Source organism: Ctenopharyngodon idella, chromosome 13 (assembly GCF_019924925.1).
Source record: "Ctenopharyngodon idella isolate HZGC_01 chromosome 13, HZGC01, whole genome shotgun sequence".
In the NCBI taxonomy this organism is placed as follows: Eukaryota; Metazoa; Chordata; class Actinopteri; order Cypriniformes; family Xenocyprididae; genus Ctenopharyngodon; species Ctenopharyngodon idella.
Window position 1 is genome coordinate 9,640,355 of NC_067232.1, and position 215,148 is coordinate 9,855,502.

Below are 215,148 nucleotides of genomic sequence, written 5' to 3' on the forward strand. Positions count from 1 at the left end.
TCCTTATTTAAACGGTCGGGAGCAGGGGCCCATTTCAATAAGGAGGTTCAACCAACTCTGAGTTAAAACTTGAACTCTGAGTTGACTTCCCTGAGATGGGAAACTCTGAGTTTTCTGTTTCAGAACAGCTGAATTGAGTTAGTTCAATCAACTCTGAGTAGGTTGACTCTGAGTTAAGCGTGTAAATGATTATTACTTTTATCATTATTAAACACTCGTTAGGCACTTTACTTCCACTTTTATAACATTTTCTTCATTTTTATTGAAAATAAATACCTTTCTGATGTGATATGTGATGGGAAATGGAGAAGAGTGAGCTCGGCAAAAGGCAGATTTGAACCTGGACAGTTGTGTCACATGACAGTTTTTTACAGCCAATACTCTACTACCTGCACCACTGAAGCCGTCAACTGCATGTTGTTTTTAACCTTGTGTGACATTGGTGGGTGGAGCTACTGTAAAATGCACTTAGTAATAGACACTCCGAATAATCTTGTTTTCAATTTGCATTAAGATTATTTTTATTACCACACTGGCAGATAATTTTACTTAAGTATAATGCACTTAATTTAGATCCCATTATTTAAACATCGCTTGTGCTTTAAAAAGAGGGAGGAGACCAAAAGAAACTCTGGGTTTACCGAAGAAAACCTGCTCCCGACCAGGTTAGGTTCACAGAGTAAGTTACCACGGTAACTGACTCTCAGTATAAGTTACCTCTCTTTCAGAAACAGGCTTGACTTTAGGGATGGGCGATACCACTTATTTTGTTTTCGATACGATACCAATACTTTCAAGACCAATATCGCCGGTATTGATACAGATACGATACTTCTAATCTGAACTTAAGTTATTAAATTATTAATAATATAAGTCCTTAAATTATTGAATTACTATGAGTAAAATGGGTAATGATACCCACTTAACATTATATTTGAAAGGTAGGCTATTTTAACATTCAATATGCCTTAATTGCAACTTATTAGATTATATTTTTGTTTACACATGGTTAAAATGTTTACTTGTAGTAGTAATCATGTAAATCTACAAATACTGTAGGCCTAGCTGAACTATGGTCACTGTAGTAATAGTTCATTTTCATAAGGGACTGCCAGTGACAGGCTGTTGCACCCATAAAATGCAAACTTTGTATTCTAACAATGTAGTTACAGAACAGCACATCAATATGAACCTTTAATGTTCAATTTAAATAAATGTAATTGCAAAAACTATGTAGGTTACTATTTCATTTTGTTTGTTGTGTTCTGTCTTCTGTTAAGCATTGTTCAGGGCTGCGTTTCCCAAAAGCATCAATGGTTTCTTATGATACTAAAGGCATGCAGCCCTGTTTGAATGTAGTGAACGCACTCTGTGATTGATTGGTTCTGACTTGCAGCATTTACATGTGTTCAGATGAGCAGGAAAATAGTTCTACTACACAATTATTCGCTAACATAGGTTATTTGTCCAATTCAATGCATATTGTATGCATTAAATTGATTGTTAATTAAACAAAATCACTGGTAAAAAAAAAAAAAAACACACCTTAGTATCGATATTTTTATTTGAGTATCGTTACATTTGATACTCAACGTCAGTATCGATATATCGATACTGTATATCGATATGCCCATCCCTACTTGACTTACCCTGCTTTCTTGGGTTTGACATACATCCCATTCTGAAACGGAAAACCCAGAGTTTCCATCATTTCAGGGTTAACGTTCTCAGAGTTTTTACTTAACCTCCTTTCTGAAACGGGCCCCAGGTTTTCTTCGGTAAACCCAGAGTTTTTTTTCGGTCTCCTCCCCCTTTTTAAAGCACAAGCGATGTTTAAATACTTTATTCATTAAGTATGCTCCAAAATTAAATCAGTTTATAGTGAAGACATTTTAGAGACAAAATTGCTCATCTTCTGCTGCTAATTATTTATTATATTTATATTATATGAATTATAATTATGTATAATTCATATAATATATTCATATAGTCATTATATTAATTGACAATATTAAACTTTGCTTTTAAATTAAGATAAATATAATACATGATTTAATATATACATTTAAAACAGGGTAAGCTTACATGTATTCTTTTGAGGTCTTTGTGAAACTATATAAATTATTTGTTTGATTCACATGCATTGATATAGTCACATTTTCTTTCAGTTGCCTCCTCAAACTTTCACTGCAGCAGCAGTTTATTCCTGCTTTGATCTCTTAATCTTCAGAAGAGATGTAAATTGCACCGACTCTCTCGTGATAAGTGAATCAAACGGATGCTCTCCATGTTCCGTGTGATTGGTTGTTTGCTGCACATGTCGCGCTTTCAGGTGCACACGCTTCAGAGTTAATGGCAAACTCTGGATCAAACCTGAGTTGACAGAGAATGTTTATACTGAGCATTGTGAGCCCGTTGAACCTGATCTAAATCATTTATATCAATTTGTCAACTCCAAACATACTCTAAAACTCAGAGTTTGTTCAACTAGCTTCATGCACCAAGCCTCTGACCGTCATTGAGATCTTGTAATCAAATAAAACCAACTGCCATTGAAATTTCATAAAGAAAAAAAATCCATCATTGAGATCTCGTCACAGAATAAAACTGACTGTCAATGAAATCTCACAAAGGAACAAAGTTAACCGTTGTTGAAATCTTATGAGGAAATAAAGCTGAACGTCATTGAGATCTCACAAAGGAACAAAACCAACCGTTATTGAAATCTCGTAAAGCAACAAAACCGACTGTCATTGAAATCTCATAATGTAACAAAACCGAACATTATTAAAATCTCAAAACGAAACAAAACCGACCATCCTTGAAATCTTGTAACGGAACAAAACCGGCCATCATTGAAATCTTGTCAAGAAATAAAACGGACCATTATTGAAATCTCATGACCCAGCAAAGCTGACAGTCTTTGAAATCTTGTAATGGAACGAAACCGACGGTCCTTGAAGTCTCATAAAGAAACAAAGGAACAAAAATTACCATCATTGAGAGATCTCATTACCAACTAAGATCCGCAACCAAACAAAACCAGCCATCGTTAAAATTTCGTAAAGGAACAAAATTAAATGTTATTGAAATCTCATAACCCAGCAAAGCAGAACATCTTTGAAAATCATTGAAAAACCTCATTGAAATCTCTTAATGAAATAAAACCGACCATACTTGAAGTCTTGTGGAAACACAAAGGTACAAAACCTACCGTCAAAAGCCGACCATCTTTGAAAACTCGTGACAGAAAAAAAACAACCATCATTGAAATCTCGTAACAATACAAAACCAACAGTCTTTGAAATCTCGTAAAGAAACAAAGGAATAAAACCTACTGTCATTGAGACCTCGTAAAGAAATGAAACCGACCATCACTGAACTCTCGTAACAAAACTGACCGTTATTGAAATCTCGTAAAGGAACAAAACCGACCATCATTGAGATCTCGTTAAGAAATAAAACCGACCATTATTGAACTCTCGTAACAAAACTGACCGTCATTGAAATCTCATAACCAAGCCGACCGTCTTTGAAATCTCGTACAGAACAAAACTGACTGTCTTTGAAATCTTGTAAAGGAACAAAAGAACAAAACCAACCATCATTGAGATCTCATAACCGAAGAAAAACCGACCATCATTGAAATTTCGTAATTTTTTTTCATAAATTTCGACCATCATTAAACTCTTGTAACAAAACAAAACTGACCATCTTTGAAATCTCGTACGGAACAAAACCGGCTGTCTTTGAAATTTCGTAAAGGAAAAAAAGAACAAAACCTACCGTCATTGAGATGTCATAACTGAACAAAACCAACTATCATTGAAGTCTCATAACGAAACAAAACCGATGGTCTTTGAAATCTCATTATCCAGCTAACCATCTTTGAAATCTCATAACGGAACAAAACTGACCACTGTTGAGATCTTGTAAAGAAATAAAACTGACCGTCATTGAACTCTCATAACCGAACAAAACTGACCATCATTGAAGTTGCATGACCCAGACAAGCCGACCGTCTCTGAAAACTTGTGATGGAAAAAAAGCGACCATCATTAAAATCTCGTAACAAAACAAAACCAATAATCTTTGAAATCTCGTAAAGGAACAAAATCTACTGTCATTGAGATCTTGTAAATAAATAAAACCAACCATCACTGAACTCTCGTAACAATACTGACCGTCATTGAAGTCTCATTACCCAGCCGACCATCTTTGAAATCTCTCAAAGGAATAAAAGAACAAAACCTACCATCATTGAGATCTCATAACCAAACAAAACCGACCACCATTGAAATTTCATAATTTTTTTCATAAATTTCAACCATCATTAAACTCTCGTAACAAAACAAAACTGACCGTCATTGAAATCTTGTGAAGGAACAAAGGAACAAAACCTACCATCATTGAGATCTCATAACCGAAAAAAACCGACCATCATTGAAATTTCGTAACGAAACAAAACTTACTGTCTTTGAAATCTCGTAAACGAACAAAGGAACAAAATCTACTGTCATTGAGATCTTGTAAAGAAATAAAACCGGCCATTACTGAACTCTCGTAACACTACTGACCGTCATTGAAATCTCATTACCCAGCCGACCATCTTTGAAATCTCTCAAAGGAATAAAAGAACAAAACCTACCGTCATTGAGATCTCATAACCAAACAAAACTGACCATCATTGAAACTTTGTACTTTTTTTCGTAAATTTCGACCATCATTAAACTCTCGTAACAAAACAAAACTGACCGTCATTGAAATCTCATAACCAAGCTGACCGTCTTTGAAGTCTCATACAGAACAAAACCGACCGTCTTTGAAATCTCGTAAAGGAACAAAACCTACCGTCATTGGGATCTCATAACCGAACAAAATCGACCGAGTTCCGGTAAAACCGACCATCATTGAAATCTCGTAATGAAAAAAAAAACGACCGTCTTTGAAATCTCGTAATTGAGATCTCATAACTGAACAAAACCGACCATCATTGAAATTTCGTAAATTTTTTATAAATTTCAACCATCAATAAACTCTCGTAACAAAACAAAAATGACCGTCATTGGAATCTCATTACCCAGCCGACTGTCTTTGAAATCTCGTAACGAAACAAAACCAACCATCTTTGAAATCTTGTAAAGAAACAAAGGAACAAAACCTACCATCATTGAGATCTCATAACCGAAAAAAACGACCGTCATTGAAATTTTGTAACGAAACAAAACCTACTGTCTTTGAAATCTCATAAAGGAACGAAACCTACCGTCATTGAAATCTCGTAAAGATATAAAACCGACCATCACTGAACTCTCGTAACAATACTGACCGTCATTGAAATCTCATTACCCAGCCGACCATCTTTGAAATCTCGTACAGAACAAAACCGACCATCTTTGAAATCTCGTTAAGGAACAAAGGAACAAAACTTACCGTCATTGAGATCTCATAACCGAACAAAACCGACCATCATTGAAATTTCATAAAGCAACAAAACTGACCGTTACTGAAATTTTGTAAAGGAACAAAGGAACAAAACCTACCGTCATTGAGATCTCATAACTGAAAAAAAAACGACCGCCATTGAGATCTCATAAAGAAATAAAACCAACCATCATTGAACTCTCATAACCGAACAAAACTGACCATCATTGAAGTCGCATGACCCAGCAAAGCCGACTGTCTTTGAAATCTTGTACAGAGCAAAACTGACTGTCTTTGAAATCTTGTAAAGGAACAAAGGAACAAAACCTACCGTCATTGAGATCTCATAACTGAACAAAACCGACCGCCATTGAGATCTCGTAAAGAAATAAAAGTGACCATTGAAATTTTGTACTTTTTTTCATAAATTTCGACCATTATTAAACTCTCGTAACAAAACAAAACAAAACTGACCGTCATTGAAATCTCATAACCAAGCCAACCGTCTTTGAAATCTCGTACAGAACAAAACCGACCATCTTCGAAATCTTGTAAAGGAACAAAGGAAACCTACCGTCATTGAGATCTCATAACTGAACAAAACTGGCCGAGTTCCTGTAACCAAACATAACCGACCATCATTCAAATCTCGTAACAAAAAAAAAAAAAAACTACCATCTTTGAAGTCTTGTAAAGGAACAATGTAACAAAACCAACCGTCATTGAGATCTCATAACCGAACAAAACCGACCATCATTGAAATTTCATAACAAACAAAACTGAATGTCTTTAAAATCTCTTAAAGGAACAACGGAACAAAACCGACCATCATTGAGATCTCATAACCGAACAAAACCGACCATCATTGAAATCGCATGACCCAGCAAAGCCGACCGTCTTTGAAAACTCGTGACGGAAAAAAACGACCATCATTGAAATCTCGTAACAAAACAAAACCAACAAATAATAACAATAACAATAGTGACCGTCATTGAAATCTCATTACCCAGCCAGCCATCTTTGAAATCTCCAAAGGAATAAAAGAACAAAACCTACCATCATTGAGATCTCATAACCGAACAAAACTGACCATCATTGAACTTTTTTTCATAAATTTCGACCATCGTTAAACTCTCGTAACAAAACAAAACTGATCGTCATTGAAATCTCATAACAAAGCCGACCGTCTTTGAAATCTTGTACAGAACAAAACCGACCATCTTTGAAATCTCGTAAAGGAACAATGTAACTAAACCAACCGTCATTGAGATCTCATAACCAAACAAAACTGACCAAGTTCCTGTAACCGAACATAACCGACCATCATTCAAATCTTGTAACCAAAAAAAACGACCATCTTTGAAATCTTGTAAAGGAACAATGTAACAAAACCAACCGTCATTGAGATCTCATAACCGAACAAAACCTGCTGAACAAAACTGACCGAGTTCCTGTAACCGAACATAACCGACTATCATTCAAATCTCGTAACCAAAAAAAAATGTCCATCTTTGAAATCTTGTAAAGGAACAATGTAAAAAAAAACAACCGTCATTGAGATCTCATAACCGAATAAAACTGACCGAGTTCCTGTAACCGAACAAAACCGACCATCATTGAAATTTCATAAAAAAACAAAACCGACTGTCTTTGAAATCTCGTAAAGGAACAAAGGAACAAAACCGACCATCATTGAGATCTCATAAACGAACAAAGGGACGATACCTACTGTCATAGAGACCTCGTAAAGAAATAAAACCAACCATCACTGAACTCTCGTAACAATAGTGACCGTCATTGAAATCTCATTACCCAGCCGACCATCTTTGAAATCTCCAAAGGAATAAAAGAACAAAACCTACCGTCATTGAGATCTCATAACCGAACAAAACTGACCATCATTGAAATTTTGTACTTTTTTTCATAAATTTCGACCATCATTAAACTCTCGTAACAAAACAAAACTGACCGTCATTGAAATCTCATAATCAAGCAGACCGTCTTTGAAATCTTGTACAGAACAAAACCGACCATCTTTGAAATCTCGTAAAGGAACAATGTAACTAAACCAACCGTCATTGAGATCTCATAACCAAACAAAACTGACCAAGTTCCTGTAACCGAACATAACCGGCTATCATTCAAATCTCGTAACAAAAAAAAAAACCAACCATCTTTGAAATCTCGTAAAGGAACAATGTAAAAAAAAAAACCAACCTTTATTGAGATCTCATAACCGAACAAAACCGACCATCATTGAAATTTCATAACAAAACAAAACCAACTGTCTTTGAAATCTCGTAAAGGAACAAAGGAACAAAAAAGACCATCGAGATCTCATAACCAAATAAAACCAACCATCATTGAAGTCGCATGACCCAGCAAAGCCGACCGTCTTTGAAAACTCGTGACGGAAAAAAAAGACCATCATTGAAATCTCGTAACAAAACAAAACCAACGAATAATCTCGTAAACGAACAAAGGAGCAAAACCTACTGTCATTGAGATCTCGTAAAGAAATAAAACCGACCATCACTGAACTCTCGTAATAGACCTCGTAATAGTTCAGTCTCGTAATAGACCATCTTTGAAATCTCCAAAAAAATAAATGAACAAAACCTACCGTCATTGAGATCTCATAACCGAACAAAACCTACTGAACAAAACTGAGCAAGTTCCTGTAACCGAACATAACCGACTATCATTCAGATCTCGTAACCAAAAATAAATGTCCATCTTTGAAATCTTGTAAAGGAACAATGTAACAAAAACCAACCGTCATTGAGATCTCATAACCGAACGAAACTGACCGAGTTCCTGTAACCGAACAAAACCGACCATCATTGAAATTTCATAAAAAAACAAAACCGACTGTCTTTGAAATCTCGTAAAGGAACAAATGAACAAAACCGACCATCTTTGAAATCTCATAAAGGAACAATGTAACAATACCAACCGTCATTGAGATCTCATAACCGAACAAAACTGACCAAGTTCCTGTAACCGAACATAACCGACCATCATTCAAATCTTGCAACAAAAAAAAAAACCAACCATCTTTGAAATCTCGTAAAGGAACAAAGGAACAAAACCGACCATCATTGAGATCTCATAAACAAACAAAGGAACAAAACCTACTGTCATAGAGACCTCGTAAAGAAATAAAACCGACCATCACTGAACTCTCGTAACAATAGTGACCGTCATTGAAATCTCATTACCCAGCTGACCATCTTTGAAATCTCCAAAGGAATAAAAGAACAAAACCTACCATCATTGAGATCTCATAACCAAACAAAACTGACCATCATTGAAATTTTGTACTTTTTTTCATAAATTTCGACCATCATTAAACTCTCGTAACAAAACAAAACTGACCGTCATTGAAATCTCATAATCAAGCCGACCGTCTTTGAAATCTTGTACAGAACAAAGCTGACCATCTTTGAAATCTCGTAAAGGAACAATGTAACAAAACCAACCGTCATTGAGATCTCATAACCGAACAAAACTGACCAAGTTCCTGTAACCGAACATAACCGGCTATCATTCAAATCTCGTAACAAAAAAAAAAACCAACCATCTTTGAAATCTCGTAAAGGAACAATGTAAAAAAAAAAAAACAACCTTTATTGAGATCTCATAACCGAACAAAACCGACCATCATTGAAATTTCATAACAAAACAAAACCAACTGTCTTTGAAATCTCGTAAAGGAACAAAGGAACAAAAAAGACCATCGAGATCTCATAACCAAATAAAACCAACCATCATTGAAGTCGCATGACCCAGCAAAGCCGACCGTCTTTGAAAACTCGTAACGGAAAAAAAAGACCATCATTGAAATCTCGTAACAAAACAAAACCAACGAATAATCTCGTAAACGAACAAAGGAGCAAAACCTACTGTCATTGAGATCTCGTAAAGAAATAAAACCGGCCATCACTGAACTCTCGTAATAGACCTCGTAATAGTTCAGTCTCGTAATAGACCATCTTTGAAATCTCCAAAAAAATAAAAGAACAAAACCTACCGTCATTGAGATCTCATAACCGAACAAAACTGACCATCATTGAAATTTTGTACTTTTTTTTTCATAAATTTCGACCATCATTAAACTCTCGTAACAAAACAAAACTGACCGTCTTTGAAATCTCGTACAGAACAAAACCGACCATCTTTGAAATCTTGTAAAGGAACAAAGGAACAAAACCTACCTAACAAAACGACAGAGTTCCTGTAACCGAACATAACCGACCATCATTCAAATCTTGTAACAAAAAAATACCGACCATCTTTGAAATCTCGTAAAGGAACAATGTAACAAAACCAACCGTCACTGAAATTTCGTAAAAAAAAATTCATAAATTTCGACCATCATTAAACTCTTGCAACAAAACTGACGTCATTGAAATCTCATAAAGAAATAAAACCGATCATCATTGAACTCTAGCAACAAAACAAAACAAAACTGACTGTCATTGAAATCTCATTACCCAGCTGACCGTCTTTGAAATCTCGTAACGAAACAAAACCGACCATCTTTGAAATCTTGTGAAGGAACAAAGGAACAAAACCTACCATCATTGAGATCTCTTAACTGAAAAAAACTGACCATCATTGAAATTTCGTAACGAAACAAAACCGACTGTCTTTGAAATCTCGTAAAGGAACGAAGGAACGAAACTTACCGTCATTGAGATCTCGGAAAGAAATAAAACCGACCATGATTGAACTCTCGTAACAATACTGACCGTCATTGAAATGTCATTACCCGGCCAACCATCTTTGAAATCTCATAAAGTAACAAAGCCTACCTTAATTGAGATCTCATAACCGAACAAATCATTAAAATTGTGTCAATGAACGTCATTGAAATCACAAAACCAAGCCGACTGTCTTTGAAATCTTGTACAGAACAAAACCGACCGTCTTTGAAATTGCTAAATGAACAAAGCAACAAAACCTACCATCATTTAGATCTCATAACCGAACAAAACCGACCATCATTCAAATCTCTTTGAAGTCTCATAAAGAAATAAACCGACCATCATTAAATTCTTGTAGCGAAACAAAACCGACTGTCTTTGAAATCTCGTAAATGAACAAAGGGAACAAAACCTACCGTCATTGAGATCTCATAACCGAACAAAACCAACCATTATTGAAATTTCATAAATTTTTTTCATTGATTTCAACCATCATTAAACTTTCGTAACAGAACAAAAATGACCGTCTTTGAAATCTCGTAAAAAGGAACAAAGGAATAAAACTGACCGTCATTGAAATGTCATTACCCAGCCGACCGTCTTTGAAATCTCGTAACAGAATAAAACCGACCATCATTGAAATCTCTTAAGAAAACAAAACCGACCATCTTTGAAATCTCGTAAAGGAACAAAGGAAAAAAAACCTACCATCATTAAGATCTCATAACCGAACAAAACCGACCATCATTGAAATTTCATAAAGCAATAAAACTGACCGTTATTGAAATTTTGTGATGGAACAAAGGAACAAAACTGACAGTCATTGAGATCTCATAACCAAGCTGACCGTCTTTGAAATCTTGTACAGAACAAAACCGACCGTCTTTGAAAGCTTGTAAAGGAACAAAGGAACAAAACCTACCATCATTGAGATCTCATAACCGAACAAAACCAACCGAGATCCGTAACCGAACAAAACCATCATTGAAATCTCATTACGAAAGAAAACCGACTGTCTTTGAAAGCTCATTACCCAGCTGACCTTCTATTAAATCTCGTAAAGAAATAAAACCGACCCTCATTGAACTCTTGTAACAAAACAGAACTGACCCTCATTGAAATCTCATAACCAAGCCGACCGTCTTTGAAATCTCATAACCAAGTCAACCGTCTTTGAAATCTCATAACGTAACAAAACCGACCATCTTTGAAATCTCATAAAGGAGCAAAAGAAAAAAACCTACCGTCATTGAGATCTCATAACCAAACAAAACCGACAAAGGAACAAAACCTACCATCATTGATCTTGTTAAGAAATAAAACTGACCATCATTGTACTCTCGTAACAAAACAAAACTGATCGTCATTGAAATTTCGTAATTTTTTTCATAAATTTCCACCATCATTAAACTCTCGTAAACAAAACAAAACTGACTGTAATTCAGATCTCATAACCAAGCCGACCATCTTTGAAATCTCTTACGGAACAAAACCGACCATCTTTTAAATTTTGTAAAGGAACAAAGGAACACAACCTACTGTCATTGAGATCTCATAACCCAGCTGACCGTCTTTGAACTCTCGTAACGGAACAAAACCTACCGTCATTGAAATCTAGTAATAAAAACAAAACCGACCATCTTTGAAGTCTTGTAAAGGAACAAAGGAACAAAGCCTACCGTCATTGAGATCTCATAACCTAACAAAACCGACTATCATTGAAATTTTGTAAAAAAAAATTCATAAATTTCAACCATCATTGAACTCTTGTAACAAAACAAAGCTGACCATCATTGAAATCTCATAACCAAACCGACCGTCTTTGAAATCTCGTACGGAACAAAACCGGCCGTCTTTGAAATCTCGTAAAGAAACAAAGAAACAAACCCTACCGTCATTGAGATCTCATAAAGAAATAAAACTGACCATCACTGAACTCTCACAACAAAACAAAACTGACCATCATTGAAATCTCATTACCCAGCCGTCCATCTTTGAAATCTCGTAAAGGAACAAAACCTTCCGTCATTGAGATCTCATAACCAAACAAAACCGACCCAATCAAGAGTCGTAAGTATGATTTGAGATTGGGGACACTCCGCCCAGATCGGGAGCAGAAGAATGAACATCTTGGATGACATGGGGGTGAGTAAATTATCAGGAAAATTTTATATGAAAGTGAACTAATCCTTTAAATAATCGTAATGACACCACACAATAGAGGATTTTTTGGACAAAAAATTTGTTTGCGACAAGCCTCAAATCGGAAGATGTATGAATGCGAGGCAAATCTGGCCGAGCATGTATGTCTCACCACACCGGCACCCAGTTTGCGCATCTAAATTAGTTGCTTACGTTTACATGTTTAATAAAAAATATTCACAAAACTAAATGAAAATGTTTAGTGAAATTAGAAAATAATTAATAGATCGTCAGTTTAGTTGTACATGTTCTCATATCCATATATTTTGTTCTAATGTCACAAGTAATAATCTCAAGGTTTATGGGTTTTACTTTTTGCAGTGTGGTTTTGGTGAAGTGTAAGTTTCTAGAATAAACATTGTCACGTGTACCTTACTTATTCTCACCGCTGCTTCCTACTGATTTAGAGAACAATTTCTCAGAGTCGACCCCTGTCATTTCAAAGAATAGAACAAAGGCAAGTGTGTCAAGTATAAACGTCTCATCCGTTTGGGGAGATGCAGAGGCTCGACAGCTTGACAGATTATCTGAGCCAAGTCGTCACTGAGGCACCAACAGACTTTTTTTCGAGATTTTCGGAAGGAGATTGGAGCTTTAACTTCAATTTCTACATTTCCATAACTGTTTATTTCGCACCGACATAATGAGTTGTTCTGCAGTAAAATGTACTAAACAATTCTGTGGGAGTGTGGGCAGGGCCTTGATAGCGCTCCACTTCATGCGCAGATTCCGGTCCCGAGTTCACTACTGCGCAGACTCAGATCCCAAATCAGCACAAGATGTCAATGCCATATTGGGACATTGACAGCTTCACTTTTTTACAATGGAAGAGAGTGGAGGTGCGTTGTTCATATTTTTTTTCGTTTATGGTTTGTACATTTGTTATTGTGAAATCCTGTCTTGGATATTTTAGAAAAACTATCAACACAGCCTCATCAGAAAAAGGAAGGGGGAATATAAAGGGGAAAAAAAAACCTCTCTCTAGCTGACTTAATGACTTGTTTTGCTGGATGTGAGGAGGTCATTTGATTCACGTTGCCCAGCCTGTTTTAGTTAAATGCTCATACTTTCCACTGGGGCTGGAACCAGATGTGGTTCCTGCTGATGATTCAGCGCTGCACACAACAGTCAGAGCGAAGGAGGGATTTCACTACTTCCACACAACATGAGCTACATATAGAAATTTCATTTGTTTTAAAGACTTCTTTTGCTGTCTGAATTTGGTTGTACATATTTGTAAAACTTTATGGATATTCAGCAAGACCATTTGTAATTCATTGCAATGGAATGTAAGTCTTTCTGTTTCTGTATGGTTTTCAGTTACTACTTTAGGCTCAAAACATCAAGCTGAGACTTGCCCAAAGGGAATTTGTTGGAAGAGCTTTTGTGCATGAAATCATTCTTTGAATCTAATGTGTATCTCATAATATTCTGAAGTGTACACATGCATATTTCTTTGTGTCTCTGTTTATTTTGAGTTTTGTGTCTGTTTGTTATGTTGTTGTATGATGGTGTCAGATGGTGTCAGAACTCATTCACTCATCTGACTTTGTCTGTGTTTTCGGTTTGATTTACAGACTATCTGAAAGATTTTGTTTAATCGCCATTAATTCACATTCAGGACAAGATGGCTTCTCTCATCTCAGAAAACTTCAAATTTATTGCACTCTTCTTCAAGAGTAAGGATGTCATGATTTTCAATGGTCTGATAGGTTTAGGAACAGTGGCCAGTCAGACAGCATACAATATTTTTGCATTTAACTGTCCATGTTCACCAAAGAAAAATTATCTGTACGGTCTGGCTGCCATTGGTGTACCAGCCCTGGCTTTCTTTGTCATTGGTTTGATGCTCAATCGAAATACCTGGGACGTTGTGTCAGAGTGTCGTACTAGAAAATGCCGGAAACTATCAGCGACTGCTGCTTTTGCTCTGTTGGGCTCTATTGTGGGCAGAGCAATCGTTGCCCCCATCACTTGGTCGGTTATTTCCCTCCTGAGAGGGGAGGCGTATGTCTGTGCTCTTAGCGAGTTTGTAGACCCCTCTTCTTTGGATAATTTCCCTCCTACTACAAAGATTCCAGAAATCATGGCCCGGTTTCCATGTAAGGATTTACCGGCTCCATTTATGAACTACTCAAGAGTGATTGAACGCCAGCTACAGTATGAATCCCAGGTACTTGTCACTTTAATATAGTCTTGTTATAGTCCTTAACTGAATTAATACTTCTGATTACATGACAAATGTGTTCTGTATGATATGTATAACCTCTTTTTTTCTTGTTTATTCATCTAGCTGTTGGGCTGGTTGCTGGTGGGAATCATCTCCCTCACTGTCTTTCTGCTCCTCTGTCTAAAACACTGCTGCTCTACCCTTGGCTACCAGCAGGAGGCGTACTGGTCCCAGTATCGTTCCAACGAACAAGCTCTTTTCCAGCGTACAGCTGAAGTGCATGCTAAATACCATGCAGCTGAATGTGTCAAGAGCTTCTTTGGCTTTGCGGCCTTGGATAATGAGGAGAAGGAGCTTCTTGCAAGCTGTCAGGGAATCAAGAATGTCATTCCCAGACTGGAGTGGAACCGCGTCACTGGAGTTTACATGTACAGAGAGATCGATGACACTCCCCTGTACAGTCGCTTGAACAAATGGGACATGTATACAAAGGAGTTCAACGATTGAAAAAGATTTTGGGGGTAATCAGTTGGACGTTTAATTCTCTCTTTATTGTTCATTTTATACATTCAGAATTCTTTTCTCTTTTTTATGCATGGTAAACCATGCTTGGGTATTTTTTTGATATTTGTCATTGAAGGCGGTAATTCAGATTTTTCAGGGGTTTTTTTATTTGTTTTTTAATACATATTGTATGTTTTAGCTTTGTAGAGAGGTGATTGGCAGCTCAAAAAGTTATATTTTCATAATGCACAACAGACTTTAGCATATGTTTTAAGATACATGATGTACTCTCAGGTTGAGATGACCTCTTGTTATCCTTTGCTAAGCAATAAAGTGCATCTGACAAATTAGTGTCTAATGAATAAATAATATAACATCTGCAGTACAACGAAACACCTTAGCATTTTAACTAACACTGACATAAAGACTTTTAGCAGATGCTTTTATGCAAAATGTCCTATAAAAGTGGTTAGCATCACATATGAGACCACTGCGATCAACAGATGGCAAGTGTGCAATTTGTAATGCTAATGAAGTGCTTCCTGTACAAATACAAACAAGTGCTGCACATAAATCTACTAAATCTAATGCAGATACTATACTGCCTACACTCTTAAAAATAAAGTTTGTTAATTGGAATTTGTGCTTCCATGGAGTACTTTCAACATCCATAGAACCATTGCACAAAAGGTTCTTTGTAGTGGAAAAAGGTTCTTTAGGTTATTAAAATGTACTTCCCACCAGGATTTTATATTGAATATTGTGGGAGGATACATAAAAACGGTAACACTTTATTTTAGGGTTTTTTTAACTAGTTGCTTATTAGCTTGCATATTACTAGAATATTGGCTGTTTACTAGTACTTATTAAGCACATATTAATGCCTTATTCTACATGACCTTATTCTACATTCTTAATCCTACCCAATATCTAAACTTAACAACTACTTTACTAACTATTAACGAGCAGTAAATTAGAATTTATTGAGGGAAAAGTTGTAATTAACAGTGAATATGTGTTCCTTATACTAAAAGTGTTACCATAAAAACTAACTGCCTTGCATGCTAGGACAGTACTTTGAACTTGATTAGTAAAGGAAGCCATTGAGGGGGTGGAGCAGAGATGTGACATGGGAGTACTTGGGAAGGTTGAATGTCAGTCGGCTGCAGCATTCTGCGTGAGCTGCAGCGGTTTGATTGCACACGTTGGGAGGTTGGCCAGGAGTTGCAGTAGTTGAGTCAAGAGCAGACTGCTTACAGTCTGACAAATGTTCTGCAGGAGAAATCTACATGGTAGTGGTTAGTAAGTGGGTTGCAATTGACAAGTCATTGTCCAGTGTTGCACAAAGATTTTTTGCTTTCTGTGTGGGTGAGATGGTTGAGTTGTCTGTTGAAATTATAAGGTCTTGGCAAGGGTGCTTCTTGGCTTGAAGGAACAACAGCTTGGTTTTTGATCATTTCAGCTTCAGGTGATGGGTGTTCATCCAGGCAGAGATGATTGCCAAGCACGGAGAGATTTGAGAGGGTTGTCCGAGGGTGGAAAAAGAGAGGATTAATTGAGTATCATTTGAATAAAATTGATAATAGAAGTCATGAGAGGCTTGGTGATTTGGTGTACAGTGAGAATAAAAGTGGTCAGAGTACTGATCCCTGTGGAATTCCATGGGGTTGTTGATGAGATGAAGTGGATATTTTCTGATCATATGCCCATACTGAGGGCTGAGAGAAAGATTTGGTGGCTCACATTAATCAGGGTTTACATCCACTGGAAGCAAATTTACCAATTAAATTCTTAAATGTGCATCAAAAAGGTCATGTGACTGCAATATTTTATTTTCATGTATTAAAGGGTTAGTTCACCCAAAAATTAAAATTGTCATTTATTACTCACCCTCATGTCGTTCCACACCCGTAAGACCTTCTTTCATCTTCGGAACACAAATTAAGATATTTTTGATAAAATCCGATGGCTCAGTGAGGCCTGAATCGCCAGCAATAATACTCCCTTTTTCAATGCCCAGAAAGCTACTAAAAACATATTTAAAACAGTTCATGTGACTACAGTGGTTCAACCTTAATATTGTAAAGTGATGAGAATACTTTTTGTGTGCCAAAAATAACAAAATAGCGACTTTATTCAACGATATCTAGTGACGGCTGATTTCAAAACACTGCTTCATGAAACTTCGAAGCTTTACGAATCTTTTGTTTCAAATCAGTGGTTCGACGCGTGAATCAGACTGCCAAAGTCACGTGAACTATTGAAGTTTCAAAACACTTATGATGTAACGAAGCCTCATTTACTGAAATCATGTGATTTTGGCGCTCTGAACCACTGATGTTGTTGATCAACATTATGTGACAGATGTTATCAATTGCTTGAAATCTTTCTTCAGGGAGATTTAGCAAAAGGGAAATGTAACATTTTATCAATTCACACTGATATTATGCAACAGAAATCAGTTGCATATTTCCTTTCACTACATGACTACAACTGTGTAATTAGCTGTATTTTTGTTTGTTTATTTATTTATTTAGCTGTGACAAAATCACTGCTTCTGTCACATGCTAATTTTTTTCTTTTTTTTGCTTTATGGTAGGGTTGCTCTCAGAATATCCTCAGATTCTATTCTATTTTATTCTATTCTATTCTCCCTTTTACGTCACTCTTTCACTGTTTTTACTCTGTTGTCTCTTGCTGTTTTTGTGCCTGCCAGTCAAGCAAAGTGAATCAACCCTCATTCCCCTCCCAGCCCTGTCTTACACAGACCCATCAGAGAGAATCTGACTCGGCCTGCCTGTCTGCTCGCCTGGCCACTGTCACCTCCTAATAGCCTTCAGCTGGAGAGAAGTAGGAGGAAGAGAGAGAGAGCACAGGATAGAAAAAGAGAGGGGGAGTGCGAGGAGGGGGCGGGTGAAAGGAGAGCTGTGATCCAGACAGCGAATCACATGAGCAGAGATCTGTTTACAAACTGAGCAGGAGAGAAGTCATCGGCACCATTACGTGGAGGCAGGGCTGCAAGAAAAGGCGACAGGAAACACACAGGAATCTCATCACTTTGTCTGGAAAATGCATTTTATCCTTTGTGTATTTGCAGCGGAGAAGCCAGACCAGATGGTGTGAGAAAGACACAGCTTTGAATGTGCTGCACTCACAAGCTTTCGCTCTGACGGCTGTATGCCACTGCTCTTCCTCTTTCTTTGTTACGGGGAAAACGGTTGATTGTAACGTGAGGGCGATAATCTTGAGCGAGAAGACTAAAGGAGAGTGGATGACGGCAGCAAAGGAAGGGGTGAGCTTTGTGACAGTGTTTTGAAGATAGACAAAGAAATCTGTGACTCTCTGTAATGTACATTTTGTCTCTCACTGCTTTGTTATCGTGACTCTACAGAGAGGTGAAAAATGAAAAAAGCCAGTGACAACAACTTCACGTCAAGCGGAGGTAGATGGTGATCCATTGTTGCAAATTTTACATTTTCTGTGCTGCCGCTTCATTTTGGATCATGATGCTGGAAAAAACAGCGCTTGGTTTTCTTTTAACTTGCCTGTGGTTGCACAAAACATTTTAGATACCGAGGAGTAGGTGTTGATATCTGTGCCTGTGTTGACACAGGTCTCAACAATGACTGACTTGTCTTTGTAAATGTTTCATCACAAAGAAAACAGAATCGCCCTGCCTCCCTCCATATGCCAGTAAAGAGCTGCTGGGTGATCATAATGTGTTAACCAGAGGCGCTGAAGATTCAAAGCCGTGTTTTTGTGGTAGGAGTTTTGGAAGTGTAAAACTTGTATTATTCATCTGGTTTTGAGTGAGGGGATCAGCCCACTCCTTTGGCCCGGTTTCAACACTGTCTCCTTGGACACAAGTTGCTGGATCGTTTGGTATTGTGGAGAGATCTAGCACCTATCCAGTGGTGTAACGGTGAGTATGAATCACAACCCCCTCCTCCTTCTTTTCCCTTCATTTCTAGTCGCTACATAATCTGGACAGCTCCCTAACCATGTGTTATGCACAAAGCCACTGACCCTCCCATTGGCTTTCTATCAATGTTTAACTAAAATGCTCCTTAAATTACTACCACCCCCTCCTTCACCTGAAAACCCAAGCCTTTTTACCTTTCTCCTGTTAGGCACACTCTCTTCAATGACCTGAACTTGTGTGCAGCCTAGAAAGACACACTTCGTGTCTGTCTGTTGTGAGAGACACAACACTGTGTGGTTGTTTGGCAGCATTCAACCCCTGAAGTCAGTTATTATTGTTTTCCCCCAAATGGTGCTTCCTGCCTGGGTTGGTGAGGCCTTCACATCTCTTGCCTCCCCCTCAACCTCTCATAGATAGACCAGATGGTGGCTTTATGGCAGAAAGGGTGCACCACTAGTGTTTGTCTTTATGCACAGACAATTGGCCAGACTTCACTCTCGTTGCCAAAATGCTCTCTCGCTCTCTCCTTTGAAAATGAAAATCTGTATAAAATAAGAAAAATAACACTGTAATGGTTAAATAATAGGAAATGAAAAACATTACTGGCATTTAAAGGGATTGAAATGCTGAAAAATAGTATTTATAATTCTAAATACTGTTTAAATTACTGTTAACCTGTTTATTGTCTCCCCATTAGGAACTACTGGTCCTCAAGTAGCAATTATTTCTGTTTTTCTTTTTCTTTTTGCGGCATTTTAAAAGTTGTAGTCGACTCATAAAGTTAAATTTTAGTGTCATTTTAACCTTTTCCCCCTTTTTTACAAAAAGGAACATTGTCATCTACTTTATAAAAAGTGCTTATTAAATCATACTAAAGAGCATATACAGTATATATAATATTTGTAGCCAAGCACAACTCCAGCATTTTCATTTACTGTCTCTCCGCTTCAGCACAATGGAGCGTTTCTTGTCTGCTTTTGTTTCATCCACAAGCACAGCACAATGAGGTGCGCATGTCTATTCTTTATTTATGTTAACAGTGTTTCGGTCTATGGCAGTCTAAAAATATTAACTGTCATCCTACAGAAAACATTAATACTTTGTCAGAAAGCCCAAGGCAATATTAATTCTGTCAAAATATATAGGCAACTGAATCGTTTTGGATTAAGAGATGACCATTTTACTCCCAAATACAACTAAAAGCCTTGTAACATCAGCTGAATGTGTTTGTGTTGCTATTTACATGTGTTGCCTCAGGATATAGGTTAAACCATTGTTGTCTGAACAATGTTCACTGCTCTGGAAATTCTCCAGTGTGTGATGAAATAGCTTGAACCCTGAAAGTCAACATGGTACATGATACAAGGACTTTTGGAGGACTTCTACAAGACTTAAGTAAATAAACAGCTAAAATAAATGAAAACACAAGATGATCATTTTGAGAAGTGTTTTCCATCACAACAAAGACAAAGATACTGTATGATTGCATCAATCTGGCTGCATCACACTACATGAAAAGTCTGTAAAAGTTTGAATGTGCGCATTAATCTGCAGAATTAATAATATTTTGTTGTATTAACAGAGCATGAGGGACAGAGCCCAGGTACAATCTACAATACACTATAAATAAAGAACTATAAAACAAAAACAATTGCACTTAGCTGTTGAACACATCATCCGACACCACTGCGACATCTCTTGTTTTTCAGTTTTAAAAGATGTATTACAGTGAAAAGTTCACGCTGCTCAGCGAGGTCCAACAATGAGAGCAGTGTTACATGGAGTTTAGAAACACGAGGACAGTCCGCAGGCTCACAGTATGCAATATGCATGCAGGGGCCACTGAGAAGAGTACACATGAGAATCACAGTGATGTGTGTTGCCTTTCAAGGGTCTGACAGAAAGAAAAATGTGACCTACTCACTGTGTTCATGACGTATCAAATCAATGTCTATGCTTTTATCACATTTGAATTGTGTATTCATTTTACTGGTAAAAAATAAATGTAAGCAGTCCTGAGCTCATGACTCTCACCATAAACTCTAACAAATATTTTTGACCAAAACTTTGTTTTGTTTTTCTCTTGTAGCATGCCTATGTGACGCAAACTAACAGATTACAGACAAGTTGTGCAAAATGACCACAGACATTACCGGTCGTCTTCCACTCAATGTCTATGTCATCATTCTTGGGATAGGCCTCTTCATCTTCATGTTGAGCATGATCTTCTGTTGCTACCTGTTCAGGTATACTTTATAATTAAATAGTTTTAATTGTTTTGGGTTAGTAGTTGCTACAATGGAATTGCTATAAAATTACATAAAATTATACATAGCTGTATTAAGCATCACAAGGCAAGTGTAGCACATTTTATTTCGTACACAATGGTAACTTATAGGCCTTTCCGTAGGTATAATAAAGAAAGAAAAATATAATACAAGTCAATGATACAATAATAATGCAATAATACAGTGCAATCAGTAAGGTAAAGTACAGTGCAGCAAACTGCAGTAGTGAAAGATTGCATAGGTAACAGAACAAACATTTTTATATTTCACAGACTGAGGCGACAGGGCACACAAGAACAATATGGATATAATGAGGTAATTTTTTTCTTTTATGAGGTAATATGCAGTGAGCTTTGGATGTTATGAAATATATATGTTTATGATAGACATAAATATATATATATTTATATGTATACTTATTATATATATATATATATATATATATATATATATATATACTTATTATATATATATATATATATATATATATATATATATATATATTTATTTATTTTTTTATTTTTTTATAGGTCGTTCTAAAAGGTCCAGGGAAAAAATTGAGTCTTCTTGGAGTAAGTAACTGTCAAAACAATACCTTTACTTCACCTACACATAAAAAATTCATTTATTCACCCTCATGTCATTCCAAACCTGTATGTTTTATTATTTTAGGCAGAATGTCCAAGCTGATTTTTCTCCCAATTTAATACAAGTGTATAGGGATACTATACAAATACATTTCTTTCTTTCTTTCTTTTTTTGGTTCCAACAAGGTTTGAAATGACAGTGAACTATCCCTGTTAACTGTATTAACAATGGCTTGAACCATTACAATTGTTTAAATGTAAAGAAATATATAAATAGAAAACATATATATAAATAGAAAGCCTCTGGCTAGCTGTTTTTTTCATTCATCCTCTTTCACTTTGCAGCAGACCTGTGCAGTTTGCCTGGAAGAGTTTCGGAGCCGGGATGAACTAGGGGTTTGCCCTTGTTCTCATGCGTTTCACAAGAAGTAAGATCTTTCACCATCTTGTCACACTTTCCAACCTTTCTCATTATGTTTCTGTATTCTGTAAATGATGCAGTAGGATGGCATATTTTAAAACACTAATTGATGCATTACAATGCGAACATTTAAAACAACTCATTCAAAAACATTCAAAAAGCATGTCATAGCTTCCTGACACACAGAACATTGGCACTATTACAAGAATGAAAATATGAAGGAACCACAAATTAAGCTGTCAAGGCATTGCCTTGAGGAACACCTGTCAGACTGTTTGTTTCTCAAAAACATTCTGTTTCAGACTGTCATCTTGTGACGTAGCTATAATGCATAACAGTGCTTGAGTCTATAGATAGCTGATGCATAACAGACCCATCTCTCCTCTTTTCACCCTATCTCCTGCTCAGGTGTCTGGTGAAGTGGCTGGAAATTCGCAGCGTCTGCCCCATGTGCAACAAGCCCATCTGCAGGCTCCAGCCAGACCCTCTGCAGGGGGCAGAGGGGCCCCAGAACCCCCTGGAGGTGTGACAGAAGAGGGACATCGCTGCTCAGAGATAGGCAGGCTCTCACACACTTAAGAACAGCGTTAAAAATCACCACACTACTGGAGCGGACGGACTAGTCCCAAATACACATCCACCGCCCCTGTCCACCAATCACCAGATTTCTCCTGCATAGATGGGGGGAGGGAAGGGAAGTGGGATTTTCCCAGTGGAACTGAACTGATGTGCCGTGTTCTTGGTCATAATGTAGCTTGCATCAAGATAAATTGATGCCTTGTGGAGATGCACAAAACATGAGGTCTGAGTTGACACTGTGCAATATGTGCAAGCATACAGTAGTACCCGTCTAAGGGAGACTGTGGTCACTATTAATACCATAAAGAGTAAAGTTTAGGAATGCCTAGTTACAGAATCCAAAGTTAGGAGCCTGAGTCCTGACCTTAAGGATCTGTGAGCTCATCGTTTTTTACTCTTGCCAATATTTTGACATTTGACACTCATAAATGTGTTTCTTTAGAGTGTTCTGAGTGCTAAAGGGAGCTCATAGTCTTGATGAGAACCCATGCTGTAATCCAGAACCCTCAGATTTAGATGGAATTTGGCCTAATTTAAGTTATTTAAGGTGGATGTTTTGTACTATATTTGGCTCTCAATAAAATGTAAAGTTTCTGTGATGGAACAAATTTTTGTGTTTATTCATTTATATGTGAAATAATGTGAAATGTCCATAAATAGAAATGAATGCTTTATTTTGGAACACCAAAGATCAATCTCATTGTTACCAACAATCTGCAAATCTGCAAATTACAAAATCTTTTGTTTGTATCCCTCCTTTTATGCATCCTTGCTAAATAAGGATGCATAAAAGGATGGATACAAAAGATTTCTGTTTCAATCTATGCTGTTTCCACAAAAATATTCTGCACAGCTGTTTTCAACATGGATAATAATAAAAATATATATTTTGTAAGCAGCAAATCAGCATATTAGAATGATTTCTGAAGGATCGTGTGACACTGAAAACTGGAGTAATGTCTGAAAAAAATCCGCTTTGCCATCATAGAAATAAATTACATTTTAAAATATATTAAAAACAGAAAACATTTTAATACTATTATAAATTTATACATTTTAATAATATTTCACAATATTACTGTTTTTACTGTATTTTTGGTGAGCATAAGAGACTTCTTTTAAAACCATTACAAAAAAATCTAACTCAAACTTTTGAACATTAGAGTTTAAATACGACAATCGATCATGCTAGATTGAAGATACCTCCATAACCCTTTGAATTGCACTACGTTGTTGTAACCTACTATAGACAGGTTGATTTAGTCGTAATATTAAATAATCAAAAGTTTTTAATGGGTACGTTTCCTTTATATCGCATCTTTGCCAGAACATTCTCCATGACTCAATAAACTGATGACTTTTGTGATAACTGAATTATCTTGTTTGAATTGCTCTGCATCTCCTATTTGTTGTGCTTAAACATGATCGCTGCAAAACACATTGATGAAAGTGGCGTTATTTTCAAAGCTAGGCTGGTGAGCTCCTATAATCTTCGTGGCCAAGTGTGAACTTGCTAGAAGCAGCTGAGGAACACAGGGACATGTTCTCTGAATGTTGGACAAGCATGTAATTCTTCTTATTAAAAGAGGTGAATAATATTTCTGAGCTGTACAGACTTGCTGACATATGGTGATCTGCTGCAATGTGTTACTTGAGGATGTCTAACACTTTACAAGGCTAAAATATTGCCTCAGAAAGAGGCCAGTAAAGTGATAATCTACACAAGACTAGCTTCACAGCTATGTCAATATATTAGCATTTATATGCATAATCATTGGCTTTACTTCATGAACTGTCACCACAAATTAGCATGTACTTACAATGCCATGATTAACACTAGCTAACCACATGTTATGCAGTGACTCACAGCTATGAAACACAGAGGCTTCACTTTCTGTTGCTCAAACTGAACTCTTTTGTGAGTCGCCTTCTGATTGCCCATGGATATTCTAAATAGAAACTTCTCATCCTTGCATAAATACTTAAGAGGGAAGTTTTTATCTAGTCAAGGAGGAAATGGAGAAATGTGATTGCTTACTAAATGATTAAATTAGATCTTGTTTGTGTAGCAAAGTTAATATACTCAATACCAAATGACAGCAAATTACCTTAAGCAACAGCTTCGTCTTCATGGTTGTGCATAGCTTTTTTGTTTTCATTTGCTTATGGTGTTTTTACAACTAAAAGCAGTGAAATGCACTCACAAATGCTGAAAAGAGTAAACCGAGCGCCACCTGGAGGCCAGAATCACGTCTGACAATATTCAGTCAAACTTCATTAAGTTCCTAAATTCTGCATTTAAAATCTACTAAAAAAGTAACTAAATAATTGATGAGACCTGTAGAATGAAAACAATGAAAAGCAGTCAGAAAATACTTATTTGTGTGTGTTTATTTTCAGAAGAGACCCTTCTTTCTTTTAAAAAATAACTGAAAATATTCTCAAAAAAGTTAACAAAAATGTTTAAAAAACAAAACAAAACAAAAAAAACCCCACCACAACACCTATTTATGTAGCAAGAATAAGTGTGGTAACCTTGGTAGTTTGCAGTGTTTTTAATGGACGATAGATGGCGATATTTATCACAAAGTAATAAAAAAGTTGCAGCACAACACGAATAAGACGCGTGTACATATTTTAGGTAAGATCTAGTCATTAATAGAATATTTCTACTGAATATGTCGTTAGCCTTCATAAAGTGTATTTTCAGATGTGACGCAACTGCATGGGTTGAATTAAGATGACAAGATGTCAATTCACCTTGAGCCATTTGAGATACAGCAATTTCAAACCTCTCTCAGCTAGACTGTTGCGTCCCAATTTTTGTATAACAACTAAATCGTAATGTATTAAATCAAGTTAAATAAAAAAGAAGGAACGGATTATGTCAGAATATGAATATGTTTTATCTGACAGCAGGCCCATGGGGAGCCATGATGCTGGGAGCCAACACCAGTTTACAGGGATTGCCAAATATTTTAATTCATACACCATTAAAGGAAGAAGGAATGTGACTGTGAGTATTTATTAATGAATGCATTGCAGTTTATTACAGCTATATGTTGCTCTATAACATTTTCCCCCATATAAGCTAGTATAGCAATTTTCAAGAAATGTTTTCTTTTTAATCCAGCAAGTTTAGTCCTTATAAAAATCTGTTACATGCCGTATTAAAAGGACATAGCTGTAACTAGCTATATGTTTTAGTGTTTTGAAATGTTTTTTACTGCTAGCATACTTAAATATATTTTGGTTCCAGTGCGTTCTGGCCTCTTATGCTGGCATTGCTGTCATTTTTCTGTACTTTAAACTGAAACAGAAGGAAAAAGTAGGCAGTTGCTGTTTATTTTAGTTGTTTCTCTCCAAGTTTATTTGCTGTTATTGCAGAGCATCTCCTTTCATTGTTCCACAGAAAGAAAAAAAAGAAGCAATGTGATATTTGAATGTTAAACAAAACAAAAGCAACAACTAAGTCCGTAAAACTGTTATGATTAAACAGTCCTGCTAAAGCAACATTTTATTATATTTCATTCATTCATTCATTTATTTATTGTAATTGTATGAAATCTGGTAACATTTTATCAATAACTTATATCACCTTATATCAGCTCTGACAGCATTTTGGGAGTACTGGTTTGCCAAGCATGTTGTAATTTGATTTAAAATGATTTAAAAATGTGCTAATATGCACGATTTGCTTCATCAAATGAAATTCTCGGAGATTTCTAAATAAATATAGAACTTAAAGAAAAGAGGAATCAAGATATGTTTCCATAAATAATAATAATAATAATAATTTAATATATATGGATTCTTTTGTCTGATTAACTGGCTACAATAAGATTAAACATAACAACCAGAAGGGAAAAAAGGGTTCAAATAGGCATGAAATTACAAGCACCTTGCTTGACCTAATTACAGTGACTAGCCTCATCTCACCAGATGCCCTATTTTGATGGGTGGGGGGTTAAATTCTCGTCATCTATGGGTCAATGTTTACACAATATGCCTCAGTTTTCTGAATGACCTCATTGGTCAATATGCCTTTTCTATAAATTTGATCAAAAATATCTTTAAATGTTTGTGTCTGATGTCAGCAAACTTAAAACTTCTCAAAATGGAAATCAACATCAGCCATTGTCTTCTTCTCAGTGGTTATTTGTTTAATAGATTATGTGTATTTAAACGACCACAACAGTTTATACTCTTAGCTCAAAGATCATGATGCCATATAGATGAACTCTGAATGAACTTACTGATAAAATTATTATGCAGACTTATTCTCATAAGCCTATGGTTTGGCTGTCAGGGTGACATGTTTAGTAGGAGATTAATCAGTGCAATAGATTGTCACTTTTCCTTGTATTTGGATGATTACACATTCGATTTTTAAGAACATTTTCTCCTCTACGAATCAATGGTATCTGCTTCAAGCTTTAAATGAAAATCAGATTTACTAAATCCTGGCTTAAGCTGTTAAACTGATAATAGAGCTTCTCACTTTCCCCTCTTCAAGATGGAGTAAATCTTTAATCTGCTCAACACTGTCTCAAAGTTACAGGACTAGCTTGTAACATATGGCCTTTTTTGCATAGGACAGCCTCGGACTCCAGACAAGCCGATCATGTGAATGAGTGAAAAACAAGGCTGTTCTACATGTCTGGACCAAGCCCTTTAAACAAGACAAGCAGCAGCTGGCCAGCCATGCCAATCTGCAATCAATGAAATCAAACCAGTGGATTGGGCTTATATGCCCAATTGAACAGCAAAATTACTTGTCCAATGCAAAATGACCTGACAGCATGAGTTTATAAGGCTTGAATCCCATTCAGCTGGGACATGAATTATGTAAAAGATCCAGAGATTTATTATTTGTGCAAAAGCTTGTCACTAAACTTACTGATGTATATGATTGTTTGTACCTGCAAGAAAATATGTAAAAAAGAAATACTGTATTTTGTATTAAATTTATATATTTAATATTATTAACATTGTGTTATAATTAATATTACATTGTGCATTTTATTTACTTATTATATAGCTGCTTTTTAATACATTAATATGTAAAAACAAATATTTGTAAAAAAATATAATTAAGAAGAAAATCTTACCACTAAACCATAAAAGGTACCAATGATCATTTATGATTCATGTTTATTCTTCAACAGGCTTTTGGGTGAAACTGTGACTGTCTATGACCATCTGAATCTATTTCTGCTTTATTTGATTCGCGTTGAACAGATTGAGATAGACAGCTTGTCGAAGTCTTCTGTCTGTCTCAGTTCCTTTGAGACACTCAAATCAATTATTTATTGTCCCAGAAATGTTTTTCATATGGTGTTGTCATCAATTTACTTATGTAGTTTATAATCCAGTCTTCTAAACATAGTAACTTAATTTAATTTAAATGTAATTTCATTAAGGTATGAACAATGAACATTGATACTAATATATGTAATGTAATTTAAGATTAAGATTTATTAAAAGTATATTATATTTTATAGTATAAATATACTAATATACCAGTATAGTAATTTAATAATAAAATGATGAATGTATATATATATTCTTCATATTTTATATATAGTCAAACCAAAAATTATTCAGACATTTTTGATATTTTTGATATATTTTTACTAGTGGGTGCAGGACACTATAGTTCATTTATGTAAGTGAGGATAGCAAAATAAAGTAAACTGTGATATATTATACCCAAAAATTCTTCATACAGTGGACTACCAGTAAAATTGATAAAACTTTGGAACCAAAAATTATTCAGACACTTTGACCTGACCATGTTTTGCTTAAGTGTTATCTGACATAATTAAGATTATTTTTTTCTGACACAGTTTAACTCTGAGATCTTGTCATATTTTATTACCATTTTTTAAAACTATAGTGAATAAACTGTATTAATGAATGAAATATTCAAGGTGTCTGAATAAATTTTGTTTTGACTGTGTGTGTGTATATATATATATATATATATATATATATATATAACTATATATATATATATAATGTATGTATATACAGTAGTCAACATTTGAAGTGGATCAAAACCTTTCATCAAACTTATCCTAAAACCTTCTTCTTAGGACAACTTAGTTCTTAAGACAACTTTTATTAACTTTTTTTGATCCACTTCAAATGTTGGCTACTATATATATATATATATATATATAAAACACAATTAATATACAGAACATTATACATTTATAGCAAAAACATTAACATTATTAATTCATATTGAAGTTTATATTACAAGGTTAAAGTCTTCATAAATAAATACATTTACATTTTGAGAACTATAATCCTGTAAAATAAATAGCCAAAGTCAAATTGATTCCATATAGGCAATGACTTGTAAACAATGTTCTTGTATAAGAGATGCAAACATGTCATGGCTGCTTAAAGATGCATGCACTTTTAATTAGGTAATGGTCCTTGTCATCCACCCCTGGTTGTTGCAGTGGCCCTAGCCAGATGGTAAGTTATCTATGTTTGTAACGCATGATTTCAGTGATAGACCAGCCAAAGTTAATTGGAATGTCATTAAAGTTTGAGTTAATGGGGGTAGGGGTGGGGAGCTAGTTTGAGTGCACTAGTCCTGCTGTTGGATATGTGTGTTTCATTAATAATAATGGATGTTTGGATGGAGCAATAAGGGTGGGGCTCCACCTGCTGCCACCTGTTAATACCAGAGCTCTATATAAGCATCACTCATCCTTATGGCAGACCAGAAGCCTCAAGGACTGCACCACTGTCTGGATTTACTTTACAACAGGGACAAGAAAACATTGTGTCTGAGGAAATTTTCCACCTCAAAGGATCTGTTTTCAAGACCAACGTTGGCCTTGGAGGACCTTTGGCCCAGAAGTCATGAAGCCCCGCAGACCGAGCTGTGCAGATTCAGGATCGGAGTCTGACTCCAGAGACCCAGAGAAGTTTGAGAGTGCCATGCGGCGAAGGATGGCAGCCAACGCTCGAGAGAGAAAGAGGATGCAGGGCCTGAACACCGCATTCGACCGCCTCCGCAAAGTGGTTCCTCAGTGGGGTCAGGACAAGAAACTCTCCAAATATGAAACGCTGCAGATGGCCCTGAGCTACATTATGGCCCTCAACCGAATCCTGACCGATGCCAGCAGACACACGGCTCCTCAAAAAGACTGGCTGGATCTACAGTTTGACGGCCTACAGCCAGAGACCTATTCTTGCTTTATGCGCTATAACTCTCCTGTGGAAAATAACTGTATGCATTCCTCCTTCTCCTACCACTACGAAAGCCTCTAAAGCTCTCACAGACTGATAAGCAATGGTGCATTTACTTGTATCTTTCTTTGCATAGATACAGGAGTCAGTAAATATCTTTGTATTACTATGTAATAATTTATGTTTACGGTTCTGCAAATCAAGTGTTTTAGCTTTAATAGAGTCTGAGGCATTCTAGGGGTAGAGTTGCTTTAATTGTTGCAAAAAAGTATGTTTTTCTGTATAATTTTAGAAAATCTTCCATCATGCATGCATGAGTCGATAAAAACACAGATTTTCATATTTTTTCATTGCTTTGTATCAAATCTTTTTGTATAGTGTGTGCTCAGCTAAGTTAAAGCTGGAAAACATACAAAAACTACACTGTGATCTTATTTTGCCAAAATGGCATCCTAAATTGCTGTTCCATTTTCTTATTGATTTTTGGTACTAAACCCAATAAAGAAAAAAAATGAATATGGAAGGCTAATAATAATAATAATAATAATAACAATAATAATAATGAAGTTAAAATAGTATCTTGTAGTTATAAACAGTGTTTTGTATGGTAGGTGATGTATTTTGAGCTGTAGTTTAAACAGGATTTAAAATGTGTTAAAAATGTGTTTTGTTTATAGTGCAGTATCAGTGCACAAATAAACACTGAAATCAAAGACTTTGTGTTCATTTTTTACTTCATTTTAAGCATATTTATTTTAAGAATATTATATAAAATAATTGTATTAAATATTTAAAAAAAAAAAAACTAAATTTATAGAGAAAATTGTTACTCTAACTACTGTACTGTTACTGTTATATATATATTCAGAGTACATTAAGGATAAGAGTAATATTTTTATTTACTATATATTTTATACCCTAATCTTTTTTTTAAAACTCATCTTACATCTGTAGACACCAAGACAAATTTTATTTTAAATTTCTCTTTATACTTTCAGTGAAATGCACACATTTTCCTCCATTTTGAAACAGATTTGCTATGAAATCAAATTTTACTACAGCATTTTTATTTTTTTATCTTTTTCTGTATAAAGGCCTAAATACAAGGTCTCTCTAGTGTGCACATTGGACAGATAAACACATTTCAGTGAAGCCCTCTGTGTCCCAAGATAAGACAGCACCAAACAAATGTCTCTGCTGTCAGTTCAGTGAAGGAATAAATAATGTTTAAAGGACTGAATGACGTCAGGGTTGAACAGCGTGTAACATGTGATGTTTACAGACACTTTTAAAGAGGAAAGAAAATTATAAAATTAAAGAGAATTTTTATTGAAATATCCAAATATAAAAAAAAAAAAATTCTTCTTTTTTTAATTCAATATCGTAAACCAACAGAATGTCCTTCAGAATTACCAGGAGAGAGAAGAAAATGAAAATGTATATTTTCCGGCACAAACTTGACTACGGCAGTCCTCGTAGCCACTTCTAATTTAGAGAGGAGATTAAACTCTTTGCTGTCCAATGACTGTGTATAACGTGTCTTTTCAGTGCTAATGAGGCGTGAACAACCAGAGCTCGGCCGAAAGCGTGTACATGAAGCGAGATACACCCATCTTAATCCGTTTAGCTTCAGCTGTCATTATGACCAATCATCATGTCATGATCAGTATGTAGCTACTAATCTCAGTGAAAGACACTACTACAATGCTTTTAAATTTAGGCTTTTAGCCTACTAAATAGAGGTCAAGACATTGTTAATTATAGTTTATAGGCCACAAAAGTCCGTATTTCGTGCAATCATATTAAATCTTGCAAATGTTAGCCTACAAATGTGTGAATCAGAAACAAATCCATGGTACTTGAATACATGTACCCCAAATCTGCTCTCAAGGTTGCCTATTATGCATCACAGAGGTTTTTAAACCTCCAGGGGGCCACAAGGGGGTGCTAGGAGATCTCTGGAAAATCTGAGTGGGGGAAAGTATTTTAAAGGGTTAGTTCACCCAAACATGAAAATTCTGCCATTAATTACTCACCCTCATGTCGTTCCACACCTGTAAGACCTTCATTCATCTTCGGAACACAAATTAGGATATTTTTGATGAAATCCGAGAGCTCTCTGACTCGTCCATAGACAGCAATTTAACCACCACTTTCAAGGTTCAGAAAGGTACTAAAGACATCGTTAAAGCAGTTGACGTGACTGCAGTGGTTCAACCTTAATTTAAAGAAACAACGAGAACACTTTTTGTGCGCAAATACAACACAAAAATAACGACTTTATTCAACAATATCTCCTCTCCTGTGTCATTCATTCCCTTTTTACATTCAGGGCTTCTGGATTCTACGTAAGAACGCTGACTCAGAGAGCTCTCAGATTTCATCAAAAATATCTTAATTTGTGTTCCGAAGATGAATGAAGGACTTACGGGTGTGGAATGACATGAGGGTGAGTAATTAATGACAGAATTTTCATTTTTGTGTTAACTAACCCTTTAATAAATGGGCTATGCCGATTTTGGGGGGAAAAAATCTCTCTTTGCTTGCAATGAACGAATGTTTAAAAATAGTACTTTATCTTCTTTATCTTTATATGCAGTGTTCTTTACCACATTTGTTGGTTGTTACATTATTTAAGCTTATTTTAGGCTGCTTTGAAACAACCTTTCAATTTGCTTTACAAATAAATTTTAATTTAATTTTAATTTTCAAAAATGTATGATGTATCTTAAATTCTAATACACCAATGCTGAGTAAAGTAAATATTAAAACAGAATAGACACTGTAATCTTAATACGAATTAAACATTTGTTTTAGATGTATGATGACAACTAATAGTTTAATTGTGATAAAAATTTAATTACTATTTCTGTACATCTTTATTATGAAAATATTGATCCCTTTTTCAGCGGGTCTAAAACAATGTGACGCAAATTCACATTAGCTGTGCATTGTCAATGACGCTGTTCTAGAATCTCTAGCTGATGTCTCAGTTTCCTTAATGGCAGAATTGTGTTTTTAATGGATGTGTGAACAAAAGACAAGCCCCTCCTTTCACAGAACCACTGCCCTGCTCTATTTGAGAGGACTCAAGGAGAAAGGTATAAATACAAGTCGAACCTATCCTCAGGCACAAGCTTCACTTGAGCATTTCATGATAAATCCATCTACCTTAACCTCTCAATTTACTACGATGCAACACCTCAATAACCGGGCAGAAAATCAGCTGGGCAGTACAGTAGCGTGTGAGCTGGATAACTTTGGGAAAGGAGCCTGGGTGAATCAGGCCTACAGTGGCTCTCCTGCACCCATCAGACGCCCCATCAGCACCATCTACGACCCTCAGCCCATGTTTCACAGTTCTTTGGAGAACATGAACCAACTGAATCTGCCTAATCCCTATTTGGCTGAGGATAAAGTGCGAACCCACCCCACTGAGGAGAAGAAGTCTGGATGCTGCTCCTTTTTCTTGAAAGCCATCAAAGGTAAGGGAGGATCCATGCATCTTTATATTTTCCATGATATGATTATTCTAGATTTACTTTAGCACTGTTAGCTTTTATTTATTAATATTATTATTATTATATTATTATTATTCCATGTTTACTATTCAGTTATTATTATTATTATTCCATTTGTTTGAGTGTTGCTAATATTGTTTTCATAATTTATTATGAATGCAATAAAATACATATTTGTATTTAATATACACTAAAAAATGCTGGGTTAAAAACAACCCAACTGAAAATGGACAAACCCGGCGACTGGGTTGTTTTAACCCAGCGTTTGGTTTAAATGTTTGCCCAACCTGCTGGGCAGTTTTATTTAACTCAACTATTGTTTAAAAATGACTATATGGCTGGCTTAAAATGAACCCAAAATAGGTTTTTAACTCATCATTTTTTAGAGTGTCGAAATATTTTTAATATATTCAGTTGTAAAATTTTAAATTACTTTTTTTAAAACTTGCAATAATAATTAAATAATAAATACATCACTATTTTAAGTTAATAAAAAATAAATGTAAGTAAATAAATATATATAAAAGTGTTTGTTTCGGTTTGGTAGGACTGTGGGGAACAGCTCTAAGAAAAGACACAAAGGAGAATCCTGAGCTCAATGTCAAAGCAAATCTCAAAGAACTGCTCATCTACATTGTTTTCCTAGTGGATTTGTGTCTGTGTAAGTATTAGGTCGGTTGTTTAATATATTTATCCCTGTCTCTCTGTCTGCATGTAGTATTTTTACCTGTTAGGACCACCTGGCGGAGTTTGAAACCACTATATGGATTAATTGATAATGGATAAATATAGCGCTGTAGCTGTGAATATTAAGTGTCATAAATACATCCATTAAAACATTAGCATGTGTAAATGTAAAACTCTCAAAATGTCATTAGCTTGCTCTTTTCTCTTTTTGATTGTACTGGCTGTATTCCAAACTAATCCCATGGTTTTCAATTATATTGGGCTCCATTATGATCAGAGATGTGTATCAGCCTAAGTGCTTGTTATAAAATGTCCACTGCTCCCGTGTTACAACACAGCATTGTCCAGGGGAAAATTAGGCCTGAAAGGAACACAAGCGGTACCCTGCTGTCTTTTACTGATAAGAGCTCAGGTCAGGCAATTGAGGCTTTGTCTGTGCTGGAGTCACATTGTTCAAAGAGGGCTATTTGTGTGTGCTCAAACAAATAACCCTCCCCTCATCTGTGGCCGCAGCTTTCATGACGTGAGCACTGCTAATGGATGAAACTTGAATGAATTGATGTCCTTTATCTGTGTGGAGGGTGAATGCTGTAGCACGTCTGTGCAAAGTTCAATAAGTGATGTGAATGTCGACTGATAATAATCATGTTCTCGTGCAGTGACCTATGGCATGACCAGCAGCGCCACCTACTATTATACAAAAGCTATGACCGATCTATTTGTGAACTTACCGGGTGGCAGCGGAATCAGCTTTTCCTCCATTGGCAGCGTGAATGATGTCTGGACGGTGAGTTTTCGTGGCTTTTCTATAGTGAAAAATAAGGGTTTAGGTGTATTTAAGTAGGCCTGTTACATCATTTTAATAATAAACATTATTTTCCTGGTGATTTTTTAAAGTACATTAAATAAAGTTAATAAGGAAACATAAATTCCAAGTTTTGGATGTTGCTGTTATATAATTTTCATGTTTTATTATAAAGTATACTTTATTAAATGTTTGCCTTTGCCTGGCTCTACATTCACTTATACTGTTAGCTTTTAGCTAAAACGTTTTTGCTAATATGGTTTATTTGATTTTTAATATTTTTATTTAAACAATTTTAATATTTTAAAATACTGTTAACTGTTTATATAATATTAATTATTTAGGCCTATTGTAGTTTTAAGTACGTTTATTTAGTGTTAACATCATAATAAATGTTTGTTATATTCATGGGACAAATCCAGTAGTCTTACTATGATTTTTCTTGAATCTTTGCAGTACATGGAGGGCCCATTACTTGACAGCCTGTACTGGACTAAGTGGTATAATGATGAGCCTCTTCAGAACGAAAATCAGTCCTTTATTTACTATGAGAATTTGTTGTTAGGAGTCCCCCGTATTCGACAGCTCAAAGTGAAGAGCAACTCCTGCAAGGTGCACAAAGACTTTCAGCAGGAGATCTCCGAGTGTTTTGATGTGTACAAAGACAAGAAGGAGGATGACAGCATGTTTGGACTGATCAACGGAACAGCGTGAGTGACATTTATGATTGGCAACAGTTGTATTTCTCTCTTCAAGGGTTGAAATGTGTTTATTTATTAAATATAATCTCATTTTTCTTCAGCTGGCAGTACCACTCAGAAAAGGAGATCAAAGGGTCAAGTCACTGGGGGTTACTGACCACATACAGCGGAGCAGGATATTACCAAGACCTGGCAAAGACCAAAGAAGAGAGTACTGCTATTCTGAAGGACCTCAAAGACAACCTGTGGCTTGATCGTGGAACTCGAGTTCTTTTCATTGACTTCACGGCATACAATGCCAACATCAATCTCTTCTGTGTTGTAAGGTACTTGACCTAAACAAAGATCATATATAAACATTAATTTAAAATGTTTTGCATTTGCATGTCCAAAATTAGTGAAATTAGTTAGTGAATAAAATAAATTCTCTACATCTGTTATTTAACATAAGCTGTCCTTTTCAATGTACAAGACAGACAAAAAAGGCCCTATTCCTGATTACATAGGTTCATTTTAATTATGTATTTATATAAACAATAAATATGAAACATATAAAATAATTAAATATAAAATGTTAATATAGAATAAACAATCTGGTGTCATTTTGTTATTGCATTATATTATTTATAAAACAATAAATAATAGTTTTCTTCTTTCTTCAGACTGGTGGTTGAATTTCCAGCTACCGGTGGAGCAATTCCATCCTACCAGATCCGCACTGTAAAGCTGATTCGTTACGTCACCACCTGGGATTTCTTCATCATCGGCTGCGAGATACTGTTCTGTGTCTTCATACTCTATTACATTGTGGAGGAGATTCTGGAATTCCGAATCCACAAACTGTCCCATTTCAACAGCATCTGGAACATTCTAGATTTAGTGGTGATACTGGTAGGAGAAAATCAGATCATATCAGTATCAGATATCACTTTATATCAAACATATTTGAAAGATTTTATTTATAGCTATAATAATAAAAAATCATCATATAATTTGGCAAATATTACTTGACAAGAGTAAACTCTAATAGTAATAGTGCTCTTTTTAACAGCTTGCTGTGGTGGCGATAATCTTCAGTGCCTTTCGGACCATCAAAGTGGATGAGTTACTTGGAAACCTTCTGAAACAACCTGACATCTATGCTGATTTTGAATTTCTTGCATTTTGGCAAACCCAGTACAACAATATGAATGCAGTAAATTTGTTTTTTGCTTGGATTAAGGTAATTTTTTTATTACTAAGTTTTTAAAATAACATACTGAGAAATCTAGTCACACTTTATATTTGATGTCTTTAACTACCTTAAATGTTAATGCACTTATTGTTTGTGTTGTATTGTAAACCACTTTAGCTGCTATTGAGGTGGGATACGCGTAACACTGTGTCTACACCAAAAGCAAACAGAACCCATTATAATCAGTGATGCTGTCTACACTGGATGCGGCGCGACAACAAATTACAGACAGTAAACTGATGCCCCGTTCTATTTCTGATGTACTGCTCATGCTACTTCTGTTCTGACACAAAGAACAAATGGATTTGCAATGGTCACTTTGTCTCGTCCAGTCAGTGTAGACAGCCTCACGGCGCAGCGTGACGCAACGGTGTAGACACGGTATTAGGTTAGTCAAGTCAAGTCACATTTATTTATATAGCGCTTTATACAATACAGATTGTTTTAAAGCAGCTTTACAATGTTAAACAGGAAAATAAGGATTCATTGATGCAAAAAGAATTAAATTCTGCTTTAAATCAGTTCTAAAAAGACAGTAGTAAACAGTCATTATTCAGCTGAAATCAATTCAGTGATTCATTTGGGTTCAATAACTATAAACTACATAATTTATGAAATAAGCTCAATTTGGCTATAAAGCAGTTCTGCAGATCCAGTTAAGTTGAGTTCTCATCCAATAGGTAAATCAATATTGCTGAATATTAAGAGACAGGTTTGGGAAGGGAAGGGTCAACAGTGTAATTATAGATATATTTAAAGAAATTAATTACAGCTGTAATTACAAGCAGGTATTTTTTAAATATAAGTACAATGTAAAAACATATAGGCTATGTACACAGTAAGTGCATTGTATTAAATGATTAATTTAAATGTTAGTACGTAGTAGTTAAAGACATTTTAACTAAAAAATTATTTTATATTAAATGACCCATTTTGATATGATGGCTTCAATGTCTGCAGATCTTCAAGTACATCAGTTTCAATAAGACGATGACCCAGCTTACGTCAACCCTGGCTCGGTGTGCATTAGACATCTTTGGATTTGCCATTATGTTCTTCATTGTGTTCTTTGCATATGCTCAGTTGGGTTACCTGCTCTTTGGAATGGAAGTAGAAACATTCAGCACATTTAACAAGTGCATGTAAGAATTTCTGATAAAACTATAAAATTTCTGATAAAATAAAAAATTGATGCATTAAAAAACCTTTATGGAAAATGTAATTTTTTTTCCTGTTTTTCTCCACTCTGCAGTTTCACACAGTTTCGAATCATCCTTGGAGACTTCAATTATGACGCCATTGACAGGGCAAACAGAGTACTTGGACCAATATACTTTTTCTCCTATGTGTTCTTTGTCTTCTTTGTGTTACTGGTAAGTTCTTCAGACATATATAATTTGCTTAATTGTTTGTTCTAAATCATAATTGGCTCTTTCTCAAATAACATGATGAATTGTTATTAACAGAACATGTTTCTGGCCATCATCAATGACACATACTCTGAAGTGAAGTCAGAACTCGCTTCTCAGAAAGATGAGTTCCAGATTTCAGATCTCATCAAACAGGTAAGTCATTCTAGAGCATACAGTGGATATGTCTGCAAATCTATTACATTTATGTTTGGAAAAATGTGTAACCACCACGAAAACCAACGCTGTTGTGTTTGCATTGTTTACATACATGTGGGGAAATTATACTTTAATTTCAGAGTTATGCAAAGACCTTCATGAAACTGAAACTTAAAAAGGAAAAGATCTCTGATGTTCAGAAAGCCCTGGATGGAGGCTCGAGTGAGCTGGAGTTCAAAGATTTCAGGGATGCTTTGAAAGGGTAAGTCTCAGGTGAAACACAAACACATTCATGTATAGTAGCAGCAATGATGCAGAGGAATTCATGTATTGTGTTTGTGTGTCCCACATGTCAGAATGGGTCATGCTGACCATGAGATATCAGCAGCTTTCTCCAGATTTGACCAAGATGGGAACCAGACTTTGGACAAGCAGGAGCAGGAGAAAATGAAACAAGAGCTGGAGGAAAAAAGGGTGTGTTTTATTTATTTCATTTTTTTTTTTTTTTTTTTTTTGCATGGGTTGGTTTGGCTTTAAGTTAATGTTTCTAAGATGGATCTCCATGGAGACATTAATCTGATATGGAGTCTCTGTTTTTCTTATATTTTCAATTAGGATGCACTCAATGCAGAGCTTCGTAATCTTGAAAACAGTGTTGAACCCACAGAGGACCACAGAAACAAAGTTCCTCTGGAGGACTTTCAGAGGTTTGTGTACAGAATCATTGTGTCTCAGACTCTTAGTATCAGCAGTAAAACCTGATGTTCAGTGTTATTTTAGTATGATTTATATTCTGTATTGTATTTATTAATATTTTGGTAAAAAATTATATTAAGGTCTAATTTTTTAACATTAATGCATTAACAATAATCAATATATTTGTATAGCATTTATTAACCTTTTTAATGGTAGTTAATAGAAATATTCATGTTCATGTTAGTTCACAATGCATTAATTAATGCTAACAGATACAACTTTTGATCTTAAAATGTATTAGTAAATGCTGAGATTAAAATAATTAATAAATGCTGTTCATTGTTAGTTCATGTTAACTAATTTTGTTACTAATGTTAAATGAAACCTTATTGTAAAAGCGTTACCAATATTTTGAATTCTTTTTTTTTTTTTTTTAAGTTTAATTTTTGTTTTGGCAATTTAATATGCTTTTGTCATTTTTGTCATTTTTATTGTATTGTTTTATTTTTTGTTATATTATTATATTTAGTATTTTTATTTCATTTCTAATTATATTTATCTTTAAATTATTTTTATTTCAATTTTAGTCATTTAATACTTCAAATTCAATGTATTTCAGTTAGTTACCAAAGCAACATTTCTCATTTTTGTTCTAGTTTTTTTAAGCACAAGTTATTGTTGTTTTTCTATTCCAGGCTTGTTCACAAAGTTGCTCAGCTTGAAAATGCTGTGACCACTATAATGTCCAAACTGGATGCTGTTATGGAGAAAATGAGACTTCAGACATTCAACACAGAAAACAGAGACATGGATAAGCAGACGGCTAGAGATGATGTGAGTTTTTAGTTATATTGAACTTATGACATCATACTTAAAATTATTTAAAATATATTATGGAAGATATGTAAACCATACTGCTGTATTTTGACAGGAATCAAGACCGGCTTCAGGAGGGAATATTCAGGTAAACCTGGAAAGAGTCTTAGCTCAGGGACCACCATCCTGGTCATTAGGTGGTCCGATGGGGAATATGAGGAATCGTTTGCACCCAGATGTAGGATGGCCAGTCGTCTCCGAGAACAGTAGTTCTGCACGCCACTGATTCATCAAAACCTGAGTTTAAAACTGACTAATATATATAAGCTTAACCTAAGCCCGGTCTGTGGATATAGACTCAGAATGTGACCGTAAAGAGGAAGGTATTACTGTAGAATAGATGTAGCACTCTGTTACCAATGGCACAGAAATCTGCTTGTGTCTCTTCTCCATACTGACTGTTTAACATGTGCAGTTACTGTGGCATTTATAGGAGGGAATAAGAGGTGATATGATTGTCAGTCTGATTATATTTGTCTTTAAGGCTTGATTAATGTTTCAGCACAGTGTAATTAATGTATTGTGGTGTGTTAAATACATTCCCTCTAGTTTCTGGGAATTTTTCAACTATATCAAGCCACAAACTATTCTTCTGACCTTCCTCCCTGTTGAAGAACTTTCATGATTACTATTAGTTCTTGTGAAACAACTTCTGTACAAATAAGATAAGTGGGAATTATTAATTAAACCCTGCATAATGTAATCTCAAAACGTTATTTCCAATTATATATGGAAACTTCACTGAGCTAAAATTAGTGAGAAGAGTCGATGCATTTGACAAATTATGAAAACAGTCAAAGTTCAATGTGTATTATTAGTTTATGGAACATTATTATATACTTTGAGGCATTTTCCTTAATCTCCTTCTTTACTTTGATATGAACTTCTTGTAAATGTTGTATTTTATAGTGAGAAGCATATCAGTGTATACTCAAACTACTTTAGTTTATACACTAATGTTGAAACAATATTGCTAGTATATACAAAAAGATATTTATATATTTATCTTTCTCTTCTTTTCTGATTCAAATAAATTAAAATTGCAAAACAAATGGTTTCATCATTTACTATGTTAAACCAGACCATACATTTGTTTGTTTGTTTTTTTAAAAAGAAAAAAAAAAATTCTTGTCCAATGGTTCATTTATTGAGACTCATTTAGACTAAAAAGAAAACTTGAAATGCTAAATTGTATTCAAACATTTCTGCCTTTTACATTCAATGCTTTGAGCAACCTCAATATTATGGTTTGAAACATGCAATTCCTTAACATCCCCAAGGGAAAAAAAAAAAAAAAAAAAAAAAAAATCCAAACCTTATCTCTGGCTACTCAAAAATGGCACGCATATTTGTTAAAACAGCAAAAGGACAAATTTACAGTAGGCTCTAAAATAAATCATACAGCTCTCTACGAGGGTCTCAAAGTGTTCAACTGAAATTTGTGTGGGACTGAGCAAAAATTAAGGCTTGCTTGTAACTGTCAGTCACACATGTAACGTTTGTCTAACATACGCTGCATTAGTTCTGCAAAAGTCTGTCAAGTAGAGCGCATGCTTTGAAACCCTTATTCCAGGCCAAGATATCAAAAGATATTTACAGGTATGGCCATCATGACCCTTTCTCCATAGTGAATGGGAGAGATTTCACTGTCTGTAAATTGGAGTAAAAAGATACACTATACACACCGTATCAAAGAGCTCTAGAATCGGAGGAGAACAAGGGAGCTAATGTGGATTAAATATACACCACTGCACATAGAAATTCATTTACACGTCAACATTTACAAGACACAGGTTCAATGAACCCCCAAAAAGTGCCTTTACTTACATTTGTTTGCCAAGTCAGAATGCAGAATGAAAGTTTTTTTGTTGCCATTTGTTGTGTTTTTGTACAAAATTCAAAGTCCATACTGCAATGAACAAGCAAACGCATGATCAGTTTAGGAAGAGAGAAAAAAAATGAAAATACTTAGTTCAAAAAACCATTTACACCACGGGTTTTCTGCAATGTACCTGTGAAGTTCCTGAAGCTGGGATTTAAGGGAAAATCAGCAGTTTTCCTCAAGATATGCAGTAAAAAAAAAAATGGTGGGGATACAAGAGATATACATCTCGAATTCCACTAAAACAGGAACAAATCTCGTGAATTAATTCAGATTTCCATTAAAGGCGCTCATCTCAATTGCCTCTAATCTAAATTTGCATCTTTACAATAAAGCGATTCCTGCTTCAGATCCAAAGCTTGTAGGGAAAAGATGATGTGCACCTATTAGTTTTTAGCTACCCTCCCTGTGAGAGCAGGATGTATTGAAGTGAGAGGCGTGTGTAATGGAGAACGAAGGTCAGATTACTGTGTCTGGTACCCGGCCATGCCAAAGTTAGCCTGGTTCATCACTGGGCCAGGCTGAGCCTGAGAGGGTTGCGTCCCAAAGCCTCCCACCCAGGCAGGAGACTGTGATTGTCTAGAGCAAAGAACAACAAAAAGTGGCTGTAAACATTTTCAAGTTCCTACATAGGTAAAACATGATACACTACACATACAGAAATACATGAAAACTTACTCTACACCAAATCCTTGCTGATTCCATGTTTGTCCATACATTCCATAGGATGGTACTTGCCAGCCATTCGTCATGTACTGACCATATTGTTGAGGATTGCCGTACATTTGGTTCCAATGTCCCCACTGACCGTACTCCATCTGTGAATGAAGCATCAAGAACTTTTTTTAAACTTGACTTTTCTACTGTTAGGACACTGAAGATGAAAATCACATGCTGGCCTGATTCAAACAATGTCACAATAGCTCAACACTATGGGATAGATTTAATACCACATTAAAATGAGATTAAGATTAATAATTCTACTAATAAAGCGAATTCACAAGCACTTACGGGTTGGACATTTTTGGCCATGTCAGGTGATTCTTTGCCCCAGTAGCACTTCACAACATGACCTTCGATGGTGGTACCATTCACTGAGACGATGGCATGAGCAGCACTTTCATGAGAGGAGAACCTGACAAAAAAAGATACTGGTGAATGAAGAAATGTGAAGAGCAAAGCAAATCTATGGTTTACAATAAAATCAGAAGGACTGCCTTTGTCACCATGTGGCTAATTAAATCTTGATATTGCCTTTAATAATAACAAATATATAATAGAAATAATATAAATATATTAGAAACATTGCCATTACATATATAATAAATTATACATGCAAATAAATTATGTGTTTAGAATCGCTAAGATTTTGTTTTTGAAAAGGCTGCCTTTATTTGATCAAAGATTAAATAAAAACAGTAATACTGTGAAATACAATTCAAAATAACATTTGTGAACATTTTAAAATAATTAATTTGTAAAAAAAAATTTATTCCTGTGATAGCGAAGCTGAAATATGCTGTTCTCAAAACCTTTCTTATCAATGTTCAAAACAGCTGTGCCGCTTAATATTTTGTGTGAAAACAGTGATGCTTTTTTTGGGATTCTTTGATGAATAGAAAGTTTAAAAAAAAAAAAAAAAAAAAAACTGCATTTATTTGAAATAGAAATCTTTTGTAACATCATAAATGACACTCTCAAAAAACAATCTTACTGACCCCAAACTTTTGAATTGTAGTGTATAAAAATTTGCATTTTTATTTCTTTTAAAGCCTTAGATGTGTAACGAGGTTGCCCGATTCTTTTTTGCATTAGTTTACGTTGCCCCCTTTTGGGAAATCAGTGTAATATTATGATGACATTTGGACTTTTTTTTGATAATGGTATTTTGCTGGCTTGGCAGATTAAGAGAAGTTGTCAATCCATATCACCCATATCCTTTTTTTGTGAAAAGAGTAAAAACGAGCATTGATTTCATTTCAGCAATTTTGGGCACCATTTAGTTGCAGCCCCAACCACTACAATAAGCAACCATTAATGTCTTACATATTCATTATAATTATAGGTGCTTCTACAATATTTTATATTACACATAGACTGTTCACATCATAAACCATCTAAATAGATGGCAACTAAAAACATCAGAGGAATAGTTCCTTGAATGATACCTGATAAAAGAATAACCCTTCTCTGGAAAAACTCTGATCTCCATTATCTGTCCGAAAGGAGAAAACGTCTGTCGCATAAGGTGTTCTGTTTGAAAAGAGCAGTGTGAGTCACATCACAAAGCACTAAGAGCGAGCATGCATACTAATACTCAGAACGGGCGAGTAAAATGGCAAATGCACATACCTGTAAGACCTGACTGAATGCCACCGCAGTACACTGTGCAGTTCTGAGGACTCGACTGGTTTACCACCTCATCAAACCTCAGCTGCTTGGAGCTGTCTGGAATTTTCCCCAATTACAGTCACATTAAATTAGCTCAACTCAAGGACAGTTAGCAAACCAAAGACAGACAAAGTGGATTAGGGCTGCATGATTAAGCAGACGATTAGAAAAACAACATTGAAATCACGCTTGAACGATTTGGCTTAGTGCGATTATGAAATAGGCTGCGATTATTTTTTTTATGCGCGGCTTGTCAATGAAGTATATCATGTTTAATCAATCAAAGCGTTTCAATCTTCTGTTTTTTCAGCTACAGCGATAGTATGATGCACATAGGGATTTCCTGGAACGACACGTGTTATCTACTTCGGCGGCAGGGCATATTTGCAGTTTCTGCGTGAGAGGGCCCTCTGGCTTTCAGATGGAGAAGCATTTACTACTGATCATGGAGCCGTACAGCTCTGACAAGCTACGCATTAAATAATTGCAGCCTTTGCCAAATTGTGAGTGATTTAATTGCAATTAATTGTGCAGCCCTAGAGTGGATTAAGATCAAGCTTACTATCTTGCACACTCTTGGGGGCGGGTGGTTTCCGAGTTGCCCAGTTAGTCCGGATTTGCCGTCCACCAAGCCACTGACCCCCCATGTGTACTATAGCATTCTCAGCATCCTAAAAGAGAAGAAACAACAGATTTAACAAACACATGTAAACTTAAAGCACAACAAAAAACATAACCTCTTAGAAGCACTACTAGTCTTTCAATAGTTCATATTTATAATTAGGAGCTTCCCACATAAATGTGCTAGTTTGCTTTTAAGTACTATTATTAAACTGACTAAAAACTTACACTCAAACAGCAAATTCAACTCTAACAGTAGGACTCATTCCAGTAGACTGAATATCTGTAATACTACATCTATAATATGAATTGTAGTAAACAGAAATAGAATAACCTTCACTCTGTGTTCCTGTACTGGAGCCTTACCAGTTTGTTATAGAAGGACACAAATCCATACCCCTTTGATTTCCCTGTTGTCATATCCTTCACCACTCGTGCATCCCTGAAAGAAAAACGGAAAAACGGAAAAGTCAGTCCATTGAAGGCTTGCTAGAAGAACTAAAAAAGAAAGGAACCACACACACATTGCACTGTACTGACACTGTAACAATATCCTAAGTTATTCTAACAAAACTTTACACTAATAACTGCATATTCTCTTAATTACTGGTACTTAAAAAAAATACATAAAATAAAAAACAAGAACAAAGTCATGCAACCTACACTACTGCATGTTTAAAAGCTCCTGCAAAGATTGCAACTTTTCTTAGACATCTCCTGTGACACAACATAGTGATCCAATCTTCATCTTAATCACTAGTACTTAATCTCTTATATATGTAAAAGTCATCAATGTCATTACCATGCATTCCTAGTTTGAACTGCTGTCTCTAATTCTACTCAAGAGTACATAGAAATATCAAAAGAGAAAAAAGGAATTAAACGGCATACATGGCCTGTTAACAGATTTCTTTATTTTTCCTGGTCAATTCTTTACCACCAATATGGAGTTTGGGAAGCTGCAAATTTCGAGAAATTAACATTTTCAGAATTTGAGGAGAATCAAACTATCAACACAACTAGGAAAACCATCATAAAACAATTTTACAAGCAAATATTCATGAATTATCTGAGGATTGTTAAAAGTCTACACTACGTCAGCGTTAATAGAAAAATATTGCAGTATACAAATATAAAAAGCAAAGAGTAAATAGAAAAAAAATCTACATCTGAGTTCCCAGAGTGCACAGTTCCTTGCTGTTAGCCTTCAAGCTCCTGTCCAATCCTATGAGCATTTCTGTAAAATAACCAGAGCTCTATTAACTGACACTCAGAGCTAAAGGAGACTCTGAAAATTTTGCAGAGTAGCAGTGCATAATGTTGATTTTTTTTGTGTGTTGACAACTAAAAATTTAATTTTTAGGTAAATCAAAACTACTTACCAATTTCGGAAAAGCAGTGGAGTGATGAAAAATTTTAAGGTGCACAACAGATCGATCTGGGTACACAATATTGACTATACTGCCTTGTGCTTGCTGATCATAACTGATTATGGGACTATTCAATTTATCAATGCAAATACTACCTTTAAACCAAAATTATAGTCTCTAAAACACTATGACATCCTGTTCTCAACTGCTTTGATAAACAATTGTATAAATGTAGGTGTTTTATATAAAGGAGAAACAAAGATTTCATTTCTGACAGAACTGGGACTAGATGTGGCAACTAATCCTGGCACAAATGACAAATGTAAAGTAAATGCATATTTTTGCATCAATTTACTCCCAAAATGAGTAGATATGTTAATAACCAAAGGTAACCAAATTAAAAATAAATAAATCTATGAAACTGTTTGCATGGTTTTAGGAAAACAGGGGTTAAAAAAAAATTATATAGAGAGGTCATCTGGCTCAAAGTAACAACACACCACCACTCGACATTATTCAGACAAAAGCATAACATAATCCACAAAAGGGTGTGACTTCATGGAACTTACGAGATTTTCCCAAAGGGTGCAAATGCAGCTCTGATGTCATCAGTTGTGATCTCAGGGCTCAAATCTCCCACAAAAACATGAAAGTGATCTGCAGAAAAAAGACATTTAACAAACAGTTACATTTAAGAATTAAAAAAAAAACTAAAAAAAAAAAAAAAAAAAACTAAACCACAATTGATATAAAAGACAACTTACTAGATGTATCTTTCTTCTGACTGCTAGGAGTAGTCGCCCAATTTACCTTGACTTCCTGTCATTAGAAATACACTTGTTGAAGGCATTACCTTTGATAACATGATATTCAGGGTGCAACGCTTCACAAAAAACAAACAAACCATCAAACCACCCAAATCTTGTTACGCTTGTCTAATGAAACAATGCCACAAGATGTACCTTTCCCAAAATCTTCCTTCCATTCATGGCGGCTAAAGCAGCTGCAGCGTCTCTGTGTTCAAAGAACTCCACAAAGCAATACGGATCATTGCTTGTATGCTGCAAAACAGAAAATCCAATAGAAGAGTTCACCTTCCTGCTGCTATCGGATTGCTGAGAAGAAAAGCCAGGAAAATATATTATTGCAAAATCATGGGTATTGGGTGGAAGACTCTGTTTAATATTTTCTAATTAACATCATTTTGGTTTGATTTTAAAAACTAAAAAAAAATTTAAGAAATTATGTTTAGCTTGTTCTAGGATCATTTTAAAGCAAATTTATTCCACATATTTTCATAAATGTAGAGTTTGGCAGGCGTTTCCACACAAACCCATTTACACTCACAAACTCATCATGATGAGCTCAAATTCAGAACATTTCAGGAAACATTTAAAAAAAAAAAAGTGTAATTTGTGATGAATGTTTACCTCTGTTATCATTTTACAACTTTTACATGGCCCAATCTGAGTAAATAACTGAAGGATCAAGTTCTCCGTTACATCTCTTGAAAGATTCCCCACGTAGCTGAAAATGCAGATAAAGGATACATTAAATAAAAAGATAATTATGGAACAGTAATTATAGTTTGCCCCCTTATAATTTAGCAATTTTTAAAACTATTTTTTAAAAACATTTGCATGTTAAAAAAAAAAAAAAAAAAAAAAAGAACATGATACAGTGATAAGAGTCCTCCTGTGGTTTTCAAAATCAAACTAGAAAACGAATTATGATAAAATAATTCAAAAGTATATTTTAGAGTCCATATATCTATGAAACTAAAAATACACATTTCTTCTTGCAGAGATACAACACCCATGTGTTGTGCAAGCAAAAAATGATGTTCGGTTATATATGTATATTTAAAGATGAGCCAGGTATAGATGTGACAGCCACTTTGTGCATGAGTATGACATCAGGATGGGAACACACATTTACCCTCATAACAGAACTACTGAAACGATGTATTACAGTTAATCATCCAGTTAAATCAGGAGGAGAGATTTTTTTTTTTATCTGACAGTGTAGTACCAATACCAAACACAAAATCCACACTTCTAGAAAATATATCAGGCCTGAGATTAGATTAGGCCTTTACTAAACCAACAGACAATGACATACTCGTTCAAACACACAGATACCGATCATTGTGGTTTATTAATTTACATATTAAACCCATATACTCTAACTGAGAAAATACAGTTCACATTTAGCTATGTTATTTGCATGAGCCTTGGATTTAATTATTTTTGATGTTTAGCCAATTCGACTACTTAGCCGCTAGCTTAGCTTAAGCAAGCTACAGCTAAATATGTTTCCCACGCTCGCCGGATGAAGATAAAAACTTTTCGTTCTTTCTACTGTATGAAATGTGAGCGATAGTAACTGACTGCACCCCTGTCGATATTAAGCAGTGCTTACTAAAAGCCCTTGATGTCAAAAACGTTTGTAGGACGTCGTTTTGTAGGTAGCTGTTAGCTAGAAGTGTGTCAGTGGTGCTAAGGATTGAGCGGTTATTCACTGAGCACTGACAGGGTTTGTGTTTTCAGCTACTTACAGGGTTTTTGGGTGGCTCTCGTCTTCCATTCTTGGATGCCGGAAGGAGTGCTAACAAAACTTGTTTTCAGTTTCTGAAATGTGGCTTATTTTTAGGATGAACAATACTGGACTGGTGTTACTTTCAATCTTGAGTAGAAAATGGCGGAACCCGGGTAGTCAGGAAGACAGTCACTGCGCATGTGCAGAAGCAGGACGATTGATCAGACAGGAAAGGGGAGCTTGATAAAATCGCCGTGCTTGTATGCAGCAGGTGTCAATATATCATGCATCACAGATTTTTAATTGGTTATGTGACTTTGAATGTTATGTATTTGTATATTTTCATTTAGCCTAATCTTTCGTGTCTTTTTACTGGTTTTCTAGTGACCACTTGTTAGAGCTTCAATGAATGCCTGAGGTCTTTGGCAAAAAAGTTACAAATTAGGCAGGACAACAGACGCACTGACACCAGGTAACATTTTTAATTAGTGATTTTTCAGAAATGTTATGTTTTAAAAAACAAGAAAACGTCTGAGAATGCCATCACCAAATTCGATTCTCAGTCCAAAACTTTAACTGAACATTACCCCTAGTGAAAGAAACAGTATTGTCCTTTGGAAAATTGTCTGTGTGTTTTATGATTTAAAAAAAAAAAAAAAAAAAAATGCTGCAATGTATTCTTTATATATTCAAGGGTGCACGAGGGCCTAAATAATTTAAAATATCAAATATTTAATTAATAGATTTACAAAACACTTAAAGCTGCACAACATGTTGAAACTGCTATAACTGTCCTAGTATTTTACATTATTTTAAGGTTATTATATTTTATCTATATAAATAATCAAGAGATTAGATGGCCTTCTCTTTACATCCCAAATCATTTAGCATTATGTGATCGATGACAAATGGGAAGAAGAGTAGAAATTAGTATAGATCAGACAGATTTTTTTTTTTTTTAAGCATTACTGTCTGTCTTTAGAAATGAACGCTAAAAAGGCAACAGGTGTTCTCTGTCCAGTAAACCTGAGGGGGAGGCGAGCGATTAAAGTGTCGGAGCAGATCTGTGTCTGGGCGGTCAGGGGGTCATTTTTGGTCACACACGTGGGCGTCACAGTGAACCCTTAGCTAGAACTTTCTCGGTAGTCTTCGGAGGGACCTTGGTGCTTCCAGAAACCCATCCCCATTTACAGTACGTCATCAAACGGACCCTTTAAAGCGTCTGTAGCGGCTGTAATGGCACAATATTCGGGAGCGAAGCAATATCAGAGTATGAAAACACTGTCTCCAGTCGAAACGATGGCAACTAACGATCCTCTACCACCTGGGTGGGAGATCAAAATTGACCCGCAGACAGGTTGGCCGTTTTTTGTGGATCATAACAATCGCACAACGACGTGGAATGATCCGAGGCATGACACGAAAAAGGTAAGACAGATCTTGATTTTGCTTTTGGAAGTTGCGCTGTCAAACGTGATCGGTTTTCAGGCGATTTAAAAATGCAGATCTAGATATGGCGCGTTTAATAGATTACTTTGGGTTATGGCATTTTAGAGGGTGTTTCATCGAAAAAGACAATTTTGTTGAGTGCGTAGGCTACGATCCCACACAGTACATCCAAATCATACTTGAGCAGACACTGACTGTCTAGGGTAGAGCAAGCCACGCACTTGATATATTTGCTTTAGTTCGCGCGTGAATCGCAGTCACCTCTGTTAAAATAGCGCTTCGCGTGCGTTCGAACGGCTTGACTGAATATGCACGGGCGAAATATATTAGTGTGATGATCTCAGCTGAAGTGATTAGTGTGTGACGCACTGCAGTCATATGTGAGAGTGTTAGAACGACTCCACAATGTTTATTTAAAGCCTCGAGAACTACGCACACTGCGCTTGTTCTCCACATCCCTGGAACTGAACAGCATAACACGTCCCTTAAAGTTTCCCTTACATGGGATTTGAGAAAGATCCACCCACTCAAGGATTCTGTCATTCCCAATGAATGGGCTTGAAAGTTACACACTGGAAGTGTCAAACTGTTCTGGAAGTAAAAAACAAATGTGTGGGGGGGGGGACACGAGGGCTTGCCAGTTGGCATCTTTCATTAGATAGATCAACACTTGTCCGAAGTTAGTGTCACCAAGAATCTACTGGAAAGACACAGCTGTCAGGAGATAAACTAGGCGCTACTCCTGGCGTCCATGTCGAAAAAAGCAGAGGACGTGAGGTCATATGCTAACTAGCCATTATTCTGTCTGTTTAGCATCTTGGTTTTGAATCAGTTTTGTAAAACTACATAACTCTCCTAATTTCATAACATTATAAAACTTAAGTCAGGAGTTTTAACCTTTTTCAGGCCCAGGAGTCCAAGAGAGTGTTGAATTTTAAGCTTGGCCTATAACAACATGGGTATATTGCCATGTTAATGTTTTTCCATGTTTTGTTTTGATATTTACAGTGCAAAAACTTGTAGTTGTAAATTACATTTTAATTTGGGGTGGACAATAAAACATTTAGCTAAACGTCAGCATCTGAACTTTATCATTTGGTATTTTTGGTTGACAACCCTTTTTGTTTTCCAGAGGAAAAATAGACTAAGTTGCGGTCGCATTAGCAAAATTTCAATGGAATTTCACAGACAAAAATGGTCCATTGAAAATTGTCAGTAGTGTAGCAATGTATAAAGCACAGCTCACACAGAAGTCACCTTCAAACCAAGCAGATTTCTGTTGCCCAACACAGCAAATTTCCTTGACCAACTTGAACACAAGCTTGGGAATTTGTTTCGCCCTCATGCAATACTCCCAAACACGTAGAATCCAATTGAAATGACTGGATTTCGTCGCAGATGATGAGCAGCAGTATAGTAACTGTGACCGCCCTTTCATTTAGCAATGATTGTCCTCCTGTTAAAAACCCTGTCTAAAAGTATGTTTACTGGCTGTTCTGCTGCTTCAAAATCAGAATAGGTGTTTCATGATGATTTGTTAAAGATTTTATCTTGTTTGATGTTTGTTGTGTCTGTGCACCTCTGATTTACATTGATGAGTAAGGGAGGCCCTCCCCCTCACAAAGAGTATTTTAAGACACAGTGTCAACAGCACAGGAACCCATTGAAAAATGCTGCCTAGAGTGAGTCATGGCATTAGAATCGACAGCATACTGGGTATATCCTGTAAGCCAATGCAGTCGCTTAACAGTTGCTGTGTACAGTTTTTACCCACTCATGTTTCATGTTTGATCCTGGACTGCCTTGTCAATGAGCGAGGGCGGACTGACCTTTTCATGTCAAACTGATGAGAGAAAACGCGAGCTGCGTTAGAGCCGAGCTTTACATTTATGTACTGGATTGAAGCAGTGACTGAGCCCACTAGCAAGTTGATTGGTTGGCCGCAGTAACATAATAAATAATATAATTTTACATTAGACAGATTTACAATGGGTGGAATTTGCACATGACTGAGTATGACAAGTCGTAAAAGTCTACAACTTGACGGTGATGTGAAGCTAATAGGAAAAATTTAGCAGGTATAAAACACTGTTAATCACATCACATAATGTGTCATATGTCTATGTCATATGTCTAATACAAGAGTGACTTTGAGTTCAGAAAATGTGTATAATCATAACTAATAACATTAAGAAAATACTGGAGTTTGCATATAAGACGTTGTGCTTGATAGCAAAGCTCTTCTTTTGTTTGTCAATGTTTAACTCCCTAAAGTTTGTCTCCATTGTGGCTGTGGTGTATATGATCTAGGTACTAATTGTGCAAAGTTATTTCACAAAAAAACATCTACATAGCATTATATCTGGCTTGTTTTTAATATTTTTGGCCATAGCAAAGTCATTGCAAGTTAAAATATATTGTCATGCTGCTTGTAATGGCATTTGTTAATAGTTGGGGCTTATTCAATAACCCAGTCAGCCACATGCTTTCGTTATTTGCCTTCTCCTGCAAAACAATTTGGCGTATAGCTACTAAATACTTCAGCAGAGATGGAAGGAAGGAAGAGCATCATCAGAAGTAATGTTGTTGATCAGACTTATGTTTACCAGAGTATATTGCATTACTGGCATTATGGTGTTAAATTTCTCATCATTGCATGAGGATACAACCATTATGAATACAAACACTAAGTTAATTTTGAATAGTCTTTTCAATTGCTTACTTATTTATTTACTTATTTTTTCAGATTTTTTCAAATGGCCCCTCTATGTCCTCAGAGTCTCCTCAGGACATGCACAAAACCTTTATTCAAGAGATGAGGCAACCAATGCTACGCCAGGGCTACATCCCCATCCCAGTCTCCCATGAAAACACCGAACCCAGGCTGCAGCAGTATCCGAGTTTCTCCTACTTCCATCCAGCAGTGCAGCAAAACTTGAGAACAGATGGACGTACACCTTCCCCGACCCCAACAGCACACTGTCGGCCTAGATCTCCAGTGCAGGCTCCATCAGAGGCATGTTTGTCTTGCTCTCCTGCTTCACATGGGCCTGAGGTAAGCCCATTAGACTCTATTAGACACGGCAGTTTCTGTCAGACTTTGGATTCATTGTGAAAGGTTCACATTAATTTACTGACTATGCTTCGGAAGGATTTTCACTTGTAAGTTTTCCTTGGTGCCCTGTATTTTCTTGCTAAATTTTAAAAATGTTATAGTTTTATAGGTTTCTGAAAATGAACACTTGCTAAATGTGGCAATATAAACGCATTATTGCTGATTCATATATTCTGCTTGTATTTAATGTGGCACTTCACGTTGGTATGTCAACCCTTGCCCAAGTCAATGCAATATTTTAAATATTTTGTTTTTTTTATACTGTATTTGTTATTTTTTTAATAAATAGTTTATATATATTTATATTTATTTATTTATTTATTTATTTTTTGCTTTTTAAAAAGTATCCTAGACATTTTGTCTTTATTTGCTCTGCATTTCTGCCTTTATTTTCAAAAATGTATTACAACAGTAATATTGTGCAACATTATTGAAATTTAAAATAACTGTTTTCTTTTTTGATACATTTTCAAATTTAATTAATTTTTCTGATAGCAAAGCTGTTGGTACTTAAACCTTTCTTATTAATATCAATGTTGAACACAGTTGTGCTGCTTAATGTTTTTGTGGAAACTAAGGCATATTTTTTTCATGATTCTTTGATGAACAAAACAAACAATTGATTTGAAATGTATATATTTTTTGTAACATGATACATGTCTTTACTGTCACTTTTGATCAATTTAATGCATCCTTGCTGAATATAAGTATTAATTTCATTAAAAAATATATTCTATTGACCCCAAACTTTTCAACAGTAGTGTATATTGTAAAGGTAGTATTAGCTATTTCCAAAATCAAACTGTATTTTCATTTTCACTAGGTTCATCAAACACAGGGGACACACCAACAAATGAGTGGCCTTCATCAACAGCCCCGACCCAGCAATACAGGTCTCCGGTCGGGCTACATCCCAATTCCGGTGATCCATGAGGGTGTAGGGGGGGCCTTACAATCCCAGCCTAGCCAAAGTTCTCATCCCACACGAGAAAAAATCCCAATCTACCGTGAACAAGTGCCCATTCAGATTCAACAGAACCGCGCTGCCAGTCCCATCCCAGTCCCCTTAAGGGCCCAGTCACCAGTCATGTCTCAGATCATGGGAGAGAGACCCCAGGTATGTGTGTTTTTAGAAGGTTATTAGGTCTTTTCTGGCATAAGCTCAAGCCATTAATGTTCATTTATGTAATATTGGCCTGTTTTCACAGATAGGGCTTTGATTAATCCAGGATTAGGCCTTAGTTCACTTAGGACATTTTAGTAGCTTTTATAAACATGCCTTAGAAAGAAACCTTACTGGTGTGCATCTTGACAGAATTTTTTTTTAAAGATATGTCAGTGCCAGTTGCTTTCAGTTGAAACAGCACAAACATGAATTTTAGTCTGGGACTTTAGGCTTAAGCCTTTGCTGTGAAACCAGGGATTGAGTGTTATCATTACTAAAGTGTTCAGAAGTAATATATGAAATTAAACGAAAGTAAATATGTTAACATTGCCAGATCCAGCAACATATTGGACATGCAGCAATACCACCTAAAGCTGAACAACCAGTTGAAGAAATTGTCAGAGCGCCACCTGCATTTGAGATTCCCATTCAGAGAGTGAATGATGTTCCTCAGCAAATACATCATCAGCCAGTACAGCAACAACAACAACAGCAACCTACACAAACACCTCAGCCAAAAGCACAACAACCTGTACCACAGTCACCGCAGGTATCAGAGACATCCAATATTACCATACAATTTCCTCCAGCACCAGAACCCCAGGAAACCGTTGCCCCTCAAACACCTCAAGACATCCCACCTCCACAAGTCCAGCCTGAGGAGACTTTGGAACAAGATCTGAGTCACCCAGGACTGATCAAAGTGCAACAGATATTGGAACGTGTGGAGAAACTGGCACAGGAAGTGAAATGTTTCGATGGGAAGAAGAATGATAAAAGATACTTGGTCCTGGAGGAGATGTTGACCAAAGAACTGCTGGCTCTGGACTCGGTAGACCCTGAAGGTCGCCCAGATGTGCGTCAGGCTCGGAGGGATGGTGTCCGCAGAGTTCAGACCATTCTAGATGAACTGGAGGTGTTTGGAGAGCAGTTGGAAGGGCTGGCTGGTGACACATACCCCGAGGCGAAAGGGGAGCAGAGTATGATTTACCAAGCAAACACAGAGAAGGTCAAGGAGATTTCATAATCACACAAATTTGAGAAGAACACTAATCAAATCCCCATTCTTGTTTTTACTTGCACAATTATTATTAGTTGCATGCACAAATAATTGAAGTTTTCTGTTGGAAATGATCTAATGTGATTTGTTTACTGAGTGCAATCGTGTGCTGTTATGTGATGCTGCTGTTGTCAAATCTGCACCATGCCAGTGTCTTATAGCAAAAGACATAGCGGTGACAAGTTTTATTCAAAAACATACACGAAAATGAGGCCTTGAACCAGAAGAAAGTATTTTAACGTCCAATAAGTATCTTTTGTACAATGTGGAATGAATGTTAAAATGCTTTTGAATATTCCTCAAGAACACACGTTTTTTGAAGTGGACTATCACAGTGAAAAACTTTGAATTGATTTGTAACATTTTTCATGTGTTGACTAAAATAGAAGAAATGTATACATTTTAATTATTAAAGCATTCATTTTGGTTTTGGATTCTGGGAAGGTTTTGTGTATATATACATATATACACTGTGTGTGTATCTATGTGTGTATATAAATATATATATATATATATATATATATATATATATTAAAATAATGCCTTTTAATATTAACGATAAAGGAGAATAATTGATTGTTGAGAGTGAGCTTTGCTGACAAAATTCCCTGAGATGGTTTGAATGCTTGTCAGTATTGTTATTTGTTGAATGACCGTGATACAAATAATGCTATATTTTTATTCTATTTTTCTGTGCCAAAATGAACATTTCCAGTAGTTAGAATGTTCTTCTTAAAAATGTTAAATTTAACAAACATTAAAAATTCTCACTGAATATGGTCGCCTTATGATTAAGGAATGGTTTGTTAAAGCAGTCAGGGTCAGTCCAAAGTTGTGGTGATTCAACTCGAGGTACCAAAATAATTCTGTTTTATCAACATTGTGCCCTTGAGCAAGGCAACTTAATCACAACTTGCTTGAAATGGACTTGAAATGAGTGTACCAAATATTACTTTGTATAATGTGTCAGCTCAATTCAGTTTAAAACGGAGTGCTGTATGTCTCACAATACTGTTGTGAGCCTTTTTTATCTCAATGACCTGTTACTGATTCTGATATCGTAATAACACTGCGAACAAAACTGGTTTTGACAAGTCTGTTTTGTGAAATAGTATGCAATGTTCAGTGTTCACAGCTTGGAAATTTGCAGTTTGTTAAAATGTCGACATGATATGGTCACATAAGCATGACTGCAAATAAAAATAATAAAGCAATTTGCTTACATTAAGTTGTATGGCTTTTAATTTACAGCCACAGTTTAAAAAAAGATGTATGCTGTGTTCAAAAACTGTGTATGAAATGCTAAGGAACAAACATGATAACTACTGCATGGACCATCCAGTGGCTTATTAAGTATTATTTTTGTACAGTGTTTGGAGTATTTTAGGGTAAAATTATAGTATCATGCTCACTAAGACTGGACTTTGTCAGCATAAAATGTATAAAAATGAATGAAACATAATGTAATCTCATCTGAGTTTGGTAAGGAAAAGGATTATATGATAAACATCAAAATTACAAACAAGTTATGAATTACTAGTTATAATAAAGAGGTCTAGCTAAACATGTAGGTCAACCAAAACCACAGTGATTAATAAGGTTAAGCTATTAAGATTAGAAAAGTCAAGAAATGAGTCAGCAGTAAAGAGTCCTTTTAGGAAAATTTGCAGAATAAAACTAGTTTATTGAAAACTAGAGTGAGGCCACAGCATTATGTAATCAATTGGGGATAATATTACATCTAGATAGCATTTTATTTCCTCTTAGGATGGGCTTCAAAGACTATAATGTACAAAGGAGTTACTGAGTGACGCCTACTGCCAACTACAGCTTTACAAACCAGACAGCGAACAACACTTCTCTGACCACTGATTACTCCTGCATCTCTCCAGTCATTTTAGGATGGATTTCAAAGACTATCATTAATATAGTCTATATTATATTAATAAAAAACAAAAGGTTGGTATGTTTAAAAAAAAAAAAAGTTTTACATAAGTGTATAAGGCCTATGTTTCAGCGAGTTTCAACCCTATCTCATGAGAAAACAACCATTTTATGATGTGCCAATTTTGTATGAATTTGTATGATGTGAATCGAATGGAAACAGTTAAAAACATAAGCATTAAGGTCCACCCCAAACCCCAACCCTAAATCTAACCATCAGTGATGTAGTAAGTAGAAAAACATACAGATGAGATACCAATTCGCTAAAACATAAAATAGTGATTTTTTTTTTCCAGAAGTTAGTTAGGGCCCACATTTTCAGAGTCCATTCACACAGATCTCATTTTGCATGCAAAACACAGTCTGGCGCTGTAAAACAGTGGAATGTTAGGATGATTCTAGGGGCCCTTTTTAGACAGGGTCCCCCCTCCCTCCAAAATGCAATTTCACAAGGGGCCCAAGGCAATAAACTGTCAAGGGTGCCCAGAAACTAGTACATGTTTACATAGAAAAACAATGGAAACTGCAGTTCACACAGAACATGTTTCTGCTTTTGATGTACTGCATTTTATGCATTTAATATAGTGTCTGAAATAATTCCAGCAGAAGTGCTCAAGCCCATATTTTTAAACATCACAGCAACATTATTGCTCGTGCGCTTTTGTTAGAATCATAATCACAAGATAAATAGACAAAACTGGAATATGGCAATGATTTATCAATTTATTAAACATTATATTTCCCAAATACATTTGATCATTAAGATAAGTGTGACCCCCATAATGTCATGTATAATTGACACTGCTTGACTTGAATGATTCATTATTTTAACCCACAGAACCATGAATTTACATAGAATAATACCAACTTTTACAACCCTTCAAACATTGCATCAGCAATATAATATTGAAACAGCTCAATAATTATATAAGGTTCTATACAATGCAATACAAGTAACGATCTAACATAAAATAATACATCAAAACAAGTATTACAGGTGGGGCATCTAGTCACAGATGAACTATGTTTGGTGTGACGGAGGAGGTCACGTGTGTGTATAACTGGAGGAAATTGTTTCAGTCGCTGCTGCTCCCCTCAGTGGAAAATATTAGACAGACCGGTACATTTCCGAACCACTACTATAATATCGCACTTACTAAACTGACATTAAATTCGCAGAGGATCCATTTTCGATGATCGGCCAGTACCTGACATAGAGGCACGATGCTTTATCAGATTATTATAAACGTTTACACAGGTACAGAGCTAGCAGGTTAGCTGGCGTCTATTTGGATTGCCAGTGGACGATAAGGGAGCAGCTTCATTTCCTCGTTTTTCCGTTCGGGAACAAATCCAGCGGTTTAGTATCGGGACGCTCTTATGTTTTGGTATTATGATAAACATGGAGCTGTTTCAAGCTAAAGATCATTATATTCTCCAGAGCGGAGATAACGCGCTGTGGTGCAGCAGGAAGGATGGATCCGTGGCCGTGAGACCGGGTAATGCTTGCATTTTAACTTATAATAGTGTACATGTGTTTCAGTGTTTCCGTTCTCACTGTCTACGTTGTTGCCATTTCTCACGCATAATGGACGCGACACGCTGCTTCAAAACAGAGACAAAAAGATGGATCACTGAGTTGTATAGTTGTATAAATATTAAAGAGATGGAAATGTCAGCTTTTTGTAATTTGTCGAGCGAGGCTGTTGTCTTGAAAGATGCCCAGTTGTGGTGTTTTCATTGCCCTACTTTCAAAACAGCTGCGCGTGCATGACACGAGTGTCTGTGCAAACCTCTGATGTTTTGGTCGCATGTCGTGCCTAAAACCCCTTTACTTACTACAGTATACGTGGTTTGGGGGTCAGGTATATTTTGGTCAAGGGCGTTTAGATGTCAGATCTATGATCTGTGATAATCTTAAAGGGGCAGTTCACATGAAAATGACATTTCTGACTTCATTTACTCCCTGTTATTCCAAAAATGTGGAACAAAAAAGGAGATGTTGGGTAGAGTGTTAGGCACTGACAGACTCCGTTGCCATTACTTTCATATCATGTTTTCCCCCATGCAGGAAAAGAGAATAGTGAAAGCCTGTCAGTGCCTAAAATTCGAACATACTTTCGTGTTCCATGGAAGAAAGCCACACCACACGAGGATGAGTCAATGATGACAGAATTTTCATTTGAGTGAAATGCATATATGATGTAATAAATAATAAACAAAATGCATATTTGGTATATTATCTAAAAATATAATTTGCTTATTTTTGCATAAAAAATTAACTTGGTTTTGCGTTATGACATCCTTTGGGCCCAGTTCCAACAGTGCAGGCTAGATCTGTGAATAATAGCATTTAACCAGTTTACAGGGCTTACAAATGACCACCAAATGGCCTTAATTAAACATTATTAGTTTATTTTGATTATAATTCGTTATTTAAAAACTGTAGCTGTTTGGGAAGAAATGTCAGTAGTGAATAAATATTTAAATGTCCATCAACTCGTCTGACCAGTGTGTATTTCTAAATATGCTGCTGGATATTACTAATGCTTTTAGATGTCTCACAAGGGAATTATATAGTTAGACAGTTAAATGGTGAAGGTTAAAGTCAGGGTCAGATATGTGACTGTTTTACTGGAGAAAGTGAGAAAGTGGTAGGTGTCATAGTAGTGGTAGATAGTCAAATGAAAGTTTTCTCCCCAGGCCTTAAACCAATAAAGTACTAGGTTCCGATGCGCTTCTTTAACCTCAGGCAGTTTTGACATCGCTTGTGTATTTTATGCATCGTATGCCTTTTATCAGAAATGACAAAAATGTGTTTACTAGAAATATTTTTTTGTAGACTTTTTTGTTTTTGTTTTTTTGTTTCGTTTTTTACAAAAAGGTTTGCATGCTCAACCATGACAGGCGTTTCTCACACTCCTTGTTCATCTCACCTGTGAATGTCAGCCTATTCACACACTTTTATCTCTTGCCAAATCTAAAACTAGATGGGAAGCTAGTCCAACTTGCAGTGTATTGGGGACACTGCAGCCTGTGAAGATTTGAATAAGTTCTAGCTGTTTTAAGCCACGTGTGTTCAGCCGGGCTGATCGGGTTTAGGTTGCAGTCTGTTTCATTATTTAACTGGATAAGGGTTTCCACTGTATTCATGATGCATAGATACAGTCTCAGTTCTTTTGAACAAATTCCATAGTTGCCAGCATGTCTGGGTGAGGTTATACCACTGTATTACTTAATAGTTTGTTTATTATTCAGTCCCAGTCAGTGTAGTGTGCCAGATGCATAAATCATAATGTCAAGTTAAAGGTTAGCTACTTCAAACTTGTATGAATAGATCACATTGATGTATTTTAATTACAAATTGTATTATCGTCATAACAATTTGAGTGCAATGTTGAACTGAACATTAAGTTTCAGAATTTCTTGGTATTTGGTATTGGTTCCCATCAAGTAATTGCGGGTACCAAGATATCATTCAACTCCATGAATGTACTAGCTTTTCATGGTGTAGTAGTTGGAGAACTTTCCTCAAACTGGAATGATGTCCAATGCCAAGCTGATGGTCATTATGAAGAGTTCTTGGCAACTTCATGATGCAGCTCATCCAACTCCCAGCCATCCATCATCAGGCGGTGAACGTCTCTTCCCAGTTAGTCAGGAGATGGTTGAGTGCATGACAGTGCAAATGTGCTGAGAGCGTCCTCTTCCAAGTGGAACTATGATTTCTGTCAAAAGACAGTAGGAGCCATTAAGCTACCATACTCGCAGACGCTCCAGAAAATGCTGTCTTTGCACATGCCATCTCAGACCTCACACATCATGCCTGACAATGTAGGTGATGCTAATCAATCAGCTTAAGAGGAACTACTTAGCAAATTGATGACCTAAGACAGCAGTCATCTATGTAAGGAACCTGGCTTTTGACATTTGTAATTTAGAGTGGGTTTAGCAGTAGCACTACTTTTTACCCGGGGTTTTGAATCTTGTACAGTGTGAAATTATGTGGTGTTAAAATCTTACAGCTAGATGCTTAACAACAAACTCCCAATCGCATACCTCATATTCACGTGCTTTGGACAGTCATGAAAAAATTGTTGCATATGTCACATTGTATAAACAGTCGTTTTGGAGTTTGAGAGGAAAAATGTCAAATGATAATGGAAAACGTGAATTGGGGTAAAGAAGAGACCGTTTCATTCTTACCTTTTATAGTCCGAATTCAGGTCAACGGCAAATATGCAAATAAGAACATTAACCCTGGGTTTAGGAATGTAGAGTTTGAAACTTCAGCGTTCGAATACCTAGAATTAATTGTTAACCTTGGGTAAATTGTGAGCAGGTGAAATGTGTAGCAAGATAACCCAGGAATCCATTTACCCAGGGTTAAATATCTCAAGTGTGAAAAGCCCTTATTAAGAACTGAAGAAAATGTTTTGAACACTTGTGACATTTATTATTATCCTCCTTTCAGCAACCGACCTCCTGCTAGCATGGAACCCTGTCTGTCTGGGCCTTGTAGAGGGTATTATTGGAAAAATACAGCTTCATGCCGGTAAGTCTGATCATCAATCTAGTATATTTTGTGTATAAAGGACGAGAATTAACATTTTTAATTCACTGTAATGTGTGCAATAAATTTGGTGGCTCTTGGACTAAAGCAGACCTTATTATTGCTAAAATACCATTCAGAGCCTGATTTAATAGAAACATGATTTTCATTTGTTTCTTCTGTAATTCAGTTTGCAGCAGGAAGAAACTGGGTACCAGAGACTTGTAATTAAAGTAATGATGCTCCAGCATCAGACATTTCAGCTAAATTTGGTTTAATATTTTTTTTTGTAATTGCTAAATGTCTTTCAGTGCTTTGCAGCCCATCTGTTCTGATATAGCTTTAACAGGTTAAATAGAATGGCATTGAATAATTCCCATGTTCACATACTGTGGTATTTACATGATACTCAGTTTAAAGAATATTGTCATGGATGATCCATATATAGACATCCATTTACATTAAACAAATGCCTCTTAATAGATTAAAAAGGAAGCTCTTGAGGGATTATATGCACAGTGAAACTGACATGATGGCATACATCATACTTTCATTTCATCATTCTGTGGTTGATTTGAGAAGTCAACCTCTTGTCTATTGTTAACAGGTTGACATTATGTATAATGTCATTATTTGTCTTCCTTTATCAGAGAAATACTTGCTATGTCTGTATATGTACTCTGCGTTTTGTACTATTATTGATGGCTAAAATAATTGAGATTACACAGATAAATGAGCCATATCATCAGTTTCTTGCTACATAGTATACATGCCTTACTTTGTAACATAATCCAGTGGGCAAACCTGATATTTCCTTGTACCATTTCTACAAAGAGCCCAGGCTGTTCTCATTAAATTTTCCACCTAAAGATCTCAGAGTTGCCTGCTGCAGGGTGCGCTTTTATCTATTGATTTACATTGAGTTGTCAGTGAAAGTATGACTGCATCTCATCTCAATGCAAATGTCTTTGAAGTCATTGTTATGAGAATGTTTGCCATAGGAATGAATCATGCCGGATAGAGCAGGAAAATGAGGCGTGGAACTCTGCACTCATGACACATTCCCTTCCTCCCCCCTTTTGGGCAGATCTTCCTCTGGGTCTGATCCTGATTCGCCAGAAAGCACTGGTGGGCCAGTTGCCAGGAGACCACAAAGTCTACAAGATCACCAAGATAGTAGTCATTCCACTCTCAGAGGATGAACCACAGGATCTAGAGTTAGAGGTGACTAATACTGTTTTTTTGCAAATGTTCTCCATGCTGGATTTGTTTAAAGTTAGTATAGAACCAGACAAAGACATAATGTAAAACTTAGCTACATTACATTTCATCATATAGATGTGTTGCTCTAACATTTGACGAGTTATTTCTTGTCATTATCCATGTTGGTAGAGAGTATTCATTGGATCCTGATAGAATTTACTGGACTGTCTTCCCAAATTCCCACTTTTTAGTATGCCCAGTTGACGCTTAGCCCAAGACTTTAGTTATTTTAGCCCTCTCGTGTAGTAAATGGTTGACGTGCAATTAGTGAATACCAAGGATTAATTGTAACCCTGGATTAAAGATAACGCAGGATTCCATTTACCCAAGCTTTAGAATGACCCAGGGTTAAAGGATTAGTTCACTTCTGAATGAAAATTCCCTGATAATTTACTCACCCCCATGTCATGATGTTCACGTCTACATTTGAAAAGAAGTGTGTGAGTAAATTATCAGAAAAAATTTCATTCAGAAATGAACATCCTTTAAAGGGGCTATATGTAGAATTCAGTAACCCTGTTATTAGTGACACAGGTGGCCGTTAAGTGAAACTGCAGCAAACAATAAAACATGTTGCTTGTTCTCGCACTCTCACAAACATAACGTATAAGAGACTGAACTTGATTCAAGGCCTTGATATACACATGGCAAAATTCTTTTTTCTAGTTCTTCGCTTAGAAATAAAAAGAAGTTGAAAATACCTTTGCAGCGATATACTGTTAACGAACGTCCTGATGCTGCCCACACTGCTGAGAGCGATGTTTAGATGAATATGTAAATATGTGCTGCACACTTTCCTCTCAGTAACAGAAGAAACACAACAAAAATGACAGCTGTGAGAAAACAGCAGTTAAGAAAGCATCTGATCATAGCGACGTGGATATGTTTGCACCAGCTTTGCAAGTCACCATCATTATGTCGACAGATGAGGTCATTAAAATTACACTGTTATGATAGTTTGATTATAAAGTATATTTGAGACTATAGACTGTAGATCTGGCTATGTGAGATTACACATTGACATTACTTTTGGCATTATCCTGAACATTGTATAAGCATTTATTTTGTGTCATTGAACAGAAGAGAGGCTCTCGGGAGTGCGCGTAAACGTCACATCCTTTTGATTTTCCTGGCAAAAACGTCCCGAGTTCTATACATAACTTCACTTTCGTAGACATTCCAGGAAGTCGGGAAGGTCTTTTTTTTTTTCCCCCAAATTTTGTTACAAGCTGTTTACACAAAAGCTATGAATACATGAAAATTCTTATATATAGCCCCTTTAAGTGTTTCAAAGCACTTATTAGGAACAATTTGAAAAAAAAAAGAAGCAAATTATTGGATCCTGATAGAATTTACCGGGCTGTCTTTCCACATTCCCATTTGTTAGAATGTCCAGTTGATGCTTAGGCCAAGACTTTAGGTATTTCAGCCCTTTTGTGTGTTAAATGGTTGACATGTGATTAGTGCAAGAGTAGTGGTGTTTGCTGCTAAGGGTTCCAGAGGAAGCATGATGTTTCTAAGGAGTCAGTCTCTCAGCAGAGCCTCTGGGATTGAAAGGAGATGTTTAACATGTAAGTGAAACAGTCAGAGGTCACTGTAATCCATTCTCCTGGTGTGCTATCTCTGCTTGAGTAGTTTATCACAGAATAATTGCCTTGAATTACTTTGAGATAGCAGCCTGCCTGTGTAGTTTGACTCTAGTTGTTCTTTCTATTTAATGGGCACATGAATTTGCTCTGGCATCAGCAGGCTAGTTTTAGTACACAACCTGGCACCCTTTTGGTTTTAATTAAAGCAATTACCGTAGCAGCATTTTTCAGATGGACTTTGAGCAGGGTAAAAAGAGATCATGTACTATAGAGGGTATGCACTGACGTCACTTCCCCGTCGAAACACACCCCCTCAGCCGGACTGAGTGGCAAAAGAGCTTGCTGGATGACTGGATTTAATAGGGGAAACTGCAAAAACATGAGTAAAACACGAGTAAAACAAACTATTAAACTAAAGGTTGGACTCAATAGTGTTCCTGTTACAACTTACTAGAGATCTAGTAATCCATGGATATTGACATGCAGCCAGGGACTGTGTTTCCAGACATTTATATGTGCCTGATTTCGACGCCAGGGAAATACATAAAGCAAATTTGCCTGTGAACGTTTTATATAGGTCTAAATCTGGGTGATCGCTTATATCAATGTTATATATATCATCCGGTTCTAAAACTTTATTTAATCGATGAGTTGTCAATACAGTATATAACAATACAATATATAGGGTATGATTTTACCCCAAAATTCAACATATTAACAAAATGATAACTGCAAATCCATGTTTCGCTGCCTGGAGTCCAGTTGTTTCTGTGAATTGCAGCGATCCATTTGCTTCTCTTTTCTTTAGTGTTCGACAGTCTGTAAAAATATACCTCATATTTCTTGTCAAATCTATTTGTACAGTCAATTGCACAGCTCTTTCCCATTTTGAATGTGTTTTGTGTGTTCGTGGCTTTGAAAACCAATGCTGCTACTCAGTCTTTTTTGCCACTAAGTGGGTGTAACCGCAGTCACTCCAGCCGACAGTGACGTCACGTGCATATCCTCTATATATGGATGTAGGTTTGTCACCAATAACAGCAGATTGTTAGCAATAACACTAACTCTTTATAAACAATTCTTTTTCTTTCATTCACTTGCAGCTCTGTAAAAAGCATCATTTTGGAATCAACAAACCAGAGAAAATCACCCAGTCACCAGACGACTCCAAGTTCCTGTTAAAGACCCTGAGTCAGATCAAATCTAATGTTGCTGTTCCCATGAAGAAAAAGGTTGATTGGTCATTTGGAAATTTTGATAATTGATATAATTTAAAATGGCAATCATTTTGAGACTAAATATTCCTGTTTTACTTAATCTACTTTGTACTTTGACTTGATAGCATCGTTAATATATAAAAAAAATCTGAAAATGTAAAAACAGAGCCTCTTGATTCCCCCATAAATGTACTTCTCTTTAACTTAGCATTGTCTCTTTAATCTCCTTTTGTTTGTTCACTCCCATCCAGTATTCCCCTGCCTTTCAGGTCAAAGAGAATAAAGAGAAAGAACGTCTGGAGAGGCGGCTGCTTGATGAGCTCTATAAGATATTCATGGACTCGGATTCATTTTACTATAGTTTGACCTATGACCTCACCAATACAGTCCAGCGACAGGGAGCGTTAGGCAAGTCCGATCAACCCCTGTGGAAAAAGGTGAGAGACTGTTTTATGTATTTTGAAAGTTAAATGTCTACTGATTGAGTGTTTCAAGTTATTTTTTAAAAAGACTGCAATCAAAATTTAGTTAGTAGCTGTTTATTTACTTCAACTCCTTCCATTTTCAATAAGAAAAAAATGTTAAAAGACTGACTTTAGGATAATGACAAATTTTAAAATGTCTGTTAATATTGAGATTGGTGACAATTATGCAAATACTTGAGAAAGCAGGAAACTGTTGAGTTTATTTGAATGATGATGTTTCGCTCTATTTTGCACTTGTCCGCACACAGGATGCAAGACATTCATAGCCAAGCTTCATTTCTCTTTTTAAAGAATAAACTATTATATTTAGACACTTCCTGGATATTGCTCTAAACAGTTGAGCTCTGACAAATTTGTATCAGTTATTTCTTAAGATATAGCTAACAATGAACAAAGATTGAAGGGAAGAAACAATAGTGGGTTCACCACAGTGTTATTTTTAGCTAAAAATATATATATTTTTAATCAATTGAAATAAATCTGAAATGAAATAAAATAAAATATAAACATAAGATGAAAAAATGACACACTGAAATAAAATATAAATATTTTAAAACCAAAAAAGAGTGACAAAAATTATTCAAAATTAAAACTGAAAATATAAAAATAATAGCACATACAAAATTTTAATAAATACTATGTTAGTATATAAACAATACTAAAATAACACTGATTCACCAGTGTTAAAAAGATTAATGTCTGTGGTGTGGACCTGTGTCATTTTCCAATCCCATTCTCCATTGTCCCCCCAGTCATTTCCTGTCTCTCTGTATTTTCTAATAGAAAGTCCATAAAACACAAACATGAACATATTCCATCTGACAATCTCACAGAATACTGATGCCCATAATATGTTTTTGTTTTCTTTTAGGTGGATGATAGATTCTTCTGGAACAAGCACATGGTCAAAGACCTAATTGACCTGCAGGTGCAAAACTGTTTTCTCAAATTTTCCAGAATTTTAATAGTTAATGTTTGAATTTGTAAACCAGCCCTGCATGGTGATAATACTGTTTTGCAGGTGCCTCAGGTGGACTTTTGGGTGATTCCTATCATCCAAGGCTTCGTGCAGGTGGAGGAGCTGGTGGTGAACTATAACGAGAGCTCTGATGAAGAGAGGAGCAGCCCGGAGACGCCTCTGCAGGAACCCACCTGTGTGGATGATATTCACCCTCGCTTCACCGTGGCCCTCATCTCCAGAAGAAGCCGCCACCGTGCAGGTACAGCACATAGGAAAATAAAATTCAAATTTTCTCTGCATGCCGTCAATATGATAATGTCATCATGTGCTTTGCAATGAAGGAATGCGCTACAAGCGGAGGGGGGTGGATGCAGACGGACATGTGGCCAACTATGTGGAGACAGAGCAGCTAATCCACGTGCACAGTCACACGCTGTCCTTTGTACAAACGCGAGGCTCTGTCCCTGTGTTCTGGAGCCAAGCTGGGTACCGCTACAACCCTAGACCTCGGATAGAGAAAGGTGGGGCATATCTGTGTAATCGATTCTCTCTTCGAGTCATAAATGAGATCTAACTCGCAGCACAGTCTAGCACTTCTATTTATTGACAAGCTATCACTGATGCATCAGCGTAGTCATCGTCTAGAAATGTTTTGTCCTGTGAATGGCATCAGGTGTGAAGCAGGTGTGCTTTTATGGCTTCTTAGTTAAACAGTGCTCAGAGAGGATGTTGAGATTCAGTGGTGATGGCTCAGCACTTTACTGTGACTTTAATACTGTGATCCACCTGCAGTGTTGTGTGTTTCCTATATGATGTGTTATCTCGGATGTGTTTTGTTGCAGGAGAGAGGGAAACTATGCCTTTTTTTGCCTCTCACTTTGAACAGCAAGTTGAGATTTACAAAAAACTGGTAAGGTGTGTTTAAAATAATTTCAATGAGTGAAATACTAATACTTTTTTTAATGTAGTATAAAAAGTAGGGCATTCAGTTCTTTTAGAAGACTATAAATGTGTTTAATTACTGAATTCAGCAGTTTTGCGTGGATGACATTCATAATGAAATATGTAATGTATAATAATATATAATGACACTGTCACATGATCCTTCAGAAATCATTCTATGCTGATTTGGTGCTCAAGGAACATTTCTTAAATGTAAAAGAAAGAAAAGAAAAGCTTTTGTAACATTATAAATGTCTTTATTGTCACTTTTGATCAATCTAATTTGTCCTTGCTGAATAAAAGTATTATTTTCTTTAAAAAAAAAAAAAAAAACTCTGACACTAAACTTTTTTTAGTTTAGCTTTTTTTTTATTAGAAACAACACAGAACAGAATTGTTATGTCAAAATGAATGTGTTAATGGTCAAAACAAACGACCACCTGCATTATTAATTGCATTTGTCAACACATAAAATTTTACAGCCCTAACAAAAAGCAATAGATATCCTTCGATTATAGAGAGTTTTTTTCTTTTGCCATCAGGTCATCATTAATTTAGTGGACCAAAATGGACGTGAGAAGATGATTGGGGATGCTTACCTCAAACAAGTGCTGCTATACAATAATCCCAACCTAACATACGTTTCATTTGACTTCCATGAGCACTGGTAAGATACCCACCCTTGTGACTTTTACAAGAGAGCGTGTTATGGTCATAACTCAACAACAAATTTTCTCCTTTGTCACTTCCCAGTCGAGGGATGAAGTTTGAGAATGTGCAGACTCTCACTGATGCCATCTATGACATTATCACAGACATGAGATGGGCCTGGTGAGTCTTTCATTTGCCTTTAAGTCCCAATTCTCTCAAGAACTGCTCCCGAGTTGGACAGCTGGTTAGTTATCAATCTATTTTGATTTGCAAATAGGGTGGACCAAGCAGGAGTCATCTGCCAACAGGAAGGCATCTTCCGGGTTAACTGCATGGATTGCTTGGACAGAACTAATGTGGTACAGGCCGCTATCGCCCGTGTAGTCATGGAACAGCAGGTATACAAATTCACATTTGAGACTGGAACATGCTACACGGATAAATTTATACATAACAATTAAAGTAATTTTGGATAAGATCATATGCTAAATGCCTTAAGGTGTAAATAAAACTGTGACTTCTAGAAATGCTGCCATACCGCGCCCACAGAACAATGCCTCTCTCAGATGCTCACAGTAAGCCAGTACATTCAAAGAGTCTTTTGATCTGTTTGGTTCCAGCTGAAAAAACTTGGTGTAATGCCACCCGAGCAGCCACTGCCCCTCAAGTGTTACAGGATCTATCAGGTGATGTGGGCCAACAATGGAGACACCATTAGCCGTCAGTATGCTGGCACAGCTGCCCTGAAGGTAAATAGATTGAATGCCTGCCTTTGATTTTATGCTGTCCCCATTGCCTGTTTACACCACCATCTGTCAGCAAATGGCATCTAGATTGCAGATTTACAAGTCAGTAATCTTTTGACCAGTCATCTTATTGGGAGTGACTTTATTATATAAATCTTCTAACTATAAATAATTTATTCACTTGTTTATATAAATTAATGATGATCATTTTTTTGATAATTAATTTTTTTCTTAAAGGCACACTATGTAATTTTTTGCCACTAGAGGTCGCTTATTCAAAACAAAGGCATAGTATAATGACGCCTTGATTTTGCGGAATCATGGGAGGTGTTGTCTTCACATCTACAGCCGGTGGAAAAGAATCAGGATGGGACTTGGGCAGAAATCATGTTCATGGATGAGATTATTAACGTCACTGTAGTATGAAGCAGAGCAAGGCTGAGTGCTGTGCGAGCAGAAATGAGGCCGCTAGAGCAATTGCTAATGAGAGACGAGCGCGACACGTCTCGACAGCAGGGAACTTTTATTATGCCACAGTCACCGCTTTCGCTTCTTCCGGTCAAGCTTATGTGGAGTAAAGCAGTGCTGTTTTATCATATTAGATACATTTGAGTGTGTTGAAAGTTGTTATAGTGCTACTCTGCGTTCGCACAGGGGGCTACTATGGGACACTTGTTGCACACTGCAGTAAGCTAGATCAATATTAGGCATGGTAAAACTTGGTACTCGCTGTAAATCAAGAAAACCAGATTTAAACAATAAGACTTACTGTGTTGAGCTATATAACATGATTAGTTTTTTGTCGAAAACTAATGAAACTAATCAGGTTTCTCATCTGTCTAATAAAAAACATAATATATTAAAGCGTCTTTGGTGTTTTCATAGTTTCTACGAAATAAAACCGGCTTCCTAAAGGAATTCCCACAGCGTCTTTTTAAGGCTGTAATGGGAGTAAAACCTGAGACTAAAGTCTCATAACATAACTGAAGTAGGACAGTGATGACTACCCACTAAACTTGTCCACTTAGTCTGATATGTGCAATCTGTTGTGTAGGGAGATTTCACACGAACAGGAGAGCGAAAGTTAGCGGGCGTGATGAAGGATGGTGTGAACTCAGCTAATCGTTATTATCTGAACCGCTTCAGAGATGCCTACCGACAGGCCGTCATTGGTGAGCGTGAAAGAATGTCATTTTAATTCTCACCTTTAATCTACACACCTTAGTGCCTCATTTGCCATGTACTGTATCTCTGATCCTCCCAGACCTGATGATGGGCCATCCAGTAACAGAAGACCTGTACTCCATCTTCAGCAAAGAAAAGGAGCATGAGGAGAAAGAGAAGGAGAGCCAAAGAGGAGCTCAGGAGCAGGTCAGCCTCCTGCTGCAGACGTACATGCAGCTGCTGCTACCTGATGATGAGAAGTTCCATGGTGGATGGGCTCTTATCGACTGTGATCCAAGGTGAGAGCCCTCGACTTTATCATGCAGTGCTTTAAAGGGATAGTTCACCCAAAAATGAAAATTTTGTCATCATTTACTCACCCTCGTGTTGTTCCAAACCTGTATGAGTTTCTTTCTTCTGTTGAACACAAAAGAGGATATTTTAAAGAATGTTGGTAACCAGACAGTTGACGGTAGCCATTGACTTCCATAGTATTTTTTCTTAATGTGGAAGTCAAAGGCTGCCATCAACTGTTTGATTACCAACATTCTTTAAAATATCTTCCTTTAAGAAGAGTTCTCATTTCATGCCAATTGCATGATGCAGTTTCAGAAAAAGATTCTTTATTGATGGACTGCACACACAGGACGCGTTTTTGCGTTCAAATACGCAAGATGCAGGGCAGTGAAATCAAAAGAAACAAAAGGTCTTTTGTGCTTTTTAAAAATGTTCCTTTTTTTATCTTAGACTAACATCTACACAGCATTCTAAAAAAGGTGGCGTTCAATATTTACATAGAAAAATAATAACAAAGCTGCACAGTGGAATAAAGAAATGTGTTCTCTGTGAATGGCCCTTTATTTAATCTCTTTTTTTCTCTTTTTTTCTTTATTGGGAAACATTCAGTTACAACTTAAGAATAAAAAATTACAATAATATAAAAAATGAACTACAATTAAAAAATTAAAGTAATAACACTTAGATCTATTATAAAGCTTGATTTAAAAATTCATATTGTTAGTGTACTCTTCCTCCTACAGTTTTTTGTCAGTGGCTCAGAGGTACTTGTACATATTGTTTTTTTTCCATATTGTACAATTATTGTTTGGGTGAGGGAGCCATATTTCCTCAAATCTTATGAACATTTGTTGGTGGTAGGTCATGGTGATGGATGCCTGAAAATTGTTACTGATTGGGTTGGAATTCTTCTTAAAGAGGTTAGCTCTGACCATAATATATTATTCTTATTTGAGCATATCTTGTATGAAGATTAACTCAAATAAGCATTACATATTATGGCCAAAGTTAACATCGGATGATTAAATACATTCTAGTAAAATTTCATGCATTTTGCCTTCCCAGTGTTTCTCTTTCTCCTATATGCCCAGGGTATAATAGTACTGTTTATGAGCCTCACTTTTAAGATTTTGACCTTTTTTTTTTATGCTGTTCCCACCCCCCACTTTTAGTCTTATAGATGCCACTCATAAAGATGTTGACGTTCTTCTGCTGCTGTCCAACAGTGCATATTATGTAGCCTAGTAAGTGCATTTTATCTCAATGTTTGTGTTTTCTAAAATAAGAAATCCTTTTTTCTTGGCATTGATTTAGTAATGCCACTTTACTTTGCTGTTGCTATTTAGTTATGATGAGGAGGCGGACAAAGTCAACCAGTACCAGAGACTCAGTTTAGAAGGACTTGAAAAGATCGAAATTGGTAAGAGCTTGTAGATAAACTTGTGGGCGTAATTTTTGTCCTATTAAATAAAATGTTCTATAATATCATGACAGCTTGCCAATGTTGGTCTTTTTAGGTCCAGAACCAACTCTTTTCGGAAAGCCTAAATTCTGCTGCATGCGGCTGCACTATAAGAATGGGGAGATAAGCGGTTACTTCCATACGCTGAGGGCTGTTACACGGAATCCAGAGGATGATGGGAAAGGTTTGTGTTGGGATACCATGATTTGTTGTAGCACTAGTTCAGCTCTTCTGTATTGCGTAATTCTGTGAATGACATTATGGGTTAAGTTGGTAAAAGATATAACTTGGCCTTGTGTATGCTGGTGGAGCTTGAAGAGTTTTGTGTTTGTGTTAAATAATTGATCCTTTCCTCTGCACTTGTTGGGTTGTTTGCATTTCAGACACACTCCAGTGCATTGCTGAAATGCTTCGTATTACAAAGCAAGCTATGGGGCTTGACGTCCTGGTCATTGAGAAGAAATTAGAGAGGTAAAAAAGAACAAACTTTTGTATGTGGGTTTCTTCAGTAGACACTGTAACATGATGGGTTTTTACCTTATTTACGAAGGACACAAAGGCTTTGTTCACACCTCAGGGGAAATCAGATTTTTTTTAACTTCTTGTATATAATATGGATATGATTGCTTCGGTTGTGGTTGCTAGCATGTCCACATTATAGGACACTTTTGAAAAAAGCCAATTCATGCTTTGTTGTTAAATCTTGCTTTAATTGCTTTGTTTCAGGAGACACAGCAAACCACACGAGGATATAATGGGAATACAAGGAAAAGCTGTGGATCAAGTCCTTGGGTCTGGTTTGGCTCAAGGCAAAAGTTACCTTTTGAACAAGTTCTCAACGCTAAACCAGAAAGTGAAGCAGACAAAGACTAACGTCAACATTGGAAACTTCAAGCCCTTGGGGAAACTAGGGTCCTTCTCAAAGCCTGAGGTGAAAGTGAACTTCCTCAAGCCCAATTTGCACGTGAACCTCTGGAAATCAGACAGCAGTTTAGAGACCCATGATGGCAGTACTGGTTCGGCAGCCTTGAAAGACCTTAACGACAAACATTTGGATGAGATTTCCTCTGATTCTGATTCCTACAACTCAGATGAGCAGCCATGCTCAGGCTCTCGGGAAAACGTAGACTATGTGCTTCCTAGCTGTGGAATTGTAGCATCTGCACCTCGACTTGGCAGTCGCTCGCAGTCAATTGGCAGCGTCGAGCTTGCGGTGCCCTCTGTCATCCGAGTCACAGGCTGTGATAATAAGACTGCGGATAGCTTGTCAGTTGGCCTAGATGGCCAGTCCCCTGGGACAGCCTCGGAGGCAGAGGAAGCCATTCTGATTGACTTTGGGACACCTATCGATGCTTACTGCCACAAGTTTGTTCAGGATGCCAAGACCAAACCAATAGAGGTGTTCGAGGAAGTGGCTCCAGCACCCAAACTGCAAGCACCTCAAGCCCCCTCGGATCCAGACGCAAGACTGGGATCTTCACAACAGCAACTCCCTCGCCCATCTCAACTTGAGGTGGAGTCCTCCGTCCAAGGGGCAAATCTACTGACTGTCCAGCCTGCAGGCTCCACCACATCATGCGGGTCACAAAAGAGTTTAGAAGGCATCACAGGACCCTCCCCGGCGGACGGCAACGGAAGCCGCGTCGTGTCGCCCTTTGCGAAGATCAGGAGCTCCATGGTGCAGGTGGCTAGTTTAACCCAGGCTGGACTTACCCAAGGCATCAACTTTGCTGTAGCAAAGGTACAGAAAAGCCCAGAGCCAGACGCTGTCAACGAAACCCAAGAGAACGAATTGCGAGCGATGTTTACACAGTGCCAGACCAGGATCATTCAGATATAGCGTGCTTAGCAGATGTATTTTTAGTGTTATATTGTGACTTCCAGTAAAGTAATGGTAGCATATGCTCACAAAAGTCCAGCCACACCTCTAGTTTCCCTCCAGTTAACCAAACCAAAGTTTACAGCCAGTGTTTAGTAGTGAGTAGTACCTCTAAGATTAACCCGACTGAGACCAAGTCAAAAAATCCTTAACATCTATATATTGCTGGTTTGCATGTTAAGAAGTAGGTAACTCTGAGGTAGATTAGGACAGGCAAGTTGTATTGCATGTCAAGACCCAAGACCTAGATATGTCATGTGACCCCATTTGTGCAGTACAATTCACTGGCTGTTGTAGCTGTAACTAAAACCTTTCCCAATTGGAATATCTAACAGTGGGCATCTTAGACAACCAGACCGTACAGTTATATGGATATATTTGATGTGGTGTTTGTCATAAAAATATACCAAAATAGGACCACAATAGTTGTGTAGGATCTATGGTCAAATTATATTATTCAACTGTAAGTATTATATGTAAGTACTGTAGCAGTTTCCTTTAGAACTCTCCAATTGAGATGTTTATAGACAGAGAATTATATTTACATGCTCTTAAGTTTATAATCATAGCTGATGGAAACAAACCGTTGCCAGTTCTTTTGGGTTCTGTAGATGTAATCATGCAACTAAATCATTTTACAAAACAAAATGGTTGTCTCACAGCACTAGCAGATGACTATAACTGATATTTATTATTACGTGTTTGTTTTGAGAAAAGCTTATATCTTAAAATCCTGTTTATTTCATGTTTTTCAGTTGTATGCTATGGGATATTGTAACAGTGGTCTGCTGATATCTTAAAATGTTCTGCTCGTACGTTGGGGAACGTCCATATGCAGATATGACCTGTTTTAAGTACCTGTAAAAATATAAAAATTTATTTGCGAAGGCATTGGACTTCCATATGCATATAGTATAATGACTAGTATTTGACACATGATGCAGGGTACCCATGACACAACTTTTTGCACTCTTAAATGGCAAGCGCAAGCCTTATCAGATTGCTTAATGCCAAGTCTACCTATAAATCTGTTTTCATTGAAGTCATTCAGGTTACATTTTATGTTTTGTCTGTAGTATCTAAGCTATGTCTTTAGATTCGCTCTGGCTATTCGGTTCAAAATCGAGAAGTGATACGGATTAGATCATCTTTTGAGGCTGCCTTACTCAATATATTCTAGATGCAGAAAGAACATAAAGCCTTACTGGGTGATATCCAGTAGAACCTAGGTTAATTATGCATTATTTAACAACGTTTATGTGCAGATCCTGTGGGATTGATCTTTGTGTATTAAGAGACTTTGAAATAGCTACATAATATCTAAATAAGACACTGTGATCTCAAGTGAACATCAGTGAGAGCATTATATTGGCTTTTAGGGCTGGTTTATCAGTTCTTTGGGCCGCAGTTCATTTTTCAAACACGCCATGAGCTTTGTTTCTTACACTTATCATTTCTTATCATTCTCTCACATGTACTGTAGCATAGTGCTGTGCAAGGCAGTGGGTTACACAACACTGTTGCAATGCATACACATTCAGACATTCCTGGAGCTGGTACGTGGTTTAATAACCTTCTGAGATTGGAACTGTCTGAGCTTTAATATATGGTGGCTGTTATGCAATAGTGATAAATAAATGCGCAGTAGTTTTGGCGGTAAGCGGATTTTTGTTACTTTTTTTTGTTTTGTTTTTTTACTATTTAAGACAGCATGCACTGGACTGCAACCTGTTCTTTCCTTTGAACTTGTAATGTAATTTGGTGGAGGATTATGATAAACATTCCTCTTGTTTTGGAGGTGGGGTAGATTGTTTATGTATACATTTTTAATTTTCTATGCATAAAGACTTGCACGGTCTCTGTGGTTGTTCCCCAACATCTTAAATGTTGCAAATTGTCACAAAGTGCTTCTGAATCCACTTTTTATTTTCAATATTTGTAACTGAACTGACGTGTATCATATTATGTTTTGTCCAACAGTCTATTGTTTCTAAAGCACATAATTTCCAGCTTCTTCCCATTTAAGAGAACGTCCTCCATATTATTTTTTGGTGAACTGTTTTCATCTATTGTACCCAACATTTTTTTTTTTTTTTGCAGAATATTTATTTAAAAATCATGTTCTCAAGTGCATTCCTTAGTATTTTCCTATGTTAATAATAATTGTGTAAACTGCTGTATTTTAAAATGTTATGGGCTGTACCTGGGAGGCTTTTTAAGTAAATAATTTAAAAAAAAGAAATTGTTGATTCATTTCATTTACAACTTTGATGACAGATTAATTAGAACAAGCTTTCAACAAGCTGTCTTCACCAAATATTGCAGATATCACTTGAAAAATGTTTTTTTTCCTAACACATCACTCACTGATCTCACAATAAATTCTCCTCATAGTGTCAGTATGTGGTTCCTCCCCGTGAAGACCTCTTGACTCCTCTGAGCTACACTATATTACATTCAGATGCAGAGTGAGAGGTTTGTGGCTCCTACACTCAGGTTATAAGAGAGGAACAGACTGGTGTTGCATTGCCCAAGACATTTAACATTAATGTGTCAGCACTGGCACTTTTAGGCTTTTGCTATTTTTAACTCAAAACATGCTGATGAACCTTGTTGTAAGGCTTTTTAATTGCACGATTTTAATTGATAACAGAACAATCGTTAGAATAGATTGCTATTGTCATTCTCATATTTGGTAACACTTAAGGTCCCATTAGATAATGCATTAACAAGGAGCAATGGATCTGTTACAGCATTTATTAACATTAAAAACACAGTGGTGCATTGTTAATTGAAGTTTGATTTTAATAATGTATTAGTAAATGTTAAAATTAACATTAAGATCAATAAATGCTTTATTTTTCATTGTTCATCTTAACTAATGTAGTTAAATGGAACCTTACTATAAATTGTTACCCCATATTTTAAGTAAGACTATATATGCAAAGTTCTCAAAACTTTATTTTTTCTAATACCCCTGTGCCATAAGTGTACATGTTTGCTGTAAGGCAGTTTATTCTGTCACATGTCTGCATTTGCATATAAATGTTAATATACAATGCAAGTACCAAAATCAAAATTTAACAATGCATACATCAAAAATCTACTTCACCAGTGTCTGTAAGGTTTCCCACAAATTTAAAATGAAGTAAAAAAAAAAAACTGTACAAAAAGTCATATGCCATATGAAAACATTACATTTTAATCCAAAATATTAACAAGTATGGTTACTGTTAAAGTATTTGTAAATAGCAATATATTTTAAGGCTCGTTTCCATTCACACATTTCTGCTGCTGTGTTCGACTTGTTCTCAAGGCCTCTAGCTGCTTGGCTTTCATCCAGCCATCTCTAGAGAGTGTGTTCTGCCCGTGACTTAATGACAGCAACCTGAAACAGAATACAAATTGGTATTTAATTTGCTTATTATGGTTAACAGAACTAGATTAGCTGCGAAAAGGCAATTAAAACCTCACCTCGCAACAACCAGCAATCTATGAAGGTCTTCCGCAGACATACTCTGAGGGTCATCTTTTCGCATTTCAACAAAGTCCTCCTCTACTGCCTACAGATCAAGACCACCAACCATGAGACAAGTGCGGAATTTGGAACATCATATCATATTACTCTTACTGCACCTTATCTTTCTATGGTAGAAACAGTAAGAGTAGCATGCGGTTCAGCGAAGAAATTTAATCATCATAAACATCCAGACAATCCTATCAGACAAAATCCTGACCTTTGTGATCTCATCTGAAATGGTGTAGTTTAGGGCACGTGCCATACTCAGATAGACGCGATACTTGTTGAGCTGAGATGGAACCTGCGCCACCTGCACCGCGCTCAGGTACTCCTCCAGGTTAGGTGGATTAAGGGTGGGTCGTAGGTGAACCTGACAGTCAGACTGAGAAAGCAAAGAAGAAAATCTCTTCAAAGACTCATTTAAATGTTGCTTTTTCTACTGTGGAATATGTTTTTTGAAATGACTGTGATATTTCAAATTCTCATTTGTAGAAATGCCAAGCCATTAAAGAATCATGAAACTGCCCCTACTAAACCTTTAGTGCCTTTTTAAACTTTGTAAAATACTGTGTATTGAGCTTTCATGCCATTAAATAAGTGGCTCGTCCTGCCCTCTCCCTCTAATATCCTTTCGGTAGAGTTGCCACCATAGCAACTAGAGAGCTGACGTACAGGAATAGCACAGCACATTCCACAGGCTGTTAGCATCACGGCAAAGCCACGATAAGAGCCCAGCCAGGGAGCTGACGACAACCCTGTGGACTGTAATGGAAATATTAGGCCATCTTTTTAACTGCCCGATGGAAACTCCCATGGGAGAGGCATTCAACCCAAGTCATTTCCACCTGTTGGAAATTAAGATGCCGGTCTCTCTAATTCGCCCCCAAATACATGTGGGTAATATTTTAATAATAAAACGCTGAAAGGGACTCAGGCCTGATGTTCTTACCGGGAGGAGCGATCGGCCCTCGGATGCGATAAGCACGTTAATATTGCAGGGGAATTCCATCTGGTGGTAGTTGAAGTCGTAATCAACCTTCTGCCAGGAGATCAGGTTCCCCAGCGCAGTGATATTCCGCACACCTACACCCGGAACAGACAGCACACAAAGCCTTGTGTCTCTAAGATAAATGCACTGAACAACAGAGCAATGCAGTCTAAAAGTAAATTCCAGCTGCTTCAGAAAAGGATGTTTACACTTCCTTCTAGCATGCAACGGTCTCTGACAGAGGCTGGATGATAAGTGTATTGATATTACCCTAGAATGTCAAGGCTGTTGGAGACTCAATTCAAAAGGCAATCCAAAGTTAAGACTGCTCTTTGCCTACTTAAAATTCAGTGTTCTAATGCAATGCTAATTTATACCTTCTCTGACCCGCCTCATCCCTCAGTATCAAAACATAGTTGCGATTGCTGTGTAAATGCATTTATGCCACCTCTGAGCAGCATTAAACAGTCTGAAGACACCTAAATGCCACCTAAGTGCTCTCTATGCCCCCTCTGTAGTGTAAATTTGGCAAAAGAACAACTAAGTCTATCCCCTTTAAGTCTATACCACATCTCATTATGAATAAAAATAGACTTTTAGAAATAGAAATACATGAATGTATCGAAACCACAAGCACACACTTCCTGACAGGCAATGAACTTACTGTTCATACGCTACAGTAGGAAAGTCTGAGATCATGATTTCTTTATATACGGCTTTTTAGATTACACATTATTTATTGAGTTAATGGACATGAATTTCAGAATATCTCAGAATTTTAGTCTCTCTTTTGCCACTGTTAACAGAACTCAAGCTGCATAAACTCCATAGGTTTGTGTAAAACCTGATGTTCATGTTCTCCAACATGATTTGAGAACAATCCAAAGAGCATTTTGAGCTTCAATAAAAGCAAGAACCTCTAACAGTCTGTACAGCGTCACATTTTCACTTGATTAGTGACAGAAATAATACAGAACATTTTACATAAATTGTGTCGATGTTTTTTTACTGTTTATTACTATGATGTTCACATAATTTTGAAAGCCAGATTTTCAGTAGATATCTTTACATGCACTCATTTTTGTCAGTCCGAATTAATGCAATATGATTTCAGATTCTTTGAAGGTTCTAAAAGTCAATCTAAACTTTGCAATCCGATTCATACATTCATTTAAATGTGCATTACATGCGTTCTAAACAAAATTAAGCACATTTGCAGTTCCTAGTCACAACGTTCAGAAATGTAGTAAACTACTCCAATTATGTCACTGTGTGGATGATTGGTGTTTTTGCTTTGATGTCTTATCTAAAAAATATATATCAGTAAACATGTAGCAAATATTCTGTCTCTTTCACATAATGAAACACATGCATGTTTGCAAGAAGCATACTGACACATGCATCACAGCACTGTGCATGTGCATAATAGTTTCAATTGAGGTGTTTTCATTAATCCTTTTCAGTCCGACTGAGCCATAAAGAAGATTATAAATGGATTATAGGTTGCATGTAAATGTAGCCAATGTGGTCTCAGACTTTTGGAATCCTACTGTACGTCTAGTCAGCACACTACTTTTCCCTGCTATAATCAGTGCTCTCACCTGTGGTATCCAGTTGGCCCTGCTCCAGCTGTGTCTCATCCAGAAACAGTGACGTGTTATTGGCCAGCTGAAGAGTTCCACTCACCAGGCGGTTAGCCGTGTAATCTTTCCGGGGCACCATGCGTTGGTTGTTCATATTGTGCAGACTCATGCATAGCCGGAATGACTACCAAAAATGGGGAATCAAATTTAATAGTAGTAGTAACGGCAGCTTCTATTATTACAGTATTTAATCTATTATTTCTATGAGAGAAGTAATATAATTCGAAGATACATCTGGATGACTTACAGATGGCACGAGCTGTTGGATGACCTTGTAGAGATGCTCAGTGTATGGAGAGCTGTGAGGACAGCCACTGAGATTCAATGTGAATTTGCCCAAAGGAAGAACATCCCGTCTGCTGTATCTAAAATAAAGACACAATGCAAATTTCATGATGTGTAGTCTGAGGACTGTGGGTAAATTTGTTTGTGTAAAAAAACATGTCACTGTGGAAAATTATCATAATACATCTAGCAAATAGATGGCATAGGACTTTCCAAAGTATACAATATAAATGCTTAAATTAGTGCCATAAATTAAACGGGGACTGCATGCTACAGAATACTTCAGACATGCAACAAAGCCACTCGAAATAAAAAACGTACACATTGGAGATGAGATGGAGAATGAGGTACTCTGCAGCGAGTGAATCCCCCAACAGGACATGTGTGAGGAAGGTGAGCAGCTCTGCTCTGACTGAAGCCAGTTCCCCATGAACACCGCTTAAATCTGAAGACAGCAAACACAGACATCCCAAGTCAACAATCACTTGGACATGACAGGACTGTCACAATACAAAATGTCTATAGTCCATGCTAATACTTTGATACCACATAAAATATTATTTTAATAAGAATAAGAAAAATAAAAAATAATGTCATTATTATTATAATTTCTTAATAAAAGTATTAGTACATGTTCAAGTAAATAGTCAGAAATTAAGAACAATGATTTTCTTCTATTTTATTTTTTAATATTGACAAGACTTTAATCTTCTTGTCAATATAATGTCATTAATATTAAATAATAATAGACAGTTGCAGCTCTACTCAAATGCATTTACACCAGTGTTGTTACTGTTTACTAAAACTATTAAAAAAATCACTTTTCGTTAATTGAAATACCACTGAAATAAAATAAATTATTAGATGAAAAATTTAAACCTAAAAATGAAAATTAGAAATGTTGCTTTGGTACGGTGGTACTTTGGTAATATTTTTTCCACTCAATTATGTTGTAATAACAAGATGTCATTAATGCAACATCTTTTCTCACAATAATGAGATATGCCGTTAAAATGACATCTTTTCTCGTAATAACGAGATATGTCGTTAAAATGACATTTTCTCATAATAATGAGATGTTGTGTCATTAAAATGACATTTTGTACGTGATGTGTACACATTTAATTTGAGGGCATCGGGGAGCCACTATGAATACACGGAAGACTTACTGAACTTCCGGGACAGGTGGGATGTCTGCTATAATAGTATATAAATAATACTAAAACAACACTGATTTACACTGCAAGACCTAATTCACTGATCCATAAGAGTGATGTCTTACGGTCACCATTATTCTCCAAGGCACAAGAGGGCAGTAGTGGGTTGTTGTGCACTAGAGGCTGGGCATAAAGCATGTGCAGTCGTGGTACAAGGGATGCTGGCGGGCTGTGAACTCTTTGCTCTTCCACAGTCTCCATGCCTTCTGTGGGGTCCAGCAGTGAAGACGCCTCTCTGAAAGCATGAAACAAACAATATATTACAGTTTAATCATAGAGAACCTCCTATTGCAATTACAACCATCAAAAAAAGGCTGCAGATTACCTTTCATCTGCAATCACACTCAAGGCAGGGTCCACAGAAAGGATGCCAAATACTTCCAACATGTCATTCAGTTTAAAACTGTCCCAGTTCTCATATACCTGCCAATTACAGAAGATGGCCGAGTTACACGACTGTCTGTGTAGGTGGGGAACAATCCAATGGAACAAACCATCATATTATAGCAAGCAAATTACAATGTTAACATGTGCCTGCTCAAGACAACTTGATTATAGTGTTAGTCTAAAAAGTATGCATTAAAAATGACGACCTACAAAAAAAAAAAAAAAACAATTTAATTGAATGTCTGTCAAGATGATGGTTTAAGAGTTTAAAAAGAAGGAACAGTTAAACCTTAACAAGACAGGCTGGGCCCTTTTCTTCAGGCAAAGGGAAGTTGAGGTCCAGACTGGATGTGCAATGTGATGGGGACGAGTCCTGACTGGGGGCTTTTGTCTCCTGACGCTTCGGCTCCATGTTGCCATGAGACTCCACAGAGCTGTGAGCTCCTGTTTGAAGAAAAATGTCAGATTTTAAATCTTAAACATAAACCCATATAATTGATAGATTTAAAAATTTCCACATACTCACTGGAAATTCATTTTTCAGACCAATGAAGTTCATTTTTCCTTCTTACCTTGACTGACATCTTTCATCTGTTGGGGCTGTGTGTCCATCTCATCGTCTTCCTCATAGCTGCGCTTATGCCTGTTCGGGACATAGGAAGTGGAGGGCACCACTCGTGCCTGACTGGTGCCAGCGTAGCTGTTCTGAGCCGTTAAGGATAGATGAACTACCATATTGGTCAATAAGGACAAGAGAAACCACCAATAATATGCTGTCAAAACGCTGGTAGAATCCAAAGTGTAAACAAGATAGTTCTTTGGCCCGTATAAAGGATATTTCCTTGACCCACTGAGATTCTCCTGGGATGGGGACACAATAAAAGGTCTGTCTCTCTGACGTCACTGTGTTTCTTGAGTTAAAGTCCACCTGCTGATATAAAGTCCAGTTGCTTATGTCTATTTAAAGGGTTAGTTCACACAAAAATGAAATTTTTGTTATTAATTACTCACCCTCATGTTTTTCCAAACCCATAAGACTTTTGTTCATTTTCGGAACACAAATAAATATCTTTTTGATGAAATTTGAGATCTTTCTGTCCCTCCATAGACAGATAAACAACTACCACTTTGACTCTTCAAAAAAGTTCATTAAGCGATTGTAAAACTAATCCATATGTATTAAGCGGTTTATTCCAAATTTTCTGAAGAGAAATGATCACTTTATATAATGAACAGATTGAATTTAGACTTTTATTCACATATGAATGTTTATTCATCAACTCACACATCAGCTGTGGTAAACAGAAGATCAAGCATGTTTGCTTGACATGAGCGAGAACCAATGAAGTTCATTCTCGTGTGTTACGCAGGGAGTTTGAGCTTCCAAACAGGGAGGCTCAAAGCAGGTTCAGTTGAGCTTCTGTTTATGTTTGTTGATCAGTGTTTATATGTGAATAAAAGCCTAAATTCAATCTGTTCATCATATAAAGCAATCGAGTCTCTTTAGAAAATTTGGACTAAACTGCTTAATTCATACAAATTAGTTTTGTATACCATCTCTTTATGAACATTTCTGAAATGTTAAAGTGGTAGTTCCGTAGCTATCTATTGAAGGACATTTCATCAAAAAAAGATCATTTGTGTTCCAAAGATGAAAGAAAATCTTACGTGTTTGGAATGAAATGAGGGTATTCATGTTCACCCATTTTTGGTTCCTTTAAAGGCAGCTGCACAGACTCCAAAAAAAACCCTTTTTTGATGTACTTTGTCATGTAAGTTTCTCAACTACCCTCTGAGGGCATTTACATTTATGCTGATGGGAGACATTTTAATCAGAAGAAACTTACACTGCATTGAAAGCATACATTTTTATCATTTAATGCATGTTCAGTCCGTAGGGATTTGAACCCACAATCTTGGTGTTGCTTTGCTCTACTGTTTGTGCTTCAGGAAAGCACACAGAAGAAGTGCTTTTCCACACTTCTGTTTAAAAATTAATTTTTAAAAAAAATATTTTTTATAATATTCACAAGTTTATAAACAAATAAATGTTTATTAATGTTAATGGTTTGCTGATATATATATTTTTTTAATAGTGTGATTTTTGATAAATTGTATTGAATCAAATTAGGGTAAATTTGACCCCAACCATAAAAACCCAGAATTCGAACAAACATGCATTTATATAAGGCTTAGTACATAAATGCATTGGTCTGTGCTCTATGTTAGCTAACAAGGCAAATATTTACTCACCCCACACTCTGTGACATCTTTGTATTTTCCACATTTCACCTGCTGTAAAGACAGGTTTAGAAATTGTTCAAACAGGTCTTTTATCTCAAAATTCCCAGGTGGTAAACAGAATTAATGGACTGTATTTATGTATACCATACATAAAAACTAAGCAAATGGATTTTTAAATCAGGTTTAGTAGTACTTACTTTAGAGTTTGATGTGGGATCATTCATCTCATAAACACCCATGAAAAATTCTGGATCAAACATATCTTGGACCATGCAACGGAATTTCACAAGACTATTAGGCTTCAGGTAGTGCAGGGGAACATCATTCAGAGATGGAACCTAGAAAAACCAGCAGATGAATGTCACTAATAATTTCCAATAAAGTCTATTGCATGATATCGATGCCATCTGTCAAAACAAACCACTCCTCATATCAGTACACAGCTGACTGGCCACTATCTTAAAGACAAACACTTAGATTCCTTCTGCAAGAATACTGTACTAAGCTATCAACATGTGTCAAAACACTAAAAATACCAGAGCAGATAGGATTTTAACACTTAACTTACCCATGTGTGAGCATCGTTAAGTTTCAGTTTCTCTTTGAAATACTCCACAACTTTCTTCTCCCAGTCTGGACTGGAGTGACTTTGGGCTGCAGGAACACAAAGCATAGCATGGTTATTAACAGTATAATTCAGGTAAGTACATGTAAACTTTAAAAATCATAGCAAATAATGACGATCACATGCTCCTCTTCGAAATGAATGCATATGTAGGAAAAACACATTTTGACTGCTGCTTCTTACCGAACATCCCATCAACGACACCCAGTGGATTATTGATCCAGTCGTGAACCGTAGGCATCGCTGCAGGATTAAGAAACTCACAAAAGTTAAAACTAATACTGCTTTGACAAGAACTACAACAAGCACGTTCCAGAGTTCAGTGCCGCACAATACGTCGTGGCGGGAAAATTGCGTCATAAAAACTACCATGTGACTGGGGGGCATGTTTGCTTCGCTACTGTCTAGTCTTCGTCAAGAAGACTAGACAGTAGTTCACCGATAGTGGCTTTAGTAAACAAAGTAGTAATTAGTCAAATCCTTTCTACAAACAATGTCAATAATCAATAATGACAATAATCATTGTCATATTAAAGTAAATATTAAATAATTATATATAAAATATAATTCAGAATTATATATAAATATTTACATTAAGTTATAATATATCAATAATAATAAGAACCGATATGATTCAGAGTGTTTCCATAAAATTCTGTTTGAAATTTGGCATTTATTCAACCATTCGAGTAAGAAGTTGTTGTACACGTTTGTACATATTTTAAGTTAATATTTATTAGCGTTTTAAAAGTACTTTTGCTTTCTAGTATCACGATTGTTTTTAAGAGAAAAACGAAAGAACTTAAACTATCGACGTTGGTTGTCTTTGATTACTTTTGCCTTAGTACGTAAACGTGACGCAAATCTGTATATCATGCACTAGTCATCAGAGTCGATGACCGTGTGAACCTTTCAGACGATCAATGAAGCAAAGATCTGTGAAAATCCAGAGAACCCCTTTAGCTCTACAGTGACGAACCAGGAAGTGTTGTAAAAAAGCTCTGCCTGTTCCGACCGGAGGACAAGCTACGTGTAATATTTTATTGAAAATGGCTGATAGGAAAGCCAATAACATCCCTAGCAGCAGCGCAAATCTGCTGTTTTCAGGAGCACCGGAGTTCAACTTCAGCCTGCCGTTCTTACCTGTCAGTCAGGCCACCGGCCCGGCAGTTTTATCCGGAGGTGAGCTTATAAAGTCTTCAAATGAGCTGCTTTACGTGGCTAGTGATGTTAGCTTTCCTCTTTTTTTTCCAGCTCAAAGGTCTCTGCTCTTTATGATAATTAGCTCATGCTTTCTATAAGATTATTTTACTCTTAAATCCAGTAAACAGAATTTCCCGTTTTTACTGTTGTCAAATATTTTATGATTTTTGTATTAATTTTATTTGTTTGATTAGTAAAGGAGAACAGTTGACGTTACACTCACTTTTATATACAGGGCACATATATATACTAAACGGTAACATTTTCAGTGTGAAATTAATCTGTTTTCATTACTATGTTCTTAACTCAAAACTGCCATTACTCTTCATCTAAATGATAAGATTTGCATTACATTATCACTCACTGTCCCTGAAACCACCTGTCATCACACCAAAACTTAATTAAAATTACATTATGTATTATAGGAACACAGAAATATACATTTGTATCTTTTGAAGAACCATTACTAATATGTCCTGAAAGAAGGACAAGGTTCATTTTAAAAAATGCCATATGCACACTGTCAGATATTTATGAAAACATTTATAAAATCTGGAAAATCAAAGTCAGTCTTCATCCTGAAGCTCCACTTTTCATTTTCATATTTCACCTGTGAATAGATTAAAAACATCACAGCAATGGATAATAATTTTTAATAAATTTTTTTATTGCTATTTATTTTATTTTTTTAAAGCTTAGTTTTTTTTTTTATAAAAAAAAAGTAATTTTGAGGGTTTTTATTATTGCAGGAAGACCAATTAAATCCAGGGCAGTATTTATTATAGCCTGAGTGCACTCAAATTTTTAAAATATTAAATAAAAATTAATGACTTTTTTTTTTTTTTTTTTTTTTTAAATTATATTCCAACTAACCAATTATATTAAGTTTGTGTATTTTTTCTTTATACTAATAGTAGAATGTAAATACTAATATATATTAATATCATATACTAATATTATAAACTAAATTTGATGTACATTTCTTTATGTCATCCTCTGTAAAGATGATGCCAGTGAAGTTGGAGAAGAAGACAGTTTTCTTGGTCAGACGTCATCAGCAGCTCCTCAGGCCTCCACGTTCAGTTATTTCTCAAACACCACCAACAGCAGCGACCCGTTTGCCTCTATCGGGCAACATCCATGCCCGCCTCCACCTGCCACTGTTGTTCCATCAACAACAGGCCCGTCACCTGTATCCATTGCAGCTAGTCTGCCTCTAAACCCACCAATATCTCACATGAACCCCACTCAGCAGTATGGCCCTGTTGCTAATCAGACTCCTGTGGGTACATACACTCCCCCGCCTAATGCACCGACTCCTCCTCCACAGAGCTCCCAGCAGTCCTATAATCCATACCGTCACACAGCTGCCAGTAGCAAAGCTAGTCCCTATCTCATGGCTCCTGAATTACAGCAGCAGCCCCCCAGCCAAACACCCCAGCATCTAAACCCCTATTCTCAGGTGACACCTGCTCCCTCGTTCCAGACTCCACCTACAGCTTTCACCAAGGTTGGTCATGTAATGGCATCTTTGTCTTTAAATTTATAGTTGCATATAAGAGGGATTTTCCTGGCTCTGTCATACTCGAAATGACATCTGCTGCCATTATCAGAGCTGTTTATTTTCTACAGAGACCGTCTGCAGTTAATATTAGAAATGCACGATACCTAGTTGGTTGTTGGCCATTATTAGAGATTTTTTTTTTTTTAATTTTTATTGTAATCAATTGATATTTGATTTATAGCAGCCGATATTGGTATTTAATTATTCATGCTCAAGTCCTGTATTTTACATTTAGATTACCTTTGCCATCATCTAATGCTCATTTAAAATTAACTTTTAAAAACACTAATAATACAATAACATCAAATAAAATCTTATTTTTTTCATACTGTACAATAGTGATATTTTAGTGTTATTTATAGACACATAGAATTATTAATATTTTTATTTACATATCAATTATTGTCATTTTTATTAGTGTTTTTTTTCCTGTTTGTTCTAATATTTCTGTTTTAGTTTTAGTAATTTTAGTATTTAAACTTATTTCACTCTCATTTATATTATATTTTATTTCAACTTTATTTCCATTACCACTAACAATTTTTAATATTTTTAGTTATAAATACTGATACAGTATAATATTGTAATAACTAAATTGACTTTATTAAAAAAATAGTTTTTAATATTTTATTTGTAATTTATTTAGACAAAATAATATTGAGTTTTAATATTAATATATACAAAATATTAATATTTTATCGGTTATAAACTATAGCAAAAAAATAATTGTCGTATTTGTTTCGACGTATTTGTATTGACTTCACTATTGATATTGGTGCATCCTTATGTAATGTTCATAAAATCGAGAGAACTGCCACTTTAAGTTTAATCAATTTAGTGTGTTTTTAAGCATGCTTAATAAACCTGGCATATTTTGTAACAGTTTTAAAAAGGATTGTACTTTGTCCTTATACTGTTTTGCTATTCTTCAGCCTCCCCCACCACAGATTCCACCACCCCCTGTATCGACTGGCATGGCTGGACCGTTAGTCCCTGCCAACTCAATGGTGCCATACACATCTAATGTTTATGAGTCTATCCAACATCACTGGTTCTACTGTAAACAAGTGGAGTCAAAGATGGTCTGGCTTCCCTTTAGTATTCTGGATTCCATTCGCTTGGAAGAGACGTTCAACTCTGGTAAGACAGGGAGTGTTTTCATCAAACCCACTTAAATTGGCAGAAAAATTGCACAAGGCACTGCCAAAATTTTGGCAATAGTTCTCTGACTTATGATGTATGAAACCAGCTGTTAACTAAGTTGAGTAATGTTAGGCTAAATGCCTCTGTCACTGTAACTTAATTTGTTTTTTAAACAATAGTTAAGTGTTTTTCTATGTATGCCAAGAGCATATGGCCACTTTTAGTCTATTTCACAACATAGTCACTTTGCAATCTGTTGCTTCAGTTCAGCCAGATCCAGAGAATGTGATTGTGTGTACGGATGGAGGGCGCTATGACGTGCAGCTGTATGACCGCATACGGACCTCCGTGTACTGGGAGGAAGAGCCCACCGAGGTCCGCCGCTGTTCCTGGTTCTACAAAGGAGACACAGATAGTCGCTTCATCCCTTATTCAGAAGAGTTCAGTGAGAAGCTGGAGGTTTGTGCTCCCCAATACTTTTTTCTCATCAGTATTCAGAACACTGACTATTAGGATGCCATTTTAACTGCTTTAACTGTCATGTCTGCTGTAAACAGGCCGAATATAAGAAAGCTGTTACCACTAATCAGTGGCATCGACGACTGGAATTCCCATCTGGTGAGACCATCGTAATGCACAATCCAAAGGTACAACTTTTTTAAATGCTCTAAAGGCATTTTACACAACATCATTTTCAACTAAAAACGGTTTTGTTGCTTGCAAAATGACATTGCCAGCTACTGGACTGGCATGCATAATACAGCGTTTTTAGCCGTTTTCGCAGATGCTTGTGAACGGGGATTGTTTTGACGACGTTGTCACCTGTATGAGAAAAACGTGAAGGAAAAACTTTTCAGTTTTTAGTACATCGTTGTCGTGTAAATGTATCTTTAGAACAGACACTAGATATAGTAAGCACTGCTTCTTGTAGCATAAATGATTGGTTGGTTCCTTAGGTGATTGTGCAGTTTCAGCCGTCTGCCGTGCCTGATGAGTGGGGCACGACACAGGATGGTCAGACTCGACCTCGGGTTGTCAAGAGGGGTGTGGATGATGATCATGATGAAGTTCCTGATGGTAAATCAGTCTTTTGTTCTCATTTAAGCCAGACAAAAAATGAGTGATTTGTTTAGCTGTTTCTCATTTTAAAATCCCCCAACTTTCAAAATGTTTCAAAATACAACTCATCAAACAGCCCTCAAACTCCAGATTCTTGGGTATTATTTGAAGGTGAATGGATTCATGGCAGAATCACTGAAGAAAACTGTCTTTTCCTGTCTAGGTGAGATGCCTCAGGTGGATCATCTGGTATTTATGGTGCATGGCATCGGCCCCGTCTGTGATCTGAGGTTTAGGAGCATGGTGGAGTGTGGTATGTTACGCAAGTTTGGTCTCCTGATGAATGCAGTTTTCTAAGGATTTCAGTCAAACACTTTCAGTAAAAATGAATCCAACTGTTATATTGCGCTTCAATCAAGCTGTGTTTGTGTTTACAGTGGATGACTTCCGCAGTGTGTCCCTGAAATTGTTGCAGAGTCATTTTAAGAAGGCTCGTGATGATCATGTTATTAGTCGTGTGGAGTTTCTGCCTGTGCACTGGCACACGGCTCTGCATGGTGACGCTACAGGGGTTGACAGGTAGGGACACAACGTTCAGCCACATTCAGAAGAAGCCTTACTTGGATGCTCTATATTAGGCCTAAAACTAATGTTCCCATTTTTGCTTTTGATGATCACTTTCTTTTGTACAGACCTTTCAGTCACCAATATATCATTTAAATATGTTAAATCTATTCAAAATACACATTACTGATAAAATTTATTTATTTATTTATTTTTTTAAAGAAATTAATACTTTTATTCAGCAAGGATGCCTTAAAGAGATAGTTCACCCAAAAATGAAAATTCTGTCATGATTTACTCACCCTCAGGTTGTTCCAAACCTGTATGAATTCTTTGTTCCGTTGAACACAAAAGAAGATATTTTGAAGAATGTGGGAAACTGAACAGTTCTGGGACACCATTGATTTCCATAGTATTTTTTTTCCTACTATGGAAGTCAATGGTGCCCCAAAACGGCCTGGTTACAAACTTTCTTCAAAATATCTTCCTTTGTGTTCAACAGAACAAAGAAATTTATACAGATTTGGAACAACTTGATGGTGAGTAAATGATGACAGAATTTTCATTTTTACATTTAAAAATGTATATAAAAAAAGTTATTTTAAATTGTAATAATATTTCACAATAGTGCTGTTTTTACTGTATTTTTGATCAAATCTTATCCCTCTCTGGGGGGGGGAAAAAATACAGAAATTAGTTGGTCAGAAAGTTTAGGAACCTTTAAGAAACTTAAAAAAAAAGCTCCTTCCCTGTACAATTGGTTCTGCTATGAACTTGAATTCTCTATACATTTCTGCCTGAATTGATGATGTCTGTAATATCATAAACGTTTTGTAATTTACCGGTAGTTCTTTCTGTCTTTTTATGTTTTGAATCATGTAGGAGGATAAAGAAGATTACTCTGCCCAGCACAGGTCGTTTGCGTCACTTCACTAATGAAACGCTTTTAGACGTGCTTTTCTACAACAGCCCAACCTACTGCCAGACCATTATGGACACCGTGGCTTTTGAGATCAACCGCTTACATGCACTATTCATGCAAAGAAACCCAGACTTCAAAGGAAGAGTGTCTGTGGCTGGACACAGCTTGGGTGAGAGACCTTTCCTTTTACATGCTTTGAATCATGGTCTTAAATGATTAAGATAAAAATTTAACTAAAGTGATGCACTATTAGAGTACATTTATAGTGTGTAACAACACCATGTATTGAACTGAACTAGCATTCATATTTGTATTACAATTTTCTTTTAATTTATTATTTCCCCTAATCTATAGGCTCTTTGATACTTTTTGACCTGCTGTCCAATCAGAAGGTCAGCTCTCCTTTATCAGGTCCAGTAACCAATGGAAATGCTCCGCTTAATGTGAAACAGGTATCAATACTTTTTGGATGAGGATGATCTTAAAAATGTTATTAAGGTTGTATATTAAAATATGACATGTTCTGTTTATGGCATCCGCCTGGAACACATGACCTTTATCTGTGGGAGTTTAAGATGACCTTATATTAATTGTGTTTAATTGTTGTAGGTAAGTCCTGTGGTCCAGGCCAGTGAAGTGCCTACTGTAGCGGCTGCTGAGGAAGAGGTCAAAGAGGAAGAAGAGGAGATTGGCAACATGTCATCTGTTCTGGAGATGCTGGGTTTGTCTGAGTATCTGAGCACCTTCGAAACAGAGAAGATTGATGTTGAGTCTCTGGTGAGAGCATTTTAAATTTGTTTTTACACATTTTTATTTTGAAAACAATAAGCAACTCATCACTGCTATTCCTCCATCTCTATTGCAGCTGTTGTGCACAATAGATGACCTAAAGGAAATGGGTATTCCTCTGGGGCCACGTAAAAAACTTGCCAACTTTGTCAAAGAGAAGTCTGCAAAACAGGCATATTTTCCGTCTTTATATTGCATCAGGTTTTCATTTGTCCATTCTGATGTGACGCTTTGAAACACATTTTCTTCTCAACAGGCTGCACGAAAGGCTGTGAAAGAGAAAATTGTAGAAAAACAGGAACCGAAAGAGACCCAACCTCCTGTCCAGACAGAACCCATACCAGATACTGCCATCAGCAAACTGCCAGTGGGAAGGAACATGTCCTCAATCCATGTGGATTACAACTATTTCGAAATAGGCACAGGACAGGTAAAGCTCGAATATACACCATCCCAAATTGATCAATGGACCGATATGATTAAATGAAGGTAATTTTGTCAGAACCTGATTGTGGGTCTGAAACGTGAACGTGTTCTACAATCTTGGATGTTCTCCTCCAGGTGTCGGTGGTATATCACGCTCTGGACTTTGAACCGGTGAATTTCTTTGCTCTCGGCTCTCCCATCGGGATGTTTCTGACAGTACGTGGGGTGGAGAAAATCGAAGAGTCTTACCAGCTTCCCACCTGCAAAGGGTTCTTCAACATCTACCATCCAGTGAGTTGTCTTAGTTTGTCTTCTGCTTCTCTACAGCTGCATTTGATCTTTTGGAAATCACGTGGTTTACGACTAAAGTGTCAATGTAAATGAAGAATAATGAACAAGATTTGGAATTTTAACATTCTCAGGGTTAGCTGTGTCGCTAATACATTAATGATATTGTGCTCTCAGCTGGATCCAGTTGCATACAGAATCGAACCCATGATCTTACCAGACATTGAACTGGAGCCGGTTTTGATCCCTCATCATAAAGGGAGGAAGAGGCTTCATCTCGGTATGTAACAATTTCTTTGCAGTTAAAGGGAATGAGTTCACCCAAAAATGAACATTCTGTCATTAATTACTCACCTTCATGTTGTTCCAAACCCGTAAGAACTTCGTTCATCTTCGGAACACAAATTAAGATATTTTTGATGAAATCCGAGAGCTCTTTGATCCCCCTATACACAGCAACATCGCTTCATAACATTAAGGTTGAACCACTGTAGTCACATGGACTATTTTAATGATGTCTTTACGACCTTTCTGGGACTTAAAATTTGTTATGATGTTGCTGTGTATAGAGAGATCAGAAAGCTCTCGGATTTCATCAAAAATGAACAAGGATGAACGACATGAGGGTGAGTAATTAATGACAGAAATTTCATTTTTGGGTGAACTAACCCTCAAAAAATATTTTATTTTAAATATTATTTCAATTATTAAATTTTTATTTAAAAAAGATACATATTTTTTTTTTAAAAACGTTTTAAGTAATAATAAATATTTAATTAGCTAGTTAATTATTTTATATATATATAAATAAAAATTATTGTAATTATAATGAAATGCATTTTCTTCGTTTCCTGAGTATGAGATTTAATTTTAACATTTTTTTGCATTCAGAATTAAAAGAGAGTTTATCCAGGATGGGCTCTGACATTAAGCAAGGCTTCATCAGCTCTCTGAAGAGTGCTTGGCAGACTCTAAATGAGTTTGCTCGTGCTCACACCTCTTCTGTTCAACTGCACGAACAGCTCGCCATGGTCGCCAGTCAGATCAAAGCAGAAGAGGAAATGCAAGAAGGGGAAGGTGAGTCAACCACAGTGCATATCCCCTCAGCCTCATCAGTTCACTGTGCACACTTCAATGCAAACTGGATCAAAATCTGAATCTGAACATTTGTTTGCAGAGGACAGTAAGATGGTCGACAGTCCAGAGCCTCAGAAGGAAGAGGAAACAAGAGTAAAAGTGGGCCTGCTGAACGGAGGGAATCGCATTGACTACGTCCTGCAAGAGAAACCCATCGAGAGCTTTAACGAATACCTGTTTGCACTCCAGAGTCATCTGTGTTACTGGTACGTGATCATACATTGTCATTATGTAATTGTATTAGTCGTTTTGTGAAATACAATACAGACTCTTCTGTTTCTTTCTTCAGGGAATCTGAAGATACAGCTCTGCTTCTTCTCAAGGAAATTTATAAGACCATGAACGTACGGCCAGATCAGCCAGTGCATTGATGTAATTGGTCACTAAAACACCTTAGTCATCTGAAGTCATATTACTTTGAAGATAAATAAATATTTTAAACAGTTTTCAACTCTTCAACTGGGACTGTCCCAGCAGTTTTTGTTATTTTCTTTTCTTTTATTTTCCTGTAGTCTGTTGTATAAAAATGAATACACTTGTATTATTCTATGTGTCTTAAATTAAGAAATTAATAGTGGTTTTCAATACCACTGCAACGGTTTAAAATAACATTTTTATAGCTTATAGAGCTGCAGAAGTTTGAGTGCAATTTCAAATGGTATTAACAAACTTATCTAGAGTTAGCAAAGAAATATTAACTATGCTGTGTAAAAACTACAACCAAGAAGTCATAATAAACTGAACTATTAGTAGCTGTTGTGTTGCTCTGGCTCGTTAGCCCATGTTATCTTCTGTATATTTGAGTAAACTGATATTTACTGGCACACAAACTTGTTTTTTGGAAGCAAAATCTATGACAGAATTGCTGGGGATCAAATAGCAGGTCTACGTTTTCTGGTTCACACTTCCCAGAAGTTCTGTGAGTTTGTTGATTTTGATCTAGCACCAAGATCTAATCAATGATGATATCAGTATACACACCTTCATGGTTTATTTTAGGGACATTAAAAATAGCTTGTTGTAATCCTTTTATTTGTTTTAGAAAATGAGCAATGTAACCCAACATCCTGATCAATTGGAGGCTCTACAATAGATAGCAACGGTTAGTTTTAATCTACCTGCCAGTTTAAGTGGAATTAATACATAATGTCTTCATCAACAGCTGTTTTTTTTAATACCTCAATTTACTATATACCACAGATTCATTTCAAAGTGGTTGCACAGGCCAAAGCATTGGATGTTTAGAGCCTGTAACATAAACCCCTGACAGATATCGCTATGGCACTGACCAGTGTCCTCACACATGGTGCAAAGTAAAGGTTTGACACATGCATCAATGCATATCAGGTCCATGCTATCTCACACAGCAAAAATGTGGAAGATTGGGGAAGAGTCTGAATACTGTTCCAGCAGAAACAACCTACAGTACAAATCCAGCATGGCAAGTGTAACTACATCCACATGTGGATGATTGTCCCTTTTAGCAACATATCTCCCTTTTTGTCACACCATACACATTTTCAACAGAAATAATATAAAAATGTAACATGGCTTTGTCAATTAATGGCAAAAAACAAAAACATGCTTTACACAAATCAAGAGTAGAACAAGTTCTGTGCAAATCATTTGTATAAAATAGGGCTGGGACAATACATCGATTCTCGATACAATTATTCTGTATCGGTTCTGATATTTTCCGAACGTATCTTGATTCTTTCTTGAATCGATTCTGAGCTTAGTTTTTAACAGCAGATGGCGCTCTAGTCTAGCTTTTAACCGCACACTCAAACGCTCACAAAGAAGAGTGCTGACAGCGTTCGTGCGTTCGGCTGAGTCATGTAAGTGGTTAAATATACTTGCACCTTTTATGACGCGAAATTAATGTAAACAGCCCACTGCGAACACCCTTGTAATTCGCTTCAACCTTTTCGAACTTTACGAATGATTATTTTAGGTTCAAGTAAATTGGAAGCAGGCAGAGTACGGTTGTTTCTAAAGCACGTAGTGCCATCTGCTGTTAAAAACTAAGCTCAGAATCGATTGGCGATACATTCGGAAAATATCTGAATCGATACAGAATAATTGTATCGAGAATCGATGTATTGTCCCAGCCCTAAAACATGTTTTTATGCAAGCTGTTGCATTCACTTCAACAAGACAATTTACACAACAAATTTATGAATTGCTTCCACAAACTTATTTTCATGAATGAGGCCCAAACAATCTCTCCAGTAACTTATTTCCCCAAAGGGACTGGTCATTATTCACACATGTAGTAAACAAATCCAAAAAGGTTAGGTGCTTAACACCTAAACTGGCATAAATTGGCATTAAAGCAAACTATTTCAGAACGTAAATCAAAGTAAGTGTAAACGCTTTATGTAGTACCAATCAGTACCATCCTCTCATAACACTTAGTCTTTGTTGTCAAAGTCTTCTGTAATCCTTGGATAATTATATAGATTTGACTTTAGTTCAGATAATATGAAAACAATTATTTTGACCCATTTCTTCATTGCTGTTATCAACAAAGTTGTGCTCCTTGCTGCATTGTTGATTCATTCTGCTGGTCTGCTCTGAGTTTTGTAGGCCTGCTTTCGAAGGTGAGTCTCGATCTCCTCCCTGAACACAAGCATGCCCAGGTGAGAGTGTGACGCCTCATTCATTGCCTTGGACTGGATGCACATGCGGTACTGTTCTGGGGTCAGCTCGTCTGCGCACAGCTTCTCATGCCACAGGTGGAAGAGGCCTGATACCGGAGTGCGGATCACAATCTGATCACTCCGTAGGTACTTCCTGTACAAGTGCACATCTTCTACACCCCAGCCTTTCACTTCCAGATCAAATCCTCCTAGAAAAGAGAAGCAGAGTTTGTTTATATGAAACAACAGGAAAAGGATCTTTTTATTGTATTTTGATGCATCTGATGCATTCGTTTTAAAGTATTCTCATGTATGCATTCATTTACAAAAGGAAAAAAGTTTCATTGTTTAATTTTACAACAAGAAGAGTTACTACAATAAAATATAATACATATTATTGGCGTACATGAAACATTGCCTTAATCTAATGTTGCTGAATTTATTTTGTTTTGAGTATATATACCTGCCAAAATTTTGGAAACATTACAATTTATGTTTTTGAAAGAAGTCAAGGCTGCATTTATTTAATCAAAAAATACAGTAAAAACAGTAATATTGTGAAATATTATTACAGTTTAAAATAATTGTTTTCTATTTTGATAAATTTTAAAATGAAATTTCTGTAATGACAAAGCTGAATTTTCAGCATCAGTGTCACATGATCCTAATATGCTGATTTGCTGCTCAAGAAACATTTATTATTATTAATATTATCAATATTGAAAACATTTTTTTCTGCTTAACATTTTTGTAGAAACAATGAATAATTCAAAGAGAAATAATACTTTTATTCAACAAGGATGCATTAAATTGATCAAAAGTGACAGTGAAGACATTTATAATGTTACAAAAGATTTCTAATTAATAAATGCTTTAATAAGTGCAAACAAATTCATTGAACCTTCTATTCATCAAAGAATCCTGAAAACATGATCACCATTTCCACAAAAATGTTAAGCAGCACAACTGTTTTCAACATTGATAAGAAGAAATGGTTACCTGAGCACCAAATCAGCATATTAGAATGATTTATGAAGATTGGGTTAGTGATACTGAAAATCTTATTTATTTTTGATTGAATAATAGAATTATGAGTAAAAGCCAGTCACCCTAAATAAGAAAATTATTATTAGAACATTATTTCCTACAATCTACAAGTCCACATTAACTTACCAATGCTTAGAAAGTCAGAGCGATACTGACAAGTCATGCCAAATCCAAAATCCCTCCAGAATCCGGCATCTTTTTTATGAATCTATAAACAGCATACAATTGTATTATTTTCTTTTGTATCACTAGAAAGCCATATGTTCTAAATATATGTAGTTGCATACAAAAATCATGAGGTTACATACCAGCTGATTCTCAATTGGGGGTGGAAACTCAAGATTTCCATAAACTATAGCTGGATTGTACAAACTGAAAACCACCGGATAGAAAACACGTTTACCTGCAAGGAAGAAAAAAAAAAAAAAAAAAAAAACTTATAAACTATAAGTATTACAGTATTATATAAGTAAAACAAACAAACTATTATAAAATTACATAGGTGATTATATTTTTAGTATAAAATTGATTTGATATTTTACTGTTCTGTTAAACATGCATAAAACAAGAAAATGTCATTTATTTATTTGCTACATATCCTATTATTACTGATATTATTACTGCTCAGTTGTGCAATCAAACAAGTGCAAAATGGGAGAAATATGGATGTTTTATCTAGTAATGGGTCCATGAATTTTCAGATATAAATGCTTGTTGAGATCCAGACAAACCTGGAGCTGTATTAAGCCGACAAGTACTAAGAAATTCCAGGGTGAAGTAGATGTCAACGTCACAGAAGAACATCAACACGTCCCCCCCTTTCTCCCACGCATGAGCTCCAATGTCCAGACCACGGCCACGTGAAAACTCCTCATCCACAGGGATCAGAGTGTAGTTACTGAAGTTCTCCTCGCTGGAAAGGATCATAAATAACAGTGTAGGAAACAAAATGAAGCTTAGAAGATTTACGCCAACCATACTGGATAATAACACGTGTTTACAATCTACATACATTACTCTTTACTAGTCTGGGTTGGTATGATTTTTAAACGTTTTTCAATGAAGTCTCTTTTGCTCACCAAAGCTGCATTTATTTGATCGAAATTACAGGAAAAACAGTAAATTGTGAAATAGTATTTAATATTTAATAATATTTAAATCAACTGTTTTCTATGTTAATATATTTTAAAATGTAATTTATTCCTGTGATGGCAAAGCTGAATTTTCAGCATCATTACTCCAGTCTTCAGTGTCACATGATCCTTCAGAAATCATTCTAATATGCTGATTTGCTGCTCAAGAAATATTTTTTTTTATTAATGTTTATGAAAGCATTTGTGCTGCTTAATATTTTTCTGATATTTTTTAGGATTCTTTAAAAGGAATATCAAAAGAACAACATTTATTTGAAATAGAAATCTTTAGTAATGTTATAAACGCCTTTACTGTCACTACTGATCTACTTAATGCATCTTTGCTGAATAAAAGAATTAATTTCTTTAAATAAAAATCTTACTGAGTCCAAAAAATTGTGAATGGTAGTGTACAGATAATGTGAATTACTCTACGAGCTCTGCGCACAATAATTATGAAAAAGGAAGCTTACTTCCTGCTATTTAAGAAAATTACAGTTTTTCAAAAGAACATTTCTACTGCCCCATTAAGATGGGTAAACAGCAAATTTCTTTTCCTTGGGTTTCCTCCATTCAGGATGTTGGCAAACAGAATTTTTCCAGTGACACACATGTAGACAGAACATTTTTAAAGCTCAAACCTGGACATTTTCTTCAAAGACGCCTTCACCTCCTGCAAGCCCATCTGACCAAAATACACCACTGTGAGATGCACCCGCTTGTCCTGCTGTATACAAACCTCCCTGCACACAGAAAACACAGTCTGACCACAACATTTACAAAACTTCCAAAGAGAAACCTGTTCTGAAAAACATTCCCTTGTAAAACCGTGTAATATCTGGCTCTGTGTTGCTGCATCCCACACGTCTTGAGAAGTTCAACCGTATGACATTGGGTTCAAGTTGGTTATGTGAATTCAACGTGTTGACCATCAAAAAGCTACTTGAGTAAAAGGGAGTTCTGTGTGATGATCGGTGACTGTGTTGTCTGTGAAATTTAGTTAGTGCTGCAGAAATTACATGTATTTGTAAGCTAAAACCCAGAAACGAGTTAGCATTTTAGCACTGCCAGTTCCATCATCCTGAAGTCTTTTTAGTTAAATGCCGAAATAAGTTTAGTGTTGAACACCAATGAGTGCCTCATTAGCGGCTGTTTCTATGGGCCGCTATATGTAAGCCGTCCACCTTATTGGAACGGTCAAAGCCGGCCCATGAACATTCAAGAGCAAGTTGAACGAGTGTCTGCAACCGTAGTTAGACGCATGTATGAATCTGCCTAGAATGAATCTCTACACTTCAGATGATTTTGCTAAACTAACACATTATAAGACGACGGCGTCAACTAACATGAGAGTTACCATAGTAAAAGTAAAAACATTAAAAAGTACCAAAGTAAAAACCTGTAAAATTGAGTTATATATGTATATATACACATACATATACAGTTGCAAGAAAAAGTATGTGAACCACTTGCAGAATTTGTGAAAATGTGAATGTTAACAAAATTAGAGATCATACAAAATGCATGTTTTTTTATTTAGTACTGTCCTGAGTAAGATATTTTACATAAAAGATGATGTTTACATTTAGTTCACAAGACCCAAAAAAAAAAAAGAAAAAAAAAAAAGCTTAATTTATTAAAATAACCCCATTCATAAGTATGTGAACCATTGATTCTTAATACTGTGTGTGGTTACCTGGATGATCCACAACTGTTTTTTTGTTGTGTGATGGTTGTTCATGAGTCTCTTGTTTGTTCTGAGCAGTTAAACTGAGCTCTGTTCTTCAGAAAAATCCTCCAGGTCCTGCAGATTCTGCAATTTTTCAGCATTTTTTGCATATTTGAACCCTTTCCAACAGTGACTGTATGATTTTGAGGTCCATCTTTTCACACTGAGGACAACTGAGGGACTCAAACACAACTATTAAAAAAGGTTCAAACATTCACTGATGCTTCAGAAGGAAACACGATGCAATAAGAGCCGGGGTGAAAACTTTTGAACAGGATGGTAATGTCCCAATTTTTCTTATTTTGTTTAAATATCATTGTTTTTCATTTAGTACTGCCCTTCGGAAGCAACAGAAGATACTTGCCTGTTTCCCGGAAGAAAAATTAAGTACAATTTACCTTGATAATCAAATTCAAAAGTTTTCACCCCCCTGGCTCTTAATGCATTGTGTTTCCTTCTGGAGCATCAGTGAATGTTTGAACCTTTTTTTAATAGTTGTGTTTGAGTCCCTCAATTGTCCTCAGTGTGACAAGATGGATCTCAAAATCATACAGTCACTGCTGGAAAGGGTTCAAATATACAAAAGACGCTGGAAAACTGAAGAATCTGCAGGACCTGGAGGATTTTCCTGAAGAATATTGGGCAGTTTAACTGCTCAGAACAAACAAGAGACTCATGAACAACCATCACAAAAAAAAAAAGAAAAGAAAAAGAAAAAAAAAAAAAGTCGTAGATCATCCAGGTAACCACACACAGTATTAAGAATCAAGGGTTCACATACCTTTGAACTGGGTCATTTTAATAAATTCAGCTATTTTTTTTTGTCTTGTGGACTAAATGTAAACATCTTTTATGTAAAATATCTTACTCAGGACAGTACTAAATAAAAAAATAATATGCATTTTGTATGATCCCTCTTATTTTATTAAAATTATTCACATTTTCAGCAAGTGGTTCACTTACTTTTTCTTGCAACTGTGTATATATATATATATATATATATATATATAAAATCTCTCTCTCTCACAGAAGTGAGTACACCCCTCACATTTTTGTAAATATTTTATTATATCTTTTCATGTGACAACACTGAAGAAATGACACTTTGCTACATTGTAAAGTAGTGAGTGTACAGCTTGTATAACAGTGTAAATTTGCTGTCCCCTCAAAATAACACACAGCCATTAATGTCTAAACCGCTGGCCACAAAAGTGAGTACACCCCTAAGTGAAAATGTCCAAATTGGGCCCAAAGTGTCAATATTTTGTGTTATTTTCCAGCACTGCCTTAACCCTTTTGGGCATGGAGTTCACCAGAGCGTCACAGGTTGCCACTGGAGTCCTCTTCCAATCCTCCATGACAACATCACGGAGCTGGTGGATGTTAGAGACCATGCGCTCCTCCACCTTCCGTTTGAGGACGCCCCACAGATGCTCAATAGGGTTTAGGTACCCTCAGCTTCTTTAGCAAGGCAGTGGTTGTCTTGGGAGTGTGTTTGGGGTCGTTATCATGTTGGGATACTGCCCTGCATCCCAGTCTCCGAAGGAAGAAGATCATGCTCTGCTTCAGTATGTCACAGTACATGTTGGCATTCATGGTTCCCTCAATGAACTGTAGCTCCCCAGTGCCGGCAGCACTCATGCAGCCCCAGACCATGACACTCCCACCAGCATGCTTGACTGTAGGCAAGACACACTTGTCTTTGTACTTCTCACCTGGTTGCCGCCACACACACTTGACACCACCTGAACCAAATAAGTTTATCTTGGTCTTATCAGACCACAGGACATGGTTCCAGTAATCCATGTCCTTAGTCTGCTTGTCTTCAGCAAACTGTTTGCGGGCTTTCTTGTGCATCATCTTTAGAAGAGGCTTCCTTCTGGGATGACAGCCATGCAGACCAATTTGATGCAGTGTGTGGCATATGGTCTGAGCACTGACAGGCTGACCCCCCACCCCTTCAACCTCTGCAGCAATGCTGGCAGCACTCATACATCTATTTCCCAAACACAACCTCTGGATATGACGCTGAGCACGTGCACTCAACTTCTTTGGTCGACCATGGCGAGGCCTGTTCTCAGTGGAACCTGTCCTGTTAAACCGCTGTATGGTCTTGGCCACCGTGCTGCAGTTCAGTTTCAGGGTCTTGGCAAACTTCTTATAGCCTACGCCATCTTTATGAAGAGCAACAATTCTTTTTTTCAGATCCTCGAAGAGTTCTTTGCCATGAGGTGCCATGTTGAACTTCCAGTGACCAGTATGAGAGAGTGAGAGCAATAACACCAAATTTAACACACCTGCTCTCCATTCACACCTGAGACCTTGTAACTCTAACAAGTCACATGACACCGGGGAGAGAAAATGGCTATTTGGGCCCAATTTGGACATTTTCACTTAGGGGTGTACTCACTTTTGTGGCCAGCGGTTTAGACATTAATGGCTGTGTGTTGAGTTATTTTGAGGGGACAGCAAAGTGTCATTTCTTCAGTGTTGTCACATGAAAAGATATAATAAAATATTTACAAAAATGTGAGGGGTGTACTCACTTCTGTGAGATACTGAGATATATATATATATATCCTAAAAAAGGCAGTTGCTAACATGCGGCTAAATGGGACTACAGAGGTTGTTGGGTTATCAGCCAAACAGTGAAACTCATCTACGCACTATTGTGCTTTTTACAGCCTCAGTTTATAATCACACTCTTGCAGACAATTCTAACACATACTGAAAGGGAACATGTTTTTAAATAAAGAACTGAAAGAAGCTTAATGGTTTTCAGAAGCTTAATGGTGGCGACTGTGTTGTAGTTTCTTTATAGCCTACATTTAGCTTTTCTGCTGATTGTATTTAGGCTTCAAAATCCATAAAAGGTCATCTTCTTGTGAAGATAATCACGATGAAGAAAACATGTAAGAATCGTAAACTTTTGTTGGTCACAGAGCTTATTTTCTACAATAATCCAAAAGCCAATGAAATAAATCCTATTAGGTTTTTGTCTAGGGAACCAGGGTGATGCTAACGTTTGAGTTGGCCTACACAAATACGTCATCACATTTACACTGCACACATTTCAGGAGTAAACTTCCTGAAACTTTCTATGGTGACCTTCTCACCTGAAGTTGTGCAAGAACTGAACAAAGGCTTCAGTACGGCCTGACAGTGGCACTATGATGTTAATGATGGTGCTGGCGGCGTCTACAGACGTGCTCCTCACTTTCATGAGGGGCCCAAATGGACGGAAGAGGGTGACGTGACGGTACTCGTGGGAATTCTCTTTAGCGAAGTAGAGCTCATACAGTGTGCCTTTGTCCCTCTCGGTCCTGTAGAGTCCTGCCAAGAATAGCGAGTACACAAAAGCAGCTCAAGTTACTGAATATTTTGTGCTGTGCAAAGTTCACACCACCTTTATTATCCTCAAATACAAACAGTCGCTGTCAAATACACACAAACCCTGAACACACTGTGCGTAAAGTACATAGTGTATACTTCATCTAAACAGCTCTTACCCTCAAAAAAATGGCTTTCTGTGAACGTCTGCCTCTGCATGGGGATGTTGTCCTCCTGTCCGTCATCATCTTCTGGGTTATTAATAATATCCAAACCCGCTTCTATCACCTCCACCAACTCATCCCTCCGGTCCTTCCGCACAGGCTTCTCCTCGGGGTGGCGCGTCAGGCCCATCTCCAGCTGGTACACCTTTGTGGTGGTGAAGCTCTCAAAGGGCACAAGCGCGTACTCGCTTGGCAGCCTCGCTCCTGTATTCACCTCTGCTTTGTCGATTTGTGAGTGCAGGTACTCCAAGAGGTCACTCGGCTCTTGATCTCTGCCATCAATCAGGCTCTGTGGCCCGGGACCCTCCTTTTTTTCTTGAAGTATTCTCAGTTTCTCGCTCATCTCTTGGAGTTCTTGTTTGAGCTGTGCGATCTGCCTCTTGAGGCTGGCCGCTCGGCTGAGATGCCGCTCTTCCTGCTCCTGCAGGAGGGCCTGGTAATACTCCTTCCCATACGGATCTCCGCCCAGGCCAGGCAGCACCTGACTCACATCTGCAGGGGGCGTGCATTCCAGCAGGTAAGCAAAGAGCAGCAGCACCAGGAGCAAAAATATACCCAGGAGAAGCCAGCGCGCCCGCCCCTGCAGAGGAAGCCCCCGTCTGGGCATTTCTGAGAGGCAGGGTGCTCTTTACCAGCCACAGTTTTGCATTCCCACCCAGTCAAAACGTAACCTTTAGGAAGGATGAAGTCTTTCACTTTAATCCATTCCCAAGCAAAGCGAAGGGTGTGCTCTAGTGTCACATTTCTCTTGTAATGATGCTCCTCTGAGACTACAGCACGCCGATCATGCTCAGATTCCTCAGAGATGTGTGAATATACCATTGACAAACTGTCATCCTGCTTGCACAATATTCCTCAGTTATGAGAAGCAACACATCTAAAAAGAGATTCAAATCATGAAAAATATAATTTCTAATCAATATATTTAGACCAAACACGAACTGACAAAAAATTAAAGTTTAACAATAGTGAAACAAATATTCAAATAATTAAAAACTATATAAAATAACTTGACAGCCTTTAACGTGAAAACAGTCACTCCATTTTAAAAAATATTAATGATACTATTCTTTATTAAAACGTTATTCATTTATTAAACGAATATCCACACACACACACACACACACACAAAAGTAAAGTAACTTGGATTGCAAACTGATAATATGTAAATTTATATTGTAAAATTGTTGCTAGGCAGTTTTCAGATTGTTAAGCAGTGGACTATAATTCTTAGAGCATCGAAACTTTAAGAATCTAAAAATAAGACAATAATTTAAATATTTTAACTATAATAATTTAATAATGAATATTTTATATCAATGTTTTTCATAAGCGGGCTCGGATTCCTGATCACCCTATCTGTTTATTTTGCCGACTGACTCCATACACAGTATAACTACTCATATTCACCGAAAACAGCTTTGTGCGCACAGCAAAACATCTGCCTGATGAAAAGATATAATGGCTAAAATTCTAACAATTTAATTAGCGAAAGAAAACAACGAGATTGAAGTTGTTTACTTGGATAAAACGAACATGGAATGTGCGAACAATGTGCAACACTTACCTCGGTAGTTGTGATTGTATGTGGCTGTCGGTAACCGCTTCTTTATGCAACTGTTCAACAGAATACCGAGCATAATAAATGTGGGAATAGAACGCCACGGGGCAACGAAAAAAAGGAAGCACAATAAAAACGCATGTTATTTCCGCTTTGAGCCGCAGCATTTCAAAATAAAAGTCGGTATGTCGTCTTTAGATGTTTTAAAAATTGTTAAAGACTATCATTAACAAAATTAGTCTGTTTTGAAAGTTAACCCACTTCCTTTTTAAAGTTGCATTTCATGTCTTTTATAGGGTTCTATTTATTTTGTGTTCGTGCTGCTGCTCCACTTTGTTTGTATGAGAGGAAAAACTTTTATTGTGTCTGATTTCAATAAATCTTTCATTCATTCATTTTTGTGGTCACAGTATAAAAATGTGTCTGCTATCATGGATGGCCAGATGTTATAACATTTGAAACTTTTTATATAAACAATTATGATTCTTTCACTCTTTTATTAAGTCTGATAATGAAATAACAACGAAACCTTGACATCTTCTAACAGTTTTATTTATTGAAATGTAATGTTTTGACAACATAATGAGGAATCACACTCAGCTTTATGTATTGTAGGCCTAGTTATTGTTGCACAAATAATGTCTTTACAAGGAATGAAAATTAAATCACCATATGACATTAAATTAAACATGTTCATACTCTGTTATGGAAATATTCAAAACTCATAGTTACCACAGAGCAAAATATGAATATTTAAAAAACAGAAAGTAGTTGATTCTGTCATATGACAGATGACGCATGATCAAGAAGAAACAAACTTGGCTTTTTTTCCAAATAAACATGTCCAGTCTTTGAGGCAAACATCTTCAGTAGGTGATGGTAAAGAAGCTCCCTTTAATTCCTGGAGTGGGACCAAGAATGTCTCGGTCATGCATTTATAACTGGTGTTCTCTAACAGAAGCGGCACAGGCACTTAAACATGGACATTAAACTGTACAGAGTCATGCAGTGATACAACATGGCCAACAGGGCCTTGTGGTAACAATTGCCTATGAGCTGCTTGAAGCATGTTTTATGCAATTCCAGCCAATATGAAATCTTTTACCACCCTCCCATCTTCTACACAACAGCAGAAATAAAAGGGAACCCACTTTATCATCATACAACATATATACAGTATCATATAAATATACACATCTCCCCACCCCCCACGTCTTTTCCACCAATGATTTTGGTTTGCGTTTTTAACTATCGAGCGTGTCCACAATTTTTGCGGGAGAATGCAAAGCCATCCAGTTTGCATAAACACTATCATTGGCATATCTTGTAAAGACAGGGTTAGTGGCATCAAGTCTGTTGAGCGGTACCGGGCTCTTCTCAGGCCAGTTCGGGTATGACATGCCTAAAAACGAGAACATATCATTTTTTCTGCACTGAGGAAGCATTAAGTCCAGACAGTAAGGCTCTCAAACAAAACTCAGCTTAGCTTTTGAACATAGTTATATAAAATAGCATGAATTACGGGTTCATTTGAGCATGAAATCATTCTTTGGTCCTTTGAGTGCTTTTTGGTCATTCATGTCAATATTCCACTGTGGTGATATCATATATTCTATGACATCATCATGACATCAGTATTGTGGCTCCTGTTGTCTTTGGCATTCTATGTACATGCTTTTAAATGAAACAGATCATCGGTGCTCCACTAAAAGGTTGTGTGTGTGTGTGTGTGTGTGTGTGTACTCCCAAAAATAACTGACATCAAAGAGCCCATGCATAGAAAGTGTCTTACTCCTAGCCATTTTATTGCTTATTTATTCTACTATTAATGCCATAATTTTAGGGAAAGCTAAGAAAGTCTTGCATATTTTTAGGATCTAAAAGAAGAGTTTAATTCAAAAGCCTTACTGCTTTCAGAACTGACTCCATCTACTTTAAACACTCATTTTCTGTAATATGTTCATGATATTACAGAGAGAGCACATCCAGAGCACACGGGACCTGTTTCAAATGTAAAACTTAACCTAAAGTCCTGCAAACCAATAGAAATTTTACATATGATGTAAATCATAACCACATCTTAAAATATATTTTCCTAGCTGAACATAATACATATTAAGTTGTGTGAATATGTGTAAAAATGGATTTATTTTTGATCAGTAGTAATAATACTTGGACAATAAAGCCTTTTAAAATTAATATTTCAAATAATAGAGTACATCGGAAGCAGGTCCAAATGAAACATCTGATCCCTAGATCCAGACACTAAAGCACTAACTGAGTCTATAAAACACGAGCAGTATTCATAAGTCACTGGCAACCATGCCGTTAGCACAATCACAGCACTTCCTATGGAAGGCACAAACATAAACTGATTTTGTTCCCTGTATTAGAATCGAGTAAATGCATGGGAAATTCTACCATAGAGCTTGTTTTCAATCCAAGTGGAGGGGAGGGTTCGAGGGAGAGGGGCGTTACTACAGTCCACTAAGGGTGTGTCCTCTTCAGAGAGGGAGTCGTCATATAGCAAGGCGTCTGCCGGCGTGGAAGCCGCGAGATCCAGATAGTCCTGATGAAGGGAAACACAAAGTTATGCCAATGAGAGAAAAGGTACCATAACTGTTTAGTGTAACATTACATATTTCATGTCAAAAAATAAACATTTCTTGAGCAAGACTTACATTATGATGAGATTTGTCTTTATTCACTAGTCAACATCCCTCACTAGAGAGCAGGTTGTCAAATTATAATAATTGTGAAATAAAGTTAGTTTAACATTTAATTTATTCTAAGTTATAATTACATTTGGTTATGATGGTTGAAAATCGACAAAGTAGTAAAAACCTTTACTCTCTGCAGGAGGGTTCTTCTGTGTTCATCCTTTGTTTTACATTATCACTTACCTAGAGGAATTCTTCATCATTATAACAACATAAATGAATAAACATATATTGCCGTTTAAAAGTTTAGGGTCAGTAAGATTTTTTAATGTTTTTAAAAGGTGTTTCGTATGCTCACTAAGGCTGCGTTTATTTAAAACAGTAAAAACAGTATTATTGTAAAATATTATTACAATTTAAAATAACTGTTTTCTATTTTAACAACTATTTACTTATACTAACTATTAGTATTTACTATATTTCTGTGACAGCAGAGCTGAATTTTCAGCATCATTACTCCAGTCTTTAGTGTCACATGATCCTTCAAAAATCATTGTAATATGCTGAAACATATATTATCAATATGCAAGAAAAATGTATTATCAATGTTGAAAACAGTTGTGCTATTTAATATTTCTGTATAAATTGTCATACATTTTTTCAGGATTCTTCGATGAATAGAAAGTCCAAAAAAGACATTTTTAATAGAAATTTTGTAACATTATAAAAGACACTTTTGATCAATTTAATGAGTCCTTGTTGAATAAAAGTACTAATTTCTGAAAATCTTACTGACCTTAAACCTTTGAACAGTAATGTATGCATAAGATAATTAGTGTGTAAATACTATTCATGTTTAACTTATAAAGTTTATACATGACTTGTAAAGTCAGGTTCAGCTCAGGTTGTGATTTCATTCAGAAGTGTTTAGATTTTTTGTGTGTGATTGTATGTGAGAGGAAGTGTTCATTGTGTTCTTACTCGGCTTTTCACCATCATTTTCTCAAGTTCTTTGCTGATGTCTGAGAAAGTGGGACGCTTATCTGCCTCTTGTTTCCAACAACGAAGCATCAGATTGTACCTACATCACATAACAGATCATTCATCACCTGATACAGAATATCTCTGATTGAATAAATGATACAAGCGAAATGCAGAACAAATACACAAAAAATAAGTACATTGTCAAGTCATATAATGCTAAATATGCTAACTTAAATGTTAAAATGATATATATCCCATGATGACATGGTGGTTTTGGAACATGATTTCTTAATTCATCTCTTAATTCTACAATACATTCAACTGATGACGGGATGACTGTTAAACACACATTTCATCTGTGCAGTTCTCTGGTTTCTCCATCCTGTAGCCTGTCTTCAGAAGGTTGAAAAGTCGTTCCGGAGCAATGCCTGGGTAGGGGTTTCCACCCAGAGTCACAATCTCCCATAAGAGGACACCAAAAGACCAGCTAGTGAAAACAAAGTAGAGAGAGAGATTGCATTAGAAAGTTGTCATGGAAGAAACCCTATTCCAAGAACTAATTCTTCAAATGTTAAATATGAAGTGGAGATTGTTTGTATAGATACATGTTAGCTAGGGTTAAGGCTTGTTCACGCACCAAGAGCAATAACTATAAAAATTTCTATAACGATAACTATATTAGCGTCTACACCAACGCATTTGTTCTAAGCGTGTGCTGCAGTTTTGTAGTCTGCCGCTTTAAATGCTTGAGCTCCTTAAACAGGATGGATTCTGATTGGCTGTCAATGTTTATATTGTTCATCAGATGGAAAATATCATTCTGAAAAGTGATTCCAGTGATAGTTGTGGTGTGAACTCTGCTATTCTTTTATATTTAGAATTTTTTTTTAACTATATCTTTATCGTTAATGCTATCGTCCTATTGTGTGAATGGGCCTTTAGAGTTACGTGTGTTGCATGAAACCGTGCCATAACTTACACATCACTTTGTGTGGTGTAGATGTGATCGAACAAAGACTCTATAGCCATCCATTTGACAGGAATACGACCCTAGAAATTGAGAGCACATTATGACATAAAGTCTTACAATTGTAAAATTGCATTAAACCATATGTAGGAAACATTTGGCATCCAAATAAGTTATTCTAGAGAATGAATGAGACAAATATTCAAGCATCTGTGAAAGATAGGATATGATGCAACTGAACAAAATGTATCACCTTGCTCCTCTTCACATATGAATCTTCCTCATAGACATCTCGAGATAAACCAAAGTCTGATATTTTCATCTTCCTTCCCTCTGCCACCAGTACATTCCTGGCAGCAAGGTCTCTGTGAACAAGCTAAACACATTTTTTTTCATTATAACATTTCTTTAAAACGGAACATTTGATATTCTGTGATGGATATTCCCTAAACTGCTGACATACCTTCATTTCAGCCAGGTACTGCATTCCTCTGGAGATCTGCCATGCAAAAGAGATGAGGTCACCCATGGTCAGAGCTCTCTCATCTGGGTTTTCCAAGTAGCTTGAGTTGCGGTTGGCATCGTTGCTCATGTAGCTTGGTCCAACTTTCCGGCTCTCTCTCAGGAAGTTCCGCAGTGAGCCGTACTTGGCGTATTCAACAATTAAGTATAATGGACCTGAACAGAGGAACTTGTGTAAGCACACAGAGCAAACAGAGCTAAGCAAAAACAAATGCATTTTAATAAAATGTCTTACCATCCTGGCTGCAAGCTCCATACATTTTTATTACATGAGGGTGATTAACCTGCTTGAGCAATGTGAACTCTGACAGGAGGTCTCGAAGCTCACTGTGAGACGCATTTTCTGTGACGAAAAAAAAAGGATGCTTAGGATTCATTATAGAGTGAATTTTCCAGCTTTTAAAAAGTTATCTGATCAAATGCAAACTGCATCTGTGCCATGGATTTTGAGCTGCATACCTTTCAACATCTTTACGGCAACTGTAGTGTATCCAGCTTTTCCTTTGAGCCGGAAAGCTGTGGCCTTCACAACCTTTCCAAACTCTCCCTCTCCAAGAGTCTTACCAAGCACTAGGTTTTTTCGTGGGAACTCCCACTTTGGATCTTCCTGTTAACAGAAAGGAGAAAAGGACAGAACAGAAACAATCTCAATAATAATTTCATTAATCAGTTCAAATTTATATAAAAAATCAACATGTATGAATGAACTGGACTGAAAACTAAGTAAAGACACTGAGCAACACTTACAGGTATTTTGAAGGTGTCAATGGCCACCTGATTCTCCATGGAATCAAGAGAAGCTCGACGAACGTTATTGGCTGAGTAACTGATTGGGTAGGATTGGGCCGGCCGGCGGAAGGTCATTTCAGCTGAGGCGATGGGTGGCTTAGGTGTGCTCTTGTGATAACGGTGGAGAAAGTATGAGGACAGGATAATGGAGACAATGAAGGATAGGAGAACACCAGTTGCAATGACGGTCTTACACGTGTTGTCACAAAAAGCCTCTGAAAAACAATTAGAAACAAAGCATTACAATTTTTGTCTGTATATATAGTTCCAGTCATTGATTCTGATTGGGCGATAGCTGTGTTTTATTCATGATAAAGCATGACCGCTTCACCCAACGGTTCTGTTAAAGAAAAAACATTAGACTATTTTTCCAGCAGAAGGAAGGCATTTAGTGATTTTACTTTAAAAAAAAAATCATTGATAAAAATTTTTGGCTTTAATATTTGTACTGTGGTAACTTTATATTATAAAAAATTGCTTGTTATTTTTAATTTTGACAAAATAATAAGTGATTTTACACAAATGAACCAGTTCAAAAGTTTTGTACCCTTTAATCTTAATCTCGGTGTGTTTTTACCTAGATGATCAACGACTGTTTTTGTTTTGTGATAGTTGTTCATGAGTCCCTTGTTTGTCCAGAGCAGTTAAAATGCTCACTGTTCTTCAGAAAAATCCTTTAGGTCCTGCACATTTTCTTGTTTGATTTTCTAGCATCTTATTCATATTTTAATCCTTTTCAACAGTAACTGTTTACTTTTGAGATCTATCTTTTCGCACTGAGGACAATTGAGGGACTCATACACAACTATTACACAAGGTGAAATCATTCACTGATGCTCAAGAAGGCAACACGCTGAAATAAGACAAGGAGGGTGTAAACTTTTTGAATTGGATGATTGAGGCAAATTGTACTTATTTTGACTTCTGGGAAACATGTTTATATCCAGGGCTTGACATTAACACCCGCCAACCCGCCAAATGTGGGTAGATTTCAGCTGTGGCGGGTAAGACAGCCACTCCCACTAGCCACTTTGGCGGGTTAAATATAATTTCAGCCTACAGTCAAATGAAGGGTAGCTAAACTCGTCGTAACACAAAATTACAATCCGATCACAATTCGTTATTAATTAACTTGCAGTTAGTGAAGGCGGGATTGGCGGAATGGCGTTGAATGACACACAACAGGTGCGCTCTCTCTTTGTCGCGCGTGCTGAATAGTCAAATACACGCACACACAGATGTCAAAATGCCCATCGTGTGGAGTATCTCGCGTGAATACAGTTGGTTATGGCTTAAGTGGATGTAAACAGGTTGGTAAAAACTAGATATGTGTCAGTATATTACATACATGCATTCAGAAGCCCAATTAAATACCTGTCTGTCATTAATGTTAATCAAACAACAAAAGATGTTAAATAAATGTTAAATAAACCTACTGTATCTGAAAAAAAGAGTTTAGACTATTTAATTTACTATTATATTTGTAATTTGCTTCTTTGTTCTTTTTATATAGCCTAACAAATATAACATACAATTATAAAATGTATCATATTATGGTCATTTTACCCACCCCTTGCCCACCTGTACATACCAGCCGATATACCATGTAGGCCTAGTCTTGATTTTGGTGGTTAATCTGCATTTGAATGTTCGAAAGGGTTTTAAATCTAGCTAATCAAGTAAAATGTAGTCAAGTATCAAGTAATCAAATAATTTTAGCATGTCAAAGTCAACTTTAATTATATAAAATGTAATTTCCCAACAGCAAAATTGTGGCCAGTGAAAATGCTGAGTGGCTTGTAACTTTGGAAAACCACTAGCCACAGTGGCTGGTGAGCAAAAAAGTTAATGTCAAGCCCTGTTTATATCTTATGTAGCTTCTAATGAAAAATGTAAAAAATAAAAAATCATACAGCTCACCTGGCAATTCATCCTTTTCACAGAAGCACTTTCCTGAAAAACAGTAGCAGGTCCCATGTCCAGCTTTGATTCCATACAGGTCCCTCTCGTAACCCCCAATTATGGGCAGACCTGAAAAAAAGACATGTTCTTATACACTGTAAAAAAATAATTTTGCAATTAAATTACTTTAATTAATTTTCTTTATGTAGACATAGATTGTCCAGACAAGAAAATTTAAGTTTCTTTGTCCTCAACTAGGCCACAAGTTGAATGAACAAGTATAATTGTTGTTTCAACTCAAATACGCAGGTTGAAACAACTGTACTAGATTTTTTGCAGGCTTTTTGCAAAATTTTTTTTAAATTGTTGTAAACTAAACTTAATTTACTGTGAACACTGATTTGACCAAAGTATTTGACTTGACAAAATAAAAAAAGTCAACTTTTGTGAGTAAAATCATTATTTCTAAATTGAAAATATTATTTTAATTATCACTACTGTCTGTGGTATATAAATGAGTTACAAAGACATTAAAATGTGAATGTTATTTTAAAATCATCGGCACAGATTCATTAAATTAAACCAAAAAAAAAAAAAAAACGGCCTAACCGCTTCAGTTCATTTATTTAAAGGAATCAGAGACACTGGTCCAATTCCGAACAGCAAGTCCGAGGCCCCCCCTCATTGGGTATTTATTAATTTATTTAATAATTTATTTGATTTTATCACGTGTGCAAAATGTGAATCGTTTGCAATAAATGTAATTGTGTATTGAAATGTGTTGCTGTGATTTTAATTTGCCTTCGTTTTAGCCTAAATCAAATGTAATTTACAAATTAATATTCTACTAATACATTCAATATTGATTTTAGCAGCTTTGCAGCTACAGTTCTTAAAGTTCAGCTAACTAAAGTGAAGTTGTCATAACACTCCAATTTAAGTTCACCTAACTAAAGTGAAGTTTTCATAGCTAAATATAATCAGTTCTGATTACTTTATAATTTGTCAGATACGTTTTTCCAAATAAGTAAAACTCATAACAAAATATGAGTTGAATCAACAAAAGATTTTTTACAGTGTAGTTGTTGCACTTCCTAAAAGCATAACTGCAGAATTATGCTGATCTAACTAAACAGTATATGAAAGCCTCAAAACAGAGTAGAAGTTTAAAGTCTCACTGGAGCAATCCTGAGGACATATGGATATGTTTTTGCTCTCAATGGCATCACAGTAACCATCTGGACACGTGCGGAGGTCAGGGGAACAGGTGGAGTACTTTTTAGATATTCCTGGAAAAGTAACACAATGACACTGAATTTGTCCTTTCGAATGATAGAAACAGTTCCACAGTAATATAGTAAGTGCAGTGTATTTGATTCTATGCCCCTTTAGAAGTCAAGGGAATTGTGGGTAACCTTTATCTTTGCCTTGTCTCCACTGGCATCTGCCTGTAGGGGCTCCCAGGCCTCGAGACGCCTCACACTCCCCTCGTTGTCTCTTCTCTGCACAAGCCAAAACTCGTTGCTCATCCAACCTCATGAGTTCTGCTATGCAGCACAGTCACACAGGAAAAAGCAGAGCACAAAATCACAATCCCACTGGCAGCTGGATCAACAGGTCTGTTGCTTTCACACCTATGGTTAATGACTGGACATTGTCTTGCAAACTTTTGACCTTACCTTCACCCTCAAAAATGATGACGAGCTGAGTCTTGGCCTGAAAATTGTTCTGCTGCTCCTGGGCAATAACTACGTACTGCAGCTCTTGGCACTGCGGTCTGCGTAACACCTCAGTGTCGTTCACATAGAGCACACCAGTCTTATCGTTTGGGGTCTGTGCAAGGCTGACTGCCATGTAACACGACTGAGCATCAGCAGAGATGTTCCTGTCTGCGATCTCTAACTGATATGTGACATAAATGCCCTTAAACTTCAGACAGTTGTCCACACAGACATTTCCAATCTAATAAAGAAACAAACAACACATCAGTGGGGATCATCTGGAGTAATATGTGAAGTAAATTGCAATTTAATTTATTATATGAAAATTGTCAAATAAAAAAACAACAACAACAAATCATAATTCCACGTGCACTTGAAAACATGGGCATAGAAATGTATTGATATAGGTCAACTGAGTATTTCTTGTCTATTTAAACATCTATATATATATTATGTTCGTATGTATTGAATTTGTACCAGCTTTGATATGACATTTCATAAACTCTAAACTTACCTAAAATGTTTCTTTTTACTGCATAAAAAGTATTCTTTTGCAAAGACTGGTATTATCTTCAGGAATCGCAAATCTGTTTCTTAATATTGCAGATTTTAATATTTACAATAGCACTTCTCTACTCCTCCTTCCACAAAATGACTAAAAACATTATTAAAGCACCTGGGAGTATGTCGTTGCTTTCTTTGAGACAGTGAAGAAGTAGGTGATATTGGAGAAGCGAATAGGAACTGGCAGGATAGTCACATTGAAATGTAACAGCACTGTTCCCTCGGGGCCCGGAAAAGTGGTGTCATTGACCAGGTAGTCCAACTGAAATGAACGTTGCTCAGTCACAGACAGATTCTGACTGAGTTTCAGCTCTGAGGGCAGACAACAGAATAAAGAACAATGCTGTATGTTATGTAAAAAAGCTATTCAGTTATTAAATGTGTTCTCAGTAATTGTTTCACTGGCCGACATGACAGTCCTCTTGGTCATGTTCATACAACAACCATCCTGTATTTCAAAGATTTAAATGGTTAAGGCTGGAATACACAATACATGACTTAAAATCTGAACAATTTTTAAAACACTAAATGTTAAATGACTGAGGTGCATGACAAATGAAAACAATACGTGATCTAAAATCAGCTCAAAATATTAAACTTGTTTAATATCCTCCGACTGGATGGAATCAAAGTCTTAAGCTTATTTGTGTAAAAAGGAAAAAGAAAAAAAAAAGTACTCACTGTATTCATGAACCGTCCCGCGGACATTGCCAAAGATGGCCTTTTCTTCCCTAAATTTGTGTTCAATAGTAAAAGTGTTTCTGATCCAGGAGTCATTTGTCATTAGGGTGCCCACCAATTTATTTTGAATTTGGTTTGTGGGATAAACGGGCGTTGTGTCCCTGTCATATACAAACAGAGTTCCATAGACAGTACCCTATAAAAGAAAACAGATTACCATTATTCAGTTACTTTCATATTTCATATATGAATTTAAAAAGGCCATGAATTTGTGAGACAGCCAGACAGTGTCTGATACACACCTCACTGCGGTTAAACTCTATTATGATGTCCTCACTGTCAGTCCCATTCACGTAAGGAGGATTATCATCCTCATCATAGATGTTCAAGTGCAGAGAAGTAAAGTACTTATGCAGCTCTTCTTCTGTCTGTATCATGCACACTATATCTAGATGGTACACTTCCTTTTCCTCACGGTCCACAGGTGCAGTGACCACCAGTTCTGAAGTGGAGCCGTCGACCGCAAATGGAACTGGAGATTCTGAGTTTAATACAAGCAATAACAGAAAATTAATCTCACTGCGCTGTAGTGACTGAGACAGATCAGACACACAATTATTTGTAATTTTGACAAATAATCCACAATAACCCTCCTCCAACAAGCAAACCATGAGGCAGAGCTATCCCTGAACACCAGGCCTCTGTTTACCGTAGCAACAAAGACCAATCCTCAAGATAAGACTGGTTTACAACTCAAAGGAAAGAGATAAATGTACACTTTGTCTATATACAGTCCATCCTAATCCTATACCCTTTATATATAAACACTTGAGATATGAACAATCATGTATCCAATTTTCCTATGTAATCATAAGTTCTTTTATAGTGTTTTGCCTATGTATTAAACTCTTTGAATGAGTCACATGTATACCATGTTTGGTATGAATGATCATTTACATTATATGTTGATACCATATTAGTATTATATAAATCATTAATAGTTTCTCCATCAACACCCATTCAAATTACAGAAGAAAAACATCATGCTCGAAGACAAAGGAACATAAACTTTCCTTTCTGAAAGTTTAAGTTACCATTGGCTCTCTGACCCCCTGGAGGCGTGATATCCTTATGGTTTAAAAGATCACTCATCACAAGATCACGGGCTGATTCTAAAAAATTCTGATGTGAAGATGATGCTGAGCTAGAAGTCTTCTAAGGTCCCCTAAGTTTGTGCCAGACTGTGGCCTTGTCTTTCCATTCACCAAAGATCCTCTGACTCAAACTGGTTCTCTCTCATCAAGACTACTTCTGCAAAGATCAACTGGAGCCTCAACAAAATGCATCAGGACAGTTTTATTTAAATGGGTGAGACATGCAAGTACCAAACTTAGTCTCATTATTTGATACAATAAGTATCCCTACCCCTTTTAAAGAAGGGTGCGTTAGAACTAAGAAACTGATGGTTTGCTATAACTTATTGTTAGTATTTATAATGAATTATAAGGAGTTATAATTAATTGTTCATATTTCCTTTTTGGCTAATTTGCTACAGTGCTGTAATATGCAGAAAAGCATTGACATTTTCACTGGGTTTGGTTCATACCTGCTTCCACGCCATAACTGATGGTGTAGTTGGGGCAAATGCTCATGCGGGTAAAGCGCTGGAGCTGCCGCAGGGCCCCTGGCATACGGTTCTCTATGATGTGGGGGTTTGAGTCCTTATCAGGGTAGCACAAAGTGCTCAGCTTGACCTGACCACAGGAGGGCGCTGTGTCATTAATGAACACCAGTTTGACCTCCACTTTGGGAAGGAACATGCACATCCCTTTCTGCGGGGGCACTGGAGAGACTCCGACCTTCAGGTTGAGATCCTTCTGGGACCTGCCCGAGCTGCTGCCTGGAGGAGAGATATCATGAGGCATGTTTTTGAGGCATGAGTGCTTTAACAAGAGTGTCATTTAACCCATTGTTCACCTGACAGGATTCTCTTGAAACATTGTCTGTAAATATACATAATAACATTACACTGCATTGCAAAAAAATATTTTTGTAATCAGTATTTTTGGACTAGAAAAAATATCTACACATCCTTAAAACAAAAAACACTTTTGAAGCAAAATTGCTTGAGATTTGCAGAGAATATTTAATACAGAGAGTAATTAAGACTTAATATTTCTTACCTCAAAGGCATTTTTTTCTTGTTTTAACCTAAAAATCTAACAAATTTTGAGATGTATTGTACACATAAACAATATGTAAACTTAATTAATGAAGACATTCTATGACAAAAGAGATTTATTATGTTTTTGGATCTCAAGTAAATTTATCTTAGTTAAATAAATCAAATGAAATATGTTTTAAGCATATTTAGGCTTTAGACAAAAATAATAAAACTATTAGCTTCAGTCATACAATAGAGACTACTTTTAGAGACTAAGTTTTTAACATCAGTACAGTGTTCTCTGATAGATGATGTGATGTATCATTAAAATAGTGAGTAACATTGCAATAGTTCAGTCTGAAATAAAACTGCTATGTCAAACTCACGTATACTACTGAAATCACTCCACTCTAGGGTTTTGTTCATTGAAAGGACTCCAGATGCCTCATCCATGTGAAACCATGGTGCAAAAGTTTCTCTGTGGGAGCACAGGAAGAAATAGGGCCTCTCTTTAGAGCTTTCCAGCATTGAATGGACCTGAAGCACTGGTGATCCCTGCGGCTGACCCACGAAGATGCTTTCTGTGTAGACACTTTGTGGAAAATACAGTCCAAGTGAACCTGTCCAAAATACACAAGAAATGTCATACTGCGTGCATTGTGGAGATTCATCATTTCAGTCTGATTCCAGCCATTGTTAACTTTGGCAATCCTCAATATACCCGTCACCAATAAAGAAAACTGAGCAATTTAATCACTCCCATGAAGAAATACTTTGGGTTCAATAAATGTTAACCTCTTCCTCCTTTACCTAAAAAACAAAACAAAAAAAAACCTCAATTGCTTACAAACCTCCTCTGTGTAAAGAAAAGGTTAGAAAATCAAATTTTACAACTTTGTTGTCATAAAACTTTACACCTAAAATGACCATAAAAATGTCAACTACTTCACAGCTCAAATAATACAGAAATTATATAAAAAAATAATTAATGTAAGTGTTATGTAAGATTCTAAAATTATAATCTTCACATTTCTGCTTTAAAAAAATGGCTCCAATTAATTTCCATTGCCTAAATTTTTTTTTCTTTTTGTTTTAAAGACGAGTCCAAATTGTTGTTATTATTATTATTTTTTTCGTGGTAATCAACATTTTGCCACAAATGAACAATATGAGCATTTCTTCAAATAATCTTTACTGTTTAAAGGTATTTTGTGCAAGTGCATTTGGTAAAGCAACATTAAGCTGTTGATCCTCTCTAAATGATAAAAAAGAACATTCAATTTAAAAAACACACAATTTAACCTCTGGCACATGATGCATTCAATAGTTTGCAATTAACTCCATCAAATCTCCCCTTATTGATCTGCTTCTTATCTCAATCTGTTGTACAACAGAAACGTCCACACAAGTAGGCAGGTTACACAATGAACTCATTAAACACATCCGCTTTTCTGTTGAAATAGCCCTCGCTCCTCTGTCATCGAAAAATGAAACAGCGTCTCATATGACATTGACACTGGTCTTTTAATGAATTTCTCACATGGTCAATATGATGCGGTCTCCAATTCTCCTTGGGTTCACCTTGAGAAGTTTAATTACAGTGGATAACATAATACTGCCTAGAAATGAATCATTACCTGCAGGACGAGTGTGGATGGGGGGTGGGGGGAAGGGTAATCTATAAAACACTGTAAGATCCCCATGTGTTTTACCAGTAAATGGAGATGCAAGTGTTCAGGCTGTAATTATATCTCTCCTGTGTTCCTGTCCGACGACGGTGGGCGGCCACTTAGGAACGTACTAATATCATTAGCAGACAGCAAAACTAGATTTTCTATTTCTGTTGCTGCAGTTGAAGCCTTGTCTCTGGTTTCAGACATTGATTTAATTTAGCTGTGCTGGGATGACAGGAGGCCGGATTGATGGATACAATGTGGCCAACCTTCCTGAAGGATGGAGACGCAGTCAGGAACACTACAACCATTTTTATTAAATGCCTTGTCAAGACAGAAAGACAACACAGAACTGGTTCGTGTTCCTTTCCTTTATGGGATCACCAGTCGTGTTTGCAGACATAAAACATTCTTTAAAGACCTCATGAATTCAAAATTAAACTTATTTGGTTTTTAGTGCATATCTATTAGATTTGAAACCATCAATATTCTAATGTACTGATAAAGGTAACACAAATGTTTAGCAGATATAAATGCTTACATTTACAGTCTTTATCATCTAGGGAAATGGATCAAAAACGTTGATGACACTCACGCCCAACTTTTTATTCAATCAAATGCTTTCTAGAATGAGAATGCCCCTCCATAAAACCACCTGCCTCTGAATAGCAATTGCAATACAGTGCTGCAGATATGACATATTTTGAAGGCCAAAATCCGGGAAAAAGCAATTTATCACTTCCAGTTCCATCGTCCTGAAGTCAATTTTTTTTACTGGGTTTTGGTTAAATGCCTGAAATAGGGTGTGTGGTGAGCACAAGATGAAGATATTTTCACATTTTATTCTACAACATAAAATATATCAGTAATACCCTCTTGTGACTTTTTAAAGTGACTAAATGGGACTACAGAGGTTGTCAAGGAAATTAAACGTCACCACGCCAAACAGGTAAACTCATCTATTTACTAGTCTGCTTTTACATCATCATTGAGTTTATAATCATGCTCTTGCAAATAATTCTAACTCAACTCAAAGGGAAAATGTTTTTAAATGAAGACTGAAAGAGTTGTCAGAAGCCTAATGGTGGTGACGTTGAAGTCATGTGACTGTGGTGTAGTTTGTTTATAGCCTACATTTAGCTCTTCTATTTTAACCGTCTGAATTTAGGCTTAAAAATTCATAAAAGTTGTGTTTAGGAAAAATGACTCCTGATTTCGGCACTTAAAGAGCATGCCAAATTAAAGTACAAAAGTGCTATAGATATGCAGTGCCAGGAGATCGGGTTTGTTTATTTGTGAAAATCATGATGAACAAAAGATGAACGTAAGAATCATAAACTTTTGTTGGTCACAAAGCTTATTTTCTGCAATAATCCTAAAGCCACTGGAAAAATCCTACTGGGTTTTTGTCTAGGGAACCAGGGTGATGCTATCTTCCTGCTCTATAAAGTAGCAAATAACGGCTCAAGAATGTGACTTGAACTAAAGGATATATGCTAAACAAAGGATGAGGCTTTTGAAATGTCCCACCCTATCTTCCTGTTTCAGTACAAAATATGTCTATTCAAGAAAGAAATGTCATTTTATAGGTTTTTAAAAATATTTTTCCTGTTAATATAATGCATAGAATAGAAAAAAATATTAAAAAAAATGCAATAAAACCATACATAAAACTGTAACAGGTGTGCCATGACCAAACTCTGAACCTAAAAAAAAAAAAAAACTTTTGAAGATTCATTCTTTAAAAGAAGCTGTCTGAGCCGTGTTAGGTGAGATCCATGTTGTATTTCAGGTGCATTTTTCAGAGAAAGTCAATAGTACAAAGAAAGGCTTGTGCGCCTGGTTCATAAACCATAGCTGCAGGAGAGCTGAGGGATGGCAGCATTAATCTTAGCTGATGCAGATACTGTGTTGAACAAGCCACTGGATTTGCTGTGACACTCATTCATCATCCTGTGTCAGTGTATCAGGTGGAGTGCTTAGCAGAGCTATGCCACTCTGAGACTCAGAGCAGGGCTGATGGCATTTACTTTCGTTTGTACTTAAATAAACGCATGAAATTGGAGTAGTTGTGTGGTCCTCCTGGGATAAGGATTCCCAGACTAAGAACATGGTAATGCAAGCAAAACCCTTTGCCTTGTTGCTCCACTGCAGAATCCAGGGACTGTGACTGACAGCTGGAAACTGCACAAATTATGTAAGCATATAAGCGAGGGTGACCACTTATCCAAATATTTCTTAATACAAAAGTATATACTATGCACATTTTCTGTATGGAAAGAATATTATGTCAAATTGTGCAGTATACAACAGAGCACACTGCAACACTGTATCCCACAATGCAATACTTTCAATTTGACCCAACATTTCCTGTGTTATAAATGAACCAGAAGTAATTACTTTTGATAAAACTTTTGACATTATTTGATCTGACAGTCAAAAGTTGACATTATCATACATTTTCATGATTTAAAAATGCAATTGCAATATAATATCTGTTCTCAATGCTGAAAAAACATGCTGTAAATAGAAACCTTTGATGTAGTACATCTAAATATAATACTTTCTAACACTCTATGTTTACTTAATTGCGGCAGCTGAAATTGTAATTTCAATTTTTTTTTAAATTAATTGTGCAAGGAAAAGAGATCCGACCTGTTATCTGGTTACAGAAGCTAACTGATGTGGTCAAATGTAAACACAAGATAATGCCAAGTGTAAACAGAGCCAACCGTGTTGTATTCAGTAATTAGTTAGCTAGAGTTCCAATCTGAAGATAGAGAAGTAGAGAAGTGTTGGCAAAAACCAAATGCTTCCAGTGATTAATGACCAAACGTTGACAAGGATCCAACAAGCATGAATAAATTGCTCTAACAACACTGTTCAAACGGCAGTTTCAATGTATCGATCAGTTTTCCGCCTTAATTATTCACGTAAATGTTGTGTGATTAAATTTAATGAAGAACAAAGTAGGCACTGATCATGACGCCAAGTTTAAATATGATGATCTTTTTCAGGTTCAAAGCGTGTGTATGCACATTCACTTCACATTCAGCATTTAACGAAAACCATAATCTTCATAGCCTAATTGTTACACTTTTCTAGAACCTCAATAATCAGTGTTTTGATGGTCCTAGTCGAGGTAAGAAGTAATCTTAAGCAAACATTAAGTCATTTGAATTCTAAACTTTTGCGGTGGGCAGCTGCAAACTACAGTCTATCCAACTGATTTGAATCATTCCAAATTCAATTTATTTCCAGGCCGGAAGCCAACCGAAAGCAGTTTATATCAAGCTAATTAACTCAGAGAATCAGTACACAGCAGGAATGACTCTGTGACATCACAAGATGGACATGAGGTATTCAGCGAGACGAGTATGACAGGATGTGACACGTGGATGAGCATTTTGTGAGTATTAGGATGATGGCAGAAGGGCGGGAGGATATATGGAGTTATGGCTGATCACTTGATCAGATTGGGCTCACTGGTCTGACCTCTCACAGCCACATCATGGATCAAGGTTGTAAACACTATGATGCAATCTGACATATTGATTTCAGCTCACAGGCGAATCGACTTTGAACTTAGCGCACACATACGCACAAACGAGACAGGATAAGCTTAACGAGTGAAATCACGTGTCGTATTATTTTTGAATTAGGACTTATATGAAACATCTGCACATAATTTCCATCAGCGATTTGTTCATTGTTGTCATGGGTCAAAAGAAGGTGTGCCAGCTCTCTTTTTCTTAACCTAAAGTGACTCTTGAGCTACTTGAAAACATTTCTGATGATGCAACAAGCTAATTAAATAACAAGAGACCAATCAGTTCTGAATATAAATAAATCCACGGTTGTTTCAGAGCATTCATTTGAAACCAAATGGACATATACAATGTCCTGAGTTAGCATCAGTCACCACTCTGGTGAGGTCTGCATGTTTTCAAGCAAGATCTCTCAGCGAGAGAACAGGTTAATGGGGGGACGACCTCTGGACCGGACTGCTCAAAGACAAGAATTCAATTAGCTCAACATGCACACCGCCGCACAAATGTACCATCTATGAGATCATGGGAGCTGGAAGAGCGCATGGGTCTTTCTTGCCATTTCCTTGAACTCAACTCAAAGGCGGAAACACGCTAGCAGTCAGAGCAATCCACTTTCCATAATCCACTTACTCCTCAAAGGGCTCCATTCATGACATGCTGTATGTAAACACAGGGATGTGTTTGTTGCAATCACTAGCGTTCCCATTTAGCTTCATGTCTGCAGCTACAACGGCTGTAAATATCAATATAGTGTAATCTTGATAATGATTCAGTCTGACAATCCGAACTTCTTTCTGTTTGGGATCATCATAAAGCATGGTGATGTCGGCCCCTTGGCCCCTGCCCTTCCAGCCAAGGTCAATGTGCACAGCATCTGTCCAAAGTGATGACCAAATTGAGAAGTTGCAGGCCAATCAATAACAATATTAATCAACAGCTGAGCACATTCAGCCAATAACTGTCCTGCATTAAGCATGTCATTTTAGTGAAAATATGTAAAGGATGCCATCAGACTCTCACATTACAAGCCACCTAAAATCAGCAAAGTTAAATGTTAGTAGTGTAGTAGCTGCATCCTAAACCTACGGACATGTATTCATGATCAAAAATTATAAATAATAAACTATAAAATAATAATTGTTTTTATTAATAATAAGAATTTCTCACATTATAATTGATCTCAGTGTGTTTCTAATAAATAAGAAAGATACAAAAGGATATAAAATGAAGTATAAAAATTATGCCGATTATTTGGAGCAGCTAATGTCTTTTTCCTGAATTAAGATCCATATGACATAGTATGGATGCAGTGTAAGAGGACTAATCAAAGTAAACATACTTAATTACAAAGCAAAATGATTAAGACTCCATCTCTATAATATATTAATGAGAATCATTACTCTGTGACCACAACGATTTAATTAACTAAAAGGCTGCCAATTACGCTATAATTCAATATGGGACTATTATTATTGATTATTATGGTTAAATTCCCCTCACTCTAATGTGAACGGGTTTCTTTTTCTTTAGTATGCGACACTGAGAAGGTATGAGATAGCAGGGTCAGGACAAGAATTGTACAATTAGTACAAATTTATTGAATTAGCCAAATGCGACAAGGTAGATTTCTATAATAGAATCAGACAAGGGTACAATTAAACATATCTAAAGTGTATATCTAAAGCTGTTATCAAACAACCATATATATCCATCATCATCAGAAATTCAATGTCAGAAATGTAATTCAGCATCCCATCAATGTAAGCACGGAATGGACGTCCGTCATTAAGAAATCTAATTTCACATCTCCTGTGGGATAAGGAAGTATGTTTGAATTTACTTTATAATCTCTTTTGGGATTAGACGGGACATTAGAGCTCATAAATGAGGGACCTTTGAACAACATGTTCTCTTGGATGGTATCATTACCATAAGCAATTACCAACATTATTCACTTAATGTTCTAATATAAGCCAGAGACAGAGACAAAACAACAATCAAGATTAGACTAAACAGAAACAAAACCTGGAAGTCTTTCTTTCACATTTCTTTACTATTTTGTGCTATATTTTGAAATAACCTCCAGTGTGATCCATTGCTCAGTATATTCCTCAGCGTTCACCTCCACTGCTTCAAACTGCACATACTGACGTTTTTGTGGCTTTTACCTGCTGAGTCTTAAAATTCACAGTGCAGGATGAAATGGGCCAGTGGGTGAATTTACATGGACTAGTGAGTTTGAGTCATTAGGTCATCAAGAGCTGGCATTTCCTAAATGCTAAGCCTTGCATTTTAAGAGTGCAATATAAAGCCACCCATGTACTGAAAAAGATGCTAACCTTAAATGTAAATGAAGTGATTTTATTTAAGTCAGAATATTATTTACAATCAGTAAAACAAATAAAATATATTGTATTACACCAAACAAATCTGAATTTAAAATTAAAGCTGAAGTCTGTAACTTTTTTGGTTAAAAATTATCAAGTATATAACCAGCCAGTTTTCAAAACTATCTCCTTACCTTAGCTCGATTCACAACGGTAAGCTTGTAATAATGTTTTATAATAAGAGTGGTACTGGTGGGATTCCGCGGGAAATTCAAGCATGCAGCCATTCGTCTTTGCGTCATTACGTCACATCTGTAAACAGAAAGTCCCAGCTATCATGTGAGGATGCTGCTTGTAGTGGATCATTTATAGCCTTTTCTCATAGCAGCTGAAATAATTAAACTTATCATTTTGATGGCGGATTGTAATCCAGAAAGATCCAAATAACAGTCATCAGTGACAACTGGAGATTCACCGGTAGTCAAAAGCAAAAGTGGCTACAGAACCTGAAATCTACAGGTAACGCTAATACACACTAAATACACATAGGCACGCAATGCTGATGTTGTTAACATTAACAATTTGAGAATAATAATAATAATAATAACAATAATAATAATTTACAGTTTGGCATGATCCAAGCTAAGCGATCGTTACATTTAATCACCATTGGTAGCGCAATTTATTGTAGACCTAATGCTTTTTTCCTCAGTTGGTCAGAACAAAAGTGGCAGACATGTTACTTACTTATTCAGATGACATTTTCCGGTGAAAATTCTTATTTTGGTCATACTTCCAAGACGTAAAATCTGTGTTTCCGAAGTACAGTATCCACACCGATGTGGTGACTGACGCCAAACATTAGATTCATCCGTCGTGCCAATGCACAATGCATGTAACATTAATAATTCTGCATATAACTGCAATTGCAGGTTTCAAACAGAGATGGCAACAAAGAGGCAAAACTTCTGGACTGCAGCTTTAAGATCAGATGTAAATAAGGTAACAATTGCAGGTTACCACTTTTCACAGTGAAAATGATTTCAGTATTATGATGCCAATGTTGTATGTGCATTTTTAAAAGTCTTGTAATTGTTTTAAGAAACTCCACTGACTCATTTTCAGGTAATGAATGAATCTCAAAATGACAGCCATTCACAATCCAGCACCCTTCCCCCTCCAAACGAACTCAAGACCAAACGAGGACAGTTAAGTCCTAACTAAGCCATTGTGTTGGTTGCTCATTGTTGTAAATGATCAGTCAAACACACCATGCATCAATGACCACTAGAAAATAACATGTAAAGACCCATGTAGAAATCGAGAGCCCCAAACGCCCTTGGGACACAATTTCAATCAATGTCTTCTTGTCCTTCCACCAAAGCAAATTAGATTCCACTGATGCAAGGGGAGAAATGTGACCCATAACTAACTGAAGAATCTGGGATATGACTCCAATAGGTACAGAAGCTCTGCAATTAGTCTAAACATGGATTTTGATATATTCATTAATGTGCATGTACAAAGGATCATCGTGAGGACAAGAGCCTTCTTTCAAGGACAAAAGCCTTCACGTCAACATGCCCGCGGGCCTCAGAAAGTCCTACCAGGATTTCGCTGGACTTTTTTTCTGATTTTTGCGGCCTAAAATGACTGAATTTACGGCAGCTTTTCTCAAAATTTGCAGCAATATTTGCAGCATTTCTTGTTGTTTTGCTGTGAAAATATACCACAGACAACATTCTTTTAACATTGTTATTACTTTTCTGACCTCGAGAACTATTGCAGGGCTCCAGACTAACATTTGAGGGCAGTAGCACTGGTGCCATTAAGTTCAAAGGTGGCACCAGCCCATGATTTGGCAGCGCTTGTGAGGGCTGACAGAAAAGCACAGAGCTTGAGTTGAGATGCAGATAATATAAACTTTTATTCTATTATTATATTTAATAAATATTAAAAATATGGAAATGGCTAATAAGCCAATAAGTGCTCCTTTGCAGCATATACAACAGTGGTAATTTATTGTCTTTTTTATTTCTAAATTTCTACATTGTCAAACTTTAGTTTTACAAATGGGGACAAACTATGAAGGATGAACAAATAATGTTTTGGACATCACATTAAAATAACATTCAAATTGTGCAATATTTAAAGCTTTGAAGTAGTGGGAAAATTTGTGTGAAGCACTTAAAAGCACTTTAAAACAGACCATTTCTGCCACAAGTTATTACTCACAAGTTATTAACACAAGTGTTACTACGTTACACTAGCCTACACTTTGTGTTCATGGCACAATGTTTCTCATGGTTTTCAGATTACACAATGTTGGGAAGAAAGCGCTTGAATTCACCGCAGACTTAATAACATCACTATGAAATCTTGTGAGAAGCATTCACATTCGTCGCAGAATTCTCTGTTAAACCACGGATATCAGATCAAACGATTTCCACATCGGCACTGCTTGATCTGATATCTGCGGTTTAACAGAGAATTCTGCGACAAATGTGAATGCTTCTCACAAGATTTCACAGTTATGTTATTAATTCTGTGGTGAATTCAAGTGCTTTCTTCCCAGTGCTGTGTAATAATGGTGTCGTGTGATCGAGATCGGCCCACTGCTCTGAACTCCTGTCGAAAATCTGCGGCAATTAAGAAAAAATGCAAGCTCCTCTGAATATTGCGGAGTTTGCTTGATTTTGCGAAAAATTCAGCGATCGCAGAATTGCAAAATCCTGGAGGGACTGTTACCGCTCTGAAGCAGGGGAGTCTCAAGAGAAGCTAGGTGTATGTATGTCTGATGTATATTACGATGTTACTGAACTATATGCCTTTCTCCACTGACATTCTGAGTTGTTAAAGCGTATGTACTGATTGTTAGAAGGCAGCTGTCTGACTCAGAGATGGCGAACGTGAACATGGTTTGTTTAACATTAGCAACACGTTATTAGCTGTTTGATAACATAGTCGAGTAAAAGGCTAATCATATTAATTACCAAAATGTGTCCGATGTTGTAAAAGACAACACCATTGTGCAGTATTTACCTCAGTAAGTTGACCGAGTGGATCTCTGAGCTTGTGTGAGTGAGTGGAGGCGGGGCTAATTATCATATTCATAAATCCATGTATACTAAATGAAGCAAGGATGCAGAGTTACATTCAAGCTATTTTAAGGCATAAAGAAATTTTTTTCACAGTAAAAAACGTTTAAATATTTCATTTTGGTGATCAAAGATGAGTTTTAATGGATGAAATGATTGACTACAAGGGGACTAAATAATATTCCTTTAAAGGCAGTATAAAATGTTGCTAAAAAGTTGAAAATAGTAGGTCATTGAACTTCATTAAAGATTTAAAATAAATTAAATGAGTGATCTGGCCTCTTTCTTTAAGGTATGAACAATGATCTGCATAGAGAATATGAAAAATCAACTACCTAAATCATATCTGTTTTTCCAATCATGCTGAAAGTGATGACGCTGAGGAAATTGGCAGGATTTCCTGTATATACATTGCTAAAGACACAAACTAAACTAAACCATTTAATGCAATAAAGTCCAAAATAAAACAGTGCAACGTATCAAAGGGAGATTTATTGGTCTGCAATGACAGTTGATGAAAATGATTGTCCTAATGCAGGGAAGGATTGTGAGGTGCTTTGAACTTGATTCCCTAATGTAACTTCCCATTGGATGGGCAATCTCATGTGGCCTGATCATAGGGAAATACTTCTTGGGTGAGGGTTTCAGAGGTTAGAAGCCATGGCACTCCAACAGATAAAGTAACAGGGTCAGAGCTGTGTATCCACAAATCAATGCCTCACACACAATACATGACATGGGGTCTGGACTTATTTTATGCAAACAACTAGCATGATGGAAAGCAATGGACAGCTGTGTGACTTTAGAGGTCAAAGGATATATTTCATTATAAATCACACATATACTCTCCTTCATTAAAGAAGCTCATCGCCTTATTAGTCGTCTATTAATTTAAAAAAAATGTTATTGCTTTATTTACAATATGCAGCATTTGCATTGCTGAAAATGAATAGCATGCACAGAAGATACTGATAAAAAATAAATTGTCAACCATATATTTGGTGACTAGCATAGAGTAAAGAAAGAAACGTATGACAAAGGAGAAAACTTGAGCTCTTATCAACAGCAAACAAGAGATCTTGCATCACTATACTAATGACGCATTCAAGGACAAACAACTGCATAAAACAGCCAAACAAACTGTATTTTAAATGTCAAACCATCAAAGCAAGTGTGGCGACACCAGACACGATTACATGCATCCCCAACATGGACAAAACCCATTGCTTTTGTCATCATCCATTTTCATGGGATGGCTTGTCATAAAATAGATGAGATCCATTTTGCGGGAGGCGCTGCCAACCATCCTGTGTCTTTAATGAGGGGTTTTAAGCCTCATCTGTTATCAGAGAGCTGTGTACTCTATTATTTTACTGGCAGTATTTTCCTTTCGGAAGACAAACACAATGTGTTTGCCCAGAGCTAAGCACACCTGCTGCACACCTGCCCTCTGACCACCTCTCGGCTCCAGGCTTTTGTTTTTCCTCACGGCAAAGAATCAAGGTGCTTCCGCATCATCTCGAACAAAGGTTAAAACAAGAGCCATTCAATAGGATGAGATCTAATCGTATTGTTCTTTACCACCTGGTGATTACCAAGATAATATTCACGTAAATGTATATGGTAAATTCTAAAAGTTTGTGTTGAGAACGATTGATTAAAATGTAAACTCGTACTGAAAAATAAGACACATGATGAGCCACTGCCCCCAGAGAAGAGTGGATGGAAAAATTAATATATTAAATAAAGTCAAAACTATTCTTAAAATTATAATAAAAGCAATTATTAATAGAGATTCATGAGAATATCAGCTCACATCAAAAATATGTTTGTTTCTGTTATATACTGTTATAGTTAACTTTATGTTTTTAACTCCCTAAAATGCTTTATTATAATTCAATAAGCATTGCAATTGCCTTTCAGTCATACCACACTAAGCATTATATATTAATATATCTAGTAATATGATAATCAAAAAGCACAATGAAGTCATTTTTGGAAATTTTGTATTTGATTATATAATTCCTGGTAGTTTACTGGACAGATGAATACATGATGAGTCAACAAGATCATTAATTTCCCATTATTTAGACTGAGAGATTCAGTAAACTTTAGAATACATCTTTATTTTTGACTCTTTAAGTAATGATCATTCAGTCACCACAATCATTGCCATCCAAGAACCACTATTGAGCTAAAACAAATGCAACACTTTTGCATTCACACACTGCCAAATGTCTTCCGAATGACCAGAATAGCTGTGAAACCTCTGCTATGTTTCACTTTTGTCAGTATTCAAGCTGTTGCGAAGTGACCGTTCCTTTTTAATGCAACTGGCCACAGGATCTATTCAGGAACGTGTTCGACTCTAGTTAACTCCAGTTATTTTGAGAGAGGTGTGTTAGTACAGTTGGGCAGAGAGGTTTTAAATGGGATTATAATATAATGACGTATATAGAGACATGCGTACTTCTTGCACGGACCATGTGGCACATTAGGGTTGCACATATTTTGGCTTCAGCTCCAGATTGCCTCTATGAAACTGTCTGGTAATTCTCTCCAGTACCATACAGTGGCCCGTGTGTGGGGGGCAGATGCAGACCCCCTGGATATACAGATGAATTCTGTATTTTCTTTTGTTTGTTGCCAACGTTACAGAGATAATAGGGTGCAAAATGAAACTAAATGTAAGTAAGATAGTAAAGTAAAATTATGTTTTATGAAATGTATAATTATGATAAAATTGTTATTAAAAATAGTAACAAAAACTGTGAAATACATTACTTTGCTCTTCATTACTCAAATGAAATCCATAATTTCCAGGAAGCAAAACTGACTTGTTAGTGTATCCTTGCTAATTTTAGATAATCATTCACTTTTCGATAAGTTAACAGAATAAAATGTTTTCCATGAGTCAAAAACATGCTTGAGAAAATCAAAGTAATCAAGAGAACACAATATTCAAAGGTTAGCTTACTGTCTTTCCAGATTTATTTATATAAATTATGAGGCCTCATATTTTAATATATATTCAGGAAAAAGGAAAAGAAAAGCATGCAGAAAAAGAGCAGAGTTATGCTATCATTGCGTTGTCTCAAAAACTACTGAGTTACCTCTCAACACCCTTCAAAATAGAGGTTATTTTTTTCAGCAAAGAACCCTCTTATAAAGAACAATTTACACTATCTAGGGTTCTTTTGAAATGAAAAGAAGTATGTGATGTCACATTACAGTTTCTTCAGATCTGTGGATCTAGGAGGATTTCTGAAGAACAAGGGAATAAAAAAAGGTTCGTTGGAGTCATCTGAGATGCTACAGGAGCATATGTTGCTCAAAACATAGTCTAGGTAGGTAGCTCTCTAGGTTTTGACACACAGCCCCTGTGTTGTCACTGGTTTCTGAAGGATGCACACCAGAGGCGACAATTCTATTTAAGTTAAAATACGACAAGTGTACAGCTTAAGTACTGTCTCTGAACAGTAATTCACCAATTTTAGATCTCAATACAGTTGTTATCCCACACAAAGAGGGCTAGATATCGTACACTTCGCGCGAGGTGACATCAGACTGTTAATCCTTACCTTCAGATAGGAGAAGAAGGAGCACAGCGATGTCTCCCCAAACGATTCCACGCGTAGTTCCCATACTTGTCAATCATAAGTGTATTTTCACAATGAACAGGCAAAAGTATTCTGATTCCCAAAACAGAACTTTACAGTGTTTATGATTCGCGCGAAGGAGCCACAAAAGTCCTTAACGTGAGTGTCCCATTGACGGGTGACTGCAGCGCGAGCTGCTGGACCGTGAGCGCGCGCGCACACACACACAGAGCGCAGCAGGGGGAGGTTCACATCACATCCAGCCAATTTCCTCAGATGTGTGTTTCCGTCCTGAATCACATCGCCGGCTGTCCAATGAGTCAAAGAGTTCCTAATGAATTAAAACTACAGGACATTCAAATTATGTTGGCAACATAGAAAAGGTAACTGCGTATTATCACTTTTTAGTTTTCAATTATGTTATGCATTAGGTTATATTATTAATTATTGATAATTTTTATAAACACACTCATTTCCCAGAGTCTATCCTTTTAAATATGCAGTGCAGACACAACCCACACAGCAAGTAACTCAGTGTAAAATTATTAAAGAGATTTAGATACATTTACAAATATCTGCGTTATAAGGGGAACACAAGGGGAAATTACCTTTAAAATGTTATTATCTCAGTGATTATAAGGTTTTCAATTCCATACATGTTAATTTTTGACAGTAATAATTATCTTTGCTGGTTTCAAACAGCTTGTGCAAAAAGCTCTCTCTCTCTCTCTCTCTCTCTCTCTCTCTCTATTTCAAAGATATTTTTTGTCAAGTTCGGGTAAGTTGTCACAAGTTTTAACATTTTTGCTGTTCATGGACTGCACTGTATCACAGTTGTTGTTTTTTTCCTTTTGTTATTTTTGCTTGATTTTGCTAAAAAAAAAAAAAAAAAAAAACGTTGTTTCATTGTGACAACGTATTCCATGTAGTATTAAAACATGCTGCAATTTGGGCATGTTGTCACAATAGATTAATGTATGTTACATTAACAATCTTTTTTTTCCTGGTCAATAACAGTGGAAATGAGTTTTGTTTTTTTGTATCCAAGACTTTTAAGGAATGTGTTGATACAGTAACTGACTTGTGTGACAACTAGCCCCACTCTATATTAGCCTAAAAAATAAAAATGTGAACTGTTTAAAATCATGCACTACGAAGAGAATAAGTCCAAATCTATGTCAAACAGGGGTGCAGGGTAAAAGTATGAGCAAAATAAGATTTGTCAAACTAATAAAATTAATGAAAGTAAATAAACTATCCTTGCAGGAACATTTTATTTGCCCCAAAACACAGTGTTTAATAAGAATCAGGTGCACAGGCACAATAATCAACAAACAGGACAAACCACACCCAAAGCCTATTGTTCAAAACAACAGTGTTCTAGAGAATTTAATACTGTCAGTATAGGCCAAGGATTAAGAGGGTTGTTGTGAGTTCAAGATGGTGTCGGCCCATTTTGGCCCTGATGTCTGGCAGTGTCTAGGACCAGTCTATGTCTGTGCCGTGGTGCTCTTGGACCAGCTGACTGCTTAGCTCTCTGTGAAGAGGGGTAAGCATGATGCATTACTCTGCCTCTAGGGCAACCCACCAGTGCATCACAGGGCAATCACTCCAATCAACGTCTGCCCTGATGGATGCCAAATGAAACTATAGTGGAGACTTCAAATTAAGCATACATAAGAGAAAGAGGGCAACCAAAGATGCTTTGGTTTGGTAACAAAATAACTTCTCTGTTGTTTTGTATCCAAAAGATTAATAGGGGTATTTTACAATCATAAAACCCTCCAATTCTGGGCTATTATGGAAATAGCAAAAATGTGCGTCCTATTTAGAAATAAATAAACAACCAGAGCCACTTGCCAGACAGTGCACTTTAATTGAACACACACACACACACACACACACATATATATATATAATTCTAAAATTAATTACAACTTTAATCCGATATAATAAATATTATTAAAATATAATTAATATTAATAATATTAAAGATAATCATTAATCTATAACTGTCTAACAGAGTTAAATGAATTTAATGACAGTATAGTAATTATAATTTATAGTCATTTTAAATGCAAATAAATTATGTCAAAAAAACAACAATACACAACAATTATAACTGTGGCCCATAAAAATAGAGCACAAAGATGTTGTTTCCAGCTCCACCTTTTTGTTCAGATGTTTGTTATGCCGTATAAATATTTCACTTACTCTGCATATTAACCACAGGATGGTTTTGTTTACATAGCAGCATGTAGGCTCATAACCATATACATGATGCAGATTAAAAAAGCTCAGGTTACTCTAAACCAGACACACAGTGGTATTTTCAGACATATGGGCAATGTAAATCAATATAGATAGGCAAATGCATAGGCAGATTCATGACATATACCTCCCTTTTAAAAAAAAAAAAAAAAAGTGGTTACTTGACAAGATCATTTTCAGATGAAAGGCGGTCTTATAATAGATAAGATCACAATTTTTACTGTCAGATTCTGTCAAACAGATTCTCATTAGTACTGCACAAGTAGACAATAGGAAAGCGTTGTTTACATCAAACATGGTGGAGCTATTCTCAGTGGTATTTTGCTAATATAGCTTTGCATCTACAGTACATGCCTTGCATTAAATAATAATGATGATAAGTACTTGATTAATAAAATATTGATTCAAAAAGTGCTTACTGTGGTACATAAAGCTATAGCTCTTAAAAGAAGTCCATATTCCCACTGGGACATGGAGTAGCACAACACTAGTCATTAGTCCATTCCCAAAATCAGTTGACCAGTTTGCTTCACTCATAAGCTCTACTTAGTTTAAATGGGTAATGTGATACTCAAAATGAAAAGCTTTCTCATTAACTAACAGAGAGAAATGGGGTTCAATTGAATTTCATGCAGAGTGAACAGGTTCACATGTTTCAACCGCTTCAGTAGACCATACATATCCTTCAAATCCAGAGCTCTGGTGCAGCAGATTTAAGATGATACAAAAACTATATACAAAATGCACATTACATATATAAATATATATTTTTGCTTACAACAGGATCAACACAACTGTTGTATTAAAAAAGACACAACAGCTTCTGCAGATGTTGTTTATGAGTGAGAGGTCAGCACAGAGCCATTTCTGAGAACTCTGTGAGATTAAATCTTCGCATCCTGACAGCATCTCTTCTGACCACTTATAGCCGGATTTGGTGATACTCTTCTAACCTCAAGCAATGGCTAATTTCTGAGTGAATTTATTATTGTTGATCAGTGGTTCTGAACAGAAAAGCGTCGCAAGTCTGTTTAAAAGTAAAGAAAATCATAAAACGCAACTAACCAAATTGTTATGCATAGTTAAGATAACAAACTAAATACACTGTAAAACCCGATAAGTTCAGAATACTCAAAACTTTTGTGGACACCTATTACCTCAAAACATTTAAGTAAACCAACTCATTTTTTTTTTTAAGTTAACTAACTCAAAGATTACGTTAGTAGAACTTAGAAATTTAATTTTGTACAATACAAACTTGTTAATTACAATTTAATTGAATATTGAATAAACAAACTCATAATCTTTATGGTTAAGTGCTAGCATGCGCTAATGTAACTATCAAAGAGCCTATCACTATATACTTGCATGAATTGTTAATCAACATGCAGTATATATAGCCTTGAAGTTTTGCAGCCTCATGCACTACTCTTCACCGAGATGGTAACCCTAAAACTTCAACATAACAGAAACACCTTTAAATAGCAAAATAACAGAGCATTAAACAATGACACATCTCCCCCTATATTAATCTTGAGCAAAAACACACAAAATAACACTTAATTCACATTTATTCTCCTTACAGTCTGACGAAAAGCATGCTGGGAACTAGAAATCTGCTGCAACTCAGTTTAAGTTCCACTTACTGATATCAGATTTTGAGTTCACATAACTTTTTTCTATTAAGTACAATGAACTTTCAGTAGTATTTGAGTGAAATGAACTCATTTAATTTAATCAGTAAAGCTGTTCGGTTTTTAAAAAAGGACACTATATCTTTTGCTGTCGACATCAAAGGTCGTACGTCCAATCAAAAATTATGTATGTACAAATTTATCTATAATTTGATAGGAGTTCACCAAATTACACAGATGACCTCATACTCAAACACCATGAACAAAGCTCATATGTTCTAATAAATTATAAAATCTAATAATAAATGTTAGATTTTAAGATCTACAAATCTAAATTTGGGAAATATCTGCACTAACAAAAAAAGAAAAGAAAAAAAGTATCTGCTTAGTAACAGAAGGGTATGCTTGGCAAAGATGGGGACTGAACCAATCATTAAGAAAACAAGTGTCTTCTGAGGATGGGACACTGCTCAAGTTAATAGGTGTCTGGGACACCAGGTTATGATCTTTAAGGGACAGTTCACTCCAAAATAAATATTTATGATCACTTAATCACCCTCATGTTGTTCTAAACCTGTTTTTTGGGAAATTTCTACCACAGGGTCTAATAAACAAATTTCGGGTCAGGATCTTTATGCAAAACCAGTGGGGAACCATTGCTGCAGAGCATGAAAAAATGTGTGCTTGTGACTTAATTCGACCTCATGAATACGACTTGACAGAAAACATCAGTTTTTTTTGCGTTACATGACAATTTCCGTATGTGCATGAGATCTGTCGTGTAATTTCCCTGATTTTGCATTAGTGAGAGCATGAAAAGTGCTGGCCCCAGAAACACTCCTCAGTGAGCCGTCCAGCTTGACCCCTATTAAAGGGCTGTCAGTTGAAGAGCAGATGGTACCCACTCTCTGTCTCACAGCAGCGAGGGGGGGTGGCCATGGCAACCGATATATAATGGCTACCCCTCAAGTGGCAGAATCGCTTGTTCTAATTTGTTAAGTACCACTTCAGTGAATTTGATTTAATCACTACGTTCAGGTCTTAACACAACTGACATCAAATAAAACATTGCAGGTGTCCATGGAAGACAGTAAATCTGATCCCTTGGTCTTAGTTCTTATGCCTATTAACTAAATGAACACAGTAATACACCAAATTCAGCTTTACAAACATGAAAAGAGACACTCATCACTACTCGAATATAAAAATATAAATGGATCCAAGATGGTCCTGTTTAATATACATCAAATAGTACCATGTACTAAATATGTAAACATTATGTTGTACTTATTTAATAATTTAATTAAATAATTTAATAATTAAGACTTTATTTTATCCTCTAACTTAAACTAAAGAGAAATCAATGGACGTTTATGAGACAAAAATCCCAGCAGCATCAGATTTTAAGAAAGAATTTTTTGCGGTACAGCAGGTAGGCAATGAAGACCCAAAGTGCGGTACCCCACATGTTCTGGAAAAGCTGCTCCCAGTGACTGTCCTGGAAACGCATCTCCCAGCTGAACGGAAAGTAAAAGCCCAGCAGAGAATGGCCAACATAGACAAATATGGAGTTCATCCCTGTAAAGAAAATGCACAGTAAGCTTTTCTGGATTGGATTGGCTTATAAAACGATGCTTTAAACAAGTGAATTCTCGTACCAGGATAAATGAAAGGTTGGCCGCCCCACCATTCCTTAACATCCACAACAAAATACATCACACCCAGTAGCAAAAAGGACAAGCAGCCCATGCATGTCACAAATGACAGGGACCTGAAGACAGACAGAAAATCTGTGTTGTATGATCTGATAAGACAGATATGTGCAGAAACATATCTTTAAGTCCACAAATAAGCTTTGAAAGATATGCATAAAGGACCAGAGGTGCATTGCGCTATTGAAAAACTTTGCCAAACTTTTCCTGTAACAACGAGAACTGGGGACTAAATAATGGATGGACACATAGTAGTTTCTGTGCTTAGAGTTTTCCAATAAGAAACATAAGCATCCAAAGTGAAGCCTTGGCACCTGCTCAGTACAACCATGTCAATAAGTCATGTGCCTCTGTGTTCCTAAGTGCCAGGATGCTCGATGGAATTTTATCTAATGTAAAATGGCTGCATCCCAGAGCATCGTTTATGTCAGCTGAAGCCGGGCCAAAAAAGACTCTTGGCTAGGAGTTAATTACTTTTAGGGATGAAGACGGACATACTCAGGGGCTCAATAAGCTGGTATGATGAACTGCCTATAAAAATTTAAGCAGGTATATGCCTGTACTCAAACAGGTACAGTAAAGCATGGTCTCAGAGACAGTGCACATACAGCAAAGGCAAGATGAGGTCAAATTAAATGTGAAAAACCATAACGCAAGTCTCATATGCAAAAAAATAATCAGTATTTTTTGCCGGGTTTCCTAGTTGAAACATCCTTTAAACAGTTTTATGGTTAACTAAAACTATTAAAATATGTTTTCATTAATTGAAATAAAGGTGAAATAAAATATAATTATAAAACAAATGTATTTAAAAATTAAAAAAAAAAAAAGAGTTTAAGTTGAACTGAAATAAAAAGAAATGGAAATATAAAAAAAATTATATTAATATTAAATAAATAAATACTATAATGTATATAAATAATACTAAAATAAAACTGCCTTAAAAAGATTTTTTTAAACATTTATTTTATTCATTTATTTTTAATTATTTTAGTTATTTTTTTCCCACTGGCAACAGTTTTTGCTTTAAGCTTAAACCTCACAAGTTTTCTTTTTTTTGGCATACACTGTAAAATAGATCAACAATGGTATGAATGTGTTGAACATTTCTGTTACATGCCATTATTTATTCTAAGGTGTTAGATGACAAATTATTTAATGTGCACCGGTCTGAAGATGTAGGGCTGACCTCATCCTACTCAATTTCACAACAGGCGGATGAGATAAGCCAGAGTTTGGCAAGATATATGGTTGGGAAAATAAAACTGCTCACTCTCTCTTGGCTGTAAAGAAGAGTGATCTAGTTGGACAGTGGATGTATCACCCGCTGCGTCTCACTCCTGTGCCAGTGGGGGTGATTATTTACAGGACGTTCTGTCGTTAGAGGTAAGTAAACGCGTGTTTTAGCAGCCCCTGATTTGTTCCTGCTGGAGTCTCATCTCTTCTTTTGTGGATGGAGAAGCGGCTGGATTTAGAGGGTCAGGAAGCACTTACCAAAGGTTTTTATTGACAGGTATAAATCCTTCGTCTCTTGTGCACTTAGAAAGGATGGCTGCAGAGATTCCCTGAGGATCAGAATAAAACAGATTTCAAATCAATGCAGACCTGTAAAGCAAGCATTATCAGACAACTCAAAAGCAGCACCGCCATGAAGAATCAAGCAGATTAGCTGAGGCTCCCGGGAGGTGAAGCCCCTCAAACTAACACGCAAAACACAGATCCATCTCCTCATGCCTCATGCAAAACTCTCAGTCTTCTCAAGTTTTACATTTCTACATAGCAACATTTTTTTAGATTGCTTTATATTCTCAGTTCTAACCATTAAAGGCATCTGAAAAATAAATGATTTTCTTCCTTAGTATTTTTGTCTTGTTTTCCAGTTCAAATATCTAAACATTCTTAAAGGGATAGTTCACCCAAAAATGAAAATTATCCCATGATTTACTCACCCTCAAGCCATCCTAGGTGTATAAGACTATCTTCTTTCAGACAAACACAATCGGAGATATATTTAAAAATATCCTTAGTCCTCCAAGGTTTATAATGGTTCTGAATGGGGGGGGCCGCATTTTGAAGCTAAAAATAATGCATCCATCCATAAAAAAAAAAGTAATCCATAGGACTCCAGGGGGTTAATAAAGGTCTTCTGAAGTGAAGCAATGCATTTTTGTAAGAAATACATATTTAAAACTTTATAAATTCAAATAACTAGCTTCCGGTGGACGACCATAAGCAGAATGCGCAAGTCGATTTGCGGTGGAAGAGTATCCTTTGACCTGACGCACAACGTAATGACAAACGCGGAGGCGCCGAGGATAGAGCAAAACAAATCACCGGTCATGAATTATAAGTCTAAAACGCTAATTTTTAAAGAGAAATGTCGGAGGATTTCGATATAAGAGAAAGGTGCTTAAATTTGTTGCGCAGCCCTATTTGTTTGAACCGCGAGAGGCGTTTAAGCTTACAATACTCCTACATCCTGCGTCATACAACCTTACGCATTCTGCGCATGGTCGTCCACCGGAAGCTAGTTATTTGAATTTATAAAGTTTTAAATATGGATATTTTTCATATAAAAACACATCGCTTCACTTCAGAAGACCTTTATTAACCCCATGGAGTCCTATGGATTACTTTTTTTTATAGATGGATGCATTATTTTTGGCTTCAAAACACAGCCCCCCATTCACAACTATTATAAACCTTGGAGGACTAAGGATATTTTTAAATATATCTCCGATTGTGTTTGTCTGAAAGAAGATAGTCATACACCTAGGATGGCTTGAGGGTGAGTAAATCATGGGATAATTTTCATTTTTGGATTAACTATCCCTTTAAATCAAGATACATTAACTTTAAAAGCAAAATGACAGAAGATATCAGGTCTTGTTTTCTGAAAAAAAAATAAAAAAAGAGATCAAAGTGAAGTGGCTTTACACTTGAAACAAAAAAATATCTGCCAATGGGGTAAGAAAAGTAAACTTGTTTTCCTTTTAAATTAAGATTTTTCTTATTGGCAGATATTTGTTTCATGTTTTAAGCAAAATGTAAATTAATTTTGAGAAATTTTTCAGAAAACAAGACTTAATATCTTAAGTAATTTTGCTTCTCAAGTAAAATTATCTTGAGTTAGATATCTTGTTTAGATATTTCTACTGGAAAACAAGACAAAAATACTGAAGAAGAAATTTTTGATTTCTTTATTCATTTTTGCAGTGAAAGTATAGTTAAAACAGGCTCATTTAAAGAAAATCTTGTGCTTTTGTGAGGATAGACAGTTGAGCATCCAAACCTGCTTGTTAGGAGGATATCCATCATTTGTATAGATGACAGAATCAATGGTGTGGAAATGGCCTGGCTGGCTCTAGATTGAGTCTCCAGGCTATGCAGGCAGGATGTGGGACAATCATTGCTATGTGGGCCAATCGCTCAATTTCAATCTCAAACTGCAGAGTTGTGATCGTTGAACTTTAATTAAATCAGGGGCCTTGTTTACTGGGACGCCGAAGCACAAACGGCTTCAAATCATCCCACAATCTGACAAAGGTTTCATGCAAACTGCAACAAGACAACCCCTCTCCCTCTAGACGTGCACCGTTTTATGACTGTTGATGTGGTGGGAGGTAATTTTTGTTTAACCAGGATAACGTGTTTGAAGAGCACATTAACAGCACAAGAGGCTGGTTGAGATGTGCTGCTTAAAACATTCTCAGACCTCAGAGCTCTCCAGAGATGTCAATGATAATTGATTGTTTGCTTGCGTTATGAGATGAGCACTGTTTATCGTGAAGCATGAAGCCTGTAACGGTCTTGTTGGTCGCCTGAATCCTTAGTTATATGCTCTGTGGTCCAATCCACAATCTATGTTTTTACTGACGTCAGAGTAGGGATGAAGCATTAGGAAAAAGTTGAGAGGAAAAGAAAACATGTAAACAGACATTTTACAGCTAATAAAAACAAAGAATCTTTCCCAGCAGCTAAGCTTGCTCTTCTATGTATCCTCGAAAACATGATCACAAAATCAGAATAAAAAAGAAAAATTGATTTGAATATTATGCCAGTGCTATATTATACACAAACTGTCTTTGTGTTGCACAATCAGAGGCTGAGGCAGTGTGTGAATAGCGGTGGCATAATTTTTTGCCTTTAGCTAGTTTATTTTATCATGCTACACCTCTAGGTAAAGTGAAATAGATCTCTGTTCATTTATTTCAGCACCTCGAGCAGTGTGGCCCCATAATGCTGGCCAATATGATTCAACATACAGCTATAATGGCCCGATTTGTCATAGGGCTTGGGAATAATGAAATTTAAAATACTGGGATCAGGCATCTGCGTACTGTAGATCTGGGTTCACAACAAGCACGCTCTCGCAATAGACTTCACTGTGATAAGAAGAATGGGTGTGTGATTAGGGTACATACTAAATAAATGTATATGAAAAAGAATATCCTTCAAATATAATATGCAAATGAAAGAACAAAGAAAAATAACTAGGACTGTCAAACAAACAGAGAAATGCTTTGAAAGTGCCAGAGTGTTCATACTTTTCTGGAAAGTCAACCTACAAATGGCTTACTTATAGTTTCTACATATTAAACTTGGATAAGCATTTTAAAGGGTTAGTTCACCCAAAAATGAAAATTCTGTCATTACTCACCCTCATGTCGTTCCACACCCGTAAGACCTTCGTTTTTCACAACACTGATTCGAAACAAAAGATTCGTAAAGCTTTGAAGCTTCATGAAGCATCGTTTTGAAATTGCCCATCACTAGATAATGTTGAATAAAGTCGCTATTTTGTTATTTTTGGCACACAAAAAGTATTCTCGTCGCTTTATAATATTAAGGTAGAACCACTGTAGTCACATGAACTGTTTTAAATATGTTTTTAGTAGCTTTCTGTGCATTGAAAAAGGGAGCTGGCAATGCAGGCCTTATTGAGCCATTGGATTTTATCAAAAATATCTTAATTTGTGTTCCGAAGATGAATGAAGGTCTTACGGGTGTGGAACCACATAATGACATAATTTTCATTTTTGGATGAACTAACCCTTTAACATCAAAATAATTACATATCTTCAGTAAAAAAAAAAAAAAAAAAAAAAAACCTCCCTAGGTAACATTAAAGTAGTAGTATATATACAAAGTAGTATATATATATATATATATATATATATATATGGACTCATATAAATGGCCCATCTTCAAATCTTTAGTCCTTAGTAAGTATAAACAAATGACATGCAAGCTTTGATAACCTGCAACATTCTTGCTCATATTAATAATAAGCCAGCTCATATTAATAATAAGCCAATGGCAAGCAAAGGCATTGCTGAGAAATGCAGGTCATTTGCCCCCGTCATCCACAGCTTTATGTCTTGAGTTTGCCAGACAAAACCCTTCCATCAGCACCTGTTGTCTCTAGAGAGGGCATTCCAGCAGCTCTCCCTCCAGAAGTCCAAAACAAAACACTACAGCAAGGCCTTTCATGGAAAAGAATCCTGCAAACTCCCTTTTTGTGTAGATCCTCTGATCAACATATGCTGCAATGTGCAGAAACATGATTCTCCTTTTAATAACCTTGAATAAATGGCTACACAATTTGCTTTAGATTAAACACACCATATAACTCGAGCTTGCTTAACTTGTCATGCTCATTAAAACTAGAAAAATACAGAGTGGAAATGCAGATAGGGTAAATTCACCCCACATGGTGCAATCAAAAAGCTTTCTGCAAGGGAAGGGCAGCAGTAAGTGAACTGTGCTGCTTTCTTTGCCCCTTAAAAACATTTCTAGTAGCACATGGCTATTTCCCCTGAGACGGGGGTTTAAACATCCTCATGCACTTCCCACCCAGCCCAGCTTCTGCTCCTTTTGTCTGTGGGACCACCCAAATGGAACACTTAACCCGCAAATCTGCCAGTCTTTTCCTATCGTAATCTCAATCTAAGATCTAATCACATTTTTGTTTCACCAGTGCAAATCTCAGCGCCAACCTAGCAGAGGTCATAGTTTAGTTTAACTCATGTTCTGCTGAGATTGATTATACATGTTTGGGATCCCAGAGACAATGCTGATGTGTAAAAATAATTAATTTCAAAATTACATAATTTTCCCTCAGACCCCAAACATCATACATATACCGTTCAAAATTTGGGGTCAGTAAGGTTGTTCTTTTTAAAAAAAAAAAAAAAGAAATTAATACATTTATTCAGCAAGGTGACAATGAAGACATTTATACTATATAATAATATAATTTATAATATATAATAATAACTGTTTTTTATAACATTACAAAAGATTTCTAATAGTTTTCAAATTTCAAGATTTCAAATAAATGCTGTTCTTTTGAACTTTCTATTCATCAAAGAATCTTAACAAAAATCATGGTTTTCACAAAAATATTAAGCAGCAAAACTGTTGATACAAAATTTAATACATTTTTTAAATTTTAATTTAATAATAAGAAATGTTTCTTAAGCAGCAAATCAGCATATTAGAACTGAAGACTGAAGTAATGATGCTGAAAATTCAGCTTTGCCATCACAATAATAAATTACATTTCAACATATATTATATTAAAAATCAGTTATTTAAAATTGTAATATTATTTCACAATAATAATGTTTTTAAGATATTGTTTATTCAAATAAATGCAGCCTTGGTGAGCATTATAGAGTTCTTTCACAAACATAAAAAAAAAAAAAAACATACTAACCCCAAATTTTTTGAACAGCAGTGTACAGTAACAATTTTCATGCAGGACATCTAAAGTGTGTTATCAAATAATTTTTTGAATATAATAATTTCTCATAATATTAGAAAAAAGTCAAACATGATTCTTTAATGCCTATATGTTTTTAAAGTTATTAAACATGGTATAAAACAGGTTTTAAAACAAATAACAGTTTTTTTTCTGTCATGACTGTTGAACCAAAGAACCAGTGGAAATTAATATGCAATAATAGCGGTAAAATTCCAGATACAAAAAAACACACCAGACATCCGTGAGCCGAACAAGCCATCCGGTTAAGTCCCGAGAGGGGCGTGATAGCAATCTCTGCCTTGGAATTCATTCAGTGCATATAAACAAATATCATATGACGTCCACCTATTTCATAAACTGTCTACATCTACAAGCAATATAACACTTACAGAGAGGGCTTTGCTGCATTGCACAGTTATTGTTGTTGAAATCAGCTTTTTTTAATTTCTTGTGTAAGTGCGTGTGCACGTACCAGGATGAGGGCCCAAATCAGGAATCGTGCCAGGATACCTTTATTCATTTTACGAAAAAACAGGAGAATCTTTCCAGCCTTCGGAGACAAAAACAAAGATTATTTCCAGTATTAGACTACTTAATACTTAAACACAAGCTTTTATTTGTATAGCAAAAATATGCATATTACGCTTGTACTTTAGGCCAAATAGGTCATAATCCTCTAAGCAAACTAAAATAATTAATAGAAAAATAGATTGCTGGACAATAATGCTTATCATACGTCACACTACTGATATCATGTTCGGACAAAGAGAGAGGATGTGAGCAGTGGTTGTGGCCCTGAAAAAGAGCTCAAGTTTCAACGCTCCCTGCGCAGCCATGCACGGCTGTGAAGTTGGCCGCGCTTACTGATTAATTCGGTGATGACGAATGAGCCTCAGCCGAGGACGCTGGAGCGGACGGACACAGACGGAGAGGCCGACACCTGCCGTGTTCTCAAAGACATGTTGATTGACGGGCTTGGCGCTAACTGTTTTTTGCCTCCGCCCACAGGGATTTCAGCAATGCAACTGAGTTTGCACGGCTAGTTCTCACCGGTCACCGGGGCACTGTCATCATCAAAGGGTGAGAAACTTTTTTGACCTTTGCCAGAGACACACACATCTGTCTACAACAGCGAGGACCACTGAGACAGAACAGCTGTTTGTCTAAGAGTGCTGCCAGCAAATCCAGTTCAATATTATAGATTTGTCATTGTTAGTTGAACTAAAAGTGAAATTCATCAATGAGTCAAGAAGAGAACATGCTGAACAAGTCAATGATCTATAGTCTGTCAAATACATGGTTTGGATAAATCACATGTTGGGCTTTGGATCAGGTTTGGGTTCTCTCTCTCATTTGTCACTGGATCACTTTTGTTCTTGTCTTGGTGCATGTCCTGCAATAAGTGAATTTATTTTTACTTTATTTTTAAATTTTTTTACTTATACAGCTAGATCTGGTTCTTGAAATTGATTGGAAAATATTCCAAAAGTGCTGCTATTTTTGTTTGTATCACTCCGATTGTCTGTGTTTGCGGCATTCCAGACAAGATGTTACATTTGGAACTACTTTTGTTGAACTAATTAGCGCAATTACACAAAATAACTGTCCATATTGTACCAAAAATGTAAATTACTCAATATTAACTTCTTGTTTATAGAATTATTCTTGTTTATAGCAATATCACAATTGCTTATTTGAAATTGCTGAAATACTGTACTATACATTCAATTACCTGCATGCCAAAGAATCCCATGACTATGGAATTAATTGTACCCAGAACACCCTCTGGGTCGAAGGGCTCTGTTGTATGATACAAGACCTAAAACAGAGAAAATTGTGAATAAAGTCAAAACAGTACCTGAGAACAGAATGTATACATATTACACTTATTGCAATTCATACAATAGCAATATAATTGCCATTTTAATCATTATGACTAGCTGTACAATTAGCTGGTCATTATCGCAAAATAACCCCAGTGTGAAACCTTCTACATTACTACTCATTAAGTATGTCAATAAATGGACATATTGATTTGTGAAAACCATGGTGTGATAAAAGAGACACAAAACCATCAGTGTAGGAGATTGGTTGCAAGGCAATGGTTAAATATACATTTTTAGATCTAATTATACACAAATATTTTCCACACAAACCCAATTGGTCAATCACAATCAAGTATTAAGTATCAGATATGTAATGCATTGAACTGGTTAAAGATGATCAGTACATGATTCTCACCTTGCATGTTGGATACCAGAAGATATTGTCTCCAAATAACCACCTGTCTATATACGCGGCTGCCCCTCCTGTGCAATTGGGGTATAAACCATCATCTCCAATACCACCAGCTCCTAAATATCCACTAGCAAAAGAAACACAACGTAATATAAACTGCAGTTCAAAAGTTTGGTGTTTGGGGATATTTTAATGTTTTTGAAAGTCTGCTCACCAAGGCTGCATTTATTTGATCAGAAATACAGTAAAATAAAAAAAGTATTATGAAATATTATTACAATTTAGAATAACTGTTTCCTATTTTAATATATTTAGGGCCTGAGCACCGGTGGTGTGAGGACCCTATTGTAATTACTCGGTCTATTATTCTTCTTCTCCGAAATGAATTGCATTCTTGAGGGCCTAAACATGCTCGAAAACTCATGAAACTTTGCATACGCGTCAGGAGTGGTGAAAATTTACGTCTGATGTGGGTTTCAGAATTAGGTGTGCCAAAATGGCTCGATAGCGCCACCTACACAATTTCAATTAAGCGCCCTTCGTGCTACGTTTCACATACAAGTATGTAATTTGGTAGACACATGTAACAGCCCAATACCTACAAAAAAGTCCCTGGGAGCAAAATCTGTAAACCCAACAGGAAGTGAGACATTTTGAATTTTCTCTGCAAAATTTTTTTCAGTTTTTGCCACTTCCCGACGTTGTACTTTAATGAACTCCTCTTAGAGCTTTAATCAGATAAATATCATATTTGGTCAGTCTAATCTAAAGACCTTGGTGACATTAAATTGCAAAAAACTTGAGTTTTCGCTGAAGTGCATGTCCGTGGCGGCCTGACAAAATTCGATGTTTCGCCATGAAACAGGTAGTTGTTGTAACTCGGGCATACAATGTCCAATCTGACAACAGGAAGTGATGTGTTTAACACTGTGATGCACTACTAGTAACATACTAAAATATGCAATTGCAATTGAATTATTGCAATATGCAATAATTCAATTTATTGTTATAGTGCTGTTCATAGCGTGTATATTGTCCCCCAAAAAGCTCAAAAGACAAAAAAAAAAAAAAAAAAAGCCAAAAGTGACAGGGCAAGGAAAATGTTTATCTGAGGAGTTTTTGGTTTAATTATTTATATGGAAGTGTGTTTGGAGGTAGCAAAATTTGAATGCTGCACTGTGCTGCAACACAAAGACAATGTTTGTAAGGTCAAAATGTTTTTTTATTCAGGCGGAATTACTGGTGCTCTGCATGTGATCGTCAATGTCATGCAGGGTCAGACACACTGAAAAAAATCTTCAAGGAGAGGAGAAGGAGGACATAAATGGAAGGTTGAGGGGATACAGAGAGAAAAACTGAGAGAGGCAGAGAAAGGATGATGAATCCTTTCTCTCTGCCTCCTTTTAGTGCACATGACAGACTGAGATTGGCTAATTATCCCCTCTGAAGCGGCCGCCAAACACTCATAAATCACAGATCTCATAAGAGCCGCAGAACACGGGCTTGTACGGCACGAACCCTTGTGCATTCAAAGACTCACAAACACAACAGCACACAAATGACCATATTGCGATGCATATATATGCGCATTTGTGATGTTAATGTCCAACATTACTGGCGTCCCACATATATTCTCAGCGGCACGCTTGTTTAATAATGCTAACATATATGTCACCCAAGGAATTACCTTGATGTATGAATGACATTATTATTATGTTAATAAAGGGATGAATTGTAGTTAATTCAGGCTTGACAGACACATTACACATTAATTACTGAATGCACAGGATTTATATTCCATATTACTGTGTTTGTATTGTTCAATGTGATAGTTAATCTTCATTACAAATATGTATGGTCAAAGCCTGACGCTAATATGAACTCACGTGGGGCAGTTTGGAACTGGTAGTAAGAAAGTGAGACACAGCCACATGGTCTCCAGCAACACAATGATGAGCCACTCAGGCCAGTATAAAACCATATCCTGAATGGGGTTCCACCAGTTATGCTGAGGGGAACATGCAGAAAACACACAGGGTTAGAAATCATTCAGTCTTGCATGTATATGTTATATAACTCAACAGTAATAAGGTAATATAAAAAAAAAAAAATCACATGACAACACATTGACTTCATTTTACTGTAACCTCTGGCAATTAATCATTATTTCAGAACAAGTGCCTTCCTGCACAGATGTCTGATCTGAGAGAAATGTGAGCCATAGTGTTTAACCCACCTCCCTCAAGGGGATCTCTCTGTGGGGAGAGAAAGTCTGCATCACTGCCAGGACAAAATAGGTGAAACCCAAACGCTGGAGCACTCCGGGTATCCGTAGCCAGGACCAGGATACTAACACATTTATGCACACACACAAATATAAACATACAAGATTACTATTACAGACTATTGATGGAAAAACACACTCATATATGATGTATTTTTAATAGGCTTGTATTTAATAGAAGCCAGCAAGCATGTCAAGGGAGGGCTTTTTTGTGTGTCTTTAGCTGTAAAAGTGCTTTTCCTAAGAAGTTTAAATCTTTCTTTGGATTCAACTCTGTAAAATATTGGAAAGATTTAACAAGGTTTAAAGGAAATTTTCGCAGGAATATACTTTATTCAGAACTTTGCTGTATGGCATTTTCTATCACAATTCACAATTCAAAAAATACACTGCATTGTATTGGATAATAGTTCAAACAGTCCAAACTCAATGGTGACAATTAAACAAAATTTGAGATTAAAAGAAAGTCTGAACAAATGAGCAACCAAATGCGATAAAGAAACAGTAAAGAAAAAAAAAGGAAAAAAAAAAAACAATTGCAGAATTTAGCACTTTTATACTCGCACTTTTATTCAGCAAGGATGCTTTAAATTTATCAAGTAAAGACATTTATAATGGTACAAAAGATTTCTATTTCAAATAAATGTTGTTCTTTTGAACTTTATGTTCATCAAAGAATCCTGAAAAACATAGTTTCCGCAAAAATATTAAGCAGCACAACAGTTTTAACATTGATAATAATGAGAAATGTGTCTTGAGCACCAAATCAGGATATTAGAATGATTTCTTAAGGATCATGTGACACTGAAGAATGGAGTAATGACGCTGAAAATTCAGCTTTGCCATCACAGGAATAAATTTTAAAGTATTAAATATTAAAATAGAAAACCATTATTTAATAGTTAGTTATTTAAAATATTAATAATATTTCAAAATATTTTTGACTGTATTTTTGATCAAATAAATGCAGCCTTGGTGAGCAACTTCTTTCAAAAAAAGTCGTAGCTACATTTGAATGGTGGGTGTATATATACACATATATATTTCCTGGTTCAGTTCATTAAATCACAATAGAGTATATAGCTGTCATTTAATTTAACTGTAGAACTACTGTGTATCCTATACAGTGAATATACAGCAACTAGTTGCAGGGAATATAAAATACATTAAAACTACATTTACAGTACATCTAAGGTCTGAACACTTATACAGGGTGTTGTGTTGTTTTTCACTGAAGAGAAGATTTATGTTTATAACACAGGCTAATGATGGTTATGCTGACACAGACCCAGGCTGAGGTGAGAAGTCTTTCACTGCAGGACAGTAGAGGTGTGATCTACCCTGCCGGAGACTAATAATGCTTATCTGAGGAGATGCTGGCGGGGAGGGTGATGTGAGCGAGCGATACAGAGCGAGAGATTGATGATAATCTGCACATTAGTTAATTGAAAACCTCTTTGTGGCACATACGAAGGGCCACAAGAAACAATATAATACTGATCATTGATCCAACAAATCAAATAAAAAGCGGAAACACTCCACCTCTGCACATAGAGACAGGAAGTGGTTCTGTGACTAATGGTATCTGTCAATTAAAACCCATATACACACACTTTCTATCTACATCAAATCTGCTCTGTAATTTATCAATCAAAGAATTGACAATCAGGAATTTTGCAAAAAGATCCATTTACAATCAACAATGTAATGATTTAAATGTGTTTACCTGTAATGTATGAAATTATGAAAAGAAAGAAAAGGGTAAACTATGCAAAACTGGGACTGTTTTGGTAGATAAAAGCATTAATGCATATGTTTCCATGATCACGCTTCTTTAAATTAAGTTCAAAGGAGGATAATGGCTTCAGTGACCAAGCAGAGACAGACTGACTAAAATCTTCACTGGTGCCATGTTTAAATAGATCAGTTATTCAAATGATTTTCAATGAATTGTAATACATTTTGTTGCATTTGAATGCAGGTACATCGGGGGAAAATGGTTTCTAAACATCATTCCGAGTGATTCACAGGCTGAGGTATCAGAAAGGGAGAGAGTAAATTTTGCAGTTTAGGGCAAAAGCTGTAATTACATTACATGAAGTTCCATAAAATCCACTGTGCAGCTGTCATGATGAAACCCTATCTGTGATAATTGACCATTAACGCCGAGCTTGTTTTTGCTCTGTGCACCTCTGTTCAACGGCCTGAGATATTATGATTGCTACTAGATCACTGGAAAGTATCACAATATTTTTGTTAACTTAGTTACACATCCATCCTGCCAGACAGCTAATACTGCTTTGGCTAATGTATGAGCACTGCTCTGTTCTGACCTGTCAGACGGTCCTCCCTGCCCTCCTCGCTTAACCCTGACAGTCCTAATGTGCTGCTGTGAGGCCCCAGATTAGAAATTTAGGCTTCTTTTCTTCCATCATTAACAGAGGCTAATGGACTTCATTTGTAAAACGAGGATTGGTGACTTGAATATGTAACACTTTCGTATTACGCGATGGAAAAGTTCACAGTGAGATTGAAAGGTGCAGGTCACTCTTTGTCTGGTATCAGTCACTGCCACCCAGAATAGAACAGCAACTGTAATGAGATTTCTTGCTTTCTATTGTGCTATGATAAATCCAATGAAATACAAGATGATGCAGCATGTCAATTCAAACTTTGTGCATGTGCACTATTGACTTTTGTGGACTGTCAATGCAAAGACATCATTAAAGTAATCCATATGTCTCCTCCAGTGTTGTAACCTCAATTTTATGAAGCAAAGCGGGTGCTTTGAAAAGCATAATTTACCACTTTATGTTGTTACCACTTTAAATATTAATCTCCAACAAGCGTTCACGCAACGTCTGCTCTAGCGTCAACACAACACACCGTGGTGCTCTCGTGAACGTTAGTTGGAGATTAATATTTTGTGGTAAACTATGTTTTTTTGTGCAAAGAAAGCACTTGTGTTGCTTCATAAAATTGAGGTTAAACCACTTGGGTCACATTGATTACTTTAATGGTGCCTTTACTACCTTTCTGGGGCTTGAAAGTGGCAGTTGCATGGACTGTCAATGGAGGGACAGAAAGCTCTCAGATTTCATTAAAAAGATCTTTATTTGTGTTCCGAAGATGAACGAAAGTCTAATGGGTTTGGAATGACATGAGGATGAGTATGACAGTATTTTCATTTTTGGGTGAGCTAACCCTTTAACTAACATTAACTAACAATGACATTTGTTACAGCATTTATTAATCCTTGTTAGTGTTATCTAATAAAAATGCAACTGTTCATTGTTAGTTCATGTTAACTAATGCAGTTAGGGTTAGTTCACCCAAAAATTAAATTTCTGTCATTACTCACCCTCATGTCGTTCCACACCCGTAAGACCTTCGGAACAAATTAAGATATTTTTGATGAAATCCGAAAGGTACATGACTTGTCCATAGACAATAATATAATCAACATTTTCAAGGTCAAGAAAGGTAAAGACATCATTAAAACTGTTGATGTGACTACAGCGGTTCAACCTTAATTTAATGAAGCGACGAGAATACTTTTTGTGTGCAAAAACAAAACAAAAATAACAAAACAATATATAACATTAAGTCACATCGACTGTTTTAACAATGTCTTTAGTACCTTTCTCGACCTTGAAAGTGTCGGTCAAATTGCTGTCTATGGACCAGTCATATACCTCTCGAATTTCATCTAAATTATCTTAATTTGTGTTATGAAGATGAGCGAAGGTCTTACCAGTGTGGATTGAAATGAGGATAAGTAGTTAATGACAGAATTTTCATTTTTGGGTGAACTAACCCTTAAACTTATGTTAACAAATGGAACCTTATTGTAAAGTGTTACCAAAACCAATAACATAAAATAAAATAAAATAAAATAATAAAATAAAGTTACATTAAGACTTGTAGAGGGAGACTTAACAATACTGTATGTATAGCCTACTCACAAAATCCATCTCTTGGGCTGTAATTCATGAAGCAGAACCCGATGAGCATCAGGACGATGGTTCTCCAAGTAACCTTGCGAAGAAGTTGTAGCCATGGAACACCTTTTCTATGCATCGAGTTGAATGCTAGCACTACAGAAGTACCTATGATGAACACAAACCTTGCCAAAGGATTAAAGACCATATTACTGTCACATACAAAAACATAACGTGTCATTTCACTGCTGGGCATCACTACTGATACTTATGTGTGCTTCTGGGACATATTTTTGCCCTGGTTAATGCAAAATTTAAGTAATTCTGTTTTACTGATTTTTGTATGTCAAAAAACATTGAAGGAATGAGTGGTAGATTGTGTATGCACAGCTTTATATGAAAATTTTTTTTGTCCTTAAACATCTCCATAAACAAACCCACAATTTAAGGCTGATGCTGCATTGCTGGACCTTATTATGCAGGCCTTTTTTAAAGCATTCATTGGGTATTACAAGCTTTATGTATACTCTCAGAGAAAGAAAGATTAATTGGCATAGGCAAAGCATTATAAATGGTACTGGGTTGGAAAAGCCTTTAAATCTGAATGGTTTTGAAGGCAGATGCAAACTGTTGGACTGAAGTCCCACTCTTTTCCATATTAATCTCAAAAATGGAAAGTAATAATTCTCCATCGATTCGTTAAGTACATGCTGGCAGCTCACCAAGGCATCACAAGATCAGCTACTGTGAGACCTGTAACGTACATGGAAAAAGACATTCATGCACATGAAAACCACACACACACACATCTACAGTTGCTGGAAAGTTGGCTGTTTGATTGACACATAGTAAATGCATAATCTAATTGCTGAATGACTGACAAAATTAGTTTTATCCTCATAATCACACTTAATTGTAAACAAATGGTATAATTTAGAGCATACTAACTGATGATAAAAGATCGTGTGCCCTTAAAAACATTGTTTTCTCATTATTTTTCGATTTTCAGACAGCAATGATTTATAAATGCTCATACAGCCATGACAGAGGAGGCCTCACAGTAATATGAAAATCCATCTGCTTTCCCTTATGATCAATACAATTCTGCTGATATGATGAAGAGGCCATTATGATCCTTAAATTGAGTTCATCTGTGAATACTCCAGGAGATGTGCTTCGTAATAGACCCCCATTAAAATTTAACATGCAACCCCTTCTCATCTGCGTCCTTTGAGGATGTTCATCCAAAAGTCATGCTGTAGATTTGAAGTATAAAATTTATGCAGAATTAAGGTGCAATAAAGCAACTTTAAACGTAAGTATTTGATATCAGTACATTAGGTCTTCGGTAGTCTGTAAAGATTTATGATGTATCAAAATAAAATACTCATAAAAGTTAATTTGATTAAACTAATTTGTTTAATTTAAGTTTACCCTACTCAAACCAATTAATTATTTTGAGCATTAGGGTTTACAGTAGAGAGCTCATTCCAGATCATTATATATGTAAACAATCAGCAAAATAACCCACCATTCCATGGTGCATGTTGGAAAAACCAGTAACCACCGCCTCCATAGTTCACAAACACCATGACAGTCAGGGAGAATCTGTAAACACAAATGACACTGAAAATGTAATCAGAATACAGAGTAAAGATTATTATCCAAAAAGAATATTAAGCAAATATTAATTCAAATAACGCTATTGCTAACTGTTAAAAAATGTGCCACGGTTTCCACAAAAATCTAAGCAGCAGAACCATTTTAATTATATTTCTCAATATAACTATATTTACTGTATTTCTGATTATATAAATGCAGCCTTGGTGAGCATAAGAGACTTCTTTCAAAAACATTAAACAAAGCTTACTGACCCCAAAATTTTGAACAGAATACAAACAAACAAAAATGATAAATTATCTTTACATAACTGTCTCTTGTACATTTGAGGTAAACTGTATCAATATTATGGATCATAACGCAAGAGGGTTTAGCATTTGTTATATATATCAAAGACGAAATGCTGTGTAAGGTAATGCAACCTAAGCATTATGAATCACTCAGGAAATGAACGGTTGTCCTCTGAATCGCCCCACCCAAAAGTGCTGACTAAAGCCCTCCGCTGTAATTTATTGTAGACGTGTAACTTAGAGCAAGGAAGCCAAGCTGCAACTTATTGTGCATGATGGAACACTACATTGAATTAGCAACAGCAAGAGATGTTTTTTATTGCACGTCAGAAAATGCATGTTTGCACTATGCAGCATAAATATACCTGTGGACACGAAATTGATTTTGGTGATCAAACTCTGAGACAACCCCTCAGCTATTAAACTGACAACACTTAGATCATGGTGTTGAAGTGTGTTCTCTTTGGTTTCTCTGTATAAGAACATACTGAGAAACCAAAGCACCGTATAGACCTTCAGATAAACTTCACTCTATCTAAACGATCTAAATTTTTCCTCACCAAATTCAATTAGGAGATCAGAACAGAGACCATTACTGCTCCTTTTAGGCCTAACCTGCTGATACAAGATTTTAATCACATGCCATCCTCTAAAGAGCACTATTAAAGTAAGCATGTCTTTGTCTTTCTTGTCTCTCTCTCTTTCACACACACACACACTCTCTCTTTCTCTCACACACACTTTGTGACTGCATCCATTAGTATCCATAGTAACAAAGACAAAGGTTAAGTCATTTTCAAGATGAGACTACAGCACAATGTTTGCAATATAGCATGTTATAGCCAATCATTTTAATTAAAAAACCCTCAGTGTTAGGGAGGCGTTGAGTCTTCTAAAAAAAGTCTTCTAGGGCACATTACATATTTTATTGCTTTAAGCTTCCTTTGTCTTTCTGTCATAACCTGAAAGTAATCAAAAAACTGCAGCAGACAGTAAAACAATGTTGTGTGTTTGTGTTGCCTCTCATTATCAATTTTTGTTAACAAGTAAAAATGTATTTTGGCAGTAACTCCCAGTGTATATTTGTCATTGTCATTTTATCCCAGAGCTATATAGCTCATTGTAATCCCTGAATGGGCACAATTGTGATTTATATATACTGCAGTTTTCACTGTAAAAAACCTGAGATATCAAATAAACCTATTACAGGTAAAACTTAAAGGTTTAGTTCACCAAAAAATGAAATTTCTGTTATTAGTTATTCACCCTCATGTCGTTCCACACCCATAAGACCTTCATTCATCTTCGGAACACAAATTAAGATATTTTTGATGAAATCCGAGAGCTCTCTGACTGATCATAGGGGAACCACTTTAAGTGCTGTATAGGACCAAATCTTAGTGCTTCAGTGGTTCTTCAGTGGTTCTTCACTGGTTCTTTGGGATGACTACGGTGCTATATAGCACCGCTACCGTATACAGAACCTGTTAAGCCCCTGCATGGTTCTTCAGTGGATCTTTGGGGTGGTTAAGGTGCTATATAGCACCACTGCTGTACAAAGAACCTGTTAAGCCCCTTTAAAAGTTCTTTATGAGCCAAAGAACCACTGTTGGTGCTGTTTAACACCATTTATGTTGAAGAAATAGAATGCAATATGGCACCTCTTATGGGTTCTACATAGCACCATTTGACAAAGGTGTAGAGCACCTTTAAAGATATGGTGCTACATAGCACCAAAAGTGGTTCCCCTATGATTACGAGCCAAGAACCACTTTTAGTGCTATATAGCACTTTTTTTTTTAGAGTGTAGACAGCAAATTAATTACCACTGTCAAGGCCCAGAAAGATACTAAAGACATCATTAAAATAGTCAATGTGACTACAGAGGTTCAACCTTAATTTTATGAAGCGGCGAGTATACTTTTTATGTGCAAAAACAAAACAAAAATAACGACTTTTCATTCAATGTCTTTAGTACCTTTCTGGACCTTGACAATGGTAGTTAAATTGCTGTTTATGGAGGAGTCAGAGAGCTCTTGGATTTCATCAAAAATATATTAATTTGTGTTCCAAAGATAAACGAAGGTCTTACGGGTGTGGAACGACACGAGGGTGAGTAATTAATAACAGAAATTTCATTTTTGGGTGAACTAACCATTTAAATATGACAAATTATTAAAACAGAGGAGTTGAATAACATGCAACAGGACTATTTACATTCAAATTATGTAGTAAATTCCAGACATCAAAAACAAAACTAAACTGTTATGAAAAGTTAGGAGTTGTATATTAGAAAAATGTCTTCTTTCCTGCTTAGGAAAATACAGGGTATATTTAACTAATTGGGTACATTTTGAAGTACTTTTGCTGTTAGTGTAACTTATCATTACAAAACCACCAACGACAATTTGTAATCACAAATATGAGGAAACTGGCTGCAGGCTTTTGGCTGGCGAGATTTAAAACCAAAACCTTTTTAAAAAATTAAAATGCAAACAAAGTCTACAGTTATACTATATATCATGTTGATGGCATCTGATGAATTGAGGGCGCTGTTCTTCAGCTCTGAGAAAAACCGTAGCCGCAACAATTTCACCAGGGCGGTGGGCAGATGACAGATGCTTCTGTCTTCAGTGAAAAGTTTTGACTCACTGCTGGACAGGCAATATTTCATGTTATACAGCAAGGGAGTTGCAACACTACGGGCTTTCTCTGGGTTGATATTCTCACAAAGAGCCAAAGACATCTACCAACATTATTAAGTTCCACGTATAGCCAAATCAGGGATCCCATGTGTACTTTTCACAGTGTTGATTTTGTTTTGGACCTGCAAAACTCTTGTGAAATATCATGCATTTGTTGCAGAATCCAATATTACCTCGACATCATGAATCAACAGACCTGACAAGCCAGTTGTGATGTCATCCTCTGAGTCTATATGTATGAGATGATGTCTATACCATATTCAAATTCAGCACTCTAGCTCCAGATTACAGAATACTAAGGCTGAAATGAAGGAAACGGTGAAACAAAGAACCAAAGCCTCGAGCCACACTGATAAAACCATTAGGCTTAACAAGGAAATGGACTGTTTCATTTCCAAGAGCAAAAGCAGGTTTAGACTGAGTGGAACATCTGTTTTTATCAGCACTGCGGTTTACAAGGAATATCATTACGAATTTGAATGGAGCATTTATGAATTGCGCTAAAAGTTTCACATAAAAAGGTGGGGAAAACATTATGGTGACGAGTAATTCTAAGAACCATAAAAGCTCGGTTATTCTTACTGTCATTGATAGTACAAATTGCCATTGGTGATTGCTATCTGAAAAGCACTTTTTGCAACACACATGGATTATCCATTACACAAATCTTGATCTGGGAAGTCATATCCTCTCCAGCTCCAGATCTACAGCCTGCTGAATATGTGCTGATATGATGCCTGTATTATTACATCAATTAATGGGAAGTGAGAGGTCAAAGCCACAGCAGCTTCCTGTTTCGGGAGAGGCGTGCTTATGTGTTTGCCCCCAAGCCACCATCAAGCCCTGCTGGGCTTCCCGATTAAATCACATCACCCTTGCTCAACAGCAATCCACTGTTCCCCACCATAGAAGCAAAAGATATTAGAGATGATGCCTAGAGCGACCACCATAAACAATGGCTCGAGTGAGTGTATGTCCAGCCTGTGACCCCTTACAATCTCCTTAGTCTCACAATACATTCTCTGAGTGAATGTGGCCATCAAGTCAATGACAATTGATAAATATTAAGTTCGTAGAATTGAGAGAGTTCAACAGGTTCAAAATTAAGTTGTTACCATTTTAGTCCAAATAAATGAAAAGAAATTTTTTGGCACATACCCTCGAAATGTGTCCAGTGACTTCAGTCTTGATGACTTTGTTTTGCTTTTGTCCACACAATGTTCATTATTTGCCTCCTCCTAAAATAAGCAAAACTAACCAATTTAGTATGAATTTTAAGACCGTCATTTCAAAGTTTACTAAGACATATTTGTAAATAAACCTATATATCTATTTATAATTTTTTTTAGTTATTCTTAATCAGGATGAATACAATTTAAGCCAAGAATGTTTTAGTTAGAAAATTCAATAATATACTTTATATTACTGTAAAAAAAAAATTATATTTTAAATATATTTTAAAAAATAAGTATTAAATATATAATGTAATATATATAATCAGTATATATATATATGCACATGTATGTATGTGTGCTAATTCATACATTAATACATTACATTAAATATATAATGTAATCTCTATATAAAATATTTAATATATTTTTAAATAAATAAAAAATAATAAAAATATTCTACAATAAAATGTGCTGATTAAATATTAAATTATTAAATATAAATATTAAATATATAATTAAATATATAATAATATACAGAATTAGTGTGTATATATATATGCTAATTCCTTTGTGATGGATCTCACTGCCATGCATCATAACACCATATGGTGAATGGGAACATGTTTCTTTTGGAAATGAAAGAAATTCATGCTCTCCAAACAATAATATAATATCATATATATTTTAAGACAGTTGCACAGAACTAATAGAGTAATGATTATAATGGGTGTCAAATGAGAAAATCTAAGATTTCTGGATTAAGAACTCAGTCGTGGCTTTGCCCATGTTTGGGTAGCATGAGCAGTCTCAAACATGTTTGGAGAGCATGAATAGTTTCTCTCATTTCCAAAGGAAGATGTTTCCATTCACCATATGGTCTTGCGATGGCAGTGAGATCCATCAGAAAGGAATTAGCATTACCCTCTTCCTGCTCTGGCTCTCCAAACAACTGCATGATAGGCTGCAGACAAAGCTAATCAAACTTTCAGACCAGGACAATCAAACAATACCTCAGAAAATTAAACTATATCCACTACAAGGTTCCATATATGTCTCAATGAGCCATTTGCATTTTAGATGTGATCATCCTGGAAATTGCAGATTAGGACTGCTATGAACTAAACATAAACAAATGCACAGTGTTTGATGCATAACATCTGCTCCTATTGTATGATGCATGAACCGTTTTGCCCTCACCATTTCCATGGAGTTTTGAGACCTGTGACAGCAGAATAAGCAGATACGATTCTTTAGCCTCTGTGTACAGCTGCATCTGAAGAGGTATAAAACATTAATGTAAAATCAACTTAAATGTTGTGTTAAACATGAAAAGAAAAAAAGTTTACATACACTACCATTCAAAAGTTTGGGGTCAGTAATATTTTTTAAATGTTTTTGAAAGAAGTCTCTTATGCTCACCAAATCTGCATTTATTTGATCAAAAAATACAATTAAAATAGTAATATTGTTTTCTCTTTTAATATATGTACTTTATTACTGTGATGATAAAGCTGAATTTTCAGCATCATTACTCCAGTCTTCAGTGTCACATGATCCTTCAGAAATCATTGTAACATGCTGATTTTGAGCTCAGGCAACATTTCTTATTATTATCAATCTTAAAAACAGTTGTGCTGCTTAATATTTTTGGTTTATATCACTGTGTCCGAATATGCCTTCTTCCATACCATATAGTAGGCGAAATACAGTATGCGAGGCAAGTAGTATGTCCAAATTCATATTATTCATAAAACAGTAGGCGAAATGTACCCCGATGACTTACTACTTCTGCTGAGATTATGAAGTGCGCATTTAATGGACACTTTACTATCCCACGAGGCCACGGGAGAGCATTTGTGAATGTAGGTGAAGCGATGCAACTGATGCCGTAGGTCACTATACAATGACAACATGGCGGATGTAGTTTACATTCATACTACACAATTTCATATTATAGAACGTACTTTTTCAGCAGTTGCAAAGTTAAAAAAAAAACAAAATGTAGTACCTACTATACAGTATACGATTTTGGACACAGGACGATACATTTTTTAGGATTCTTTCATGAACAGAATGTTGAAAAGAACAGCATTTATTTGAGATAGAAATCTTTTGTAACATTATAAATGTCTTTACTATCACTTCTGATCAATTTAATGCATTGTTGCTGAATAAAAGTAATAATTTCTAAAATAAATAAATAAATAAATAAAAAATCCTACTGACCCCAAACTTTTGAATGGTAGTGTATTTACTCAAATTTGAAAGAGAAAAACAGGTAATATTGTTACCTGAGTATATAAGGCGAAGAGGCCCAAAATACAGCCACAAAAGCCAGAATTAAGAATGCCGCCAACAGCGCTGAGGAATCAATATTAAATACATAAGAACTTATTTTTAATGTTTAGCAATAAGGATCCTGTGAATGTTCTTTGCAGTCTGTTAAATTAATTAAAAGTAAAGGGTTACAAGCATGTTCAGTTTCTACGATTTTCTCAGCCTTCGCTCTGAACAGCCTCTGTCACCCATGCTATGCCACAAGGGAGCTCTCAAGAATCCAGCAGTGTCCTTTTATGTAATCTGAAACCAGTCTATAGGCGTACAATCAATCTATGAAACCTTAGCCTTGGGTCTCCAATAAGGCTATGTACTGAGGCAATATTTTCACAGTGCATGATGGAATGGATCATATTGGCTGCCAGAGGCCATCCTCCATGATACTGACTGCTTAGGGGAAAGTGTAAAACAGGAAGCAATAATGTGTCATATTCCAAGTATTTGGAAGCTACAGACATCTTTATTGGGTTTGCGTATACTGCAAGATAAAATTTAAAATCATACTGAAGTGGGAGCAGGAGCATTTAAAATACTTTTTCACTTTCCATAAAACCAAATTAAATTCAACATTGTTACATAATGCTTACATAAGGCCTAAATTGGGAGCCCATCGTTTATCATCTTTAACAATCAAAACATGGACAACAGCCCTCACACAGAACATCATGGCTAATCAAATGGACATGTTACACCCGGTGAGCTCAAGCGATCACTGTTCGATGGCACAGTGGAGGCGTTTTGTGGAAAAACAAACAAAGAAAGGACCATTTGATCAAAGTGTGAATACACTTGATGACATGAGGGGAAATATTAAAGCTGTGATGATACTATAGTGACGACTGAGTTCAGGAGCCTGGACAAACTGGCCCTGAGATAAATAAACACTGCGTGTACATCCAACACTCAGCCCTCTTAAAAGTACTTTTAAGTATGTCATGTTTGTCATGCCTCAAATGTCCTTTACCTTAAGAGGTCAGAGAAGCTGAGTGGTTGCTACTGAGAAAACTACAGAAAACAAACTAACATCTTAAAACAGGCTATTTATTTTTGAGTAAATGTATGTTTAGGGCTGTCAAAGTTATAATTATATTTAAGGCATTCGTTTAAATATAATTTGGTATTATTATTATTATTATGAGATTATTATCTTTAACATTAAGAAAGAACCTAATCTGCATATAGTTTTGTTGGGTCCAAAATTTTGCTGATCTATTTTAGGACTGTCAAAGTTTAACTTGTAGGTCTGGTTTCACAGACAGGGCTTAGATTAAGCCAGGATTAGGCCTTAGTTGAATTATAACATTTAAAGGGTCAGTTCACCCAAAAATGAAATTTCTCTCATTAATTACTCACCCTCATGTCGTTCCAAACCCGTAAGACCTTCGTTCATCATCTGCACACAAATTAAGATATTTATAAGTTTTTTTTTTTTTTAATCTCCCATAGAAAGCAACAAAATTACCACATTCAAGGTCCAGAGAAGTAGTAAAGACATCATTAAAACAGTCAACGTGACTACAGATAAAAATAACGAATTTATTCAACAATTTCCTCTCTACCCTGTCATTCTTCTATTTTAACGATATCTTTACTACTTCTCTGGACCTGGAATGTAGTAATTTCATGCTTTCTATGGGAGATAAAAAAACAAAAATATCTTAATTTGTGTTCCGAAGATTAACAAAGGTCTTGCGGGTTTGGAACGACATGAGGGTGAGTAATAAATGACAAGTAGTAGAAGTAGAAGTAGAAGTAGCTTATATAAACATGCCTTAGAAAAAAAAAAAACATTACTGGTGTGCATCCTGAGACAAAACAATGGCACTGACAAATTTATGATATGCCAGTGCAAGTTGCTTTTAGCTCAAACACGCATTTTAGTCTAGGACTAGGCTTAAGCTTTGTCTGTGAAACCGGGGATTTAATTTTTTAAAAAAATTTTTTCTTAATCTTTCTTTCTAAATACAGGCTGGAAATCATAAGATTAATAACTTTTTTTTTTTAATCTATTGACAGTACAGTAATAAATACCAACCTAATCTGCATCTTGCCATTTGCTTTATCTTTAGTGCAGTTACAACATGACAGCTAATTATTTAATTTTAGAGGCATGTTTTCTTTATATCATCACAAACAATATTTTACGCACACAGTAAAAATGGGTCTGTATACCTGAAAATACACTATATTGCCAAAAGTTTTGGGACGCCTGCCTTTACGCGCACATGAACTTTAATGACATCCCATTCTTAATCCGTAGGGTTTAATATGGAGTTGGCCCACCCTTTGCAGCTATAACAGCTTCAACTCTTCTGGGAAGGCTTTCCACAAGGTTTAAGAGTGTGTTTATGGGAATTTTTGACCATTCTTCTAGAAGCACATTTGTGAGGTCAGGCAGTGATGTTGGCGAGAAGGCCTGGCTCGCAGTCTCCGCTCTAATTCATCCCAAAGGTGTTCTATCGGGTTCAGGTCAGGACTCTGTGCAGGCCAGTCAAGTTCCTCCACACCAAACTCGCTCATCCATGTCTTTATGGACCTTGCTTTGTGCACTGGTGTGCAGTCATGTTGGAACAGGAAGGGGCCATCCCCACAAAGTTGGGAGCATGAAATTGTCCAAAATGTCTTGGTATGCTGAAGCATTAAGAGTTCCTTTCACTGGAACTAAGGGGCCAAGCCCAACCCCTGAAAAACAACCCCACACCATAATCCCCTCTCCACCAAACTTTACTCTTGGCACAATGCAGTCAGGCAAGTACCGTTCTCCTGGCAACCGCCAAACCCAGACTCATCCATCGGATTGCCAGACAGAGAAGCGTGATTCGTCTCTCCAAAGAACACGTCTCCACTGCTCTAGAGTCCAGTGGCGGCGTGCTTTACACCACTGCATCCGAAGCTTTTCATTGCACTTGGTGATGTAAGGCTTGGATGCAGCTGCTTGGCCATGGAAACCCATTTCATGAAGCTCTCTACGCACTGTTCTTGAGCTAGTCTGAAGGCCACACGAAGTTTGGAGGTCTGTAGCTATTGACTTTGCAGAAAGTTGGCGACTTCAGCGCTCTGTGATTTTATGTGGCCTACCACTTTGTGGCTGAGTTGCTGTTGTTCCCAATTGCTTCCACTTTGTTATGATACCACTAACAGTTGACCGTGGAATATTTAGTAGTGAGGAAATTTCACAAATGGACTTATTGCACAGGTGGCAACCTATCACGGTACCACGCTTAAATTCACTGAGCTCCTGAGAGCGACCCATTCTTTCACAAACGTTTGTAGAAGCAGTCTGCATGCCTAGGTGCTTGATTTTATACACCTGTGGCCAAGGAAGTGATTGGAACACCCGAATTCAATGATTTGGAGGGGTGTCCCAATACTTTTGGCAATATAGTGTATATAAATCCCTTTATATTTTAAGAAGGCGCAGGTCATCATTTTTGGAGATCCATGGCATCAAAAAGTTTAAAAACCTTGCTGTAATCAAAAGCTACCAAGCTTCCTTCAAAAACAAGTTTTGTATACAATTGCTGTCATGTATTTATTTCTAGTGAAAAGTAATACAATTAATGCTGATCATCACTGTCTAATAATCCTCAGTAAATTGTCCTACTTTTATCTCACAGTAAATTATTTAACACTAATTGCTTAAGTTGAGAATCAGCAACATTTAAATTTACTCTAATTTGTACAGTTCAGTCTAAATGTTAATTAGTATTTAAGGTTAAGCAGACCAATTACTGCATAATTGACTGCTTGTATTCATCACAGACCCAAGATTGAAGTCAGAATTTCAATTTTTCAGGCCAAGACAGTCTTAAAATAGTGTCACTCTGGGTAGTGCAATTCAATTGAAAACAGCCTGATTTTTGTTCATTTTGTTCAGTGTAGCCTCATCAGTTCTTCTTAACATCTGCTGATCACTAGCACCATCACTTAAGTTGTGATAGCCCTTTGGAGCTGGAGTGTAATCACCAACCAGTCCGGCTAATGGAAGCTCATCATATAGCCGGGAGTTTAGTCACACTGGCCATATATCTGACAGATAATGGCTACTTGCCCTTAAAAGTCTGATCTACAACATAATCTGCACTATTGCAAAGTAGACTGCACATTATGGAGCGTGGTGCTTTCAAAACCCCATTATGCTTTAATCCTTCACGCTCCTCTAATGTATTTCCTACAATGCTCCCCTCCCGGGGCATCTTCCAAAACAAACATGGCAGAAAAGCTTTTCTTTGAGCTGTTTTTTTCAAGAAACGAGTAGTTCATCGGATCAATACAGTCTCATCTGACTCCTGGGATATGAGAAAGGCACTTCCATGCTCAACTTTGGAACACAATACATGTCTTTTGGTGACTTATTTAATGTTTTTAATTACACAGTATGTATACTTACGCAGGTATGCATTATTTGGACTCCTATCCACAGTGAGAGAACAGGTTACATCATTTAGCAAGCCAGGCTGCCTCATCCAGAGAGAATAATGGCCAGCTTCCTCAAATGTCTGACTCAGACTAGGGAGGAGAAATAATGTCATCAACATGTAATAAAACACTGATCCATCCATCACATCCTTATAGTCATGATGACGGTTATTGAATTTTTAATGTTTTGTTTAAAAAGCTTTCCTCTTTTTAAATGTTATTTACATTTTCTGTTACACGTCATCACCAGCATTTCCAGATTTATGAATTTGTTGTTTTCTTGTTAACCATAAATTGTTTGCTGACTGATGTAAGTAACCTATCATGTAACTGTTTACCTAAAGTAGTCCAAAAATCAACTTTCACTTTATATTTATTAAAATCAAGCTGATTTATATAGTTTAACACCAATATTTTAGTGTTTTCTGATTGTATTGTATATATAAATGCCTCTTTGTACAAGCATGGAGCAAAATTAAAACAAACAATGACATACAAGAGGCTGAAGGGGGCCATCTAGAGGGCAACCGTGAAAACTGCAACATTTGAACCCATTTCACCCTTTTCATCCCCCAAAATGTGCACTATAAGACTTTATTGATCGGCCTGGGAATGACATAGTGGCCAGCACGTTCTTTGGGGGAGAAGGTAAATCGATAACTGCTCGGTCTGGAAAGGGACCTCAGTATCGATCTTAAAGAAGCCCAGGACTAGACCTCAGCCATAGGGTGGGAGAGATACTGTGACTTGTCTTATGAAATCAGACACCCTCGACAACCTATTTGAAAACGGCCCAAAACTTCAAGACTGTTTGAGGCCCAGGTTGTTTGTAAATATGACTACAGTTTCCTGCTTCCAACATCCCAGCTGAGGTTTGTGAGAGGACCACAAGCTTTGATGTCTCAATGGTCTTTTTCATCATTATTTCAGTGTCAGCTTGTTAACCCCAAAATGCAGTGCAATCAATGCACAGTGAGGAATTCTACAAAGGGCAGCACTAAAGCCAGGTCACATTCAAACACATGCTCATAAATAGTCTCACTGACTGCAAATGCAACTGGCTGCTATTAGGGATATATATATATATATATATATAGCCTATGTAAGGTCCTTCTGTACCATTTTTTTAATAACAGAGTTATTTAAAACTTCTCAATTAAGAAAAAAGGATGATGTTAAATAATATATTCACCATAATTAGCAAGTTGAGGTGTAGTTCAAGGTGATTCTTACCTGCACAGAGTGCCATTTCCATCTACAGGTACGATTCTTAGAGTCAGTGTGAACTGTGTGCTCACCACCACAGAAATATTGTGACCAATCCCAACTGTGGCAAGGGGCTGATAAAGACACTGTAGAAGACGTAGATATCTGTTATTTAACATTTATTTAATATAAGCCATTTTTTTACAGTTCAAGCAGGCTCTACAGGCTAGTATGAGAAATTATATAAAGGTTTATATTGGTCACAAAACTCAACCTGTACATATTGTGAATGGAACAAATTTATTTATATTTCTGTCAGTACAGAAAATGCTTTAAACACTCATAAGTCACAAGACAAAACAAATTTGAAATACCTTATAACAGTAATCTGAGGTGTAGTAAACACTAATGTTGTGTGGAAGTTCATTATGGAATGTTAGCAATGCCTGATCCATTTTCAGCATGTAAACTAAAGAAAAGAACAGAGGCGCTGAGATTGCAGTATCCTAACAATACACTTATTTTCTACACATTTTAAACAACTTGAATACCATAATTATGACCTACCTTCATGACTTCTCTCACACATGCCTGCTGAGAGAAGAGTAAAAAAGAAAACATTCAAGATCTTGATTATCTTCATTGTTAATTCCAAATCTGCTGTATTTCTTTTTTCTTCGTTTTGTGTAAATGAAAATAAAGAGAGCTCAAAGATCACTGTACATGTGATAACAGTGATCTTTGAAATGTGTTGGAGTTTTATTACTAGAAGACACCACAGGATTCACCAAAGATATGAGGGTTAATTGACTAGGAGTATGTAATTGCTAGATAAAAAAGAATGGAGAACACTGCTAAAAACGTTAAGTGTGAAGACGATACTTCATTCATAAAAGACAGAATAACAATGATCAGCATTCAAAACATGTTATAAGTGTATAAAAGAGAACAATAGAAATGATCTTGATAAAAAAAAAAAAAAAAAAAATCTTATCTTAGGGGAAAACGGGAAATGATAACTTCTCATGTTTGTACTCTGTCATGTTAATTATTCCGTTTTACTGTGTTGTTATTTTCTGAAAGTGTGTGTGACCCTGGTTGAATCCTTTCACTTAACAGGGATAATTTCCTGTTGTGTCGAATTCAGACCTTCTCAGGCATGAACAGCAGTCATTAACGCGCACATTAACAAATAAAATAGCTCGCATTTTTCCCGAACAGATGCTTGATGTTATACGCCAATGTTTTGTCGTTTGACGATCTGTATGAAGTTAGGAAAAGTTTTGCTGTTATAATTTGTTAATGGTCTAATTATATTCTGTCTGGAACGCCTCTCTGTTTTCACACTTATATTTTATTCAGGCGCCTGGCAGGACAGCAGCAAGAGGGCCCCTATATTAATATTAAATAGTGCGTGCTGACGTAGCCTGGCAACTTTTCAAGAGCGTCCGACACGAAACTTAGTTAATATTCATAAGACGTCCCTTCACTATAGTAGGATTCGTAAATTCGCGCTCTGGCCACAGGTTGAAATCCAGCTGCTTGCACGAGACTATAGCAGCGCTACACGCACAGCTCTTCCAACATGGTAAGAGAAAACATATATATATTAAATATATAAAAAGTTATATTTTTATTTTTTTATTACTTATTGCATGTGGATTAACAACCACTTTATGTCTTTGTACATAACTCTTAACTTTGCAAATAAATGCATAACATTTTGTCACACAAACAAAATGCTTCAAATATATTGGAATGGTCTGAACAGGTATCGTGATATTTTTTTATATTAACAATCTGACGTTCTATTTTCATATTATTCGAGCAGTTTTTAGACACAATCGAGTAAGGGTTTTTGCAGATTTCGTGTTTTGCCTTATAAAATTGTTCATGTCGTTATCATTAACTTATTAAGGTCTGATATTCATTTGGTAGAACTGTCATGGTTTTACTTCGTCTTTGTCGTGCCGTGTCTGTTCGTGCAGCAGCATTAGTTCAGCAGATTACACTGTTGCTAAGAGACCTGTTGATGTCAGTCTGCTTTATCTGTGTTTGAGCTTCATTATGACTGACATGTGTTTGTACAAGCTCTCTGACGCAATATACTGATGGTTCATTCAGGGACTATAGTGTGTGGATAGTACAAAAGAAAATGCGGACACAAATCAACTTAATTTCCCTTTCATTCAATTAAGTGCACAAAATGTATCACATAAAGCATATAGAGAAAATATAGAAAGCCTATATTTTCAGGTCAGGTACCTTTTTATAAATGCATATTTCAATATATTATAATAATATATATTTTTGAAAGAGACCTGTGCTTAAAGCTCATGTGATCTTTACTTAAAGGGGAAAGGGGAAGGGTTAAGTTGCTTTGGAATTTCATTGCCCCAACTACATGGTGGAAGCTCTTAAAATTGAAAATGCAAGTCATCATTGTTTCCATATGGGGCTCACAACAACCAATCACAGTGCTTTTTTCTGAAACATCCCCCTAGGAATGGTTGCTTAAGAGTGTGTTTGCAAAACTATTAACAAATAATGATCTGAGTATGTACAACATCTGCAATTAAATACAGTACTATTTAATTTTTATAAATAATTTGTGTTATATTATTATGCAGGTATTTAATAAAATATATGCACAATATATAAATATATGTACAATACTCAATGTTGATGGCTTGATTGGCTTCACACAGTTCATGAGTAGTTGAAAAATGTCCCCTAGTTAGTTTGAGTTTAATGTGAGACGAAATATTCAGTATAGGTTTCAAATCTGGACTCTGACCAAGACCAAAACATGAGCCTGATGGACTTTTTTCTCAAGCCACTTCTTGGTTGTCTTTGCAAAATAACATCTGATCAGTCCTCTTTAGACAACATTTTTTTTTCATTTGTGGGAAGCAAGCCATTCTGCAATATTCTACTGTACTCTGAAGCATTAAATGACTTTTCACAGTGAAGCAGCACCAATATCAGCAGTTAAACGGTATAAGGCCTGCCCAAACGGCCCAACGCATTCGGTCTTTTCAGCTTGGCAAAGTAGTTTAATTCCAGTTTAAGTTTCATCTGACTCCATTTTATCAAGACCTCAAATTTGGTTTAGAATGTCAATTTATTATTGGTCATTTGTTCATCCGGATTCCTATAATGCTTTCAGTCTCGCACCGGCCGGGTATACGATCTCATACTCACAAACTCGTCAGTCTTGGTCATTAGACAGAGGCAATCACTAATATTCTAGAGGCCGTACCCACTTTGCTCATTCTAGAATACATTATTTAGTCCCCATAGATCTGAACACATTGAGCCCTTTGCAGCATTTCCTTAAATACCAGACCAAGACCTCCTCCAAAGGAGACATGAGTTAAGGCAAGGCAAGGCAATTTTATTTGTATAGCAAATTTCATACACAATGGTAATTCAAAGTGCTTTACATAAAGAAGAACCAAATACATAATAATAAAAATAGAACGCATATGAAATAAAAATAACAGTAAAAACAGAGAATGCCACTATCTGGATGGAAGAGTTAGGAAGTTTCAGGGAGTTTTTTGTTGTCCGTCAGAGCGGATCTAAACGGATCTATCCATCAGAGCGGATCTAAATGGATCTTCCTCACGCTGTAAAAATATTTGTCAGGGTAGCTGTGCGTTTAAACAGTACCCTTACAGACAAATCTTCCTGGACTAACTCTGTCAGAGCTCCATCCAGGGATAACAAATGCTTACTTCCTAATTCTCCCAGCTCTTTCAACCAGACAACAAGATTTAAAATGCATTAAAAGTCAGAAATAAAAAGATGATACATTAAAGATTGATATAAAATGCATTAAAAATAAAATTAAAACAAGAAAAAGAATTAAAAGAATAAAAATATAATACGTATAAAATAAAGTGCAAACAGTTCGGACATAGCACAGTGCTCAATCAGTAAATGCATAGCTAAAAAGATATTTTTTGAGTCTGGATTTGAATGTGGCTACTGTTGGAGCACATCTGATCTTTTCTGGAAGCTGGTTCCAGCTGTGGCTGGCGTAACAGCTAAAAGCAGACTCTCCTTGCTTTGAGTGAACCCTTGGTATTTCTAAGTGACTTGATCCTGATGATCTGAGTGATCTGTTAGGTTTATATTCTATGAGCATATCTGCAATGTATTGAGGTCCTAGGCCATTGAATGATTTATAAACAAGTAACAGTACTTTAAAAGTACTTTCTAAATGCAACTGGAAGCCAGTGCAAGGACCTGAGGACTGGTGTGATGTGTTCATATTTTCTGGTTCTGCTCAGAATCCTGGCAGCAGCGTTCTGTACGAGCTGCAGCTGTCTTATGGTCTTTTTGGGAAGGCCAGTAGTCCATTACAATAATCCACCCTGCTGGTGATGAAAGCATGAACAAGTTTCTCCAAGTCTTGACTGGAGACAAAGCATCTAATTCTTGCAATATTTTTGAGATGATAATATGCTGATTTAGTTATTGTTTTTACTTGGCTACTGAAACTCAGGTCTGACTCCAAAATCACACCAAGATTCCTGACTTGATTTTTAGTTGTTTGACCCCTAGAGTGAAGGTATGTGTTCACTTTGAGAACTTCATCTTTGTTTCCAAACGCAATGAATTCAGTTTTGTCTTTGTTTAACTAAAGGAAGTTTTGGCACATCCAATTTTTAATTTCATTAATGCATTGGCACAGGGAGTCAATGGGGCTGTAGTCGTTAGGAGATGGGGTGAAACGGTTCTCGGTAAAAAATCGAACCGTACCGTTCTGCATACTCGGTTCGGCACGCATTTGCACCGCGCGGTTCATCTCATATCTGACGACGCATATGCATCTATAATATGGTTTGTAGAAAATAAATAAAACAGACAGACAGAGTAAGGCTAATGTATGTTTCTGTCGATGGATACGCATTCTGGCTTCCCCTAAAGTGCCGTATGACCAGTCATTTCGCCGTCATCACCCGGGTGTTGATAGCGCGCGAGCGCAGGTGAGACCTGAACAGCACACGTTGCTATCTGCCTTTAAACTAAACTCATTTAAGCCTTGCCAATTTAAACATTCGAGTGTAAGGCGCGAAAGAGAACTTGCGCGCGCGCTGTGAGAAGGTTTATGCACTCATCCGAGTCAGCCCTCAAATATTGAGGTCTCTTTCAAGTCTTGTGCTTGAATGGACAAATTCACACAAAATTATGTCAACATGCCCGTCATGGCAAGTATCCTAGCAAGCATAGTAGGTTATAACTTAAGTGAACTTATACACTCAAGAAAGAACGCATATGTTCAGTATCAGTGTACAGATTCGTGTATTATGTCTCAATGTCAGCCCTTAAAGGCAGCCCTTGCATTCCTGCTTTTAATGTTAATCAAACAACAAAAGACAAGGAAATAACTCATTGCTCATGACTGAATTGTAACTTAATAATTAATAATGATTGATCTTATGTAATTTATACAGTGAAGATTACATGCAATGTTGTTTTACATTTTATTAGCTATTTTTTTCAATTTCTGTACCTGAAAACTGGATACATGAAAAACCGGAAAAGCTTTATTTATTTGTATCTTTGCTTTACTGTATTTATTTGTGCTGTTTGATTATTTGTTCTTATTTTCTTTATTTTTGTTTGACAGTAGTAATTTTTTACCTGAACATAGCACATACCGAACCGTACCAAAACCGTGAGCCTAAAACCGTGATACAAACCTAACCGTGAGTAATCTGAATCCGTTGCACCCCATTAGGTGATAGGGCAAGGTAAATCTGGGCGTCATCTGCATAGCTGTGATATGCAATTTGGTTCTTTCTCATTATTTGGCTCAGTGGCAGCATATATAGGTTGAACAGGAGGGGTGCAAGTATTGAACCTTGAGGGACTCCGCATGTCATGGATGTCCACTCAGACGTATGGTCACCGATACTCACATAATAAGCCCTCCCTTCTAAGTATGACCTGAACCATTTAAGAACCATCCCTGAAAGCCCAACCCAGTTTTCCAGCCTGTCAAGAAGTATGTTGTGATCGTCAGTGTCAAATGCAGCGCTGAGGTCGAGTAGTACCAGCACTGATATTTTACCTAATGGGAATTTACATTAGTCAAGGTCCCAGACTTGGGTAGTTTACAACTAACCGAGGACAGAAGGTATTAATTTGCATAAAAAACTCTGTGAAAGGGGCACACCCACCACAGTAAGCAAAGTATCTCTAAACACTTAAAACCTTTTGGTTTACTTCTGTGAGGATGGGACCTTTGTACCAGTCGCACCGACACATTTCAAATGATACCAAACTTGTATAGTGTTATGATAATTGTTCACATTAAACCATATAGATTTTTGGGTGAATTTCAGGTCATCTCAACATGGACAGGAGAGATGGGGGAAGAGGGGGTGAAGTAAAGGAAATGTAGATTAAGACAATACGAAGGTGTGATCGAGTCTCAGATGGGGATGCTAATTTTGCAAGAGAGAGTTCAAATGTTAATTTCCTTTGTTTTCTCAGAGAGTAGCCCTCTCTAGGTCCAGGCAGTCCGGCATCAGTCTTACAAAGGCTCCCCACACAATGACACCTCTTCCTCCATGCTTCACTGTGGTAGAGATGCATTTATTATTATATTTCTCAGCAGATTTTCAAAGACACCACTCTGGAGCATCACCATGCGACTTGTGTTTCATTGTTATTCATCACTCCGCACACAACTTCCCATATTCTGCCAAAGACTTCATTCTGTCTTTGATGTTTTTCTGAGACAGCAATGGCTTTTTTTAAAGTAGTGTATTTGCTTATATTTTGCTAATTTCCTGACCAATAATTTGTGGTTTAGACAAGTTAAAAACTTAGTGTTTTGCCATTTTGGGCTTGGCCCATTTTTTGCCCAGGAGTGTATATAAACATTTTACTTACAGAGATGTGACATGCTTTGTAACATTCATTCTTACAAACTACATTTTAAGATATTTTCTAACCAGAACTGTTTTAAACACTAAGGCTGGGAAAATTCAGACTCTTTCTATGGAGGAGAGGGAGCACCTCCTGCCCATGATGAGGAATGCTCAGTGGGTGGAGGTGGTGGGGAGAGATGCCATTTACAAAGAGTTCCTCTTCAAAGACTTCAACCAGGTAATAATTTATATAAAACTGCCACTATTTAGTGTTACATACACAACTCGTATAGCCTACCTTATGACATGCTCTTTTCACTTTAGGCTTTTGGGTTCATGTCCAGAGTAGCACTACAGGCTGAGAAAATGGATCATCATCCCGAATGGTTTAACGTGTATAATAAGGTAAATGGATAATAAGGCTAATAATTAGTGTAGCATTTTTAATCCAGTTTATTAGGGGTCATGACTGTGAGTGCATTAGTGCATTAATAAGAAAATATTAAGATTTTTTTTGGAATAATATGTACTGATTAACTGACCAGAAATGTGTACGAAGAAAATAAATGCGGCCAATTTTCATTTCATGTTGACTGTGTCTGCCTGTTTTTTCTCTGGTAGGTTCAAATCACCCTCAGTACTCATGAATGTGGAGGACTCTCACAGCGTGACATCACCCTCGCAACCTTCATAGATCAAGCCTCTGTCTTCTGAATGGATCCTCTCGCTTGACGGCTTGTCAGTCCACCTGTGTAGCCTGTAAAACTGGATCAAAAATTATTGTTAAACTTCATGTACCACAATTATCACCATATCAGTTTTGACTGTGTTGTCTGCCTGTTACACTTGATCTTTTCCCAATAAGTATTAATAGTACAGTCAAGACAAATTTCATCTTTTAAATCATTTCAAATTCACAGTACATAAAAGTACTACAGATCAGAGATGAGGATTGCAAGAACACTAAAGAGACCGGTGAAACACTATTACATTACTGTGTTCTATGTCTTTTTTAAACTAAATGTACAGTGCCTTTATTTGCATTTGATCCAATGATGACATGATTAGTACCTCAATAAATTGTATTAAACTTAATGTTTGTCAACTTAGGCATTGTGAAATCAATGTATCATCTGTCAAAGCACTTCAGCTATGCTTCCTGTAGCCTTTCTCTACTGCAACTAAAAATGCATATTGTCTGAGTAGGTTCTACATTTGATGAAGAACTTCATGATTGTTAAAGTACAGTGCATGCATAATTATTATGCAAGGTGATTTTATGATCATATTTTTTTCCAGGCACATTTTACCAATTCCAAACCACATCAATCTTAATAACTACTATTAATTTTGTATTTAATAATTTATAAGTGATATATAATTGTTCATGAAGGCTAGAAATGAAAATTCTTTTAGAGGCAAAATGAGCCAAAAAAGAGATTTAACTCAGAATGAAAAGTCAAAAATTATTAAATACCCATGAGAAGGGTGCAATACTAGAATTGTAAAGTTAAGGCATGACCATTGGACAGCGAAATGCTTAGTGGGTCAACATGGTCAGATTAAAAACAGGTGGAGAAGACACATGTTTACTGCAAAGCGTTTAAGTGAAGAATTAAGTGTGAAACCATCAGGAACCCTTTAGGGTTCCCCCATTTTCCAGAACGGCAGCCTACCTGGAGTCTTCGGAAGTGCAAGGTGTCAGGATCTCAGAGACTTAAGTTATGAAAATTCAAAAATGAAAAAATGAATTTTCAAAAATGAAAATTCAAAATTCACCCAAAAATGAAAACTCTGTCATTTATTACTCACCCTCATGCCGTTCCACACCCGTAAGACCTTCGTTAATCTTCGGAACACAAATTGAGATATTTTCGTTGAAATCCGATGGCTCTGAGGTCTGCATAGGGAGCAATGACGTTTCCTCTCTCAAGATCCATAAAGGTACTAAAAACATATTTAAAATCCGTTAATATGAGTACAGGGGTTCAATATTAATATTATAAAGCGACGAGAATATTTTTAGTGCGCCAAAAAAAAAAGCAAAATAACGACTTATATAGCGATGGCCGATTTCAAAACACTGCTTCAGGAAGATTTGGAGCGTAATGAATCAGTGTATTGAATCATGATTCGGATCACGTGTCAAACCGCCAAACTGCTGAAATCACGTGACTTTGGCGCTCCGAACCGCTGATTCATTGCGCTCCGAAGCTTCCTGAAGCAGTGTTTTGAAATCGGCCATCGCTATATAAGTTGTTATTTTGCTTTTTTTTTTGGCACACTAAAAATATTCTCGTCGCTTTATAATATTAATATTGAACCACTGTACTCACATGAACTGACTTAAATATATTTTTAGTACCTTTATGGATCTTGAGAGAGGAAATGTCATTGCTCCCTATGCAGACCTCACGGAGCAATCGGATTTCAACAAAAATATCTAAATTTGCGTTCCGAAGATTAATGAAGGTTGAGTAATAAATGACAGAATTTTCATTTTTGGGTGAACTAACCCTTTAAGTAATACATAAAGTTGAAGAAAGTAAATATAATTACTGACAAAAACTGCATCCAAAAACTAAAGTTTAATTTTTAATTTGCACAGCATTTTAGAACATGAGAAGCTGCAAGAGACTTGATTGCATTGGTCAAACACGTCAGTCACAATGAAAATTCAAAAACATGAGACGGAGGGAAGTGGACAGTGGCGGTCCTGGCTTATTGGTGCCCTTGGCGAAATCAGACATTATTCTGTAAAACAGTGAAAAGTAAATATATTATGCGACCAGCATATTCATATTTTTTTTAGGACCGTGTTTATTGATTTATATAGGAACAACAAAACATTACAGGACAAAATTGAAATGGATTGCATGATGTGGTAAAGGCCTAGTCCCTGAGGCTGATGTAGCTACTGTTAATCTAATAGCACACACCCTGACGACTGTGAAAGGCATTTAGGTGAACGCTGTTAGTTTTGTGCTTTATACAACCATAACCGTAAAGGTCGTGTAATGCTTCAAATATTCAGATCAAGGTGCCTCAGTTTCAGTAGTTACAGTAATTACAGACTATTGCATAATGGCATTAAAATGCTTCATTTAGGCAAGAAGGGTAACTTTTTGAAGACAAAAATCCACATCTAAGTCTTAGCCTAAGGCATGTTACAGTTTTTGAAACTACACTGTACTACAGTGGTATCATAGAAAAAAAAAAAAAAAAAAAAACTATCCTGCCTACTATTCAAAGCCCCCAAAAAGAGGTTTAAAAAGTACATGGAAATTACTGAACTGAAAAACAAAAACATTGAAATATGAGACATTATATTAGTGATTTAAAATATATATATATAAAAAAAAAACACACAGTGGTCACAAATATTATGAGTGCTTATGGGATTAAATTGCTGACAAGATCTGGTGTGATGTTTCCATGGTACCATGTCATCACTTCCTCATATCACTGACTTCATGCACAAATTAATTTCCCTTCTTGTTGTTCCAGGGCTTAGCTGTCATTCAGTTGAGTTAAGCTGGAACAAAAAAAACCAAACAAAAACAACAACACACAAATATAACTCAAAGGAACACTCATGAATCAATTGGAAAGAGAGCTGGGTCTTTGACTCTCTGAAAACCCGATGAAAGAGAGTACCATAACCTGGAGCATGGCATTGACTGATGATCAAAATGTCTACTTGGGTGACATTTCTCAGGATTTAGACAAAAGGGAAACAATGATTAAGTTTACAATTATTTTAAATAGATTTGAGGTAGATAGGGTGAAATGTGGTCATTAAAAACCCATATGGATGGGAATTTGAACCAGGTAATATTGACTTCACAACGTGGTCAATGGATTTAAGGTGTGCCCTGATATCAGGTCATTTAAAAACAGTGAGAAATTTTCTCTTCAATAAAATGGATGTTTTGCGACTGGAATATCAAATGTATACTAGATATGGGGAATTTAAAATAAATAAATAAAACTAAACATTTGTAATATAGGTTCACCTGAGCAGCCCTACCATTCTAAAATGGTCTGTTATGTTTTCAAGTTTCTATTGGGAATAATTAAAAACTAACACTATGGTTTTTCCATGTTGATCATATTATGGATTTTATCCTAATCTGCGTTATTTAATTACCAGAAACTGTCTAAACTGTTTGTCAATAACTTGGGTGAAAAACCACCAGATGTTAAATCATTGTGACAGCGTTATTCCCTGGTATCCTGAGGTTTAAGTGTCAGAAAACACTTCCAAAAATAACAGTGGGAGTGTGATCAAATACATATGGTGCGCACAGGTCATAAAAATAAGAAACTGAAGAAATGAAACGAGTAAAACTGCACTCACTGCTCACCAAAATTAGACTAAGATGTCCCAGACCCTTCACAGATTCACACAGAAACTTGTGCAGCTGTCTCCATAGTCTTACAGACAGGATACTGTTGCTCCTCAGTCACGAATCCCAAAATATCAGGTGACTATGGCTTATACATAAAATAGTTAGTTGTAAATAGATGACTGAATGAAGTAAATTAATGATTAGATGATTGTGGTGAGCATCCCTTCAGCCAGCTAAGGGTGGAGACCCTGGCAGTCAATCTTAGTGCACTTTGGAGTTGCCATTCATGTGGTTCTTATGGTTTTTGTGGTGCTTGTTCTGTATCTTGGGCACCTCAGTGCTATAGAGGCAGTCCAAAAAGCCCTGTGAGACCTCGGTTACCATCGATCGGTCAGGAATGGACTGGGCCATGCCATAGATCGCTCCCTACGACAAAGGAGGAGAGTAAACAAGGACAATTTCATTACGGTTTATTAGATGAGATTATACATGTACAACTAGACTGAAGTGGACTGGAAGCGCAAAGAGATGTTACCCATCTGCTTTAAGGACAATGAACATTTTGCCAGAAAAATGTACAGTCAAACCAAAATTTATTCAGACACCTTGAACATTTCATTCATTAATACAGTTTATTCACTATAGTTTAAAAAAAAAAAAAAATGGTACTAAAATATGACAAGATCTCAGAGTTGAACTGTGTCAGAAAAAATTAATCTTAATTATGTCAGATAACACTTAAGCAAAACATGGTCAGGTCAAAGTGTCTGAATAAATTTTGGTTCCAAATTTGTATCAATTTTACTGGTAGTCCACTGTATGAAGAATTTTTGGGTATAATATGTCACAGTCGAAATATGTAGTTTGTGAACTTTTGATTGGACAAAAATTAGTTTAAATATCTGTTAAAAGTGAATTTGGTCAACATCTAGGAGTGCAAATTTAGCATATAAATACATAAAAATAGCATATAAATTACCGTTCAGAAGTTTGGGGTCAATAAGATTTTTTTAAAGAAATTAATACTTTTATTCAGCAAGGACGCATTAAATTGATCAAAAATGAATCCTGAAATCAAGTATCAAGGTTTCAACAATAACAAAAAAAAAAAAAAAAAAAAAAAAAAAAAAAGCACAACTGTTTTCAATACTGCTAATAATAAGAAATGTTTCCTGAGCACCAAAATCATCATATTATAATGATTTCTGAAGGATCAGGTGACAGAAGATGGCAGTAATGGCTGCTGAAAATTCAGCTTTGCCATCACAGGAATAAATTACATTTTAAAATGTATTAAAGTAGAAAACAGTTATTTTAATTCCTTCTAATATTTCACCCTTGGTATTTTTGCACCCTTGGTGAGCAGACTGGTAAAAGACTTCTTTCAAAATCATTACAAAATCTTTCCGACCCCAAACTCAAACAGTATTGTAGATCAACTCAAAGTTGTAAGATTTTTACTTTTTTTTTTTTAAGCCAAATATGAGTGCAATAAATGATGGTATGTCTAATGAAAAGGAAACTCACCATTCCCGTGGTCTTCTCTTTAGGATTCTTCATGATAATGGCTACTTCTCTCTTCACATCACTGACAAACTGCTCTGCTACTCCAGGCTTTGTGTGTAGCATTGTGACACAAATATGAATGCTAAAAGGGAACAACAAAAAGATCTTTGAACAATGATCTAAGTAACAAGTTTTCTGACCAGTACCTATAATTTAAAGTTAATATGGTGAAATGCATAAATGTTTTTTTTTTTGTTTTTTTTTAACTACATAATTGTTACATTGATGCCTTTACATAACTATAATACACTGGCAAACTAATTTTGATGAAGTATGTGTTTGTGTATTTTTCCTAACCTGACAAACTTTCATTCTGTTTCAGGGGCAGCAGTACATTATTTTCACAACTTGCACGTTGAACACATTTTTTTCTTTTTTCTTTTAACCATACCTAGATGGGAACTGCAGAGTGTTGAGATTCCAGCCCTTTGAAGTCAGTGCATTAGATAAGCGAAAGATATCAAAAACACTGGAACCTAATGCCACGACAGACACCTCTGGATCCCCGAATACAAACACCCCATCTACTTCACGGATTCTGTGGGAAGAGAGTTTTTTTAGATGTTGTTTCTGCGCACAGTGTCTTTTCTGGCATGTAAATGTTACTGGCCATGCAAATGCATTTTCCACAGTTGATATACATTCAGAGCAACACCTTGTCTGTGTCTCATTTACAATTATGAGTTATGTAATGAATGACATTATACTGACCCTGCTTTGATTTTGCGGGCTGTCTCAATGACTTTCTTGGTGGCCTCAATGTATCCGTTCTCACCCATGTGCATCATAGTAGCCCAACAGGCTGCAATTATGCCTCCAGGCCGAGAGCCAGCCATGGATGGAGACGCGTAAATTCCTCCCTGCCAATCTGGCGCTACGAAATACTGGTAGTGGCGATATTTCCTGTCACTGTAGAGCACCACTGAGGAGCCTTTGGGAGCATAACCATACTGTGGGGACACAATGATTTAAATAAATAAATAAAGTAGACTTTGCATTTTTACTGTAATTTTCATTTATGACATTCGGACAGAATACAATAAAAATATTAGTTGAGAGATTTTTCCTTTCTAAACCCCAGAATAAACGTTGAGAAGTTTATTTGCATAATTGTTTTACTCACTAAAATAACAATAAAATGTACCATTTAAAAAAAAAAAAAATACACTACCAAACAAAAGTTTGGGCTTGGTAAGACTTTAATGTTTTTGAAAGAAGTCCCTTATGCTTACAAAGGCAGCATTTATTTGATCAAAAATACAGTAGAAACAGTAGTATTACAGTAGTATGAAATATTATTACAATTTTAAATAACGGTTCTCTATTTCAATATGTATGTAATTTATTCCTGTGATGACAAAGCTGAATTTTTAGCATGATTACTCCATTCTTCACATGATCCTTAAGAAATCATTCTAATATGCTGATTTGGTGCTCATAAAACATTTCTTATCACTATCAATATTGAAAACAGTTGTGCTGCTTAATATTTTTGTGGAAACTTTTTTAAAGATTCTTTGATGATTAGGGAGTTCAAAACATTATACAGGAACCACTTTTGATCAATTTAATGCATCCTTGCTGAATGAAAGTATTAATTTCTTTAAAAAAATATATATATCTTACCGACCAAACTTTTGAACACTAGTGTATTTTTTATTACTTTCTCTCACTATCAAATTCTCACCTTATGTGTATCAGCTGAGATACTGGTCACGCCTTTGACGCGGAAATCAAAAGGATCAAGTTTGAAACCTGCTTTTTCCATAAAAACTATCAGGAACCCACCCAAGCATGCATCCACATGGAATGGGATGCTGTATTTTACAGCAAGCTTAAAAAAAAAAAAAGAAAAAAAAAAAGAAAAAAAGAAGTTATTTAATATATTTCAGATACGAAAGCACTGGATGACATTCTAATAAGCAATTATTACCTTCGCCACTTCTCCTACAGGGTCTATAATTCCATGGGGGAACTGAGGAGCTGAACACACCAGCATTGCTGTGTTTCTAGAGATGGCCCTCCTCATGGCCTATGGTCAAAAACAAATAGTTAAAAATTAAAATGTCAATATTCACAAAAACATTGAATGAATTAGAAATGTACCAGATTACTGTGAACAAACAAAACAGCAGTACCTTCACATCAACTTTCATGGTCTTCTTGTCCAGAGGTATGTGAATGAGCTTCATCCCAAAGTAATGTGCAGCTTTGTCGAAGGCCGCATGGACGCTCACTGGAGCAATGCTACAGCATAGACAAAACAAACAATAAAAATCACTTTATACTTTGAGTTTGAATAAAATAACTGCCTTTAAAAGGTGCACTAATTACAAATGTCTTCCCAAGTAAAATAAACAGTAAATAGAAAAATAAATTGTTTACAGTGTTGATTGACAACCACTGGTTTATTGAACAAAGCAAAAAGAGAGTATTATGACTGCAAAGGCTGGATGTTTTGTCTAGACCGAGACATGTACATACATCTCTGGGTGTTTGATGCCACGTTCATGAGCCATGTCTCTGTATGCCTTGCACGCCATCAGGATGCTTTCTGTTCCACCTGAAGTAACCTTTCATGACAGGAACACACAAAACAAATAATTCGATTTCAGTGAAGAGTCTTCTAATGAAAAATGCTGGACTGACAACCTTATTCTGTTGCTGTGTGAATGTAGACCCTCGTAGCATTCTACAGATTTGGTTAAGGAGACATTTACCACATTTAGCTATTTTCTTACATATTAATATACAGTTGTTTGCATGTAACAGAACCCTTTTTACAAATTAGTTTAGTGAGTGAGCAAAGGGAAATTGGCTTCAATTATGGGTTCTTGAAACTTTACACAACCACATTATTCCATCAGGGAAGATAGTGAGAAGGACTCACTGTGCCACAGGAGTCTGGCCCTCCATTAAATAGAGCACACGCCATCCGCACCACTTCGGCCTCCATCTTCCTAACCCCAGGGAACAGGTCTGGGTGAAGGGGGTTGGACCAGGCAAAATCACCATACACCTGTAAACCAGAGGAACACAAAACAAAATCCAGGATTTATTTCTTGTTTTCACAAAGCCTTTGCTGGATTCAAAAGTAAAGTGAACATCTAAACCAGTGTTTCCCAGCCTTGTTTGTCATATGTATCACTACAACCCCTTCAAGTAGCACTTCATCGACACCAAACCAAAAATGTCCCATTAACTCTTACACTATTGTTTGGGGTCAGTAACATTAACTTATTTAAAAGTGACAAATAAATGCTGTTCTTTTGAACTTTCTATTTGTCAAACAATCTTGAAAAGAAATGCATCATGGTTTCCACAAAATATTAAGAAGCACAACAGTTTTGAGCATTGATAATGATCCAAAGCACTAAATCAGCATATTAGAATGATTTATAAAGGATCATGTGACACTAAAGACTGGATCAATGGCTGCTGAAAATTCAGCTTTGCCATCACAGAAATAAATTACATTTTAAAATATTTTCAAATAGAAAACAGATAATTGTAATAATATTTATCACATTTAATAATTACATTATTTTTTAAATAATTAATATAATAATAATAATAATAATATTATTATTATTATTATTATTATAGTCACTAAAAGCAAATAAATACTTTGGATGAAACAGACATCTCAGATAGCACAAATAGTCTGCACATTGCACACATTTTAAGTTTATTACTTTTATTTTTTATTTATTTATTTAGTCCAGTTCTACAGGTTAACAAAAGTACCCCCTGGAACATATACCCCTTGTTGGGAATTATTGATCTAAATAATATAAAGGCCATTATACCTTCACCAGGAGATCTGTGAGCTTCTCATCCCCCCAGTAGACTGCACCTGACACCTTGCCTTTTGCCCAGTCTACCTCACCTGAAATCATAAGTATTAAAAAAGATTGATGACAGAACAACAGTGGGACTTCTAAACCAGTGGCATTATACCCTAGTAAATAAACTTGCTTGCAAAGAAACTGCACCCACACTACTACAGGGCAAATTCAGTCTGAGAACATCTGGCTGATACTTCAAGAGTTTCTGATTTATCTTTAAAGCCTTTGGGCTCTCCATCATTATAACAGATGGGAGTTGGGACAGGCTGAAGGTGACTCACTCAATGTCTCATACTCCCTGATCTTGTCAAGGAGCTGTTTTTGGGTGAGGCCTTGTGCCGGAAGGAGTTTGGTGTAGCTCATGCCTTCCTTCAGTGTGCACAGACTCACTGACATGTCATCCAATGCTTTGTTGAGCTGATTCTGAATCTGATGAGGGGAAAAAAAAAAAAAAAAAGAAAAAAGAAAGTGTCAAAGAAACCTCTGAATATTAAACTAAAACAGAAATATAGGGGATAGAGGAACTGAGGGGAAAATAAACAATTTCTGTATTATTCATATTATGTAACTTTCTCCACTAACTGCATGTAGAAAAGGAGATCTATTAATGAATTAATATCTATTAATTACCAATGATCTAAGGCAGTGGTTCTCAAACTTAAGGAATGACAAAAATAATTTAATTGAATTAATTTAATATATTGACAGTCTCAAATTGTTAGTACAAAAAAAGTTAGAAAAAAGGTTGAGAATCACTGTCTAAGGCATGTTTAGGTTGTATTTTGTAATGTTAAGCTGGTTAGCTGCATCCCGATAAATATCGTAAAGGACAAAGGAGTCAAGAACATATTGCAATCTATTCAGGTTAATGACCCAAGGTAAACCCTGGTATAATCACAAGATCATATTATGAAAGTGTGATAAAAGCTTTATTTCCACTTCAGCATGGAAATAGTGACTTAATCATCAAATCACTGAGTCAGAAAGAGAAGTCTGAAGGAAGAAAGGGAACTATAAAACCACTAGATGCTTACTGTTGCTCCGACAAATGGGATTTTTCTGATGATTTTAAAGAATTGTTTCTTTGCTCTTGACGTCAGGCCTAGAAAACACGAACAATGAGCAAATTGTGGTGAAGATGTTACATGAAATGACTCCACAGTGAGGCATTTTTTCCAAATCTGAGTTGCTTTACAAAATTCAAGCCTGTGAATGCTTGAGACTTCCAAACAATCTCTTATTTTTAACAGAAATGTAGGACATCTAAAGTTTGGCATGGAAAATGAGAGACCTTAGTGTAAATATTTGGTTTTTCTTCCTCAGTTCATGTGAAACCATTGTTTCTGGATGGTGACTCAACCATAACACGCCACAATGAATTAAAAAAACAAAGAAATAGTGTCTAGTTCAACAGAAGCGTATAAAGCTTAAAAGTGCCACAGATTTCATTATTGTTCAAGTGGCCTTGACATTTAGCAACTTTGTTTTAAGACTTCCTGACCGATGAATAGCAAAAAGGGAAAACATGTTTATTTACCTTCAATTAGCTTGCAACATAATGATGTTTCAGATTGTTTCACAGTAACAAAGAACACAGTAGCCTATGACTGTGAAAAGACCTTATAAATAAACTATTATATGCACTGACTATTATTAACCATTTTTGAAAAGACATTTGAAAAATAAAAACAAAAATAATTCATTGCATTTCTTTGTTTTTTTTTTTCTTTATTGACTCATAGAACGTTTTCTTCAAGATCATGTGCACACTGCCATTTCAAAAGTTTGAGGTCAGTAAAATTGTGTAATAAAAACAACAACAACAACAACCCTTATTCAACAGGGATGCATTACATTGATCAAGTGACAGTGAAGACTTATAATGTAACAAAAGACTTCCATTTCAAATAAATCCTGTTCTTTTGAACCTTCTATTCTGTATGTCTAAAAACATAAATAAATACAGGAATAAATTACATTTTAAAATATATTAAAAAAAGAAAATTTTTTAAATTGTAATAATATTTCACAATATTACCATTATTTTTGATCAAATAAATGCAGCCTTGCTGAGCATAAGACACTTCTTTCAAAAACATTTTAAAAATCTTACCGACCTCAAACTTTTGAATGGTAGTGTAAACCTAACAGCATGTTTAATATGCCTGATACATTCATATGTTCATAGACATGAATGATAAATAGCACTTACTATCTTGTTGAAAAAGGAAGCCCTTTAGCCACACGGCACCGAGCGTGGACAGCAAAGTGGTCGCAATGATCTGCCATGGCTCCAGACCAGCACACTGAGAATTCACAAAGCGCCGAGCCTCCTCTATGTACAGCAGCACCATCTCCTTATACACCTCCAAGGCACTCTGCATGAGGAAAGAAGACATGTTATAGGCAATCAAGGCAACAAGACTACAAATGAACCCAATCTGATTTGTACAAACTACAAAGCTTAAGCAGATGTGAATCATGAACTCAATACAGAGACCAATAATTGGCTACTTACCAGCAATTACAAGCCTCAGCCACATAAAATCAATTAATAAACATTGATAGAGGACTCAAACAACCTACTAGCTAAATTCTTCAAGGTTAGATACTACTTGAATAAGTACAAACATGCTGGCTATCAGTTCTCAGATTGGCATTATAACGGCAGCAATTAGCAAATTAAAATCATTCAAACTTAAATACTTACTATAGAGAATTGAGTCACACTTAATTGTCTCAGGAGCTTGGCTTCACTAATGACACTTAAGCAAACTGTGGCAGAAGAATGTCAAACTTCAGCCACAAGAATCATAGAAAGCTTAGTAGATAACTACTTTCACAGATATTGTTCCTACTGACCACACCTTCGTTATGAGAAACTGGCCACACAAAACCCAAAGCAGATTTAAAATGGGCTTCTAAGGATATGGGTGCAATAAAACATCCCCTAAAAAAAAAAAAAAAAAAAAAAATTACTAGTTTAAGTCTATTATACTGAAAAGTCCATATTTATAAATGGCTAGTTTATGTCATTTAAAAAGCAGGTAAAAAGAATTATATCTGGTGGACGCATTTCACAATCACTATTTTTTACAGCACAATGTGGTCTTGCTTGATAACAGCGCAGATTGTGTCTCAATAGCATCGCCATAACAGCACGCAGGAAACCTGGAGGTCAACTGAACAAAGTCTTAGCCAACCATATTCATGAGCATGTCAACTCCAAGTAATCTGAATTGAATGAGAATCTCACTTCTTCTTCAAAAGCCCGACTGAAAGCTATAATTTGCATTTTGAGCATGTGAAGAGCACTAGTTATACTAGAACCATATATCATCTTGAATGTAGCACAATAAATGACACCTAATTAGACTTTATTAAACAAATTAAAAGGTATTCATTTTCAATAATTTTGTCAAGGAGATAATGAATAAATCAGAGAGGAGCTAAACAACACCCCCTGAATGGAGTTCTAAGTCCACGACAAGCTCTCCGACAGGTTTAGCAGGGTTTGCAAAGTACAGAGGATTCAGAGGAGCAGGTAAACAGGTCATGTGAGTGAACAACTGAAACTTTGACCAGGACTGAGGTGCATCACACATTCACGATCCAAATATAACAAAAGCATGAAATATGGAACTTCAACTGCACTGAAACGAAATCTTTAAAGGCAGCATCCCTATCAGTATTACTGTAGGTGAAAGTGATTTTACCAAGTACAACATGTTCCTGGATTAATAACTTTGTTGATCCTGGAACATCATCCCAATCAACCATTCAGATTTAAAGGACAAGTTTACAGTTTATGTCAAGTTTAGGCTTACAACCAGAAAAAGTGCTTATGGGTAGGGTTAGGTGTAGGGTGAGGGGTTAGCACTACATTTTTGGACAGGAATCTTGTTCCAGGATCAACGTAATATGTTGATCCAGGAACATGTCTTACTTGGCAAAAATCAGTGACCATCAGTCTTATGTAACAAGACCTACAGACAGCTTCTCAGTGTATAATGTGCCATAAAATGCTGAGATTATGTTATCTTGTAAAAGAGGCAAAAGGCAAAATCAGCAGAAACACATTGCAAAAGAGATGTACACGTCTGCTATGTTAACACATCTTCTGAACATGATAGATAACACAATTGTGGTAAAAGAACATGTCTGGAGCACTTGGATATGTTTAGTTCGAACCAGTACGTTTATAGAAAATCCGCTGTAGCCCCTAACCGCTTGCTTTCAACATTGTATACAATAGACAATCACACCCTCTTTGTCAAGCTTTGATTATTTGTCCGTTGTTGAGTCAAAGAGCTCATGTTTCCAACATCTTAAAGAGGATCAAACAGAAAGTGCTATGGCAGCTCAGCCCATCTTTCATAGCACTCAATACAATATATCTATAATAAAGTGTTTAGTAAATACAAGTTGGACCTACATGGAGAAAAAAAAAAAGGTTTAATTTGAATAGTTTAAATAGCTAAAAGGTATATACACACACATAATCAATCACCCATATACTCTACCATATTCAAAAGTTTGGGATCAGGAAGATTATTTTAGAAAGAAATTAAAACCGCAATGATGCTTTACATCGATCATAAGTGACATTAAAGACAATTATAAGGGTACAAAAAATGTATATGTCAAATAAACACAGTTCTTTTGAACTTTCTATTTATCAAAGAATACTGAAAACAAAAGTATCAGTTTCCACAAAAATCATTAAGCAGAACAACTGTTTTCAACATTGATAATAATAAGAAATGTCTCTTCAGAGGCAAATCAGCATTAGAATGATTTTTGGAGGATCATGTGACACTGAAGACTGGAGTAATAATGCTGAAAATTCAGCTTTGCCATCACAGGAATAAATTAGCCTACATTATAAAATATATTACCAGAGAAGTCAGATTTTTAATAATATTTCACACTGCTACTGTTTTACTGTATTTTTGATCAAATAAATGCAGCCTTGGTGAGCATAAGATACTTCTTTCAAAAACATTTTTAAAATATTACAGACCCCAAACATTTGAACGGAACTGTACAAGCAATAGTTAAAAAAATTATATATATATATATATATATATATATATAAGAGTGAAAGTGAAGGGTGAGTCTGTGCCTGAGGCTGTCATTCTTCCTTTTCTGTTCCACAGAAGAAATAAAGTCCTACAGGTTTGACATGACATAAGGGTGACCATATGATGACATAATTTTATTTTTGGGGTTAAATATCCCTGCCATGATGTTTATTCACACACATTAGATCACTCAGAGAATCACATGAGCATCAGACTAGCCAAAAACAGATGCTCAACAGATGCTGCTGGACTGCAATCAAAACAGATCTGCCCCTATTGTACACAGTCTTGTTAAGAATAGCACTTCCTCTGGGTTTGAGCCTGTCACAGGAAGGCTTCTGATGAGCACATACACAATGAAACAAAAAATTTCCCTATCGGCACCTGGTTGTTGCACACAGACAAGTGATTATTACTGAGAATGATATGAAGGAGAAATATTATAACAGCTCTCAGCTGAGCATGATGTGTCTCCTTTACACACCACAGAAGACATACACAAAATTTGATATACGACATGATAATAAAACATAAACAGTACGACATTTGTGCCCAGGCTCTCTAAAAAAAATTACACTTCAAATAGATAATAATCTTTCTACGTGATAAAATCACCTAAATTCCCTGCAGCGAACGTAAAACATGTTATATCAGATGAAAGAGTCACCTATTAGATCTGATACAATGAACTAACAAAACAAAGTAACAAAATACGATGGCCCAAAACACCCTTATTTTCTACAGTCGAAGCTTTCATTGTGACATAACCATATCATATTTGGATAGCTGGAACATACTATTTTTAAAGCACAGCTTATTTCAAATTGACATCATGCCCACTCACCCTGTAGTCCATTTTGTTTGCCAAGGTTACACCCTGTCTGAAAAAGTCGCTTCTTCAACTACTCTGGGAGAAACGGGGAAGACAGCCTGAAAGATCTTTGTTTGGCTTGTTTTGAGAGCCTATGCCCCGTTGCATGACACAATCAAAGGTGCAAGCTTATATCAGGAAGTGCCTTGTGGGGACGCGATTTGCTTTCAGGCGTGACTCCGCATTCGCCGATCTTCATATACTGCAAGCGTCCTTCATTACAGTGATTAGTCCAGCACACATGCTGTGAAAGTCACTACGTACTGCCGATTCGCAGATTCGACACAGTTTACATGATATTTTCCAGGGAGGTCTGTGTGTAGCTAGATTATCTTTTATTAGTCTGCGAAATGATTATTTTTTTTTTTTTTTTTAAATGTAGCCTGTATTATTATATTTTATTCTTATATATTATTTTTGTACGTGTTTAGCCTATTATTGTTGTTGTTTTTTCATATTTAATTATTTATGTCATGTTTTACTTTTAAAATGATTAAGTTTTAATCATCAGAAAACACCATATGTTATTTGCAATAAATGATCTAACGTACTGAGTTGGGCTGCATTGGTATTTTCTAGGATAACTTTTGTGCTGGTTTAAGTTATACAGTATGGTTTCAAGCACAAGCAGTGCTTTGAATGGCCACTTGAAGGCGCTATTGATGTTTTCAAAGGACAGTTTGGGGATTTTGGGATAATGATTCTACCTTGTTCATTTTTTAGTAAACAACTGCGTTTATAGGACGTTCATATAGGAAATGAGAGTTCGTGAGTATACGGAAGAGAGTGACAGATTTCATTGTCTAAAAGCACTTTTAAAACTACAATATGTAGGCCTAACGATTTTATGTAAAAGCTTACTTGTGTGTCTGTGATTGCATATTTGTTTACCTGTTTCGACAAAGGTACATTTAGGCCTACATTCATACATTCATGTATTTAGAAGACGCTTTTATCCAACGCGACTTACAAGAGAGGAACAAAGCAATTCAAGGAACCAACAATATTCGTATTAATGCCAGGTTTATTTTACAACTAGATTAGAAAGCAATTAAGCTAGAAAAAAATGATAAATGCGGTTTTTTTTTTTGTTGTTTGTTTGTTTTTTGTTTTTTTTCATTGGTTTAAGGGTGTGAGGTGGTTAAAGGGATAGTTCACCCAAAAATGAAAATTCTGTCATCATTTACTCACCCTCAAGTTGTTCACAAACCTGTATGAATTTCTTTCTTCCGCTGAACACAAAAGACGATATTTTGAAGAATGTCGGTAACCAAACAGTTGATGAGCCCCATTGACTTCCATAGTATTATTTTTTTTTTTTGTCACTGTGGTCCATCAACTGTTTGGTTACCCATATTCTTCAAAATATTTTCATTTGTGATGAACGAAAGTCTTATTAGTTTGGAACGAGATGAGGGTGAGTAAATGATGACAGAATTTTCATTTTTGGGTGAACTAACCCTTTAAGTTGTTGTGGAAAGTTAAAATACGACCAAATCTCATTCTTAAACCATAGCACATTTTTCTTCACTAGCTCTAGATTTTTTTTTTTTTTTTTTCAAAGAAAAGAACGAAATTATTTGTATTTAATTTTATTTATTTTTTTAATTGAACAATATCAATTTACAAAATCAAGTGAATAGAATGAATATAATTTAAACTACTTAGTAAAAGTGGGATAAATGTCATAAATAAAATATGAGTGTTTATTCTGTGGGGCTTAAAAATATTGGTAACCAAGCATGTACACTAAATGATGAATACAACTTGGAAAACACCTTATATTTTATTTAAGATTGTAAGTCTGGGTATGGGATAAAGAAAACAAAACAAAAATAGATCAATGAAATGCATTTGAAAAATATATAATGAAAGCACAGTAAACGTTTCTAAAACATCTTTACAACAAACAGTTTGAAAATTCTGCTAATTCAACCCATGGGACATAAAAGTACCCAAAATAGAAAAAACACATTTAGAGATAAAAAAAAAAAAAAAAAAAAACATCTTAAATTTATTTCAAATGGTCAAGGTGTGAGTTTATACTGGACTATATATAGTTTCTCTAAATTATTTACAACTCTTACTATTTATTAATTTACTTTTTTTCAATATAATTTTAGTCTATTTTCATCATTCCAATGGAAAATGTATTTTCCCCAAAAACTTGGCAAGTTACAGCAACAGTAAGATAAATTCGATTCAAGTCTGTTCTGAATGTGGGCACAGTTTGGAGAAAAGCTGCAGTTGAACCCACGCATTCACAGCAGCACCAAAGCTTAATTATTGAGGGTGACCCCCGATTGCTCAAACCAAATAGAGTTGTAGCAAGAAGCTCTTGGCTATTCAATTATAATTGGTGTATTCGGTCATAACAAGCATATGCGTTTTAGCACAATGGGTGGACTCTAAAAGGAACCTCAAAAGCACATTAAAACTGCATTACTTCTTCCAAGAAGTGTACTCAAGATCTTTCTGGTCTCGATGCGCACACCGTTCCAAAAGCGCACACGTCTCCAAAGGTGCACGTTTTACCACACAAAAGAGTTGACATTGTTTGAGTTTTAACAAGAGGTGTACATATGGCATCCGGGTTGTAATTAAATGTTTTTAAGTTGTTGTTTTTGTCTTCTCAGTGAAGTTTCCTTTTCTTCTTTATGTGCAGCCTTTTCCGCGTCTGAACAAGAGAGAAGAATTAAATAGCTTTTCTGCCAGTTTGGGACAAATGGATGGCAAAAAGCTGGTCAGCGAGTTTTAGTCCTTGATTGCCTTCTTCAGATGCCCTTCAAACAAAGGCTGGGGATGAAAATAAAGCCCCACCTGGTACTTCTGTTGGTTAAAATAATAAGAAATAGATTTCGTTTCATAAATAACTACAACAGATTGTAAAGTGCAGCAGTTGAAGAAGCAGCCTATGAATCAAGAGAGCGAGGCCAGGTATCACCTGCTCTTCAGTAAGGCGCATTTATTGTTAAATCATGTTCTTTGCGATATCTGTGATTTCCACAGCAACAGGTCGCCTATGTTTGCCCATACTTTGCATAACAAGCAAGATATTACTCGGCACTGATAAAAATCGGGGGACAAATCTCACAGTCCCAAACCCACACCTGTCCCGCGATATCCCAATATGCATCTGGCATCAAAAGTTATTTGTAAAGCGGTAATATTTGGTTTACTTTGGATTATTTCGAGGCCTTTATAACAGCACGACAACATTCCCTATCTCCTTGCTTTATTTGTCTATTTTATTGAAAGCATATGGTTATCAGATGTCTTACAAAATACATATTTAGTTAGACTGGCGATGAGTGTCTTTGTGGACACTTGGGCACCACGGTAAATATTTTGCGCCCATAACAGGGCTCTTGGTCTCTCCAATAAATGAAGATTTATCAAGACTTGGGGCCAAGTGTAAACTCGTGCTATCCGACCATGTTGAAAGTCTTTTGTTTGCAACTGTGACTATGTTTACGACGCGCACTTCCTAATGTTCCTAATAACGGACTCCATTTGGAGACATCAGTGCGCACGCATTTTATTTTCTTTGCAATTTTTCTTGTGCATAATATTCTGTGTTTTCAATGCGCTTGGGAACTGCTCCTGCACATAGACATAAGTTATTCCACATTTTCTTGGCTTAAATATTATTTTCCCAGGGTTTCGTGCACTACAACACAATTTACGCACAGGAACATCACCACAAGGCGCACAACGGCAATGACACTAAAATAATATTGTATACCAGGAATTATTTTTAGCTCTGATTATTGAAAATCGCTTGGTAAAAGGTATATATAAGTGCCACTAAAATGTCCACGAACCACGTATGTTCATATCTACATGATTACTGTGTTAACGCAGTAACAAGGTTACCAAGTCACCTGCTGCGTCTATTCAGATCCATATCCATTAACTTTTTCTACCACCCATTCCAGAAGTTTGAGAAAACTGCATATTATTGAGAATATTACCATTATTAATTCTCTCGTGTTGAATTATAGCATTCATTGTGCAAAAAAAGGCTCACATGCCATTATATATTTACAGTAGGCTGTTGCGCGTGATGAAATCATAATTTTAGATGTAAATGTCTAAGAGTGCTAGTATAAAAAACGACAGACAATTATAGAAAACTTCACCTGTTTTAAAATCCTCTCAGTTTATTTCTGAAATAGGAAGGTACATTTTGGAACCTTCTCAGTTCTGATTGGCCACTTGACTCCATTTGTTTGTTCTAGAGCGCAGACAGGATAAAGGGACATAAATGACGAATGGGCGCATCACCTTCTATTGTCCCTTTGATCTATATATATTAAGGGAATGAATAAGACTGCATGTTGCACACTGGACTCGCAGTCCTGTAGACCAACACACTCTCAGTCTGCAAAAGGTAAGCATCTAAATTATGATTGGTTTCTTATGGATTGTTGACCTTGTACTGAGAATGTCCAGTTGTGTTTTATGTTTACAGAATGACTCCAAGATCCACGTGCGCTTCGGGAGGAAGGAATAGGACCTTTAAATCTAACTGGAGTTCGGCATTAGATCTCAAGTCTGGATCCACAGACATTACCAAAGGTCAACAAATCAAATACAGCACAGAATATGAGCTTGGCAACATAGACTCAGCGACTAAAGAATGCTCATCTACCTTCAGCGAAGAGAACGCAAGAAATAAAAGAATGAAGAAAGATATGCCAGTTAAAGCAGCAAGGAGACAACGTGGGAATCGCAGAGTTAAGGCAAACGATAGAGAAAGGCACCGCATGCATAAGCTGAACTCCGCTCTGGATACTTTGAGAAGCGTGCTTCCAACTTTTCCCGATGACGCGAAACTGACTAAAATCGAGACTTTGAGATTCGCGCACAATTACATTTGGGCATTGTCAGAAACATTGAGAATTGCAGACCATGTTCGGCAAATTTCAAATCACGCTCGGGACCAGGAGAACCTCACGGTGCCAAGCGCTTGCTTGGATGCGCGTTATAGCGCGTCAAGCACATGCGCGTCCAAGTGGCACTCCACAAACTCATCATCAAATTGGCAAGAAACCCAAGGCTACTACACTGATTTGTTGCTAGAGGAATTTAATTGCAATTTTCAGGACAATCTGACATTTTGATTTGCTGGGGAAAATCGAATCTGCGAGTAGCAAAACAAATCTGGCAAAAGCTGACCCTCTTGGGACCACGAGTATGACGCGTTTCAGGGCAGCTCATAATAAATGTTACTTTTCGTTTAAGCCTGAGAAAGAAAAAAAAAAACATCATAATGATTTAATTATTTTAATTATTCAAACGATTTATTGCATGCTATGGCGATAATAGACATAAATGTTGTAAATATTGTTTCTGTTATTTCCTTCTTCCTTTTTTAAGCAAATAAAGAAAAACTTATTTTTAAATTTATTTTCATTCGAGTGTATCTGTAGAATAGAAATTGTACAATCATAATAAATTCATATAGAATCTGTTTTAGTGTTTCGTGAAGGAAGCTTGCGTGTTGTAATTTCACTGACACGGTTCTGCGCATGCGCTGTACATCAGCTGCGCTTTCCAGAGCAACAGGTAAATACTTCTCACAATAGAGGAGACTGGGCAATATCTCTAGTGGAACAAACATTAGTACAGATAAAACGTTAATTTCTTAGGTTAAAACAAAAAACAATCAAATTCATTCAGTGTCGCAAACTATTTCCTTCTCACTGCTCCTAATGTGTGTGCACTAACTTGGATGGGTCAAATGCAGACAGAGGACAAATTCCGGTATGGGTTTAGCATACTTGGCCTTCACGTCACTTCAGTTTCGTTAACAAGATCACAAGTAAGCCATATTATCATTATGCTTGGTGTGTGTATATATTTTTCCCTTTGCATACGTTCTGTTAAATAACCCTGTTCATTTAGTATATTCTTGCAGGAAAAGAATAATTGTGATAAGGTTCACTTTTATAACACATAATTTTTTAGATTTCTTACAGCTGCAGAAAAAAAAAAAAAACTATTGCACTCTGACTGAAGTATGAGTGGGTTGCTGCTTACAATTCAACACTCATATTCAGTCATTTATTCAGCTATAATTATGCTTTTGTAGAAAGGCTTTTATTGAAAGGCCGGCGTGATTCAAATGAATAAACATTCCTAATCAAAAACCTCTCTTTAAATAAATAAACCATAAAGAAATTTCACAATAGATTTGCAACATTTTATTTTTCTAGCAAGGCTGATCAAGTTTTTTTTTTTTTTTTCATAAAAAAATATGGAGATTCCAAAAGACAATATACATACAGGGAATAGATTTTACATTCCGGTGTGTGTGAGGAATATGACCATGATTACATACATTTCAATGATCAACTTTTTATGAAAAACTGCAAATGCAGTAAGTGGCCTCAAGATACCCTAGCACCAATAATATGAGCCTTTTATACAAAGAGATATATGTATGGAATGACTAAGACATTGGAATGTATGATAACAATAGCACTTAATTTGGATAGACCCTATATTCACATATTCAGGTGATGTCTAATCACATTTCCTGATTACTGTTGCCAGAGTCCATTTAAATCCATGTACTTATGTCTGAGCATGTAAGAGTTATTAAAAACATTCATGCTGGCAACAAAGCAGCCTCATTGGAAGACTATCCAAATAATGTGTTACAGATTACTTAAGGAATTCCCCACATAAGGGAATGTGCAGTTTTAAAGTAGAACGTTGGAAACATTCTACTTTGGAAAAACAGTCACAACGTCATAACCCTCTGGAGGAGTGACGCGTTCACGTGCGTGTTTCTCGCAGTAAATCTTGTCTTCAACAAAAAAGTGTCCTTTCTGCTTAAGATTGATCCCGCAGTCTGTGCAAACGTAGCACTCTGGGTGGCGAAACTTATCTCGAACTTTGACAATCATTCCTCTTTAAAACCAAAAGAGAGAGAGAGAGAGAAAAGTTAGTCACAATTTAGAAAAACATGTTTGGAAAAATTCCTATTATTATGAGAACCAGTGGGTGGAGTTCGACTCCAGCTTCCCTTCTTTGGATGTAATGGATGGAGCATGAAGGTTTAGCCACACCCTAATTATACCCTATCCCTAAACCTAATTAGGTTAAGCTCCACCCATTAGATCAATAGAGGTGGAGCTGGACAAGGTCAAGCTCCAACCATTATGTCCAGAGAGGGGGAGCCGAATGTCATATGACTCTGCAGTGAGCACCACTTCATCATTATGGGGAAATCCAAAATCCAAAGATGTTATAAAGAGATTCAGTTCCAAAAAGTTCCACTAGATGGCAACACTGGCTTAACACCACAATTGCACATGAAACTACAAAGTCCATGCAACTGTTCTTGGATGCATGCATTTCTGTAAAACTTCTCCTATAAAGATATACCAAAACAGAGAAACTTACACAATCCCTGAACCGCATTTGTCACATTGAGAGAGCTTTTCAGGATTCCCAACTGAGGCTCCAATTTTTGTGGTGGGGGGCTTGACACTTCTGAAGCCAGAGGGTTTATCTGCATCACCTGACACAAAGAAACAAAGATGTTTAGGCTTTTTTTTATAGGCCAAATCATCTGATGCCATTTATAAAATGTGTTTCACAGCTGTGGCCACAGGCATGGAGTTAGAAACTGATGATTATGAATGACCTGAGCAGACACCCATTTTGTCAACAGAAGCTAAGGCCTGGTCACCTACATGTAATTCAGACACAATGTAGTAGGGTATACAAGGTGTGTATGATATTATACCAGTTTCCAGGATCTCCTGCAGAACTTTAAAAGAGGCAGATTGGCGAGGAGGCTCATTGGATTCTTGATTCTCCTGCAGCATTTTGTACACCTCAGAGTCTGCAGGTAATGCAGGCTTTGGCTGACCAGGTTTACAGGGATCTGAGCTATAATACAGGAAGAAGGACACACATGACAGTCACAAGACAAACAATGTTATCTCAATAGTATTATGTTATTCAACCCAATCCCAAATGGCTAGTTTCAGCCCTGACAGCCATAAATTCAAATAGCTATATAATACAGAACAGAACTGGAATGAATGTTGTAGTTATAATGGTGACTATGTCCTAAAAGTCCAAAACACATGTGCTAAATTCTTAAAACTTTATATTCATGTTGATTTCGTATGGCTTTAAAAAACTTTTATACATTTTCAAGAAAATTTTTAATTTAATGGCTCTAAAAAGTGTAACCATCAAGTAAAAAGTAATAACATATTTTCCTTACACACTGAATACATGTGAGTGTTTGGAGTAAAAATAAATAAAGAAAGAAATTAATAGTTTTATTCAGCAAGGACCCATTACAGTAAAGACATTTATCATTTTACAAAAGATTTCCATTTCAAATAAATGCTGTTCTTTTGAACTTTTTATTCATCAAAGAATCCTGAAAAAATATCACAGTTTCCACAAAAATATTAAGCAGCACAAATGTTTTAAACATTTTCTTTTAAAGATTTATTTTTTGGCATTTTTGCCTTTTTTTATTGAAATAGGACAGGAAATGAATTGGGAGAGGGAGAGAGAGAGAGAATGAGAGAGGGGGAAGGGATTGGGAAAGGTCCACGAGCCGGGACTCGAACTCGGGTCACCCAAAGAGCAACCGTGCTATGTGTTGATGCGCTGCCCACTAGGCTATCGGCGCCGACAACTGTTGTAATCATTGATGATAATAACAATAAGAAATGTTTCTTGAGCATCAAATCAGCACATTAGGATGATTTCTGAAGGATCGTGTGACACCGAAGACTGGAGTCATGGCTGCTGAAAATTCAGCTTTGCCATCACAGGAATAAATTACATTTTAAAATAGAAAATAATTTTAAATTGTAATATTATAATCACAATGTTACTGTGATATTTTTTCAGCCTTGGTGAGAATAAAAGACTTATTTCCAAAACATAGAAACTTATTGACCCCAAGTTTTTGAACAGTAGTCTATTTTTCAAAGTACAATTCCCCCCCCCCCCCCATAAATTATTAATTGATGAAAACCAATAGGTTTTTGAGGAGTTGCCCCACATGACATTTTACAACTAACCTTGCTGTAGTAAATTATTTACTATTTTTAGAGACTTATTGGCCTTTTCACAGTCATGAAGGTCTGTAGATGTCTGCTCTGTGATATCATTTCCTGTTATGTTTTATTTTTTCTGCATGTTGCACCATATGTCTTTGTGACAAGTATTTCAGTGAGGTGTGTATCATGCTTACTTCCTGCTGGCTTCATTGGAGACAGCAGAAGTCTGGACATCATCCACTGCACTGTTGAAAGTCTTTATGTTCTCAGAGGAATACAGGCCAGCGGGGTTATTGTACAGGTTAGTGACCACCCTGGGACTGCCAGAATTGAATGGCATAGCACTCCTGTTATGAGCAGAGCCTATATGTTTCACCTCCTACAGAAAAAGACACCAGGAACAAATCTCAAAAACACTGCAAACAAAAGAGAGAAGTGTAGTTTTAAAAGCGTGATTCACCCAAAAATGAAAATTCTGTCATCATTTACACACACTCATGTCATTCCAAAACTGTATGACTTTTACCCTTACCTTTATTTATAAGAACATTACACATTAATTAGCATTTCTGTAAATATTAACCAATATTAACCAACTGGCTAATTTCCAACTGTAGTTCTTTGCCTAGATGTTAAAAGAACCATAAAAACATTAAAATTTACATAAAGGTTTGGAACGACATGAGGCTGAATAAATGACAGAATTTCATTTTTGGGTGAACTATCCCTTTAAGACACAGAAACAAAGCCAAAACCATTACATCAATTAATAAGGAATGTAGTAATATATAACTATTTAGACCAGAAAACAAGATTATATTTTTTAAATAAATGTAGATATTTTAACCAAGTTGATGTGAACTAAGACCATTAAACAAAAGAAAAATAAACAGAAAAAAAAAAAAAAAACCAGACATGGAAAAGTTTTGCCAAGGGGTAAGGTTTTAATGACACTGAAACTTTCCTCTGTTTTAACAACATATTTAGCAGTTGTTTCTTATTATGTTTCTCTTTCTGCTTGAATCAGGAAACATTTATAACACCCAAACTATGTAGTCAAACTCCACACACTTCCTATGATCACTCACTTTCTGACCCTAAATTTCCAACTTAGCCTGCAGGATGTGGATCTTGCGTCATGGCTTTGGCTGATAAACTCACTGGTCTCCATGGATAAGGCTTGTTTAGACATAAACAATGACTTCACTTTGGCAGGCTATAGTGGCGTGCCTTTATTTGTTTAGCGGCTATAGTCCTGTTATGTATGACAGCCTCAAGCACAGCGAATGGCTTTAAAGCTCATTGAAAATGATCAGGGGTCCATTTAAAAACCCCTTAGCTCCCAGTTAAGCAGGGCTGAAACGCACCTGTGTTTCTGTATTTGCCAGTTTCATCTTGTATGGATTGGTCTTTCCTTCTTCAGTGACCAGTGGGGACCACATTTTTGACTCTGATCTAAAGGAAATAAAAAAAAGACCAGAGAGAGTTTTGGGCAAGCTGATGCAATTGTACTGGAGCTTTTATTGTGCAAGTTTGCAAGGCATAAAAACACATTGGATTTTCTGTCATGTATTGAATGTTGTTACAAATTCTGCTGATTTAGACTTGTCACCAAGGTAACGTTATCTAGCTGATTGACACAGATGAGAATATGTCGAAATTGTAAGAATGACTTGTGACAGACTTCAGTAAAAATGAGCTGAAAATTATACCCACCCACATTTTACAATGTATTATTTTCCACTGTGCAACTGAATTATATTATACTTTCTAGCTATTATAACCAATTCAAAACCTATTGATTTTTGTAACATTCAATGAAAAATATTTTTCTAGTACAAATAAAAATCCTTACTGTTGAGCCAATCTCCAACTCATAAAATCTCCACTTCCAAACAGTCAGCATTCGTTGCAAAACTTTTTTAATGGGAATCTCTACAAAATGTACTAAAAACTAAGAGGACCTCAGTACAGGGACCAATGCAGTGATGGCACCCTAATGGTTAAAAAAAATTAAATCTAGAATGTCTGGAAAAATTTTATGAAATAAAATCTTTTTCATTTGTTTTTTGTTTTTTTTTAAAGTAGTTGGGTTAAAAATCATACTTTTTTGTGTGCTCTACATACATGCATTTAGCAGATGCCTTTATCCAAAATGACATACAAAAAAGGAAAAAAAGTATTTAGTCAAAGAGCCAACAATATTCGTAATCAAAAACACCTGGTTTATTAGGCAAGACAAGATTACTCATGGCTAACGATTCATGTTTGATCATTCAGACACACCACAGCATGTTCCCCTTACCTGTCAATGGAAAGCACCATTTCCTCCACGCAGGCTTTGATTTTATTCTGTGCTTCCAGGTGAGTCATGCCGTCTGTTGACTCTCCATCTATGGCCAGGATCATGTCCCCCATGCAAAGGTCAGCCTGAGCCGCTTTACTTCCTGGGGTCACCTGAAAAAGCCAAAAATAAGTATCATCATCATCATCATCATCATAGTCTAAAATGAAAATAGGCTTTTTAGTGAATGCAGACAAATAACCCTTTCTTGCTTTAAAATGAAATTGTGCAGTTTTTCATGACCAAATATCAACTTAAGGAAATATGACAGCATTTTGACAATAACTTTGGGTCAGCTTTCACTTGTTATATGATTACTTCCTCTATTAAGTGTAAGGGTGTGAAACTTTGGTTATGAGAAGAAACTTTGTGGTTTAAGGTGCAGTCAGCAAGTTATTATTTATGTTTTGCTGTCTCTTATTCATCCCATTAGTACCAGTGGTTTTATGTCAGCCTGAATGCATGAGGTTTGTTTTTACAAACTGCTGCCACTTCACACTGAAACACTTTTGTCTAATTTTCTCTCATGATGCACATATCTATATACACATTCATCCAGGAGCAATATTGTTGGAATCACTTTCACAACTATTTTCTTTCTAGCTTATAAAATCAGCCAATCAGATTCCACTCTGCTTTAAAAGCTAGAGCATTTAAAGTGTCAGATAACATAACTGCATTGTTTTTGGAAGGTAATATATTGTTACAGTTATTTTTATAGTTATTATTCCTGATGTAAATGGGCCTTAATTTTTACCTTGAGCGCTGACAGGAAGTGTTGTATGAAGCAAACTTATCGGTAATGTGATCTCAACATGGCAGGGCCCATGATGGGGAGACCCACTCTATGTAAATAAAACTTATTCTAAGAAAGCTGATGTCTGGAGGCTTCTTCTAATGTAAGTGAACACAAATGTAATAATATTTCTTTATGTGTAAATCTTTTAATTAACATATTGAGTGCACCTTTAAGAGTTGGCAGGCAGCTTTTTGCAGTTGAATGTATACTTTTAAAACGCGTGCTTAAGTGTCATATTACCATCATGCCACGAATACTTGTAATGTTTTAAAATAAATACAGCCTCGGTCTATATTTCTACGAAACTATATGGAATCACGTACACTAGTTCTGTATAGAGAAAGAATCAGATTTCGTGTCTAGAGCTAGTTATTCAATCATTTGTTAGTCTTCGCTTCCATTTGTTTTACTAGAATGACAAGTGCTCTAGACTAGACGTACGTTACGACACTGACGTTCAGTTCCATATGATATGGTCGCGTACATGTGCGTTTCGGTTGGATGCTGCTACATGCAGGCGTGGCGCGTTCTTGAGAAAGTTTATCCGGTTTATGAAGCATAGTTATGTCTATGAAAGCCACTTTTTCTCTGTAATAAGTTATTAACAAATCCGAAGTTAATTTCTTACCCTCGAGATTGTAAGAGGCTGCTCGAAATCTTTCCCTCCAACCAGACGGAATCCCCACGGTCCAGGGCCTTGTAAAACAACCCGTACAGGCATTATACTTACAACACGTAGCCTAAACGGCTGGCGTAAACTTATTGCTTAACTGGTGCACTGTAAACTGTGCTATAAAGTCTGTAGTTTCGTGTAACTGTAGCGGGACAGGGCGTTTACTTTGAAGAGACGATTGTCTGGGCGGAGCTTCCTCAGAAGTGAGCGAATAATGTCAGGTCTCTGTGCTGATAAGAGCTTATTTCCTATGTTTGTTTAGGGGTGGACCATTACGTCATCTTATTTTGAAGTTTACCATGTATGGAAGAGCCAAATCCTGGGATTTGGTTTGTGCCACTCCCAATCCAGTCGGATTCCTGGCGATGGGGGGCGGGGGGCTCATAACATATGCTCTCCGGGACTTTGGATCACATTCTTAGCATTCCCAAAAAGCGAAGCAAGTGCAGAAGAAACGGGCAACGCGGTAGCACATGGTTTGATCTATATTAAAGGTGTTTGTAGATTTGTATAAACTTTATAAACAACAGGAGAAGCACCTCCATGGAATGGATACAGCACAAGTGAAGACATGCTGCATCATGATTTATGAGCTTTTGAAACATTGAGGAGGACATTACAAGTGCTGCTCGAGACCGTTTTCAACATGTGTCAAAATGTTTGTTCGGACATTTTCAAAAAGTTTGGCCCTCAAAAGTGTAACCAAACTTGTACACACACAACTCTCTCTTTATACCTGTAATACATTGCATCACTTGTTATATGGGGCCTGCTCATATTTCTAGTAGGGTGAATAAATCTATTCTACCTTGCTCAAGGCCTCTTGTATCACCATCTATGGTTTTGAAGGAATATGGGTGGTTTTTAAAAAATGTACAGAGATTCAAAAATTATAAGAATCCGTTTTTATTCTAGCTGTTTTCGGGTAAATTGGAACAGTGCGATGATAAAGTGGGACTCACATTTTCATGTTGTTTGTTCTTGGATAATACAGTTGCATACAACAGGATTTTTTTGTACTATATATACAGTATCTCACAGAAGTGAGTACACCCCTCACATGTTTGTAAATATTTTATTATATCTTTTCATGTGACAACACTGAAGAAATGACACTTTGCTACATTGTAAAGTAGTGAGTGTACAGCTTGTATAACAGTGTAAATTTGCTGTCCCCTCAAAATAACACAACACACAGCCATTAATGTCTAAACCGCTGGCCACAAAAGTGAGTACACCCCTAAGTGAAAATGTCCAAATTGGGCCCAAAGTGTCAATATTTTGTGTGGCCACCATTATTTCCCAGTACTGCCTTAACCCTTTTGGGCATGGAGTTCACCAGAGCTTCACAGGTTGCCACTGGAGTCCTCTTCCACTCCTCCGTGACGACATCACGGAGCTGGTGGATGTTAGAGACCTTGCGCTCCTCCACCTTCCGTTTGAGGACGCCCCACAGATGCTCAATAGGGTTTAGGTACCCTCAGCTTCTTTAGCAAGGCAGTGGTTGTCTTGGGGGTGTGTTTGGGATCGTTATCATGTTGGAATACTGCCCTGCGGCCCAGTCTCCGAAGGGAGGGTATCATGCTCTGCTTCAGTATGTCACAGTACATGTTGGCATTCATAGTTCCCTCAATGAACTGTAGCTCCCCAGTGCTGGCAGCACTCATGCAGCCCCAGACCATGACACTCCCACCACCATGCTTGACTGTAGGCAAGACACACTTGTCTTTGTACTCCTCGCCTGGTTGCCGCCACACACGCTTGACACCATCTGAACCAAATAAGTTTATCTTGATCTCATCAGACCACAGGACATGGTTCCTTAGTCTGCTTGTCTTCAGCAAACTGTTTGCAGGCTTTCTTGTGCATCATCTTTAGAAGAGGCTTCCCTCTGGGATGACAGCCATGCAGACCAATTTGATGCAGTGTGCAGCATATGGTCTGAGCACTGACAGGCTGACCCCCCACCCCTTCAACCTCTGCAGCAATGCTGGCAGCACTCATACGTCTATTTCCCAAACACAACCTCTGGATATGATGCTGAACACGTGCACTCAACTTCTTTGGTCGACCATGGAGAGGCCTGTTCTGAGTGGAACCTGTCCTGTTAAACCGCTGTATGGTCTTGGCCACCGTGCTGCAGCTCAGTTTCAGGGTCTTGGCAATCTTCTTATAGCCTACGCCATCTTTATGTAGAGCAACAATTCTTTTTTTCAGATCCTCAGAGAGTTCTTTGCCATGAGGTGCCATGTTGAACTTCCAGTGACCAGTATGAGAGAGTGAGAGCAATAACACCAAATTTAACACACCTGCTCCCCATTCACACCTGAGACCTTGTAACACTAACGAGTCACATGACACCGGGGAGAGAAAATGGCTAATTGGGCCCAATTTGGACATTTTTACTTAGGGGTGTACTCACTTTTGTGGCCAGCGGTTTAGACATGAATGGCTGTGTGTTATTTTGAGGGGACAGCAAATTTACACTGTTATACAAGCTGTACACTCACTACTTTACATTGTAGCAAAGTGTCATTTCTTCAGTGTTGTCACATGAAAAGATATAATAAAATATTTACAAAAACGTGAGGGGTGTACTCACTTCTGTGAGATACTGTGTGTGTATATATATATATATATATATATATACAGGGTTGGGGAGTAACGGAATACATGTAACGGCGTTACGTAATCAGGATAAAAAAATCCAGTAACTGTAATTCGTTACAGTTATGTCAAAAAACGTAGTAATCAGATTACAGTTACATTTTGAAAAAATGGGGGATGCTATCAGGATTTAAAACTAAATAAATCATTATTTTGCCATAATAACACATATTGAGTGCTGCTTGATTATACAGTATTTCCTGGTTCTGTTGCCAGTGATGACTCACGTGAGCAACCCGCTGGTGCATGCGCAAATAACACCCGTCTACAATCTCTCTGACGCATTGTGAATCACTGCTGCTAGTTGAAACGATGCTTCACGCTGGGAAAAACGCTTTCAATTCATGGAAATTTCGCTGTCATTTTGTTTTCAAAGAAGAAAATGCAAACAACATGGTTGTACAGTGCAAACTCTGCCTTCCAGCTACAAAAACACTTTCTTTATCAAAGGACTAAAAAATAATCTGTAATACCATACTGTAGCCACTAGATGTCTGAATAGCCCTTTACATATATATATATATATATATATACAGGTGCTGGTCATATAATTAGAATATCATCAAAAAGTTGATTTATTTCACTAATTCCATTCAAAAAGTGAAACTTGTATATTATATTCATTCATTACACACAGACTGATATATTTCAAATGTTTATTTCTTATAATTTTGATGATTATAACTGACAACTAAAATCCCAAATTCAGTATCTCAGAAAATTAGAATATTGTGAAAAGGTTCAATATTGAAGACACCTGGTGCCACACTCTAATCAGCTAATTAACTCAAAACACCTGCAAAGGCCTTTAAATGGTCTCTCAGTCTAGTTCTGTAGGCTACACAATCATGGGGAAGACTGCTGACTTGACAGTTGTCCAAAACACAACCATTGAAGGGAAGGAAAAGATGTGGTAGAAAAAAGTGTACAAGCAATAGGGATAACCGCACCCTGGAGAGGATTGTGAAACAAAACCCATTCAAAAATGTGGGGGAGATTCACAAAGAGTGGACTGCAGCTGGAGTCAGTGCTTCAAGAACCACTACGCACAGACGTATGCAAGACATGGGTTTCAGCTGTCGCATTCCTTGTGTCAAGCCACTCTTGAACAACAGACAGCGTCAGAAGCGTCTCGCCTGGGCTAAAGACAAAAAGGACTGGACTGCTGCTGAGTGGTCCAAAGTTATGTTCTCTGATGAAAGTAAATTTTGCATTTTCTTTGGAAATCAGGGTCCCAGAGTCTGGAGGAAGAGAGGGGAGGCACACAGTCCACATTGCTTGAGGTCCAGTGTAAAGTTTCCACAGTCAGTGATGGTTTGGGGTGCCATGTCATCTGCTGGTGTTGGTCCACTGTGTTTTCTGAGGTCCAAGGTCAACGCAGCCGTATACCAGGAAGTTTTAGAGCACTTCATGCTTCCTGCTGCTGACCAACTTTATGGAGATGCAGATTTCATTTTCCAACAGGACTTGGCACCTGCACACAATGCCAAAGCTACCAGTACCTGGTTTAAGGACCATGGTATCCCTGTTCTTAATTGGCCAGCAAACTCGCCTGACCTTAACCCCATAGAAAATCTATGGGGTATTGTGAAGAGGAAGATGCGATATGCCAGACTCAACAATGCAGAAGAGCTGAAGGCCACTATCAGAGCAACCTGGGCTCTAATAACACCTGAGCAGTGCCACAGACTGATCGACTCCATGCCACGCCGCATTGCTGCAGTAATTCAGGCAAAAGGAGCCCCAACTAAGTATTGAGTGCTGTACATGCTCATACTTTTCATGTTCATACTTTTCAGTTGGCCAAGATTTCTAAAAATCCTTTCTTTGTATTGGTCTTAAATAATATTCTAATTTTCTGAGATACTGAATTTGGGATTTTCCTTAGTTGACAGTTATAATCATCAAAATTAAAAGAAATAAACATTTGAAATATGTCAGTCTGTGTGTAATGAATGAATATAATATACAAGTTTCACTTTTTGAATGGAATTAGTGAAATAAATCAACTTTTTGATGATATTCTAATTATATGACCAGCACCTGTATATATTCAGAGCTGTGTATTCCCAGGTTGTGGAAATGAGACATGATTGCTTAGGTTTTAAAGTAACCAAAATGCTAAACATTAAAATTAAAGCAGAACAAACATAAACAGAAATGTTTGATCCGAGCTTGTTCATTTTGGTTATGATCTGATGTGACTTTTATATTTTTAAGCTCTAAACAACAACAACGATAATAATATTGCAATAGATAATTTTATCAGATTTGTAAAATATTTTTATTGTTGAGACTCATTCAAAAGTATGGAATGTGTAACATTTAAAAACTTGAAGAAAATGAGAAGAAATAATTAAAATTAAATTTAAAAATGCAATTTATTTATAGTAAAGTTGATCCCCCCCCAAATTTCTCTCTCTCTTTCTTTCTTTCTTTATATATATATATATATATATATATATATATATATATATATGACCTTGAACTAATCCAATAGTAATCAGATTACATTACTTTCATATTGTGGTACTTGGATTAGGTTACTGAATACTTTTTTATGAAGTAATTTGTAACTGTAACGGAATACATTTTTAAAGTAGGCCTAACCCTCCCAAGCCTATATATATATATATATATATATATATATATATATTCAATAGAAATTTTTCACACTAGCGGATTGTGTTAATGATGATGATGTTTCGTGCTCAGTTCCTTTTTTAAAAGGTTTTGGAACCAGTAATAGCCTGCTGTGTTTTTGGTTTCAGAAAATTCTTTAATTCCATTAGCTTCTGCATATTCAAAAGCTATTTTTTACACATCTCTGCAAAAGAAGCTTTAACATGTTTGCCAGTTCCTTCTCAGATGACTCTGACAAAAATGGTTTTCTCCCAGAGGCATGACTACATCCACTCACAACACCTTTCACTCTTTTTTCAAGGGTAGATTTTGAAACACACCATACCCTGGCCAAAAAACAAAGTCTAGGTTCCTGACCTGCCTGGCCTTACTCTGTACTCATTGATTGCCCCTCATTCTTTCTTCACTCCACTGATTATACCTCTCTCTTCTGTTTGGCTGACATGTTTTCCAATTGTTTCCTTTCTGCCTATAGCCTTGTGACATTTTCTGTAAAACAAAACAATTTCTCCCATTAAGCAATGTATTATGTTCTATTTAATAGGATGTCCCACTTTAGCTGAATGCTAAATGTCCCATTTTATCTAACATGTTAAGGTAAATTGGGACAGTAACAAAACTTGATATATTTGTAAATAGAATTAAAAATGTTTAAATTTAATTATCACATGAACAGATGTAATAAAAATGTATATTGTAGATTGAAATATGTTTGTATTAGAATTTAAACCTTAACAATTTTATTAGACTTAAACTATATACAGGCACTTAACATGTGATTTCTCAGACATTCCATCACTTGAGTAGTAACCACGCCCACATGATTATATTTGACCAATCAAATGTTGATATTCAAATTAAGTACTGTTATTAGAACATTTCAAGGCCACCCACCATTATCTATATATATATTTTTTAAAGAGCACTACATCAAAAAGCTTATTTGACCCATTTTAGCTGATGTCCCACTTTTGCTGACTTCACCCTACATTATTTTGCACTGTTGCTGGCATTGTAGCCTAATACGTTATGATTGTTTACGTAAGCACAACAAATGCAAAGATTGTTTGTGATTATGGGAGTGCATGTTCTTTGATTTATTTTTAGCAGTTTGAGAATAAGTGTACATTGAAGTAAGCTATTGTGTTTGTGTTTACTTTTTCAGATAAACTGTATTAGTAGTCCAGGGGCTGTATTACAGAAGCTTACTATCTTACTATCTGAGTCAGAATAGTTCTGTAATATCATCCCAGGGGCCTATCTTATCTATAGTAACCATGGTCATTTCACTTAGGATGTGGTTTAGAACTCTGAACTTAATGATCTTAAGACTTAAGACAGGATGTTTCGGTAATACAGCCTAGGCAACACCCTTCCTGTAGAGTTTAACCCTGCTTCAGCACACCTGCCTGTAATTATCAAAAAATCTGAAAGTCTTTCAGTAACAGTTTCAGGTACGCTTAACTATGCAGAATGGAAGATCTTCAAAATGAGATCTTTGGCCTACATGGACTAATTTTTTACAATGTGTCCCCTCATCAAATTCACTGTGCTTTATGGAACTTCTTCACAGTTCTGGGTTAGGAACGTGCAATGTATTAGGGTAAATTTCTATAAAAGTAAATGGAAGACTGGTATATGTTACATTTCCACAACTTTCAAAGAGTGGAAAAAATAGAGAAATGGATTAGATGTCAGTTGAGTAGAAATGAGTCACTCTCTCAGAAACTGTATCAGAAACCTCATCAAGTCAGTTTTTTTTTTTAATTTAATGCCAGGGTAATAACGTACAGTGATATAAATTTACATCAAGTGTTTTATCGATTAAAATATTTATGAATGTCATCACATTCTGTGATAAAACCCATAAATTTGAATATGGCTTCCAATAAGAAATTGTGCAACGTAAAATAAAGTAAATAAGTAAGACAATATGAACAAATAAAATAAAATATCAGTAGTGCAAAATAAGAAAAACCACAAGTAGGCTACGTAAAATAACGCTACAGAGTAAAAAAGTGATAAAAATGAAACAAATATAGACTTATAAAAAACTAACACACACACACACACACACACATTTTTTATTTTATTATTTTTTTTAAAAGAAATTTCTCTGTCTCGCAGACATAAAGACATAGGTATGTAGACCTATTTATGAAATGCTATTTCATTATTCTGGATAGATTTTATTTTGACATACTTTGTATTCAATTGTTTTACTAATAAATACGTCTGTAAGTAGAAATTTTGCCTCTCTATAGGCTATAAATAACAGAGGACTAGATTAAATACTTTTCTTTATCCCTAACAAAATTTAGTTAAATAGAAAATTTCATAAGCCTCTTGGCGGCACCACTGATGCATAATGTACGAGCTCGGAGTTGAATTGCCCAAACGTGCGATGTAAACTCACGACCAACAGAGGTCATCCTCAACCGTTTTCACTCAAACATACGGATAGTTTTGAAATGTCTGTGTTGTTTTCGTTTCCACTTATTTTTTCCGTGATGATAGCACCGTGAGCGACAGAACCACAAACACACTGCTCGTTCTCAAATTATAGCCTATGTGTGTTTGCGTTCGACCTCAACAATTAAAGCGTTTGAGCGCGAGATCAAAACATTACTGGAGTTCTGTGAGTTTATTTATGTCTTACAGAGAGAGAGAGAGTGTAGCCTACCTACAGCACACGAAGCATATACACAGTGTTTAGCTTGCCTTATAAAACCGATATTTTAGTATTTGCATCATGAGATAACAGTATAAAGATAGAGAATTTATAAGTTCCCTAAGCTGTTCTTTTTTAACATTGTTCCTCTTTGTCAGTGAGCTCTACTGAAAAGCAGAAGTAAAGCATGTGACCTGAAACTATCAGAACGAGTCGGTGAAAGTAGCGACTCTGTGTTCTGTTTAAATCTTGTGGCCAGGCCTGAGGCCCCTCTGCCCCTGGCACCCCGCAAAATATGTCATGAGCGAAGCTAGAAAGGTGTCTTATTATGTCATTGTGTGGGACTCAGTTCGCTAATGACAGGTGAAGCTCGAGAGCATTTTGATGGAAGACGTCACAGTGTGTGGGGCCGTGGTGACATTTTGAGCTGTTCACACCTTCTCCCTCAGTCCCTCTCCCCCACCCACGGACTTTGACGCAGTTAGGCTTGACCAACAGTAAGAGCAGGTGTTCAGTGTGGCCAGATCCAGATAGAGGGTGATGATAGGGGCAGGGCATTTTGTATGTAAAAAAACCCAACAACTGAATAATGAAAGTATTTAATACAAGGCTTAGGGCATTGATATCCATTATTAAATAAATAAATGTTAAGTAAAATGTCAAATGTTAAATTTTCATAATATAATTTTCATAATATTTCATTACATTATTAGTATTCATTGTCATATATCCTTATTCAACATGTTTAGATTTTTTTTTACACTTGAATACTTTTTAGTAAATCATTGGGGTTTTTTTTCTTATTAAACTAATTTATTTATTTCAATTTGGTTAAAGTTGTAGATTTTTAAAATATTTCATTCCATAAATATTTTACATAATATTTCATAACTGTTGTATTTGTCAGCTGCGAATGTACAAACAAACTTTGTTTTGTTGACAATTTTATAACACTGGATTTAGTTTACAAAAAAATACTGTTTATTAAATTATACTTTTATCTTATTACACTAATTAAAGTACTTTAAGTTTAAAGTTGAGCAATTTTAAAACGTAATGTTTTACAATGCAATCCTTGAATGCAATGTATGTTGCTTTGGGAAAAATTGCCAAACTGTTGAACTCACAAAAGCACAAAGCGTAACATTTCCTGGTTATGTCAGGTGTGTAATGGTATCTACTTGTGGTATGTATGTGTGTATGTGTTTTTGTTTGTGTTATTTATTCAGAGTGAGTGTCCGAATGTGTATGAGAGCAAAAGTCTGTGGAGAATGTGGCATTGAGTGAATAAAATACATTGAGTATGGATGGAATTTAAGAATTGAGTGGTGATAAGTTCAGTATGTATCAAATTCACCTCAGATCTGAGGCAGATAATTTGCAAGCACACAGTGTTCATGCAGGTCTCTCTGTGTAGGGTTATAGGGATTTTCCCTCTGTGCTGAAATCTGAGATTCATTGCACATGAGGTAAGCATTTCAGTAAAAAACACACAAGCAATATGTAATTAGACAGTCCTTCAGGACAGTTACGCCTCTCTTTCTCCAAACAAAACTGTTTAATGAGTACCATCGAATTTGCAGTCATATAAGGTAGATTATTTTGGTTGCAAGTGAATTCTGAAGTGAATCCGAACGGACATGATGACCTTTGCTTTGGTGTCCTTTATAAGAAATTTAGAATAGTTTGAAAGTTGCGTGTTTTATCCGCTACTCAAATGATTTTGTTTAATTCGTATAAAAGCAGGATTTTCAGATTCAAACATTAATATGAGTTCCTATATGAGTCCATCTTTTTTTTACTATTATCAATAGTAAAATTGTTTTATCAATCCTTTTCTCTATGTTTATAGAAAATAAATCACTGTCTTTCACCGGCGCCAGATAGTACACTTTGGAATTGAAGCTTCCATTCAATCACCATTCATAAACATCCAGTACATTATTAGACTGTAATGTGATCTTTCCTTCAGAACTTCCTCATTCTCCTGGTGAGAGCAGCAAACAAGAGAAGGCAGCTCTGTGAGGCGTGTCATCCATTTCCCATCACGCAACGAGATGTGCGTTTGTGTGTGTGTGTGTGTGTGTGTGTGTGTGTTTGTGACGGAGTACTGGGGGAGGAGCTTGACTGGAACTGAGGAGTTTGGCTCTGTTGTGTTTTGCCCTGGCTTTGTTCCAGGGCAGAAATGCTCTGACCGAACATGCATGACTCTAAGGTAGACTCACTAATGACAAATAACTTTGGAATCCCTTTTTACTCCCGCTCATTGTTGAATGCAGGGAACCAGATAATGATATTGTGTTAAAGGTTTATATGCTCTGGTCAGGAGCCAGAAATCTAACTCCTGTTAAACACAGAAACACTTACAAATATGGCATATACTGGAAAATAAGTAGGAGTATATGAGTATTATACAGCAACTGCATCACTGTGGTCATTTCATCCCAACGCATTGTGTTTGACCAGAACCGCCACTTATTTTTGATGGATATGATTTGCAAATATAAGTTGTTGTTATAGTGTTGATGGTTATTGTTTTCATCTTCTTCATTAGTTCCAGGAAGGTAGAACTAACAAACGTCACTTATTTAATTCACTGACATCTGCTCAAGTATTTTCCCCTCAGATCTGTGTGATTATTACCTCATGATGGTAGTTATGACAACATCAGGTTTTTGATATGATCAGAAGAACTCAATTGAGACTTTAACCTTTGTCCTCATTAATGTGCATAACAAAAAACATTTTCTAATGACAAGCAACTTATTAAAATCCTACCATAATGCTTGCTCTTTTCCTGCGTATGACAGAATTTTTCTGTTTAGGAGCTGCATTGTGGTTTGCTACAGACAGACAGACAGGAAGCCGCAATTTTAAACGGCATAATCTTCCAGATAAGACCATAAGATGAGTCTGTCTTCAAGTTTGTCCTGTATTCACAGGTGTTGACGTCTCTTTGGGGAAAGCAGCTCTTGTTGCCTCTGATTTATACTGGCTATAAACCAAACCACGCAATTTCAAGAAATGTTGTGAGCATTATTGGAATATAGAATAAGATTATTATAAACTCCATGTATTGACGTGCATACTATAAATGTTTACCTAAAATGAATGACTCACGCCGTTGGCCTACGATTGTTCCTGCTTTTGTACAAGATTCAAGCATTTTTCTTTGAAGCTTAAGTTTTTCTTTAGCACAAATAAATGTATTAATCACACTGTTTAATGGACATAATTCAATGATTAGGCTATTGTTATTGCTGAAGGTTGCCAAGCAAACCATGTCTAGTTTTTCGTGTTTATGTTCATTTAAGTTTATTTAGCATGTGTGGATGTTATATATAAAATACAAGAAAATCTTATGCTTATTC

At 36.3% G+C, this 215,148-nt stretch overlaps 16 protein-coding genes across 35 annotated transcripts; 9 read left to right on the top strand and 7 right to left on the bottom strand.

The window, feature by feature from the left end:
- Positions 1–13,474: 13,474 nt before the first annotated feature.
- LOC127525301 (calcium homeostasis modulator protein 2-like) lies at positions 13,475–21,157 on the top strand. 3 transcript variants are annotated; one of them, XR_007933306.1, is made up of 5 exons: positions 13,475–13,624; positions 13,913–14,508; positions 14,629–15,026; positions 17,726–18,301; positions 18,401–18,496. XR_007933306.1 is itself a non-coding variant. In XM_051917764.1 (4 exons), the coding sequence occupies exons 2-3, from the start codon at positions 13,963–13,965 to the stop codon at positions 15,010–15,012; spliced, it is 930 nt and encodes a 309-aa protein (XP_051773724.1). In that variant the 5' UTR covers positions 13,475–13,624; positions 13,913–13,962; the 3' UTR covers positions 15,013–15,026; positions 21,021–21,157. The 3 variants fall into 3 exon arrangements, 2 of the variants coding, with proteins under 2 accessions (XP_051773724.1, XP_051773723.1); XM_051917764.1 differs by lacking the exons at positions 17,726–18,301; positions 18,401–18,496 and adding an exon at positions 21,021–21,157; XM_051917763.1 differs by having other exon boundaries at positions 17,726–18,496.
- On the top strand, positions 21,028–23,414 carry si:dkey-51a16.9 (RING finger protein 122). The gene is made up of 5 exons (XM_051917765.1): positions 21,028–21,177; positions 21,492–21,534; positions 21,750–21,791; positions 22,152–22,234; positions 22,636–23,414. Exons 1-5 carry the CDS (start codon positions 21,068–21,070, stop codon positions 22,754–22,756), a joined length of 399 nt encoding a protein of 132 aa, XP_051773725.1. The 5' UTR covers positions 21,028–21,067; the 3' UTR covers positions 22,757–23,414.
- Positions 23,415–29,688: 6,274 nt separating this feature from the next.
- On the top strand, positions 29,689–30,264 carry atoh7 (atonal bHLH transcription factor 7). The gene has a single exon (XM_051917565.1). It carries the CDS (start codon positions 29,689–29,691, stop codon positions 30,097–30,099), a length of 411 nt encoding a protein of 136 aa, XP_051773525.1. The 3' UTR covers positions 30,100–30,264.
- A 2,854-nt stretch (positions 30,265–33,118) lies between these two features.
- pkd2l1 (polycystic kidney disease 2-like 1) lies at positions 33,119–42,211 on the top strand. The gene is made up of 15 exons (XM_051916313.1): positions 33,119–33,503; positions 34,087–34,200; positions 34,886–35,013; positions 35,488–35,741; positions 35,834–36,058; positions 36,395–36,623; positions 36,784–36,954; positions 37,927–38,108; positions 38,219–38,339; positions 38,433–38,531; positions 38,675–38,796; positions 38,891–39,008; positions 39,150–39,241; positions 39,926–40,064; positions 40,162–42,211. Exons 1-15 carry the CDS (start codon positions 33,173–33,175, stop codon positions 40,330–40,332), a joined length of 2,496 nt encoding a protein of 831 aa, XP_051772273.1. The 5' UTR covers positions 33,119–33,172; the 3' UTR covers positions 40,333–42,211.
- On the bottom strand, positions 41,232–49,089 carry tial1 (TIA1 cytotoxic granule-associated RNA binding protein-like 1). 8 transcript variants are annotated; one of them, XM_051916319.1, is made up of 12 exons: positions 48,928–49,089; positions 47,801–47,897; positions 47,333–47,431; positions 47,135–47,189; positions 46,940–47,027; positions 45,367–45,442; positions 44,942–45,050; positions 44,341–44,436; positions 44,157–44,241; positions 43,000–43,123; positions 42,667–42,806; positions 41,232–42,567 (listed from the first exon to the last, which is right to left on the bottom strand). In XM_051916319.1, the coding sequence occupies exons 1-12, from the start codon at positions 48,954–48,956 to the stop codon at positions 42,453–42,455; spliced, it is 1,113 nt and encodes a 370-aa protein (XP_051772279.1). In that variant the 5' UTR covers positions 48,957–49,089; the 3' UTR covers positions 41,232–42,452. The 8 variants fall into 8 exon arrangements, with proteins under 8 accessions (XP_051772279.1, XP_051772278.1, XP_051772280.1 ...); XM_051916318.1 differs by having other exon boundaries at positions 47,333–47,485; XM_051916320.1 differs by lacking the exons at positions 47,801–47,897; positions 48,928–49,089 and adding an exon at positions 46,168–46,237 and having other exon boundaries at positions 47,333–47,484.
- Positions 49,044–56,921, top strand: bag3 (BCL2 associated athanogene 3). 3 transcript variants are annotated; one of them, XM_051916315.1, is made up of 5 exons: positions 49,044–49,179; positions 49,293–49,380; positions 53,104–53,412; positions 54,296–54,589; positions 54,972–56,921. In XM_051916315.1, the coding sequence occupies exons 3-5, from the start codon at positions 53,125–53,127 to the stop codon at positions 55,662–55,664; spliced, it is 1,275 nt and encodes a 424-aa protein (XP_051772275.1). In that variant the 5' UTR covers positions 49,044–49,179; positions 49,293–49,380; positions 53,104–53,124; the 3' UTR covers positions 55,665–56,921. The 3 variants fall into 3 exon arrangements, with proteins under 3 accessions (XP_051772275.1, XP_051772276.1, XP_051772274.1); XM_051916316.1 differs by lacking the exons at positions 49,044–49,179; positions 49,293–49,380 and adding an exon at positions 49,968–50,336 and having other exon boundaries at positions 53,135–53,412; XM_051916314.1 differs by lacking the exons at positions 49,044–49,179; positions 49,293–49,380 and adding an exon at positions 49,974–50,336.
- Positions 56,922–58,701: 1,780 nt separating this feature from the next.
- Positions 58,702–77,091, top strand: inpp5f (inositol polyphosphate-5-phosphatase F). 2 transcript variants are annotated; one of them, XM_051915913.1, is made up of 20 exons: positions 58,702–59,140; positions 62,116–62,196; positions 63,281–63,417; positions 66,149–66,277; positions 66,514–66,699; positions 67,619–67,675; positions 67,769–67,967; positions 68,050–68,229; positions 68,551–68,618; positions 69,193–69,317; positions 69,404–69,481; positions 69,579–69,699; positions 69,922–70,050; positions 71,102–71,219; positions 71,312–71,510; positions 72,681–72,752; positions 72,855–72,928; positions 73,026–73,154; positions 73,354–73,441; positions 73,697–77,091. In XM_051915913.1, the coding sequence occupies exons 1-20, from the start codon at positions 59,035–59,037 to the stop codon at positions 74,808–74,810; spliced, it is 3,390 nt and encodes a 1,129-aa protein (XP_051771873.1). In that variant the 5' UTR covers positions 58,702–59,034; the 3' UTR covers positions 74,811–77,091. The 2 variants fall into 2 exon arrangements, with proteins under 2 accessions (XP_051771873.1, XP_051771874.1); XM_051915914.1 differs by having other exon boundaries at positions 66,532–66,699.
- A 701-nt stretch (positions 77,092–77,792) lies between these two features.
- Positions 77,793–86,166, bottom strand: mcmbp (minichromosome maintenance complex binding protein). Of its 3 annotated transcripts, none has more exons than XM_051915917.1 (16): positions 85,942–86,166; positions 85,702–85,787; positions 85,331–85,471; positions 85,143–85,184; positions 83,727–83,817; positions 83,462–83,590; positions 83,179–83,333; positions 82,828–82,925; positions 82,568–82,737; positions 81,607–81,730; positions 81,248–81,365; positions 80,959–81,124; positions 79,319–79,452; positions 78,587–78,751; positions 78,324–78,412; positions 77,793–78,237 (listed from the first exon to the last, which is right to left on the bottom strand). In XM_051915917.1, exons 1-16 carry the CDS (start codon positions 85,997–85,999, stop codon positions 78,111–78,113), a joined length of 1,893 nt encoding a protein of 630 aa, XP_051771877.1. In that variant the 5' UTR covers positions 86,000–86,166; the 3' UTR covers positions 77,793–78,110. The 3 variants fall into 3 exon arrangements, with proteins under 3 accessions (XP_051771877.1, XP_051771878.1, XP_051771876.1); XM_051915918.1 differs by having other exon boundaries at positions 82,574–82,737; positions 83,727–83,820; positions 85,942–86,164; XM_051915916.1 differs by having other exon boundaries at positions 83,727–83,820; positions 85,942–86,164.
- A 549-nt stretch (positions 86,167–86,715) lies between these two features.
- sec23ip (SEC23 interacting protein) lies at positions 86,716–95,605 on the top strand. Its single transcript, XM_051915915.1, has 18 exons — positions 86,716–86,940; positions 87,966–88,471; positions 89,458–89,665; positions 89,934–90,127; positions 90,226–90,315; positions 90,625–90,745; positions 90,951–91,040; positions 91,165–91,306; positions 92,174–92,382; positions 92,568–92,665; positions 92,823–92,990; positions 93,079–93,174; positions 93,259–93,432; positions 93,564–93,719; positions 93,894–93,996; positions 94,608–94,793; positions 94,894–95,059; positions 95,143–95,605. The coding sequence occupies exons 1-18, from the start codon at positions 86,808–86,810 to the stop codon at positions 95,222–95,224; spliced, it is 2,922 nt and encodes a 973-aa protein (XP_051771875.1). The 5' UTR covers positions 86,716–86,807; the 3' UTR covers positions 95,225–95,605.
- A 259-nt stretch (positions 95,606–95,864) lies between these two features.
- Positions 95,865–106,674, bottom strand: csgalnact2 (chondroitin sulfate N-acetylgalactosaminyltransferase 2). Its single transcript, XM_051915919.1, has 8 exons — positions 106,526–106,674; positions 104,914–105,835; positions 104,521–104,737; positions 100,317–100,418; positions 99,274–99,455; positions 98,851–98,945; positions 98,669–98,750; positions 95,865–97,704 (listed from the first exon to the last, which is right to left on the bottom strand). The coding sequence occupies exons 2-8, from the start codon at positions 105,563–105,565 to the stop codon at positions 97,412–97,414; spliced, it is 1,623 nt and encodes a 540-aa protein (XP_051771879.1). The 5' UTR covers positions 105,566–105,835; positions 106,526–106,674; the 3' UTR covers positions 95,865–97,411.
- A 375-nt stretch (positions 106,675–107,049) lies between these two features.
- ret (ret proto-oncogene receptor tyrosine kinase) lies at positions 107,050–133,951 on the bottom strand. Of its 2 annotated transcripts, none has more exons than XM_051915841.1 (20): positions 133,704–133,951; positions 119,860–120,093; positions 118,916–119,209; positions 117,612–117,850; positions 117,310–117,505; positions 116,741–116,940; positions 116,023–116,305; positions 115,759–115,890; positions 115,522–115,632; positions 114,362–114,472; positions 112,400–112,656; positions 112,112–112,259; positions 111,888–111,995; positions 111,594–111,808; positions 111,384–111,506; positions 111,143–111,213; positions 110,513–110,650; positions 110,161–110,260; positions 108,941–109,088; positions 107,050–107,921 (listed from the first exon to the last, which is right to left on the bottom strand). In XM_051915841.1, exons 1-20 carry the CDS (start codon positions 133,765–133,767, stop codon positions 107,764–107,766), a joined length of 3,330 nt encoding a protein of 1,109 aa, XP_051771801.1. In that variant the 5' UTR covers positions 133,768–133,951; the 3' UTR covers positions 107,050–107,763. The 2 variants fall into 2 exon arrangements, with proteins under 2 accessions (XP_051771801.1, XP_051771802.1); XM_051915842.1 differs by having other exon boundaries at positions 115,759–115,887; positions 133,704–133,950.
- A 2,180-nt stretch (positions 133,952–136,131) lies between these two features.
- si:dkey-192p21.6 (uncharacterized protein LOC565246 homolog) lies at positions 136,132–169,678 on the bottom strand. 2 transcript variants are annotated; one of them, XM_051915844.1, is made up of 19 exons: positions 169,440–169,678; positions 168,890–168,913; positions 168,697–168,791; positions 168,350–168,468; positions 167,088–167,206; positions 162,652–162,721; positions 161,558–161,633; positions 160,344–160,423; positions 156,102–156,178; positions 155,293–155,323; positions 154,595–154,755; positions 150,582–150,694; positions 150,232–150,353; positions 148,349–148,472; positions 147,840–147,926; positions 146,580–146,657; positions 140,833–140,903; positions 139,285–139,397; positions 136,132–139,204 (listed from the first exon to the last, which is right to left on the bottom strand). In XM_051915844.1, exons 1-19 carry the CDS (start codon positions 169,528–169,530, stop codon positions 139,023–139,025), a joined length of 1,833 nt encoding a protein of 610 aa, XP_051771804.1. In that variant the 5' UTR covers positions 169,531–169,678; the 3' UTR covers positions 136,132–139,022. The 2 variants fall into 2 exon arrangements, with proteins under 2 accessions (XP_051771804.1, XP_051771803.1); XM_051915843.1 differs by having other exon boundaries at positions 168,890–168,916.
- An 80-nt stretch (positions 169,679–169,758) lies between these two features.
- pcbd1 (pterin-4 alpha-carbinolamine dehydratase/dimerization cofactor of hepatocyte nuclear factor 1 alpha) lies at positions 169,759–176,307 on the top strand. Of its 2 annotated transcripts, XM_051915845.1 has the most exons (5): positions 169,844–169,910; positions 174,833–174,922; positions 175,319–175,450; positions 175,537–175,617; positions 175,834–176,307. In XM_051915845.1, the coding sequence occupies exons 1-5, from the start codon at positions 169,908–169,910 to the stop codon at positions 175,924–175,926; spliced, it is 399 nt and encodes a 132-aa protein (XP_051771805.1). In that variant the 5' UTR covers positions 169,844–169,907; the 3' UTR covers positions 175,927–176,307. The 2 variants fall into 2 exon arrangements, with proteins under 2 accessions (XP_051771806.1, XP_051771805.1); XM_051915846.1 differs by lacking the exon at positions 174,833–174,922 and having other exon boundaries at positions 169,759–169,910.
- A 1,474-nt stretch (positions 176,308–177,781) lies between these two features.
- Positions 177,782–191,161, bottom strand: sgpl1 (sphingosine-1-phosphate lyase 1). Its single transcript, XM_051915847.1, has 14 exons — positions 190,907–191,161; positions 187,191–187,356; positions 186,013–186,080; positions 185,260–185,407; positions 184,940–185,019; positions 184,021–184,149; positions 183,615–183,703; positions 183,269–183,377; positions 183,064–183,162; positions 182,818–182,964; positions 181,842–182,080; positions 181,522–181,668; positions 181,092–181,212; positions 177,782–179,990 (listed from the first exon to the last, which is right to left on the bottom strand). The coding sequence occupies exons 1-14, from the start codon at positions 190,916–190,918 to the stop codon at positions 179,826–179,828; spliced, it is 1,719 nt and encodes a 572-aa protein (XP_051771807.1). The 5' UTR covers positions 190,919–191,161; the 3' UTR covers positions 177,782–179,825.
- A 148-nt stretch (positions 191,162–191,309) lies between these two features.
- neurog3 (neurogenin 3) lies at positions 191,310–197,022 on the top strand. 3 transcript variants are annotated; one of them, XM_051915850.1, is made up of 4 exons: positions 191,310–191,701; positions 193,599–193,756; positions 195,175–195,326; positions 195,408–197,022. In XM_051915850.1, the coding sequence occupies exon 4, from the start codon at positions 195,409–195,411 to the stop codon at positions 196,057–196,059; it is 651 nt and encodes a 216-aa protein (XP_051771810.1). In that variant the 5' UTR covers positions 191,310–191,701; positions 193,599–193,756; positions 195,175–195,326; position 195,408; the 3' UTR covers positions 196,060–197,022. The 3 variants fall into 3 exon arrangements, with proteins under 3 accessions (XP_051771810.1, XP_051771811.1, XP_051771812.1); XM_051915851.1 differs by having other exon boundaries at positions 195,175–197,022; XM_051915852.1 differs by lacking the exon at positions 193,599–193,756.
- Positions 197,023–197,127: 105 nt separating this feature from the next.
- On the bottom strand, positions 197,128–204,008 carry pdlim1 (PDZ and LIM domain 1 (elfin)). Its single transcript, XM_051915849.1, has 7 exons — positions 203,752–204,008; positions 202,286–202,437; positions 201,348–201,435; positions 200,175–200,359; positions 198,696–198,841; positions 198,350–198,467; positions 197,128–197,854 (listed from the first exon to the last, which is right to left on the bottom strand). The coding sequence occupies exons 1-7, from the start codon at positions 203,842–203,844 to the stop codon at positions 197,668–197,670; spliced, it is 969 nt and encodes a 322-aa protein (XP_051771809.1). The 5' UTR covers positions 203,845–204,008; the 3' UTR covers positions 197,128–197,667.
- Between the last annotated feature and the right edge of the window lie 11,140 nt (positions 204,009–215,148).

Excerpts from the sequence above, each read along its gene's own strand:
- bag3 (XM_051916314.1), top strand. The coding sequence starts at position 50,145 with ATGGCACAATATTCGGGAGCGAAGCAATATCAGAGTATGAAAACACTG. Across the intron at positions 50,337-53,103 it reads CGAGGCATGACACGAAAAAG|ATTTTTTCAAATGGCCCCTC; the intron begins GTAAGACAGATC and ends TTATTTTTTCAG. Across the intron at positions 53,413-54,295 it reads CTGCTTCACATGGGCCTGAG|GTTCATCAAACACAGGGGAC; the intron begins GTAAGCCCATTA and ends CATTTTCACTAG.
- sec23ip (XM_051915915.1), top strand. The coding sequence starts at position 86,808 with ATGGCTGATAGGAAAGCCAATAACATCCCTAGCAGCAGCGCAAATCTG. Across the intron at positions 92,383-92,567 it reads TGTGGCTGGACACAGCTTGG|GCTCTTTGATACTTTTTGAC; the intron begins GTGAGAGACCTT and ends CCTAATCTATAG. Across the intron at positions 95,060-95,142 it reads CAGAGTCATCTGTGTTACTG|GGAATCTGAAGATACAGCTC; the intron begins GTACGTGATCAT and ends TTCTTTCTTCAG.
- pkd2l1 (XM_051916313.1), top strand. The coding sequence starts at position 33,173 with ATGATAAATCCATCTACCTTAACCTCTCAATTTACTACGATGCAACAC. Across the intron at positions 35,014-35,487 it reads GCGTGAATGATGTCTGGACG|TACATGGAGGGCCCATTACT; the intron begins GTGAGTTTTCGT and ends GAATCTTTGCAG. Across the intron at positions 36,059-36,394 it reads AATCTCTTCTGTGTTGTAAG|ACTGGTGGTTGAATTTCCAG; the intron begins GTACTTGACCTA and ends TTCTTTCTTCAG.
- mcmbp (XM_051915916.1), bottom strand. The coding sequence starts at position 85,999 with ATGCCTACGGTTCACGACTGGATCAATAATCCACTGGGTGTCGTTGAT. Across the intron at positions 83,334-83,461 it reads GATGAAAGATGTCAGTCAAG|GAGCTCACAGCTCTGTGGAG; the intron begins GTAAGAAGGAAA and ends TTCTTCAAACAG. Across the intron at positions 81,366-81,606 it reads CTCCATCTCATCTCCAATGT|ATACAGCAGACGGGATGTTC; the intron begins GTACGTTTTTTA and ends TCTTTATTTTAG.
- pcbd1 (XM_051915845.1), top strand. Across the intron at positions 174,923-175,318 it reads TTCCTCCATGCTTCACTGTG|GCTGGGAAAATTCAGACTCT; the intron begins GTAGAGATGCAT and ends TTAAACACTAAG. Across the intron at positions 175,451-175,536 it reads TCTTCAAAGACTTCAACCAG|GCTTTTGGGTTCATGTCCAG; the intron begins GTAATAATTTAT and ends TTTTCACTTTAG.
- atoh7 (XM_051917565.1), top strand. The coding sequence starts at position 29,689 with ATGAAGCCCCGCAGACCGAGCTGTGCAGATTCAGGATCGGAGTCTGAC.
- inpp5f (XM_051915913.1), top strand. The coding sequence starts at position 59,035 with ATGATAAACATGGAGCTGTTTCAAGCTAAAGATCATTATATTCTCCAG. Across the intron at positions 68,619-69,192 it reads TTGAGATTTACAAAAAACTG|GTCATCATTAATTTAGTGGA; the intron begins GTAAGGTGTGTT and ends TTTTGCCATCAG. Across the intron at positions 70,051-71,101 it reads CTGGCACAGCTGCCCTGAAG|GGAGATTTCACACGAACAGG; the intron begins GTAAATAGATTG and ends TCTGTTGTGTAG.
- LOC127525301 (XM_051917764.1), top strand. The coding sequence starts at position 13,963 with ATGGCTTCTCTCATCTCAGAAAACTTCAAATTTATTGCACTCTTCTTC. Across the intron at positions 14,509-14,628 it reads AGCTACAGTATGAATCCCAG|CTGTTGGGCTGGTTGCTGGT; the intron begins GTACTTGTCACT and ends TTATTCATCTAG.
- si:dkey-51a16.9 (XM_051917765.1), top strand. The coding sequence starts at position 21,068 with ATGACCACAGACATTACCGGTCGTCTTCCACTCAATGTCTATGTCATC. Across the intron at positions 21,178-21,491 it reads TTCTGTTGCTACCTGTTCAG|ACTGAGGCGACAGGGCACAC; the intron begins GTATACTTTATA and ends TATATTTCACAG. Across the intron at positions 21,792-22,151 it reads AAAAATTGAGTCTTCTTGGA|CAGACCTGTGCAGTTTGCCT; the intron begins GTAAGTAACTGT and ends TTCACTTTGCAG.
- neurog3 (XM_051915851.1), top strand. The coding sequence starts at position 195,409 with ATGACTCCAAGATCCACGTGCGCTTCGGGAGGAAGGAATAGGACCTTT.
- ret (XM_051915841.1), bottom strand. The coding sequence starts at position 133,767 with ATGGGAACTACGCGTGGAATCGTTTGGGGAGACATCGCTGTGCTCCTT. Across the intron at positions 117,506-117,611 it reads TAGAGTTTAACCGCAGTGAG|GGTACTGTCTATGGAACTCT; the intron begins GTGTGTATCAGA and ends TTTCTTTTATAG. Across the intron at positions 110,261-110,512 it reads GAGAACTGCACAGATGAAAT|GTACAATCTGATGCTTCGTT; the intron begins GTGTGTTTAACA and ends TATGTGATGTAG.
- csgalnact2 (XM_051915919.1), bottom strand. The coding sequence starts at position 105,565 with ATGCCCAGACGGGGGCTTCCTCTGCAGGGGCGGGCGCGCTGGCTTCTC. Across the intron at positions 104,738-104,913 it reads AGAAAGCCATTTTTTTGAGG|GACTCTACAGGACCGAGAGG; the intron begins GTAAGAGCTGTT and ends TATTCTTGGCAG. Across the intron at positions 97,705-98,668 it reads CTCTGACTTTCTAAGCATTG|GAGGATTTGATCTGGAAGTG; the intron begins GTAAGTTAATGT and ends TCTCTTTTCTAG.
- si:dkey-192p21.6 (XM_051915843.1), bottom strand. The coding sequence starts at position 169,530 with ATGCGAGCTATTTTATTTGTTAATGTGCGCGTTAATGACTGCTGTTCA. Across the intron at positions 160,424-161,557 it reads CTCAAAACTCCATGGAAATG|GAGGAGGCAAATAATGAACA; the intron begins GTGAGGGCAAAA and ends TGCTTATTTTAG. Across the intron at positions 146,658-147,839 it reads TGGGATTCTTTGGCATGCAG|GCTGGAAAGATTCTCCTGTT; the intron begins GTAATTGAATGT and ends TTGTCTCCGAAG.
- tial1 (XM_051916318.1), bottom strand. The coding sequence starts at position 48,956 with ATGGAAGACGAGAGCCACCCAAAAACCCT. Across the intron at positions 47,028-47,134 it reads TCAGAAGAAAGATACATCTA|ATCACTTTCATGTTTTTGTG; the intron begins GTAAGTTGTCTT and ends TTTTTTCTGCAG. Across the intron at positions 42,807-42,999 it reads TGGCCAAAAATGTCCAACCC|ATGGAGTACGGTCAGTGGGG; the intron begins GTAAGTGCTTGT and ends CTTCATTCACAG.
- sgpl1 (XM_051915847.1), bottom strand. Across the intron at positions 185,020-185,259 it reads CAGGGAGTATGAGACATTGA|GTGAGGTAGACTGGGCAAAA; the intron begins GTGAGTCACCTT and ends TTATGATTTCAG. Across the intron at positions 182,965-183,063 it reads CTGTAGGAGAAGTGGCGAAG|CTTGCTGTAAAATACAGCAT; the intron begins GTAATAATTGCT and ends TTTTTTTTTAAG.
- pdlim1 (XM_051915849.1), bottom strand. The coding sequence starts at position 203,844 with ATGCCTGTACGGGTTGTTTTACAAGGCCCTGGACCGTGGGGATTCCGT. Across the intron at positions 201,436-202,285 it reads ATGGTGCTTTCCATTGACAG|ATCAGAGTCAAAAATGTGGT; the intron begins GTAAGGGGAACA and ends TATTTCCTTTAG. Across the intron at positions 200,360-201,347 it reads TGGCAAATACAGAAACACAG|GAGGTGAAACATATAGGCTC; the intron begins GTGCGTTTCAGC and ends CTTTTTCTGTAG.